Raw genomic sequence first — 275498 nt, 5'->3', positions numbered from 1 at the left:
TATGATACATTAAAAAAGAAAAAGATCATGATTAAAAGTTCATTGATTAAAAGTTCATCCACATTTAAGTAAACAAAGTTCACCAGTAGGTAAAGTAACAATATCCCATAATACTTGAGCCCAGAACCCTGTTTTATCCAAGTTTTACACAGATGCTTTTCAACATCTTTATGCGCCCCCTCGCCCAGCTTGTCCGGAGTTTTGGGCTGGGTTGCCATCAATATGCTGATGACACCCAACTCTATCTGTTGATGGATGGCCATCCTGACTCGGCCCCAGACACACTGACCAGATGTTTGGAAGCTGTGGCTGGATGGTTACATGGGAGCCGGTTGAAGCTAAATCCTTCGAAGACAGAGGTCCTGTGGCTGGGATGGGACGATATGGGATTGGCTGCGACATGCATACAACACTCCACAGGTATCACCTGTACACACTCTTGAATAGCTGCAATAACAAATAGTAATGCAATAAAAAGTACAGTGGTGCTTATTTATTTCATAACATTTATACACTGCTTGCTGGGGGTGGGGAGCCAACCACTCTCAAATCAGTTTACAAAAAGTAAAACGAATATATGCAGTAAAGCATATGCAGTATACCATTTCAGGAACTCTTGAATAGTCCTGCTGATTTCAGTTTAGATAGTTGAATCTGAATGTATAAGGAAGGGATGGCCACAGATATTTTAGTACCTGAGGTGAACCACAAAATGGTGCCTCTCCATCCCCAGAAGAAGGATGTGCGGGCCATTTTTGGACCCAGAAGAGAGTGTAACGGGGCTGGGCTGGGCTTTGCTTCATGATATTACATGTGACAGGGACGCGGGTGGCGCTGTGGGTAAAACCTCAGTGCCTAGGACTTGCTGATCGTAAGGTCGGCGGTTCGAATCCCCGTGGCGGGGTGAGCTCCCATGGTTCGGTCCCAGCTCTTATAATAATAATAATAATAATAATAATAATAATAATAATAAATTTTATTTATATCCCGCCCTCCCCAGCCAAAGCCAGGCTCAGGGCGGCTAACAACAAACAAATAATCAAACAATCAAATAATCCAACATTCTAAAACATTTCATTATAAAAATTAATTAAAATCAAATTAATGGCAACCGTTAAGCAAAGTTCTGTGCAGGTTGCCAGAGGAGGGAGTCAGGCTGGGCCCTGACCAAAGGCCTGGTGGAACAACTCTGTCTTGCAGGCCTTGCGGAAAGATGTCAGGTCCCGCAGGGCCCTAGTCTCTTGTGACAGAGCGTTCCACCAGATTGGAGCCGCAGCCGAGAAAGCCCTGGCTCTAGTTGAGGCCAGCCTAACCTCTCTGAGGCCTGGGACCTTCAGGATGTTTTTATTTGCAGACCGTAGGTTCCTCTGTGGGGCGTACCAGGAGAGGCGGTCCCGTAGGTACGAGGGTCCTAGGCCGTATAGGGCTTTAAAGGTTAAAACCAGCACCTTAAACCTGATCCTGTACTCCACCGGGAGCCAGTGCAGCTGGTATAGTACTGGATGAATGTGATCTCGCAGCGAAGACCCCATAAGGAGTCTCGCCGCGGCATTCTGCACCCGCTGGAGTTTCTGGGTCAGTCTCAAGGGCAGCCCCACGTAGAGCGAGTTACAATAATCCAGTCTGGAGGTGACCGTCGCGTGGATCACAGTGGCTAGGTCAGGGCGAGAGAGATAAGGGGCCAACTGCTTAGCTTGGCGGAGATGAAAAAATGCTGCCTTTGTTATAGCTGTAATCTGCACCTCCATAGAGAGGGAGGTATCGAAGATTACACCCAAACTCTTAACGGACGGTGCTGGCACTAATTGCACCCCCGCAAGAGATGGGAGTTGCCCCCCCAACCTTGCCCACCTAGCAGTTCAAAAGCACCCCTAAGTGCAAGTAGATAAATAGGTACCGCTTTATAGCGGGAAGGTAAACGGCGTTTCCGTGTGCGGCACTGGTGCTGGCTTGCCAGTTGCAGCTTAGTCACGCTGGCCACGTGACCCGGAAGTGTCTGCGGACAGCGCTGGCTCCCGGCCTCTTGAGCGAGATGAGTGCGCAACCCTAGAGTCGGTCACGACTGGCCCGTACGGGCAGGGGTACCTTTACCTTTACTACATGTGACACGGAGCCACAGCCAATCCTTACTCACTTGTGTACACACACACATATACACACACAGAGAGCCAGAAATATACACATTATAGTTTAATGTGAACATTTAAAAAAAAAATTGCATTCATTCACAGAAAATGTAATCAGTCAGAAGAATAAGATACTTAGGATTTTTTTTTAATGGAAATGAGAGCTGGCTGGAATAAAAACAAGTCCATTGCTTGGCTGGCAAACAACCAATTATTTAAAAATGATATATTGCCCACTGGTGCAACTAATAGAACTAAAGGACAACAGTATCAATAGGACACAAGAATCTGCTTCTAAAAAATAAGTGAGAATATATTTTCCCTTAGCGGACCACATTTGAATTTTGTTTTTAAAAAATCACATGGGAAAGATATCAAGGAACCAAACAGAACTACTGTTATCAGGGGTTGTGGCCATTGTCACAAGTTGTACAATAATCTACTGCTGCTCTAACATATAACCTTATTCAAATATAATTATAGCATTCTGGGACTTCCACGTCTCATCAAATGTTTGCATAAGATTTAGAAAGAAATATCTGTTCTGAGTTTGACTGTTGCGAGTCAAAACATTTTCTATTCCTAGAACTGTAGATTGCTGTGAGATCACCTGGATTTCCTCAGCTCACACTTTAAAAAGAAAAGAAAAAGCAAAGCTAGCATTTTTTAAATTATTATTCCTGGTGGGCATAAAAACAAAAAGGGGAGACAGAGTAGTGAGTCACTCATTATGTGCTGCAAGAGCTATGCAACTAACTGCAAGGAAACATTAAACCTCTGAATCATTCTCTGTCTGCCAGACCATGGAAACCTGGCAGTTCTAGCATGGACATAAGAAAACGCTTGTCTCCCAACGTGATTTTTTTAAAAAAATCTGACGAAATTTGACACTACAGTAGCTGATTTTGAGACATCAAAAACGAGCTCGAAATAAGTCATTTATACCTCTGAAATGTATCGCTTTATTTTAAAGCAGTGCATGCAGACAAAATTCCATTTGTGACATTCAAACTGGTTATCAGCTTCTGTTAGTGCATTCTGGTATGCAAAGTAAGTTATAACCTCATCATTTGCCTTCATGATATTATGTGAGACAGAGGGCGAAGGGGAGGCAGGGTGAGTGAATGCAGTGCCCCATTACCACCAAGAGGTGGCCTTAGTTAAATATATATTTCAGCACAGCGTGAGAGGCAGAATGAACATGCATCTGTGTTTTGATACTCCTGGGCAAAAAGTACTCATGAATGTTTGGCCATCCGTGGAAACAGTGTATGGCAGGCATCCCCAAACCTGCGGCTCTCCAGATGTTTTGGCCTACAACTCCCATGATCCCTAGCTAACAGGAGCAGTGGTCAGGGATGATGGGAATTGTAGTCCCAAAACACCTGGAGGGCTGAAGGTTGGGGATGCCTGGTGTACAGCTTTCACCAATAGAGAAAGTAGCTGCATGAGGGGGTTGTGCTTTCCCTGTGTCTGAGAGACACTGCTCCCTGATATTGGGTAAGAGTGTTGGTGGTGCATTACAGTTGAGGCGAAATGCAACTTTTGCATATGGCAAAGGGGAAGGGGGAACATGAGAAGAAAGCATACTTTGCAGCAACCCTCCCCTTCCCTTTCTTACCTGTATACGGTGCTATTGGAGCTTACCTGCAGATGGAAATTAGTGCATCCCCTGTGTTTGGGGCTCCCTATCATTTGAAGGTGAATGTTCACAATAGCTTTGGAATATGATTTTGGTCTCTGGATTGTGTGTCATGCTAATATAAAAAAGCAAATAAATATATAAACAATGATGCCATTGGAATTCTGGAATGATGACTACCCTAGTCGCAGTACTTTTTATAATGGCAGGCTTAAGTCCTTCATATCATCAGCAGTGAAATAAGTAGGAGATAATACCACACTGAAGCAACATCACTGTCATCAATTTTAGAAAATGACTCAGTAGATCAGCCAAAGCTTTACCGATGACAGCAGTGTGTTGTTAACATCTTTCTCCGTAGTGTCATTGGAAGTAGGGATATGCCAGACATCACTCCCTGTCTTAGAGATCAAAAACAGAAAGGGAGAAGAGAGAGAGAGAGAGAGAGATGTTATTAATAGATTATACCACAATCTGGAATGGTTGTCACCATAATGAAGGACAAATAAGGGCAACCCTTGTATTAGCTAAGTGGGACAGTTGCTCTCTGATTGGAAGTTCCATTTTAAGAACTGTCTCTTCCTATAATAATCTGCAGTGCTTTGGTGCATTGCAAAAAGGTTATAGATTTCTTCAAGTGGAGGAACTCGTCTCATCATAGTTGATACTGGTGGTGTCCTAATAGTGCTCTGATAGAACTCCATTTTGCTTGTATGCGTTCAAGTTAAACCACAAATAGCTTTGGGGGAGAGGACAAGAAGATTGTAACATGTCTGTTTATATAATCAGATTTTCCTCTTCGGTGCAGCTCATTCCTCTTTTGGGGGCTGTTTACATTTAGGTGGCCTTCCCCTGGGGAACTAACACTGCAGATGTCTAGTGCTATGCCATCTGCCTTTCATGTTCCTACATCCATTATGCCCATGGCTGCAGCTTAAAGGACAATCTTAGTGGGTCAGGGGAATAACCTTTTTTTAAAATAAATTTTAAAAATCACAGGAGGTACTGCAGAGAATGAGCACAGGGCCTCCATGGAAAGTTTTTAAAAACTAGAAGAAGAATAAAACAGGTTTGGTTGTTTTTATGGGTGCAGAGATAGATTTGTTCAAAATGGCATGAAGGAGAAACCTGCGACATCTTGTATCATGTCACTAATACAGTCTGTGTCTGTGTTATTTCTGACAACAGTTTTGTGAATGGCCCACTTTTAATTATATCACCTGTGTTACTGTATTTCAGTTCCCTCTGGCCTCACTGTTTCTCCTGTAACTATGTGTGTATCTGTAATCCAGGATAGGACTTCATGCATCTGCTAAAGGGGACTCTAGTCCACAAACACTTATGCTGGAATAAATGTATTGGTCTTTAAGATGCTGTAATGTTCTTGGGTTTTTTTGCTGTAACAGACTAACAGAGTTACCCATCTCTGGCTGCTTGTGACCTTCAAGTGACATGCTGCAATTCTCTTTGCTGTGGCTGATAACAGCATTTACCAGCAACTTGGCATCCTGGATTGTAAGTTGGCAAACTGCATTTCTCCCACTAGAGGGGCACTATTTGAGGTGATATCATCTGTCTGTTCCAGTCAGGGTCCACAAGCTCCTGCTATTCCAAGAATCTCATTTGTGTGTTATTTTATTTCTTGCATTTCTATGCCTTCTTTCAGCCAAGGATCATGGGGCAGTTTAGATTATAAGAACACAAAAATACATAACATAGTAACAAACAGAAACAGTAACTCCTCCACCCTGATACATAGGTTGTTTAAGGCCTGGGAGAAGAGGAATGTTTTTTCCCCTAATGCCTAAAGACATGTAGTTCAAAAGAAAGCAGTGTAATGCATTTGGCACCAGCTTGTCTGCAGGAGTTGCTGGAAGGAGTCATACAAGGCACCATGCAACCATTTTAGGAACTCCACTCCAGATTTGTGTAGGGTTTACCCCTTAGCCTTTTGTTGTCCTGAAGATATCCTGCAAGGTAGTGGAGGTATAGGAACAGTTTCCCTAGAGGGGCTACCTTTCCAGTTTGACAAGCCCCACCTGCTCTTCAGCCCAGGAGATTTAATTTTCAACAGCAACAAAATTCAGAGAAAACAAGCCATCCAAGGAGTTAATGACTTCTGTTGAACATCCACCAATATGTTATTGAGCTCATAGCAGTTATTTCTGAAATGCCAACTGAGAACTATTTCTGGCTGGCTAGAATCCATTTGGAGCAGCCCAACAAAAGATATAATGGGACAGGATGAAACAAGGGTGTAAGTGTGCATCTAGTGAAGTTCATGGAGCCAAGTGCTTTGAGCAAGAGCACTTAGCCTAGAACCTAAGGTTGTAGCAGATAATCATTTACTTGGAACAGCTTCCCCATTTGTATTTCTGGGGCATCAGCCCTGAGCCAATATCAGCAGTTCAATAATGGTAGAAATGGAACAGAAGAAGACAAGTACAAAAGGAATAAATAGAAGTCGACCGATCGTCACTGATGCAGCTACAAGCTTGTTTACACTTTAATTCCACTTGCCATCTCCTAGGTTGATAGAATCCAATTTACTAAACCAGATAATGAACAGCCAGTCTGGTAAATTTCACTAGTTAGTGATCCTAAACTTTTTAGTGGGGAAGGAATTGAAGAAAGTTGAAACAATCATTACAATTTATTTATTTTGAAATAAAAATATTTTTAAATAATTATTATTTTAAAAAGTGCTTTGGGAGTCAGTGTGCTCCTGTCCAGAGCATTGTCGAATATCCTGGAAACTAACCAAAACAGAGGTTCTTCTCTTGTCCTAAATGGAATTTGCCTTTATGATTTTAAAGAAAAAGCATTCAGTGTTGAAGTTTAAAAAGGTAAGGTATTTTAAAGGAGTTTTTAAAGTTTGCATCTGATCACATAGGTTACAGTGGCTCCCAAACCTTTTCCCAGACTACTTGAAAATTGCTGAGGGTCCTGACAAACCACTTAAAATGATTTTTTTGCCTGTTGTAGCAATAGTAGCATTCTGTGCCAGATGCTACAATTGTAACATGCTACTCTAGATACCACATAAGAACTTGTCACGATTCTTAAGGTACATCTAGTGAAGAGCAGTTTCACAGTTTTGATTAAAGTTTTTAAAAACCCCACCGCCATTCTATCAATATTCTTTTTGCTGCTTTCCTTCTCTTCCCAATGCCTCAGGTGTCGTTTCCTACCACCACAAATTCTGTGAAAAACATAAAAATTCTGAAGCACCAGAAACTGACAGCAAGAAAAATAGTTCATAAACAATAGGTTGGTTGTGCAAATTAATGTCATTCCGTTAAAAGTTGATTCATCTAACTAAATATGCTTAGCACTGGCACTGCTTCGCCCTTATGATTTTGGGCCAAACTAGCAGTCATGTTAATTCTATGAATGTAATTAATGTGCAACATTATTGTTAAGAAAATAGGAAGCCTGGGAAGCCCTGAGACTATGAGGGAATGGGAACTTTAAACCTTTCTTTGGAATAGGCCTGGCAAAAGTCCCATCTCTGAAGCTGTCCTGAAGCTCTTGATTCCTGAGAAGGGTGTGAACAGAAAACAGAATAGTATGATTGTATCAGAAGGCCCAAGGCAGATTTTTTGAGGGATGCAAGACTTTAGCATGTTGTTGTTGCAGCATTGGTCAAACATATATCCACAGCTACTGGGGGTGGAATACCCATAATTTTCAATTCTTTCACCCTACCACAATTGCTACCACTCGTCTTCTGAAATATGTAGAAACTCTATGGTAACATAAAGATAACTTGCAGAATAAAATTGAAATATGCTGGGCTTTTTTATTTCTTTAAGGAATGCATTATTACTTCAGTGCCATCTGGTGGATTCTGTGTGTAACAGGTTTAAATGTCAACTTTCACAGAGAGGCCCAGGTGACCTCAGTGGGTCAGAGTGTCTTTTACCAGCTTAACATGGTAAAACAGCATAGCCACTTCTAGAAAAAGGATGGGGTGACTATTGTCATCTGTGGGCTGGTAACCTCCAGATTGGATTACTGTAATGTGCTTTATTTGGGACTGCCTTTGAGATTCATCAAGAAGTGTTGCAGTCCAATTGCTCACTGGGGTAGACCATCACCATCGTATTAAACTGCTGCTGAAAGAATTACACTGGCTGCCAATTAAGCTACTGGACTAAGTTCAAGGTGCAAGCACTGGTGTGCAAAACCCTAGACAGCTTGGGACCAAGATACCTAAAAGATAGTCTCACCTCTTACATACCAAACTGATCACTGCACTTTGCAGGAGAGGGACTCCAGCAGATACTATCTGTCCCTTCTTCTTCTTTGGCAATCACTAGTAGCCGAGTAAGACTGTCTTCCATAAACACGCTTTTAACAATGAGTCTGTAAGTGACTGTGGAGGCCAATTCTGGACCAACACATCCTTCCACAGTGGGGACATTGGCTTCTGGGTGGGAGTTGATCACGGTGTGGATTTGCCAAGCGTGCCTTCCTCTTAGCATGTTTCTCCCTTGCGTCCCTTGTGTCCAGAGTTTGAGTGTCTTCAAAACCCATGACACCTTTGGTAAAGGCTGTTCGCCAAATGGAGCGCTCGCAGGCCAGTGTTTCCCAGTTGTCGGTGTTTATACTACATTTTTTTAGATTTGCCTTCAGACAGTCTTTAAACCTCTTTGGTTTACACTGAGGTTTACACTGAGGCATCTGTCCCACACAATACAGGAACCAGGTCTTTAGTGTGGCGACCGCTAGCCTTCTGAATTCTCTCCTGTTACATTTTAGACAGATGCCATCTCTATCATCTTTTCAACACCTACTGAAGACCTTTCTCTTTTAACAAGCTTTCAAAGTGGAGATCTGCATTAGAACCATTTTAAACTGTTTTCATATGTGGAATTGTTTTAAATGTTCCCATTGTTTTCATATGTGGAACTGTTTTTATGAGGGCTTGGTATATTTGGAATATTGGCTGTTTGACAGATAACGAGGTCAAATGGTAAGGTAATTTCCCCCCAGAACTACACATTCACATACATAAACCCCCATATCTTCATTGTATACGTGTGGCTTGTTCAGCATGAAATTAAAGCTACAGATATGTACAATGCTAAGGGACGCAGGTGGCGCTGTGGGTTAAACCACAGAGCCTAGGACTTGCCAATCAGAAGGTCGGCGGTTCGAATCCCCGTGACGGGGTGAGCTCCCATTGCTCGGTCCCTGCTCCTGCCAACCTAGCAGTTCGAAAGCACATCAAAGTGCAAGTAGATAAATAGGTACTGCTCCGGCGGGAAGGTAAACAGCATTTCCGTGCGCTGCTCTCGTTTGCCAAAAGCGGCTTAGTCATGCTGGCCACATGAGCCGGAAGCTGTACGCCGGCTTCCTCGGCCAATAAAGCGAGATGAGCGCTGCAACCCCAGAGTCGGTCACGACTGGACCTAATGGTCAGGGGTCCCTTTATGTACAATGCTATTGGAAAGAAGAGCAATGCTTCAATATCCACATTTTAATATATTTTACTGGATTTCAGAAATCCATAAATAAGTAGCAGATAACCACTTGCACAGAACAATGAGGACTGAGAGAGCAAAACAGTTCCCCTAAAGTGTGTATACATATTTTTAGTTATAGAAATTATATAATGGTAGATCATAAAATATCAGGATGGTGTAAAAGGACAAAACATAAACCCCATTATAAACAGTACAAAATAATCATTAATGTGACTTGCCAAAGCACTGGCCCTTGCAAGTCCATAAGTATGGAAAGAGGTTGCAAACATGTTATTGACGTTGCCATTTATATGTCAGGGTGTACTTGCCAAGTGACTAAAGATAGATGCTGGCAGATACAAAATTTGCATACCACCGCAGCAATAATTGTTATAAGAGGTTTACATTGAAGACGACCCTTGAAAGGCTAGCTCTGGAATTTCAGCCAGACAGATAAGAAGAGGGCGGCCCAGATTGTAGCAATGAAGAGTCGCAGCTGCTTGTTTAGACATGCTTACAAATACCCATTCATGGGAAGGTTAGCAACAGCAACTCTGCTCCAGCTTGCCCATCACATTTTGAACGTTGTTGTGCGGAGTTCGCACAGTTAAATGCTCTGGTGCAGGTTTTCTGGAGAACCGAGAAGAATCATACCAGGTTCCTTGCTCAGCAGTGAATATCCAATATGCTTTGTATGTATCAGCAGCTTTGATTTGACACTAAACAATATACATTTGTATTTTAAAAATATAAGTATGGGCACTTGGCTATGTGATTGTTGTACCAGTGATGTGTCACTGTCTGATAAATGGTCAATATTATATATGCCTCTGCAGTCATTCCCGCCCTGAAGCCTATTGCTGTCTCCTTACCTTGCGAAGTCTTCCTTTGGACATGGAAACGTATTCATGCTTTTAGACCAATCTGCAGTTTTTTTTTATTTAAAAAAATAGCATTTTTAATAACCACTCATTAATGATAAGTTCTTGTGGCAGTTCACATCAATTTTCTCAAAGCCATAAAATGTGCATATTCAATATGAAACTTTTAAACAAGATCGGAATAAAGCCAGAATAGGAGTCAGTTAGAAACTGCATCATTGCTCGGAACCAATTTGAAGTTAAATTTCCCCCAAAGAAAAATGTTTCCTTAAAGTCTAAATAATAATAAAAAATAACCTGCTTTGATAACTGCAGTATCGGAGTTGCTGTGGCTGCAGTGATATGAGGGAGATTTCTTTTTTGAAAACCCACTATGTTAAGCCATTCTGCAATTCCAGTTTATGAATGGTTTCTGATACTGATAAATAAAGGCATCTACAGAGAAATCTGTTCATTTTAATAGCTGGTGTAACAATGTGCATATACTGAAACCCTTACAAAATATATTACATACCAGCAGTTGGGTTGGAATATCTCTTGGAAGTCAGCATTTGCCTTGTCCTAAAACTGGTCTATGGGGTGAAGAAGTGTAATCAATGGTCTGCTGTATTTGACTGAGTGTAAGATGCAAGTGCGAGACAAACTTCCCAGCCAAAGGTTTACTTGTAATGGTTTAGATGTCGTCTTTGGGTTGCTGCTGTGGAATTTTACGTGCAAATTTACTGGGGATAAAAGTGACAGGTTCACATTCAGTAGATAGACAGGTGCTTCACAAGTTTATTCCCTTAGTTCTGCCAAAGCACACACCCCTGATCTGTGGCATCCCTGCTATGCGTCCCCACAGCTATCCTGTGCCAAATGGTGTTTCTTCCAAAGTTCACAAACGCTGCTGTCAGATCAGAAATAACTGTGACTGCCTGTGCTTTGCACATGTTTGCTTGAATAGCACCATCGGCAGCGGCTTGCTGCAAAGCCTACCGATATCTGAAAATTGTGTGTTGATATGCAAGGAAGGGGTTCCATTTATGATGGATGCACATCTTTGGAACTTTTGAATGGAGTTGAAAAGGTTGAGCGATAATAACCGTTCAAGTACACCTAGTGAGTTTAATGGGTGAATGGGGATTTGAACTAGGATCTCCCTACGTAGCAGCCATAAATATATACAAATTGAAAGACTCCCTGTCCCTCTGGACATTTCAGGAAGATCAGTAGGAAGATGACAATCCCATGATAAATGCTTCAAAACATTACAGATGACAGTGTGGCTCATTCACAGTAGATAAGTTGTTTCAGTGGCATCACCATGATAAATATAACCAATGCAGTGAACCTTTGTGACCTTGGAGCAGTTGGTAGAGCATGAGACTCTTGATCTCAAGCTTGTGGGTTTGAGCCCCACATAGGGCAAATGTTTCCTGCATTGTAGGGGGTTGGAATAGCTGAGCCCCATGGTCCCTTCCAACTTGACAACTCTACAATCCTATGATTCCTTCTTTTATTTGCTTTAAAAAATTTTAAATTAATTTCCACAATTAAACATTATCATCACATACTGTATTTTTTTGCACCATAACACTCACTTTTTTCCTCCTAGAAAGTAAGGGGAAATGATGGACTCAAGGGCATCCTGATCAAATTTGCAGATGACACCAAACTGGGAGGGGTGGCTAACACCCCAGAGGACAGGATCACACTTCAAAACGACCTTGACAGATTAGAGAACTGGGCCAAAACAAACAAGATGAATTTTAACAGGGAGAAATGTAAAGTATTGCACTTGGGCAAAAAAAATGAGAGGCACAAATACAAGATGGGTGACACCTGGCTTGAGAGCAGTACATGTGAAAAGGATCTAGGAGTCTTGGTTGACCACAAACTTGACATGAGCCAACAGTGTGACGCGGCAGCTAAAAAAGCCAATGCAATTCTGGGCCTCATCAATAGGAGTATAGCATCTAGATCAAGGGAAGTAATAGTGCCACTGTATTCTGCTCTGGTCAGACCTCACCTGGAGTACTGTGTCCAGTTCTGGGCACCACAGTTCAAGAAGGACACTGACAAACTGGAACGTGTCCAGAGGAGGGCAACCAAAATGGTCAAAGGCCTGGAAACGATGCCTTATGAGGAACGGCTAAGGGAGTTGGGCATGTTTAGCCTGGAGAAGAGGTTAAGGGGTGATATGATAGCCATGTTCAAATATATAAAAGGATGTCACATAGAGGAGGGAGAAAGGTTGTTTTCTGCTGCTCCAGAGAAGCGGACACGGAGCAATGGATCCAAACTACAAGAAAGAAGATTCCACCTAAACATTAGGAAGAACTTCCTGACAGTAAGAGCTGTTTGACAGTGGAATTTGCTGCCAAGGAGTGTGGTGGAGTCTCCTTCTTTGGAGGTCTTTAAGCAGAGGCTTGACAACCATATGTCAGGAGTGCTCTGATGGTGTTTCCTGCTTGGCAGGGGGTTGGACTCCATGGCCCTTGTGGTCTCTTCCAACTCTATGATTCTATGATTCTATGATTCTATGATTCTATGATTCTATGTCTGTGCGTGTTATGGAGCGAATGCCTATGGGTGGCGGGGGGGATCTGCTGCAGTTGTGAGCAGAGGATCCATGGTTCCCCTTCCTTCCCTCCTCCGTGTCTCACTTTGAAACAGCAAAGTGGGAGAAGAGCCGCTGAGTGGGGAGGAGAGAGGGACAGAGTGCCTGCTTGCTTTAAAGGAGCAAAGCGGGAGAGGAGAGGAGCCGCTTACACGAGTGTAAGTGGCTTATGTCCGGTTGGCTCCTTTAAAGCAAGCAGGCTCTCTGTCCCTCTCTCCTCCCCACTCAGCTCGCTAAATAGCATTATTAGCAGCATCCTTCTCCACACACCCCATGCGTGCTCCTTGTCCCTTGAGTGCTTTTTCTTCCCTCCCCACATAAAACGTGGTTACAAAGCACGGATCCACATGGATCCTCAGGATTTTTGCACTGGGTCACCCCAAATTCACCATCAGATCACATAGCATGTCCATGGCTACATCTTGCACCAAAAAAATCACGCACCCACTGTTGCCTGGGGTCGCAGTGGTGCAAAAACGTGGTTACAAAGCATGGATCCACATGGATCCTCAGGATTTTTGCATTGGGCTACTCCAAACTCACTGTCAGATCACATGTCTGTGGCCACAGCATGAACCACAAAAATCATACATCCACTGTTTCGTTTAGAATATTTTTTTTCTTGTTTTCCTCCTCTAAAAACTACATGCGTGTTATGGTCTAGTGCGTGTTATAGAGCGAAAAATACGGTAAGTATAAAAGAATAAACTACAAAAAAGAAAGAAAATAAAACATTTTCACACAACATTAAATCCACATTTTGGGATTACTCAGAGCCCTCAACTTCCCTCCATTCCCTCCCCTGGTTCTTTTATATTATCTTAATTTATACATATCAATAATTTCCTTATCTTTAATTATCTTCAAATTTAAACATTCTCCTTAATGTTACAAGTGTTTTTTAAAAAGCCTGCTACTGTATTAACTTCCCTACAATGCTTTTGTACATATGCAGTAAACATTTTCCATTATTTTTTATATTTGTTACCATCTTGATTTCTAAGTCTTCCAGTTAATTTAGCCATTTCGGCATATTCCATTAATTTGAGTTGCCAGTCTTCTTTAGTGGGGACTTGTTCTTCTTTCCAGTGTTGGGTAACAATATCCGTGCGGCCATTGTTGCATACATAAACTGATTCTTGTATTCTTTCGGTATATCCATTCCTATAACCCCTATTAAAAATGCTTGTGGGGTTTTTGTTTGTTTGTTTTTTACAAAGGTTATTTTAAACTTTTTTTCAATTCATTATAAATCATTTCCCAAATGCACATAAGTTGTGAGCTTAGTGTATAGTAATATTAAAACAAAAATGAGGCAAGGGTACCATCACCCTGCAATCCTAGAGCCCCATGGCCATACGAGTGGGAATGGTGTGTGTGTCTAACGGAGGAGATTGTTTTATGTGGTCAGTGTAAGTGTAGCACCAAAAGAAAGAAATACCCTCTTCCTGAAAAAGTATGCACCAGCAGATGAATATTCTGATCTGCGTACTTCCTCAAAAGCAAAGAAAGCTCTGTAAGCATAAGGATGCAGGACTGAGGTTGGGTGCAGAGGAAAATGACTTGATTACTGCCAGTCTACTGTGAGATATCATTTTGCAATTCCCATCCACTGTCTACATACACATGAGTAACAGGAAGAGGAATAGAGGGATTCTTGTGGTCCAAGAAAGAGCTGTAGGGGACAATGGGCAACAACTCAACTCACTCTGTCCCCATTGCTGTGTTTTAGAATCATCTTCCAGATAGGTGCAGAATCTTCCCTTAGCAGTTCCACAAACACATGCAGGGCTCCAAAGTTATCATCAACACCTCGTGATCAAACTGTATCAAATGCAGCTGATAAGGTGTAATAAGATCAGCGGGTTTCAATTTGTTTCTGCCACTCTCCAAACATCAGTTGTTGTAAATCACAGCCTACTGCCATCTCTGAGCCATAACGCAGTTCAGAGTCAGATCCGCATGAATGTCACATTGTCTAGGTGCATCTGGAATTGCTGCACAACCACATGGAGCTGCTGGTCTACCATTCAGGGTGGAAGCCCTCCAGCTGGCACTCCCACACGGCGCCCTGCCTGCCCCACTGCCTCTGCCAGTGGTAGAGAAGCACCGCCACTATTGGTGCTGATTGTGGGAACTGATCTTGTAAGAAATGGGTGCTGTCTGGCAGGTCACACAGCAATTGGTGGCAGAAGAAGCAGCAAGAGCAGCAGGGCAGGGTGGCAATTTCAATTTTGCATAACTGTTCCTGCCTAGGAGTGACTTTGAGAGGGATGATTGGAGTTGTAGTCAAGGATGATTGCCAACAGATGGAGGGCACAATTTGGGAAAGGCTGGCCCAATGTATACTTACAGACAACTACCCTTGATCAAGAGTTCCACATTTATCAAGGCAGTTTCTGGGTAGGCGTTCTTCCATGTTATAAAGCCGCAGCTTGATACTGTAGTGATTTATAGCTATGGCTCTGGCCACTTCCATGTTATGGAAGGAAGCTAATCTTGCAGATGAAATCCATCCATTTCTGACAAAACTAGCAGCCTGTTAAAAAATAATAATAATGCAGAGACGTTACCACCACCAGTGGTGAAGCCGCCTTAACTTTCAGTGCTTCCTCTTGCTGCCGTTCTTCTACACGTTGGTAGCAACATGAGCAACTTTGGCCATGGAAACCCAATAAACAAGGCCAGCTGCATTCCAATAATACTTTTAGCTACTGAAAAAACATGGAAGCTTAAATTAGTGAATGTCTTTCAGTAGCAGGTGCTTGCTATCAGCAAGCATGCAAGCCAGAAATCAGGCCGCAGAAACAGGAACTGCAAAAACCCCAAGTAATTTATGGAACAAACCCATCACAAAAAACTTAAAGGAAAAGAGGTCAACTGACATAGGCAGTTGAGTTTGTAGCCTCCTGTGACCTGCCAACACCTTCTGCGATGGCATTGACCATGCTCACATTAAGGCCAAGATATAGAGAAAATAATCCTGGTGTCTGTGGATCATAACAGTGAAACCTGAGATCCCACCTGACATGCAGAAGGTGGGAAATGCTCTTAGAGATCTCTTAAGATGTTAATCAACTACAGAATTCAGCATAATGACTGACGTGTGGCCAAGTTAGACAGTGTTCTGTTGGTGTTTACACTTCAGCACTAACATACTGCTCTGTAAAACACATTCTGCTGTCGCATTCCAAGTTTCAAATAGTAAAATTCTAAAAATATTAGTTCTGCAGAGCATCCAGTGGGTGGTGCCAAACAGCAACTGGAAAGCTACATTTTTGTCTCTCTAAAATGTGGTCAAATCTGAACTTTTGCATTCTGTTTTCTAACCATTTCTATACTGTTTATCTCTCCTTCCAAAAGCCACAGTCATTTTGCAATTTTTGTTTGATGGCCTTTTGTGCCTTGTATGGGTTGTTGGTTTTTTTGCCTTTATACTAAGAGCAGCAAAATCCTGGTTGGGTTTTGCACACTGCATACATTATGAAATAACATTATTTATATTCATTTATATATTGATGATATAATATCAGTAAATAGCATATGGCTCTGATCTGCCATACCCTGCTATTCAGTGTTATGTTTAGTATACCTCTTTCCTTGTTCATTTTATATGCAGGTCTGCTGTTTTTTCCCCATTCTGCTTATACAATGTGTGATTAGTTTTATTCACTTTTGTACACAGTCTTGGAACCTTCTCCTCTAGAACAGTGTGTGTGTGTGTGTGTGTGTGTGTGATTAATATTATCTCTATTTTACACATAGACTGACAAAGAGGTCACATTTGGGAGCTTTATAGTTTAGGGGGGGAAACACAACAAAATGGGGGACATATCAAAATTTTAAATATGTGTGAACAGAGAGTTGAGAGTGGTCCCCCTTACCTTTATGAACATTGCAGACATTTAAGGAAGTTGCCAAGCAGTAAATTCAAAGCAGGCAAATAATTCATACCATCCATACCACTGCCATTAAATACGTGGTGACTGCAATGCTTAGACAGCATTTGAAAAAAATACAAATTAATAGGGGGCAAGTCTACCAATAGTTCTTGTTCAGAGAACATAAGAGCAGCCAATGGCCCATCTTGTCCAACCTCCTTTTCTCCTGTTCTCATAGTGGCCAACCAGATGACTGTGAAAAACAGGACCCTCAAACAGGACCTGAGCGCAAGAGCCCCTTCCCTTGCTGTGATTGCCAACAACTGGTATTCAGAAACATTACTGCCTCATATTGTAGATACAGAGCATAGCCGTCATGGCTAGTTGCTATTGATGGCCTCACCCTCCATGCATTTGTCCAAGCAGTATGTCTCTGAATACCAGGTACTGGAGATGAATAACATGGGAAACTGGGCCTTGTTGGCAACTAGTGAGTGCTTAGAAGTGTCTGGCTAGGTGATGTTAGAAACACTACTGTTCATTCCAGTAAGACGGTTACTTACATTCTTAGGTTGTTATTGTTTGTTGGCTATGTTTTTAAGGGATTGTAATAATAATAAAAAGTGCACATACGTACTTTGCATTCTTGGGCATTTCTTTTGCTGTATCAGATGCTCCGTTATCTGATGTTCCGCCTAGGACTTTGACTGTGAGATGAGAAAAGTTAGTCATCTGCATGTTCAGAACATGAGAACGTAAGAATAGCCTGCTGGAACAAGCCAAGGGCCCATTTTTTCCCTGCTAGTTGCAAAAAGACACCTCCGTTTTTCCAGTGTTGAAAAAGAAGGAAAAGGAAGGAGAAATGATGTGTTTTCTGCCATTTGTGTCCCATGTGCCAGTGTTTTTAGCCTGACTGCCTCTGCTTTTAGTTTTTAATTATTTTCCTGGTACTTGCTTATAAAGGTTAAAGCAAGCGAACTAGCCTTTGCTTTCTTTTTCAGGCTTGCTTCCAGCAAAGTTATTTGTGATTTGGAGTGGATGAGCTCCTTGCTAGCGACAAGGACTGTCTGTCTGCATCAGAGATCAACTGTGGCTCCACGAGGGCATTCTGTCTTGCATATGGTGCTGGATCACAGGTGTGATAATTTTTATAAAGGTCATTTCAGCCCCACCTCCCGGTGAGCAGCCTGCCACTGACTTAATGTTTTCCACAGGGTGGTTATATCACATTATATATTGCGCAATCCCTGCCCTTTGCTGTGATAAGCTGCAGGTCAGATGGAACATCTAGATTACCTGCTTTCAGGATAGGCAAAGCAGAAGGCAAACACAAGAAGCCAGGGTGGGATGTCAATGGGCCTGGTGGTTTCTGCTGACTTTGCAACTTGGACCATAGTGATATGCAAGGATTAATGAAATCACACTGGTGCACACTGACTGACACTTTCCTCGGTAGTATCCAAGCACATTATAGGGTATGTCACTGACTGAGCAGGCTAAACAAGCAAATATCAAGTAGAGCCTGAACTGTAAACAGTAGACAGCCACAGGGATTATGCTTCACTGAAATTCATTTGTGCTTGTCAAAAAAGCAGCTTTGATCACAGGTTTGGCAATCATGGAATTTAATAATGGGTGGGTTCCTTTCACAAACCTTACACATTAAGCGTTTCTTCAGAGATGCGTCACTATAGACACCCAGCAAATTTAAAGTAAAAATCCGTGACATATCAAAGGGTGCAAAGAGGATGGGACAACAGGGTAAAGGAGAGGACCCCTCTTTTTGCTTTCTCCTACCTTCCTTCTTTCTCCAGACAGGCACAGCCCCTTTCCATCTAAGCAATCAGCAGAAGAGCTAGCACATGGGTAGGCAAACTAAGGCCCGGGGGCTAGGTCTGGCCCAATCGCCTTCTCAATCCGGCCCGTGGACGGTCTGGGAATCAGCGTGTTTTTACATGAGTAGAATGTGTGCCTTTATTTAAAATGCATCTCTGGGTTATTGTGGGGCATAGGAATTTGTTCATTTCCCCCCAAAAATATAGTCTGGCCCCCCACAAGGTCTGAGGGACAGTGGACCGGTCCCCTGCTGAAAAAGTTTGCTGACCCCTGAGCTAGCATTTGCTGCAAGACTCATCTTGGCTGGCCCTCAATGGTCTGCTTTCATGGAGACAACTTACCAGAGGTGTTCCCACATTACATTCCAATGCATGTACAATCTGTGCACACCTTTGTATGCAAGCAGTTGAGCTGTATGAATCAATATAGATACACTCTTTCACACAAACACTTGTACGCGTGCAGAGACAGCTTGTACCTATGTTCAGTACAGCTGGCAAACAAACCTATGGAACAGGTTGAAGGGTGCCACCGCCACAAGACCACCCAACTCAAGGTGATTTACTTGGGTAGACCTAATATATTATTTCAGTGACCTAAGATGGGCATGTTTCTTTTGCCAACTTCCTATGCCCAGCTAGTGGGGGAGCAGTGGAACATTCACTGGTGGCAGGATGCTTGGTGACTGATGAAGCCTGCTTATTTAGATCACTTGAGAGATGCCAAGTGACTTGCGTTCAGAGTAATTTTTGTCAATAAAAGTGTCACCTGATCAGGTTCCTTCTGAAGCTCTCTTCATGCTGTTTTATCTTTCCAGTTATATATTGCCAGCCTGATTTTTCATTGCAGTGCTGCTGACAGCAATGTGAGTGACAAAAATGCAGAAAATATTAAACAGAAACAAATCTCAGCATCAAATATTATACTTCTCTACACATACTTGCACCAATAAGGTGAATATAAACTTAGCAAGCGGTAACTTGTCATGGTGCTCACACTGCCACTTGGTATATTCACCTGTTTTGTCCTGCCACTTCCTCTTCTCTAGATTTCTGATCAGCTGTAGAAGTGAGATAAAATTGTCATCATCACTTTGCAGAACAAACAGACTACCCATATACCTCCTGGTGGTGCAGCAATAAAACCGTTAGCATATTTGCAAAGCTAAGCAGGGTCTGGTATGGTACCAAACTGAATGGGGAACCAAGTGTTGAGATTCCTGCATTGCAGGGGTTGGGGCTAGATGACTGTTGGGGTCTCTTCCAACTGTATGATTCTATGATTTACCACTATGTGTTTTGTTGTTGTTTAGTCGCTTAGTCCTGTCCGACTCTTTGTGACCCTATGGACCAGAGCACGCCAGGCACTTCTGTCTTCCATTGCCTCCCGCAGTTTAGCCAAACTCATGCTGGTAGCTTCGAGAACACTATGGCTGCCTTCAACTTCTATGGGTGCTCAGGTTCTTCAGAATCCTGCTCACTGCCTCCAGTAGTTATTTTATAGGCATTTCAATGCAATCCAAATATGGCCTGCACATGCAGCTGTCCACCTTGGATAGAATTGGGGCAACTGCACAATCTTTTCCCATTCCTAGTACCCTGTTATGTTGGGAAAGTGTTAATGAACCTCTTCCACTCCAAGATAGGCAGCTCCCAGTTGGCCTTCACAGTTGTGTTTGGTGTGATGCATCAGCAAATGCTTATGGTTAAGACTCAACCATCTAGTGGCTTCACCCTTCTGGGAAACCTATTCTGCAGTCATATGCCCCTGCATGCCCCTGGAGAGGTTGCAGGAAAATCATCCTCACACTTGGAGGATGATGGAAGAGTGCAGAAAGTTTTGTTGAGTGACAGATGCACCACCTGAAGCAGATCAAACTGGGACCCTGGGAGAAAGGACATGACAGTGAGAAGCCCATCCTCCCACCTGGATTCTCGCATGGCTATGCCAGTTCACCCTATGTGAACTGAAGAGTTCTGCAAGCAGGATGAAGCACTGAAGCTACAGCAAAAGGGAATATGCAACCCTGTCCGGGCCTCCGTTTTGCAGCTCCTCAACTAGCCTCTGCCATTCTCCCTTTCCAGCAAAGAACAAGCAGGAAAATGTAGGTTGGTAAAATATCATGTTGGTGACATGTCTACAGTAACCCCCCATAATAATAATAATAATAATAATAATAATATCTTTATTGTCATTGCCCCCTTTGGGGACAACGAAATTACTTGACTGCTCCATAAAAACACTAATTAATTAATTAATTAATTAATTATGGGTTTGAAGTTAGGATTCACTAAACAGAGGGTGTATAAAATAAATGTATAAGGTGCGGGATGACATGGGGATGGTGTTAAATTCAAACTGGGTTATGTGTTTCTCCTTGTGCAGCACTAAGCACCAAGAGTGTTGGATTGGAAGCATATCATTGTGAAGTGCCAGCACTGTACAGTACGTAGAAAAACTTTTGGTCTGGTTTAAATAGGATGGTAGCTGCGTAGAATCTGATATGAGTATGTGGGTTTAAAAAATGAGCCAAAGAAATATTATATTTTGAGCCAGAATGCGGTAGCCAAACATCATAAATGCAGCTTTAATGGAAGATTTCACATCAAAGATGTGCGTAAAATATGGTGAAAAAAGTGTATGCCCCATAACTTATCAAGCAAAATCATACACAGTCACTTTTCTGTCCCTGACACCTGTGGCAAATGGTTTATCATTTCTTATTTTGTCTAAGCAGCTGTTCTTATGTATAAAATAAATGAGTTGTACTACACTTGACTGAATCAGAAATCTGAGATACGTAAACACGCATAATAGTTAAATGATATTCCTGTTACAGTTCTCTACTCTTCTTTCTTTCTTTTTTAAAAAAAAACTTTTCTTTTTTAAATTATAACAGAATACTAATACTTCGCTTGTGTTTGGTTTGGGAAAATGCACAGCATAGCTCAATGCTGGTTTATCATGCTATTCTGTTTCCACAAGAAACAGCATGAAGCCAAGTTCTGCTTAAACCCTTTCACCTACTCTGCAATGAGCAAAAGGGGTTAGCTTGTGAAGCAGCTGTGAAATCAATATATACACATGCAGAAGACATTTTTAGATGTGAATTTGCTGCTGAAGCGACTTTAGGATAGCAGGAACATGTTGCTGTGAAATAGTTTGTGTTTCATAACCTCAGATTTACTAGCCCCATAGCACCGGAACCTATAAAAAGGTTTTAATCTCTTATGCAAAGAGTTTGAGCTATCTTTGCAGTCGATAGAGTTGGTGGTTCTCGGAATAAGATAAGCAAACATGTGTATCTTCGGTGTAACTTTTAAGATTTGTTTGTTTGTTATAATGCTTTGTAGCCCCAAGAAGCGCTCAAAGCAGGTTACAAAAGATTATTAGAATAAAAATCACAAATCTAGACCAGAAAGAGAAAAAACAAGATGCAGTAAAGGGGATTTTGCTTAAATTGTTGGTGCCTTTTAGGTCTGTTCTGTATATTGTAATCATGCATGCAAATTGGCAAGACAGAGAAACAAGATTTTTTCAAACGAACAAACAAGATCTAGTTTTGCATTTTTGCCTTGAATATAATGACATGAATATAATGCTATTCGATTCTATATTACAAAATAATCCATTTGTAGTATCTCCACTACCCTCCAACCTCGCTACTCAAAAGTTTTTAAAGAAATGAATCAAAATCAAAGACTTCAAAATCAAAGGTGCACCTAATCTCAAAATATGGAGTTTATGGTTGATTTAAGACTCCATTCATCAGCAACCCTAGAAAATTGGGGATGACTTGCCAGAATAAAGGTAAAGGGACCCCTGACCGTTAGGTCCAGTCGTGACCAACTCTGGGGTTGCGGCGCTCATCTTGCTTTATTGGCCGAGGAAGCCGGTGTACAGCTTCCGGGTCATGTGGCCAGCATGACTAAGCTGCTTCTGGCGAACCAGAGCAGCGCACGGAACGCCGTTTACCTTCCCACCGGAGCGGTACCTATTTATCTACTTGCACTTTGATGTGCTTTTGAACTGCTAGGTTGGCAGGAGCAGGGACCGAGCAACGCGAGCTCACCCCATCGCGGGGATTCGAACCGCTGACCTTCTGATCAGCAAGCCCTAGGCTCTGTGGTTTAACCCACAGCGCCACCCGTGTCACTTGCCAGAATACAGAACCACTAAGAAGCTGTAGATTGGAGAAGGACCCAGTTCAGCTTTGTATGCTAGAAGTCCCACATTCAATCCCTGGCATCTTGAGGAAGAGCTGGAAAGGCCCCATCTGAAATTCCCTTCCAGCCATTTACCTAGATCCCATCATTCAGTATCCAGAAGACTTGAGCAAGAGGGATTGGTATAAGACAGCTTCCCGTGTCCTTGCATTCTGTGTTAAAAAGTGAAGTCATAGATGCAATCAAAAAACAATGGGAGAATGACATAGGCTATGAGATTAACCCCACTCAATGGACCAGAATGTGGTCTAAACCCCCCTTTAAATCCATATCAACGAAAAGAAAAGAACTCACACTGAAACTCACCTACAGGTGGTACCTAACACCAAGGAAACTAGCGCTAATACACCCAGGAACCTCACCAAAATGCTGGAGAGGGTGCACCTCCACAGGCACATACCTCCACAAGTGGTGGGAGTGTCCCAAAATCCAACTATTCTGTACAACAGCCATACAAGAAATATGTAAAATAACTAAGCAAGTAATAGACATCACCCCAGAATTGGCCCTACTAAACATCTTCCAAGACAACAATGCCCATTTACACCACAAAGAACTCATAACCCACCTACTTTCAGCAGCCAGAAACACCATAACCAGACACTGGAGAGACCTGTCAGGAGTAAGCATGGACCAATGGTACCAAATAGTATGGGAAACAGCCCTACTAGAAAAATTAACTAATAAACTGAAACTGACACGGGGACAAACAGAAGAAGACGCCTTCACCCCGGTATGGCTCCCCTTTATCACATACATAGCCCAACAGGACAATGACAATAATCCACCAACAGCATACAAATCAATATGGCTAACCTGATCCAAAGCACCCACCCACCTCACTCACACACGAAAACAAAGATCACCACAGCCAATCACAAGCAAACAATCACACCCTAGGCCAACCCCAACCCCTCTCACCACCAAAGGAACACAAGTGAACAACACAAGCAACGCTGACACCAAACTCTACATACATTAAACATAATAGAAACACCGCCACCCGACCCCACCCCCATCCATCTTCCCTCTCTCCACTCCCCCTTTCTTTTTTCTTTTTCTTCTTCTCCCCCTAATGCCTCAACAAATGAAACGGATTTGTAAAAATGTTACATGGGGGGGGGGAATACGAGGCATTACACTTACTTCTGTAAAACAAGAAAATCCTTAATAAAATATTTTTTTTTAAAAAAAGTGAAGTCATACCAGAAAGCCTGTCAGGTCAGCAAAAATCCCCATTTTTAACCCCAAACCAAGAGCAGTTGACATGCCATGTTCTACTTTTTTGGAGAGCTTCTAGCTTAGTCCTTCTTTGGTCAGAGAACAATGAACTCAATTGACTTCTACTGACTCATGTTAGACTGCTGATTTGGCATGAGTCAGACTCAGCACATCCTCCACTATAAAACCACAGCTGTGCATTCAAGGTTTGGGATGCAATGTATCAGACAGGCTCTTCTGTGTGCGTGTTAATGCGTACAAGAACACAAGTGTGCAACCTAAGATGTCCATTTCTGAAGCCCAGCTATTTGACCTGCTCCTGATTTGCTCATAAATCTTAGTATTTCTTTATTTATATTTCTTTTATAGTTGCTTAACATTTCATTTCTATTAGTTTTGCCCCCTCTGGTTATTTACACTAATTTACTGCCCAATGCTTCTGACAGCATTATAACATTGAAGGAAATAAAACAGACGTTTCTGAAAAACTGGATTTGAAATCCCCCAACCTTTAAAGAAAACACCTAGTTCCCAGAGATTTCATGTTTAATAACGCCTGTGCCCATGTGTTATGGCACTGACCCCACTAATACCAGTAGAAGCCACAAAAGTTCACCCCTCCATACATTCAGAAAATGTAGGTATGGTAAATATGCTTGATTTGCATTAGCCTACAATCCCAGCATGGTGGGATGACAAAAACAGGGATGGGAATTACTATGTGAATCTATTTCCTCCTGTCTCATCCTGTCCATTTCATGGAAGTGTGTGTGCCATATGTCTCCCCCACCCCATCCTGCTTCCCCACCCTGCCAGCTCCACTTTTGAGCTTCCTGACAGTCTGTTTCCTTTACCTTGAATATCCTTTCCCTCTTTTATTTCCCAAGCCAACTCCACAGTCTCATCCTCTAAAAATCCTTCAACAGCCACCTATTCTGCAAAGCCTTTGCTGGATGACAGGTGTGATCTTTCCTCTGGTTTTGCTACCAGTTCATTTTCCATTAGGTCCACTGTTGCTGCTTTTTTCTCTTTTTTGATCAAAGGAAGCCATTTGCTTTCATCCAGACTTCCTGCCAGGCACAGGATCCTCTTTGCAAGCAAGAACTGGCAGCAACCTTCTCCAGTTTAGGATCCTTGAATCCTGGAAACATCCTATAAACAATACAGCATTCTCTTTTGTACTGCAGAAACATATTTGAGTGAAAGTTGAGAAAATTTTAACCACCTCTGCCTGTCTTTGCATACACAGACTTAAGGAAATATAGGCTGTTGGTCTAGGAAGGGTGATGTTTATGAAATCTGTGCTTACCATTTTGGTAGCTTGACCCCACAAAGCCATTTTATCCTCTATCGTCATGTTGGTGCTTTGTAATACTAAAACAGAATTCTGTTTCACCCAAATTGGGAATCTGTGATCCTTTGCTAATTCCCCCTGCTATTCAGTGCAACATTCCCACAACTGGTGCACCACAACTCTGGGGCCCAAGATCTTGAAATATCACACTTTCATAGTGACATGTGACATGTAAAAAGGTAAAGGGACCCCTGACCATTAGGTCCAATCGTGACCGACTCTGGGGTTGTGCGCTCATCTCGCTCTATAGGCCAAGGGAGCCGGCATTTGTCCGCAGACAGCTTCCGGGTCATGTGGCCAGCATGACTAAGCCGCTTCTGGCGAACCAGAGCAGCACACAGAAACACCGTTTATCTTCCCGCCAGAGTGGTACCTCTTTATCTACTTGCACTTTGACGTGCTTTCGAACTGCTAGGTTGGCAGGAGCAGGGACCGAGCAACGGGAGCTCACCCCACCGCGGGGATTTGAACCGCCGACTTTCTGATCGGCAAGTCCTAGGCTCTGTGGTTTAACCCACAGCGCCACCCACATCCCCATGTGGCATGTAGGCTAACATAAAATGTATGGAGAGGAAGAGGTGTGAGCTTGGAAACATTATGCCACAGTAGCAGTTCTTCCGCAATATACAATTTGCGAATTGTTGGTCTACACTTTGAAAAAGAGATACTGACTTCCTCTTTGATCAAACTGCCAAACACATTTGATGTGTGGACAGAAAAACACAGTTGAATAATGTTAGGGATTAGGAGAGGCAGAGCACGTCACTGCGAGTACAAGCCTCAAGGTTCTATCAAGGCTTGATCTGAAATCTCTTTAAGTCAGATGAATTATTGGGTAAGCCTTTAATAGTAAAGGAAGTTGCTGTTTTATAAGCGACTTAAATAAACTATTTCTTCAAAGCACGCAGTGTTTCTTAAGCAACCGGAGCAAGTGGGGCAGCATGTGTTATTTCTTACCTACTCTTTGCACAAACATCACTCTGGTGCTTTATAATGGCTCCGGTAGCTGCCACTGTGTTTATACTTTAATAATGTACTTGGGGCAGGGAGAGGCACAGTCATTCTGTTTCAGCCATTGCACAATGCTGTGGAGTGTGGGACCCTGTAAAAAATTTTTTTATTAGCTTCTGCTTCAAATGACAATATTGTAAGAAGTGGAGTTATGGGGGATCCACGTCATGATAGAGAGGCATGCACAAATTTAGCCAGATTTTCCCCCCTCACTCCAACGCCCTTGGCAGCACACATACACAGCAACACCCACACAAACAATTCCTGCACACAGTGCTAGTTTATATGCAGAAGAGGCAGACTATCCTGGATTTGGTATTATGGTCCTTATTTTATTGGTCTTCAACTGGTGGATCACACCCAAACTAATAATGGGTTGCCATTCCTTTTCTTCAGTGTTTGCTTTCATTCTTGGCTACCATTACTGCTGAGCTATGGCCAGGGAGGGAGGGAGGTTACTTCATGCACATTCAAGCCACTACTACCTATATGTTAGTGGTGAATGGGTGGGGATGGGTGAGTGGATGGACAGCAGTTTTGATCCATGTGGTGTTCATTGCAAGGGCAAAATAGGTATATGGAAAAGAGACTTCCTGGATGCCAAGATCCAGGTTTGGGGCAAGTACTCTTTGGTGAGAGAACCCCAGACGAGGATTTAATCACACACAAAAAATCACAAAATATGCAGCAAAGTAAAGCATGGAAATATAGACTGCTGGACCTTTAAAATATGCCCTTCTAACTTACTTCTAAAGTTCCCTTCTTCTCCTAGCGTAGAAAGAGACTACAAATTTGGTAAGCTAAAAATTGTTCACTTACAAACTTTCCAAAGATCAGATTCACGTGCTTTTCCATACAGCATTCAGAAAAAGTTGCACAGGCAGCAAAACATCTCTTAGTTACAGAAGTGAAAGTTCTTAACTTATTGATATAGGAATTAAAGAGTGGCTTGTGAGAGGCATGCGGCTAAGCTGTAGCAAGCATCTTAGGTGGAATCTAAACACATATTAAAAGTGTTCTGAAAATGCCCTTTTTAAAAAAAAAGTTTTGAAGAGGATATTGAATTTGCCGTAGCTCACAATCACCATCTAGTGCCACATTTGTATAATGCACTTTACAGCACACTTAAAACATTTTAATTGCAGCTGTATAGCTGAGTCCTTAGCCTCTTCACACACTGAGTTCTTCAGGTAGACAGATGGGGAACAAAGGCTTGATTACCTAATCCCTCCCAAGGTGAGCTAAGCCTGGCAGGACAGCTTACTTTATGGCTTTAACCCCTTCATGCATTAACTAGACTTAACCATGTTGGTTATATGAGGCTGGTTATCCCACACTTGGTACAGATGCTTCTATGTGGCACTTTCTTGAAGTCTCTAGCAAGCCACCATCTAATGACATCAGTTAATGCCTTTACAACTCACTGAGTATGTCTACACTGATTCATTTGGCGCCCAGATACCAGGACTCCCCTCTCCTAAAAAACAGTATAGTTTAGGGTAGGCTGTCAAACAAAGATGTAGAGGAAGACACAATTTGTGGGAATTTTTAAAGCATATATTTGGAAAGACCATTGTTCCTATATCCCCTTTCAAAGATCCAGTGTCTAATCACTTTCTTCTTGCTGCATTGCTATGCAAAGTCCGACTCCAGACCCCAGCTAAAGGAGAAAGGACAGAGCAGTCACTAGCACTTCTCAACTAGCACCAACAATTTCTACAATTAATCTAAGATGGCTCATCGATCCAGATTCTGTTAGATCAGCGAAGTTGCTTGTACATTTCATAAGTCAACTGAGTGGTGCCAACCTACACCAATAATGCTGCAGACTCCTTCCCTTTGTTTTAATTCATTATTTTTACACAGCAAAACCCCAGGCACAGCTGCCAGTAATCCTCACTCCAAAGGCTTAGTGGTTTTCTCCCTTTGACTGACTCACTAACTTTACATACTGTGATTAATCCACCTGCCATGAATGAGACTAGCTGTGAAAATACAGTACCATCAGTGCCTACACATTCCCTGAAGGCCTGGTCCTGTGAAATGTCTGCTGGTATACCTTCTCTTGTTTTATGTAAGTGGTTTTCCTAGTCAGTACACCTAATCCCTCAGTTCAAATAAAGCTACCCAAATAGATTACTTGTAGACGAGGAAACTGAAATTCCTTCTGAGGGTTTTCCCTTCAGCTGTAAATAACAATATTTATTTCATGGATGCTTTAAATATTTTTACCTTGCCAACATGGTCCAGAAGAGCCTTCAAGGCATCTTAGAATATATAAACACATTTTAAAACAGCAGTGTCACTAAAAACAACAGATAAAATGGTATTAGCCCTCAGGTGATAATACAGCATAACAAAAAATAGCTGGAACAGAGAGATCTCACAGTAACATCCATAGCATGATTAAAAACCCACTAACCAAATCCACCTGCTTGCTGAATCAGTACACATCCTGCATACCTGTTTGGAGAGAGAATTCCTTCTTGCGGCGAAGGGCAGGAAAGAAATCTAATTATAGATTTGTTTTATTTATTTAGGAGCATTTATACCCCACCAAGTTCTTGAGGTGGCTTACAGTATATATTCAAACAACCATCAAAACAGATGGCAATACAATAGTCACTACAGCAGACTAACAACGTATGGAAGTCCCCACTCCTTTTCTTTTACAGTTTCCATACAAATTCCTTTCTGCAGCTGAATCTCCTGGCTGTTGAAGGAGCTAAGCATCAGTCCCTCACAGGCCAGGATGTCCTCACTGGGTGGCTGCTGCTGATCATACTAATCACTGTATCAATAATAGTGGTGTCACTGCTAAAGGCCCTGCGCTTTGAACCAACCAACCTAACAGCTGCCCATGGGTGGAAGCCCACACCAGGACTATGAGAGGAAAAGTATTTCAGGGGTTTGTACAAATTTGAACTACAGGAAGCGGTGAACGTTTGGGGGGGAAGGAAGCATCAAAAGTGGAGAACAGTATTGCTAGGAGCTTTCGGAAAGGAGAGCGAGAGTCATGTGTGTTTTTCAAATGTGTTTGTCTTTATTGCCTTCTGCATCGTTAGAATGAATGTGCGCAAATTTCCTGCCAATGTGCATCACTAGGACTCTAGCAGAAGCATTACTGAATGTAGTCCATGTTGTAGTTACAGAGGAACCAATTTCAGTTCCCTGGCTATTCAAATATGTTGGTGAAAATGCCATGTAAACCTTCATAACTGCATATGCCTTTATGGAAAGAGGGCAATTCTGCTTGTGATTGTTTTTTTATTAGCAACCAACGGTCTATTTTGATGCTCTGTGTGTCTCTGGCTAGAAGAGATTTTATTGCTCATTATGGAGGGGCTGAAATATTTACGGCACTCAAGGCTGCTAAATATAATCTTGCTAAATTTAGTGATTTTTATCTTCCTTTATTTGGAATATTTGCCACAGCTACTTATGTCCTGTCTCATTCTGAACATTATTTGAGATCTTTCTAATCTGAGCACCATATTTCAAACATTAGTATTTTTATTTGTTTTGCCATTTGTGGAATAATACTGGAATCTGCCCTTTTCATTTCAGACATATTTTTTTTTGTATAAGGCATGACCATTATTTCCAGGAAGCTGGTTCATTGCAGTTCCTTATTAAATGGTTACCCACACAAAGTTTATTACAGTATTGCCACATCTGTAAATATTAGCACATGACCTTGTGGCTGAGATAAAGATAAATGTGTTGCACAGGCATTCAACTCTATCCTGAAAGGGTTGTCCACACAAAAATAAAATTAAATGATATTGTATGACGGTAAAAAACCCACACCCAGCATTCAGAGATATGCTGGATTGGCATCACATTGAGTTAGAATTCCTTGGCAAACTGTTTGAAATCACCCAGATATCTATCGGCAGCTCTCCAGATCCACCTTCTGCCCACTCCTTCTCCAGTGTGCTGACTGATGGAGCTGGTCCTTAAAGCTGAAGCAATGTACATTAAGCACTCTGAACAGTTTCCTCCTTCTTGCGTTCTCTCTCTCTCTCTCTCTACTCCTCCATGCCTGGCTTTGAGCCTGCACGCTGAACAAAAAGGTGCATTGTTGAATGGTTTAATTACAATGTGATTAGCTCACATACCTACCCAAATCCTTATTTTCTAACACAGTTAAAAAAAGCTAACGTTTGTATAGCTCTTTCAATTATTCCACCTTGTTTATTATTAGGGCTTTTAACAAAGAAGTAAAAGGCGAACCTCCCTCCTTTTGGTTTCCAGAGTGAGGCCCGGGGCACTTACACTTTGGCATTTACCCAAATCCAATAAAAGAGAATATTTAAAGTAAAAAATGTCTTGAGCTACTTGGGTTATGGTCACTGTTTGTCCAATATCCACATGATAATGTTATTGGAGTGTTTGTGATTGCAAAAGATTTATCCTTTCACAGAAGACTCACACGGGGACAGTTATAAGACTTTGTTTTTTGCAAGAGGACTCCAGGGTGGAACAGCACCTGCAATGTACTCTTCTTTCCTTCTTGGAGGAGAGCCTATCCCAATGGCATTTGCTATGCATACACTGATGGCCATGAAGAAATTACTCTTCTCTGCTGTGCTGTTCGCTGCCTCTCAACATCCCCTTGTGTACATGAATAGAATCAGTGGCATGCCGGCAGTATATGAGCCAGATTCCATTGACTATGAGGATGACCCAAATGCAAAAGAGGCGAGAGCTCCTAAGCCTCTGGTGGTGACTGTGTAGGAAGTAGTAGTGCTTGGAAGGTGTGTTTTGTAATGAAGAGATGATGAAATATCCAGACTTGCCGAAATGTTCTCTTCTGTGCAATTATTAAAGACACAGGAACGCAAGACTTCCATTGCATCTAGCCACCCTACTGACTATGTGAATACAAGATCTGCAGTCTGAGGAGGAACGAGAACATGATCACTTCACGTGGTCAATTCACAAATAATGCCAAGCTCCTGTTTGGTGCTATGGGAAGGAATCTTCTGCTCACACCCACCTTCTGATGTAATATCTTTAGCATCAAGCAATCCTTTGTGATTGCATCTGGAATAGCAGACTATGGTTTGCACTTGCCTTGCACACCAGGATCAAACCCTGATTTGCAATTCTGGCTTGCACAATGTATTATTTATGCTATTTATTAAATTTATACATCCCACCCTTACTTACAAGAGAGCTGAGGACACAAACTGTAACTTGTTGGTTCAGATGTAGCAGCAAACCATGGTTTTGTACAACTATGGAAGTAACTAATTAAGTGTGAGCAAGTGCAGATTTACATAGTGGAGCCTTGGTGGTTTAATCTGAAGCTGAGCTAGGTTTGACCTAGCTGATAATATTTATGATTTCTCTTTCTTCATATTATTGTTGGTATTTGTTTTACATTATGGTTTGTAGTCTGACAAATTATAATGAGACTGCCGTGGCCTTTGGATAGTACAATAAACTTACTGATTGATAGTGTCAAATCATGGTTTGCCATTAAATCTGAACAAGTGATCCCACAGTCAAGCCAGTATTGCTCTTTTTATCGAGCCATATAATAAAAGTTGTTATTGTTGCATTTCTGTTTCTTTCATTGCACGCCTATGAGTAGAGTAGGATTCTGAAAAATGTTAGCAAAGCAGAAAGTTGTCATGGGTGGTATGAAGAAAAGGCAATAGAAGAGGTTGTTGCTGCACCAGAGTGGGAGTCATCGCTCCTTAATATTATCTTGCTGCCTTGAAGCTGTTAAAGTAATAAGCGTTGTCTCCTTGAGTCAGGGGCTGGCAAGCTTAGTGATACAGTCATAAGTCGTAGGCAGTGTTTAATTTTAAAAATGACAGGTCCCTGTCTGGGAGTCATTCCTTCCGACCTGGAAATTCTTCCCCTTTGTACTAAATGTGTGTGTGGCAGAGTGGGGGGTGGGGGTGGGAAGCAGCTTGTGGTTACTCAGTGGTCAGAAAAAATGTAGTCGGCTCATGCTTGTTCTACATTTATTACTTCATATTTTCCACAGCCGATACTGGAACTAAGGTTGTGTTCACACTCCCGTTTGCTGTGACCTCACTGTGTTTCCAGTGCTGGGTTCTTAATCCATATTTACAGGGCATTATCCAGGACAAGGAATGGGGAAACAGAGGCAGATGTGAGAAAATCAGTGTGCACTTAAGTACGGCTTACACATACTTAAAACTTGGTTTCAGTGGAGACTGAGGGGATTAAAACAAAGGCTACACGGAAGAAGGTAGGTTCTGAGGAGTGAGTGACTGAGAGCTGCTATTGTGGGTAAAAGGTCAGTCCATTTATGCTCCAGGGTGAACGTTTATCAGTCTGTCGGCATCATCTGGACAATACTGGCTGCAGTTTGGAATCCACTTAGCTGTTGTTGGGTAATAAGTGACTTCAGGAGGCATGTGGTCACTTTGATTTATCAAATAGTTTTTGGCTTAGAGAACAGGATTTTGTAGTCCTCGTGAATTTGTCCCATTCTTCAGCAGCCTGCCTGATCTTCTGCCTCTTGGCCCCCCTTCTCTTCAGCCTCCTGTTCTGCCTCTGATTCTGGCCTGCTCTCTGCCACAGACTCTTCCTGCTCAGTAAACCCTGTTACCAGCTTCTGACACCTCCTCCTCCCCCTCCCCGTCTGGCACCCAGGAAGGCTGCAGAATGCAGATCATCAGAAAGATTATGTGTACAGTGGAAGAAAGGACAGACACAAATGTCTCCTGCCCACTTTGAAAGTAATGTAGGATAAAAAGAAAAACCCCTAAGATCTCACAAAAAAACCCCTCTCTCCTTTCATAACTTTTCAATGCAACCTCTTTTCGGCAATGGGGGCAGAGAGCATATAAACTTAAGGCATTTGCAGATGATGTGATGATATCGGTAGAGGAGCCCATGGTCAGAGTACCAAGGGTTTTAGAACAAATTTCTGAATTTGGAGAGGTAGCAGGTGTTAAACTTTTTTTAAAAGATAAAAATTATGGTGGAAAATATGAATGACCACATAAAAATGATCTACAGTTATCAACAGGGTTAATGATTGAAAATAAAATTAAATATTTGGGAGTATGGTTAACTCCAAGGAATATAAACATTTTAAAAGACAATTATATGAAAGCTTGTAGAGGGGTTAAGAAGAGCCTAGAAATTTGGGGAAGGATGAACTTGTCACTTATGGGGAGGATATATGTGATAAAAATGAATGTGCTACCAAAAATGTTATTTCTGTTTCAAACAATACCAGTGATCAGCAATACAATATACTTTAAAGAATGGCAGAAAGATATCCCTAGAGTTATCTGGCAGGGAAAGAAACTAATAATAAAGTATAAATTATTGAAAGATGCCAAAGAAATATTTTTCTTACCAGATTTGACATTATATTTTGAGGTGTCTGGTCTTTGCTGGTTAAAGGAATGGATATTGTTGGAAAACGGTTCCATATTAGATCTTGAAGGACATGATAACAGATTTGGTCAGCACACCTATTTGTGGTATGGCAAGGTTAACGTTCATAAAGTTTAAATCATGTTATAAGGAAACAGGTGTATGAAGAATGGGGGAAGTTTATAATCTATTTGAAAAACTATTGTAAACAATTACACACATTGCTGGATTGACAGAAAACTTGTAGTAAAAATTTGAACTATGGAATGATAAAGCATTTATGAGTTATGAAAGAGACACAGAGGGAAAAATCATTATATTAAGATCCACAATGGGGTGGGGGAGGAAGTCAAAGGGGATTATATGTTTATGTTTTGATTTTGCTTGTATATATAAAATAGAAAATGCAAAAATATATATTTTTTAAAAAGAAAAAGGACCAAAAAAATTCACAGATTTTTTTTCAGTACAGTACTGCTTTATATCCTGCCTTTCTACCATGTTGTAATTCAAGGCAGTATACTAAGGATTGCTAAGCAGTCTCCCAGGCATTGCTCAAACTCAGACCTGCATGGCTTCAGCAAGTTCACTGTATCATGAGCCTTCAGACCATGCCCTGGGGCTAAACAGATGTAGCCGATTGCTTCCCATCTAGTTTAGCTTTAGGCTTTATAATTCCAGTGCTAAACCCAAGCCTATGCCTCCAGCAACCGTATTCTAGATTACAGCCCCCCCCCCCCATTAATATGGTTACAGGCTTTCTATATGTTGGTTTATTTATACAGTATGTCTACATGTTTGTTCAATCGATTTTTATTTTGAAAAATCTGCTCCCAGACCCTGGAATTGCCTCTGTTGAAAAACTAGACTAGTCCCACTCCTCATTGTCCTTCTGCTGCCAGATGAAAACCTTGCTGCGGGAGGCTTTGGGGAACTGATTGCTTTTAATAAAAGGGCTGGTGTCGTGTTGTTTTATTGTAGTTATTTGTATGTTTTAAATAGATTTTATAAGTGCATAAAGTTCTGATTCTGTTAATGCTTAATTGTTTTTTAATTATAGTTTTTTCTGTGTTTTTAGCTATTTTTGCTTTTATCTGTAAGCAACGCTGAGTCCCATCAGGGAAAAATGCAGGATATTAATATAATGATAATAATAATTTGTGCTTAGAATTTTCTTTAGTAAGCTGTCCAGAGAGACCTTGCCCCAAAAGAGCTAGGGGAGGGAAGGATAAACTTCCTTCATGGTGGACTGACACTGGAGGATCTTGAGGCTAAAATGAAGTGGGGGGTGGGGAGAAGACTTAGCTGTACAGTGGTACCTCAGGTTAAGTACTTAATTCGTTCCGGAGGTCCGTACTTAACCTGAAACTGTTCTTAACCTGAAGCACCACTTTAGCTAATGGGGCCTCCTGCTGCAGCCATGCCACTGGAAGGTGATTTCTGTTCTCATCCTGAAGCAAAGTTCTTAACCTGAAGCACTATTTCTGGGTTAGCGGAGTCTGTAACCTGAAGCGTATGAAACCCGAGATACCACTGTACATTACACATTGAGTGTAATGCCTTATTTGACCCTTAGAGGGCACACCAGTCAGGAGGTGAATTAGGAAAAGACCAGTAACTGGAAATGCCTGACTCCATCCAAATCCATCTAAGTCCAATGTCACCTAGTGACTAAACCCCTTAGTGACAGTACAGAGTGTCTGAGAAGAAGGGTAGAGGTTATGTCCCAAATTGAAACCCAGTTGCTCCATGTTCATTTCTTGTTTATGCTAAAGTGTGATGAAGCATTGAGCCCTGGCTTACTGAACTAAAAAGCTTCAGAATATTCATGCTGAGGAGGCTGTCGTGATGTGTAGGTTGCCTTGGTATGCATGATGCCAAGGTAAGTCTGATCCTGACAGCCTCAAACCAGATTTCACCAAGTTTAACTTGTAGCATGTGAATTGATTTGAAGGTATGGCTCATAGTTTTGAAGTCAGAGTTCAAGTCTTTCCCCCCACTAGCTCAAATGAAAGTCCTCAGTGTAAGGTTGAGTGCAACAATCCTTGTGTGTTCTACGAGGGAAATGTTATATACTGAAGTTCTCACCCTGGGCCAGCAGGGGGATACTGTAGATAGTTTCCACTCAGGTCCACATATGCAAATAAGGAATTGAAAGTGACGTTCAATGATTGGATAGTTACAGAAAGTTGTTACTGTTGCACTGTAGTGGAGCTCTGTATAAGCAGACTGGCTGAACCCTTCAGTTTAGTTCTGTTTTGGCCTGTCAATACTGTCAATAAACAAGAGCTGTTTGAAGAATCGCTGTATCGTCTGATATGTTCACCCGCAACTTAACAGGAAATATATTGGAAACATAAATAGATAGAATCTGATCTAAATGCTGCATCACTAAAATACACTCTGCTGAGCAGGCCCTTAGTCTGCAAACTGCAAATGATTATAGCATTTGTGCCTTGCTCCTTCCTGCTTATGGAGCAAAAATTGCATACCTGCAAAGAAAGCGAAAGAAGATAATATTTCACATAATTCCTTTCACCTCATAATCTGCATCTGATTATGGAGGAAGGTACTTCTGAGGCAAGATGCAGAACTGACAGTCAGAACCTCAGATTAGAACTGGACTTCAGAAGGTTTGAAATATATTCATAGTTAAGCCGGAATGAACACTTTTGTGAACCATCTATTTTCTCCTTACTGATTGGATCTGTTTTTTGTCTAGTTTCTGCACATATTTTGGGACTGAGACAGCTCTGCATGGTGTTGTGGACAGGGGAAGTGCATCTCAGTGGCCTTTAACACAACAGTAATGGCATCCTTCTGAAGTGCCTTTCTGTTACATCCAGTCATGATCTGTGCCTGTGGTGGAATCTTCCCACAATTGTTTGCTATGAGCAAAGTGCAAACTAGGCCAATAAAAACAAGAAGGCCGTCACATGCTCACCTCCTGTGTGAAATTCTACAGTCCATAACCACAATACATGTTGTTTACACAGAGGAATTAGTTCCAAAAGAAAAATTTTATGCTCACAAATTGGACTGTATAGGTTAATCAGAAAAACCTTTTGATGTTACAAAGAGAACCTATGGAAGCATCAGATGCATAGATAGATAGATAGATAGATAGATGATAGATAGATGATTTAGTTTAGATTAGATTATATATAGTAGGGAAAAATTAATGGAAAATGGAGTGGCATCATAGTGGGAGACCCACAGGAGCAGTAAAATGTTGTGGTTTTTGTATTTTTAAAAAGATGGGGTGTGGGGGCCTGGGAGGTTGGATTCAGTTTGCAGGTTAGCCAACCCTGAACTAGAACCATCTATGAGAACTACAACAAACACAAGTAGGAAAATGCTATATATAGCGGTAGCATGGTGAACCTTTTTCAGTCTGAGTTCCATGTTTCCTGTGGGTTGGACTGGAGGCAAACCGATGTGACCCCTCCCTTTGTAAAGTAGGCCACCTTCCAATCATGTAAAAACCAGAGGTTAACACTCTGCATCCTCCATCCAGAAAAGCCAGCAAGAGGTAGGACCAAAGTTGCAGGACACATTCCAGCCAGGCTAAAACACGCAAGAAAGCACTAAGCAGGTGAAAGTGAGGGCTGTAGCCTGGGGATGGGGGCCTTGTTTGAGGAGATCATTGAGGGCAAGATAGAAATTACTTGAATCTCAGTTCCTTGGCCTGAGATTCCCCAGGCCTGCTGTACTGTGTATACTGTTTTAAGCTGGTTTCCAGATCTGTAGAAGGAAGCATGTTTTCCTTGTTCTGCTGCAGCCCCACCCTTTCAGTTTGAAGCTTAACTTCTCTAATTGCCTCCTACCACCATACGCAGAGGCATGTGGGACAAAGCCATTTATGTGGCCAATCATCTGAGTCCAATTAGCTTGGGATCCTTCTTGTCACAGAGATCAGGAAGTGACTAGTTATACTGCTTGAGACGCTTTCTGGTGACTAGTGGTCTGTCTGAACAGGAAACATATTGCAAGAAGCTTAAGGCATGGGGACTATAAATAGTGCATGTTTTGATAATGGTTTTCTTTCGGGACAACACATTTTACAGCCTATTGGCAAGAACTCTTGCAAAAAAATAGGTCATGACTGGGAAAGAGAGACCAGAATTTCTCTGAGAAGAAAATAGAAGGAAGCTTTCCTTTCAGCTCATTAAGATAGCCATATTAACTTCCAGGAACACAGTAATAAATGCTTGATTTTAAGAGCAATTTATTTTGGCAGCTGATCTCTTCCCCTTCACCCTGAGCTTCTGTTAAAGAATTCCAGGAAGATATTTTTGAAGCCCATCCTTTTTTGGGTTACCCAAGATCCTCTTGAAGTAATATGCAATGTATTATAAATTGGCTCACAGATGCTAATTTTTGTTTGCCATGTACATGGGCAGTATCACTCCTACCAGGACCCTTCAGAATTATAATATTATCTGGTGCCACTTAATTCCATTATATAAGCAAGCATTACTTCCTCCTGCTGACCATTGCTAGGGTGAGACAATTGTACAAAGGAAGACATTTGACAGAAAGAGTTTCAGCACATTCAGAGCAATGAGGAAAGCTGCACTTGTGAAAATCCTCTCTTCTAGAAAATGATTTAAGGTCCATGAGTTCTGACCTTCATTGCTAGTGATCACGCAACCAACTGGTCCAGGTAAGGTACTGGCAACAGGTTGACAGGCATGCCTTGATCTTTGTAGCTTATGAATATTTACCAATGTCTTTTGTTCCCTGCAAGTGGCACAATCTTATGGGGCTGTGAGAATATGGAGACAAAGTTAGCCCTCCACTTACCTACTGCTAAAGCAAGAGTCTCAATAGGGTGACTGTCCTGCAAATGTGGAAAGGCTTCCTTTGAGCCAGGGCTCCATCCTTGAATATTTCAGCACAGTTCTGAAATCTCTCTTAGGTGTAAGAGCTGAGCCACAATATATTAAATGTACCGTTTAATAAAAGATGAGTCTGAGGATATGCTGAGTGTTTCTTCTGCCCCCAAATCTTACCTCTATTGTTCACAGGTAATGTTGAACGAGAAACATTTATAGTCTGCCTTTTGAAATATTGTTGAGTTGATTGATGTGTCTGGCCACAACTTAATTTAAAAAACAATCATCATACAATGAACTAAAAACAACAAAATAAACAACACAGCAGGTAACCAGCAGAAAATAAAATTCTATTTATATTTCTTCAAAAATAACAGGGGGGGGGGACTAGCCTGTGGCAAACATTTGACTCATCTTCTGTATATGTGAATCTGTAATAAAATGTAATCAGAAAACTTTGGATGGGACTGGCAATAGTCCTAAATAAATAAATAAGACGGGATGGGGTTTTTTTGGTAACTCAATCTGTAACCTTGTTTAAGTATGCCCTCCCCCCGCAAAAAAAATAACAGTATTGGAGTAGACAGCATACTCCACCCAAAAAGGTATGCCAAAAATAAAAAATAAAAAATCGTATTTTTCTTCCAAAGCACACAAAGACTTGACACATTTCCATGGTGATATAACATCACTTGCTGAGGACAGCTTGGATGGCCAGATATCCCATATTTGGAAATATCTTTTGTCTTGTTTCCTCACACCACCACTGTACAAAATGCAAGTCACAATTGGAAAGGCACCACAGTTCCCCAGCCCATGTTGTCCCTAATTTAATCTGGCAGCCTGAGACATTAATACACATGGATTTAAAAGAGTGCTTCAAATCTAAATGGGTATTTTTGTAACACTTAGAAAAACAATTTTAGCTTTGAAATTGAAATTGCAGTTCTCAAAACTCACGATTGTTTTTATTCATTGGAGCTTGAAAGGATTACTTCCTTTGTTTGAGGATTATTTGTTGAATGTTGGGGAATTTATCTATATAGATCAGGGGTAGGCAACCTAAGGCCCGGGGGCCGGATGTGGCCCAATCGCCTTCTCAATCAGGCCCACGGACGGTCTGGGAATCAGCGTGTTTTTACATGAGTAGAATGTGTCCTTTAATTTAAAATGCATCTCTGGGTTATTTGTGGGGCATAGGAATTCATTCATATATTTTTTTCAAAATATAGTCTGGCCCACCACATGGTCTGAGGGATGGTGGACAGGCCCACGGCTGAAAAAGGTTGCTGACCCCTGATATAGATAAATCCAGTACCATCCCGTTTGCAATTCAAGCACAAGGGTTAGGCGAGGCTGGCCACTCCATGAGGACTCATGCCAAGCCATAGTCTGTCTCGGTGTTACGTGTAAATCAGGCCATTTTTAAAAGATAAATATCGTTGTAAGATGCCAGGGGTTTCAGGCGCTTACCCAGGGTTCAGTTTCCTACAACTTGAGCCTACAATGGAGAGTCTCACAGCATCAACACACCCAACTCTGGCCTTTGTCCTTCTAACGGCTAGTTGAGAGAGCAGGGGCCCACCCATTTGCCGTCTGACATGGAGCCATTTCCTTTGTTACCTTCACTACTCATACTTTAGGGGAGCACTACCTCACCAAGAAGCTGGCCTAGCTATTTCAGCAATTGAATCCTAGCTGGATCCAGCAATTAGAAAAGGATTTAGGCATACAGCCTAATCCCCCTGCCCCCACTGTGCAAAAAAAAACCCCTCACAACATGCTGATTGTTGTGGCTATCGAATAAACAGAAATGTCCTTTCCAAATGGCTGGGTTTATGCATCTACTTAAACATTATCTGTTTAGGTTCACAATGAAACGTACACGTTGGCTCATGTTATTACTATAAACTGGATGAATTCCAACTCTTTTAGCATCTAGTAGCTCTAGAAATCACGAAGCAGAAGCTCACCCTTGTTTAATAATGGATTAAGTAAGGAAGTTGAAATGAAAAAAAAATTGTAAGATGAAACAACCTTGGTTAGAAATACTGCAAGGGGTTGATTAAAAGTTCTCCCTTGTAATCCTATACATGTCACTCACAAGCAAGTCCCACTGAGTTCACTGTGGGGCTTACTTTTTTGCAGAGATCCTGAGTCCTCCTTCACATGCACACCTCACAACATGATCGGTATGCTCTAGGCTTGTGGGGCATCTGTTTGATATAGCCATGACCACATGTAAAACAATTTCTGCCCTAGTTCTCTACCCATAGGGCACTCAGCACAGCTTCACAGTATAAGAAACACAATACAAATAAAAAAAGTAAGAGAACAAATATCAAACTACCAGAAGCAGCAATCTAAAATACAAACACTGGCAGCAGTTACACTTAAAACATTAAAAGAAGGGGTTTTCTCTCTCTTTCAGGTCTATGGTGACACTCCAGAAAAAAAACACCCTGTATATTGAGGTCATTTGCTTAACAGCTCAAGAGCTCACACATCGGCAGAGTTTATCATAAGGAGTTTTTTTCTCAGAGACACTGTATCCCACTGGAAGGAAGGTGTTGGATCTGATTACCTGGGAAAGGACCACCTAACTGTCCCAGGTATCCCGTTTACTGCTGTGACATGGGATTGGGCCATGCTGAAGTGGCCCCCACCTTGATAAGGCATGAGTGTGGATGAATTTTCATCATTTTGTATTCCTGACACCCCCCCCCCCCAAAAAAAAATCTTTCTGTGACTTACAGGCAGTCTCAGTGATTAATCTAAGATTATTCATGCAGCTCAATCTCAATGATTAATCTAATCTTATTCATGTAGCTGCAAGTTGGGGGGACGTGGCACACTTGATGCAGGCAGCATACCTAACTTACAACTCGGCTGCTATTTATTAGCTGAGGAAGAAAGTCCATGGAAGGAATTCAGCATAGTGCTATGGCAATCGTTCCGTCGGCACAAGCATTTTGGCTTGCTAGATGGGACAGTCTCCCCTCTCTCCTCCCCCTGTGGGGCTGTTCTGGAGGTTCTCCTGACTCTCCCCAGAGCCAATTCAGGGAGAGGGGGAGGAGAGGGGTGAAACCCTGTTATGCTAGCAAGGCGGGACTTTCTCTGAGAGGGACTTGTTGGCCGAATCCAGCCTCATCCCTTGATGGAAGGGGCAAGGAGCCTCAGGCCCAGCCTGTCAGGCCTCTGTATCTGACCCTCAGAACTCTCCTCAGGCCACACCCCTCACTGCCTCAGCTTCCTACCCTGAGTGTTTTTGCCTGGCTGGAATGTGTCCTTTATGTTATTTTCACTAATATATGGATAACATGATTGGAGAACAACACTGCAAAATTCAGCAAAGTGTTTCAGTTTGTATAATTTATTTCATTTTAGGGACGTGTGAATTAAATGCAAACTAATTTCAGTTTCTCTCTCATCCTTAGCAGTCAGCAGCTGTAATCACTTTGAGGCATGTACCTTTGAATGATACAGAATTGGAGACTGAGGAGGATGGATCCACCTGCTTTCCACATAGTGCTGTGCCCTTTTCAGCCCCAAAGAAGGCTAACTGCCCAATCCTAATGGTATTTACTTGGATTGATTTCAATAAGACTCACTTCCAAGTTTTCAAGAACTTTCAAGAACGCTTTAAAGAACTTCAGACTGAAAGCATGGTTTGAGCAATGTTCTGTTTGCAACTGTTTCAGCTATAATATTGTCATAATAGACTAAAATATTACCCTAAGTATGGGATAAGCTACACATGAGGTAAGGAGTTAAGTTCAGGTCATTAAGAGTATGAAGTTTAACAGGTCAGGCTTCGAGCTAAGTTTGAAATAACCCTGAAGGGCACTTTTAATAGATTCCAGGAGTGTAAATAATACAGTGATAATTCAGCCAACTAATATACTAAGTTCCTACTCTAGGGTTTCATCTGGGAATGCAGCAGTTGCCTGACAGCTTAATTTTCAGCTGTTGCAAAAACAAACCCAAACCCAAATTCACTTGTTGCACTTTTGGGTTTTCCACATAGCCCACTGTTATGACCATTCTGGCAAGCTCAGAGTATCTTGGGTTCCCCTTTTGCTGGACAAGTCTTATGGAATGGGATCCTAGTTCATTGGTTACTGAAATCTGAGACAGTAAGCACAAGAATTATAGAGAGATGTGAGGCACTTTGTTGACAAATTTTCAGAGTCTTGCAATGTAGCTTGCCTCTGCGGAGACCAATGTTCAGCTATCTTAGCCTATTAACAGCTACATGATATATGTAACATTGTTTCCGCTGTTCTCACAAAACAATCAGATAATCGTAAGCTCAGCTATTACAAACTCTGTGAAAGATCTAAGGCAGAACATAGGGCAGTTTTAAAAATGTTTATTCTTGCAAGCAACAGCCTGTATTTCAAGTTCTTTTATAGCCCTGACAGGTAAGAAAGAGAAGGATTACTTTAGGATGCTAAACTGATGTTACTTATCATTTCCTCTCAGAGAATATGCAGCCAGGGGGCAACCTGGTCACGTGGAAAGTTTTTACCACTCATCAACAAGTGATATCGATATATTGCCCAGGCCTATAAGTCACCTGCTGTTGGCTGATTTTCTGAGCCCATCTACTTTGAAATTTTATGTGAATTGTTATATTCGCCTTACTTTTGCCAGGCGGGTGAGAAATTCCAGGGCTGCTGCAGCCATTACCCAGGTTTTTCTTTTGAAGGGTATTACTGATTGTGTGTAATACTATATTTGCATGAATTTCAAATATACAGATTGAGCATAAGTAGAAGCACAGATTAATTGGGCCAACAGCTTGGCCTGGCCCACCCATGAGGCAGGGTGAAGCAGTCGCCCCGGGCGGCAAAAGCCCCCAAGGCCACCCTGCCCACCCTATCGCCTGTGCTTCTGGCAAAGAAACAGTAATGGCATTGGTGCCAGTTTCTGGTGAGATCAAGATCTCACCAAAATCTCATGCGATGTCACAGAGTGCAGGGTGTCTTGTTGGAAATCAGCTAATGCCAGTGCTTCTTCTTCACCAGAGGTGGTGGGTGATGCTGCAGCAGCAGGGCGAGAAAGCACTTTCCCATTTTGCCTCAAGTGGTGAAAAGGAGCGCGCTGGCCATGTCAAGAGCCAAGTCCACTGCCCCCACACCAGATCTCCTTGGAGATGTTCAGTGCCTTAAGGTACTTACAGAACCCAGTCTTAGTGCTCACTCTCACCTGTCTTTGATGCAAAATGGCAGTTTCCCCCTTTGTTTCTTTCACAGACACCTAGGTAACAGCACCCCTGGTGGTGGGAGGAGGCATACCCTTTAGCCAAAATGGTTCTCACTTTCCAGAGGAATGTCCAGCTATTTCCTGGTTGATGTGGGAAACTATTAGCTATCACTTCTCTAATAGAGGCTTAACCAGGCCATTAAAGAAGTACTTCAGGTTCTGTAAGCTCTTTCTTGTCTTGCCGCTCCCTCCCCTATTTTGCAGTACAATCTTTGTGGGTAGGTGTTGCAGGAGGCCCTCAAGAGTCTCGTTGAAAGTCATTGTTTTTAGACAGGCTACTTATCTAGCTGGGATAGTTTCACAGTCCAGACTCTGAGTTCTTTTGGAGCTGGGACAGAAGTTTATAGGGAAGTCAGCAGAAACTTCCCATGGACCCAAATCCTTATAAATCAGACTTGTTCAGGAAATTTATTATTTTTGGTTTAAATCTTTATTTCCTTTTCCGTATCTCTTGAAGAAATACCCATCATGTTGTCTATCAGGGCTGAGCTCAAGTTAATAATCTGATATGAAACAGGAGCCTACTGTAACATAAGGGGGTCAGAGTTGAAGGACAGAATTGAAGTCAGAACCCAAAAGCAAATCAGGAGGTAGGATAACAGAGCATATCAGAACCAAAAGCTACAGCAGAGGCAACCAGCAGAGGTAATCTGGCCAGTGTGGACAATGGGAGGGATGGTGGGAGTTGCACTCCAACATCTGGAGAGTAGCACATTGGCTATCCCTAGCTATAGGGACACACGCAAACTTGGGAAGACCATGTCCATCAGCCAAAGTGTAACAGCAACTGGAAGGCCTCGATAGCAAGATTGGGTGGGTAGAGGAACAGTACATAGATTCAAATGCTACCAGTAAACTGGGACAACAAGCTTCTGAAATGTGCTGTTTACTTACATTGCCTTGATTTACTCTTTCCTAACTCCTCTGCTGAGTCCTGACTGCCATCAATCTGGTGTTCCACTGAAACTGCCCTTACTAAATTGTTTATTGATCTCACTTCATTCTCATCCACCTTTCTGGTACCTTTCTTACAGTTACCCTCTCCTCCTTGATCCCATCTATCCCTTAGGCTTCTAGGGCTCTTATCTCAACACACTGTCTTGTTATATAGCAGCTTAGTCATTCAAATACAGGAAACCACACATCCCAACCTCCCCAGACTTCTCCCTCCCAGTTGGTTCAGTTCAAAGTTCTTCTCTGGACCCTGTGCAATTCTCACTGTATATACTGTCATGGGTACTGTCATTTCACTTTTCCCTGTATAAGATTTATAAACTGTGCCACCTTCTCTCCAGTTCCTTGGCTAAAGCAACAGTACAGTTCTGGATGCCTTGGTTTCTGCGACATTCTTCTGCCTCCCCTCCCCTCAAGCCTCTCACCTCTGTCTGAAACTCTGCTGTTATAATAATTCATCTATTAATACCACTTCTCAAATGGCCACATCCCTCTTTTCTGTCCAGCTTATTTGCCCTGTCCAGTTTTGAAGGGTTCAGTGGCCTTGCCCCACATTATCTCTCTGCTATTATTTCTCATCATGCTCCTACCTTGGACCTTTGTGCCTCCAGCTCTCCTTCTTGCAACCATACCTAAGTCTCCTGTCCCCTTCACCATTCTTCCTTGCTGCCATACCAAAACCAACTTTCTTCTTTCCACTCCTTCCTCAGAATGCAACATTTAAAATCAACAGCACACTAAGAGTGATACAAACTAATAAAGTTATATTGGTTTGATTTTCTAGTTTGCAGGGAACTTATGTGCCTCTATGGCTGTGACTATCTTGTTTTGGATTCAACTTTGTAATATTTCAGAATAAAATGAATATAAGAGCCAGTGATTTGTTAAATAAAACTTGTCTTGCAAAAGTGACCTTGATTCCTGTGCTCACAATTGGTTATTTCTGTCTGGAAGTGATATTGAATACGAATGCTTCTAATCTATTTCTAGGAAGAGATAATATGAAACATTCCACAAATAACTGGATAATTTTATCACCTGTTTCTCAGCACTGTCCACAATGAAAGCAAGATATGGATGATCACAGTAAACAACTTTGTTTCAGAGACTAGTTAACATTACTAAGCGGAAACAATGTCCTTAAATTTCATGTCACTTGCAAAAGCAAGAACTCCAAATCAAGAACATAGAGATTGGAGATGTCATTGTAACTAGTGCAGGGTACACCTAATAAATACATTTCACTGAAACACGAGAACAGCACTAATTCTGAACAAAGGTTTGTTGTGACCCTTGTTTTCTCAGTATGATTATATAAGTTGGATTGATTTCTGCCACAAAGTTTTTTGGGCCATTCAAGCAATGCTATTTCAAATTTGAATAGATTACCCCCCCCCCCACTTTCATTTCAACTCTACTATCCATGTCCCAGCAAAGCTAATGTTAGTGGAAGTTAGTTATGATGGATTACACTTATGATTATTTGCCATGTGGCAAGCAAGCTAGCTTCACCTTAATGTTTTTCAAGCTGCAATTGTAAATACACATATATTTAAATGAATTTATATATGAGCGATAGACCTTCTACTCCCTAAATACCCCTTTAGACTTTGATGGAACATCTGTGGAATTAGACTTGCACCATAATTGTGTACATGCCTCCTTAGAATTCCCAGAGAGTTCCTGTTTGGGCTTATTTCCTGAGTTACTTCTGGCAAAAGCCTATCTTCCAGAAGGTCTATTTAATAATGGCATACAGTGGGACATGTATATCATCTTTGATCCAAACCTAAAGTGCTAGTGCCCAGATATGGTTACAGATAAATGATTCCCATTTAAGGCTATGGTCTTATGCACACCTCCTTGGGAACAAAGCCATTGCATTCAGTGAGGTTTCCTCCAGAATAAAAATGCATCGAGTTAGGCTGCACAATTGCAGCTCCTAACCACATTTATTAGAGAGCAGGGCTCTATGCACTACTTACATTTAAAGCACACCACTTCCCCACAAGAATCCTGGGCACCGTGGTTTACCCCTCAAAGGGTACACTACAATTCTCAGCATCCTTAACAAAGTCATATGCTTTCAATATGCTCTTAAATGCATGGTGTGGATGCAGCTGAGCCAGTTTATACATTTAGCAGAATCAAGTAACAAAGCTTTTCCAGGACTATACCACTTCAGGCTACAGGTGGGAGATTATGTCTAAAACATAAGAGCAAACTACTAGGGGCCGTGGGGGTTTCGGCCCTCACAATAAAATATTTGAAGGGGCCAGGCCTCCACAAAGTTGATAGGCCTTCCCATTCAGATAGTGTGTGCACACTGTGTCATGTGATCAATTATACAGGGTGGGGCTTACCTGCCCCCCCCCCCCACAATATTTTATTCAAGATGGCATGCCTGGTCTGAACCTTGAGGTGGGCATGTATAGAAAACTAGCTTGTCAGGAGTTCGGCCCAATATGTTGATTTATGGAGAAGCTGAAAAATTAAATCACTGGTTTGTAGTGATTTACAATCCAGTGATTTACAGTCTGAAGTGCTACAATCCATGAAAACATTTTCTGGATGCATAAAGCATAGCTGTCAACTATTCCCTTTTCTTGCGAGGAATCCTATTCGGAATAAGGGAATTTCCCTTAAAAAACGGGAAACGTTGACAGCTATGGTATAAAGAGGCCCCAATACACTCAATGCCTAAGTGAGGGACCACATAGTTCAGTGACACAGCACATACAGTATCTTGCATGCGGAACGACTCAAGTCCAATCCATGGCATCTCCAGGTTCTCCTGGGAAAGATCCCTGCATGAAACCGGGAACACAAGTCAGCTACATCCCTGGTTCCCAAAGTGGGCAGGAGCGCCCCCTGGAGGGCGGTAAGAGGCAAGGAGGCAGCAGGGTGGGTGTAAATGAATACTACCAGACTTTGAAAAGCTGGTATCGCTGGATCAATTTCATCAGTTGGATTTTGACTACGTGCGCAATCAATGAAGACTTAGTGGGTCGTGCAAACCGCTGTTCTAAATAATGCTTTGGATCGAGTGCAGCAGAGTAAGGGGGGCACTGGGGATGAGTTCATGGAACCGAGAGGGCGGCTCTGGCCCGAAAAAGTTACATGGGCCAGATGGACCAGTGGCCGAACTCGGTGTAAGGGAGCCTCTTCTTCTATTTTCTGCCTTTCACAGGCTTAGGGTTGCGCTCTTCCACCAGTCCAAACCCTCCTTCCGGCGAAGCCCTTCTCTCAAGCCCTCCTCGAGAGAGAGAGCAAGCAATAAAAAAGGAAGCCGCCTCAGCTCTCCCTGCTTTGCTCCCACGTGCGAGCTCGCGCTGACAGGACTCCCTCAGGCCGCCTTCGGATTGGCCGAGGGAGAGCTCGCTCGCTCGCCCGGAGCCACGCCCAGCCCCAGCGCTCTGGGCTCTGGCGAGCGAGACAGTCCCGGCAGCCAGTGCCGCGCGTATCGCCTCGCGCAAAGTCGCGCGCGCGCGCAGGGAGCGCAAGGCATGTGCGTGGCTCCCAGAGGAGCCCCCCGGGAAAGAAGCCGGAGCGCCGCCGGCTTCTCCTGCCTCTGAGGGAACATGTTGAGCGGGGGCTCTCGGTAAGTCACCGGAGGGCGCGCGCGTTTGGCGCTTAGGTTCTTGCGTAAGGAGGTCCGGGCAAGCTTCCCGACCGGAGGCGTCCCGGTTCCCGCGGCTGCGCCCTGCCCAGAGCCGCCGGCTCAGCCCTGGCTTCTCTGGGCAATTCTATCTCGCCTGCCCTTGGCCGCGGCGGAGCAGGTGGCGTTTGGTTCAGGACTCAGGCGCCCGGGAGCAGCGCTAAATAATTCACCCGGAGTGCGGATCTGATCTCAACGCCGTTGCCTCGAGGAACCCCGGGAAGCCTCCGGCTGGGGAGAAAGGGATCGGGGCGGTACAGTACTTGTTTCTTTAAAAAGAAAGGGCGGGAGAGGGGGGAGACAGAGAACCGCTCGTCAAACAGATAAAAATGTGGCGCGCTGAAAGAAAGGAAGAAACAGGACGTGGTACAGGCAACCCCAAAGCCACATCCCTGGCAGAGGCGGAAATAAACGAAAATCCTGCTTGTGTGGGTGTTCGTTCTTTCTCGCTGTGTTACTCAGATGTGAACTATTTTGCACTCCGGCACCTTTTAGGGTCTCTTTCAATTCAGCTCTTGGGGCTTAAGAACAGGTGGCTTTCGAGACACACGCTCTGCTATAGCCTGCGTTGCTTGGACTTGCTTTTAAAACTAGGGGGAGATCCCGAGCTTTTTCTATATATATTAAAAAGATAAGTTTTTATAAGTTGATCAGAGCATTTACTTGTAGAGGTTTTTCTTCCTTTCAGTTACTGATGAGGCTGGTTAGAGTATAAAGAGAGCAGGCAGTGTCGCAAAACCGATGGTTCCTCATATTTGTATTAGAGGTTTGGGTGGGTTGGGAGAGCCTGTGTACATTGTTTTCTCAGAAGTAAACCTTAGAGCTCAGTAGTACTTACTTCCAGGTAACTGGGTGTAGCATTGCAACCCACCAGATCTGTTTTGGCATAAGTTTTGGAAGACTGCAGGCCACTGTGTCAGGTGGTGGAAGTGTTTTTGATTGGCAGGGTGTGTGTTTATGTGAATCATATACATGGAGGAAAAAATGCTAAACTTGGGGGTCATGTGGCAATTAAGTTGTGTTATGCAAGTCCCAAATCCTTATGTGACCGAAGACGTCCTGAAGTGTTAGTGGCACATTTCTTAGTGTCCTAAAAGTGACAGGTCATCCGAAGAGAGGTTTTAGAACCTAAAGGGAAAAATGAGGTGCGGTAGATGAGGAATGTAGATAGAAGCCGGCTGGGTGTGGACGGGAAGTTGGAGATTGTTTACAGACAGTTGCAAGCATGCTGTTCCCTGTTATGGGTGAAGAAGGAGAGCTTTAATAGTATACTAAGCCACAGAAGTGGGACATCCCTATAATAAAAATGTAAGCAAAACATGGCAAGGAGAATGGGCAGTGTAACTCTTCTGTTGCTCCAAGGAGAATGGCTTGTGTTAATACATGCTGCAAAGTCCATATAATCACCATCAATTAATAATACATTGAAGATGGAATAGTGGCTTGCAAGCTTCGAGAAACTGAACTTTAAAGGAATGTGATCAGCATTTCTGATGGCACTTGTTGATGCATTTGTGTGCTAGTCTTCCTATCAGCATGCTACTTGACCATGTGTGTGCCCTGCATAGTGTGAAATTGTGTGTCTATTTAAGGAGGTGTGTGCATATGCAGTTGGGGGCGGGGAGCGCGTGTAGATTGATTCTTCAAGTCCATCTGAGTTCCTCTTGGATTTGTCTTCACTGCACTACGAGTGTGGGGATTTGTGGATGGCTTTCTGCCCCTTTAAGAGGTGTACATACTCCAGCCACATATTGTTTTGTTTTTTCACCTGTCTTCTGGTCTGTCGCATTCACATTTTACCCACAATTCGTTTGTTTCTCAATTAATCTGTACTTTAAAAAACCCCTCTTAAAGTAGTATTTTAAAATGTGTATTTAAATTCGCATTTTCCTTATCGTTAAGTTGCCAATAAACCACCACAATGTTCCTGTAAGTACAAAAGTTGGTGGATAGTTAAGTTCTGGTCTGCACCTTCATCTATGCAGTGTGGATCAGGTAATTTCTTACAGGAGCTCATACAGGTTGAGTTGCTTAAGAATTTGCACTTTGGACTCTACTCCTGTTCTCCTGACTTCAGAGTTTGTGTAGATATCTCCATTGCAAATATACCTTTGAATGAGTCTTTTGGTGGATAGTGGAAGGCTGAGCAGAAATCGTGTTAAAAACTACTTTTTACTTTTTGAAATATGGCAACCCTTGATTGTTCTAGTGCTGCATCATTTAAAAAATATTGTTAGTATTTTGTGTCATGTTAATACTATCAGACTATACCTACCAATATTATTCATTCCATATACTGTGAAAAAAGCACAGATTAAGATCCTTAACAAAATCTGCAGCAGGTGGTATTTCCTTTATGCCTGCCAGTTACTTAAATAAGATCTGCTGACAGCCTTTTTTCCCTACTGAATAAGGTTAACAACAGCTGCTTGAGTAGGTGACTTTTTAAATAGGCAAACCCACCTCCTTCCATGGCTCCTTGAAAGATTCATAGTAAAGTGCAGATAATTCTAAAGAGAGGCCGTTTTGTTTTGTTTGTTTGTTTGAATGAATAATGATATTTGATGGTATTTTGTACCAATCTTTCCTCTTGGCACTGATGGCAGGAAGGTTTGCTCAATGATCTGCAGCAGTACTTAATCTGTCACAATGCTTGCTCAACATCAGGCTTGTAAATATTTTGCAAGAATGTGATGCTATCACTGACTTGTGAAATTCAGTGCGAATGGGTCTCTCTGAATTCATTGGCTCTTCAATTCGTTCTCTCATGTTGGGCTTAATTAGATATGCTACCCCATTGCTATCTACCCTGGCTTTGGAGTGCCAGTGTTTGAAGTGTTCTTTATTATGTTGTTATATGTATTGTGTGTATTTAAACAGAGATTGTTTTGAAAAATGCAAAACAAAGGATCCTGGATATCTCTCCTGAGTGACACAGATACGTTGGAATCTTATCTTTAGATTCCAACTTAAATTTACCATTGGTAACTAACAGTCTGATCCACCACCCAGTTAATTTAGGTTACAATTGTACAAGACTACAATTCCCAGGATTCACTGTGTGTGGGGGGGGGGACTGATAAAATGGTTTTAAGTTCTAACTTTCACCCTGTTTAGGTGCTTTGTACCAGCAGAAACACATGGGCCATGGCTGTCGGTGTGCTCAAGAGCCACATACGGAATACTTGCATTGCATGCTAGTGCAGCAAAGTACGTAAACTATCTTTACAATTGGCATCCAGGCCAATAATCGCAGCCAAGAAGCAATTTGAGAGTGGAATTTGAATGACGTTCTCACCATTAGAGATGGCCACTTCAGGTCAGAGTTAAGAGAGAGTCATGGGAGCAGAAAACGTCTTGTTCCAATTATGAGTACTTGTTGGCTATTTATTCCAGGGTTTTATATATTAAGGAATTGGTGTGGTAAGAAATAACACAGTGGAGGGAAAAGGTGTCTTTCTCTTCTCTCTCCTTGTTTTCTACCAGCTCACTAGGGGCAAGCTTCTTAACCTGTTTGATCTGATTCCTGTTTTTTTATATATGAAAATAAGACTTGCAAGGCTTGCTTGCCTGGGATGCTAAACCCTAATTAACGATGCAAAGTATTGTTCTCTCGATGAGAGAGGCTATGTAAGTGTCCTATTGCCCTTACAGGCTGAGTCACTTGGTAATTGCGCTGGAAAAGTGTCTTGTATGAAGAAACAAATTATAAACAATACTTATTCAAATTTATAAAAGCATAGCTATAGGCATTCATTGCAAAGCCCAGACGTACAGGTCTTCTTTCTTGCATTTGTTTTTGAATAGTAACTTTACTGAAGTAATGTTCCAGCCGTGGGAAATGCTGAGTTAGAAATACTAAGAAATCTTTAACTTATGCAATTGCAGGATGCATATCTCTCACCATGAAAGAAGTACATGAGAAGGCATCAATAAATTGGGGCCTATCTTCCTCCTTGCCTGGAGTATGCATGCTGGATGCACTTCCTGGTACACTTCCTGCCTCCCTGTCCAGCACTTCCTTTTCAATCCAGGGCTGCAACTGGGAATGCACTTGAGTTTGAGGAGGAAAAAGAAGGCTCTTTGGGGCTCCACTGCAGTCTCTCTGTGCGCATGTAGCTGGGATCATAACAAGAAACATAGGGTCTACAGTGGATAGCATCCAACTCAATCATACTCTGCGCAGATCCGCTGAAATCAACATATCGAAGTGCACCGATTTCAGTGGGTCGACTCAGATGGGATTAGTGTTGAAATGTCAACATAGTTTCAGTTACTATTTAGAGAACATACCATACTTTTCCGTGTATAACACGCCCCCTTGTATAAGATGCCCCCTATTTTGGGGGACTCCAATTTTAGAAAATGGCCCAAAGTTGTGTTTGAGCTTCTTTTTTTTTGCACCGCTCGCTAACGATCACTCGTGTCTGCTACAAGCGTCTACTCAAGCGCCAACAGTGGAAGTACATAGCAACCACAATTGCCGCTGCCACAGCCAATCCTCAGCAGCCCTTGCCGCAGCCACCAATCACATTACAATCGCCAATGACAATCTGCAGCTCTCAGCTGCAACCAATCACCAGTCACCCCTACCCACAACCCATATATAAGATGCCCCCAGTTTTTAATCCTTTTTTAGTAAAAAACCCCTCTTGTCTTTTACACAGAAAACTATGGTACATTAGCAAAACTTAATTCACTGATAATTGTGGAAATTTTTAGTATCTGGATTCTCACAGAAGCTATGAAACAAATACAAGAAAGCTGTGATGGAGATGGATTGTGCTGTTGCTTGTTTCTGTATGCTGTATGCCTGTCATTGCAAGCCTCATGTTGTTAAAGAGTTATAACAAACAAACTTTTGAGGAAAAATAAAAAAAATCCTTCCAGTAGCACCTTTAAGACCAACTAAGTTAGTTCTTGGTATGAGCTTTCGTGTGCAAGCACACGTCTTCAGATACACTGAAACAGAAGTTGCCAGATCCTTCTATATAGTGAGAAGGTGGGGAGGGGTATTACTCAGAAGGGTGGTGGGAATGGGAGATTGGCAGATCATAAGCTCTCAGGGCAGTTCACAGAATAAAATGCAGGATAAAAACAAGTAAATAATGAAAAACAAAACAAGGCTTGAGGAAATGGTTCGTTCTCAGGTGTGTGCAGAGCTGCCTCTGAACATGGCGAGTCTATAGATCAGGGGTCAGCAAACTTTTTCAGCAGGGGGCCGGTCCACTGTCCCTCAGACCTTGTGGGGGGCCGGACTATATTTTTTTGGGGGAAATGAACAAATTCCTATGCCCCACAAATAACGCAGAGATGCATTTTAAATAAAAGCACACATTCTACTCATGTAAAAACAACAGGCAGGCCCCACAAATAACCCAGAGATGCATTTTAAATAAAAGGACACATTCGACTCATGTCAAAACACGCCGATTCCCAGACCACCCGTGGGCTGGATTTAGAAGGCGATTGGGCCGGATCTGGTCCCTGGGCCTTAGTTTGCCTACCCATGCTATAGATTGTCATGGAATAATAGCCATTGGAATCCCCTTCTCTTCCTTCTCATTGGACTTCTCTAACCTCCTTCAAAACCTTCTAAAACTGTGGCAGTCAGCACGTTACCTCTGCCCCGAATCTCCTCCAGTTTCGTTGGATGCGCCCAAGTATTGATGAGAGATTTTTCTCCATTTCCTTTCTCTACAACGTACGTTATTTTGCTGGTCAATCTCCCATTCCCACCACCCTTCTGAGTAATACCCCTCCCCACCTTCTCACTATATAGAAGGATCTGGCAACTTCTGTTTCAGTGTATCTGAAGAAGTGTGCTTGCACACGAAAGCTCATACCAAGAACTAACTTAGTTGGTCTTAAAGGTGCTACTGGAAGGATTTTTTTTATTTTGACTATGGCAGACCAACACGGCTACCTATCTGTAACTGAAACTTTTGAGGAGACATATTTGATAAACAATGCAGAAATACTGTTTTCTTTAAACAAAGCACATGTTCTTTAAATTATCATTTACAGGTAAAGCACCATCCACGCATGTATCTAAAGTCAGCTTTAACTGATAGCGGTTTTTGAAAATGAATATGCTTTTTTGTGAATAAAATTTATGACAAAGAAAACATGTGCCGTTCTTGCTGCTGGTGGTGCAGAAACCACCTTTAGGCAGCAACCCTATAGAACATGGGGTTTGTGCCAGGGTGGCAGTTTGTGCCAGAGACCAAAGCGGGCAGGGCAGAGCAACAGATATAGCTTCTGCTTTTGTGCAGCAGGTTGCACTTTAGCCATGTAAACACCAGTGGCTTCTACTTATACCTCTGCACACACCCCTCTCCATCTGGAGAAGCACAAGAAGGCATTGTCGGCGTTCAAGGACTCATTCAAGCCTTAAGGCTAAGGCTCTGAAGAGTGGTCTGGAGCAGGTGCTGGTGTGGTCTAGGGAAAGGGGGAGCGATCGGGAAGGCCACATTCTGGCCCCACACCTGAGGTTCCCCGCTTCCTATATATAACCAGTTAAGTTTCATGGAATGCAATGGAAGCAGGTGGGACGTTCTCCTGCAAGTACTGATTCAGGCCACAATCAGATAGTTGTGTGTTCTGGCAAATAGGACTACACCTCTCACCCCTCCCACACCATTTCTAGTGTAATCTTATCAAAGCGAAGTTTCCTGTAAGAAACAAATGAGAGAGCTAAAGCCAGATACATGGGGCATGGCCTTTTCAACTATTGGAGTAAATCTGTTTATAATAAAATTGTTCTCTTAATCTACAACCACTTTATCTAATGGAGTAAAGCTGAAAGCTTCATTTAAGCAGCCTGCTTGCTTGATCTTCTGCCCCCTGGTTCCTTATCTCCCCACTCGACTTCGGTGTTGCCATTCTTAAGCAGAGAGAATGGTGTTGCATTGGAATGGGATCCCTGACTCTGGCTATAGGCATGGGGACATGAATAACATAACAAGTTTTACTGCCATAGTGTCCTTCAGATGCACATTAGGACTTCGGTTTGGTAGTCTTTTTATCCATCCTTTCTATTTGTGAGAACTGAAATTGGCGCATCACCACCCTGAAGAAAGGTGGCAACATTCGGGGCTTTTTAGGGTAAAGTAAGGTGTGTGTGTGTGTGTGTGTGTGTGTGTGTGTGTAGGATTGTTCATGTTTGGAGAAAGTGGATAGGGAGAATAGATTGTTGGATGCTGAATGTTGGAAGATTCAGAACAGGCAAAATAAACCACTACTTCATACAGAAGCAGATAATTTTAGGGGAGGTAGCAGCAGCAGCGCTCACCTGACACCCTGGTTGCCAGGAAGGGGGGGGGGCGGAGTCAGCAGTGAGATAGTGGAGTGCTGGATTTATTCTGCTGGTGCACTTGTGTGCTGTACCAGTCATGCTGCTATCTCACCCTTCTTCCTCTACCACCCAGTAAGTAGCAGCAACATGACCAAGCAGAGCTCAAGTGATAGCCCTCCCTCCCACAACCAGGGCTCCCCCCCACCAGAACCATATGATTCTGAGTACCATCTGCTGGGATTTCAAGTGGTGAGAGCTCTATGGCACTCGGGTTCTGCTTGTGGGCTTTCCATAGGCATTTGATTGACCACTGTAAGAACGAGATTTTGGACTAGGTGGGCCTTTGGGTCTGAACCAGCAGGGCTTGCCTTACCTTATTTTCTGATCATGCTACATTCTTTCAATAATGGTATGTTCACAAAGAGCACTGTTAAAATGTACCGGTTAGGGCTAGACAAAACCTACTTCTGCCGACTGAGGCAGAATGCTGATACAAATATCAATGACAAGACAAGGTCACTTGATGTTGTTCCTTTCCGTTGTGTGCAGGATTAGCAGTAGAATATGCCATATTTATCAGCATGGTTGTTAACAGCAGTTTCTGGTTCATGCTCAAGGGACTGCATTGCACCAATCCAGTCTTGAATAATAAATCTCTGTGTAGGGGGAAATGCAAAAAAAGTCTTTATCATGTCAGTTTTGTCATATTTTTCACAAATAATGGTGAACATGGGTTCACTTAACACTTCTGTGTCGTTGTTGTTTTATCTGTGTAGGAACTGCCTTGAGTGAAGCAGCTCAGGCCAGCCCTGATGCTAGTTTTTGTACATACCTGTGGATATGCTCCTTTCTCTTAAATGAGTTTCTTCACAAATAATGCTAATTTTGTGCAGCTTCAGGAACATATATGACTAAGTTACAGAGTACTAAAGAACATGAAGGAAACTTTATAGTTGGCCTGAGAAATAGCTGAATTATGGGACTGAAGTCAACTTGGAAACGAGAGGTTGAAATAGCCTGATTCTGCAGAGATATAAGTGTGTGTGTGTGTGTGTGTGTGTGTGAAACAAGCAAATTCTTTGGTTTTGTTAATTGAAGATAAACCCTTCTCAGACTTCTTAAACCTGCAGATTATTGCTTGGCTGTGCTGGGATAACACTTAAAGGAGCTTTTCTAGTTGTCTTTCAACATTCATCTAGCACACTTTCAGTATGTTTGTCTATCTGATCATATTGAAACATCATGAACCCATTTTGAAATTTAAAGTTGGTACATAACTGTCAACTGATAATTTAAGTCTTCATTTTCTTAACTGATTAACGCATATAATAAGGCATTTGTGGGTTATTGCATGCATTGTATGCTTTGAAAACTTAACAACTTGTACACATACAGTTTTGTGTCATTCTAAATCCTTTTAGCAAGCAACACAGCCTTTTGAAATAAGACCTTGTAATTGTTAGTTTGGAATAGTATTGTAGGTGTGTAAAGCTTTTCTTTGTGGGGCAAAAGTAACTTGCAGAAAATGTAGCTGGAGGTAAAGGGTTAAACCAGCATCATTCATAGATCCAGTATTCTGCCATCATTGTAGTTTAGTGCTTACTAGCAAAGAAGTGAAAAGCATTCTCTTAAGCCTTTGAAGATGTCCAGGTAGAGTGGTTAAAAATCTTCATTTACATATAACTAGCAGGAAGATCTCGATAATCCTGATTAATGACTGGTTGAGTCCATCTGTTAAAGAGAGTTATACCCTCCCTTCCCAATGCCATGATCTCAGGCTGCACACAAAGAGGATAGGACAACAGATGTGTTAGGAAGAATAGAGATAAAAAGTTGCAGAATGTGCATAAAATATAACAGTGCCTATTGATTAAATAGTTTTGATTGGCTGCTGAAGCTCCCTCATTCAGCTTTACCCTACAATACCCTCCTCACAGTGGTGGGCCATCAGCGACTCTTCCATGGATTTGTTAACCCAACTGCTACTTGCAAGTACTTTCTGCTGAAGTTCATTACAGAGGAATAAAGCTGGGACTCCACAGGTGTGTCTGTGAGAGTCATTTAGGGACAAAGTACAGTGAGGACTGGGACCAGCTTTAAAAAGGGAACATTGCTTTGTTTTCTCTGGCCAATAAGAGCTGTATGCAGGGGAACAAGCACATAAGCCAGTACAGTGGCTGATATCAGGTATGAGTATAATTAGGTCTCTAAGCTAGGTTTGCCGCTGAACTTTTGAAACAACATCCAAGCTGAAATTGGAGGGAGGGAACAAGTCTACCTACAGATTTGCTGGCATCTTGAAGTTGATTTTTTAACATTAAGATACAAAACTCTCTTCAACCCAACCATCAACTATCTGAAGGACTCTCTCTCTCTCTCTCTCTCTCTCTCTCTCTCTCTCTCTCTCTCAAAAATCCTCTTATTCTTCCCAAGAGTAATCTTAATATTTGTTGTTTAGTTGTGTCCGACTCTTTGTGACCCCATGGACCAGAGCACGCCAGGCACTTCTGTCTTCCACTGCCTCCCGCAGTTTGGTCAGGCTCATGTTTGTAGCTTCGAGAACATCTTAATATATACACCCTCATTGTCTGCTTTCTTGAATCTAGAGTTGACAATTCCTGTTGTGACTGAGGGGGGGAAGGGACTCCAAAATATTTGACGGCTCATAAAATACCATTCTTAAACTTATAAAAATCTGTCATAAAGCCAAAGAGTTTATTTTTTTACAAGTCAAGTGGAACGCACTACAGTGGACGCTCGGGTTGTGAACATGATCCATGCGGGAGGCACGTTTGCAACCCACAGCGTTCGCAACCCGCAGTGCCGTGTCTGCGCACGCGTATGTTGTGATTCAGCACTTCTGCGCATGTGCAAAGCGCGAGCGCCAAAACCCAGAGGTAACCTGTTCCGGTATTTATGGGTTCGGCGCTGTGCGCAACCTGAAAACACGCAACCTGAAGCATTTGACTATATTTCCAGTGCAATCCTATGCATGTCCACTCAGGATAAATCCCATTGACCTCAATGGTGCCTGCTACCAAGTAAGTAGGAGCCTGAGCTGAATAAACGCTGCACTTGAGCTGAATAAATGCCAGAAATATACTGTTGCTTGCCACCCCTATCTCTGAGCAGTGCAAGATTCCAGGGGTTCCAGGAGTTTACCCAGGGTTTGTGTTTCCTTTTGGAATGAGGCACAGCAGAAACATTAACACCCCAAAAGTGTCTTGCCTTTCCCATAGCTACAGCCTTGGATTCAGATAGAAATCAACCATTGCTCCGAGGCCTCCTCAGCCTGCAGCTTTTCTCCCAGCTTCTGGCTCACATAACTCAACTCACATAGCTCAGGCTTTCCCCCCTCTATCCTTGAGTTGAAGCTCACCCATTTGTCATCTGACACAAAGCCCCCTTTCCTTTGTTCTCTTAATGGCCCATCACCCCTGGTGATTACCTCAGCAGGAAGCTAACCTGGCTTGTATTTCAACACTTGCTGGACCCAGGAGTTCAGGAAGCTAGCCTGGCTTGATTAGCTTCTTGCACTTGTTAGATCCAGGGATTTGAAAGGTCTGGCACCCACAAAGTCATAACAATGCTAAACATTATTTTTGGAGCGCTTGAGTAAGTGCCTACAGTCTTCCATCCTGTGTAGGATGTTCAGAAACCTGAATGTGCTATTTTCCTGTATCCACCCAGCCTCTGTGTGCTACAGAGGCTTAAGCACCATTCATATTTCATTGGGTGTGCTTTGAAACAGCATTTTAAGTATCTGACTGTCCATCTAAGAGTGTTCTTTATTAATGGGTGGTTCAAAAGGCACTGAAGGTGTGAATCCTCTCTACTGAAAGTGCATACCCAAAGTAAGTGAGGTTCAATTAATGTTAAACTTCTGTAATATTAAGGGTGGGTGCTCTGGAAGAAGGGAGGAGGTTTATTTTGTTATTATCTAGTTTAAAAATTGTATGGGTGGAGCGGCTACACAAGGTCTAGGTTTTAGGATAGATAGAAAGGGGCAGGATAGGAGATGAGTTTGCAGCTCAGCTTTCTTACAGTGGGGCACGTGATGGAGTTGTATGTGTGGAGCGAGAATGAGCTACTTCTTCATACTGTAATTTTGAAATAGAATTGGGCACCTCTTCATCCTATGGACATCGAGTCCAGTGGGACATGGATTTTGTAGCAAGATTTTCCACCCTACTCTTGCCTTTCATGGCTGATTTCTGGAATGCTTAAGACTTCAAGGTATTCATGCTGCAAAATGGATAATGGTTGTAGTAGAAATAAGATGAGAGTGCAAGCGATTTCTATATATGGGGAAAGTGGCTGTTTTCTTAGATCATTGAAGCAGGAAAACCCTTATACAATGTGGGCACAATGTGGGCTTATGTATGTACCATTCCGACCAAGTGAAAGGTACTTGTCAGCATTACTTAAATAATTACCTTAAATAGGTAAACATTCCACACTATGTTTTATTTGTTATGCACAGTTGTTGAGGCCACAAGCATAATTTTAAAAAGATTTCTGTGCCTTGAAGATTTCTTTAACTAGGGTCTATTACATACAGTAATAGGGAAGGGAGTGTATTTGCTTGATTAGTAACTGCAGTAGCCTTAACAGCAAGTTGATGGAGCTGATAAAGTCCCTTCCTAGTGTAAAGGAGAGTGAGCCTGCATAAGAAAGTGTGTTGAGAAATGGTGGTTCCAGGCCTGTGCCAAAACATCTCTGTCTTGTAGAATGAGGCGATCTCTTCGACTCCTAGAATGGGCTTTGAGGATGTTCTGGCAAGGGTAGCCAATAGAAAAACCTGACTGAGCTATTAGAACGTTAGGGTTAGTAGTCTTGGTACGTTCAAAGAACAAAGCAGGTGTCCTTTTTACACCTTAGTGTGTCCGTGTCTAAACACAACATGCTGAAGCAGGAATGGGCAGCTTCTCTGTCCATTCTACTCTCCAAGCAGTGACATGTTCCACAGGCTAGCTCTGTTATAAAGTCTCTAAGCAGCTATCAACTGGGAATTACATGCAGAACTTGGATATAAGGTTAAAGTACCCAAATCTCTCTTTCCACTCTTAAACTGTTTATTTTCCATATTAAAGAAACTGGTGAAATGTATCTGAACCCTACCTGTTAATTCCTGAGACGGGATGCAATTGCTTTGTTGGTCAGATGGGGTCTGCTGGTTCCTGAAACTTGGGTTACGACTGACCACATTAGAGGCCACATGGATATTTCTAGTAAGAGGGAGTGATCCCTAACAGCAAGACCAGTGTATCCTAGTCAGGTTGTGAAAGGACAGCAGAGTTTTGCCTTACACTTAAAGGAGGACAGGGTGTATTCCCCAAAAAGAGATTGGAAAACTTCCAAAAATACAGTAATCTCACCATTCTTCTTCATACTGTAGTTTCTTGACATTTGGAAAAGTATAAATATAAGAACTATGAAATAATGCTACCATGCTGCCTATCCCCCACCCCCAACCTTAATTCTTAAGTGTTGGCATGTGATGTGGTGAAGGCTTAATTCCAGTCCATGTGCTCTTACCATGTTAATAATTTCAGCTTTATCTCCAATGTCTTTGGTGTCTGAATTTGTATTGTTAATGTGAAACCACCTCCTTAACTTGAACAACAGGAATTGCTTAGCTATTTCATCTGTTTACTCAGAGTGCATTATCATTTCAAAGCTAGGATCAAGGTGTCTCTCGATATGAGCCAGCATAACTCACATGGGTCCTGCCCTCAGTTTGACAGCATATTTTTCTAGCACCTTTGTAATAGAGTAATTTATATGCACATTTAAAATAAAACTGAAGATTCTGTAAAGCAGTCAATAGGTTGCTGTCTGCTATTTTGCGTGTTTCATATAGCACTGTATTCAGGTTCCTGCTTAAAAAAAGAAAAATCAATTTATAGGGCCATGATGGGAATCACCAAACAAATGTCTTAATTTTTACTTGGAAAACAACTTTATTCTTGCTTTCCCAAGACAAGCCTGCTATCCAGAGTTGTTCATATACAGTGGTGCCTTGGTTTACAACCATAATCTGTTCTGGCAGTCCATTTGTAAACCAAAACAGGTTGTAACCCGAGGCGTGCTTTCGCCAATGGGGCCTCAAAAAAAAAATAAATTGTTCGTAATCCAAAAAAATTGGGTTGTAATCCAAAAAAAGGTTGCAAACCAGGACACACACTTCCGGGTTTGATGTGTTTGTAATCCAAAACGTATGCAAACCAAGACGTATGCAAACCAAGGTACCACTGTAATCTGTAGAAGACTGACCATAGATAGACTTCAGATTTCTATGCACTGGATAGCATATATGAAATTCAAAAACATTAAATACAACCTATTTCTGGACAGCCAGAAGTAGATAATTAGTTGCTAATGAGTACAGAATGCTAATTCTGGAGCATAATGTTACCTGAAAAAGCATAGATATCACCAGGGAGTGTGTTTCCCTTGCCTCCCTTTTTGTCTGTCCATCAGACAGTAGCAGAGATGGGAAGCATAGGCGTTCCTAAGAGACCAGCTGCCTTGCTCTTCCTCAGCTGTCTCCAGGCAGCAGCTATTCCATCTGGCTGCAGCAGTGGAAAGATGGGAAGCAGGGTCCACGCCATCAGTTCTGCTGAGACGCCATCTCCTTTTGGCACCTTCTCATCCCTGAACTGTATACACCAGGGGTCAGCAACCTTTTTCAGCTGTGGGCTGGTCCACTGTCCCTCAGACCTTGTGGGGGGCCGGACTATATTTTGGAAAAAATTAATGAACAAATTCCTATGCCCCACAAATAACCCAGAGATGCATTTCAAATAAAAGGACACATTCTACTCATGTAAAAACGCACTGATTCCTGGACCGTCCACGGGCCAGATTGAGAAGGTGATTGGGCCGGATCTGGCCCCTGGGCCTTAGTTTGCCTACCCATGGTTTACACCCTTGCAGGTCCTTTTAAGCATGTTGTGTGAGTTTGCTCCCCCTCCACCCCACTTACCTTTTGTGTTCCGAGGGCAGGGAAGATATTTTTTATTCATATGTAAGCCACTTTGTCTGCCTGAAGAGCAGAATAAAAATGTTTTTTAAAACTGGGTTCAGTGTGTGTCTCCAAGCTCATTTTTTGTCAGTGTGGGTAATGGTTTTATTTTTATCATGAGTTAAATCCTGGTGAAGATAGAAGGGGAGCTTATCCAAGTGGATGGGGAGAGCATGCATTCTGGTAGCATTTTCCTTGTGTAAACTCCTGTTAATTGCACTTCCTTATTAGCCCTTGTCTTGAACAGCATTGTTCGTACAGGCCAGATCTAGGTCACTGCTTTCTGAAGTAGAAGAGCTGGATAAAATAATTGAAGTGGGTACTGGTGCAGTCAAGGTCACAGATTTCACGAAGTGACCTCTGTAGTACTTTATCAGCCACCAGTGCTCAGATGACTGACAGTCCGTAAAGTCCCCTCTCCTCCTGTGGCACAATCTGCATTGCCTTATCTGATCACAAACTTTATTATCAAATGCAACGAAGAATAAGGTAAAATCCACAGCTCTGTCCAAGCCACCAAATTTTAACATAGATATTAATTCTGATGTAGTCATGCTATAGATAATAGCCTGGATGTTTAGAGATACCGTTAATTGTTGCGGATATATTTGTACAGTCACATAGTACAAGTTTGACGTTGGGTGTACATGCTAAGAGGTTGGGAGGGTGGAAGGCAAACTAATACTCTTCCTCACCTGTTAAGACTGATAATAAATGCAAGATATATAGTGTGCCATTATTTGAGTAACTGTGCATACTAGTTGATAGCATTGAAATGTCTTTTTCTGTACAAAAGTTATGTATATATATATATATTTCTCTTTTTTAATCAGGGAGATTATTACATTCCTTTGGTGTCTTGATCAAATTTCAGGGAAACCTTACGGAATTATATAGCAATATAACCTTTTAGTCAGAATATTTCAGCATACTTAATGGAGCTGATTTGTTCAAATAACTTCCAGAAGAGGGAGCCTCCTTTTATTTAGGCATATAATTGCAGAAGCTCATAAACCTTGCTCCTACTTTTTTTTTTTAAGACAGCAGTACTTCAGCAACATAATGTCAAACTACAAATACCTGTTATCTCTTCAGCACAAGAAAATATTCATTTACCTTATTTATTTAATAAAATTTATATACAACAAGGTGGTGGAGGCATAACAGGTTGTAGGCTTTTCACCAATTTCTGATTGGCTTAATACTATCTTACTTCACTTTAGTACACTACATCCCCTTTTCAGACTACAGTGGTACCTCGGGTTAAGTACTTAATTCGTTCCGGAGGTCCGTACTTAACCTGAAACAGTTCTTAACCTGAAACACCACTTTAGCTAATGGGGCCTTCTGCTGCTACCGCTGCGCCGCCAGAGCACGATTTCTGTTCTTATCCTGAAGCAAAGTTCTTAACCCGAGGTACTATTCCTGGGTTAGCGGAGTCTGTAACCTGAAGCGTATGTAACCTGAAGCGTATGTAACCCGAGGTACCACTGTATTCAATTCATCTTAAAAGCTTTTCTAACTTCTGGGATGTGTGTGATTTATTTTTTGAGTGATACGAAATACAAGAACATAGAAAGTTGCCTTATACCAACTTGGGTGATTGGTCTATCTAGCTCAGTGTTGTCAACACTGGCTGGCAGCTGCTGTCCAGGGTTTTCAGACAGAGTTCTCTCCTAGCCCTACCTGGAGATGCTGTGGATTGAACCTGGGACCACCTGCAAGTTTGGCAGATGCTTTACTACTGAGCTATGGCCCTTCCCTATGTTGTTAAGATGATGTTGGATTAAATACAAGGAAGTTGGAGAATCAGGAGCCAGGAGCTGCAAGATGGGCTGGTCGTTGGGAACAAATGAGCAAATCAGGACTGAAGGGGGGAAACTAGAGGCAGGTTCAAGGAATGCACAAGTATACAGGAATAGACAAGAGCTCAGGAAGGCTTTATTTTATTTTATGCTTGATACAGTAAAGGCCTTTCTACTCTTCCTGCACAGTAAGATCCGCAGTCAGCCTAAGTGGGTAGTGTCAGTCTAGAAGGTTCTTCACTAAGAAGGCTGCCACCTGCAGTTCAGTGCTTCATCATACAGATTCCTGCAAACTCCTGACAGTTGAGTTTGTTTTATGACTTGGCCTGTGCGCCACATTTTTTACTAAATTGCAGCAGAGGCGTTTTGTAGTGCTTTAGTATACAATCTGCTTGTTTTGTAAATTACCTCCTAATTAGTCTTCCCATGCATAAAAATACGACTTCCCTTCTGGGGTTTTCATATATGCTCTTTCCAGCTGACACAGTCTGTCATGATCCTATTAAGACACTCAAAGCAGTGGATTATCTTCCGAGAGTGAGAATATCAGCCCTGCGTGATGATGAGCAGCAATGCTGATGGGCATAATTCGGAGAATTTGGGGTGAGGAATAACTGGAGTTGGAGAGACTGTCCTGTGAGAGTGAAACTGCTGTCCTATCGCAAGTCAATGAATGATTAACACTAAGAATCCAAGTCTTACATTTGGGAAATGTAAACATGATCTGTCAGTTATGCTTGCTTGGCATTTGTTTGCTCCGTGTGTACAGCAGATCATCAGATTTTGCCCAACAGAACATGTGATCGCACTAATCTGCTCTATTTCCAAGGGCTGAAAATGTTGACACACTGAACTTCTTTGGCTTGTCAAAACAACTCTTGAAAAAAAAGAGAGAGGCTTAACCAAAGTCCTAATTAGATGATGACCTGGTTTGGATACCTGCCTTGCCTTGCAGGCATGCTCAGATCCAACCTTTTAACCTGCAGATGACTAATATCCAGCATGCAACAGTGAGTATACACATGGACAAAGGTGAACAGCATTGGGAATTCCATAGGAATTAGCCAGTGCCTCTCATACTTCTGATAAGATTTATTCATCACATCTACTCAAAAGGATTGTGCTCAGTTACTGTGAAGGCATCTTGCAGTTATCCTCTGTTCTTCTGCAGTAAAACAGAAGTAGATATTCTCTACATGACACACTGAGAATGGGATCTCTACCCCTTCCCACTTTCTTCTGCTTTTGAAACTTTTTGTGGTTTCTAAAGTTCTCTTAAGAGAAAGAAATGCCTTCAGCCATGGTAGCTTCCCTTTCTGCAGATTCACACTGATGCTGTTTTAACTCTGATAGATCATGATGATTCTTTTTTGTGTGTGCATGCAGCTGGTTTGATTAAAAAAATTTTTTTTTGCCTGGCTTCCAAGTTGCCAGAATCGCCTATCAGTGGCTCTGCTGCCTCATTTGGGTGTGTAAATGAACTTGCTGGTGTTACCAGCTTTGACATTTTCTTTAGGTTTTGTTTGTTTGTTTGCTTGCTTTTTACGATTCCACTCAGTGACATGTCTAAGCACGTTAAGGGTTTGATATGATGATTGATGTGAATGTGGTCTGTGACTAACCTCTGAGCGCACACACACACACACACACCCCTCCAAAATATAGGACCAGTTTTGTAAGCTGGAAGTGAGCAGTACTCTTTAGTAAACTGAGTAAATGACTGAACTGGCCCTGTGCTGAGAAAACGTTATTGCCCTATACAACAGCTATGTATAGGGCAATAATGTTTCCCCAGGACCATAGCAACCCATCTAGGGTTATAAAAGTAATCCGAATTGTCCCATGCATTTGAAACTAAATTTTATTTCATCTGTTGCTGACTTGTACCTTTTATATTGTATATGATCAAGGCTTGACATTAATTCTGTACTGGGCAACAAATGAAGCGATTGTAGTAGGGCATCATGTGACTGTGGCTTATGGTCCGATTTCTCTCACCACACTCTTATTCAAAGCTTTATTGCTAATACTTGGCATCTTTTGCTGCAGCAGAAAACAGTGAACTCATTGTAAACTGTGGTTAATTGTAGAAAAGTAGAAACAATTTGTTTTCATGATCTTGGTACTAGTACTTGTAGCAGGTACCTGGCAAATGGAACAGTGCTCTGCAGCATCCTGTTGTGCACTTCTGGGGCATTTGTACTGGCAGCCCCCTTCAAGGCCAGGTGAGGGTACAAGCCAAATAATAGACCAGGAGTTATCCAGCATTAAGGACCCAGCATGGCACAAAACAGTACTTCTAATAGCTTTAGATGGCTACTGACCAGTTGGCTGCTAAGGCCTTCTGGGGTTGCTCGCCCTCCAGGCCCCTTAAGGGGGGCCCCTTTTTACATATACTCTACCCAATGCCGCTTCTGCCCAAATTCTGACAATGAAGACAAGATGCCTAACAAACATGTGCTATTCACTTGGAGAAAGGCAAAATTCTCCCAACCTAGAGCCAGTTGCAGTTGAGAGTAAAATTCCTTTCTGACCTTGTAAACCAGTGACCATTAGAAGTCTTAGAGGGAGCCTTTAAACTGAAGGAGGGAGGACTGGGAAAGTTTGCCCTACTTGTGGTGGGGAGGAAAAAGCCTGGGCAGAATGGCAGCCAGCCCTTTTAGATGAAGGGCCACCAGCCTACCCTTCCCCAAGATCTCACTGGGCTGTGCAGAGGGCCCAAGATCTCGTGGGAGGATTACTCTTTCCCTCTAGCCATAGTAGCTGCTGTGTCACTCCACAAATCAGCTGATGGTTCCAACATTCTTGCCAGGCCACAATATGTAGAGCAAGACATGCAGTTGTTCAGTCTATAACTTAGGCACAGAAAATAGGTATTAACTTTTTCTCTTGAGTAGCCTTCAGAAGCTAAGAGGTGTGCCTTGCCCCAGTACAATATTGTAATATGTTTAAAGAGGAAACTATTTGCATGGTCTGAAGGTGTATGAGCTGAAGCTAAGCAGGTCTGGATCTGACCAGTGTCTGAATGGGTGACTGCCAGGGAGCCACATATACACTGCCTTGGAATGAATTGTGGAATAGAAATGTAAAAATGTAAAATAACTCCCTATTTAAAATTAATCTTTGCAGGGTTTTCTTTTTAGACTCTTCTTTTTTTTCTTTTAGAAATCTGAGATCCAAAATTGGTGCTAGCACATTGAATAATTGTTGCAAAATAACTTGGCTTGTCTGTAGCAAATTTGTCATTTGCTCTTAACTTCTGATCATTATCATCGTATTAAGCAGGAATGTTCACAGTACCTGCAGGTGCAAGAGCCTCACGTGCTTTAAAGGTGGAATATGGAGGTGGATGTTGAAACAGACAACTTGTGATTTGTAGTAGGTGTTTGAATGCTTGCTGAGATGCTTTAGACATTACAAGAAACAGGAAGTGGGAGTGAGTTGTGCTTCCTCCTTCGCCCATAATGTATTAGGAAGGGGAGAAGGATAGTCACTGGCTGTTCTCATATCTAGAAGGTGGGTGCATCCTGGGATGGGGTGGGGAATTCATGACCCTGCCCCAATCTTGCATGCTACAGTGGAAACATATCATGGAGAAGCACATGATTCTTTCAGTACCTCTTGGCATGCATGAAGTGCCCGGACTTTGTTGCCAGTTTTTGCTGTTTTATTTCTTATGTATAAACTCGATCTTACAGGACATATTTGTTGAAACAGCAGAGCAGCATAAGAGTTTGTATGTTTGAAGGAAAAAACCTATACAAATGGAAATGAAGTGGTGTAAAATATTTACAGCAGTAAGAAACAAAGACTAAGTCTGCATAATATATGAGAACAACCTAGAAAAATAGAGCACAGTCAAGAAAATGGGTATCCATGGAGCCTTCCAAAGTCAAAACTGCATGATGCTTAAGGCAGAGTGCCTCCATACACAAGTCTTTGTGAAAGTAATATGCTGTACCGAAATACGTTTTTGTGTATGTGCATGTGGACACATTGGCATGACCGCATCAAGCACTTCATTCAAAAGTAGTATTGCTTTTTAAATGCTCTCCCTGCTCTATCAAAAGGCCTCAAGCTAGGTTATCTATCATATGTGTGGGAAAATATTACTCCCTTTACAAAAACAAAATACAAAATCCACAGTTGTTCCTTCAACAGCAATGTGATAGTAGGCTGGGCTGAGACTTTTCTTAGAGCTATTGATGCTGTGACTTGATGACCATGGTCATTTGAGAGTGGGAGGTCCAAATTAAAATCTCCACTCTGCTCAGCTCATTGGGTGGGCCTTTGATAGGATACTATTGCTTTGGTGGTTTGGATTCCTGCTTGTGTGCGACCCACGCATCAGTGGGATTCAGTATGATAAACGTATGTCCAAGGTTGCCCCCTGATTTTGATACAGCTTTGTTAAATACATGCTTGTACATGTATAGTAAGCTATAACCACAAACGAATTATGCTTTACTGCCGAGGGAGCAGTGTGATAGTGCACACTGCTCAAATCATGCCCAATCCCCACTGCCCTTTGCCAGCAGATTACAGTCCTGGCTTAATGTTACATTACAAACCTTGGCTTTCTTTTGTGAATTGTTTGGAGGGAAACAAACCACAGGTTTGCAGATAATGCTTAGTTAGCACTGTGGTTTGTTTCTTTCCTGGTTGGCAAAGGGGAGAGTGGGGGAATGAGAGATTTCAACAGCATGCATCAGCATGCTCCATGTTCAGTGTAAGCCATAGTTTGCATCTACGACTTACCGTGATGCCCAAACCAGGCCTTAATAGTTCTTGGATACAGAGCCAATAAGCAGAATCTTTTGTACTTTATTCAGTCACTATAAAGCTTTCTTCTAATTGGCTGTCTGAGTACTGCTATTGGCGCTCTTGCATTAAAAACTATCTATTTAAAACTGTTGGCTTTCAACCAAGATATCTTTTCCTTTTAATTTTTGTTAAAAAAATAAGGTTGCATTTGATGGGAGTTGAAATATAGCTGCTTACATGATAGACTCATAGAATTGTAGAGTTGGAACGGACTACAGGGGGCATCTAGTCCAATTCCTTGCAATACAGGTATCATCCATCCCATTTGAAACCAGGTTCCCCATCCCATTTGAAACCATACCAGACCCTGCTTAGCTTTGCAAATGTGCTAGCAGTTTTATTGCAATGAGCCTTTGTTATTCACATTTGGTAAGAGCATAACTAGAGCCAAGCTTGTTACTTTTTAAAAATTAAATATCACTGTGAGGTATTGGTCAAATTAGAAGCTCTCTTGGAAGCTAGTAAGGGTAACAAAACTAGATAGTGCCCCTGCATACTGTTGACACTGACTTGGATTTCTGAGTGTAGTTTGTTGTCTGACCTAGTTTTGCTATCATGCATGCCATGTGCTCATTAAGTGACGGAGAATTCTGGGAAAGTCTGAAGAGGAATTTAAGGTTTGTTGTCACCTGCTTCCTAGATTAATCCAACTTTTAACCACAAATTACACCTCCCTCCACACTCCCATCACAGTGTTTACACCTATGGTCATTGCTTAGCCTTCAGTCATGTGCCTTCATCTGTGTGCAGTGGTGTAGACGGAGTTCGTTCCATTTTTGGCCAAGTGGTAAGCAAATGGGGCTCAATGAGATAAGCAGCTTAGAAGGCCTGCTGATTCGTGGGAAACTAAACAGACCCCCTGCCATAAACTGAAAATCTTTCCTTGGCTTTGTCCTCACCGGTATTTGCAGAAATTTTGGGAAGGGAACTAGATGGGATTCCATGGACAGGGTTTGCTCCTTTCATGTTATTTAGAAGCAACGTGAATGTAATTGGCTTCTGTATGTTGAGGATTTCTCATCCCAGTTGATCTTCTCTGCCTCTGGGTGGATGTTGGGGAACCTAGAGAAACAAGCTTTGCTTGTAGGTGAAACAAATAGCTGGAATGGCTGGCAGGTTTGGGCCTGTCATCCCTGTGCTTATGCCAAACTTGTTTCTGGCAGTTGTTTAGCAATACTACAGCTGATAAGATCTTGATAAGGTTGGCTGGCTAACGTTAATGTTGATATTTTCAGTACACGTTATAGATTGATGCTATATGAGGAGGTTGCTGCTATAAAAGGAGCTGAATTCTTTGTGTCTGTCTACACTGTGAAAGATGCATGGTGGATACCTATGAATGTAGTGATATTTTCAGGAAAGGGAGTCAGGGAAGTTACGACAATAATGGTGACAAGAGGAGAAGTTGTAGATTTATTCAAGGTTCAATTAGTACCCACCCAAGAGTTCAGAAATGTCACATTTTGATTCCATAAAAATTCATAATTTGTCCCTAAGATTGGCCTCTTCGTCTGAGGATTGGAGTGGCCAAATATAACACTATTTTTTTAAAAAAAAAGAATCCAGAAGAAATCTGGGAAATTAAATGTAAAATATAGCCTGAGTTGAAAGATTGTACACTGAATATTGCAGGCTTTTAAAATTAGAGCAGAACTTAAAAAAAAAAAAACCGTTCAAAAGCACTCCAACCATGCCTGATAATAGTAAACAGTATGTAAAGCATATCAGTGAGAAGATTCTAATTTCCACTCCCCCCCCCCTTTTTTTATTTACTGGTAGGTGATCAGAATATGCTGTGTACCTTCTTAGCAGAAATTGTCATTAACAATGCACTGGGAGATAATGAACTTAATCTCGAATATAGTTAATTAAAAATCTGATGAAGTGGAAGGGAGAATAATGCATAACTTGATTAAATTACTCTTGAACCTTCAAGCCATGATATTCCTGACAATGAAGGAAAAGAGTTTTGGGTGTGGACTACTTCTGGATCTTTTCCCTAGTGAACTACCAACTTGTATTTCGGTGCTAAGGCGGGTTGTGTCAAATTCTTAGTTTTAATGCCATTTACTGATTTGTTATAAATACATCATTGTTGATTTAGGCTATCTCTTTGCCTTCAAGATTAGAGAGAAAGAAACTACTCCTTTGTCCTCTTCCTCTTTTTAGCAAGATGATGATGAAAGGGACCCATCCAGATGGACTTAGTTCCTCTTTAAGGGATGCGGTTACTTGTGGCTTTTATCTCAGACTTCAGTCATTGCTACTTAGTGATATGCAAAGCATTCACTTTATTGCTTCAGCTTCAAGTTTTAAAGGGCCAACAAAGGTTTGGTGGTTGATTAAAATTGGCTGGCGGGTGACTAAAAATGATGAGGCTGTTAGTTAATCACATGCATATGGGTTGTGTCTTTTAAAAAAAGTATTGCCGCAATGTGCAACGACAAAATAAAATGAAGATGGCCCTTCTAACAATGAGCGGAATCCGAAATTTAGTAAACAGCTTTCAATATTTCCACTTTCCAGAAGAAAGTGATTATTGCATGGCTCTTCTTTTCCCTGGTCTGTAAAACATACATATTATGAAAGACACGCACACACGCACTAACCCTGTCAATGTATTACTCATGTGTAGGGCATAAGTGTATAAAGTCAGGCCGTGCTTTTAGCCCTGCCTGGGACATTGCTTCCTTCTCATTTTTTAAGAAGAGTGTTCAGCATGTGAACACCTGCCTTTGAGTAGGGGCTTTGGAGGACCAGGGCACCTGACCATGTGGTATCCCAATTGTGTGGAGCCCTTACTTGCAAGCAGGTGCTTGTGTGCTGGGCTTGCTTCTCACACAGCCACACACAGTGAAAGGATGACACAACAGGGGTGGCTCTAAAAGTTCCTTACTCTACACACTTATGGCCACATGTGAGTAACATGTGACTAAGGCTCGAGTGCTTAGGTATTGCGCTTTTCCTTACTGAGCACCAGAGCAAATACTGGCAAACCTTTTTTTCTGAAAAAGAAAATGGTTAAAAAACAACAACGAGCACACACTCTCCTCTTCAATGCTCCAACACTGTTTGACTGCAGCAATTTACAACTATAGCTAGAAGGTTTTCAGAGTGAACTTTGCAATCAATTAACGTGAATTTGCTTCACATCTTGGAAAGCGCTTCCCATGAGGATCATAATATCAGGCTAATTTAGTTCAATATAAAATGGTTGTGGGTAGCTTTTCTATAAAACATGGAGACTATTTTAAAACTTTTCTAAATTAAAGGTTGCCAGATAGCTTTAAAGCTAACTTTAGTTAGCCTTACTGTGTGTCTTGGATGCGATTTAAAGCAAAGGCAGGAAATCAAGGCAGAGTGAATGCTTAGCCTTTGTAATAAAAAGAAATTGGAGCACCACATAGGGACTTGCTTTAGTAGTGCTGACAATATCCCAGGAATATAACATGGAAAAAACATTATGTCCAGGAATTGAGCTAAAAGTTAAGATTACTGTAAATGAAGCAGCACGGTGATAAAAAATATACAGTGACCCATAAATACTGTTTAGGAGAGAATATGTGTTAACCACTGAATTATGGTGTATAAATGCTTTAGGACAGTATTTTCCAGACTTCTAGTCCTGGGATACAGTCCCTCCCCCTCCCCCATTAAAGTTAGGAGGCTCAATCCACTGTACTCTCATAGAAAAATGTGTATCTGCTTTCCTAGATCAATAGACAAGCATCTTCCTTAGAAATACTGTACAGGTTAGCATAATGAAGACTCAGGGTTGAGGCAGGATTGCTGGGCAAGGTGAGGATTCAGCCTGTTCGTTGCAACATGAGCTGTGCTGCTCCCTTAGTCATTGGCCATAGATCATAGGAGCATGCTGGCCTATCTAGTCCAGCATCCTGTTCTCACAGTGGTCAACCAGATATCTGAAGGAAACCTGGGAAGCAGGACCTGAGCTATCCATCAACCCCCATTGTCTCACCTAATATTTAACTGGTTCTTAACTACAGTTTGGGCAATATAGTGGTTTAATTTTCTGAGGTACACATCATCCTCTCTTTCAGTACACAGAGTAGGGCTCAATACTTTAGGGGATACTCAAGGTAAGGTTGGTGGATTCTATCCCAGACAAGAGGACTGTGGTGAATTTACCTCTTTCTGTATGTGGAGAACCATATTTGAGTTACCACTGCTGATTTTCCAGGTGTCTGGCGGGATTCCTGTTTTGCTCCCACTGCCAACCACTCTTGCATTTCAACACCTCCTAACCACTGCCACAAGGCATTGAGACTATGCTGCTTAGCAAACAGCATAACAAATGGTTATTTCTTATTCACTGTAAAGGTAAAATAATGTAAATACTATATTCAGTTGGTAGCTGTTTAAGGTTTATGCAGCTAGGTAACATTTAACTTTCAGCCGCCAGTGGATACTACGAGATCCCAAGCCTGACTTTCAACATTCCATAAATATTTGAAACTTGGGATTGCTGTGATATTTGTAGCCCTTCCTGTATTCTCTGACTTGGCTGAATAGGCAGGGTGCACTAGTAGGGTTTGCCCTTATATATGAAGAGATTAAATTTAATATTTATGTCCTGCTTTTCTGTTAAAATAATACGCAAAGTTGCTTATAATGGAGAACAAAACACAACGTAGCAAAATGAAACATCAAATCACTAAAGTTGCATATATAATATAAAAACAATGTTGGGAATCAGAATTTCTCCTGGTTGCTGTTCCTTTTGCTGTTTCCAGCAGAGCAGAGTCTCTGGGGTTCTGACTTGATTCCACTAAAGGATCACTCCAAAGGGTTGCTTTTCCTTTGGCAGTCACTTTCCAGGCAGCAGTTCCTCCTACTGGTGGTGTCCTTCATGCTATTTTGGATTTCACTTTTTGGCTGTGGGTTAAATCATCCTTTGTGACCTCATAATTTTAAATTATGTTAAAATAAACCATTTTAATATTGCTGAGAATTAAAATCATTAATACATGGTGATTTGTGCTCCAAGACCTGCTGTCACCATCTTCAAAAGTGCATGGTGAGCTTCCCTAAATACACAGAAAATTATGGGAGAGCAACAGCCCATGAGACTTCTGCTTGTTTGGTTCTCTTTCAGTCAGACAGCATTGGTGGTGCAGTGGGGGTGGAACTTTTCATGCTGAGAACTAGTGGTGGAATTTAGGAAGACAAAAACATTTAGAAACTATGGCAAAGGACCTCATGCATCTGGTGGCCACCATTCTGAGGCTTGATAGAATGAGACATTTTTCCTTAGAGGATCTGAAGTGGCGCCAGCTAAACCTGGGAGGTGTCTTTCCTTGAAACAGCTGAACCCATGTGACTTTCTACTTTTAGACATTGGCAGACTGTCTAGCACCAGCCTACAACTCCCAGCATCCCTAACCATTGGCTATGCTGGTTGGGGCTGATGGGAGTTGGAATCCAACAGCATTTGGAGAGTACCAAGTTGGCCACCACTGCTCAAGGTGCTCTGTATGGACTAATGAGTTCCTGCACAACTAGAGCAGTGCAGGGGAAATGGCAAAATGCTTAAGATCCGTTGGGAAACTTCCTTACTATGCCTGCTCAGACCATTGGTCCATCTAGCCCAGTATCTTCTGCTTTCAGGAAGCAACTCTCCAGGGTCTCTCCCCTTCCACTACCTGATCCTGTTAACTGGGAGTGCCATGGATTGCCTACTAGGTTTTGTTCAACCATAACATAGAGAGGTCCCTGCACCCAAAGAATTAGCCTCAAAAATAAAAGGAAATAGATGGCCTAAAACATATGTGCTGTAAGAAATGCAAGGTAAATTACCATAGTATTGCAGAATATAAGCACTAGCTTGCAGCGCACGGCTGTGCAAAGTGCCGAGCAAGAGAAATGATCTTTTCAGAAGGGTTGCTGACTTGCTTGCAAAGCTTTGCTTACTGTATTATAAACACTGTGTTAAGAAGAAGAATAGCAGCTCATCATTTTGAAAGAAAGAGGTGATGGAGAAAGGCCAAAGCAACAGTTTCTACAGAGGTTCTGTCGTTGCTCCTGATAATACTAACTCAAAGCCTTAGGAAAAAAGAAGTTTCAATCCAATCCTTTTGGAAGTACCTATGCACAGAAGGCTCTCCAGCAGGCACAAACAAATCCCTGTTCCTCTTTCCCTCTTTTTCCACAGTGTGTGCATATGAGTGGTCAACGCAGCAGGCTATTGTGAGGATAAACCTGTTTGCACCTTCCATAAGCCTCTCCAGCTTTTCTTCATTTGGGTAGTTAAGGAGTCCTAGGCAAATGGGCTGCGCAGGAGCTCATGAGGAATCGTAACAGTGTGACATGCTGAATGCAGTTGTGTGTACCCCACAGAGCAGAGCAGGGTGGGAAGAGATACTTGTTACGGCCACTCATAATTTGTCCGTGCAGAAGCACTGTTCTGAAATAGGACGAAATTGAGACTTACCGAAACCATGGTTGTTAGATGCACACTGATGTTCTTGTCACACTGAATGGCTTGATGGAGACTGAAAGCTTTCCATCACGTAATACAACATCCAGTTTATGTTTTGGTAGCAAATGTGTCGTGTGTGCGTATCCCCTTCATTTTTGTAAAGTATTGCAATCATATAAGACCATTTGCCTCTCCTTCTCTCAACTTCAAATCCAAGCACAATATCAAGCATTTTTGTGATTTTGAAATTAGAATCCATTATAGTAATGGGGCAGCAATCTTGTGCATTTTCTTTTGCATTGCTGAATAAAGTATAGTTAATATTATGAGCTGGGAGAGTGATGGATTAGAATTCTCTGGTGAGTACAGATAAAATAATAGGGGGCTGCGGAGACTCTAGGAAGAGGGGAGGTTGTTTGGTGGAGCTCATGTTCTGTAATGAATGAAGAACCATCTTGCACAAGTAATCTGCAGGCACCAATTTGATGCCCTCCAGATGTTGCTGGACTTTATCTTCCATCATTCTTGGCCAGTGATCGTGCTTGCTGTTGCTGATGGGAGTTGGGGGAGTCCAACAACATTTGGAAGGCATCACATTGACCGTAGTGAGGTAAGAAATGTCTAGCAATATTACCAGTGTAGGGAGAGAGATTTTATACTTTGACTGCTCTGTTTCAGTGCAATTATTTGGCAATGCCTTTTATCCACTTCTTAATTCTTTTTTTAAAAGTTGATTTTAATTAAAGTTTTATATTTATGAATGTACAACATAAAAAAATCTGACCAAGCAGAATAAAGTACCATTCATGAGAATGTCAAGTATAGAATTACCAAATAGCACCTTATAACCCCCTTCTACTTCATGACTTGACTCACTAGAGGTTGCAACAGGATCCCATCCTTTTTTATATAGGATATGAAAGCCCCCAGATAAGCTGAAATTTATCTCTTCTGAGATAAATTTATCTCTCACAACATGGCTTTGATAAGCAAGTCTCTTCAGTAAGGCCATGCTCTAAAAAATTTCCAAGCCAATCTTTGATAGAAAATCCACATTTTCCAATTACCAGCAACTGCTAAATGAGTTGCAGTGAGGTAATGTGACCAACTCCCAATGAATCAACTTTTGCTTCTAAGAAGATAGGATCTTTAGAAGCACCAAGGATTGATCAGGCAGAATAATTTGCCCTGTGACAGATTAAATACTGCGTTCCAAAATAGAAGTCCTCTTTGTTCCTCCTGGGCAGCATTGCTAAAAAAACATTATGGTACTGTTGGACAATGTTGCTAAAAGATGAGATTATGGGTATAATTGAAGCAGTTGCAATATGTGACATGAGGATTATCTCATTGGGATGCTCAGCCACAAAAAAATATATATTTTCATTAAAAAGTAGTGAATAAATTGAGTAATAAATATTCAGCAGAAATATACATGTCACATCAGACCTTTAAAAAAGTTCTGTTAATCATCTGAGCTTGACAGAAACAATTCCCTAAAAATACTTAAAAATACTGAGGAGCTTCACTTTTGTGATCTTCTGTTCTGGGCAGGAATTTTATTTATGCCTTAGGCTCAGACAGCTTTACAGATGTAGGGTATCAATGCAAAGGAGAATCACGTACTAGAATAAACAGCCTGGTGGAAAGGGAACAGGAATTTATTTTGTCATAGTGCAGAGTGAGCATCCTTCATAAACACTGTTGTCTATCCAAATAAATTGTGCAAAAAAGGATGCCTCAAGAATGCATTGTGCATAATACATCTGGGTGTGGGTGGGTGTTGGACGAATAATCCTATATTAACCCAAATCCTCTAACAGGTTGGATGTTACAAATGGTTAGTGAAACACAAGTTCTTGACCTTTGAAACACTTAACCATGAGTTAATGTCTGATGTGACTAGACTGTACTTTGCCCTATTAAGTTGTAACCTTACATGTACTTCTAAAACAGTACAGCCAATTCAGTACAGAATGAGAAGGTGAGGGAAACCATTGCGATTGCCACCTTCTGAAGAGAGCCTATAAAGATTGTTCCCCGCTTTTAATGTGATGTTTCCCGAGGATGTGTATTTTGGCAACAGCATAGCTTGTTTGGGAACTCAGAAGATTTTGGTTTTGTGTGAAATAACTTTGGGGGTAATTTTGAAGACACAAAGGGTAGGAAGGGGAAAGTCAAGCAGCACCTTCACTTGTTGCTGTTCCTGCTGTCTTGCAAGAAACTATACAACTGATCAGCAAGTGTATCCTGAGCATCAGTTAATTGTTGTTAAATTAAACATATTGCTCAGATACTGCTTGATGAAATCCTGAGAATCTCAATTTTCACAGTTTGAAGGGTCAGTATGCTTACAACCCTTAAAGTAAGAAAAATACTGGGTGAGCTGATAGTAACAAATGCTAAGGACATTTTGAAAACCGCGCTCTAGGAGAGTGGGAAAGAAGCAATAGGTTGTCACTGAAGAAGGTATATCTGCCATCCTTTCTATTGCAGCTTTGCAAAAGTAAATTAAAGGGACACCTGACCATTAGGTCCAGTCGCGGATGACTCTGGGGTTGCGGCACTCATCTTGCTTTACTGGCCGAGGGAGCCAGTGTACATCTTCCAGGTCATGTGGCCAGCATGACTAAGCCGCTTCTGGAGAACCATAGCAGCTCACGGAAACACCGTTTACCTTCCCGCCGGAGCGGTGCCTATTTATCTAGCACTTTGACGTGCTTTCGAACTGCTAGGTTGACAGGAGCAGGGACTGAGCAATGGGAGCTCAACCCGTTTGCAAAAGTAGCTGGTTATAAGTAAAACAGAGCAGAAGCATTTTATTTGGGAATTCCGCTTTACATAGGATACACAATTTGCTGAAAACTACTGTGTTCAGTTATTCAGAAGTGTTTGTCCCCCAAGGTCCGTAGCTTATTCCCACAATGTGCTTTGTATCCCTCAGGCTTCTTAACCTGTAGTTTGTAAGGATTTGAATCTTGTCCTAAGGTGGCACTAACTTGACCTATATCTGTCTCTTCCTAGGTGTTACATGCTTGTGAAAACCTGATAGCATATTTCAGCTGAACCCCAGCCTAAGAGCATGCCATTAGGATATTCTTCTTTTACTACTTGGAACATGGGGGAAAAGGACGATGAGAAATATAGCCAAGCTGGCCAAATATTTGAAAACTTTGTCCAAGCCTCAACATGCAAAGGTACAATCCAGGCCTTTAATATCCTCACTCGTCAACTTGAACTAGATCCTTTGGACAACAGGAACTTTTATACAAAACTTAAATCAAAGGTGACCAGTTGGAAGGCCAAAGCCTTGTGGAACAAGCTAGATAAAAGAGCAAGCCATAAGGAATATAAGCGTGGGAAATCTTGTGTGAACACCAAGGTAAGATCATAGACTTTAATTCTGATGCTATGTTTTGAAAGTTGGATCCTTGCTTTTTCCATGTCAATGCTGTGCTGTTCAAGTTTCAAATTGTGCCTGGTAGCCACAATTTGGAAGTGTGCAACTGTCACTGGATCTGTTGACTGCTTTAATTACTCCCCCCCTGTGATGACCAGCATATAGTTCATGCTTTTTATGGTCTATTTTTGGATCACTTCCCTCATCTTCGTATGTTTTTGGAATGTTCATTGGCTTATCTCCCCTTGCAGGTAGTCATATCAGAAGTCCCCACTGCCAGTTCATATCCATAGTCTGCCATAATCTACAGGTTGTGTGCATTTGTCTTTCATCATCGGATATTTATATTTTTATATGTGTGTTTCTAATTAATCTTTACAGTGGTGAAGCAAAATGCAACCACAAGAATGTGACAATTTAACACTTAAGTTTGTGATGAATTAAAATCGAATGTGCCTGTCTATGGTTGCCTCATCTATTCCTCTTTCGAAGAGGCTTATCTGCATGTGTTACTTCATTCAAATCAAAGCCAGGAGAGGAAGGAGTGTGGGAAACTCATCTGGCTGATAACCCACAGCATCCCTGCAGTTTCTGCTAGTTGGCCTAACAGGAAGTTGTCAGTGGGTTTGTATCACAGCCTAAAGGAAGCATCTTGTCAAAAGGCTGAGCCTCTGGGGGATTGGGTAGGCCTTTCAGTCTATTAAGCTTTATATTTCATTCAGCATCCTTCTGTAATTTGCAGGACTTTGTTTATTATTGTATTTGTATAATATATGTCCTCGAGCTCTGAGCAGTGAATATGGGATTGTCCCATTTCCCCCTGAGGAATGGCTCTTCATGATACTAGGGGGCAGGGGTGGAGAATGAGAGCAGTGGACAGAATATGAATAAATGAAACAAGCACAATGTTGGCTAATATATTAGCTGTATCTGTCACTTAAACTAGCCCATAAATGACCCAGATTTGTTTTTACTGCTTATCGGTGTAAGCAGCCTGAATATATGAAAATGCTTAATCTGGGGAATGCAAATGAAAACACTGGCTATGGACTGCAGGCTTACTGTGGCTATCTAGCAAGCATTCCTTGCTTATGATTCATAGTCTGCTGTGAAAATATATCTATGGCACATGAATGATAGGAAGCGCATCCAGACAAGAGCAACTCCCCAGTGATTACTTTGACGTCATGCTGTTTTTGGGAGGTTAAACGTACCAGCCTGTGAACTAGCACCTTAATAGATCCATCATGGTAAAATGACTTGCCAGTATAGGAGTAATTGCAGGGAAGCTGGTGGGCTTTCAGAAATGGGATGGAATGTATTTGCATATTAACAGGGAATGAGTCTCACTGTGGGTTCAAGAGTCAGTGACTCTGGCCCAGTGTGGAAAAGCCCAGTTCAAATCCTTGCAGTGCCATGAAGATCTGTGTGGTCTTCTGCAAAGTCAAGTCTCAGTCTAACCTACCTTTTGATACTATGATACTATCCAATGTATGTTAAGCATCTTCCAAGTATTAACATTAGGGCAATAAAATTATACTATAAAAATTACGCTTCAGGCTTTGTGCTAGAGAGAAAACATAAAGAGAAGCTCAAAGGTGCATGTTTGTGTCAATACAGAGGAAAAAGTAGAAATGGAAACAGAGCGCTCACTTGTATTAACTACTGAGGCTTTTTTCCTGGCATTGCAAGCCGAAGCAGCAATGATAGCTTTAAGCCTCACATCTGAAAAGTCTCTTGAAAACTGATAACTTGTCAGACAAAATGTAAAGTTTTTAGCTGTCTGTCCAAGCAATGCCAAAACCAGGAGGAGTTCTCAGGAACATAGAAAGCTGCGTTAAACTGAGTCAAACCCCCTTGGTCCTTCTAGCTCATAGAATCATAGAATTGTAGAGTTGGAAGGGACCCCAAGGGTCATCTAGTCCAACCCCCTGCAATGCAGAAATATGCAGACCTGTGACATTGTCATGATCATCACCACACTCTAACCAGCTGAGCTAACTGCTCAGTATTGTCTACCCTGACTTGCAGTGGTTTTCCAGGGTTTCACACTGGGGACATTCTCAGCCCTACGTAGAATTGAAGCTGGGTTTTCTGCATTGAATGTAAATGCTCTTCTCACTTAGCTCACTTAGCCTTACAGTTTGTGGATGGTTTAGTTGATAGCTTCCTGAAGGTTTCATAGTTTACTAACTTGACAATGGGTCATCTACAGGGGTCAGCAACCTTTTTCAGCCGTGGGCCGGTCCACCATCCCTCATACCATGTGGTGGGCCGGACTATATTTTGAAAAATAATAATGAACCAATTCCTATGCCCCACAAATAATCCAGAGATGCATTTTAAATAAAAGGACACATTCTACTCATGTAAAAACACGTTGATTCCCAGACCATTCGCAGACCAGATTGAGAAGGTAATTGGGCTGCATCCGGCCCCCGGGCCTTAGGTTGCCTACCCCTGGGTCATCACATTTGTGCAGTAGACTTCCATTTGCCTAAAGAGACTTGCCCTTCCTTTCCTCTTCATGCAGCCTGCATGAGCCTGCTTAGCTTCAGCAAGTTGATGGCCTCATGTGTCTTCATATCATACTCAGGCCCATTACATTTCTTGATTCAGGAAGACTATGTGTAGGGTACAGGGGAGGTAGGTACTATCTGGATGGTCCCACAGAACACTTCAATTTTATCATGGCTTTTATGAGATGATGCTTCACTGAATTACTCATATCCTGAGTAAGGAAGAGTATGTAGGAAGAGTATGTAGATTACTTTCCAAACCAAACTAGGTGGCAAGCAGAGCTTACTCATGTCTGTCTGCTAGTACAATTAATTCTATGCTGATCTCGTAACATTTCTTCCATCCACCTGATTATTACTCAGGCCTTTTTGTCATGCTGAACAATTAGAACTGCTGTGCCAGGGGAAAAGTAAGCTGTCCTCAGTTATTTCATTGTGGTAATTTTTCTTTAACATTAATTACTTTTCAAGAAGGTTAGCTGAGGTGTGTGTATAAAAGAAGACTTTTTTTGATTATGTGATTCTGGTTGGAGCTGATCTTTCCTGACAAGGTCTAGGCAGGCTGTTGTTGATCCTGCCAGATGAAGAGTGGAAAGAAGTGAGGGGACTTCTTATAAGTGTTGTCCTGATTAGTGCTGGCAATTTCATTCCTTCTCCCTTTCACTAGTGGTGGGGTGAGACAAGTAACAGGCATGCTGTGCTACTGAGGGAATTCCAGATGTCTGGAGTTGGTATGCTAGTTTTAACTTCTGCTGTGCTGTCTCAGGCCATTGTGATCTGTGACTGTATAGAGGTGACCCTTCAGTTCTGTGAAAATGACTAGGGCAAAGCCCTGGCTTAACTTCACAGGAAATGTGAAGGCGGGTGACTTTAAAAATAACAACAACATTGATGAACATGCTTTGCAGTGGAGCGGAAAAAGTCAACTCTGTTTGTCCAGGCCGAACATCATCCAGAATGATAAAGCAAAGTAAGATGTTCTGAGAATAACAGTGGCATTAGCTTGGTGCTTCTATGAAAAACTGGTGCTGTTGAACTAGTCCCAGAACACAGCTGTTAAAGGCAATATATTATTTCTTGTTCCTTTTGGCTTCCTTGCTTTAATTTGCAACTTTTAAGAATCTTTGGTTATCAATGTATAATTGGGATTTCATATAGGCATGCCTTTTTTCTCTCTATCCAGGTAATATAAAAGTGTTGTCACATTTTAAAATACTGGTATGACAGCACATCTGTAGTCTGCCTTTTGAGAGGGAAGAGAGCCAAGGGAACTAGATAAACAAACCATTCCTACTTAGCTTCACTCCTGCCACCAAGTGGATACCTTAATTTTTCGTTTGGCTGCCTCCACTAAATATTCCTTTTATACAGTGGTACCTCGGGTTACAGATGCTTCAGGTTACAGACTTTGCATACCCAGAAATAGTACCTCAGGTTAAGAACTTTGCTTCAGGATGAGAATAGAAATTGCATGGCGGCGGTGGCGTGGCGGCAGCTGGAGGCCCCATTAGCTAAAGTGGTTTCTCAGGTTAAGAACAGTTTCAGGTTAAGAACGGACCCCCGGAACGAATTAAGTTCTTAACCCGAGGTACCACTGTACTTTTGGACTTTAGGTGCCATAACCTACTCCCTATATTGGCTAGAGTAGTATGGTGCTGAAGTGTGGCATGACTAACAAGGCTTCAATCCATGTTTTCTTTATGCTTTTATTAAAGGTTTTAGTAAAGCAACAAACAGTTTTTGATAACATTATTTTAGGAAGAAACCTATTTCACTCAGCAGAAAATAAAAGGGGGTTGGTATCTCAAGAGTGAAGTTGAAACCATCCGCACTATATATTGCTGACAGCAAGCTATGAAGTGCTTAGTAAGGAGTAAAGCAAGATGTTTAGTGAAGGAGCTCAAGCAACAGGAAGCATTGTATAGCATCAAGGGTTAATTTCAGGCAGGAGATGCCATGATGCTCAATAGTGGAGCAGAATGTAATGGCCAATAAGTAGGCTGGAAAACAGCCTATTTTAGAGGGATGTGATGTGGTAGGAAACTCAGAACTTAGAACTCAGAGGTTTTCAACCTGTTTGCGTCCATGGCTCCCTTGACCAACTACATTCTTTCTGCAGTACCCCTGTGGGGCTCGGGAGCCCAGTTATGTCACTCCTTCCCTGCAGAGCTGGCAGCCTCTCACCCTTTTTTGAACACCTTCCCTTGTGGTGTGTTCCCTTAGCATCCTTTCATCTCCCCTCTGCTTGGGAGTCCTCCAGGCAGCTGCTGTTTCTGTCCCTGACCTCTAAGCGCCCCCCCCCCAAGAGAGGTGCCTCACAGAGGCACCATTCACCTGTGGAGATTATAGCCAGGGCTGCTGCAATAAACAGCTTTGCAAGGCATTGGGAGGTAGAGATGTGAGAGGGTATCAGAGGAAGGAGGGAAGGAAAGGGACAGTGGCCAGTATTGCCTATGGCACCCCTGACCATCATTCAAGGCACCCCAGGGTGCCACGACACACTGGTACCATAAACCACTGTCCTAGCCAACTAGAGAATGACCTGTCTCAACAATGATTTGACTCAAGTTTGAGATTCTTTCTCACAACAAAGTGAAAACATAAATTGAAGCATTTCTGGGCTTGGTAGGATAATGTCTTGGTAACTTTTTAGGTCATGATTCAAATCTAGCAGCACACTGTTAAAAAGAGACTTGTTTGAGAGATGTTGGTATGATTGGACCTTACAGTTGGTGTTTTATAACTGAGATGTTGGTATGACTGGCTTTTATAACTGAGATTATCTAAGCACACCTTTTGTTCTGTATCTCTATATATTTTCATTTTTGGCGGTTGGTAGATAGAAAGGCTGTTAAGTCATTTGAACAAAAATGTTTGCAGAAGAACAAAATCACACCACATTTCATTTTTTTGTGTTTAGATTGGCTTGTGGCTTAGTTTTCATGCATTGGGGTGTTTTTTTTAAGGAGCTAGTTCTTGTTTTGACAAGTATCGGTGATGAAAGGATACATAGGAGACTCAATTTTCTGAAAATGGAGTGATGTATTAGACTCTTGGTACATATTGTTTTAAAGCATTAAATTAGGTTAAATAACATCAGTGAGAGCAGTTTTTTCTGGCATTTGATTATTGCGTAACGAGACCACTGTAGATCATGCATAGCACAGATGCTTTGTAAGTATATAATTTATATCCTACCAACTCTGATTCTGTGAGGCAGTTGGCTATGGTTTCAGACAGTTCAGCTAACTTTTTTTCAGGGTTTTTAAAAAATAGAATAAGTGGGGTTGATTTTTGAACATCAAAACACCATCTACCAGGTGTTACATAGAAAACACATTCTTTCTAGAAGGGAGACACAGCAAGGTCAGGTGATGAATGAGAAGTCAGTAGTGGAGATGGGACAGCAATGTATCATGTGGGGTAAAACTCTGAGACTGGGGAGGTGGGATAAATGCAGTTTGTCTTGATTATAATGAGTAAATGATGAGGGAAGTTTCTTGCTGGACCAATAGTTAAAACAAGGTTTAAAAAGTGTGGTTAGAACAAACTATAGTTCCTTGAGTCCACTGAAAATAAGTAACTGTGGTTTGTACCAATGTAAAAGCAGAAACTTTCTCTCCTAGTGCATAGAGTAGAACTCAGGCTCACTCATTATCATATATAAACCATGACTTAGATCTGAGTTGTGTTTCTTACTATGGCAACATGCTGAAACGTCTTGTATGGTAAGTGTTTCCCTTCAAAAGAATGGACCAAATTATATTTATGGCAGAAAGTGATTCTTCAAAAGTAAATGTGCTTGGGAATCAGGTGGAGTTGTTTTGGATAGAAATAGAAAGTTAGAGAAGGGTTTCAATGAAGCAGAGCTGTTACTTCTGTAAAAAGTCTACTTCTTTTTCATGTTCAAAGTATGTTCTCAATCAGTAGCATCCATGTCAAGTATGAGAATTCACTGCACTTGACCTTAGCTCAAAGGCTGAAAAGCGATTCACTAGTGAAGCTATTACTGCTCTGTTCTCCTTAACCCTTTTGACAGGCTTTCCCTCTCTGTGTCCAGTCATTTTCTGGAAGGCAAAGGATGTTGTAATAACTAGGAGTGCCAGTCTTTGATTTAAACCTGTCTGACCTGCCTCAGCATTTCTTATGCCACTTTAAGTAGTCTTGTGACAAAAAAAGGATGTTGCTTCTGCACACCTAGGTGATATAAGAGTTTCAGTGCTACTACATATATTGTGATCCTTGTACAGATCTACTTTTTCTCTTTTTACAGTTGTTTAATTGTAACCTACTGGAACTCTTTGAATAACCACATATCAAAATGCCCTTTGTCTTACAAAAATTCTCCTTTGGGAGGGAAAAGGTATGCTCAGGCCTTACAGCATATGGATAATTAGACCCTACATCCCTGAAGGGTTGCTGCAGAACCTTCCCCTGGAACCCCAATTGAAGGCTAATGCTTCTGGATTATTAATATGGAAAATCAGGCTATCAGTGGCTGGTAGTCATGATGGCAGTATGGCTGCGGAAAGTGCTCCTATCCTAGGTGTGAGATATAGTTGGACACTGTGGAAAACAGGATGCTGGGCTAGATAGGCCTTTGGTCTGATCCGAATGGTTTCTCCGTTGTTCGTATGTTAACACAGTTGGAGGAAACTCTTAAAAGTTGTAAGTTTAAATGTACCTAAAATGCCTGCTTGAATTCATTCTATTTGGAATGCTAGAAAGAGAAGATTACCTTAAGCAAAAAAGTTTCACTCTGGCCAAAGCGTCAGAGAAGGCTGGGATTTTTCCATTACAATGAGTTAAGCTACCTGATGACTCGGAAACAGGAAGTGCAGAGCTTGCACAGAAGGAAGCTGAAAGTTAAGAAGCTGTGTCTGCTTGTTGGAGATGTAGTAGCAGCAGCTGCTGCAGCAGCAGCAATTGCTTAAAGGTTCTGAAGAAGCTTAGGGTCTCTCTCAGGGACCAGAGAGAGGAAAGTTTACTGAACTGCATAGAGGACCAAACCGCATTGCTTGTTTGCAATGTGTTGCTTTGTTATTTTGTAACATTTAACTTATTGTACGGGGTACCTCGGGTTACATACGCTTCAGGTTACATACGCTTCAGGTTACAGACTCCGCTAACCCAGAAATAGTGCTTCAGGTTAAGAACTTTGCTTCAGGATAAGAACAGCAATTGGGCTCCAGTGGTGCAGCAGCAGCAGCAGGAGGCCCCATTAGCTAAAGTGGTGCTTCAGGTTAAGAACAGTTTCAGGTTAAGAACGGACCTCTGGAACGAATTAAGAACTTAACCCGAGGTACCACTGTAACTAGTATTTCGGACAGTCTTGCAGTAGAGCTTTGAAAACTCATTCTTGTGCTGGAGAGAATTCAGACAAGGTCCAGATCACAGATTCTGTTGAACAACTGTAACAGAAACCTATCCGTGCTAGCATTCTTGTCACATAGATGCTGCTACTTGCTCAGCCAAAGCTTTCCCTTCATGTTGCTTTAGTTCTCTGAATGAGCCATGCCACTCTTTTATACTTCCCATTTTGAAATGCATATACAGTAGTTGCAGTACTAATTCTACTGTGTAACTGTGTAACTGTGTTACTGTGTAACTGTGTAACTGTGTTACTGTGTAAACACCTTTATAGCCTGGACATGTTGTTAGAGTAAATTAAAGGTAGTATTGTGGAATTCTGATCCCCCCCCCCCCCCCGTGGCTCGGATTATCACATTTGTTTCATTGTGTGAGAGGATAATGTTTAAAATTCTGTGGGTGGGATTCACCTAATGAACCCTGTCAGCAGAAGCCCTTGTGGGGATTCCCTTCTCTCCTTCTCCCATTCACTTGCACCTCCTGAAATTGGCTGGGAGGGGGTTGTTGTTCAGGAGAACTCCCCCAGAACAGCATGCAAGGGGAATGTTATTGGGCCTGGCAAACTGATACACTTGTGCAGATAGTGTGATGTTGAATTCCACCCAGTGCCCATGATATACCTGTACCTGCAAATGACAGTCATTAAGAGGTATGCCTGCTTGTGATTTTGGCCTGTGTAGTAGTTGCTTGATTTATCTCCAAGAAGCAAGGTGGCAGTCCAGGCAGGAAAGGTTTCATAAAGTATGAAACAAGTTGTAAATGCGTGAAACAGATTCATTTATTTCTTTTCAATAGGATTATGAACGTAAATGATTTGTTGTCTGATACCCTAATTAGAATTCAAACACTGTTATGTGTTGATGAATCTGGTTAGATTTGTTTTTGTTTAATTGTGTTTCAAAGAAAAGTTGATGCGCAGCTGGTATTAGTAATATTTAAAAGTAAAAATAGATTCTTGAATTATCTCTCACATTATATTAAGCAATTATATTGGATTTTAGTTCACTCATAATAATTCAGAGTCTGCCACCGACTGGCTTAGGTTCTAAAATAGAAGCATCAGCTGAAGGAACAGTAAGTCTTATGAATCTTTTGGAAGAGACTTTTGCCAAAAATTCTTTGATTTCTGCATATAGGGTTAAAGTATGAAAAAGCTCTCTTGTAGGGCAGAGGTTAGAGACTTCTCACTGAAGCATTGCTTAACTGCCTCCTTTTTAGTTGCTGTAGCAGCTGCTGTTCATTGGAAACAAACTGGGTTAATTCCATGGAAGTCTCAATTTATCCTGTGAAGTAATTGCCTTTTATCATGATGGTACTGAGTACTTACGCTGGAAGTCTCTCCAGAAAGTGTTTGCCCAAGTTTCTGTAGTCTACCATCGTGCAATAAATGTTGTATCAAATGATGGCAACTTGTGAGAATGCAACGCTTTCCCGTCCATTCTCTGAAAACTCCACTAGAGCTAAAAGCCTTCTGTGGGTGAAGGGACACAATTGTGTGAAAGCTTACAATAGGCTTGATTGTGCATGCATGCTTCATTCTGGGTAGTGGTTTCTAAATTAACAGCAAAATTCAGGATTTTCCCCGAGGGAAATAAAAAGGAGGTTCAGTAATGCAAATGTTGATTAGAAAAATATTAATCAACATAGTTTCAAACTTACCTTTGCAGTCTATGAGGATTAGAAACCTGTATTTCAAAATGAAGTAGGAGATTTTCAGGATGCTTAGCTTTGTACTGAATATCAAATTATGGATTTATGTATATGAAACTGGAATATTCAAATACCTGCAGGGGAGTAGGAAACTATCATGTCTAGACCACTCTGGATGGCAAATGGGGAACAGCTTCCACTCAGACCCAGCTCTTGTTCTCTTGAGGTGCAGCCTCTGATGTGCTTGACATCTGTAGTTCCCTCCTATAAAGAGGGCCAGTGCAGAGAAACAATGCCTGCTCTCCTCTCCTCTCGTCCTCTGCACCCTCTAAATCTCAGCAAGATGGGGACACCTCTTCAGTTCTCTGGCACAGGCAGAGGACTTGAGCGAGGGGGAGCCATGGTGATGACAACTTTTGCAGGCCATCTCATCTCCCAGCGTCCCTTGGGAATCATATAATGGGTTTTGAACATCATATATGCAAAAAAGCCCTATAGGAACTAATTTGTTTGCTTATCTCGGGGGGGGGGGGGAGTCAACAACTTTTCACTTTGGCAACCCAAGTATCATAGGAAATTGACAATTTGGGGGTTTCATATTTTTTTTTTTTTTAAATGATATTTATTAAGATTTTCAAAAATACGGAAAGTAAGGATTAAAGTACATTCAAAGCCTTATTTTCATACATCCACTTTCCGGGACTCCCCCCTTCCCCCACCCCTACCGTATTCCCCTTTCATATTGTTGGCTCCACAAGCTCTCAGTTCTAATTGAAACTTAATTTGTTTAGACCATTATTCGAATTTAAAATTTATACTCTCCTCATCAATACCCTTAATAAAAGACAAAAGTTCTCTCCCCAGGGCCCACCCCATTTTCATTCCACAATTTCCCTTTTTTTTAATGATAAAGACACCCCACACAATAGAAATATAAAAAATAAGAAATAAAAAGTATAATGATAAAAAAAAGCTCATTCAGAAGAAAAAGTTGACAAGCCTTTGGATTTTAGTTCTCCCCCCCCCTGTCCCCGGTCTAATTTCCCCCTGACCACCAAACCATGTTATCTGCCTGGAATTCTTAAAGTCCATAAATCACCTATTTCCCCCAATTCCTTGCTGGCTTTTTCTTTTTATAATTATTTTTTAAAACATTTAACTTCAAATCTTTAATAAAACTCCCCCCATTGTTCTTTCCAAGTTGTAGTCCAGTTTCCTCTTGTTCCGCTGCTGAAACGTTCTAATTCAGAAGCTTAGTAACTCTGCAGGGATTATTATTATTCAGGAACGAAAACTTGCGTTCAGTCCCTTCCTTTCTTCAATAGAAAATTCTATTGTCTCCTTTAGCTAAACACCCTGTAGACAAAATATTATTTCCGTTTTGCAGCTTTCCCAGAAGATAACCAGTCCTGTAAAATTCCAATGGTATTTTTCCACTTGCGACCATCTTTGTAATGTCCCAAAACTCCTCTAGGGGGATTGTTGTAACTTTGTTTTCTCTAGTCCAAAAGTCCGATTGTTATCCATGTTTTCGCCATTTTGTATCCAAGTTTTAACGAGTTATAGCAAATTGTAACAAATTTAACCAGCAAAGTTCTCATGATAAAATCCTCTCTGCTTTCCGACTTTGACAGCTACTTTGACAGCTGTCAAAATCTCCGACTCTTTTCACCAGGCTCTCTCTTCAATCACCCCGGTTCCCGGGGGGGGGGGTTACGTTTCTTCTCCCTCGATTCTTCCTCCAGCACAGTTCTTATAGTTCCCCATCGTGGAATTCTTAGTTTTAATCAGCGATACACATCTTTTTGGACCTTGGTTTCCCCGTCCTTGTTTTGGAAGGTTTACAATAGGGGAGGGGACTGACTTCCTTTTTGGATCCCCCCCCGCTCGTGTCCAATCCGAAAAAAAAAATTCTTTTTTTTTTTTCTCCTTTTAAACCCGGTTTCCAAATTACTCACGGGTTGTTGTTAAAAAGTCCGAATTTTCAATGGAAGAAGTCAGCGCTCTCTGCCGGATGGCATGCGGCTGTGCTCGGCAGGGATAGCAGAGGACTCAAAGCACCACGCTTCTCCCCGGCACCCGATCCGTAGCCTTTAAAAAGGCTCCTTCACGAGTCGGGAGGGCGCTAGCGGTGCCAGCCGAGTCTCCATGTCCACGGCCTCCGTGGCCATGGTTTTTAAGGGTCCCCGCATCGCCGGTGCGGTAGGACCCAGCCCCTGCCGAGCAGGCTCCCTCCGGAGCTCGGAGGGAGTCCGCCATTCGGCGATGGCGCCAACCCGGAAGTCCAATTTGGGGGTTTCATAGAGTAAGTATGGGGGGGATTATCTGAGCGATTATCTAATGAAGATTATAAGTGGGTAGAAATAGGGCTTGTGAGCACTAAGTTCAGCTGAAATCAGGAAGTGAATTCTGTTTCTTTTTGTTTTCCCTGACTTCAAATAAAAAATTAGATCCTCTGTTTTTGCCTTACTTTTACTAACCTGTGTTAAGAAATACATTGAATTGAAATGAATTACTTATTTTATTTTGGATTATTTCTAATCTTACTCAAATAATATCAAAGTGTTGAACAATGTACACAGGAAAAACATCAGAGAAAGAAACTAAATAGCCGAATACATAGTAATCACTACAAATGAGTAACAAATCAGTTTCCATGTTGCCTCTTCAGTATTTGTGTATTACCTTTGTTGTGCTCAGCAAACATGTAGGTGGGGGAAGCAGTGGGGATGAGTATGCTGTCACCTCACGGTCCAACTCATGAAAGGTGACCTTCTGAAGCAGGGAGCCTTCTGTACGTGCGAAATCTAAGCATTTTAGAACCCTGCTTTTCCAGAATCCTGAAATGGGGGTAGAAAGTCTTCTCAAGTCTTGCCATACCACACAGTTGTCCTCAGTGAGTTGAAGGCTGATGGAAACAATGATGAACATAGAATGGAGGAGCTCGGTTGCTCCCACTGCCCCCTTCATGCAGTTGCTGAGCCACACATGGCAACACTTGAGCTGGACTTGTGTCTAGTTGTGTTCAACATGTGGATGGTCTTTGTAGACCAGAGATGGAAACCTAGTGCCCTCCAGCTGGCTTGGGTATGCCAATAGCATAATTATAACCATAATTTAAAAGCCAGCAGGTAGTTTTCAAAGCCGTTCTTAAAATGCCTTTCTCTTCTCCGAATTCCAACCCAGCAAGCAGAAGTGAGCGAACTGGTGGGAGGCAAACTCTTCAGCCAGAAGCGCTGAAGCCAAAATTCATTCCTACCCCAAGCTGTTGGTGGAGGCCACAAGGAACCAGAAGGCTGCATGCACAGAAGGCTGCATGCTGGAGGGGATCCTTTGTCCAGCTGTTCTGCTTTTTGCAGGTTGCTTTAGCATTTTATCCCTACCCTACCGCTACTTGTGAGTGGACTCAGCTGGGATTAAAAGAGGAAGTCTGGCATTTTTAGCCTAGTCCAGAAGTTTCTAAAAAGCACAGCTCAGTGGTTGCATTTATTTCCTTATGTAACCTGAGTTCTAAGTGGCTTGGCTTCTTTCCTCCTTTCACAATTCTTGTTCTGTCCTTTTCATAATTTAATATAGGTAAAAGTCTAAACACTACTGAATTCAGTGTTGTCAAGAGCCCTGCTGCTTTGTCTCCAGAATATTTAAATATCAGCGGTACATTGCTATGTGTAAACTGTGCTTCAATAGGAGATCTTCACAAATAAATCAAAGAGCAAATACATTTGAAGCAAAGATAAATACGTTGCTAGATGGTAACCCCAGATTATGGCTTTAAAAGGTTTGCTGCCTGAAGTGCTTTGGAGCAAATAGGTGGGGCTTTTCCTCTTGTCTGGAGGGATGAAGACATTATTCACTGGAAGGCCTATGTTTGAATGAGTCACTTTTGGTAACTGCCATTGTTTATATACATAGATCTTTGTTTGCTTGGGGACTCAAAGAGGATGAAACCATTTATGGTATGCATTTGTTGAGTACAACGAAATACTGTGTACCACTGTTAAGCTGCAAATGCATTAACTTGGAGTTCTCATGTTAATCAGAAAGAGTTTACTGCAATAAGTTCCTAAACTCCTGCCAACTGTCCTGCTTTTCCCAGTCTTGATAGCATCCTGGACTCAGTCTTGTCCATCCCTATAATTGAGCCGTTTGCTACTTTTTCTTAAGATAGAAGCTGACACCCTTGCTCTGAAAAGAAGAGCCTAGAAAGTTCTCTAGAATTAAGCCAAGCCTGCTTTGCACTTTAATTATTTGTGTTCCTTGCCCTGCCCTTTTCCTTAAGGTCCCAAGGAAGGTTACAGGAAAACAATCATTCTTAAATGGACTAGTTAACCAGTGTAAGAATATTTTAACCCTTTGTCTTGTTTTTATTTGTTTGGGACATATTGACCAATTGATTGACCAATTTCTGATTAAGTTTGTTTTGGACTGAATGTATCAGAAGATTTCTCAAAATCATCTCCTGATTGTGGAGCATCATGAAATAAAATCGTATCAAAACATCTATAAAATATTTTCACATATCTTAATATATTAAGCTTCTCTGTTTCCTCCTGCAGTGTTTGATTGTTGGAGGTGGACCCTGTGGTTTGCGGACTGCCATAGAACTTGCCTTTCTAGGAGCCAAAGTCGTTGTTGTGGAGAAACGAGACACTTTTTCAAGAAACAATGTGCTTCACCTCTGGCCTTTTACTATTCATGATCTTCGAAGCCTAGGAGCAAAGAAATTCTATGGAAAGTTCTGTGGAGGATCCATTGATCACATTAGTAAGTATCATTCACTAAGAGTGGACATTGCATGAAAGTTCTGTGTGAATACATCTCTAGCTACACTGCAGGAATATTGGCTGTAGCTCATTACACAGCTGTGTGCAGAGACCTTCTGTTGAATTCATTTGAGCTTGTACAGGGTTGTAGCTCTTCACCTGATATGGTATACCAGTATATCACAACAGATTTAACCGTTGAAGCCTGTATCCACTGTAGGAAACAGCCCATGCTGGGTATTTTTGGAAGAAGATGAAAGAAATGTTTCAGTATATAGAGAACGGAACATGGCATCCTACTCCTTTTGGCAGGTGTCCCCTACCCATATTTTTAGCAAGTGTTGTATAAATTGAATGCCAACACATTTCTTCACATTTTCAAGAAGGTTAAGTTGACAGCCCTCATTTTTCAAATTTATGTTTTATTATTTATTTATATCCCATCTTTCCTCAAGAACCTCAGTTCAAGGCAGCTCACCAAAAATAAAACAATGGATAAATCAGATAGCTGTGTGTGAGAGAGAGTTGGTGTGGAGCAGTGGCGTAGCGTGGGGGGTGCAGGGGGGGCCGGCCGCACCGGGCGCAACATCTGGGGGGGCGCGCTCGCACTCGCAGCTCTCTGCCCCTACCTGGCTCACTCACTCTCTCTCACTGCAGTGCTGGCTGTGCGAATCCGATCCGAGCCGCTGGGTCGCCGCCCACTGTGGAGGGGGTGGGTGCCAGGCGTGCGGTGCGGAGAGAGAGCGAGGGACTATCTGGGGGAGGGACAGTGCAGCGGCCGCCCAGCGCAGCGCGGGAGAGAACCACACCAGACCAGACCAGGCAGCAGCAAGAAGAAGCTGGCAGCGGCGGCAGGTTAGGGGGCGCAAATTACTTGCCTTGCTCCGGGTTAGGGGGCGCAAATTACTTGCCTTGCCCCGGGTGCTGACAACCCACGCTACGCCGCTGGTGTGGAGTGTTCATGCTCACTTTTGCCATGGCCACTGCTGGTTTGTGGCTGTTGGACTGAAAAAAGTTAGCTACCTTTTTTTCTATTTCTTAAGTGCGCGCGCGCACACACACACACACACAGACACCGAAATAAGCTGAGAGAGCTAGTGAGTTGTGATTAGCATGGATTAAGGTACCACCCAATTAATTTTTTTAAAAAACATATAATTATTCTAGTTAAATCTCTTTCTCTCTGTGTATTGCAGTTGCTTAGATTTGTATATACTGGATTCCTTGTATCCTTTTACACTGCTGGTAATGTTATCCAGGATACCTAAAAAAAGAGAAAGAAAACCATGAATTAGCAAGTCAGTTGGCTAAACTGAAAATAGCAACATTGGAGTGCTTTTCCTTCTGAAGGCTTTCACTGTATTAGGAAAGAAGAAGAAGAAGAAGAGTTTGGATTTGATATCCCGCCTTTCACTCCCTTTAAGGAGTCTCAAAGTGGCTAACATTCTCCTTTCCCTTCCTCCCCCACAACAAACACTCTGTGAGGTGAGTGGGGCTGAGAGACTTCAAAGAAGTGTGACTGGCCCAAGGTCACCCAGCAGCTGCATGTGGAGGAGCAGAGACGCGAACCCAGTTCCCCAGATTACGAGACTACCGCTCTTAACCACTACACCACACTGGCTCTCAACAAGTATATCTACCACTGCAATGAAACATACGTTCAAATGTTGACTAATGCACATCCTAAAATAACCATATTGTTTCTCTTTTGCAGGTATTAGGCAGCTTCAGCTCATCCTCTTCAAGGTTGCACTTATGTTGGGAGTCGAAATCCACGTGAATTTAGAATTTGTGAAAGTTTTGGAACCTCCTGAAGATCAAGAAAATCAAAGTACGGCACGACTTTCGTTAAGAAAAAAGTATTGCACAGAAATAAGGCGATCAGTTTAAACCTTAAGGAATTGGGTATTCTGCTTGGTGTGAGTGAGCGCATTTAATTGAAATCTGTTTGGTCTCTTTCTATTGGCATTTTGGCTATAGCTTATGCCAAATAAACTTCAGTTCAGTTTGTTTGAATGGAGTTTGAATGTTTTCTCCAATAAGTTCAAGGATGCCTGGAGCAAGGCTTTCTGGGCAAGAGGGTGATTGCACTGCCTTGGTTTTGCTTCCACGGCTAGAAATTCTCCTTAAAAATTAGTTGAAAGCTTAATTTTATTTTAGCAACTTTTAACTTAAAAAAAATATTTTTAGCTTCCATGGACCACCTAACCTAGTATGCCTCACTCTGTGGAAGGGCCCCTTTTCTCAGAGCAACAGGCAGTGACAATAGGGATGTGAGCTGGGGTTTAAATATACTGCCCTCTTGCTACCTGAGGTAATTTTCTCAGTTTACCTCATGGTAGGGCTGGCCCTGCTGTGTAGTCTTTACATGGACTTCTCTCATGTTGCTTGGAGCTGATACATGGAGCCCACAGGTGTTGACAATGTAGTTTGAATTACCCACTGTTTGACCACTTGTGTGGCTGACTGACCTACTCCTTTCAGAAATAGGTTGGCGTGCTGAATTTCTCCCAATGGATCATCCTTTGTCAGAATATGAATTTGATGTCGTTATTGGTGCCGATGGCCGCAGAAACAGCTTGGAAGGTATGTTGTAAAAGTTGCAGCAAAATGCCTACTTGTTTTCTTACTATAGGAATGGCAGTAGAGTGGGATAATGACTGGTTTTAAATTACTGCTTTTTTTGTTTTTTACAGAAAAGTTACATTCTTTTAAAAGTCGTTTTATTGTCATATATATTGCTTTTATTCCACTTGCCTTTGAACAGAGCCAGAGCAGCTAACAATGTTTATAAAATGTGGCATTAAAAACCAAGTTAAAACACAATTCATCATAAAATACATTAACAGCAGTGTATCACATTGTGCTTGTGGATTTTTTTTTTATTATTATTTTTTGCATTGTGGAATAATACCTGACAGAAAGGTTTCATGGTTTTATCAGGAACAGCACAAGCAAGTCAACAATTGCCTACATTTTGTGTTGTAGGCCATGTGCATTCAAAATAATCATCACCTACAGTGCCTGCTGGGGATCTGGTGAAGATGTCTGAAGGAATAATTAGGAAGATATGATTTTAAGAACAGTCACTTAGGGCAAGGATTTGAGGAAGAAGAAACAGCTGAAGGAAAGGAATATTCTGTTGCAATAGCTGCAAAATAATAATTAGGGAAAATTCCAACCCTCTGAGTCAGCTTCTCTCAATGAGACATTAGTTGAGCAGTTCTTGCTAGTCATATCACATGAACCAACCTAGTTAAGTATGTACTCCCATTGGACTTAATTAGGTGATTTTTAAAAATTTGGCTTATCAAGTAAATGCCAGTGAAACACCAAAGGCAATGGGAGTAGATGCCATGGGGAATTGTAGGACCCTGGTGCATGCCTGTTTCATTTTTGAGAACATGAGTGTATCTCCTCTCTGCTCTTTATACACTTAGGAAACATTGGTGCACTGAATCTGTTGAATAGTTCTAAGGGGTTCTTAAGCCCAAGTGACTCATGAGGCTCAGTTGTATTCCATGTAACTTCCCTCCCCACTGGTGAGAAACCAGATTGGGGGGGGGCATTTTGTGTGGGCAACCAGTAAGGGAGTCAGGCAACTCTGCTGAGTTGTTATTCTTCATTCCAAAAACAAAAACACTTGGGACAGGGGGAAGAATCATGCAGGTGAACATCATGAGAAGTTTGGGTCCCTGTGTCATGGGAAACATGACTCCCTTTATGGGGGCCGATGCACATTTCATTGCATATCTAGTCCACAGCATCAGTGTTTTTTAAAAATTAATGCTGAATGTGGACTTTAGGACTGCAACATGGAGAAGAGGTTTATTCCCTGTCTTCCCGCATGAAAATCACTCTCCATGTGGCTCTTACTTTTAAGGAAAAAAACCTCCCCTCAGCACCCATGCTGCATGGGGTTATTTGGAAGCAAAGGAAGATAGACAGGGCTGGTTTCAAGGCAGAGGATGGAAGAAAATGGGCAGAAATGGATGCATAAAGTGTTAAGCAAGAAAGGGGAAGTTGCGGACCTGCAGGTGTTGTTGGACTCCAGTTCCCATCACTCCCAGCCACCATGACCAATGACCAATGACCAGGAATGATGGGAATTGTAGTCAAGCAATGTCTCGGGGGCCACAGGATCCCCATCCTGACTGTTAAGTGGGTTGTAAGTACAACGTTCACAAAGGCTTTGAAAGATGAAAATATGCCTGCAGTGGAAAAGGAGAGGAATTGAGGTTTGGCAAGATGACTAACATGAGGAATCTGCCTTGGGTGATAAGGCAACTACTTTGTAGCAGGTGTGGTTTCAACTAATAAACAGGTAATAAGGGAAGCAGAAAGGAGGAACTTGAAATAGTTGAAGCAGGATATTATTATACAATGAATCAGAATTTGGCTGGGATAATTGAATGAGGAAAGTGCGCACAGTAGCAACACCGTAGGAGCTGATGTTAATTTATGATCCTCAAAAACAATATTGGGGGGGGGGGATGAGCTTTCTTCCAGACAGGTACCAGAAAGACATAATCTTGGACTGAGAACCATCAACCAGCTACTGCCAGAAGTTTGTATTTTTACAGTTATTAGCTGACAGTTGAACAAATGGCTAATTTAAAAATTGCACTGTGAGAGAGGACGCTTTTTGCTTTACATCTTAAACTTAGGAAAATACTTTGGTTAGAGCTGAACAGCAGATGAATGATGGTTCGGTTGCTTTTCTGTGCAAGGCTTTAGGAGGAAGGAATTTCGTGGAAAGCTGGCGATTGCAATCACTGCCAACTTTATAAACAGAAATACAACAGCAGAAGCTAAGGTGGAGGAGATCAGTGGTGTTGCTTTCATCTTCAATCAAAAATTCTTCCAAGATCTGAAAGAAGACACAGGTGGGTTATCTGATCTTTTTTTTCCCTCCATGGCAAAGGAAAATAAAGAATAATAAGCGAACCTAACTCACTAGCAGCTCTGTACCAGTTACTAAATTGAGTGATGGCGATTACTTGATTTCAGACTACTGAAAGCAGATACAGTAGTACCTCAGGTTACATACGCTTCAGGTTACATATGCTTCAGGTTACAGACTGCTAACCCAGAAATAGTGCTTCAGGTTAAGAACTTTGCTTCAGGATGAGAACAGAAATTGTGCTTTGGCGGCGCGGCAGCAGCAGGAGGCCCCATTAGCTAAAGTGCTTCAGGTTAAGAACAGTTTCAGGTTAAGTACGGACCTCCGGAACGAATTAAGTAGTTAACCTGAAGTACCACTGTATATTTATCCTTATCCTTCCCCAGTTGCATCTCTTACATGAAGTTTTGTAATTTTTTTTCTTAAAGTGTACAGAAATATTTTCAATAGCACCGATTTTTTCCCCCTGAGTACCTAAGGCCTGTGTGGTGCGCATGGAATTTAGCCAGTGTTTTATGGCTTGTTGTTGTTTTTCTTGCTATATGATTAACTATATGCTGCTTGACTCTGTTAACTCTGCTGTTAACTCTGAGCATTAAAGAAACATGATCCATGACTGACTGGTTTTGAACTGGGTCTGGTCATCTTTCAGCCCAATGTACCTCTGCAGTATCAACTTCCTGTGAAAATGCAGTTTAGGAACCAAGAGGAAGTCTCTTTTTGTTGCTGCGGCTGCTGTTGTAAATATATCTCAGTTACTCATAGTCATTTTTGGCATCACTGTAGACATTTATTAAATGTACAATTAGGAGCCTAGTAGATGTGAGCAAATTCAAACCAGTTAGAGCTAAGTAGAAGTGTAGACCATTGTTTTGATGACCTTTATAAAAACTATTAAAATACACAACTGGAAATGCTGATTAGCTGCACAGGAGCTAATTCACAGTATTCTTTGAAATAAACATGAGATGGATACAATTTGGCTGTGATCCAGCTGTATTGGAGTTTTGAAGTAAACAAATCATTACAACTGTTCTGTGCTCCTAAAATAAGGAACAGGTTTGTGCCAAATGTTGAGTAGATAAAGGAGAAATTTGCACAGCTATAAGCCTGCCTGAAATTCAGAATTGGCACCTGAAAACCTGCTGTTTGGTATGCAGGTAAGATCTGTTGGATCAACAGGTGCCAGGGGCAGAGCCTTTTTCGTGGTGGCCCCACATGTTTAGAACTCCCTTCCTAGGGTATCTATGGCTTTGTAATTACTGTTTTCTAAGAGAATGTATAAGGTGGGAGTCGTATAAGTCGTATAAGGTGGGAGTCACCTAACAAATATTGTGAGCAGAAGCGATGTTCGAGGGCTTGCACAGTGGGGCTTTTCCTCATCTTCTCATTCTGCACTCCTGCAAAATTGGCTCAGGGATCAGGAGAAACCCCCCCCCCCCACACACACACACATGCAGCAGAGCATGAGGAGAGGGAAGAGAATTATTTCCTCTGGCAAGCTGATATGCTTGTGCAGACTGTACATTTGTAATAGCATGACATTTGTTTGCAAGCTCTTAACCACTGCTGATTTTAATTATGGTTTAAATTGCCATTTGTTGAATGTATTGTGTTTCTGGTGCTTTGTGTGTGAAATATCTTTCTTTCTTAGGAATTGACCTGGAGAATATTGTTTACTATAAAGATAGCACCCACTATTTTGTGATGACTGCAAAAAAGCAGAGCCTTCTGGAGAAGGGCGTCATAATCGATGTAGGTATTCAAATGTGGGTTAAGGCCTTTCTATCATATGCTAGTTTGGAGGGAGCCTATAAACCACAGTTTCCTTCTTCAGATGTCACAGAAAGCTGTGGTTTAAGAAAGGTAGTTTCACTTACCCCAGGGGCACAAGAGGAGAGGTGAGGAGGGAGCATGCACTTGGCTAGTATCCAACCCGATAAACCATGTAATAATCCCAATCAAATAAACCTTTAAATATGTAAGTATCACTCACACTTTGTATTACCCCAGGAGTGTTGAACTTACATCCTGCAGACCAAATGTGGTCCACCAGGCCATTTTCAGGAAGCCCCACCCACCTGCCCTATACCAGACACTGTATGTGAGTGTGTAGGGGTAGGACTTCAAAAGAACAAGCTCAAAGCTCCCAGTTGTTCCTTGGATCCAGCAAGGTGAGTTCCCACCAGTCCATCAGCTGATGGGTGGATTGCAGCACACTATTGGGTACCCTGAATTTCCTCCTTCGAATCATTGTGGTTTGAAGGAGGAGCATAGAGGAGAGATCATTCGAAAGCACACTTCCATTCTCTCATCAGCTGATGGGTGAATCTGATCTTACCTTCAATCCCTTCACCTGGATTTAGTGTGAATAAACAAACATGCAGGTGTCCAGGGGGGTGGTTATGACCACAGTACTCCTCCCCCAGTTCTGCTGCTGCTGAGCTCCACAGGGCTAAACCATGGTTTGGCTTAGCATTACATCCAATCCATGCCTTGTATTCTGCTTTCCCCAGACAAATCATGAGTGGTTAGCCGAGATCAAACCTTGGCTCCAGGCTCATGGTTTATTTGGCATGAGACACACAATGGGGTCAGGTTCAGACATAACTAAACCCAACCATGTTTTATCCCTAGGTATCATGACAGCAAAAGGATCCATGGTTTAATCTAGTATTGCGTGAAAGCCAGATCATGGTCTCTAAACTTGACTTAAATATACTGAGTAACATAAGATAAATATATCAATACATTGTTAAAAGAAAGAAGTCAGAATATAACCTGAATCTTATCGAACCTTCAGTTCTTCCCATGTGGAATATCATAATCTTTTTTGTGTAGCAGTCGTGCGAACATCCAAAGGCCTCTGATGATATAGTTTTGTCTTCCAATGTAGGATTATATTGATACTGAAATGCTACTCTGTGGGGAAAACGTAGACCAAGACAATCTGCTGTCCTATGCAAGAGAAGCTGCCGATTTTGCAACTGATTACCAGCTGCCTGCCTTGGATTTTGCAATTAATCACTACGGTCAACCAGATGTAGCCATGTTTGATTTTACTTCCATGTATGCCTCTGAAAATGCTGCATTAATACGAGAGAGACACAGACACCAGCTGTTGGTTGCTCTTGTTGGAGACAGTTTACTAGAGGTAGTGTGTCGTTGTCACCCTTTTTAAAAAAATAATGTTTAGGCAGGTGGCTTTTTTGATACCATGGAATACCTTGGAGATTTTAGCAATTACATATTCAAAGCTGTGCAGCCATGAGAGCTCGAAACTTATTTTTTATTTAAAAGCTGGAGTTCCAGGATCTTATGTAAATACCATGGCTTGCACCACATCATAGTGAGTTTGTTAATTTTAAATAATATGGAACACAAAGATCTTCATTGGGTTGTATCCAGTGCTCCACACACATAGTTCTGCTGACCCAATGGGGCTTCAGTTTCCTCTCCTTATCTCCATGCACCCCCAAATCTGCTCTGGACGTTCCCCCAACTCTCCAGAGCTGATTGATTGGGGGAGTGGGGTGGGGAGCTGTAGGGGAAAAGAGAGGGAAAGGAGGCTCCATCATGCACATGGAAGTTTGTTTCGTCAGCAGAGCTGCAACATTGGAGAGAGTCCATTGTTCCCAAGAGAACAGAAGTAGGATTTGAATTTTGCCTGATCAGGCTACAATGAAAAACAATAGGTTTGATTTAGACATGGTAGCTCACATTGGTGGAATCCCTTACATTCTCCCAGCAAATGGATATAGGCCCTGTGGATCTAGAGCTTTTTACTAACTCTCCTACATTCTGTGGGCATTTGTCTCTTCCATTTGGCAGGATGACATCATATGTGTCTTGTAAGTGGATACTTTAACCAGTCACCACATTAGGGGACATATTGATTAAATGTTTTATGCCAATATGGTGGAGTTGCTGATTTGAAGTATCTAAGAACAGTTTTCTACCATTCTGAAGAGCACAGTTATAGCTGTGCGGTCATTTCAGAATGATCATGATGTTAGATTTCATCTAATATGTTGATGTTATTTCACAGCCGTTCTGGCCCATGGGCACTGGTTGTGCAAGAGGGTTCCTGGCTGCGTTTGACACAGCTTGGATGGTGAAAAGTTGGGCCCAAGGAAAGCATCCACTTGATATCCTTGCAGAAAGGTTGGTATCTCTTGTTTGTTCTTCCCATGTATTACAGTGAAACCAAGCAAACTTTGATTTTCCTGGGGCCTGGGTTGATCCATTTTATTTATTTAAATTTATGTACTGCTTCATTGTAGAACGGCATCAAAGTGGTTTACAAAAAAAAGTGAAACATAAAATCGTTATTAAAAAAAATTACAACCATAATTTAAAACACACAGAAAGTCAAAACCAAAATAGACCAGACTAAGGCAAATAAAAACTCTCACAAACATTATGAACATCTGGGTAGGCATGTCTAAATAAGAATGTCTTCAGCAGGCTTTGTGTTTTTCTGTTGTGAAGAGCCCTGAGGCCTTTGGATGAAGGGCAGAATACGAAATAAGTAAGAATCAAAGAGCCGCTGAGGATTTATTAGAGGATGGCATTTTGTGTGTTGGGTAATGAAGGCAAGAGTCTGGACTTAGAGAAAGGGCATATAAGGGCTGAGAAAGCATGTTTGTGGATGACAAAAAGATAGTACAGTCGTACTTGGAATCCTCACTGACTAATAATGATTGGGTGAATCTATACCCGATGCTGTTTTGTGGTTGAAGGAGCTGCTTCTTTGTGTGAAGGGAAAAAAAATCAAAGCCATATGATCTTGGGTGATGTAATCTTATTTCTTCCTAGCTATTTTCCTGCTTGAGGAAGACATACTTAACATCTGTCTCAGTTGTTCCCACCCCAGTCGTTTATCATGTTTAGACAATGTGTTCAAGTATTGTGTTCGACATTCTAAATATAGGCAGGGAGCACATAAGGTAAAGAAAACACTGTAAGATAGAAAGCGTGCACACACACTTGCAACCTTTTGTTTTTTACCTTCCAGAGAAAGCATTTATAGGCTCTTACCTCAGACAACACCTGAAAATATCACTAAGAACTTTGACCAGTACACCATTGATCCTGCAACACGTTATCCAAACTTGAACTCAAGTTGTGTTCGACCTCATCAGGTAAGCTGGGGTACATGAGAAACGCCTGTCTCCAGCTAAGTTCTACTCAAGAGCAGGCCAATTAAAATTAATGAACCTTAGTTACGTCTGCTAATTTCAGAGGGCTTACTCTGAATATGACTAACATTGAATACAACCCACAAGCTCTAGAAAATAGTATGAATGCTTACCTATGCTCTGTGAATGACTGCCTTTTGTAGAAAGGTCAAGTCACTCAACTTCCAATTCCCTAGATAAAGCAATGTTGATAAAGCGAAACATTTGAGAGATTTGGAGAAACAGACCCAATTAGGATGATCACATCAGGCTTTATAAATCATGGTGCTCCTGGTTTATATTCCAGGCTTGAGTCAGACATTTTGATAACCTTTCATGTTACTTGATGGGGAAACGTTGGTATGACAGGCCTATTTTGAGTCTGAATAATTAGCAGATTGAGAATTCAGGGTTGTTGTAGCAAATATTGTATTTTATGGGGTGTGTCTTTCCTTAGGTGAAGCATCTTTACATTACAAATGAGCTTCAGCCATTCCCTCTAGAAAGAGCAGACTCCATTAGAAGATCAATTGGACTTTCAAGACATGGTATGAAATGCATGTTTTGTTATCATGCTTTTTACATCCTATAAATGGTGAGGGGAGAGGAGATTTTTAGCTTTGGACAAGTGACTATACATTTATTTTTTAAAATCTGCTATTTCAGAATCTGATATAAGGCCAAACAAGCTTTTAACCTGGTGTCAAAAACAAACAGAAGGATACAGGAATGTTAGTGTCATGGATCTCACCACTTCATGGAGGAGTGGCCTTGCCTTATGTGCAATTATGCATCGCTTCAGACCTGACCTCATGTAAGTTCTTATGTCTTTTATATGTGTAATGCTAGCTAATTGCAGGTTCTGCCACCTACAAAAGTATAGACTTGGGTAAAGCCAATCAAAACAGTGAGGAGAGTTTGTTTCCCTTTTTAACATCTTTTTTTTGCAACTAAGCATGTATTTGCTCATTTTTTCCTTCATGAATGTCTTTGGCTCAGTACTAAAAAAAGTAAAAATGCAAGGTATACAGTTTCCAAGAACTACTACTTGAGATTTTAACTGTATCGTTTTTGCTTACTTTTGTCAGAGTCAGAATTGCTTTTTTTTTTAGCAAGAAACTGCTTTAATGCTTTGCAAATATACATGGGAAGATGATATTTGTGGAAAAAAGAATCCATAGCTTAACTAGGTCTGTGCCAAAAGGGCTTACTGCAACACAAAACATTCAGGAAATATACACTACCAATTCTTGAATTGGTGTTGGATGACCAACTTGATATGACTTGTTATGATGTTAAGGATCTGAATCCTGGGGAGACATCTGACAGTTGGTTCTGTGGGTGTTTCCTTGCCAGTTACGCACAGAGTAGTGTGCTACACCTTCACCTTCACCAGGCCCTTCAAGAATGAGTGTTCATTCTTCTACTGATGATTTGGCAAGGTTAATTTGCCAGGGACTTGGAAGCATTGTTACAAATGTAGAACCTTGGATTTTAAACCCTTTCTGGAAGCTGTCTTTGTATTCCTGCCGTGACTGGATCAGCTCCCAAGTTGGGAGTGATGCAGAAACCACGCAGTTAGTGCCATATGGGGATTTTTTTGGATAGCCTGAACAAAGGATGCTTTAGAATGTGTATGTTAAGCCTCAAGCTCTGTTTTGTATTGTTACCCAAGCCAAAGAATGTGATCTGCCTAAGTAACCTTCTGCCCAGATTAGGGGGCAGCGGAAAAGAAGTCAGGGTGGCCCTACACCTTAAAGCCGTTCCTCTCCATGGATTTGTTTTGAGGTGCAGACAGTGTCACAAATATCTGGTCATGCCACTACTAGAGAAATAGTCCTTACTAGCAGATTTAAACACTGTACATCAGGCATGGCCAAACTTGGCCCTTCAGCTGTTTTGGGACTACAACTCCCATCATCCCTAGCTAACAGGACTAGTGGTCAGGGATGATGGGAATTGTAGTCCCAAAAGTTTGGCCATGCCTGCTGTACATGATTGGATGGAGGTGGTTTTGTGTTGTTGTTTTTTTGTCTTACTCATATGAAAGTACACCTTAGAGTTAAAATGGCTGCTTCAGTAAGTAGCCACAAACACCTGAGAACTAACTGGAGGAGGGCTTGTGCTCCACTGTTGTCCCCCTCCCCCTCTTGTCTTTATTGTTGCTGTTGCTTGGGGCAGGAGCAGCCAAGGGCTTTCTAAATTGCTCTGCTCTTGGACTTGATAGGAATACTCCTTAATTCTGAGGGCCTTCTGACAGTTTGTTGAATCTCTTTCTGTTCTTGCTTTCTTATAGTGCTGATAAGGCACTAAAGCCAGAAAGGTCTGGCTTACCATTTCCCATGGCTTTTATCACCAGTGTGAGAGGGAATGGTTGGAACCAGCAAATGGTAAATCCATTTCTTTAGGAGATAAGGTATGGTGCTGCTAGTTGCCTTGAAGGGGGCAGTAACGAAGTGGAAGTGGTGAAGGGGGAAGCCTCCTTTGACACTAATTGATCTGTCTGGCTGCAACCTATTCGGGTTAAGGTGCTCAAGCATGTAATTATTCCTGGATGACAGAGATTACCTAGACCCATTTCAGTCATTATTTGGCATGGCTTGTGAGCTGAAACTGCCTTGGTTGATGACATTTGTTGAGAGAGCGTGCAGTCTAGCTCTTGCTAATTGATCTGGACTTCTCATTGCCTATCTCATGGACCGTGGAATACTTTTTGGGTGGCCTGTCCTGTTGAACATGGGGGATGCTGTGCTCAAGGACTTACATTTCTGTTTGAGGGGTTGAAAGTGGGATGGAGTTTTCTTCTTCATAAATCCATTGCATTTGTTATGGTGCTCTGCAAAGTTCTGTTCTACCCACCATACTATTTAACATCAACATTAAACCACTAGGAGAGGTTTTCTGGAAGTTGGGGTTTAGGTAGCATGAGTATGCTTCTGCAGTCTCACTCTGCCTTTTTCATCTAATGTGGTTAAAGGTTAGATGAGGATGTCTGACTCTAAATTATCCATAGTGAGATGGATGGGGCTTAGTATACTGAAGTTGAATCCAGATAAGAGAGGGGCACTGTTGGTTGGTGGTTTAACCAACCAGGGATGTGGAACTCATCTGCTTTTGGATAGCATTGCATCCTCTCTCAAAGATCAAGTTCACCGCTTAGGGATCTTCTTCAATCTGGCATGGTTTATTGATTTATCAAGTTACATGTTGAATATCACCAGCTGTGTCCCCTTCCTGAAAGGAAATCATAAGTATAATGACTAAATCCTTTGAAAGGTGAGGGGAATTCACCCATGTGTAATAGAGCTCAGCCAATGGCATTCTCTTGTTTTCAGAGCTTAATTCTCTGGCTGTAAAAGTGGAGAAATAATTGCTGCAGTTTTTGGAGGTGAGCTGGAGAAATGGTTAAAAATCTTTAGGGGCGGAAGATTTACACTTTGATTTGACAGTAGTGGATGCTCCAACCCTGGCTGCCTTTTAAAGACTTTGCACCACTGTGGCAAACATGCACTCCTAGTGTGCTTCAGGACCATTTCTGATTCCATACCTGTGTGGAAGGATGCAGCATCACAAGATAGCACCTTTTCAGGGCCTGTGCTGGTGGGAACAGGGATTGGTATTCTTTTGAAAGGAAGAATATAGCCTTTTCCTCCCCCCCCAAAAAAAATGAATGAAAAAGTTTACCAGATGTTTTTTTGGGGGGACAGAGCATTGTGTCCAGACATGCTGTTGCCATGTTGCAAGCATCAACCTTCCCTGCTAGCATTTGCCATGTTTGCACCAGGGACAGAAATACTTGCAGGTATCCCCCCACCTCAATTCCTGTGATAGGAGTTTCAACATATTATAGTTTGACACATGTTGTTTCATATAGGTTTTTTGAATTGTGAATTGGTTGTCGTTGTCAGCAGAGAGGTGACCCCTGTTCCGCTCACAGAGCTACAGTTTCCAGAGTTGGTTTAACAGGCAATCCCTCTTCCCAGGGGACTCTGGAAATTGTAGTGCTGTGAGGATAATCGGTTTCTCCTAGCAACTCTCAGCACCCTTTACAAGCTGTAGTTCCCATGAGTCTTTGGGAGAAGGCATGGTTGTTTAAAGTGGTATGATCCTGATTTGAATGCCTATTGTGGATGGGACTAAGCCACAATTCAAGGTTGTTTCTTTTGCATAAGTGAGGATTGAAGATGAGATGGCAACCTTTCAAGGCCCACCCAGTGAGTTGAAGGCCGAAGTGTGATTTGCACCAAGGGTAGCACTTGGCTGATTCCTAGACCACACATGCTCAGTTTTGCTCAAGGAGGCAACTTTTTCAACCGAATAGAAGTATTTAGATTTAACTAAATCGAAGTGCTTGGTTACTTTCATGTGTTGTTTGGTGGGGGTGCCAATTTTCCTAAACAAAATTCCTCTGTGGAGGATTGCAGAAGACTTCTGAAATGGTTACTTATAAAATGTTTCCGGAATAGAAGATATTATTGAAGGGCAGGGCAGGGGAACTAAAATCTCAACACTTTTGTAGACTGATGTGCCCCTCTTTTTGAATCCCCAAGTGACTTTGACTCCCTGAATGAAGAAGATGCCGTTGGAAACAACCAGCTGGCGTTTGACATTGCTGAGCGAGAGTTTGGAATTCCCCCCGTCACTACGGGGAAAGAGATGGTGGCTTCTGGAGAGCCTGATAAACTCAGTATGGTCATGTACCTCTCAAAATTCTATGAGCTATTTAGGGGAACACCTCTGAGAGCTGTGGGTAAGTCAATCTAGGTTGCTCTTAAGTCTTAAGAGAAGCCAGCCTTTCACTGTTTTATAGCTTGCCTGATTGACCCTGAAGCCGAGCCAAAGTTTGCCTTGCAGCTCCAATATAACTTGCTCTGGAATGTCCAACTGTAATAGCTGTGTTCTGTAGTTATCCCAGGCTTTAAAAGGAAATGGGGGTGTAATGTTTAATATTGTGAATGGCTTATGCTGCCTTAAATATTTTATCTAGAGCTGGATGACATGGTCATTGCCATTCATCTGTACTTAGTGTCGCTGTAATGTTTCACGCAAAGTTGTTGGTTTTGCACTCATTCACTCCATCCTAACAAGTAAACAAATCTGACTTATGTACCAGGCACCAGGAGTGCTGGGACATGAGGTTTCTCAGTACAGTGGTATCTGTCAGTACCATACCAAAAAGAGAGAGACATATTTCAGTCAACCTTCCACATGGTCCACAGCTACCAGGATTAGAAAGATCTTCCTCCATTCCACCAATTAAGGGAGGGGAAGTGGTGATGGGAGTGGCAAGGCTGGAAAACATCTTCCATGTTGATTAAAATCTGAACTAGAGAAGAGCTAGGGCAACAGTATTTGATTAAAATCTGAACTAGAGAAGAGCTAGGGCAACAGTATTAGATTACAAGCTGCTGAAACTTCTATTTACAGGCCAGGTAATACAAATTTCCGTGATGCTTGCTAGTGAAGAAGACACAATGGGGAAATCTTAGATTGGTTTATAGGCCAATCTCAGGCACACTTAGCTTGAATAAGACCCATTGAATATAGTGATATTAAAAATTTGATAAATAGGAACAAGATTGTGCTATTTGGCTCAGACAGTGATGTTATTTTAAAATATAGTTGAGTAAAACAGAGCTTTTTGCATTTCGGGATTAAATTTCAAAACATGCTTTATTAAGAGGAGTATTTCCTTAGCCTAATAAGAATGCTCCAGTTGCTGGACAGCATACTTTATATTTATTTATTTATTTATTTATTTATCCATGTTTGAACAGGTGCTACGGATAAGCGAAATGGAGAAAGAAAGGATCTTTGTTCAGCAAAATCATCCAACTTCAATAACTACATGAATTTAACTTTTCCAAGGAAGAGAATACCTAAAGTAAGCATCCTATAACTTCAGTAGCTCGGTCCTTTTGAAAAAAACAATTATAAACCAAATTAATAGATGCTTGTGTTCATCAAAGAGCTATTAGTTATGATAACCAAAACAGAATTTTGTATTCGGATACATTATGTACAGTACAGTACTCGGCTGGCCTTTGGTTTAATCCAGCAAAGCAGTTCCCAGGCTTGTTTGCAGAATACTTTCCTCTAGAAATTCACTGCAGCATTTGTGGATGGTGAATTGGGGGAGGGATTATGGTCAATTGGCAGGGGAGTTATTTGAAATTTTAGAGATCTTACTTATTAGGGGCCATCGTTACTGGCTGTATCTTTGCTAAAAGCTTCTGTAGCAGCAGAGTTCCTCTCTGGTTTTCTGTTGGTACTTATCCCCCACACATTGCCCCATTGGACTGTGGGGCCACAGAGAGCTTCCTTATATTGAGCCAGATCATTTATCCATCTGGTTAGGTGAGATTATCTTGGCTGTTTACTGGGTCAAGTAAGATAAACTTCATTGTTTATATTCCAAATGTGAAGTTTCTTCAGCATGCAACAAAATGTTCTGATTCAGTAATTTGTTTTCGTCTTTGTGTGAGGGTATTATTTTTTTATTGTATCAAATCAAATGCACACTTTCCTTTGCTTTAATTTCCAATTTTTTCGGTTAGAATTTTATTATTTTCTATTTTCGTGGCAATCTCAGAGTGCAAAACTGAGGCTTAACCTTAATGCTGGAAGAGAAATGGGTAAAATGTCTCTGTTGTTTTAAGAGGGTCATGGATGAAGCAGGAAAAGGTTAGAAAATATTATTTTGCCAACTTATAAAATCCTTGTCTGCATTTAAAATTACCTCAGCTGGGTCTTTTGAAACACACTAAATTGTTCTAGGAAGAATTTACTCAGAACTAAGTATAAGATCATTCTTATGTTGCCCAATCTATAAATAACATCCTCAAATCATATGAACACTTAGCTACCAAGCAGTTACCTCATGCCCTTTTTAGGAAACAGCATTTCTTCGCTCAGCCATGCAAACAGAGCTGGCACATTTACTCAACAGAAGCCTAACTGACAAAAATCAAATTTTCCAGGAGAGAAAGAATACCACACCCTCTTAAAGCAAACTTCCAGCAGATTGTTTTGCTAAAAACTTGATATGGTATTTTTCAAGGTGTCACTTAACAACTTTTTTGTTCATCGACAATTCAGTCGTTACAACTGCACACTTCTGCCCTGTTTATATTAGTGCTGGACATTAATAATAACCTGAATTAAAAATTCATATTGAACCTATATACACCCCCCCCCCAGTTTTCTTGTTCTTAACTGGACAATAAAACTGTAAATAATATTGTATTTATTAATTCAGAGGGCCTAACAGAACTAAGCACATGTAAAAGATTAGAATTAAGCAAAATCCTTCTCAGAGCCTTACAATTTAAATCTAACTTTATCACCTAAGGGTTGTTGGATCCAGAAATCTCTTGGGTAGAATGCTTACTCACGAAACAATCCCACTAATGGAAAGTTTGGAGGTGGGTTTTGTCAGTTTCTTTCCTCCCTACAGCTACTTGCCCCCTCTGAAAAAATTATCTGGTGGGTTGTGTGTTGGAAATGGATGGAGCTTGTAGGGGGAAAGGAGAATTGGTGAAGATCCCCCCTTTCCTTCCAACAACAAGAGCTTTTGCTGGATCAGAGAGCACATTGTGTCCTAATCCATATATCTACCAGTAATCATTTTGATCCCAACAAAATCTAATATGGTTCTAGGAAAACGAGAACTTTCACTTTTGAGGAAGTCTTTTTTTGGACCTCTGCAGATCTTAGGGGCATTACGTAGAAAGAAAAAATAATGGCATGGGGTGGTGTCTAACTATGCCCACCTTTGCACAATGCCTTTAAAGCACTCTGATCCTGCTTTTTAAACAGCCATGATTTTCCCCAAATAATTCTGGTTGCTGTAGTTTAGGGATGCAAAGAGTTGTTAGGAGACCCCCCATAAGCCTCACAGAGCTACAATTCTTATAGTTACCTAGGAAGAGATTTATTGTTAAACCACTCCAGGAATTATAGGCCTGGGCAGGTACTATGGGTCTCCTAACAACTCTCAACAACCTTAACAAACTACAGCTCCTAGAATTCTTTGGGGGGGGGAGCCATGACTGCTAAAAGTGGTATTGTCGTGCTTTGAATGTATGGTGTTAAGGGGGCCTAAGTCGTACTCAGAGTAGCAACTTAAACCCATGGATTTGGTGCTGTGGTCTAAACCACTGAGCATCTGGAGCTTGCCGATCAGAAGGTCGGCCGTTTGAATCCCCACAACGGGATGAGCTCCCACTGTTCTGTCCCAGCTTCTGCCAACCATGCAGTTTGAAAGCATACCAGTGTGAGTAGATAAATTGGGGAGATAAATAGTGTTTCCTTGCGCTCTGGCTTCCGTCACAGTGTTCCATTGTGTTTAGTCATGCTGACCACATGATCCAGAAAGCTGTCTGCAGACAAATGCTGGCTCCCTTTTCCTGAAGCAAGATGAGCGCCGCATCCCATAGTCACCTTTGACTGGACTTAACTGTCCAGGGGTCCTTTACCTTTATCTTATTCTGAGGATGACTTAGTTGAATAGCACCCATTGTCAATAAGTTGATAAAAAGCATGACTGTAGAATAGTTCAAATGAAGCATATGGTCTGGAATACTACCTAGTAGTTGTTTAATTTTGTCAGTATCACGACTTTTAATTAACCATTGTTATTGAAATGGCTATCACAAGCACCACTTGTTAAAAATGTAGACTGGCATCTGTGGGGAGAAGTTATTTAACTAATGGCACAATGTTAACAGCATTTGTTATATGTAGGGGAAAATGTTTCTACATGTTCCACCTGCAGCTTATCTCTTTGTTTTTATTCATTTGTTAGCAGCAAATCTTTTCTGTACTGTATAAAGATCTGAATTTTCTAATTCCTATGTCAGTCATATTCAGCAGTAAGGAGAGACAGAAATCCATTCACCAAAGACTCCTGTTCAAGACTCCAGATAAGAAGTGTTCTATTGTCCCGTGAGAGGGAACGTACGAACTCCAGCAGAACAGATTGTGCCACCGCAGTGTTTAGTCTTGTTAGGCTGACTAATGCTTACACCGAACATGATGCTTTGTTAGTGAGAGCCGGTACTTGGAAGACGTAGTACTTAACATACTGTCATCCGTTTCTCTTTCTTTGGGATCAGCCCAAAAGTTAGGGTTGAGATCATTCTTGATTCTTTACACCATGATTTATTATAAGCAGTGGAAATGTAAAAAGGAAGCCCTTGTTTCTTTGATCTTGCTCTCTCCCTCCGCCCCTGCTCAGTGCCAGCAGTGCAGATTACAAGGCTGCAGCCTGTGGTTGGTCTTGACATTTGCAGGAACACAGACAGGTTACATATTTTCCCCCAGCAAAAATGTTTGGTGTGTTTTAAGAAAAGAAAATTGAAACACAGTACCAGTCAAGCCAGAGCCTACAACATGTTTGTTGGGTGCTGTAACGTTTTGCTCACCAGTTCGTATAGCAGATAATTTCTCATGTCTGCGAATTAAATCTGTAGATCCATGCAGGCCCTGAATCAGGCAGCACTGGAGTTCTAATCCTCTGAGCTCAGTTACCACAACTGAATGATGTGCTTAAAAGCTATGTGTGCTTCACTGCCACAGTACATTTTGCCTCCGAAGTCCTGCCTAAAGCAACACACTCAGATGCTTTGTAGCATTAGAAAGCTGAGGAGTCTAGACTTCTATAAGCGTTGGTTATTATGAAAGCATTTGTTATGTAATTCTGACTCGTTTGAAAGAACTCTTGGCTTTGCTCTGAACTAATGTGTCTGAGGCCTCTGGCGTAGCCTTTAATCCACTGACGAGCCTCGGACAAAGTATTTCTCCCAGCTTTTATTTCCTCCATTTGTAAAATGGGAATTGTTATGGGAGTTATGTGATTTCAGGGCCTTATGGAGCTGATCACATAATGACTGCAAACCACTTTGCACATTTGAGCTGCAACCCTGAATGCAGCACATGCCCCCATTTATTTCAATGGTACAGAAACACTTGCAGGATTGCTGTGGTACCATAAGCTTCTTGAAGGCATATCTAGCCATTGTCAGCAAACTGAATGCCAAGTTCTTAGTTCATCAGTCTGGTATAGTGGCTAGTGCTGGCCTTGGTTTTTGGGAATCCATACTGAAATACTGACTTAGTTAGGCAGTTCAGTTGGTGACCTTGTCTGCCCAACAAAACCATCCTTTCCAGGTGTTTGCAAGGCTAAAATCTACTGAATAGAATGCAAATGGTTTAAAATTAGTTTATGCATAAGAGTTATCTTGACATTAATTCATAATGAGGCACCAAGTATATAGGATCAGCCTATGTTAAAGAAGAAGAGGAGGAGTTTGGATTTGATATCCCGCCTTTCACTCCCTTTAAGGAGTCTCAAAGTGGCTAACATTCTCCTTTCCCTTCCTCCCCCACAACAAACACTCTGTGAGGTGAGTGGGGCTGAGAGACTTCAAAGAAGTGTGACTGGCCCAAGGTCACCCAGCAGCTGCAGGTGGAGGAGCGGAGACGCGAACCCGGTTCCCCAGATTACGAGACTACCGCTCTTAACCGCTACACCACACTGGTTACAAGGAGGAATTGAAGGACCAGTTCAATGAATTTGTTGCACACATGCCTAATGCTACTTGAGAAATCTCAGATTCCAGCTGTCCCCGGTGGAATGTGCTGTTGCTCAAATTTGACTTTCATGATACCAGAAAATGATGGTCTAATTTTTATCGATAATTTTTTTTTTTTAAAGAAATTTATTGGGTTTTACAATAGAAATGAACATAATAAACAATGTAACATATATCTTAACATAATTTCACATTTTCTTTGGACTTCCTCACATCTCCCGCTCCCACTTTCATCGTTATAACATTTTGTCAGCAATTTATTATCTTATTTACATTCTTATATCCCTTCTATGTTTCATAATCTTCTAGTTCTCAAAAAGAGTTATATTTTCACAATCTTACTTATTTTCTTAAAATCATCTAAATTTAGTGGTGCTCAGTTATTTTGATCTAGCATCCTGTTTAGCATTCACTCAAGTTACAATATTTTTGTAAATAATTCTTAAATTTCTTCCAATCCTCCTCAGTCCTCTCTTCTCCCAGGTCACGAATTCTGCCGGTCATCTCAGCCAGTTCCATGTAGTCTATCAGTTGCATCTGCCATTCTTCCAGTGTGGGTAGATCTTGAGTTTTCCAGTGCTTTGCGAGAAGTATCCTTGCTGCTGTTGTTGCATACATAAAAAATGTCTGGTCCTTCTTTACCACCCCTTGGCCGACAATACCCAAAAGGAAGGCCTCTGGTTTCTTAGTGAAGGTATATTTAAATACCTTTTTCAGTTCATTATAAATCATTTCCCAGAACGCCTTCACTTTAGGGCAAGTCCACCAGAGGTGGAAGAACGTTCCCTCACACTCTTTACATTTCCAACACTTATTGTCAGTCAGGTGGTAAATTTTTGCAAGTTTGACTGGGGTCATATACCATCTATAAATCATTTTCATTACATTTTCTTTCAAAGCGTTACATGCAGTAAATTTCAATCCAGTACTCCACAACCTTTCCCAGTCCTCAAACATGATATTATACCCAATGTCCTGTGCCCACCTTATCATAGCCGATTTAACCGTTTCATCTTGTGTATTCCATTTTAACAGCAAGTTATACATCCTTGAAAGTACCTTGGTCTTTGGTTCTAACAATTCTGTTTCTAGTTTCGATTTCTCCACCTGGAACCCTAGTTTCTTGTCATTTTTAAAAACTTCTTTAATCTGAGCGTAATGTAAGCAGTCTCGCACTTTGTCCTTCATTTTCTCCAAACTCTGCAATTTCCAGTTGTCTCCATCTTTTTCTAGTATTTCCCAATATTTTGGCCATTTAGCCTCCATATTGGGTCTTTTTCGGGCCTTATCGATAATTTTTTTTATGGCTGCTGTGCTGGCCCTAGGTAGCTATTCTGGAAGTAGATAGCCTAAAGCTATTAATGAGGCCTGTTTCTCAAGGAGCAAATATGTTTGGACAAAATTAAATGTGACTGGGCATCCATGTTTGTTTTAATGTCCGGCCATTCGTGTATACTAAAAGGGGCACATGGATGAAAGCATTTGCAATATCTGGTCTTCCCATGGCTTCAGGCAACTGTTCTCTGTTCAGTTTACTTTTGGTATTTAAGCCGGCTGGGGGGGAAAGTGCCTGTGCTGACAGAATAGTTAGGCAAGGGACGGGGAGGATTCGGATCTGACCCCATCCACCCCACTTTTTATGTGAATGGAGAGACAGGAATAAGCAACGTATAATAAGCATCGCTGCCTCATCAAGTCTAGCTTGGTTTCTCCTAGATAACATTTTGCTGAGGATAGGGAGATGCTTATGGAAATAGCAGAACAAGCCTCAGCTAATTTTTATGATGACTGAAAGTGGCCTGGAATGAGTTCTGTAGACATATGTCAGTGGAAACATTTACAAGCTTATTTAGTAATTAAATTAAAGCTAGTGCCTAACCTCAATTCCTCAGTCTGATCAACCCATTCATTTTGTCACTGACCAGTGAATTTAGTTTTGTGGGATGTCTTCATTTTAGCTGCCGTTCTCTGTTAAGTTGATAGATTCTGAGTGTGTATGCCATTGTGAATGATATGTTTTGCTTCCTCCAATTGTTTTTAGGCAGAAGAAAATGAAACCAGTAAAAGGCGACGTAAAAGTCTCATTAATTTTGAAGAGGTTAGTACTAATTGTCATGATTAAATTTGCTATTGGTATATGGTTTTAACTGATCAACAGTTTTAGGCAAATCAAGTGTCCTGATCTATTATCCTTAAGTCTTTAATGTATAACAATTGAAGAAAAAAAGAAGGTCTTCCTTTCATATTTCCTTTCATATTTGCAGGCATCCATATTAAATTGACTTCTGTTTGTTTAAATGATTTTGGTATAAGAAGCTGCAACTGGATTCGCTGCCTGGCTTCTGTTGAAGATGTCGACCTACAGACGCAATGTCTGACAGGCATTGCTTTAATTTCTCTCCACTATTCTCTAAAGATAGAATCTACATTATAGATTATATACATGCCAAAAAAGCTCTGAGCCATACACAGACAAGGGTGTGTGGGTGTGTGTGGGTGTGTGTGAAGTTACCTTCTTCATCAAAAGTAAAAACCAACCAACCATGCTAGGCCCCACATTTTAAAGTGGGAGATGGGACCAGATGCCATGCCTAGCACCTTATTATCCCCAGTCTACCTTCTTTTGAAGCCTGACTTATGAACGAATATATATATAGAGAGAGAGAGAGAGAGAGAGAGAGAGAAAGTATGTTTCCACAGGCTGCAGTCTTTATAGGCTGAACATGGGGAAAGTAAAGCAACCTTCCATTTTTCACAGGCTTTCTGCTTTCTTCCATTACTTGCATGTGTGTCTCAATGCATGGCATTGATTGATTGATTGATTGATTGATTGAGTGATTGATTAATGGCATTTCTATCCCACCTTTTTCTCCAAAGAGCTCAAGTTGGCATACATGGTTCTCCCTCTCCTCATTTAATCCCTACAGCAACCCTGTGAGGTAGGTTAGGCTGAGAGGCAGCGACTGGCCCTAGGTCATCCAGTGAGGGTCATGGCTGAGTGAGGATTCGAACACAGTCATAGGCCCACATTCATTTTATCTGAATTTAAAATCTATTGAAGATTCTATTTAAATTTTAAAGTTGGTTTTACTTTTCATGCATTCAGTGACACTTCTGTGGCCTGTGTACTGGTCAAAATGCGATATTAGACTGTCCCTAACATTCTTTCTGAAGTGGAGTATATACATTTTCCTTCAATTGTTCCATTGCAGTCTTCAAGTTCTTTGAATCGAGGTACGAATTCTGGTAACCAGCTGGGGGACTTGAAAGAAGGAATGAATCAAAACAAAGTGAAGTCTATGGCAACTCAGCTCTTAGCCAAATTTGAAGAAAATGCTCCTGGTCCTTCACTACGGAGGCAGGCGAGTAAATAATAATTGTAAAATTCTTCTTTGAAAATAGGGGTGAGTTCTTTCTCATGAGTAATCAGCTGTTATGAGCAACATGCCTAGAGCCCAAAGCCTGAAATACTTAAAATGAAAACTGGTAGTTGGAGCTCTTTGGATACTTCACACATGTCATATCCACATGGTTGTTTGAGTATAAGGAGATAATTCACAGCCATTTCTAGTCAGTAGTTTTGAGGAAGCATTTCCTGGGTTTGCGCAAGAACAGTTCTTCTGGGCAGTGGAGTTCCATTTAAGCTTCAGAGTGTCCACTTGCATAGGAAATGGCTAGAATGATCATAGGCAGCGCAGACAGGGAAGGCTGCCTACAGGTAGTTATGGTAATTGCAAGATGTGGGAGGAAAAGAAACATCCATTTTGCATTTCCTGTACCGTGGTACCTTGGGTTACAGACGCTTCAGGTTACAGACTCTGCTAACCCAGAAATAGTACCTCGGATTAAGGATGAGAACAGAAATCGCACGGCGGTGGCACGGCGACAGCAGGAGGCCCCATTAGCTAAAGTGGTACCTCAGGTTGAGAACAGTTTCAGGTTAAGAACGGGCCCCTAGAACGAATTAAGTTCTTAACCCAAGGTACCACTGTATTTGGGTGGAATGACCAAAGGGCCAAAATGAGTAGCTCTTTTAGGGTGAAATGCACATGGAGTCACTTTAGACACTAGAAAATCTGATATTATTGGTAATGTCCAAGTCACTGTCTCATAACTGGATGTTAGGGTAAAATTATGTAATAATACTGGGATATTGTAACAGATTTTTGTTTTCATGCTGCCTTGAGTAGTTAACAACTTGGGTTCATTATAAGTCAATAAAAGTTCAATTGCAGGTAGTATCCAACTAACATAGAGTAGACCCTCTGAATTACATGTGGAAATGGCTTTTAAAGGTTTTTTATGTATTGCTTTCAAAGGTATGTATACCTCCACAGTGATGTGAAGGCCACAATCTAGATAACTGGGTATTCCACAGACCTAGATGGCTTTGATATATATTTCACTGAACAACCCATGCACTGGTTAGCAAACTGCTTTGGGACTCAAGACTTTCAAAGAGTGCTGGTGGTTAAACAAAATTAGTAGCCCTAGTGAGCACTCTGAAATTTTACACTGCACCAAAATGAGCTAGCTGTATAACACACCCCCTATTTTGGGGGACTCAAAATTAAGAAAATGGGGGTTGATTGCCCCCATGTATAAGATTACCCCCCCTTTTAACATTATTTTTTAGTAAAAAACAACAACCCTAGTCTTATACATGGAAAAGTACGGTAAATAGTTATGCTAACTTAAAAGCTGCCTCCCTTATTCTGAGCTGGAGTTGTTGTCTGTACATAGGACTTGTGGATGTTATGCTTAGGGAAGATGTTATGCTTCTAGCAATGGGAATGGTGCTGGCTATTCCTTCACATAGACTGAGGATGGTGCTTTTGGATAAAGCATTCAGGAGCTGTAACACATTTGTAAGTTGCTTAACACTTAGATCATCTTGATCACATGGTGAGTTATAGTATCACAATTGCACTTCTTGGCCATTGACATGAAAAAAAATGACACAACCAAGTAAATTCACATGGTAGGCAGTTAGCAAACTTTAAAGAACCCTTTTGTATTGGTCTCCCAAGGTTCAGATCTGAGCTTTTGAATTGGCTCCAACTCAAGCTGATCATGCAGCAGACCAGATCCTGAATCTACTTAGACCCTTGCTAGATTTCAGTGTGATAGCTATACAAAATCGATGTGGGCTACATACACAAACCTTGTGGGGTTATTATTTATTTAGTTAGTTATTGTGCAGGTAATGTTTGCACTTCAGATCTGCCTTCCTAGTAAGTCCACAGAGCATACAAGCCAAAGAACATGTTTAGTAACCACCACCCACCACATATAACATAAGTAATTTGTGGCACAAAGATGACTTGAAAATAATGAGATCATCTCCTATTTGCACTCATGTGTGCAACATCTAGTTTGCCTGTAGCTTGCTCTTTAAATAGTTGCATTAAATGGTGCATTTCACATACTGTTACATCTGTGGGTGTCAAAAGTACAAACTGTGGTACGGTAATAAATTCCAAATGTGTCTTGCAGAAACCCTAGCAAAGCACCTTTACTAGCCTTCAAATGTGTTTTCTCATTTCTTCTGCCTCATACTGTCTTTCAATCCTGTTCCCAGTCTTCATTAGATATTCCTTTATCTCCTTGAACTGTTCTGCTTTTTACATTTAAGGATCTAGTAGATAAGCCAGCTTTGCACCTTTCTTCTGACCCTCCTGTAAATCCTCGCTTTGCTAAACCCAAGGAGCCAACCTGTAACCTGCCACCTCCACCTAAAAGTCAGGTAGGAATTCACTAGGGAGTGACTGTCAGTTCTTTCTAACATTAAGGCTGCAAAGCATGGTGGGTAACATCAGTGAGAAACATCAGGAGCATAGAGATGCTTAGCTGCCTTTTAAAGTCTGCTATTTGAAAGGCGAATGTGAAGAATGAAGGGAGGTGAGATCGCATGGGGCTTTGCTGCCATCTTTAGACTTTAATGAAAGGCCTGGTTCACACAACCACTATAGCATGTTGGTGTATGGGTTGATATGGTTTCCACTGTTGCTGTGTTGCACTGCACTTCAAACTGAATCATAGTTTACCTTGCCTTTTTAAAGTAGAAGACGTGTGGCAGTTTTGCCATTGGACAAAGGCAGGAGACGATATGCTCCAGTTGTAGCAATACTATAACAAATAATACAATAGCAAAACCCCATAGCTCCTAACAAGGCAGAGCCCAACACATGGGTAATATTAATTGTAAATGATAGCATGTGTTGGTTTCTAAAGCCTGGGCAAAGCAAAGTTTAGTGTGGCCTATTTCGAAGCATGCTGTCTGTTATAATACTTAGGCAATTAAAGGTTTTGTTCCAAGGGATGTCTTTGGTATGGTTCGTTGACTCAGAAGCCAATAAAAGATCTAGAGCACACCTTTGGGAAATGTTTAGAAATAAACACAGTTAGCCTAGTTTCCCAAATCCCCTGAAAGAGTCTTGCGGTTACAGCTGTCTGAAGAGTTTCCCATGCATTTTGACCGGCCTCTGAGCCTCCTGCTTTTGAATTGCATTCTGGGCTTGGCATATGCCACAAACCAATATGGCTTGCTAGAGAATGTGAGCTTGATTCCCAAATTCTCCACTTCTGAGGAAGAAGGACAAGTTCAGCTAGGCCAACATGGGCATTTTGAGCTGATAATCAGTTGTGAATTTTAGATTCATTCCACTCCCCCACCTATGCATATGTGCACTCTCTAGAGGAAGGCTTATAAACTTAAGCATGGGTAGCTGTGTTGTGAGCTACTGTTGCTGAAAGTTTTATGTTCTTATCTCTTACCTGGCATATTCACTGAACAGAGGAGACTCTATGGCAATACTAGTATAGGAAGACCTGTTAGCAACTATCATTTTATTCTCTGTACTAGAAATTTTTGCAAGTCTTAGAACTGGAAGACAACCCGTAGTCCCCATTCACATTCCCCTCCCCAAATAAAGAATACCCTGTGGCATATAAGAGTACTTTTTCTTGTAACTCTCCAGCTGGAGATGGACTTCTGCATTTAAATAATTGGTAGTTTGTTGCCTGTTAGTTGCAGTATAAATTAGTATAAATTAGTTGATTATACAGTGGTTTGTCTTTTCTGAAATAATATATTGAGATATTGTGCCTTGTTCACCTAGTGAACTCAGTGCAGTTTTCTGACACAGCCTCATAACAAGATAAAAATCAAAATATAATATTCAGATTGTCATGAGATTTCACTGAGGCGTCCAATAATACTTGGTATTTATGGAGTACTGGGGATGCTTAAAGCATTTCCATAAACATTTTTTCAATGATCCTTGCAACAACTCTATGTGAGTGCCAGTATTATTTCCCTGATGTGGCTGAGAGAGGGGGGCCTGCTTAGGGCCACCCATTAAGTTAATGGCTGAAATGAGGTTTTAATCAGGGACTTAGGGACTCCTGGCTTATTATCTGTAATAAAAATAATAATAATGTGTGGAACTCAAAGGGCCACTGAACTTCCAAGCTGTTAAGACTTGAGTCTACTCTGTCCACTTTATAAGCTACAGTCCACTGATAACTGCTTGAGTTTTATGCACCACTGCTTCATAAAAGGAATATTCCTATGCATGAGATGCCTGTTTGTATTGCTGCACTCTGACTTTGGCACATGCATTACTTAGGCAGTTTTAATTGCAGAATGTGCTATGATGGAAGAAAGATCCCTTTTTTCATTTCAAGTATTTCCCAGTTTCAGGCGGTAGCTAGGTCTGAACACACGGCCAGGGAGCCCGCACAGTCTTTGCCTGGTCCTCATCCAATGGCTAGGCATTTGAGACACATAGAACGGGCAGAGCTGGAGTCCAGGCTTTCTGAATCCCTTGCGTCTTCCTGTCCTGCTGCATTTGCCCTGTCTGGTGTGCTTCAACGCCTTCAGCATGTGGAGGAAAAATATAAACAGGTGATGGCACGTTCTTCCTCTCTTTCCCCTTTCCCACCATCTCTCCCTTCCCTATTTCCTTCCTTCTCTTTTAGCAGAACCCCTGATCATCTCCAGGACAATTCTGAGCAGTGAAAATGTGGGCAATATTGTTTTGGTTCCTACCATATAAATCTTTCAAGCATGCCACCTACTTACCACATTTATTTGCCGGGCAATATTTGCCGAGTACTGAGGCCTGATTGAAAGCCTCCTTACAGTGTTCAGTACAAACATGCCCTTCTCATTCTAGAGTTGAGCTCTGGGGTAAGGGGAGTTTTGCAAGTGTCCAGCCAAAACTGTTGATAAGGTCACTGACAATTTTGTAAGTGCTGCAAGTATATTTATTTGCTCATTTTATGTATTGAATTATTTTTATATTCTACATTTTCGTCAGATGGCACTCAAGGCATCTTACAACAAAAAGTGGGAGTAGACACATAATATCACCAAGACAACTCCCTATAATCCCCAGAACAGTTTTGCAACAAAACAAACAAACAAACAAAAAGTTTTCCCGGTCTTAAAATAAAGGGGCTGGGTGGGGAAAATGGGCATATAAATGAATAAGTGTGATTGTGCCACTTTACAGATTACAGACGTGTGGGCAGCCTGCCCAAGCAACTGGGGTGGAGGGGGAGCAAAGCTGGTAGCTGACCTGGTTCTCAACCTGACGGAATGTGCAACATGTCCCCAGCCCAATGCATGTGACAGGCTACACTCTATACCTTGTTTTTTCAACTGAGTAGGAAGAAGGTGATCTGAAAGTGGGGGATATTGACATTAGTCCCTTCTCAAGGTCAGATCACTTCCTGTTGCGATTTAGGCTTTCAGCACCTTTGCCTATAGAGGTGGGGGGACCTATTAGGATGGTCCACCCTGGGAGGCTGATGGATTTTCTGGCTGATATGACTGGCATTCCTCTCAAAGCCCTGGCTGACCTCTGGAACATCTAAATTGCTCGGGCTGTTGACATGATTGCCCCTGAGTGCCCTCTCCGACTTCATGAAACCCGCTTACCTCCCTGGTATATCCCAGAGCTTAGGACAAGGAAATAAGCTGGGAAACACTGCTTTGAAGATGGTTCAGAAACGTCAGCTGGTGCAGAATTCAGCGACCTGGTTGCTCACTGGGGCAAGACGGTTTGAGAATATTCTACCAACCCTGGCCCAACTGCACTGGCTGCCAGTTAGCTTCCAGGCCCAATTCAGGTTTTGACCTAGAAAGCTTTAAATCTCTCAGGACAACAATGCCTTAAGGACCACCTCTTCTCATATGAACTGACTCAGACCTTGCAATCATCAGCTGAGGCCCTTCTTCATCTGCCTTCTCCACAAAAAGTCTGGAGGCTGGCAACATGAGCATCACCTTGCCAACAAAGGTCCGTATAGTAAAAGCTATGGTTTCCCCAGTAGTGATGTAGTGGGCCTTTTCTGAGGTGGCTTCCCGTTTGTGAAATGCTCTCCCCAGGGAGACTCACCTGGCACCCTCATTCCATATCTTTAGTCACCAGGCAAAAATGTTTCTGTATAACCAAGCCATTGGCTGATAAACATTCTATGATATGTTTAATGTGTTTGTGGGAAGTGGGTTATTGGTTTGTTTGTTTTTGTTTTCTTATATATTTTTTGTTTTCATCTTGTATTTTCCCTGTGTTCGTCAGATGAAGGGTGGTATACAAATTTATTAAAATCATGATAATCTTAATAATTATATACACACACATACAATGAAGTCTGTCCCCTTTTTTTCTTCTCACTGCTAGCATTCTGTTTTCTGTCCTGCCTGCCTGTTCACAAATTAGCTACTTCCCCTCCTCACTAACCATTTTTCTGATTAGCGCTATTTCTTCCTTTTCTATGTAACAAAATTCTTTCTTCTGTTTCCTTTCTCTCCCTTATGGCTGCAGAAGAGAGCTCAGTCCATAGCAAATAGAGAATTTCATAAAAAGAGCATTAAAGAAAAAGCCTCTCATCTTGCCTCAATGTTTGGCTATGTCGACATCCCAAAGGTGAATACTTGTGTTTACTGCTGCAGGTGCAGAAAAATAGATCGTGTGTGTGTGAGAAAGAGAGAGTGAGAGAGAGAAAGAGAACGTTGGTTTTTGTCCTATTTAAGGAAAAAAAGGCTTGTTCATGGCCAATAACCCTTTTGTTTTATTTCACCAAACAAAAATAGAAAACTGAGGAGCAAATGAGACATTAGTCCACACTCTAACATTGTTAGTTCTGTTTAAATCTAACTGTAGTGTCAGACTGTAGTTTTTTCTTCAGTAATTTTAGTGCATGGTGGTGGCAGTGCCATAATTTTAGCACTCATTAATATGAAAACCATCTGGGATAACTTTCCTCTTTCTGCTCTGTACAGAATAAACTTCCTCCTACTAAAGGTCTCTCCCATTCTCAACTCCCATCTCCCTCTTGCCTTTCATCTCATGACTCAGCTGCTTCTTCTCCATCATCCACTGACTCCGCTTCCCCTGCTGTTCATTCTAAAAAGGTATTCCTTAACAGGTTTCCATGTCCGATTCATGTTGGCACTAAAAACTACGCAAGGCTGGCTTTGACTCATGAGACCTAGCTTTGCTCAGAGGCTGCGATTCTGTCTCTGTGTGTTCATGCTGCATTTCACTTGAATAAGGTCTGAGCTTGTTAATTTGCATGGTAGCAAAAATAAATAAGTGACAGTAATTCATGGCCCACAGGGAATTACGCCAATTCCAGTTTCACTCTTTCTTTTGAAATATCAGAACTAAGGCTGCTTCTCTTGTTCAGTATGATTTTTAATTTTTAGAAATTTTAAAAAAATTAAAATGGAAACTTTAAAAATGTGGAACTAGGTCCTGAACTATAGGGCTGACAAGTAGTATTTGTTCCCAGCCCCTACATTCAAACAGGATCTGCTATTGGTGGGCTAATGGCATGTCTTCCAAAGGCCTGCCTCCTGAGTTCACATGCTCTGGCTATTACCAAGACTCCCACACAGTTTTATTTTAATTTTCCAAGCCAACCTCCAATACTGCTTCATGAAACAGGCAAGAATGGCTTAAGAACCAAGTAAGAAATTAAAGGAGCTGCTTCGTACTTTGCAGAGTGTGAGGTGCTGTAGCAGTTGGTTTATCAAATGTTTGTGGGAACTAAGCTAGTTTGGAATGCCTGCTCCTTACTCCAAGGTGTTTGAAGGAATTAAACTTTGCGCATGCTCAGAGGTGCTCTCTCCAACATGTTCCAGAGCCTTGCCTTTAAATCCTAGTTTGAATTGTTTATTGTGGCAAAGTACCCAAATCCTTTTGTGTATTTGCTGGTTCCTTTGGAACAGTCCTGTAAAAACTACATATTAATGCTAAACCAAGACTTCTGGCTTATGAGATCTTTCACTTAAACTAGGAATTTTCTGAGGCTTTATCTGAAGCAAAGCTGAAATTTTCTTAGGCTTGTAGACTGAATCATTAGTATAGTCTTGCCACTCTTGAGAAGGGGCCCTATTTTTATTTTTGGTCTGTTGCTTCTGTCAAATGCAGCATTTTCGTTTTGCATTCAGAAGTAGGCAGGCAGAAAGAACCCATGCAGTTTAGGTTTGAAATGCTGTTCATGTTGTCCTAAAACCCAAAGCATCCACAAATGAACAGAAGGCTAAATTGGTCACTTTTAAAGTAATCCATCTGTCACCTTGATTAGCTTTGCACCAAGAGTTGAAAGTAACTCAAATTCTGCTCCAAGATGACTTAGATTTTATTAATCCATTTTTTAAAATGGCTTGTAGTTGCTATTACTGGAAAGATAAGGATCTGGCCTTCCACTGATAATTATAAATCCTGCTCGGTGTCCCAACTTCAATCTCTCAGCAGTGAGAGGTGTCAGTTTTCCCAGCATATTTCTTGGGTTAAGTTTCCTTGGAATGAAGGTGACTGGAGACAGTGTTTCTGTGACATAATGTTTTATTAACATGTTTGTATTGGCTGAGCATAAGATGGAAAGTTGACAAAATTGCCCATCCAACAGAGCCAGCTCCACACAGCTTTGGATTCTTCTAGAGAGCAAGTCAGGTTTCTGTCTCCCTCTGTCTCTTTCAGAAACTGTTCCGTAACATCCAGTCTGTTATCTCTTAAACACAGGCAACCTTGATGGCATCTCCTCCAGACATTCACCCTTCCAGAAGGAGCTCTAGCTATTTTGTGTCTGTGGCAACACATCACCTGTACTTGGCCATCTTTTTTCTTATGCAAAGGCTTATTCTCTCAACAAATAGAATATGCCAGTCAGTGCTTGTCCACCCTGTTTGCCCTCTTTAGCAGAGTCACAGGGATGCCCCGAAACCCCATTTAATCGAACCCTAAACCTTTTACCTTTACACAAGATTAATTCTTAGCAGTTTTATGAGTAAGCAAAGTATTTCCATCCTGTTTTGGCCAGTCAAGTTTCCCTTTGGGTGGTACCTGATGTGAGAATTTTGGAGAGCCGGATGAAAAACCTTACATGATAACCAGTTGCCTTTCCTTTACTCGTGTTTGCTTACTACTTCTATTTTGCTCGTTTCCTGGAAACATAACAACCAGCTTCCTTGGCTTCATTTTTCCCATTGCCTTTCCCCCCCATCTTATCTTGCCCAGTCCAATCTTCACACTTGACATAATCTCACGGGAACTTTGCCTGTTTTAAACAGACCAGAAACACAGTATCTTGTACCTAATTTGTATTGGGTTGAATCCAGAGAAAAGAGAAGCATGAGGAATGAGACTCCTAAAAGTTGGCTTCCCTGCCTCCTCTTCCCTCTGGCAGCTTCTACCACAGGAATCACCATGTTCCTTTTAAAAAATAATAATAATGCATACATACAGAGTATTTGTTAACTAGGAAACTCAGCATATTATTTTTGAGGAAAGCCAGTTTACCAATTTGTTTCTTGCCATTTCTTTCTCTTGGCTTATCCGTTCAGGTTTATCTAGCCTTTGTAAAGACTGCTTCTACACAGACTAAAAACCAAGTTTTAGTTTTCACAGGCAGCAAATGAGGTCATGTTGCTCTACCAGCTGCCATCATGATTGATGACATTTCATGGGTGGGGCAGCTAATTGACATCAAAGGGTAGAAATCGACTTGTGTTGCCCATCCTTGTTTAATCGTGCATGTCTTTTAAATACTTCCTTAAGCATATTCAGAAAGATCTTGCCTTATATGACTTTCCTTGCAGATTTCATTCAAGCTTCTTTTTTAAAGTATGGAAACATCTAGCAAATTTAAAAATCTATAAGGCATTTTTGAGAACACTAACTTCAATCTGAGATGGACATTATGACTACATTATTGTTTTTATGACTTAGTTTAATGTGCAGAAGGTAAAATAAGGCATGCAGAAAATAATTGTGTCAAAACAACAATATCAAGCAAATTGGCTGGTATTTACATGCACCAATGGCAGTACTGGTCTTGCTATCTGCGGCAAGAAATGTGTGTATGCGTGCACACGCATGCATTTGTGTGAAACACATAAGTATGTAATATTACTTCATACACATCTATCCTGGTTTAGTCAGTCCAAATATGGGCTCTTGCAGCAGCTTACACAAAAGTAATAATATCCATTCAAATGTTTTTGCTATGGATCGGATTCATAAGCTGTGGTCTGCAAATCACTGTGAAGGAATTCATCTGTACTTGGCCTTACACCTAAATAAAATTTTATATCTATGGAGTTTGAGTTCAGATTATTGAACAAGCTAACAAGGTCCTGGCCATGATTTTCATATCATGGCCCTGGTTCTGACAAGGATGTCACTGTGAAAGAAAGAAAAGTTTGCTTCATTTTGTTTATAGAAAGAATAAGGCAAGTCTGAGGTAGTCTACAGATACCTCCAGCATAATTACAACATTGGTTTGGTGCTGCCGAAATCTGAGAAAATCCCATTTTGTACATGGGCATGTGGCATTCAGAAGTAAGGTGCAATTAGAAACATTACTTATATCTTATTCACAAGAGAAATTAACAAGAGTGCAGATGATACAATAAAAATCCAAACACAACAGTAATTGGCATACCATTGTCTGTTCTCAAAAAAACCTTCTTTTGTTAGTATTTATTTCTATCAACAACATAGTATGTTTTGCGCCGTAATTATTACAAAGGAAAATGATCATCTGTGGAGGAGAAAGTAATCAAACAAGATTTTGCTGTTCCCTGCTCCATCCCTGCTCATTCATACAAGCCTGGATCTGTTTCTACAAGCTTTGATCGATTTCCATAAGTATTTGTGGAGTACTAATTGAGGACATTATCGTATGCTAACAATTTTAGAACAGAATTTTTGCACTGCTAAATGAAAAGCATAGGCGGTGTGGCAGAAGTGGGGAGAATTGTGCTTCATAGTGCATGAAATTGCTCACAGCTCTTCTAGCTGCCTGTGTACCTTTCAAAACTTCAAGCTCACTTATCACTGCTTTGTTATGTGTCTTGTCTGTCGTCTTGTTTGTTTCTTTTTCTTAAACTGTATTCTCACGTTCTTTCTGTGCCCTCCCATCTTTTCTCTCCCCCTTTTTCCTCCGCTTCTTTGCTGAATGGTAGATGACTGTAGGGAAAGTGTCACGTGGAATAGGGGCCGTGGCGGAAGTTCTTGTCAATCTATACATGAATGATCACAGGCCCAGTCCATTGTCCAACGCTTTGCAACCGGTAAGGTTTAAACCCACAAATACTTGAATTTGTGCCAAGTTTATTTCTTACTTTACCTGCAGTGCATTTTAAGAGCCACATTTCTGGGCATGTCCTTATACCTTTTCACGGGGCGGGGGGGGGATTCGTGTGTACACCCACACTTTGTCACACTGCGGATGTGTTACGTGAAGATGCACCCGTTCATGCATTTATTGCTTGTAGCTTAAGCACAGCATAGGCTTTGGTTAAGTGTAATAATAGCTATGCAGTTTATAAGGGGCCATGATTAATCTGGAGTGGCTTTTCAAGCAAAGTCTGGGACCCGAAGGTGCCTGGGCATGGGTGTGTGTTTAAACATCAGTTTTCCATGTCTGGGGAGGGAGACTGCTGCTCAGAACAAAAAAGAACCAGTCCCACTGGTTGTGTTATAAGTCCATGTGCACACATCCAGGGACTCACTCACTAGATGCTAGCTAGTATTCATAAATGCTGCTGTTGAAGCTTATGCATTTTTTTCCTACTTAAATTGTTGCATCAAACTTATTAGAACATTTTGTTACATTCAGAGCGAATCTTTGGATGGAGGTGCAGCTGCTTCTTTCCCTTCTTCTCCTACCTCTCAAGCTTTGTCTTCTACTGCTCAAACCTGTCAGGTACCACAGAAAAGTACTGGTGCACGTGGTGTGTCCTCAGAATAACAAGAAAAGCTATGGGGGGGGTGAGATCCCATGTTGTATTGCGGTTCCTCCTTCCTCTTCTCCCCACATCGGTTCTGGATGGTTCCCAACCTTCTGTAACAGCTTTAGGAGGCACAGGGGTGCAAGGGTAGGGGAGAAAGGGGAACCCCCCATTTGTACAAACAGAGGTCAACTGCACAAGTAGGATTTCCTGTGTGTGTTGGCCTCGAAATGTGTTCTGTTCATAGTCTTTTTGTTTTTGAAGACTTTTTAAGCTATCAATCAGACGGATTCTGAGTTTATTTATTTTTAAGATTTCTCTTGTATGTTGCTGGTATTTAACTTGCTTCAACATACACATCAAACAAAATTCAGATAGAGATAAACAGTGTCCCAAAACAAGTAATTTCTGCAGTAAACCATAATATTTATAAAAAGGCAATTTTCAACATTATTTTCACTGCTTAATCATAGGACAAAGAGCTACTTGGAAATTCAGTGACTTCCATCTGTCCATATTTTGGTGTGCCTTTTCTTTTCTCCCTTTCCCCCGTCTTTCTGTTTTCTTAAGTGTTCCTGTAATAGATCACAGGTGCTGTTTTATTAGGAGACGGAAGCCATTGAGCATTCTAAAACATGAATGTGTTTATTCACTTAAATATACATGAATGGGTGGAACCAAATGTTATGCATACATTTACAGAGAACCTAAGTGTGTAGTTGGGTGTGGATAACAATATTCACATTTAGCATGGGTTATAATAAAATTGTGAAGACCAGTGTAAGACAGGGATGGAGAACTTGTGACCCTCCCAGTGTTGATGAACTCAGTCCCAGCCAGCAAGGCCAATAGTCAGGGGTGATGGGTGCTGAAGTCCAGCTGTGTCTGGGTACATGTTCCCTATCCCTTCTATAAGATCAGCTCCTCACATTGGCTGCAGTCCAGCCCCGCTAAGATCAATGGAGGTTTTGCTGTTGGATTACACCCATTCTGTGTTGAAGTCATTAGAAAATTCCTGTGAGTCACGCCCATACTTACAAAGAAGTTTCAAAGATTAGGAATGAATACATTAGATTGGCTTTCCCATGCTCTATATAGTGCAGCACCCGAAAAGCATTCCCCATGGATCCTGGAATGTGTCTGCCATGTTAGCACTATTTCCTCTAGGTGTTCCACACGGCGTTTGGAGTTTTCCTTGCATGTTGAGGGAGGCATGCACAACTTGTTGGCAGTTAAGTGAAGCAAAGACCAACCAACCGTGCATTGAGACCTGCTAGGTGCTTTCTACCCCTCTTGTTTTTGCGATAAGGATGTAATAAAAACTAAACTTACCATGCCTTGATGAGCCATATATATCCACAAAAGACCTGTTATCCAACTGACTTTGGGCTGTTGTAGGTGCATCTCCTCTGCTCTCTTTTATAATCTAGTAGGGTATTTAATCAAGCTGTTACATGTATGCTGTACCGTACAAATCCTACAAATGCTTGTTAATATTATTTGCAGGGTTCTTTGAAGAAAGTATTTCCGCAGTCAGTAGGTGGGAGCGACATTTGCTGTTTCTGTCAAAAGAGGGTGTATGTCATGGAGCGCCTGAGTGCAGAAGGCCGCTTTTTCCACCGAGAATGCTTCAGATGTGCCATATGTGCTACAACTCTCCGCCTAGCAACGTATGCCTTTGATGCAGAAGAAGGTAATTAGGAAGTAGAATACGATAGTTAGGATTTCTGCTGTGTAATATGCAACTGGCATATTTCAGCCTCTTCTTGCTCACAAATGCTAGAATCAACCAGATAGTGAAGGCGGTTCTCCCCTGGAATTGAGAGGTGTCAAAAATCCGATGTTTTCCAAATTGTGGTTTTTTTTGCTGCCTTATTCTTACAGATGACGTCTAGTGTAAATGACATCCTTGACCTCTGCCAGTATGACAGAGATCTGGTTCACATGATTTCTGTCCCCACCCCTCACCCTGCCACCCTAGAAATAGGTGGGGAGCGATCACATAAACCACAACACTTCACTATGAAAACTTTGCTGCGGTGCATAAAGAAAGCACTAAGGCTTAAATTTCGATTGAAGCAAAAATTCAGCCAGAATGCCTTATATAGCATGAATGTGCCCTGTTCTACAGATAAACAGGTTAAGTTGCAGAAGATTGCTTGGTCATCCTCTGTTTATTGTGTGAGATAAAACTGACAGGGGAGTTAAAGAAATACCGTATTTTTCGTTCTATAGGACGCACATTTTCCCCTCCAAAAATTAAGGAGAAATGTGTGTGCGTCCTATAGAGCGAATGCAGGCTGTGCCGCTAAGCCCAAAGCCAGAACAGGAAGACGGAGCACTGCAGAGCGCCCCGTCTCGCTGTTCTAGCTTGGGGACGGCTGCGCGCACAGCCTCTCCAGGGCAGCGGGGTGCCTTCACCCTGCTGTCCTGCAGAGGCTAGCAAGGCTGTTCCCAAGCCAGAACAGCGAGACGGAGGGCTCCGTCTTGCTGTTCTAGCTTGGGGATGGCTGCGTGCAAACCTCTGCAGGGCAGCGGGGCGCTGCGCTCCAAAGGCTTCAGGGATCTTTGAGGCTGGCGGTGCGGGAAAGCAGCGCTTCCCCCCACCGCCAGCCCCACAAGCTCTGGTGAATGTACCTTGAACGCACCTTGTTTTAGAGGGGGAGAACAAGAAAAAAAAAATTTTCCCTGTTCTCCCCCTCCTATGGTCCTCCGGTGCGTCCTATGGTCCGATGCGTCCAATGGTGCGAAAAATACGGTAATGTTAATAGAAATTAAGCAGGTACAAGATAGAAAGCACACTTTTCTTCAGAGGATATAAAGACATTCTCCCTGAAGCCTAAATCGAGAAAGATACAGTGTATGCACAGCACCTGTGGCTTCTGTCACTGTTCATTTCCAAATGGAATTAAGTGATTAGTAGAGAGAGAAAGCAAACAATGTCATTCCTCCTGTCCTTGTGTTTTCCAGGTAAATTTTACTGCAAGCTTCATTTTGCACAGTGTAAAACAAATAACAAGCACAGAAAAAGAAGAGTTATGGTAAAGAATCATGAAAAGGTATGTGTGATGGTCCAGAGTTTGTGTAGTTCCACTGATCTGCCAAAGCCTGGCAGTGAGTGGACAAGGCATGCTAAGAATTATAAATTCCATCTCAAAGAAAGTGATAAGCATAAGTCATGCAGTTCAAGTGTCTTGTGGAACCCAAGTGATCTGATACTTTTATGTACCAGACAGTCACTTTGTAGAGGACACTGTCCTGGAGGTGTGGGTTTATGATTTGTGGTAGTCCAATGCTTGTTGCTTCATATTTTAATTTATTTGCTTCTAGATATTCTGGCTACTGCTGGAATTGTTATATAGTTATGGTATATTGAAGCATGCCCAAACTTACAGTTTGGCACACATTTTATGGTTGTAGATGCCATGGTTCATGTGGGTGGTGCTGCAGGAGGATGGCCAGTGGCCATTTTGGAAACTGGCTTCAGCAGACTTGTGTCAACCTGCGCACGATGTCTGCTCAACTTTTTTCCCCATTCCAAACCATGTCTTCCATATAATCCAAGTGGAAATTGCTGTTTCTGACTTCCATTTGAAAGTCATTTCTACTATGGGAACAATGTCCTCCTTAGTTTGCAGCAATGATATAATGTTAGCTACCTGCTAGGTTTCCATTTGTTTTCTAGCTGTTCCTCTAGCTGTTACATTTGGGGAGATGATGATGGCACAATGTTAAGCTGAGTGTCTCTTTAAAGGAGGAAGCAAAACCGTGGCGGCAAGAAGAGCCCATGTCTTCAGAAACCAGCCCAGAAAATGCTTTCTCTGCAGGAGGCAGCTCAGAAGACCGGTCCCCAGGTATCCTGCCTTCATTCTTTAGGAAAACGCTAAGCTGGCCTCTTAAGGTGACAAGGGATCTGCTTGACCTTCCAAGACGCCTCTCTAACTGGATGCATGGTTTCCTGCACGCTGCCAGACTTCATTTCAGGGACAATGCATACAACTATACCTACTTGTATGAACTCCTAAGCTTCAATATGCCATTCTTTTTTGCGCTTCAGGAGTTACTTGGCCATATTTACCGGGAAGCGGAGCTGTCCTATGAGAACATGCTTGAACTGGTGAAAAAATTCTTCAGGGTTTAAAGTTCTTCTGAATCTTTTTTTTTTTTTTTTTTTTTGGGTCGTGCCTTTCAGATTTCCAAAACCAACAGCCTTCTCTGATTACATGTGTACGCACAAGCAAAGATATTTCAATTTAGTATGTGCTTTAAATGAGCCCAAAGCTCTACTCGATAACCATGGTGCAATTCTTTAGATCATTTCAAACTTCTTTTGGATCACGAAGGTCAGTGTCCAGACACATTTCCAAACCATGGAAAATATATGAAGGATGTTTTTATAGGTTAAAAAAAAACTGGTTCTATTTCAAGTTATGACCAGATATTCCTCTGAGTTTACATTTTATTATCCTTATTTTAAAGACTGTGAAAGACGGTCCTTTCAGACATTTCTAGGCCAACAGCAAAAGCTGTTTGTCTTTTTGAAAACTGAATATGGCACATACTTCATTTCCTCCCTTGCCCCTCTTGCTTTAACTCTGCTATGGGGCTGCGAATTTGTTCACATGTGTAGATTTTTTTTTAAGTAAAAAAATATGTATTACTAGCCCATATATTTTCATTGACTTCTCTTTGGTATACTCTGTAAACACTGGGCATTTCCTGTTATTTTTATGAATAAATTCAAAGAGCAAATGTTAGACATTAGTTAATTACAATCAGTTCAGAGAAAAGTATAACACTTGCCTATATTTATTTCTCCAAATTGTGAGATATGTCATAGTATATACCATGAGAGATGACTTATAGCTAATATTGATGAGGCATATCTTTTGTGTTTATAAGCCCCCTTCCTTCCCCCCCCCCCAATGCCCCTGACAATTTTAGATATGTTAGAATTATTAATATGTGAAATTAATACACATTTGAGAGATTCTGGTATCCACTTCATGATACACTTACAAAATGTTTTCAAGTGTTAGCAAGACCCAAAGAACTTAGGATGCAACTCTGGGGGATTTGAATGAGGACTGGGTGCCAACATGCGCTCAGAGTTATCCCCCTCAGTTCAAATAGTCACATACTTTTAAAGCCATACTTGACTAAAACAAGATTTTGAATCTGTTTTGCCATTATGACGGTTTACAGAAGATATATGTGGTATACACTTAAGCACATAACTACTTGGTACTTACGATCCAAGAACAATATCTTTTTGCCAGGGTTTATTACAACTTGCCACTCTGAGGTCATTGTAGCGCAGTCGTAGAATGCATGTTTTGCATACAGAATGTCCTGGTTCAATCCTCTGGCATCTACAGCTGGCTAAGAGAGAATTCTTCCTGAACCACTAGAGAGAGATTATGTAGGCAGTACTGAACCAGATAGGTCAATGATCTAACTTGGCAATAAACCACTTCCTATGGTTGACCTTTCTCTGTGTACCCGCTGTATTGCGATCTTACACTTCTGCTGCTTCAAAGACAAGGTTGTGCTAAGAAATTAATATTATAAACACTTTGCAACATTTATTTCTAAGTAGAGTTTAGCATGGCAAGTGTATACAGTGAGGTTTCTGACACTCTTGCTGACCACTTGACAATATTTTGATGAGCTCATTACTTTCTAAGGCAGTTTGATGCAATGTGGGAAATGGCTGTAAAAAAGAAATAAAGTTCCACTGCATGATTGCAAGGCCTTGTAGGTGCTTGACATCTTGCAGATAACAGCTGCTAGTTTTTTTAAAAAAAGCAACCATTTTGGTTTTCATTGACAGAAAGATAGATTGTCTTTCTGTGGATTATCAATTGCCTGAGTTTTATTCGCATTGGGGAATGACAAAAATGGATGGATACCTACTTGCCATTAAATATATACATTTGCCTTCATGAAAAACCCTGATTTTATACTTGCATAGAACCATGCATCACTTTAAATTTCATGCTTTCTTAAAAGAGCCACTTGGTGAATTGTATTGATGGGTTCCTCCCCCCTTATCTTCCATTCCATTTTACACCTCAATCCTAATCAGACTATGATGGAAGAAGGTCCCATTTGTGGAGTGAAACTTTTAAGGTTTAATACAAAGCACACTTAACTTGAAAGTACGTAAGCTCAGTTTAAAATGAATTGGGAAGTAAAGAGGTTTCGGGCTGCAGTCATTCTTATTTATAGTGCAGTCCTTTAAATGTCTCTTTTGAAGTAAGCCTCGCTGAATTCAATGGGGCTTTTCTCCCAGGTAAGTGGTTATAGGATTGTGCACTTAGCCTTTGATTCTTACTGCACTGCCATTAAGGATTTGTTTACGGGCAAGAATTTGTGTAGGCCTGTTGGGTTTGGAAGGAAATGGTTGTATTTAGTTTTGTCACTTGCTCCTTTTAGTTAAAAAGTGAGCTATTTGGCACACAGAGTAGCCACAGAAAGTCTCTTTAAAACTCATGCACATGCTGTTTTCATGCTTGAGGCCAGCCATTCCAATTCATTCACTGCTGTGTGCAGCACTCGGCATTTTGTGTGTCACCACAAACACTCAGGGAGAGAAAACGTCATGATTTTCAGTTGTTTCCTATGCACCCAAACATTTGTCAATCACCTTTACAGCAACATCAAGATGCAGAAGTAATTGGAAGCCCAAGTACCTAGCACTTCCTGGTTTCATTACATCTCAAGTGTCTGAGCAGTCTCTGAGCTGAAAGAAAATAAGGGGGTGGGATTGCTTCAATCTGCAAATCGTAATACTTTTTGAAAAAGACAACTCTGCCTGTTCAGTTGTGAGGTCACTAATATCCTTAATGTTGATTAAAGTGTAGATCAACCTTTAAGACCCCTTGACAACTGTTCATGTAAGGCAGGATTCTTACTCTTACTCTTAAATTTATTACCCACCCTTCACCTACAGGTCCCAGAGTGGGTTACAAGACTGTTAAAATTCAGACATAAAAACCCCCATTAAAATACTACGTTCATGGTGAGTCCTGAAAACACAGATCTCTGGTGTCAAAGGCCAGTGCAAAGAAGTGTGTCTTCAGTATATGGTGCCCTCCAGATGTTGTGGATTACATTTGCCATATCCAACCATTGGCCATTCTGGCTGGGGGGGGGGAGGTATGGGAGTTGTAGTTCACAACAGGAACAGGGAAGTTACAGGGAACCAGGCAGAGAGCCTTCTCGGTAGTGGCGCTCACCCTGTGGAATGCCCTCCCATGAGATGTCAAGGAGATAAATAGCTATAAGACATCTGAAGTTTTTAATGTTTGATGTTTTATTATGCTTTTATATTTGTTTGAAGCCTCCCAGATTGGCTGGGGCAAGCCAGTCAGGTGCACAGGGTAGAAATAATAAAATTATTATTATTATCTGGAGGGTACCACATAATCTACCCAAATGCAACTCTATGCAGTTAATGAAAATTCATGGTGTTGTGTTTTTTAAAGCATACACCCTGAGAATAGTGTTGTAGTAGGAACTGTAATATATGATTTTCAGCATATATTAATATAATATATGATTTTCATGATTTTCAGCATAATGGGTTGCTGTAAAGAGCAGAAAGGGTTGAGAATTAAACCTAAGATTAGCAACATCTCAAGCAAATCAGATTTTGACAAGAGTGTACCATATAACTGCTTAGTTATACGTACAGTAACTTGCACTAGTATTTTAAAACTATCAATGAACTTGGAAGGGGTCTCACATTGGTGGTAGACAATTCTGCCTCATTATCCATTCACTTTTGGTCATAAAAAACTTGGATAATCAAAATTTCTGCGTCATGCACTTCACCATTTCAGGAGGCCACAGTTTTCTTGGTGCAGTGTTTGGCATCGTGATGATCACATGTCCACCCAAACCCATGTGGTGTTTGATCACTTTGGTGCTTCTGAATCAGCTGCATATTAACCTAGAAGCAATGCAGCTTTGAAGATGTGTTTGGAAAACAAAGGGGGCTCCATATGTGGTCAATGTGTGTCCAAAGTCTTGCTCAGATAAATTGAGTCATGTTTACTTTATGTCAAGGTGATGGTTCAGAGTCACACTCATTTTCAAAAAGAGATTTGAAATAACAGAGGGTCTTCTGTAACTGCTATATATTTGATACTTGAAATGTAGCTGATAATGGTTGTTAAATACTCTTCTTTTTATCAATGAAGGCAGGCAATTTCATTTCAGCATACTTTTCTCTACTTTGCAATGTTTGATTGTGTCTAGCAATCTTTTCTTTCAAAGGCTTTATTGTTAGCTAGTTTTGACTATCTTCTTTCCCAATCTCTTACCTTGTCTTTAGTTAATTTCAACATTCCAGTGCTACATCCTCTCATTGGCTGAACCATTTCTGCTGTAAGATGATTGTACTGTTTTGCTATCATTTTTCGAGTGTTGTGACTAATCCCTAATATTTTCTGCCAATGTTACAAAGGCCATTTGAAGTAGTTTGTGTGCTAACCAAAAGAGAAGTTTCTGCATAATCATTTAACCTGCCTTGTAGTTGACAATTTGGTAAAAAACCATACGGTTTATTTTTATCCCTTTCCCCGTAATTTCTCTCATCTATCTGCATGTATGTTGGGTGGATTTTTTTTTTTAAGTTTCATAAATGGACTCATAAATAGGTTTTATTAAAGCTATTTTCTATTTGCAGTAGAAAAAGATTGTGCAAGGAAGGGTTTGTGTCTGCTTGGATCTCACTAAACTATAGTTCTAACTATAGTAAATACTAGAAGAGAATAGTAAATTATATTCTAGCTGTACAGACTACTTTTAAAGGCTCAGAACCAAAAGTAATTTAGATGTGCGTAGGTATTAAATGTATTCATTTGATAAGCAAGTAAGATATTTCAGAGTCCTAAGTGTTTCGAAACAAAACCTTAAAATGTGAATCCTTAATTGTTTCTAACATCAAACTGCAAATGCAAGGTTACCTGTAATATCTGTAAGCCACCTTGAGTCCCATCATAGAAGAAGGTAGGGTATAAATAAATCTTAAAAGTAAGAAGACTGTTGCTGTATCATCAGGATAATGTTACTATATGTGTTATGCTGGTGCATCTGTTGAAATATACCATTCAAAGCACTTCCATGCTAATACAGGCGGTGACCATTTAGTGTGGGGGGTCCATTCCTGGCCCCCACACGTGTCAGCGGAGCAGATATAAATGCGCCCCGGCCCATTTTGCCATGCCCACCTTCTGCCCCCGTTCTTCCCTTTTCCAGGTCCAAAAGGACTCATGTTTTGGCAATTGGGCATCATTTGGACGTGCCTGAAATGGCCACCACATGTATGTATTTTTCTTTGGGTGCACCCATGCCACTGACTTTGCTGCCTGGTTAAACTTCTATGATTAGCCAAGTGTAGCTTTGCAAATAGCAAGAACCTACAAGCCATGTCTTAGACATGCTAAGAATTTGGCCAAGCAAGATAATGGCTGCTAAAACTCGTGTGTCAAGAAAGGAGATGGAGGAAAACTTTCACTCTTCACTGACCTCACCGACTTGCTTATAGCAAAGGCAGTGCCCAGCCATCAGTGTCTTGAGGTGAGATAGTTCTGTCAGAGAAGCTCCACCCAATTCCAGATCTATACATGATCAACTTGTGTTGTGTTGTCATTAGCACCTATGGGACAATGCCTGTTACATCATTCTCAGAGCCCAAACACCCTGTGAGAAAGGGTGACTATTTAGACACTTGAGCATGTAGCCATTTTTAAAGATTGAAAAAAATGCAGGTTTTGCCATTTCTGACAATAATGTGCTGATACTCCAATATTTTTCTCAAAATACTACGTTCTTCCTCTCTCCTATGCTGGACCATACAATTCTTTTGAGTCGTTCATAGAAAGGGCATTCCCCCCCCCCCATAGGAAAGCTTTCTCTTGCGTAATCATGTTACTATTGCAGTAAAGCAACTAGTTGTACAGTAGGACTAAAGGAGATGCTTCTCCTGTTCAGAAAAAAATGATATATCTAGTACTTAAGTAGTAGATTTTGCTCTTAAACTATCCAAAGCACTGGGGAAAAAAATCACTTAGAGAACTGATGGATCTTGTTTTCTAAATTTCGTTTCTCACCACCACCCAAAAGAAAGGTTGTGAAAGAGTATCTACATTTCTTAACAGCACGATTCTTGTTTGCTGTGACTAACATAAACTCCCTGCATGTTTCATCAATGGGATTTCTGATGGCAAAGTCTCTATCTCTGTTTCTTGCTATACTTTATTCTTTTTTCTGTTGCAGAGCCTTCATTTCTTAAACAATGCCAATGAGGATTCTGTCTCTCTTCTACTCATTTCAGACTTTTGATTTATTTATTTTTTTGCCTCTGAAACTTAACTGAACATTTTTATTAGGGTGTTTTCTTTTCTTTTTTTCTAAAATAAATAAATAAAACTATCACATGGAAATTTGTATTTTGCACACGGTGAATGTTTAACTTTTTAGACTGGCTGTAAACAAATAAATGTAGTTCTCTATAAACATGATTGTTTCATTTCTTCCTTTGAAAACAAACTCTGCTCTGACGAGGCACCGTTTCAAACTCTGCCGCTATTTGGCTTCTCATATGATGGAAATCATGCCCTACTTTGTATTTTCCTACTTTATGGTTCAGGGGTTTGAGGCACCTGGAACCCTATAGATGTTTTTGGACTCAAAACTCCCATCAGCCCCCACCAGCAAGACCAGCAGTTGTGATGGATGGGAGTTGGAGTTCAACATCCATGTTGTATCTCAAAGGCATTTAAAATGTTGCTGAATGGTAACATTTTAGAATGCGGCTCACACACCTAAAAGCTGCAAACCTTCATTAAGCACGAAACATGCTCACTTGCCTTTTGCAGTTCATCCTCTGGGTCTTGAGAACATCTTTATCGCTGCATTTTCATTTTGTTTTGTGGAAGCACATCTTTCTCTCTCTTTAATCGGGGTGAAATAATGTTTCCAATGACACCATTTTAATCTGTTTGGAAACAAGCCTCCAGTGCTCATTGTGAACCCAAGATAGAAATAACTTGATTAGTCTTAGCCGTGGTTACGGTGAGTACTGATGTAATGCAAAACTGTGGTTACAGACAGTGGGAGAAAATATGTGTAGTGGAATAAAATATGGGCTCCAGAAGGGAGCACTTGAAAAGAGTACCCTGTGGACATAGTCCAGTCTCTACCGTTGGTAGATCACTTGAACACCAGGGAGTGTTTGTACTCTGCCAAGAAGAAACAAGGCCCATCTCCCTTTCATCTGACCACAAAACCTTCTCCATCCTAGCAGACCAATGCCTAGCACCTGGACATTGCTCTGTGCTGCTGGGAATATCCCCTGGAGATGTGCCTACCTTTACAGAGCAATGAAGGTGTCAAAATTCCTAAGTTGTGAATTTCCTTGGTGCTACAGAGGGAATATCTTTGGCTGCAGATGGTGGATGCAAAGGAACTATTTATTGGTCTGAATTGTGCTGGAAATCTCGCTCCAAGTTTGCTTCCTCTTGGCCTAACTCGAGTCCCAGTTCAGAGGCTCAGAGAAACCACACCATGCTGGTTTCTGTGGGCCAGTTTCTCCACAACTACACCAGTTACCATTGTGTACCATTGAGGGGGACGGACACAAATGGAACTGAGCAGCCTCAGCTGCCCTTTTGAGATCAGGCAACACCTTAACTTTACTGCTAAAATATTCCTGTTTAGACAAGCCTACCCAGATATTTAGAAAGTTGAGCTTATTCTAAACCGCTTTAGTATTTTAACTTTTGTATGTTTTAGAGTAGGGTTGTAAACTTTTCTTGGTTTTACTGCTTTATCTTTTGTAAAAACTGCTTTTTACAAAGAAGCGGTGTATAAATTTTATGAAATGAATGAATAAATCTCTAAAGCGATGCTTGGGTGGGACAGGAAAATCATGCTGGAAGGAGCTTCACTTTTCTCTGAGGCTGTTCCCCTCTCAAGCAGTTGGTTAATTTCAGCGGGAGGAAGGGGAGCAAATTCCTTTTGGGTTCTCCCTTTTGGATTAGTCTACTCTTTTAAAAGCAGGGTTTTGCCAAGTATTTCTGCTATAAGGCAGTGGCAGACAACCCATGACTCCAGATGCTGCTGGACTCCAGTTCCCATTAAACCCAGGCAACATGGTCAATGGTCAGAAATAAAGGGAGTTTTGTTATTTTGTTTCTTATCTAAGGAAGTTGGATCCTGGTCTTCAGTCAAACAAGCTCCCAGGATGGCTTATGGATCACTTCAAAAAAGAAAAGACAGTTGTACTCTAGCAGCATCTAGATCAGGCATAGGCAAACTCGGCCCTTCAGATGTCTTGGGACTACAACTCCCATCATCCCTAGCTAACAGGACCAGTGGTCAGGGATGATGGGAGTTGTAGTCCCAAAACATCTGAAGGGCCAAGTTTGCCTATGCCTGATCTAGATAACCCAAGGTTCTCCACTGCTGCAAAGGTGTCAGTAATAAATCCCACCCTTTCCTCAGGACTCTCCTTGTCGGTTCCAATCCCTGATATGCAAATGATTCATACCCTATTATCTTTTTGTGTAGTTCCCCAATCAATCCCTACTGACAGTCTACTCACTCCCAAACCACTTATTGAAATCAGCTGTGCTAGAGCAAGAAGCAATTGAACATCTGGATGACTTTATCAAAGTTATAATTCATAAGCCCTGACTAGACCACACTGTAGATAACTTTTGTATACATTGGATTTCTTTCCATAACTATTTTCTCCCCCTTTCCCTTGTCCGTGAAACACTCCACCCTAAACCTTTGCTTACATAAACATAGAAGCTCTTGGACAGTTGGAAGCGAACTTGGAGAATTTGGGAGGTATATGCATTTTGCCTTTATAAATAACCACAAGCACTTTCAGCAGGAACCAACCTTATTACTGTTCCGCCTTCAAATGCCTGAATGTCTTCTTTATTATTACATTCCTTTTCCTGTCTTTTGATCCCAAGGAGCCCCAAGGTGACTTTAAGAGTTCACAAGTAACAATAAAGTTGTACTGAGAATTAATACACCACCACTTCTCGGCACACAATAATAAACTATAGCTATGTGTGCCTTGGTATTGAAGTTAAGTACCGTATCTTATTCTTTCACACAGGCTATCTGCTCAGTATTACTTGAAAAACTTGCCATCTCCCTCTTGTCTCTTAAATTGCTTTCCAAACAGAACTTTGAGTACCCAAGCGTTTTATGCTTGGTTCTCATATTTCATGTGTTTTTAATGCAAGATTTCCCAGAGTTTCTTTTAATTTAATCACAAATCGTATGGAGCAGCTTTTAAGGGCCTTTATTTCAGTTCTCCCTAAATTTCTGGTTCTCTTCCTGTTGATACCTTTGGTGCCCTCTGAGGTCTGGGTGGCCACTTCAGTGCTCTTTTTTCTCTTTTTTTACTGATCCATTTCCTTCCTGTCAAAGAGCCACATGAATTATGTATAAAATTTGCATATGCTGATATAGGTATATGCATGGATTCAAATTTTAAGATAATCACTATAAGTTATTACTATAATTAAGCAGAAATGCAATATACTTCACCATAGATGGGGATCCTGTTGTCATGTCCCACTGCTTTTGAGATTTCTAAGGCATTTGGCTGATCACAACTACACACTGAGTGTACTGGACTAGACAGCTGCTGCCTAAGACCACAAGCAGAGTGCAAGGCAGAAGTTGAATCTGGTGCCCCAATAGTGGACCACCCATTTGGCCCCAGATTTGCTATTGCAACAAAACAGCAATGTCTCAGTTTCTTGGAAGGAAGCTTACTTACACCAGCTTGCCTTCTGAGTATGGCAGAGGCAGAGGATCGGAGCCTCAAAACACTAAAACACTCATTTAATTCCACCTGTTTAACAGAAGGCGAGCCAGTTCGTTTCACATCCAAATTAATCCTCTAATAAATATGCTTTGATTCATCCATGAATGGGTATCAAATTAAATTACATATTAATATCTCGCCCAGATCAGTTAATCTTCAATTAATTCACCCACAACTAATTTTCTGCTCAAGTTCTGCTCCAAATCTATTCCTCTTCACTTAATTTTGCTATTTGTTGTTCATATATTTCCCTAAAGTAAAAGCCTTCCCAGATCACCAAAAAGCAATTTGTTGTTTTTAAAGAAAAATTCTCTGTGTTAGAGAATAAAAAGATCCAAGCTCTTACAGCAGCATTGTACAGAGAACAAGAATAGTGCCTTAAACAAAAGTTTCCTCAATGATGCATTGAGACAGAAGCCATGTTCAGTTAATTCTCTACAAAGTAGTATTGTTACAAGTTCAACACATCTGTTGGTTCTTGCATGTGTGCCTACCATCTATGTGGTCCTCTAAAACTTGCCTTCTATAGAGGTGCTTGCTATACTAAATAATAATAGTAATAGTATTATTTTTATACCCCACCCATCTAGCTTGGTTTCTCCAGCCACTCTGGGCGGCTCCCAACAGAATATTATAAACACGATAAAAGATCAAACATTAAAAACTTCCCTAAACAGGGCTGCCTTCAGATGTCTTCTAAAAGTCAGGGTTAGCGGAGTCTGTAACCTAAAGCGTATGTAACCTGAAGCGTATGTAACCCGAGGTACCACTGTAGTTGTTTATTTCCTTGACATCTGATGGGAGGGCGCTCCACAGGGCGGGCGCCACTACCGAGAAGTCCCTCTGCCACATGAAAAAATCACTTCCACCAGGGGCCCACAAGCCGGAGCAAGACCCTTGGATCGTGCTGCAGAGTCCCAAGTTAGAGACCCCTTGTGTGTTACATTGTCAATGAGTTTTGGTATTCCTATAGTGTTGAGTGACGTGGCTAAACTGACATTTCTCGGTCCAGTATTGATTGATGGCTCTTCATTGGCTTCTTATCATGCACTGGCTGTAACAGCCTTGGACGCTGCAGTTCTGTGCTTGTTAGGCTGTGACAGCAGCTATTAACGTCCCAGACTAGCATAGATTGCTCTGATGATTCTGTGTAATGGTTGTGTCTGAATGAAAGCAGCACATTAAGTGTGTGATTATTTATCCTCCTTCACTCCGGCTTCTAATAACACTTTGATAAATGGCTGCTGTTTAGGAAATGTTTAAATTTTCTGCGGTGAACGCTTCTTCTGTTTTAGGGTAAGTAGAGTGGCTGGTGTCTACTATGTATTCAAGAGGAAAGGACCCTCAGCTAAGGGAATTCCTTATACCATCTTTCCCCACTCCAGTCTCTTGTGCCCCCTAAAGCTTCACATAAGAGTTGGGGGCAGCACCCAAAAAAAAGAGAAAGAAATGGGAGGGGGAGAGTCAATAGTTCGCAGATCAGGCCTGCCAATTTTTATGGGTTAGACTTTGAGTGAACTAATTGCACAGCGGTGAAGCTTTTTAGAGTATCTTTTCGCCCCTGATTCTCTGCATTCTCACCTGCATAAACATATCTAGAGTTACAAACCACAAGTGTTCCTTCAAATTGCAATAAGGTAAGTAGATGCTTCCCTCCCATTGTAAACAAGCTGGGCAAAGTTTTACATCCAAATCGAGGTACCCCTGGGCAGTGGGCCAGCAGGGGCTAGCCAAGGATGGAAGCATTCCTAAAAATGGGGCAAGGGGGAGCTCAGCCAACCCACAGTCATTCTTTCCCAACCATTCTTCTAGCGGAGCTGCTTCAAATATTTGAAGGGAGGAGGGGACATGACTTCAGTGGTGCCCACCTTTGCTAGGCTTGATCGTTCTCCTTGTCCTGTCACTTGATAGGGATCTGGGCAGCTGGCCTGATTCTGCACACAGATCTGCTGCCATCACATGCAGTTTAGCCCTAAAAGAAGGGTGGTTTGGTCCTCCGCCCGACTGTGGGCTTCTCTCAAGGTTGGGTAGTGGCCAACTACTTGATGCTGACTGCTTTGAAAACATCTATGGGAAGCCAGTGCTTTGAAATGGGGAGGATAATGTCAGCCTCGTTAGATGTGTACACTTGGGGCCAGCATAACACTTCTCGACTTTCCAATTCTTTCCCCCCACTCTTCTTTTTTGTAAACAGAATCAGCCAAATAGGAAGTAAAATTCAGCAGGTCTCTGTCTGACATTAAAAATACAGCTAAAAAGCTACTTTTCCCTCATTGTGGCATGCTATGAAATTAACTTTTATGGCAATATGCTGGTTCAGAGACCGCCAAGCTGTTTGGGCCCAGGGGCTCATTTGGAAATTGGATAAAATTACATGAGCAACACACAGAGACACACAGACACAGACACACACACAGCAACAAAGCACATACTACAACTGTGTTGGGTACCAAAAACTGTTGCTTTCAAGCCTCTTTCATCAAGCAGAGGGGGGACATTCCCCAATGGGCGCCAGGGAATGTCTCTGCGGGTGCCTTGGACCTAGTCAAGGGGGAGCAAGGAAGGGCAGCTGCCCCCACTAAATCAATAAAAATACATAGCTAACTGAGGTTTTGCACCCCTAATAAAAGGGCTGCCCCCCCATCCTGGCTACGCCCATGGGGGCACCTGTGTGCCCGCAAGCACATTAACAACCCTTGTACTAGGTATTGCTCGTCGTTGTGTAATGTACTTAGTTCGCTTCTGTTAGAGTCCTAGGCAATGCTGTACAGCTGTTTTTTGAGTTATCACTTAATTACCATTACAAGGTTTCCAGAAAGATCAGAACCTGGGGGGAAGAGAATGTGACAAATGAATTAGGAAGGTAAACACTGGCCATCTGTTGAACAGCTCTTAGAAGAAGAAGAAATTCTACTTCTACAACCAAACCTGTAAATAAGAATCCAGAGATTTTGGTGAGAAATGTGCTGTCGTGGGGATATTTTCCTCCCTCTATCAACAGAAAAATAGGATGCCTTGATTTTATGCCCAGCCTTTCCTGTCTTCAAGTGCTAGTTAAAACATTAGATTACAAGAAAGGAATATTAAAGAGTCATTTAGGGGTGGTTGGTTTTTTCTTGTCAGTGCTAAATTACTGTGGAGTAACACAAGCTAAGGAGGTGGTAAGTGGGCTTGTATGTTTGGCTTTTCTAGTTCCAGTTGGCTGGCACTCTAGGAGCAGATATTCTTGGAATATGCCATCTGGCAAACTGGCAAACACCCTGACCACGATTAAGCGACCGGTTTGGCTTGCAAAGTTCCACTCAAGGATTAACGCCTTCTATCTTCGCAGCATGCCTGCAGCCTCCAGGGCATAGTAAGCAGCATTTCTGGCAAGAGATGAATATGAACCGCTATTCATCCTGCAGCCTATCCTAGAGATCTTTAGCTGAGAGAACTGGAAAATGAAAGGCAATTCCTAATTTTTACTGTGTGTTTGTGTGAACAGGTGTCCCATTGGACACAAAAGTGGCTCGATATTTTGGATACGGTGGAGCAAATGCCTTCTTTTCTTTTGGCCTCTTATTGTCAGTTTATACCGGTAGATAAATCCGCAGTTTTAAGTCCTCTTATCTGTAAGCAGCTGGCAATTTGAATGAAGATTTTATTCCAGCCAAAACAATGATAAAATTTGCTTTCAGCCCCTCTCTCCATTTCCCTGAAAAGTTGCACCAAGTCTTTTCACTGACAGGAAAGGGGGTTTCTCCCCCTAGTGCTAATTTCTGCATGGGTGTGTGTGTGTGTGTGGAATAGACAAATTGCACACACATTGTGACTAGGGAGGGAAGTGTTAAACCTCCCCTCCCCATCTGCTATGATCTTGATAGAAATTGTGCCTGACATTTAATTTACCAATCACAGTGCATGTGATTTAATCACATTGTTAACATGTAGTGTAGTTAGGCCCTTAGGAAGGCTTTCCCCCTTACATTGATCTTAAACAACCATCTGGCCAAGTTTTGTGATTTTAGTGCAAAGCAGAAAATTCCACAAATAGTGGCAAAAGTCTCTCAAGGCAGTCCGGAGCACTGTGGGTAGCGTAATCTGGGCTGGCCTTTTTGTGGGATTTGGTGCACAGCCACATGATAGGAAGGGACTGGCTGTGAGATGTTGTGTTGAAGTCTCCAGTATGGATGGGCAAATGTCAATGTTGGTTTCTCTCAATTTCTATTATTTCTAATCTCAATTTCAATTTGCCACTTTCAACACCAGTTTTGCATTTCTCTTCCCCTCCCCAAGACCCCATGAAAATTGTTCAGTAGTTTAGTGCACTTTTCTCCTACCTATACATATTTTTGCAAGCAAATTCCTCTAAAGCAGTGCATTTTTGTAGATTCAGCTGGGCCAGATTCAACTAAGTTGTGCAAGTGGAAGCCAGCACAATAAGCCGTATTCATGCAATGGGACTCCCTGCTTCTCCTCTCCCCACATACCCCTGTGCCCTCCCCAAATCGGCTTAAAAGGATTAGGACACACACACCACACACACACACACACACACACACACACACACCCACCCTCCAGAACAGCATGAGGAGAGAGGAGAGGAGAAATTGTTTCATGGGGCAAGCAGAAATGATCTCCTTTGTGTGGTGTTGAATTCCACCCTTTAGTTGTTTGGAGAACTCAATCGCAAAATTTAGACAAGTGTGAATTTTGAAGGATATCTGTGTTTTCAGTTGGCATATTAGTTCATGAAGTACCAATTAGCTAGGTTTAGATTAAAATGTGAATAGAACTGAATTGATTCCCCCCACCCCTAGTTTCTAGGAATTGAATTAATATATTTCTGGGACTACTTGTGTAGAAGAGAAGAACATTCCTGAGTTTATTTTGATTTTCTTTTTACCTCAATATATGTATTTTTTATTTTAAATATTCCTTTTCCTTTCAACAGCTGGACCTAAGGGCAAATGGCTGTCATCCAGATTAAAAGCTAATTTGATTTATTGTTGTTGCTGGGTTGCGTGTAGATAAGGATTTCAGATCTTTGCAGGATCCAGCCTTTTGTTTAAGTTGGCTAAGTTGCAATGTTTACAGGAACCCAGCATTTGTTCCATGAGAACTGCAGTTCCCCTTGCTTGGTGTATTCCGCAAGAGTTTAGCTTGAATCTTCTGGCTCTCCCAGAGCAATGCCTTGAGGGTGAAATTCTTAGTGGAATAAGGTTGGACTAAAGATTTGAAAAAGTAGGTTGTTTTCTCAACATGAAAGGGACATAAATCTGGGACCTCTTCAGATGTTCTTGGGATTTAGGTTGCAATCCATACCCAACTGAATTTGAAATGACTCCTCGGGAGACAAAGTTCCATAGTTGTGCTGGTATTTCTATAGGCCTATCTGCCTCCAATGAAACTTATTCATGAAGGAAAACGTGAAAAAGTCAGGTTAATTATTAGTTCACTCCGTTCTTTTTCTGCTTCTGTGTTTCCACTGTCAGCTGTATTGATCGGGTCTGCATAGAATATCGAGGCTCTGTATTTTTCCCAAAAGGAGGAGGTTGTGTTGTGATCTCTTGACACAGCTAACAGAACTTTGCTTTGGTTATAACACCTGGGTAGCAAAACATACCTCCTTCTCTTTGAACAAAAACTTCCTATATTGTGGCCTGATGGTGTGACAGTGGTGCAAAGGAATCACCAAGCAAAACCTCCCGGTTGAGTAAACACTTTCCCCGCCCTCACCCCTGAAGCCCCTTCATAATAATAATGCTCTGTTATGGTGTAGCATCATTCCAGGAGTGTTTTAGATGCAAGAAAGAAAAGGGTACCCAGTCATCCATCACTGAAAAGAGGCAATATGCTTCTGAATACCAGTTGTTGCGAATCGCAGGTGAACAGAGTGCTCTTGTGTTCAGGATATTCTTATGTTCCTTATGAGTTGTGCTGTAACAACAACAGCAACAACTTTTTTCCCAAGAGCAGCAAGGTTGTCAATAACAAGAGGCATCTCCCCCACCCCTGAAATAGTGGTACCTCGGGTTAAGAACTTAATTCGTTCTGGAGGTCTGTTCTTAAGCTGAGGTACCACTTTAGCTAATGGGGCCTCCCGCTGCTGCTGTGCGATTTCTGTTCTCATCCTGAGGTAAAGTTCTTAACCTGAGTTACTACTTCTGGGTTAGCAGAGTCTGTAACCTGAAGCGTCTGTAACCTGAGGTACCACTGTATCCTCCTCCACCCTTGCCTTCATAGTGAGATAGCAAATGACGGGGGCGGGGGGCAATGACAGCATTTTATCCCAGCCCTGTTGCAGCCTCTTCACTCAGTGTTCTGGCGGTTCTGCAAAGCGTGCTCAAAGTGATCTGCTTCCATATTTCATGCTGCCACAGAAGAGTCACAAACTGCATTTTTTCCAGTGCAGTAAAACATTGCTTTGCAATGTTCTCCTTTTGATGGGAACAAAATATGGTGCCTCTTTCAGTCCCTATCCTGCTCCAGCTTGTTCTGTACAAGGGAACATTTTGCGCTGTGATTCGTTGTTGTTGGGTGTGCTTGGCTTCTTTTCAGCCTTTTCAGTGTAAAATAAGCAAAGCTTGTGTGTTAGCAACAGGAAAACAGTGGGGACCTCAACCCAGGGGATGAACAAGTGCATTAGAAACCAGTTGAGTTGATGTTCAAAGCAGACAGAATGTACTTTTCACATGAATGAATCACATATGCAAAGAAGAATAAAAATCCTATGAATACTGCCATTCTTCCACAGCTGGGCACCTTCCAGCTGTTTTGAACTACAACTCCCATCAGCCCCAGCCAGCACACCTGTAACATAGGAATCTATACTGACTATGGTTGAGGGGAGTTGTAGTCTAGAAAAGCTGGAGGGCGCCAGGTTGAGGAAGCCTGCTTATACAGATACATCCTGTCTGACTTATACAAGTCTCTGTTGCAAGTCTCCTGATATTCCATCCAATGGAATGGGGCTCATTCACTTTAGGTTACATGTATGAGGATTCCTTCCTTTCCTGCTCTCCGATGTTAATGGAGAAGTGACATTAGCAGTCAATATAATGCATACAAGGAGCACAAAGGAAACGTTTCTTCTCCACAAACCTAGAAAGAAGAAACCTGGAAGTCTGGCAGGAAAGACAATCCATGTGCAGCACAGATCTCTGTGCATCACTCTTGCACCATATTGCTTCCTTTCCCATCTAGATTTTCCTGCCTTCAGTTGGGCTTCTTCCGTTCAGCTGCTTGATTTATTTCCTCTTCCCTTCCCAACACTCCATTCCCAGCTGCATCCTTACACAGAACTGTTTTCCCCATGAAAGTGTAGAATTGAAGCGTGAACCTGCCTGTGTGAGAGAGAGGGAGAGGGAGAGGGAGAGGGAGAGGGAGAGGGAGAGGGAGAGGGAGAGGGAGAGAGAGAAAGAGAAAGAGAAAGAGAAAGAGAAAGAGAAAGAGAAAGAGAGGGAGCATCTCTCTTGCATGCAAAAGGTCCCAGGTTCAGCCCTTGGCATCTCCAGGTGGAACTGGAAATATCCTCTGTCTGAAGTCCTGGAGCTGCCAGTCGGTGTAGACAATTCGCAGTGCAAACTAGATGGGCTTTGGTCTCCTTTTGAACGAGAATCATTAAAAAATCTTGGGCTGCCCTGAAGACCAACATATTTATTTTGGAATAAACTTTTGAGGACTACAGTTCACTTCATCCATGTTATTTTGAGTTGCAGGTGAGGGGCAGTGTAGACAGCAAGGAAAAGGGTAATAATAATAATAATAATAATATATCCCACCCATCTGGCTGGGTTTTCCCAGCCACTCTAGGTGGCTTACAACAGATATAAAAACACAACAAAACATCAAACATTAAAAAACAAAATATCCTATACAAGCAACAAACAAACCAATAGATCAATAGAAATCAATAGTAACAACAATAATAAACAGTTTACAGTTACCCAAATTTAAATAACCACCAACTCCAACTAAACATTTAACAACACCAACCCGACAAAAATGAAATAGAAGAACTGAAATTAGAACCATTTAAAACATTTTAAAATGTTTTAGTCAGTTGCCACAAACCAAGAGTTGCTCCAGCAATGTCCCAGGAGCCCCTTTTGGCTGTTCAGGGTGAGTCTGCCCTCCCCCAGGCCTGGTGGAAATGGGCCTTGCAGAGAGCACCAAGACAGTGACAATGACAAAATTAACAGTGGGAATTCACAAAACTGTGAGGGGTGACCCAGACACCCTGGCAACACTTCCACTTTTGCCACGCCTAGAAAGCATGGGTCTCAGCGGTTTCCCTCTTAACCAACACTTTCTAGGCATGGTCCGAGTTTTCTGCTTGCCCCAATCCTTTCCAAAAGAAAACCCACTCTTTAGCAATAGTTTGGGACAAATGGCAATCTGGGGAAAACTTGAATTGCCATTTGCTCCAACTGATCACTAGAGACTGCTTTTCTCCAGAGGGAAATGGCAGGATAAGAGGAAGCATGGACAAACTCTTACAAAAACCCATTGCCCCAATTCAACCCACAAATGATTGCACTGAATCTCTTTTGCATTGCAGGTGGATGAAAGTTACTGGAGGCTTATTACCACTTTGTGGTATTTGTATTTTTTTGCCAGTAAAGAAACTGAGCATAAATGTCCACAGCTTTACCATTGAGAATCTCTGGATACCCCCCCAAATCTTCAAGGAATTCAGCTTTGATCTCTGAACTTTGGTGTGCCTCAATTTGAATGCTGGACTCTATACACACATTTACATATGAGGAAAGGAGAGGAGTTGGGAGCAGAAAGACATACCCTCTGGTCACTGTGGAAGCCAACTCATGTTCTTAATAAAAGCAGGGTACTGAGGAATGCTTTGCCAAGACTATTTACAGGTCCCAGGTATGCTTCAGGCAACCTGCCTTGATAGAAAGTGAGAATGAAGAATCATTGCCCAGTGAGTGCATTCAGACCAATTCCATATTTTTGCTGTAACTTGAATGTTAGTTTAAGACACCAAAGGTGTCATGGACTTTGAAGACACTCGAACTCAGAACGCATGGGAGAAACATGCTAAGAGGAAGGCATGCTTGGCAAATCCACACTGTGATCAACTCCCACCCAGGAACCAATGTCCCCACTGTGGAAGGAGGTGTGGATCCAGAATTGGCCTCCACAGTCACTTACAGAATCATTGTTAAAACCGTGTTTATGGAAGACAATCTTACTCGGCTATGAAGTAAGTCAGCGAAGAAGTCATCTATGCCAGCGAAGAAGTCATCTATGCATTTTACCATTGGCCAATCTCTGCATACAATTAATATACTCTGCACTCTTCCATATCTGTTCTGCATATGAGTGTAATGCAAAAATTCACAGCCAGTCTGTGATTTAATGCAACCTTCGCCCAAGGAATGTTATTTGCAATTTGCACAGCTTTCTTGGTAATCACCCTGTCTTTGTAAAGTAATTAACAATATCTCCTTAGCACCCCAGCTTCCGTCTGTCCTGCTGGGACAAATATATTTACAGCTTTGTGGATTCCCTCCCTGCAGAGAGATGTCATCTCTCATTTATTCACCATGTTTACCATGGTCCTGAAAGGCTTTATGGCAGGAGGCAATAAAGATCTCATTTCAAATTTCTAGTGTCACTTTTAGTGGGCAGAAACAGCAATACTGTAGCTAGTAATTTTATGGACAGACAGGCTTCTGATTCTTTGTGTCTTGTGCTCTCAAAAACTACAAAAATTCAGCAAAATCACAGTTTGAAATTCCTACTTCTGAAATACTTGGTTCTCACTCTGACTACTGTTCTCTATTCTCATATAACTTTATTTTCCTTATTTACTAACACAAAATCTCAGAAAGGAACATGGACTTACCTTGTTGGGAATGTGCTCCAGGCCTCTGATTATTTTGGCTGTCTGTATCTTTTGCAGCACCGCAATATTCTTTTCAACCAGACCTGTACAGTGTTCCACTGCAACGCAGATTTATATGAGTGTTATGATATGCCCATAAAATGAATGCATGCAGTCTGAATAACTGAATTTCCTATCCTTGAAGTTCTACTCTATAGAGTTTAATCAATTAAAGAGATACTTGGGTTCTTTAAGGAGTACTTGGCCATGTGTTTCCTAATCTGGATATCTCTATTCCTAATGCTCTGCTAGCAGCAGACTCACTGAATTCAAAGAGGTTTATACTACCAGGACATAGGTAGTGATGTGTCCCATGGTGTGATGTGAGAGCACATGAGGCCTCACCTTGCTGAAGCTAAGCAAGTCTGTGTCTGCTATTTTATGAAATCACTTACACACTCATTCACTCTACCCACAAAACAATACTAGTCGGTTCCTGGATGGCTGACCTCCTGGGATTCACATGCGAGGGGACCACCATGGAAGAAAGGCAGAATATAAATATAGGAATGACTTATCATGGTTCTGTAGAGGTTTAGTGTTCCATCCATGCAATCTAGGCAAAGTGTAGGACACATTGAGCACATTGAACTCAATGGAACTGAAGTGTGCAGGTATATTTAGTTTCTTGGCTATGTTTTTATCCCACCTTCTGACAGTGAATGTCTCTCAAAGACCCACCTAAACTCTTTCCAGCCTGAATCAAGTTCATGCTCAACATTGGTGAGTGAGGCTCCTTAATTGTGTGGAACAGTAGGTTATACTTTTCTTGAAAATCACATCTGCCACTGAGAATTGATTTTTCCCCCTTTTCTTCTTCTTCTTTTTTCACCTGTTTTTATAAACGGAGCCCTTTTATGTCTCTCTTTTGGAGGGAGAGGCCAGCAGGAAGGCATCAAAATAACCAGCGATGGGGAGGGGGTTTGTCTGTGACCTGCTGAGATTTTCTGTACTTGTAACAAGGAGTCTGGCTGCATGAGGTCAGTGAACAGAAGGACCAGAGTAGCCATACCACAGCCTGTTGCAATCATGACCTTTATTTCAATAGAAACTGGTAGCGAGAGGAAGGATGAACGATCTGAAGGGCAAGTCAGTGTCACAGTTGCAGTTCGGTCCCAGATGATGGCTCTGCTTATAGATAGGCAGCTTTGCAATAGGTTTCCATTGTCAGTTGCAGAGCTTTTCAAGAGCTTGCCTTTTGTGTACGGGCCAAAAGATATGTAGGGTGGCAGTTTGAGAATGCAAGGAGAGTGCTGTGATAATTATAGGCATGGAACAGCTGCTCAAAACAGTCCCACAGGCAAACATTTGAGCTTGCGTCATAATCCCTTGTGCACAACCCTCCTCCCTGTCTGTTACGCTTCTGTTTTCTGCTATTTGGCTTTAGCCTGTCTTCCGTGTGCAAATGTGCAATTAGTTCACAGTGCATGTTCTAATATGAACTCACACTGTTTCTGAGAACTTGTTCTCCAAGTCACCTTTTGAGCATCTTGACATTTCCAAAGCGTTCTGACCTCCTCTGTTGGTCTTTGAGAAACCATCAACACGGGGACAGAGGCATCAGCTTCTTCAGACGATGCAACTTCAGGCAATGTCCTCTGAACATCGAGGGGACCTTGCTCCCTCAAAATGAAAATATTGGGGGGGCCAAAACTGCCCCAGCCCCTAGGAGTCAGAGTCTATATATGGGAAGCTTCCAGACAACCTGTTTATTGAGCATTTGTTCTGTGCACAGAGAGGTTATAGGATGTTGTGTCAAGCAACTGTTTCCCCTCATTTTCTAGTTCATTCCCCATCGCTTGCCTTGTCTCCAGAAGTCTGGTGTGGGGGCAGGGATTGGGTTTTGTCACACAAGAGTGCTAGATGAATTGGAGCTGTGAAACCTGAATTTGCCAGTAGGCAATGGCGAACAGAATCCCCACCCCAAAATAGTGACAGTCTGCAGGCCCCCATGTGAGTAAGAGGAGACATGACAGGAGTGTAATAAAATATACATGGCATGGAGAAAGCGGGCATAGAGAAGTTTTTCTCCAGAAGACGAAAGTCATGGACATGCGATGGTGCTGAATGGTGGAGGGTTTGGGCCAAAAATTAGGAAGTACTTCACAAAGGTGCATTGTTGAACTACAGAGTTTGCTCTCACAAAAGGCAATGAGGCCACCAATTGGCTCTAAAAGCAGATTACACAAATTCATGGAGGTGAAGGCTAGCAGTGGCTGCTAACCCTGGTGCATAGGAGCCAACTCCTAGGGGCTGAGGGGGCTTCGTTCCCCCAATAAAATATTAGAAGGGGCTGGGTCCCTCCAAAGTTGATGGGCATTGCCATTCAAATGGTGTGCGTGCACTGTGTCATGTAGCTGATTATGCAGGGTGGGGCTTCCCTGCCCCCCCAATATTTTATTCAAATTCACACCCCTGTCCTGATGGCTATGTTGTACCTCCACTCTCAAAGACAGCATGCTTCTGAATACCCATCTGAACCAAAGTCATTTTGTTGCATGGCTTTGTTGTTGTAAGTCAGTCTGAGCTGCTTCTGCAAGAGAGAGACAGAAGTGATTAAGAGAAAGAAAGAAAGAAAGAAAGAAAGAAAGAAAGAAAGAAAGAAAGAAAGAAAGAGAAAGTTCTAGTGGGGCTAAATTTATCGGATTTAGCAACCTTTGCCTCTCCATTTTTCTGTAAAGAAGCCCAACAAACTACCAGTTATTTCAGGGGATCATATACCAACTTTCTGCACAAGCAACATATTCTAGGCTATTGCAGTCACATAAATAGCACCGTTCATATTTATTGTGGGCCAATTCCATCACTCAATGAGATTTTCCATGCACTGACTGTCCCTAGGACTCTCTTTGAACTAAGAACAGTTGGTATTCTGCAAAACTGCCCGGCTTCCCAGAGTTGATTTCTTCCAAAATGGCAGCATTTGAAACATTGCACAGTCTTTACTGTAGCAATACCATATCTGAAGAAATGACTCAATGTCGCTGAAAATACATTAATACAATGTGGCATATTTTCATTTATTTTATCTTTGCTGTAGATTGCTTTAACTATCCAAAAGACGGACCAGCATCTCCAAAGAAGTTCAAGAACGTCCCTGAGCCTGACTTCAGAGGCAGGTGCTCCTCTGTGTCCTCTGAGTGGGCCTTGGTAAGAGTTATCCCAGAGGAAGAGATGACGGAAAACAACCTTCTGGCTGTCCGGGTTATGGTGACCAGTGATGGAAGCAGGTATTTTGGGAAGCTTGGATTTGGGAACTGAAACCAGCCTATTTCCCAGCAGGAAGGAGAAAACATGGTTTAGGAAAACCCAGGCATTGTAAAGTCTGTTTGTTAAAATAAACACAGGAGGTGGTATGGGGGAAGGAAGGATGATGCACCAGGAACATTATTTTTTACAGCTGCCTTGAACCTCTTGTGGGCATGTGATTAACTTGCAGGAAATATTTACATCCTACACAAAGTTCTGAGTCAGTGCTTTGGGGAGAGGGATTTAATTGAATCAAGACTGGTTCTGCCTCTTATAAAAATTACAGTATTTGAGGACTATTAGAGTTTTCAGGGAAGCAGCATATTCTAGGCCATGATTTTCATCGCCTAAATATGAAGAGGTCCTGCCCTGTTTTGCACTTTAATTACTTTCGCTCAAAGGTAGCCAAAGTGGACTAAAACTCACATCATCCATCGTCATTGGCCTTGCTGGCTGGGACTGATGGGACACAGAGTCCAACAACATCTGGAGGGGAGCACACTAGGTCCATTTATGGCAGCTCTCCTGGTTTGAAGAACCATCCAAAACCCAAAGATAGCAAAGTTTTATGAAAAAAGGAATTGGACGTTGGTTAAAATGCAGAAAATATGACTAGGAGCAAAAAAAATGGGGGAAATAAGATTTTTTTTAGGAGAGGGACACTTAATAAATAGCCCCTGAGAACAAGCAAAACTTGTGTACACAGTTTTCATAAATAATAATAATAATAATAATAATAATACTTTATTTATACCCTGCCCATCTGGCTGGGTTTCTCCAGCCACTCTGGGCGGCTCCCAACAGAATTAAAAGCACAATAAAACGGCAAACATGAAAAAGTTCTATACAAATAGAGAATGCTAGTGGTACAGCGATTAAGAGTATGCCTTTGCTTCTATTCCAAATTCTTGCATTCTGTATTCATTTCTAAAATGAAATAAATGCATGTTTGTTTCTTCATAATTCTTTTCGGGGGGTGACCTCTTTGAGTACCTCTTTGGTGGTACACCCTTTGTAACTCTCTCAGACCTGCGTTTGAGGTTCTGATCCTCTGTGCTCACTGGTTCAACTTCTGGACTCTGTTGAGAACCAGTAGCTATCAGTGGTTCTTCCTTCATCTGTGAAGGTCTATCCATTGTGTGAGCTTTTCTCTCAATGACTGTTACAACTGAACTCTCTGAGCTATCACTGTGATCGTCAGTACCACTGTAATCTGTGACATCAGAAAAATCATCATCATCATCTGAATCGTTTCCTGTGGGAAATGTCTGTACTATCCGCTCTTGCTTTGGAGCACTCTCTAGGAACTTTGTGAGAATCACCTGACCAGACTCAGACAAAATTACTCTGTAGAGACCCTTTTCATAACCCACAAAAATGCCTCTGGCATTCTTTACTCCACCTGGAGCTTCTGTTCTCACATGAGACCCGAAAACCTTAAAGTAGGCAACAGAAGGTTTTCTATTGAACAGCTTCTCAAAAGGAGAACATCCCAACTCTGTTGAGACTTTTCTCAACCACACATGAAGATAGGACGCTAGCGATTCGGCCCAATATTCATGTGGCAAATGTGAACTCAGCAATTGCGCATTCATCCCCTTTTGCAATTCTTTGTTCACTCTCACACAGACCCCCCCTGTTCCACGCTTCTTGCGAAACTGCCACTTTGTGGTCTATCCCTTTTCCATCCAGGAACTTCTGAAACTTCTGTAACAGAAAAACTTGTTTGTCATCTGTGAAAAGACAATCAGTGTTAGCATCATGCATACTTTTAACCTTGTCACAAAACTCCTGAAACTTTTCTAAAGTTTCTTGCGGTTTCTCCATCATATAAACCCAAGAATAATTAGTGAAACAATCCACACACAAAAGGTAATACTTTGCACTGCCTCTAGATGGTTCTAGAGGACCAATCACATCAGCATACACCCGCTGAAATGCTCTGTCGACCTTCTTCGTCACCTTCCTGGTGCTCACACTGGTCACACCTGCAAGAGAGATTTCGTTAGAAACAGAAGAATTACATTTCATGTAATCACTTTGATCAAAAGTCAACAAATACAGTCCATCTTTCTCTTTGGCAGTAAGAAACAGTTCTCCATCTTTGTAGATCTTGCAGCTTTTAGCATCATAGGACAGTTTCCGTCCTTTCTTTGCAATCTGCGACACACTCAGCAGATTAAATCTCAGTCCTGGAACCAGGTAAACATCATTTATAGTCAAGTTCAGACTCTCAAGATACACAGTCCCAATTCCGGTCGCTTCCAACTCCTGACCGTTGGGCTGTTTCACAGTGAAGCTTTGCTTCCTCAACATCGAAAATAGTCCTCTGTGCGGGCTCATATGGACGGTCGTGCCCGTGTCGATTATGAACGAGTTCCCAACATCTGGCGTGGTTCCTTTCGCCATCATAGCCTTTGCAGGTTTCACCTGGCACTTGGTACGGCTTTTGCCTGACGCCTCAGGCTTCGTAGAGCTGCTCTTTGCTCCTCTTGACTGGCGCGGCTTCTTACAGTTTCGCTGTAGATGCCCAGTCTGTCCACAATTGTAGCATCGGACAGCACTCAATGCCACTCCATGCTTCCCAGTAGCATCATCAGTGGGGAGATTTGAACTCTGTTCTTCCCTCCCCCTGTCAGCAACACCCATTGCACCTTGTTCAGGAACACCAACAGTTCCAACAGCCACCGTTCCTGCACTCTCCCCTCTGGGGTCAAAGCTCTCCTCAGCTTTCGTTGAGCTCTTAGGAACTTGGCCAGCATCATCTTGGCTCACCCCTCCTGGGGTAGTTATCCATCCAGACCCTGATGAATAACTGTCTCTGGTCAGGGGAGATGAGTTAGGCAAGTCTCCCCCCTTCTTGGCATCCATTTTGAATCCAAGCCTCTCTCACTTTCAAACAAGCTGTAAAATCCAACAGTTGTTTTTTTCTTTCTCAGGCAGGCAAAACTGCAAGTTGTTTACGCTCTTTGCACCTGGCGGCTAAACTCAGGCTGCTATTGAAAAGTCCCTTCCAAGGGCACGTAAACTTTGTAGCCAAAACATTCTGTGGCTTTGTTTCGCTTTCCCAGGCTCACAGTCCAGCCCCTCTGCCAGTAACTTTCCAACTTTCCGTTACCTAGCAACAATGCATTTCAATAGGACTTCTTATCTAAACCACAAGAATTTGTGGAATGCAGGCCTCTTCTCCCGGAGCTGTATTTTTCCAAAACGCAGCTCTGTGAACCAGTGAATTAATCAGACTGCGTTCACACTTTTAGCCCGAAATGCAGCAGCATACCTTGAGCTCCGTTGCTTGGAAAACACCTCTTCTTTCCACCAGCTGTCTGTGGAGCCTCTGGCATCTTTCAGACGCTTCTCTTCCTCCTTGGAGCAGAGGAGGACAATCCACCAGCCTCTCATGCAGATGTCCGATGAATCGCAACCATCCGAAGGCTGCCATATGTCAGTATCATCAGCCCACAGGCAGAGGTACCTGGCCTCCCCCGAGGCAATTGAGCGAGATACTGTTGTTTACCGTCCGTCTGCGATCCCGGCAGGCTAGGTAAACAAACCCGGCGATCCTCCTCAAACGTGAGCAGGACACACCTTCTGCTTCTCTCTGCTTCTCTCCCTCCCTGCATTCTCCCCAGGGAGGGGAAATGAGACAGACAGGAGTCCTTTCTACATGTTTTATTCCTGTCATTCAACAGTACATAGAAATGTGACTGTTCCCTTCAGACTCCATCAGAAGAGTCTCACACTCCTCCCCTGTACTTCCAGCACAGGTCATATGACACACTGAGCTAACATCCGGTGCTCAGTACAGAGAATAGGCTCCACCTTTTCCCTAACAGCACAACTGCACTGTTTTGCATTCCAGCCATCTGGAGCTCGCTTTTGCCTTGGTGCTTTTTCCTGACAGAAAATATAGAAGCAAATGGGAGGAACAGTTATTGGAACTGGTGAGGCATTGCATTGCTTTGTAAATTGACCATTCTGTAGGCAGGGGGATCTTGGAGTGCTCTGAAAGTGTCAAGACATGAGAACTGTCAAACTTGAAGCATAGAAACATTGACATAAAAACTTTGCAAAAGCTTCCAGAGGCACTGCAAAACAAGGGAACATTTTGTAGGGAGGAGGGGAATCTCAGAGTGCTCTGAAGGTGCCGTGACATGAAAACTGTCCAGCTTGTTGAAGTGGAGAGCAACTGGGAAACTTAGACGATGTAAGGATAGGAGAGAGATTCAATTCAGTTTGCATTTAAAGCTGAACCTACCTGAGGTCAGGGTGGGTGTCGGGAACAGGTAACTCACAAGGTGTCCCTGAAGTTAACACTTTACTCAAAGAAGCAGCTCAGGACTAGTGAGCACAGCAACTCTTCCCAGTAAGTCTTGCCCCATAGAGGCAGTTGGGAGACTGATGGTCCCCACCTTCCCATGACACCAGTTTGGACTTTCTGAAACAACAGTGAATTAAAACACAGACATCCTTCAAAATTCACATTTCTCCAGCCAAGTAATGTGTACAAAAATGCATGTATTTGAGTAAAGGGGAGGGATGCATATACTAATTAAAACAGCATAGAAAATAACGTAGAAAACACATTAAGGGAAAATGACTTGCAAAAATGTGTGTATTAGGCAAAATTGCACACAAAAGCGTGTAAATTAGGAGAAGTTCACACTAAAACACTGATCAATTTTCTTGAGTTCTTTTAACACCCCCCCCCAAAAAAAAATATTGGGGGGAAGAGAAGCTGAGAGAAACTGAGGCTGACAGATCCATGCATCTCTAAGAGAATGTATCCTGTGGCATAAGAAAAGCCCACCAGTTCCGATGAAGAAACTCATGGGTTCCCGTCAAGCTTAGTAAAAATATCTATGGTGTGAAACAGATTTCTGTATTAAATTCAGATTGCCTCAAATTTCTGGAAAGTGCTAAAAGTAATTGAAGAAGCTAGTGCCTTTGCAATCAGTGTTAAGCTACTGTGAATATTTAAGTTGCAACTGTTCAGCACTTTCCAGTGACCCATGCTTAGGGCAGCTGTGAAATATTTGACGGGCAGTTTTATTCCACTTGTTGGCCATATGCTATTATCGTGACAGGTCTTTCTCTTTTTTGCTTCTTAGCTCAGATCTAGAGCCTGATTTTGATGGGGACGCATCTGTCTCTGAAAGTGATGAAGGGCTGTTCCCATTGCCTGAGCCAAGGACCAGTGCTCCATCCCTACGAAAGCCTCTGTTGCGGAACACAAGCTTGGGGAAGAAGGAAGAAGGCCGTGAAAAGTCCAAGGCTGCAAATGGCAAGTTCTGTAACAACTCAATCCATTCACACCATCAAAAACTGTTGTTGTCCAGAGAGTGATTGGATTTAACTGTGCAACTTGTGAATGTTGGGATTCCAAATTTCCCAAAGCTTTTTAGCTTTCAAGAGCTTGGCCTTAGCTTGCCCACACCTATGGTAGCCAGGAGGGGAAGAGGCTGGAGCTCCAGCACCTTTAATAGTTAGATCTGCTGAAGTTAGAGTAAGTTAGATCTTCTGAAATGCCTAGCTCCAGAAGTGTTAACAGTTCATGAGCTCTGTCATCTTTGGTAACTGACCACTCTAACCAGATTCCACTGTGACACAGCCAATGGCGGCCAGAGGGACTGTTACTCTAAAGCACTGCTGGGGAACCCTTGGCCCTCCAGGTACTTCTGAACTACAGCTCCCGCCAGTCCCAGCCAATATGGCCAAAGGTCAAGTATAATGGGAATTGTAGTCCAGTAACATCTTGGTGATCATAGGATGCCCACCAATACTCAAGAGCAGAGGTAGGAAACCTGTGGCCCTTCAAATGTTGATGAACTGCAACTCACATCATCACAGGCCGTTGGCTGTGCTTGCTGGTGCCGATGGGAGGTGTAGTTCAGCAACATCTGGAGGGCAAATGGTTCCCCACACCTGCTCTAGAGAGTGGGGAGGGGATTGTAGAATTAAAAAGAAAAAGATCGCAGAAGACATCCAAACAACTGAACGCAACACCGCAAAAATGCATAGGCCTGAATTTGCATGGTTGCAAGGTAAGTGTCATTAAACACAATAATACTGATAGAATCCTGAATAGGTTTCATTCTTTTATTTTTCCATTCTTTTATTTTTATCCTTGTTTCATTTCAAAAGACCAAGGTTTTTCATCGTGACCTGTAACCGCTCTGCAACCACAGGCTTCTCCAGTTGCCTTTGATGTGAAATTGTTCAGAGAAATATCAAGTGGAGGTTAATTCGGTTTTTTGCTCTGACAGCACATTGCAAACATAAATTTGAAGAACAATAACTTGATAAAAAAGGCAATATTTTAATCCAAGCACCCCAGGCAAAGAGCCTTGTATGAATTAAATTGCTGTTTGAATAACGATTATCTTTGGAAATGCAACAGGGAACTGAAGAGGTGTCCAGCTGAAGAGGACCATGTGTAATAACAGCAAAAGCCTTTCTCTTCCCCTTGCTTTGTTTTGGCCAAATAAAGCTCAACTTTCTTTCTCAAGATCAATCTATGTTACAAATGTTCCCCTTAGCTTGCTGTTATCTTACCTCCAAACTCTTCGTTGTCATTGACAGGGTCACATGGTACATCATGTATTTTCTCCCTTTTTTGCTCCTTAGTTGCCTTTTATATCTCTGTCCCCCCCCCCCCGCGGCTCTGTTGCATATGCTTTCTTACTTGCATTGTTTGCTTGCCTGCGCAGTGCAACTAGCTTTTTCCTGAAGCATATTGGAAGAGTTCTGTTTATTGTGCTCTGCATATTCCCATGGGAATGGTCATGGTGATAAATAACTTCTGCAGAGAAAGACAAATGTTACATTTTCTCCCTCAGTTATATATATATATATATATATATATATATATATATATATATATATTTGTGAAAGCCCACATGAAAGAGAAACAATAAGAGCCATAGAATCTGCAGTGCACAAAACAAGCTCTTGTGACGCAGGATTCTGTGAAAGTTAATCATTTAAAAGTTGAACAGCAATTCCAAGGAGTCGAGAAGTGGCACTTCCTGAGGAAACACTGGTTGGTGAACGTTGCCCTCTAGTGGTTAATAGGCACTTTCATATTGATCTGCATGCCTGTTTGGTCTTTCAAGTTGCTGACTGTAAACCTATGCATGCAAAACAGAAATCTTAACTGTATACTCTGCTGGCAGGGATGAGGAGCAGAAGCTGTGCCTCTCTAGATGGTGCTGGACTCCAGCTTCCATCAGCATCACCCAGCATCACCCAATGGTCAGGGGATGGTGGGAGCTAGTAGTCTAAACAATATCCAGAGGCAAGAAGGTTTCCTGCCTCTGCTCTACTGCTTAAAATGAAGGCCTTTTCAGAGGACACTAAAGATGCAACCAGTGCTGTTTTTCTGGGGAAAGGTGTGCCAGAACTCACTCTTGCTCTCTTAGAATGGGAATGGTGCCCACCTGAGAGGTGCCAGAACTGAGTTCCGGCTGAAAAAAAAACCTCTGGATGCAACCCTATACAGTGGTACCTTTGTTCTCAAACTTAATCTGTTCTGGGAGTCCGTTCGACTCCTGAAACCATTCGAAAACCAAGGCGTGGCTTCCGATTGGCTGCAGGAGCTTCCTGCACCCAAGTGGAAGCTGCGCCGGATGTTCAGCTTCCGAAAAACGTTCGCAAACTGGAACACTTACTTCTGGGTTTGCGGCATTCAGGAGCCGATTTGTTCAGCAACTAAGCCATTCGGGAACCAAGGTTCCACTGTATAAATTTATTCAGAAGTAAATCCTACTACATCCTGGAAGACTTACTCCCAGTGTGTATACAGGATTGCAACTGAAAAGTGCTTTAACCCTGCTGGTTTTTTGCATGTATATAAGTTACTAATGGGAAATGTCTGATCTAGATAGTGCAGATCTAGAGACTGTTTGGTGTTTGATTTGGAATTGCCAATGTGTTACAGTAGCTCAGGGCGGGGGGTGGGGGGGATATACTATTCTTGGAACCATGGAATTTCACTTCCAGGGCAGGGAATGGAAGCACAAAAGGACATACAGTTGCTTGACCCCTTAGTAAAACCACTATTCATTCAATATATTGTTTTAAATCTTTTTCAAATGGACCATTTTAAAGTGTCCTTTTCCATCTCTTTAGCTCTTCAACGAGCCCACAGTCTTCGAGAACCTTCTGCATCGAAAAAGTACCAAAACTGGAAGAAGAAAATTCAGTCAAGTAAGATTTAGAATGGGTGTTAACTGCTTTCCTTTCCACTGGTTCCCTGCTCCAAATCCCTTTCCTCATGAGGTTTTCCCCTGTTGGGGTTTCAAATGAATGATAGTCACATGACTGGTTCTCCCTTCTGGCCCATCCTGCATCTGCAAAACATACATATGTTAGAAGTTGGAGTCCAACAGCATCAGTGGAGGAGCGTCTGCCTTGCTTGCAGAAGGCTATCCATGGCCCCTAATCCTGATGCCTACGTTCTGCTTCCACTAGCTTCTGAATGCCAGGTGCTGGAGGGGAGAGTGTTGCTGCGTTTGGGTCCTGCTTTGGGGCTTCCCGGAGGCATCTGGTTGGTGTCTGTGACAACCGCATCCTGTGCTAGATGGGCCTACCGGCCTGATCCTGCAAGACTCTTCTTATACTCTTACAACAGAAGGTCCCAGATTCAATCCCTGATATCTCCAAGTCAGGTTGGGAAGGTCTCCAGTCTGAAACCCCAGAAAGCTACTGCCCTAGATGAGCCAATGATCTGATTTGGTGTAATACAGATTCCTGTGTTCTTGTGATACTGCTCAGGTATCTCTTGCCTGTGGTCTGTCTTCTACTATGTACATGTGGACCTCTCAGCATCCGGGGACACACTTGCATCTCTGAGCAAGTTGCTGTCACAGTGGCATGCCCAGTTGGTTGGCACAGCTACATACAATCTCTGAAGCTGTTATTCGGCTTCTGCAATGCATTCTGCGTGGGGCTACCTTTGAAGGTGACCCGGAAACTACAACTAATCCAGAATGTGGCAGCTAGACTGGTGACTGGGACTGGCCGCCGGGACCATGTAACACCGGTCCTGAGAGATCTGCTCCCAATACATTTGCGAGCACAATTCAAAGTATTGGTGCTGACCTTTAAAGCCCTAAATGGCCTTGGCCCAGTATACCTGAAGAAGCGTCTCCACCCCCATTGTTCAGCCAGACACTGAGGTCCAGCTCCGAGGGCCTTCTGGCAGTTCCCTCACTGCAAGAAGTGAGGTTACAGGGAACCAGGCAGAGGGCCTTCTCGGTAGGAGTGCCCGCCCTATGGAATGCCCTCCCATCAGATGTCAAGGAAATAAACAACTATCTGACTTTTAAAAGACATCTGAAGGCAGCCCTGTTTAGGGAAGTTTTTAATGTGTGATGTTTTATTGTGTTTTTAATATTCTGTTGGGAGCTGCCCAGAGTGGCTGGGGTATAAATAATTTATTATTATTATTATTATTATTATTAGGCACAGTAATTGTGAAAACTTGCCAGAGCCCACTTCCTATAATAATGCTGTTGTTAATACTACTACTACTACTACTACTAATAATAATAATAATAATAGCAGAATTAAGAGTAATAATCCTGACTGCAGCTTCCACAATTAGTTTCTATTTTCTTCTCTTTTTCTGTAGTTTCTTCCTCTTCTACTGAAGTTTGTAAGACCAGTTTTTGTATAGCTGTGCCTTAGCCTACTGGTTAAAAACCAACAAGAGGCAAAACTTTAACAATCCTTTAAGGGTAGGTGGGGGGCAAGCCTACTGCCAGCTCCTTTTGCAGCTTGCTCATTTACACATTTGTTTAAAGCTTTGCCTATCTATGTGTGTAAACCTCCCATGTGGGTCTGGTGATGAATCTCCAGAGGGAGCTAACAGCCCACCAGAAGGAGATGAGTGAATTTTAAGAAAATAGCAAAACCCATCCACTGACAGAAACCAGCTCCTGCCCCAACCACAGTATTTTGATTCACCACCTCCACCCGCCATTGTCTGAAAAGCTGTGGTTTTAATATCTTTGTTAAATTCAGTGTGTCTAGAAACCAGAATCTTCAACACCGACTTGTCACCCAGGCCAGTGTGTGCGTGCGTAAGTTCAGTTCACTTTTTTTTCCCCCTTAAGTGAGCGCATTTCATGATGTCAATGTAAAAATAAGGGGAGCTGTAATCTCTTCCAGAATCAGGTTGGAAGTGCAGTCACATAATATTCAAATAAGCTTTTAAACTGGATCAGTCAATCAAACAAACGAACAGGAACAGTTTTTCTGTTGGCTTGCGGTGAAGCCGAGTTCCTAAGGTTCAGGTGTGTGTGTCATCTGAATTCATTTGCACCTGTTCATGCAAAATTCATCTTTCTCTGCACTAAACAATTCCGTGGCTTCCCCACCTCCACAAGCAGCCATTTGCAAAGGCTAATCTGATGCAGGTGTGCTTCAGTGCTTTTGTCTGGGTTTCCTGCTTTTGGCACTAATTTGGGTGCCATGATCTAATGAACTAATGAAGGGAGAGGAGGGGTGTAGCTGAAGAAAATCACATGTTGCTGCTAGAATAGCAAGGTGGTGCAAGTGTTGAAGTTTGGCATATCTATTGCAGCAGATTGCAGAAATAGTCTGTTAAGACTGCTGGTTGAAAGAATAAAGAAACTTAAGGTTGGCTACACCTAATAAGCAAATCCATTCAGAGTATATACAAGCTTATACAGGAACAGATGGGGCTCATTAACCTGCAAGGTAGCCCATCTAAGAGAAGGAAACCCCTAATCCAGTGATGGCCAAACTTGGCCCTCCAGACTACAACTCCCATCATCCCTAGCTAACAGGACCAGCGGTCAGGGATGATGGGAATTGTAGTCCTAAAATGGCTGGAGGGCCAAGTTTGGCCATCACTGCCCTAATCCTAAACCTCCACTGCCTTGCAATTATGCTCCTTCATGAGAAAGGCTTCAGGAATAAACCCTGAGGAACAATCTGTATCCATTGCCTTCTCTTTGGGAGAAGCAAAGGCTAAGGAGTAAACTCTACACAAATTGAGAGTGGAGTCCCTAAGACGGTCGGATGGCATCTTGTATGTCTCCTTCCTGCAACTCCTGCAGCCAAGCTGGTGCCAAACATGTTGCTCTGCTTTCCTTTGGACCACATCAGTGAGGCTGATACTGTTGTCTGCCCAAGACCTCCACACACTGCCCAGGCTTGTGCTCAAGGGAGGTCACTTCAGTGCTGCTAACATAGCAAAACAAGCTTATGCATGGCTTTCATGGAGTCATGAAGTTAACAAAAGGAAAGTCTAACACTGAAGAAGAAGCAGCAGGAATGTCAGATACGAGAGAAGAACAATTTGCAGGTAGATACTCAAGAAGGAATCAGTGAGGGAAGAATAGATAGCTTTTTTGTCTACTGCCCCACACTGGTTCAGGTTATGTATTGCAAGCATTGTTGCTTTACTCTCAGTCATGAGCTGATCACCCCATGAAAGAAAGAAAGAAAGAAAGAAAGAAAGAAAGAAAGAAAGAAAGAAAGAAAAGGGTGACAAGTGGTTAAGAAGATGGGGCTTAACATGTTTGGGATGTTTTATGTTTAGAAGAAAGGGTGGTTGGGGAAGGATGATGATGGGATGCAGAGAGCATGGTAGGGAATTCTCCTCCCCCACATTATGCTAGAACCTGTGAAATTGATGGGAGATTCAGGACAAACAAAATCCTGTTTTCACATAGTACATAATAAATGCATGGAAAGAGTTGCCACAAGATGTGCTGGTAGCCACTGACTTTGATCAGATGGGCGGAAGGTAGATCAGGATTTACTGGCAGATTGATAAGACAATGGCCAATAGTTCTCCTAATTGTCGCAGCAACAACAAAAGGCTTTTTCTTTCTAAATACGGCTGCTCTAATGAAGAAAGCATTTGGGGGGGGGGGGGGAAATCCAGGGATGGATTTGAATGACTGCTAACTTCATTCACTAGTAAGAACAAACAATTGGGCTAAGCATGTTCTCAAATACATCCTGTTTCTTAATTCTAAGGTTGTTTCCCAAGCTGCTATTGTGCATCTGGCTCTGACTGGTGGATTTTGGGGTTCTGGAAAACTGAAGCCTGCCCACATCTGGCTTCACAGCTTCAACCTGAGCTTAGACATGGACCACCCTTACTTAGCTAACTAATCCTCAAGGTTCAGAGGTGCTATTCTGAATAGCAGCTGCTATAGAGCAAGCAAAGGGAGAGGATGTTGCCTTCATGCAGCCTTGTAAAACTAAATATAAAGTATGGTGATGCTGGCTAGGGAACCCGTGGCTACAAAGCTCCTTTCAAGCCCAGCCAGTTGGCTTTCCAAGAAGCATCTAGTTGACCACTGTTGGAAGCAGGACATTGGACAATGGTGGCTCTTTGGTCTGAATCAACAGAGCTGCTCTTACCTCCATTCCTTGAATCTTAGGATCTGAAGGTGAAACTAAGAAATGTGGGGAAGAAGCACATTTCAAGGAAACTGCTGGCAATCACTGGGATAGCAAGGCTATCCCAGTCCAGAAATGGCCATAGATGGCAAACTTGCTGGAGCTGGGACAACTTTGCTAGGAACTTTGGGGGCAAAGGTTGCTCATATTTGCTCTGGCGCGGGCGTCACTGGGGTTAGAGTATGTATGAAAGGGTCGAGAGCACTGTCTGTTCCAATGGTATTGGTTTAGTTTCAGTTGCTGAAGCGGAGATGAACGAAACACTAGGAGAGTCCTGCTCTTTGGATATCCTTGCCTATGAAAGTTAGCTGAAGGGAATTGGTCAAGCAGATGGAAGGGGTAGCTAATGCTTCTTTGCAGGAAGGGGGGTGGGGGACAATGACTCTGAAGGAGGTGTTGGTGTGCCTTATCCTCAAGAAGCCCTACCTACCCCTGACCTATTGAACAACTACAGCTCAGTGGAGAAAACTGTCTGCCACCTTGCTCTCCTAAACATTGTTATTTAGACAAGCCTACCCAGATGTTCGAATCCCCGCAACGGGGTGAGCTCCCGTTGATCGGTCCCTGCTCCCGCCAACCTAGCAGTTCGAAAGCACGTCAAAGTACAAGTAGATAAATAGGTACCGCTCCAGCGGGAAGGTAAACAGCGTTTCTGTGTGCTGCTCTGGTTTGCCAGAAGCGGCTTAGTCATGCTGGCCACATGACCCGGAAGCTGTACGCCAGCTCCCTCGGCCAATAAAGCGAGATGAGCGTTGCAACCCCAGAGTCGGCCACGACTGGACCTAATGGTCAGGGGTCCCTTTACCTTTACCTTTTACCCAGATGTTTAGCAAGTTGATGTTGATGTTTAGCAATCTGTTATTAGTCTATTGTTATTTCAACTTTCTGAAATTATCAGATCATTGTTGATCATTTTTCTTATTGATAATTTTATTGTTTTATCTTTTTTGCAAGCTGCTTGGAGGTTTGCTTTTTTAAAAAAATCAAGCGACTTACACATTTTATGAAATAAAATAATAAATAAACTATAGCATATCAGTCAATAAAATCCAGAGATAAAGAATTACACAACTTTTAGAAAACATCTGAAAGCTGTCCTGTATTGGGAAGTTTTAAATGTTTGACATTTTGCTATATTTTTATATGCACTGTAGGCCTCCCAGAGTGGCTGGGGTATAAATAATAAAGTTATTGTTATTATTTATTAGTATCCAGGACATCCCTTGCTTGTTTTAATTTTTCAGGCATCAGCTGGAGTCATTTTACTTGCCTTCCAGGACAATGAACTGTAATAACTTATATTAATAAATGTGTTGATTTATCCAAAGCTGTGCAAATATTTCCTGCATTTACTATTTTGTTGAGAGAGAGAGAGAGAGAGAAATACACATTCAATATTAAGTTATGTGATCCAAGGATCCATATTGGAATAAACATTGTCTCCTACGTTGCAGAGAACAAAAACATTTCCTCCATTGCATCTGAAATAAAAGATCTTTGACAGCTGCTGCTCTTGTCTCCTGCTGTGCTTAATTGGCACCACCAGGAGCAGAGCTCAGCCATTCAGTCAATGAAGGGATGGGGGGGGGCTGAATTCCATTGTGGAAAAGTTGCCATTTGGTGGGGAAATGATGGAACAGCGGAAACTCTGCCACACAATTCTTAAGGTGCGGCTAGGAAATTACTCGATAGCAAGCTGGTGATGGTTTATATGGCAATATTGTTAGCCAGTGAGACTTTCTGTTGCAAGGGGTGAGAGGAGAACCTGACAGGACCAGAAGACTGCAGTCAGGGAATCTGAATGTGGCAGCCAATTTGCAAAGCCATGGTAGAACTCAATAGTATTGAACATCCAATTTGCTGTTGTTGTTTTTTAAAGCTCTAAAGCAGTTACATAGAAACAGCATCCTACAAGCTTCTCTGAGTGTGGGTAGTTTTCTATAATATTAATTGCACCAGAATAATTAAATTTCTTTTTTCACTCAGTGGCACAGGCTGAATTGTTGATTTTAACTATTTCATGTTTAGTTGAATTGTGTATTTTATGGCTCCTTTACACTTTGGGAACTGATGAAAACTGAAAAGGGGATTGATTGCACATCTCTAAATAAAATAGGGATGCCAATATACGACTGGAGCAATGTGTAGCCACCTCCTTCCAAACCCATCAACCTGCATGCATGCTGAGGCCATCAAGCTGATGCCTTTCTCTAGAAACCACCTCCTGCAGACTTGAGGATTGTTGCAACAAGTAGTGGCAATGCAGCTATGGAAAGCCCCTTTCCCTGCAGGTGCAAAACGAGGCCTGGGTCAAAGACTCAGTTTGGCACACACACACCCCATACACATGTCTGGGAGCCTCAATGGTGCCTCTCTGGAGGCTTTCCCGGGGCAAAAAACCCCAGCTAGTCCCCCCCCCCATATCTACGGCACTGTTCACTGGGTCACCTTTCCTATTTTTTAGGGCCAGGGCAATTCCCCCCCCCCCAATTAACTGGGCATTTAAAAACATGTTTACTATTGGGTGTAGCACTCCAAACATAAGAACATAAGAAGAGCCTTCTTGATCAGGCCAATGGCCCATCTAGTCCAGCATCCCCTTCTCACAGTGGCCAACCAGATGCCTGGAGGAAACCAGCAAGCAGAAGATGAGCACAAGAGCCTTCTCCATTCCCCTGGTATTCAGCAGGGTATTCAACAACTGGTATTCAGATGCATTGCTGCCTCTAATTGTGGAGGCAGAGCATAGCCTGTTGGGATTTTTGACTACATGCCATTCTGTGCAGCTTCACACAGACTCAATTAAGCATTGGCCAAAAGCCAAGATGACTGAGCAGAGAAGAGTTATTCTGCCTGGAGATATGAGACCTTGGATACAGCTCTACCATTGGTTGAGGTCTCACGCAGGCATGATGACTTATGGCCTTGCTGACTGGATAGTTTTGTTGGTCAGTGTGGTGTTCTGAGTTCTGAGAGTCGTTTGGAGTTTGTTAAGAGAGAGCTAGTTAAGATCCATATCTGTTCTTGTATATAGTAACTTGTAGAGTCTGCCTAAATAATAAACACCTCTAAGTAACCAAGTTACTGGTAGCAGCGTCTTGTTCCTGCTTCGTCCATCCTGCCTGCAACTGATTGCTTTCTGGAACTCTGCGTTTGCTCTGCTAAGGTCTGGGTAAGGTCCTGCAACAGGTCAAAGTTGCAAAACACCATTATAGCCATCATGGCTTGTAGCCTGGCTGAGGAGCAGAGCGGAATGGTGGATACAGGAGAATATCATCATCATTATCATCATTTTGCTATGTCACTGTTGTTGTTGTTGTTGTTGTTGTTGTTGTTGTTGTTGTTGTTGTTGTTGCTGCTTTTCTGTGCCACCTAATTGATTAAAATGATTTTTAAAAAACAAAACAAAACACAATGCTATTCTGTGGCAGGGAGCTGGACTGCGACCTTCAAGGTTGCACATGGTCTATATGGGTGGCGTTGGTTGCCAGCTGGGTACCTGCAGTGCTTTTTTCGGGGGGGGGATGCAGGGGTACGCATACGCCTGAACATTTTGTGAATCTAGGTTTGGCCTCATTGAGGGGCAGTATTTCAATATGAGTGGGAAAATGAGAGTACTCCTAAACATTTTTTTTAGGGCGGGGGAAGCACTGGGTACCTGTAATGTGGAAGGGTAGTTTCAGTAGCGCGGACTCCATGGATCTATTCCAATGAACTCACTTTTATGGGTCCACTTTTCCCTTTGTAGATTTTCCACTATTGTACAACAAGAAAAACGGGTCGTCTTCAAAGGATACCTCTGCCTGTGTTCAAAGTGACTTTAAGGATGAGGTCTTTCAGACAGAGGTATGAAGCAACACATTTTTAACAGTATGCTTTGTTGAAGAAGTGCAATATAATACTACAGTATAAATACTACAGGGTATTGCTGTAAATATGTATAGTTACATATGTAGAGCGTTTTGTATTTTTTGTTGTATTTTGACAATGAGATCTATGGATGAAGGGTGGTTTGCAAACAAATAAACAAAATGTTTAGATTATAAATTATTTGTAGCTTATGCTTTCTTCAGTGGGTTAATGCAACCATGGATGGGAGGGTCACTGTCCAGATCAGACTGAACTTGCCTCCTAGTGGTGAATAGTAGTTACACAAGCATAATGAAATACAGTCGTTCCTTGATATTCAAACAGCTCAGTTTTTGAACGTTTTGGCTCCCAAACGCTGCAAACCTGGAAGTGAGTGTTCTGGTTTGGAAACTAGTTTTGGAAGCCAAATGTCCAGCGAGGCTTCCATGGCTTCCGATTGGCTGCAGGAGCTTCCTTCAGCCAATCAGAAGCTGTGCTTTGGTTTCCGAATGTTTTGGAAGTCAAACAGATTTCTGGAACGAATTCTGCCAGACTTCCAAGGTATGACTGTACAACATCACCATTTTGTTGTTGTTGTTTTTAAAAAATGGAAAACTTTTTTTAACCTACACTAACTGTTTGTCTGCTGGGTCAATATATATATATATTTTGCAGTGAACTCCTATAGACATCTGAATATCTAAATATCTTGACTGTCTCCCAGGGATATTTGGATAAAAGCAAGACCCTGCAGTTATTGTGTATTCCTTTTCCATTTTATTGGAATGTTTTTGTGAGGCTTTCTGGCATTTTTATGGGGGAGTGTATTTTCTCATGTAATTGTTTGAAAACACTCTCTAAATAGAAGCAAGGGTGACCTGGCTGCATTTTCCTCTAAAAATAATCATTTTATGCATTCCATACAGCTGACATCTCCTGACAAGAGTCCAGAAATTACAAGAGGACATTTCAAGCCAAACAGCCCAGCATTTCAAAGGAAAGGAAAAGCCAGTGAAATTGCATCCTATGTTCCTCACTATTCACTCCACAACTGCACTGATAGCTTTCCATTGGCACATAGCAAATCCACTTGTCACGTTGATCTGACTTCACCTCTCAGTTACCCTCAGCTTGAAGACAAGGATTACAGAACTGAAGATGCACATTTAGGAAACTGGGTGATGAATAGTGAGCCACTGATCTCTCAGTTGTATACAAAGAATTCAAGGTTGTCCTCTGCAGACCCTGATGACGGAGATAAGAATGTCAAAGAACAGCATGACAAACATTTGAACAAAGCTAAAAACAAGATAATGAGGAGGTTGACACTTTCAATGGAACAGAAGCCCAGAAGACCTGCTCTGGATGATGCTGAGCTAGATATTACAAGAACGGAACATGACTGCCAAGGAATTCCAGACCAGAAGAATGCTTATTTTAACAGATATGAGAACATACCGAAACAATCCAGTTGTGGTCAATCTCAGAAGTTCTCAGATAACCATTCTCCAGTTTTGTCTCCTGGGCAGACACTTTCAAAGAATGTTGGTGACTGTCCCAAAGAACACACTGCCACCCAGCCGAAATCGCCACTGAGGCTAATTGCCAAAGCTATAAAGAAATCCATCATAGAACCTCTTACTTCTCCTCCAGGGGGTTTGAAAAAGGCCCAGGACACACATGCCAAATTTCCTTTGGAAAGCACATTTTTCAATTTCCCACAGGCCCTGGTTCGCTCTGCTAGTCTCAGATGCAGCAAGAATCATGGAGACTATAACGTACAAACACAGGAGCTCAGTGTGTTGGATGATGCAGAAAAAAGACTTGGAACGAGGAGTTCAAATGGGTCTCATTTTTCCAGCAGTCCGAGAGAGGAATATTCATGTGTTGACAAAGGCACGTCTTTTCCTGTTTACAGTGCGCATAGCAGCCCTTCCCAGAGTCTTCATAAACCCGAACATTCCTCTTCTACCAATGCTGATGATGTGCCAACACTTCTAGAAAGGTTTACCCTTAAAGAGAACCTCTGGAAGTCTGCCAGGGATGAGTGGTGTGCTCACAATCAAAAGAACACCCGCTTTTCATCTCTAAGGCACAGGAACAAAAACGCTGATGCCGTTTTGGATGGTCCTGAACAGAGGAACAATGTGTGGAACCTATTCAGCAGCTTTAGGAATAAAGCAGATGTCAAAGTTAAAAGCCCTGTGTCACCTTGTACCATCTTTGATGTTGATGAAGTACTAAATAGTTCTTCCAAAGGAGAATACTTGGGTAAGCAAACTCCCTTCTTTAAGATTTTTATTTCCAGTTGTTGTTTTAAACAAAGTATGTATAGTGCTTTAATGCAAGATTAAATCTTTAAACAATTTGCATAAAATAGTGTAAAATCCCATCTTGGGATTTTCTGTGGGTTAATGCCAATAGGTCCCCCTGCTCACCAGGACCTTTGGCAGGTGGAATTTTGTGGCAGAGAAGTGACACCAGCATTGCTCTGTAGGCAGAGCCTGGCTGAGTGGTTTTGGGCATAGGGAAATGAAACCTCTGCCCCCTGCAACCCTCCAAGCATGGCAGATCAAGGCTGCTGGGTTTTAGCCTTCTTATGTTTAGCTTTCCCCTTGCTACCTTGTTGTATACCATCCTGGAAATGTTTCACATTGTAGGATGGGAAGTGTTTCGTTTTTAAAATGTAACCTATAAGAGCAATATGGTCCAGAAGAAAACAAATCCCAGTTGCCATGGCAATGCCTTTGACAATGATTTTCCAGCTGTTTGCGATATATAGAACAAATGCATGCATTTCTGCTATCTCCATGGCCCCGCTCCTTGTTGCTGGTGGAAAGGTGAAGACTCTTGACACATGGCAGGGGCCCATGCAGTTAAGTAGTTCATATATATTACGGCTCAGAGTCAATGACATCCCCATGGCAACTGTAGTGTGATCTGGTCTTCTGCTATAGTATGTGTGCTTCTACCAGATACATTCAATGCCACTTTTTTAAAAGGAGGAGGACGAGGAGGGGAGGGGATGGGAGAGGCAGGGAGCAGGTGGCCTTTTTATATCATAGAGTTTTATTTCAAAATGAAATAAATAAAATAAAATCCCATCAATAAACACACACACTCTTAACAACCTAACAGTACAAAACAATCACTAGATGAACAAATAAAGTTGCTAATTACAGTCCTTCGTGTATCTGTAGTTTGCAGACAACTACAGTAAAACTAGCAGATGATCACTATATATAATATAAATAATAATTGATAGGAATATTAGGATGCTACTCTCTACTGCTTTGTCTCTTCTCTCATGGCAATTGTATAGTCTTTACCAGGGCTTTCCCCCCCAGCCAGAACTTGTCAAAACTAAGTTCCAGCACCTCTCAGGTGGACACCATTGCTATTCTAGGAGAACAAGAGAGGTGTTCATTGTGAGTTCCAGCACCTCTTTTTCTAGAAAAATAGCACTGGTCTTTGCCAATCTGGTGCCCTCCACAAGTCCGATCGGTGCCAACGGTGTATATGTATAATATACACAAGGTATAATGGAATATACTGCTGCAGTTGGCTGTTTTACTCTTCAGGCTTAAGCGTGGTCTCTAGAACATGAATCCTGGTGCATCAGGAGGTGCTATGGTACTACAAAACACTTCCTCTCATGGGTGTAGAAAGGATTTTTGTTAGGGGGGGCAAGTCTTTTGTTGGGGGTGCAGAACCTCAGTTAGCTATGTATTTTTCTTGATTGGGGGGGCAGCTGCCCCTCCCTGCCCCCCCCAGCTATGCCCATGCTTCCTATCCTTGTAAAGCATTTTAATTATTGGATATATGAAAGGGAAGGGAGGGAGGGAGCAGGTTCTGGAGGTCTCCACTTCTAGAGAGGGAAAAGGGGATCTTGGTTCTGTTCCAAAGGCATATCAAGGTATCCTGAGGATTATAGCTTATTTCTTTAAATATGCTTCAGCAGCTTTGAGCACAAGGGTCTTTGGAGAAATGCCCATGTAGGCCCACCAAATTCAGTGCTTTTCAGAGTAAAAGAAGCTGATAATTAAGCAGGGTAATGATACGTGAATGCAACCATTTTTTATATAACACACACTCCATTTGTCAAGCCTATTTTGCTGCAGTTGTTAACAAGGGGATGCTCCCGTTAACAACATGTCTTTGCCCTCATTGTTCACTTGCTCATAATTCCAGTAGTGCAATGCTGGCTTAATAGAGCCAGCTGGCCTCCAAAGCCACCCAATGGGAATTGAGTCACCGCCTTCAGCTGCACACTTGGCGTTCCATCATCTGGTCTAGCTCCACCACCCTGGGGACACGTGGGATTTCTAGCCATCCTGGATCAACAGAGCATCTTCAAGGGGTTGTTTCAGTTCATTGTTTTCCCTTGATTCCAAAGATGGCAAAGGAATGGAATATCCTTGGATATTCAGCCCATAACTCAAATTCACGAGCGCTATGAGTGCGTCTTGGCACACATAACTTCACATGCCTAGCCAATGTAATCTAAGGCTCACTAAGCTGGGAGTGTGCTGGGTTGCTTGCGCCCACATCTGTGAGGGAGGCGGAAAGAGGTTCCTCTGATCCTCAAGGTATAGTTGGAATACTGAAGGGATCCTGCCAATGTTACTTTTAGGATGTGGGTACCACTTCAGCACATAACAGCGCTGTGGCTACATCATGGACCCATGTTATGAAGAGTCCTGCAGGGGCTCCAACACCTTAAAGGTTACATCAGGTTTTATTTAGACACAATAAGACCCTTGGTACCATTCTCCTTTTGCCCAACTGCCCAACATTTGCCTGAGGCTGCTCATGGACAATGATGGGCTTGGGTACGATGCACAAAGGTCAAAATTTCCCCCCCCCCCATGCTGCCTTCCCAAAGGTGGGTAAGGAGGCATCTGGCTTTGGGAAGGAGGCACAAGGTTCTGGCAGGGTCCCAGAGCCCTCACATCTCCTTCCCAAGGCCCAACGCCTTGCTTACTGGGTTTTGAGACAGGGCCCCCTCAGCTCAGTGCCCGGTGTGGGCATACCACTCACACAGCCCTAAATTTGCCCATCATGGACTGGGGGTTGCAGTGTGTCATCCTTCCAAACAGGAGTGTTTCAGGTCCTTTAACAAAAGAGCCTTCCCCCTCTTTACATCTTTTCTGATCCATGAGCAACATGGCTTCTCAGTTAATGTTTTCTTCCTGCAGCTCCTTGCCTACTCCAGCACTTAGTTTTTAAACTCCTTTTGGTGTAAAATGCAGCCAGGAAGGTGAAAAGGCACAGTGAGCCATGGGTGTGTGCCCACTCTTGCAAAACACAAGTAACCTTTCAATAATCATCTAGTAAGTAACCTGTGTGTGTCAAAGGACACTTGAAAAGAAATGTTTCGGCCCTCGGGGCAGCAGGGGATAGACTCTTATTTTAGTTCTAGTTATCCCCAAAATCTATAACCTTCTCTACCCACCACATTGTCCTTCTTAACAAATGTTGCATTCATGCAATGGATTATAGTAAATAGGAACATACATAGCCATATTGGGTCAGATCACTCTCTCTCTCACTATATATATATATATATTATTATTAAAGAGTTAAACGAAACATATCATCCTTAATTTTCCCCCCATTTTCCTCCCTCCCTCCCCCCCTCCCTCCCCCCACACCCCCCCCCCACGACTTCCCTCAGTTCCAGTCTTTGGTTTCTTTGTGAATACTGTTCTCTGCATGTTACAAAAATGTATAAATCCTTAAATTGTTTAACTAATTATTGTCAATAAAAAGTTTGTAAATGTTTATTCAAAATTGGGTCAGATCACTTGTCCATGTAACTCAGTATTCCCTACACTGACTGACAGTGGCTTTCTAGGGTTACAGGCAGGAGTCTCTCCCAGACCTACCTGGAGATGCCAGGAATCGAACCCAAGACCTTCTGCCATGCAATGCAGATGCTCTACCACTAAGCCTCCCACTTCCTTAGTTACATCCTACAGTTATCCTGCCTGTGCCAAGAAGCCTTCAGTCATTTTAGGATGTATATGTTTGCCACTCACTGTCTGACCAGAGTCTAATCCAGGTGTTAATCATTAATCCTGCAGCAAGTTAAGTGTATCACCAGATGTTCCCTGTGCCTTTTCTGTTTTCTTAGAGAGGAGGAAGAAATGAATTAGCCATTTAAAAAAAAAATCATGTGGAAATTTACAGGCCTATTAAAACACTATGCTGATGAAAAGAGAAAAAATATAATTTGGGGGCCCAAAATTGAAAGCAATTTGAATCTCTGAACACAGGTCTCAGCCTGAACTTTCGGTTTGAGTGAAATCTGTGGAAGAATGCATCATTGTGGTGTGTGTGTGTTCATTATGTACAGCATTTACTGTTCCACACACAGTGTGATAATCTTGAGCGAGGGAGAGAAAATATATATGTGACATTTGTTTAGGCCTAATTAATGAAATATTTATGTTGCATGAGGCCGTGTGATAAAACCTCCTCCGTGAAGTCCATTTGCTTCTGATTATATTTGTGACTTTTTTTATATGACCAGACATTCTGACGCCAGCTCTTTTACACTGAGCAGATGTCACAGAGTAAAAATGGGTGCCAGATGCTACAAACCACATAAGGGTAATTTGTTTAAGAGCTGGCTCAGACTTGGTGCATTCAATTAGCCCGCATGGTGAGCCTTAGACAATCAGTTAGATAACACGGCTAGCTTCAGATATGCATTTTAATAACAGATCTGATTTTTTGAATGGAAGCCTGAGCCGTCGTACAATGGAAGTAGGAGTTAACTGATTCGTACATAAAACTTGATATGTTTGCAAGGGTAGCTGTGGCCAAGGACTTGCCAAGCAGTGAAGGCCTTGAACAGTTGCCAAAAGCTTAATTAATGTAATTAGCCAGTGTTCCAAATTGCTGCTAGGTATAGCCTTGCAAAGCTGCAGGCAGGTGCAGTCTCAGAAGCTATGGGGGAAAATCCACTTAAAGCCCAGGTTGCGAATACTGCCTGCACCACTGAGCTTTCTCTTCCTCTTTCAGGTTCTGAACATTTACCTGCCAGAAAACAAGTTGTTGACTATTGCTCTTCATCCTCTGACAGCGAATTAGAAGGCAGGTCTTCATTGCCATGCAAGGTAACGCTTCCCTCCCCGTATTGGAAATAGTAAAGGTTCAGTATAAAATGAACTCTGTGATTTACTACTGAGTGTCAAGAACCAAAGGGCATTACAATAGTTCCTCTCATCCACAGAACTGGCACAAGAGGTCAGGTATTTGCCTGGAGCCCCACATCAGACAATGGGGTCCCCAGGGAATAATCACAGCTAGCCAAAATGACAAATGGAGGGAGGGAGAGTCTGGAAGGACAATGTAATAAATGAACAAGTGCTGGCAGCCACAGTGAAGAAATGGCAGCAACAATTGTTGCTCTTATTATTTATTAATTTACAAACCACTTAACGCCAAAATAAGACTTCCAGCCTCTGCCAACGACACTGCTGGGTTGCCAACATCTTTGTGGTGTTGATTTTTTCAGATGTTTTTAGTGGTTCTTGTTTTTATCGGTAAGCTGCCTCATGTGCTATCAGGGGAAAAGGTGGGGCATAAATAAATATATTATTGCAGCTATTAATACTGCAGAATTTGAAGCGACTGGATGCATAAAAACTGACTCCTTTTGGAATGAAACATTGTCCAGACCCATTAGATATTATTCAAAACTTTACCTGCAGAACGTCTTCCAAAACAGAACAAAAACAGCAAAGATACATCCAAATAATTCTATATAAGATCTTGTGTTGTCCAGCACAGGCTCAGTATCTTAAAAATAACTTTACCCAGGATTCCATTACTGCCTCCATTATAGCCTGAGGCCATGTGCTCCTGGAGAGCTTCATTTACACGCCCCTACTTCCACAGCGGGTGGCGCTGTGGTCTAAACCACTGAGCCTAGGGCTTGCTGATTGGAAGGTTGGCGGTTCGAATCCCCGTGACGGAGTGAGCTCCCGTTGCTTGGTCCCAGCTCCTGCCAACCTAGCAGTTCGAAAGCACGTCAAAGTGCAAGCAGATAAATAGGTACCGCTCCAGTGGGAAGGTAAACGGCGTTTCCGTGCGCTGCTCTGGTTTCGGCAGAAGCTGGCCACATGACCCGGAAAACTGTCTGCGGACAAACGTCGGCTCCCTCGGCCGGTAAAGCGAGATGAGCGCCGCAACCCCAGAGTTAACTGTCAGGGGTCCTTTACCTTTTTTACTTCCACAGAGCCTGGGAACAAAGACTAAAAGCAACTCCCTTTCAAGATGTGATTTGCAATTCAGTACCTTAATCATCTGATCAGAGGTTAAACACTCACATTATCTAGCAGAAGACAACAATAGCTAATTATCAACTCAGCTAAAGCTCAGCATTGCTTAGAATATTGCAGGGGGTTTTCCCCAGAGTTAGCAATACACATTTAGGCATTTTCCATTTCTGTGCCAATTAAGTAATTATACTTAACATATATAACAACAACAAGAACAACACCATCATCAAAAGAACATAATAAAAAGCATTTCTGGATCAGGCCAAAGGCCTATCTAGTCTAGGGATGTGTTTCCCACAACGGCCAGCCTAATGCCTCTGAGCCCACAAGTGGAATATGAGAGCAACAATGCTTTTCCCAATTCTGGTTCCCTGCAAACTGGTACTCAAAGGCATGCTGCCTCAAGTGTGTGTGTGTGTGTGTGTGTGTGTGTGTGTTTTACATAACATAGTGTAAATAAATGTAAAATACTTACTTAAATATACAGATAAAATTAGAAACCAGTGGGTGGATTTCACTGTTCCCCTCTTTCAATGCTTTTGTCTGCGCAAACATTTCAACTTGGCAGATGGAACAATTCCCCCCTCTTCCCTTCTTGTGCTTTTCTGGGGGTTCTCCTGACCCACCCACCCCCACCTGAGCCAATTTTAGGAGTGCACGGGGGAGGAGAGGAGAGAAACCCCCACTGTGCAAGTGGGAAGTCTTTGTGCAAGGCTTCTGCTGAAAGAGCTCTTTAGTTGAATCCCACCAAACCACATTGCTTGTCTGGGTAGGCTTGTCGAAATGAAGTAAGTTTTTAGTGGGCATCTAAAACAGTACAGTGAGGGTGCCTGTCTGGTGTAATATATCCAGGAGTTCAGAGCATGGTTGCTGCCACACTAAAAAACTAGTTTCTTGTAAATGAGAAATGAACATTACGTGGCACTTGCAAACACGAAAATTTTGCAGATTGTTGTGATTGAGGAGGTACGTATGAGGCAAGGCAATCCTTCAAGCAAACTGGTCCCAAGCTGTTACAAACGTAATAAACTAATAGTTTCAGTAATATGGCTTTAACGTGTATATTGGTCCATGTGGCAATGACATGTTTATTGGAGTAACAAGAAGAATAAAATTAACCAAACGTAGATTGGAAGAGTTAAAACCAGTTATCTTCCTTATTGCTGTAGGCTGGAAAATAATTAAGCCAGATAAAAATGTATGGTCCCCCAGCTGGAATTGAGGTTCTAATTAAGTCAAAAAGTAGTATAAATCAAGTGATGTAAAGAGGATTGCTTCTGTGTGATTTCGTAGATACTGTTGTATTTTTCTTTTTTGGATATATTTTACTAGAAAATAAATGAAAATGATGCCAAAGTGATGAGTATGCTGCACGTACTGTAACTGATACTAGTGCAAGAAGTATAAGAGGATGCATTTCCGCCAAGATTCGAGATAGGCTCTGATGGCACAGTGTTACAACTGCCATTGGAGAACAGTGCCTTTGAGAACAAGTTCTTTGCTGGTGATGCTAACTGGGCTGAGTTTGGAGCCAGGCATGCACTTTTTGTTCTTGCTGATATTTGCAGTGGTGTTCTATCTACGGCAATCTTCAACCAGCTGGTTTGTCTCCCACCTTTTCCACTCCATTTCCAAGCATCTCCTACACAAATATGTGTATAACGGCTATGTTCTTCCTCCACTGTCAGTGGCATATGCTGGGATCTGCAGGTGGGCAGTGTGCACGCATGTCCAGCTTGCAGGCTTCCCACAGGCATCTGGTCGGTAACTGTGGGAACAGGATGCTGGACTGGATAGGCCATTGGCCTGATCAAGAAGGCTTGCTTTACGTTTAACAAATGCCAAGAGACAATTTTGGAACCCTGAAGGGGAAAAGCAGCCAGGAGAGAGAACTTTGCTTTATATATTGTTATGGGCTTGTGGGAGGCCAGATTCCCCTAAATTCCTGAGGGCCAGATTCTCCCCATAATTCCTGGATTTAGTAAAAGTTAGAATTAATCAAGTGTTGATTAAACATTGCCAAATTTAGATATGCTAATGAGCCAAGCCAACTCACAGAGCTAGCTGGATAGGCTATTAGCCGGGGACAAAGGCAAGTCATGGACTATCAAGGAAAGCATCAGAGGGCAAGACTTCTTTGCTGGGTGCTAATGGGCAGATAAGGCTAGGTCAGACATAGGCAATCTCGGCCCTTTAGATGTTTTGGGACTACAACTCCCATCATCCCTAGCTAACAGGACCAGTGGACAGGGATGATGGGACTTGTAGTCTCAAAACATCTGGAGGGCCGAGTTTGCCTATGCCTGGGCTAGGTTTATGGTTTCAGCTTTGAATGATGTAGGCTGGGGGGAGGTCCTTGGAGTCAATTAGCAGCAAGAAGGAGAAAGAGAGGCAGAACTCCATACGAGCTGAGGATAATGGGTTAGAACTAAGAGACACAGAAGATGGCTTGTTGCTGTCCTTTAAATCCAATGCTATCCTTAAGGGGGAAGCCAGACGCTCACAGGATGTGAATGTTCTGCAATCCCTCCATCTAGATGCGGGTTGTATATAAAACCATATATCATAAAGACACACAAACCCTGGGTAAGTGCCTGAACCCCTGGAATCTCACAACACTCAGATATAGAGATAGTGTGCAACAATATGTAAAGGGATATATACATGAAAAGAAACATGTTTGGCACAATCATGCCTCTGTGTGTTTTGGAAAACTCTATAAAGTTATAAGCAGTCTGGTTATTAAATTGCAAATAGTCTTTGACCTTCAGTTTGAAAGCTCTTCATGCTCTATCTACTGTTTCAGATGGTTTTTTCCACAATTATCCTACTTTCAAAATAGGTATTGCTCTATCTGCATCTCGTTCTTGGTGAAAGTCTCCATGCATGGCAAACTATCATCTCATAAACGTAGTAGGCCAAACTGTCATCTGAATCCTGACTGCTTTTCTCATCAAAATATATGCTCCTCTTCTCCCGCAATGGACTGAATTATTAGCATTTTGCAGATATAGCAAGTAGGTCAAGATTTGAGTGGCAACTTTGCACTCCCTAGCGTTACTTTTTAGTCACCAAGATAATTTGTCTTGGTCTTACAGATGTGCAGTTTCATCTTCATTGATGGAACATTATTGACAGAAAATGCTAATGCCTAGCTAAGATTGCAGCAAGGTCCCTATTGATGAGGACAAATGGCTCAGAATGTGCCTGGCCAACACAGTCAAAAACTACTTAACATCCACATTAAAAGAAAAGTCTATGAAAAGCTGTGGCTAAGTACAAAGTATTGATTACCTCTCTCTTTTTTGTAGACAAAAAGAACTCTGAGAAGAAACAGAAAGTTGGAAAAGGAAACAAAGCAACTGGTTAAACAAGAGGAACTAAAGAGGCTCCATAAAGCACAGGTCATTAGGCGTTCCTTTCAATAGAACCATTTTTTTGTCATGGTACTCACTGGTATAGTGTATTTACTGCCCATTGCACTCATCTTCTTTTGGCACCTGTGGCATTTTTATCAACATCTGAGTACTGGCACCTCATTTTTATTTTACAAAAAAGAAGCACTGCATAAAACTGGCAGCCATATCAAATGCATTTTGTGGTGGCTGGTTCGTAAATTTAAGACCTTGTGGGAGAAACCAAAATACCATTGCCTGAGGCGGATACACAGCCCACAGTCCTCTCTGACTCCCATTCCCCTTTGTGTGCCTCCATACAATCATCTATGTTCCTTGTTTTCACCCGTATAACTTGTCGTGGTTACAGCCACATATTCTTTTAACTATTGGAAACTGTGATTTTCTAATATGCAGCCCGTCTCTCTTGAGCTGGTGTGGCGGATGAGCATGTTGTATTTCCCAGATTGAGTAGAAGGTTACCAACTGTCATAGCTACATATATAGTGCCCCAAAAACACTTACGCAGGGTGGAATCTGGTAATACTGCCAGTCTGGGACAATGCAGGTATATTTATAAGATCCCAAATCCTTTCCTGCTATTCCTTTTTCTCCCTGGCATCAGATATGCCAGAGCCATTCAGATAAATTCACTTGCCTGTCTTTAAAAGGAATATTTGTTAGGTGATTAAGATGATGTTGGGGAAATGGCAGTGATGCCTAGAGCTCAGTGACCGACATCTGTTGGATACTGTATGTTGTGAACTACCCTGTGATCACCAGATGAAGGGCAGTATACAAATTTAATAAATAGTAGTAGTAGTAGTAGTAATAATAATAATAATAATAATAATGCTGAAGCTCCAAAGCAAAGCCCCCAATATTTCCAGTTTACCATTTATTGTATGGGACAGTCAGTCCCTACCTGTGACTTTCATGTGCCCAATCAGAGTCGAAAACACTGACTCAGACAGACCAATATGGTAGCTTCATATATTCCTAAGTGCTCCTTTGGCAAATTTGTTGCTTGAAACATGTATGAATCTGTCCAGGCTATCCAGCGACTACTGGAAGAAGTGGAGGAGAAGCAGCGAGCTCTGGAGGTGTATGGTGTTCAGCTCGAGAGGGAACTACGAGGAGAATCAGGTAAACAGAGCAGGAAACCTGAGGATAGCTGAAGAATATGCTAGCTTTCCTGGTGATTGTACATCTGGTTTTGAAAATTTCATGGAATTAAGCTTTCTGTTCAGTTTGCAACTTCCAGTATAGATCTGATGGGCAAAGTATGGAGCTGGGGTTGCTAAAACATTTCCATGGAAGCTATAGTCTGATGCATGTGACTGCAAGCTGACCCTGATCACGGAGTTGAATTTTCAGCCTGCAGTGAGGTGAAATGTTTAACATTCAAGAGCAGCCTGGCCACAAGAGGGAGATCCTCAGACAATTTCTTTGATTTCAGTTTGCTCAGCTCAGATTTTCTTTTGTGAGTTAGCCCTTAGTATAAAACTCAAGCATTATCTATGATAACAAATGTATAAGAGCACAGATTTTGGTTACAGTGTTTTATTTAATCCTGGAAACAGAATCTTCATTTTTTTCTTCTTCTTCTACTGCTTCTGCTTGCTTGTTGTCTTGTTATTGTTCAGGCAGACCCTCTTTGTTCCATTGTTAACGTTTATGTTGTGCTGGTGTTCTCTCATTTCAATGCAGTCTTCAAAATAACACTTAAGGGAGCAATTCCGCCCAGCCCCCCACATTCCCTACCGCCCTGATCTCCCCACCTGATTATCTGCATTTGCCTGAGAAGCAATGGCAACAAGTACTCCTTACACACAATGGCAACAGAAAAACAGAGCACTGGTCTATTGGCACCTGACATAGGAGCCAACTCCTAGAGGCTGAGGTCCCTTTGGAAACTCCCCAATAAAATGTCTGACAGGGCATTGCCATTCAAATGCTGTGCGTGCACCACATCATGTGATCGATTATGCACGGTGGGACTTACCTGCCCCCTCCCCAATATTTTATTCAAGATGGCACCCCTGGCACCTGAAGACTCCTGGTCCACCAAATGTCATTGCCATGCATTTTGTGTGCATGTTCACTAGGGCAAATGGGCCACTACCCCACTAACCTCAGCCTGGATCCACTTGCCTGGATTTTACAGCCAGTTGAGTCACACTGGCTGTCATCCTCGTCCTCCTGTATTTCAGTATTGTCCTTGTAGTACTCAGCAGGGAAGAGGATGAACTCTGCCCTTCACTGGAACTTGCTCCCCTACTGCTGAGCTTCCTGCCTTCTGCCCTACCAGCCCCAATGGACACCAGCCATGACCGGTGTGTGTGGACGGGGGGGGGGGATGCTTGCCACACAGAGGGGCCACATGGCAAGGGATGGAGTAACTGCATGCAGATAGCATCACATTCAAATCAGCATTACATATCTCAATGTCCACTGGGGCTCAATAGTAGACAATCAATTACTTTGCTTCAGAAATGTCATGCTCTCACCTACTTGGTGTGTCTGGAGAAACTGAAGCTCCCATTTCCTTTCCCGATCCGTGGTAATTTAATTCCTTTTATTAAGGTTGGGCCCCCTCCTATTTATATTGATTGGTAGACAACTACAGAGGGAGCTGTTTTTGGGCAGAGTTTGTGATTATTCCTCATCTGTAAGTCTCCTGTGCACAATTTTTTCATAGGTTCTGCAAACCACTCAGGAACCCTATTAATTTTGTGGGGTTGCTTATTTATATTTATGTTGTCAAATGGGCAGTTCCAGCTGTTACATTGCCATTCACTCACTCTTTTAAAAATAATGTGCATTATTGCTTAATGAATGACCAGCCCTTATTAGGTTAAGCTGTATTTAAGCAGGGCTGTGCTTATGGAGTTCAGGCGATTTAATAGGCATTATTACGGTAATTAGAAAATCATCACAGTTAAGCAATACTATCGAGCTGCAAAAGGTTCTGAATAACTGAATTTAGAGACAGGCCTGCAAACACTAGTCTTCCATGACATTAATGCATCTCCCCTCTAATAATTGCGAGAGTGTGGAATGAAAGGCTCTTTTGTTGGTGGGAGTTTATTCATTAGCTACTGGACTGAATAAGGAGAGAACATGTGTCGGGGCAAAACAAAGTGCTCCCAAGGCTGATGAGCAAAATGAAGCTTTGAGGATCTCACAATTAGGGCAGCAACAATTCATGCATTAGTAGAATCAGAAATAATCTCAGTCCTATGACTAATGGGGACTCTTACTGGAAAACAGACCAGGTTGAGGGTGATCTGTACGTAAGCTTGTTTCATTTTTATTTTCTTTATCATTATTCTGTTTGCCTTCCAAACATCTGGGCAGTGGTTTAGGGCCATGCCCACTGAGCTTCAGAAGTGCTATCGTATCTACTGCTCCAAGACTGCTGCTGACCCTTTGTGAGATTTCCCAATCTGTGGGTCTACTCCATTAACTGCATTATCCATTTTTTGGTTACATATTTTAGCTGACAGTTTAGCAATTTTTCATTGTAGTGTTTGGTGCTTGTGTAATCCATTTTATTTTTTATTTTTTAATCGGTCTCTGCAGAATGTGATTTTGGGGGGGACATGGCAGTGTTATCACGGGGAGGAAAACCAGATATTGCAAATTTATTTTTTTAATATCTTAAACAGATTCAAGCACACAAGATGAAACTCAGCTGTTACATGAATGGTTTGAGCTGGTATTGGAGAAGAATAAATTAATGCGCTATGAATCTGAACTGCTGATCATGTAAGTAAGAACTCACTGTTTGCCATTAGTGGCGAAAATATCAGAGATGGGGAGAATATTCGCTTGTTCGAGGCAGAGGATTTTCTTCCTGATGCATGCAGATGCCCATTATTGAACTAAATTGCTGCATTACACCTTGCATAGCATATCGCCATTAAAGTACAGAGATAGAGTACTGCTCCTTCTTACATTATTGGCATTTGCAGGTGGAAGTGTTTTACAATAAATGAGCGCAAAAGCTACCATTGGTTTTAAACATATATTTACTGTTGAGCTAAAGTACTGTTAGCAATGGAGCATATGTTTTCCTGTGATGAATCCTTATGGGCCTTTAGGCACTTCATCCTCTGGAAATTGGTAAAAGTGCCAGATTACCACCTTGGAGGAAAAAGACTCCCACCTGCGCACAATTTGTCACAACTTGAGGATGTGCAGATGTATCATTTTGAGCATGGGGGAAACAGTTTCACTGCTCAGTAACCATTTCTTTATATCCCACGCTTCATAGGATACTCAGGGCGGGTAATAACGATATTAAAACAACCCAAAATAAAATATAGTAAATTCAATTATAACCATTAAATATTAACTATATTTAACCTAGCTAGTATTTAAGTTGGGGGGGGGGGCAGGACACTCACCTGTCATTATCCTCTGTCTGGCTCTGTCTAGCAGATTTGGAATCAAATGTTTCAACAACAGTTGTTTTAAATTACCTTCTTTTGACCCCAAGTGCTCAGAAACACGTGTCAAAAATCTTTCTACAATTTCTACTTTTAGTTAAGATTTTTTATTTATTTACTTGAGGTAGGAGGGGGCAGCTGACCCCCTGACTATGGCCATGCATACGCGCCTGAGCAAAATAGGTGGCTCCTATACTGGAGCTGCAATTCTAATAAGTTTTGGTGCCATGCACACCTCTTGGAAAAAGGCATTTGAATTCCAGGTGCCACCACAGAGAAGGCCCTAGCTTGCGTCAGCACCCAACGTGGTGGGACAATGACACAAACCTCTCCCTTGAACAGTGGACAATACATTTGTACATATTTATTTTACATTTTTATCCCACCCTTCTTTCAGGATATATAGGACCATCTCATTTTCTCTTCACAACAATCCCACAATTAGGCTGAGAGGTGGAGACTGGCCCAAAGTTAATCAGTAAGCTTCTGGGCTGATTAACTACTTCAAACGCTGCATTGCACTGACCCTAGGGAAGGGCCTTAGCTCAGCTGCTTTGCATGCAAATGGTCACTGATTCAATCTTTGGCATTTCCAGGTAGGGCTGGGAATGTCTCCTGCCTAAAACCCTGGAAAGCCACTGCTGGTCAGTTCAGAAAATTCTGAGCTGGATAGATCAATTGGCCTGACTCAGAGTAGGGTGATTTCCTGTGCTCCCCTACATAATGCATGGAGCAGCCTTTTACTTTCAGCTGTAGATTGTTACCTTTCCTGCCATTGGTCTGATATTTATATTTCAGTGGTGGTAGTGATTCAGAAGAGAATGGCAGGCACTTGACCACATGGACCTAGTTTGCCCAGCTCTTAATCTTGCTGAAAAGGGCAAATACTTTGGTGCCACCTGTTCAATAATATTAATGTTAAAGACTGATTGGTTGTCATAGCTGAGCCTCTGTTATTCTCGTGCCCAGAGCCAAAGAGCTGGAATTCAAGGATCATCAGAACTAACTGGAGAAGAGAGAGGGAGAAATGACCTTGATGGTAAGCAAAGTACTGAAGCTAACTGCATTGCAAGAGAAAGTTGCAAGATATTTTTGCCTACTGAGTCAATTGAGTTTTAGATGCACATGTCCCTTAAGATTGTTTGGGCATGTTAGAGAGACATGTCATGCACAATCCCTATGATAGCCAGAGTTATTTTATTTATTTCTCACTGTTGAAGCCCAGGAAGGGGATTTCTTTTTCTAAATTCCCCTAAATTTAGAAAGCAGTTTGAAAGTTGTATTCGGGTCCTGCTGAAAAATAAACAGACCACAAGAGTGCAACTACTGAACTATGATTTAAAAAATAAAAAATAAAATAAGTGGATGGATTTAAGAGCAGAGAAGGGCAAGTGACCAGCAGAAAGGAGGGTCTCTTCTGCCACCAAATAATTCCAATAGAGGTTTGGAGGATGCAGTCAGCTCTGGTTTACAGGCACAGTCTTATATGAATGCTGCAGAGTCAAACTCTGTGCACACCCCATACATTTAAAACACATCCACATACACCTAAGAACTCTCACAGAGGAGATGATGATGAATTTTATTACAGTGGTACCTCAGGTTACAAACACCTTGGGTTACAAACACTTCGGGTTACAGACTCTGCTAACCTCAGGTTAAGAGAACTTTACCTCAGGATGAGAACAGAAATTGCGTGGCAGCGGGTGGCCCCATTAGCTAAAGTGGTACCTCAGGTTAAGAACGGTTTCAGGTTAAGAACAGACCTCTGGAACGAATTAAGTTCGTAACCAGAGGTACCACTGTATTTGGATCCTGCCCATCTGACTAGGTTGCCACTGAGCAGTTTCCAGCAGATATGACAACATAAGCAAACATTAAACATTTAAAACTTCCCTATACAGGGCTGCCTTCAAATGTCTTCTAAAAGTTGTACTGTTGTTCATCTCCTTGACAACTGATGGGAGCAGAGGCCTTCTGCCTGGTTCCCTCTAACTCCATTTCTCACAGTGAAGAAACCATCAGCATTCTTAACAAACTATAGCTCCCAAGAATCTGGGAGGGAGGGCTTTAAAATGTACGATGTGTACACAGCCATAATTCAAGGTTTCTGTGTCAATTATGATTTTTTTCTCAAAAACCAAAAGATGAAGCTTTCGATACTTAAGTTGTTTTGTTTACTAAAAAGGGGATGGCTGAATATATCTGAAATTTCTACTTAGGAGAACTGAATTTCAGATACCCAGGGATCTGTGCACTGGAGGAAAGGGAATAATAAAAAGGTTCCATTTGGTCATTCTCACATTACATTATGTGCAAGGTTTGGGGGATTTTAATGCCAATTTGCATATACAATATGAAGCTGGAGTTATAAATGAATATAAGATTCATTCCCTGTAGTTAAAATTTTATTTATTCTTAACAGACTGACATATGTTCTTCCCAGCTTCAAAGAACTGTAAAATTAGCTGAACACATTCCACCACCCCATACAAAGAAAATTTGTTTTGAGTCCAAAGCAACTCCCTAAAGCAGTTTGTGATATATCATTGGAGACTCTGAATAGAAAAGATTAACCTAAAATAAAATAAAAAACACATCTCCTGACCAAGGCCTTGAGTATGTTGAATGCTGCTATTTGAATCCCAGCAGGGCCACCTCTATCCTTTAGCAAAATGAGGCAATTGCCTCAGGTGATTTTTCTTTACCTACTGATTTATTACATATTCTTCACCCTAAGGTTCCAGGACAGAATGCTGGGAGTGGCCACATTCATCGCCCACCTTGCCAGCCCATGCAGGCATCCAGCTGCAGCCACACCCCACCTGACAGAGGTGGATTGAGGAGTTGTGACCAGTGGAAGAAAAAGATGAAAAGCAGCACTTGGGAGTTTTAGAAAGGGAATACAAATTCTGAATGTTGTACACACTGGCGCCAGGCAAATATTTTCCTTTCTAGAATAGTGACCACCAGCACTGCAAGATCATGTTTAAAATGTTGTTGAAGAGGAAAGCCCTGCATGCTATGCCCACCATGAGAAGAATGGTGTTCTCCTTGCAAGTTCTAAAAATAGCTCTTCATTCACATCAACATATGCCAAATGAATAAATGAGTTCTATGCCTGTTTTGTCTGATACGCATTCATTGCAGAAATTGATGCTCAAAGGGTTTGTCTTTCACTTCCTGGAATTTAAATTCTGAGTGTTCTTGAAAGTCACAGAACTATAGTATTGATTTAGTTGAAAGCAAAACCAAGATTGTATCATTTTTCATTCACCTGTCTGTATTTGTGATTGTTCCTTCTGCATGCTTTACTTCATGAATATGTCACAAAGCAAAGTGTTACAATTTTTAAAACAAGCATCACCCGTATAGCAACACATTAACCTTAAGCAGCATTTCTTGTAGTGAAAAAAGATATTCTTTAAATTACAGATTATATGTGTACATTGTAAGCAGCAGAAAAAGTGTTAGTGCATTTTTTAAGCAATACAATTCACAATATGTGTGTACAGAATAGAAGAGCCTGTGTCTACTAAATAAGATTTAATACTCCACAGTGGGAAATATTTGCAGTTTGTGCTGCTGAGTTATCAAAGGGATCATCCCAAACAAAATGCAGAGAGATCAAGTGAAACTTCTACAGCTTCTAACCAAAGATGGCGATGGAATACATTGGCAGAAATATACAGTATTGCAGTGGATTTTCCATGGTGCTTTCACACCATGAATTGTACCACTTTGTGATCTTTAGTTTTGTGTGAAAGTCAAATACGCAGCACACAATCTCAACACAAAGATGGGTCACCTTCTTGTAATGACTGTATTCACTAGAAAATTGGGGGGGGGGGAATGTTTTTGTTGCCGCTCAAGATATATCAAGATGATATATTCCAAATGAATGCTTTGACAAATCACCAGTAAAATCAATGGAAGGTTCTGCACACTGAACTGTTCAGAGGATTGCAGCCCAGCTGGAAAAAATGATGCCTCGCATTACGTTTAATGCTTTATTTGAATACTGTTTGTTATACCTGATTTTTAAAACTTGTAGGAAAATTCAGTATGGGCCTCAACACAAAGATGTGTCCAGAACTCAGGGATTATTTCTGAATTATTTTTTTAATTCTAACTGGAAAGACTAAACTATGACTTAGCTATGTAAGAGGTGCTTAAATGCTACTGCTGCATTTGGCTGGACAATAAATAGTTTATACACAGCATACACATAAAAGTGTGAAGTGAGTGAAACTCCAGAACCTGGTTGAAAGAGTAAAGAATAAAATGGATTCTGTTACAATGCATAACTTAATTTTATAAAATATAGCTTATTTAAGGCCCATGGTGTGAGCCCTGCCATAAGCACTCTCCCTTCAGCGCAAAAGGGCAATAATTAACATTTATTTTACTTTAGAAGAAACACTGGTTTCCCATTACATATGAACTCAGGGAACTGTGATTTGTCATAACCAAATATAGTTAAGAAACCAGAGTATCAAACCGTGGTTTGATCCAGATTTATTTTTCACTAGAACCAAGGAAAAGTCTTCTGAGTTCACATGCAATGTTAGAACTGCCTTTTCTTCTAAAGTGAAAGCTTTTATTCTTCTCACAGCTGCAAGAGGAGATGATAGAAAGAGGAGAACTATTATGAAAAATACAGAATATAGAAATGTCTTGGAAGGTGGTAGGAAAAAAGGATGGGGTCTCTTCAGTATTTATGTATTTATTGCATCGTGTGGTGTTTACATAAAATTGTAACTTGTAAACATATTATCATTTGGGGTTTACTCTTCTGCTTTGGTCAGTAACTGAAATTCAAATCATGAATAATGTTTTGTCAAAGCCGCTTTTACTGTATAAGGCGGAACAATACCAGTTCCTTTTTTAAAAAGAGATGTACAGTATCTGAATTTCTCATTTGCACTTGATAATGTATGTGTACTGTGAGTTGCACATCATCATTGTAATATAAGCTACTCTCTGTTTAGTGTTCAAATGTACTTAAATGTCTTATTTGGATTATTAAAAAACTTACTGGTGACATGGCACAATGCTATAAGTAGAACCCAGATTCATTTTTAACCAAAGCTGCTTAAAGCTTCTGAACCATAAATTTTTCTGTCACAGAATGTTGAATTATTGGAAATATTTAATGGAATTGCAGGTGACTGTTCAGTTGCACAAAGGCCAGGCTCCTAAATTAAAAAACAAAAACAAAACCCTGCACATGAACACCAGAATTACTGAGTTGTTTCACATACCTGGTATTTGCTCAAAACCCTTTTTTACTGGAGGAGGCAAACCTGAAATACCCTAAAAATGGGCCGGGAGAATTGGAGCAGGTTCAATGACACAGTCATCATTTCCCTGCCTACTGCTTCTCAAATTCAATTTCATAATCTCACTCCACTTTTGCCCCTAAAAGAGCAAACATTGGGAACCAACCCTGAGGAAAATTGACCTTAGAAAGTAATTTAGAGAGAAGCAGCGTGAAACTTCTCTACTCCACATTGTTTTCCAACAGTTTTTCTTTTAAATGTCAGGGCCCACAAACATTTCTATAATTTAGTTAGTCCCAGAGTTAACAAATTCAGAATATTCTGTAATGCAGCTCCCAAATGGAAATACTCTCCTCAGCCTGGAATTTGGGTTTATTATACCTGTGCAAAAAGTACAAAGCCATTAGCAAGATTTGTATGCTCAACCTGTGTAGATGCTTTTTGTCTAATAGTGACATCCAGACCAATCACTGTGCTCAAAGTTTTCAGGACTCATCATAGAAAGAAAGCAATTTGAGTAATTATCTGGTGAACATTTTAATGAGAACCATGAGGTTGGAAGTAAAAGGAATTTTGTCTCCCCCAGTGTGCCTATTTAGCCATTCTGATGTTCAGATATGATGAATAATTATGTTTTAAACACACTGTCCATGTCCCAGTCCTTTAAATGGACTTTCTATATCCATCAGGGATCTGTTGTTCTACTTTGTACTATTATTGAAGCATTAAGCACTACAATCTGAAATGTAATTTTTGTTTACTGTAAAACAAAATGTACGAAACTTTTTTTTGAAGAATTACAGCTAATTAGTTCTTCAAGTCCCATTAAAAGTTTTTTATATATGCTCCTGTCAAGAATCACATGTGATAACACTATTCTGACACCATTCTAAACATTACTGGTCTGCATATATATATTCTGGAAACTCCCAGAATACTTATGGGAGGGTAGAGGTGTGGGGGGGGGGGGAGAGTTCTGCTGTGCAAGCAGAAATCCTTGTCCTGATGGAACCAGTTAGTTGGATAGCACCCTATATATTTAAACCGGGTCACTGAGACTTTTTTACAAGGTATCCTGGGAATATGTTTCTACATGGACTACTAATTCAGAACTTTCACCTTCACAAAACCACAGTTTACAGTGTGGCTTAAGGGAAGTTATGGGAAAGTTATTAATTACCAAGCCCAGTGACCAATATCAAAAAGTTACTTTAACTCAACTAAGGCCTACCCATTTTCCCTTTGAACAGTGGATCATACCATACCAAATAACTGTTTTTGAAATTGCCCTCAGATTCAAAAGATGTCTGTCTCAGATTCGAAAGAGAGGGGAGGGGAAAACATGCTAAAATTGCCTCCCATCCTGTTCCACCAATGGAGCTCTTGCCATCAGGCGAGCAACACAATTTATCAGATACAAAGCACTGCAACCAATGGACATTATTTCAAAGGCTCTACTCTGAGCATGACTTAATCAGGAACAACTCAACTTCCTTGAGTAAAGGTTTCAGTAAAACTTTGTAAAAGGTTGTCCTTGTACAAAGTTGAAAACATGGAGGTAAAACAGGAACAAAAAAGAAGATATAAAAGATTTTAGCAGGTACATCTGCTGCGTGTCTAAACTATTTCCTGAGAGGGAGAGGGAAAGGGGAGGGTGAGATGAAATTGCAGAATTGGTGTTGCTCTTGTGCCAAAGTATTTTTTACAACATGACATTATCATCAAAATACCAGCCCATACTTTGTTTGCATTTAATCTGAATTAATCTGCTATACGTCTACAATCACTCCTGGTGAAGTTCATTAGGGCATATTATAATATTTTTACTTTTGGTGGGTGGCCCTTAATGTCCCAAACTTCCACATCTGAGTACATGTTGTTTCTAGTAGAGGAAACCATGTGAACATGCCTATTTCCTTTTTTAAAATAAAATAAAATACAGTTTTATTAATTTTGACATACAAATTATAAAACATACCATACAAATTATTACAAATACAATCTTTTTGGACTTCCCTCAGCACCTCCGATGATCTTCTGTCTTAATCACTTTATATGCATTATATATTTTATATTGTCTTTACCTCTCTTAACATATCATCTCCCCTTCTCCAATTTTACAATATTTCTAACAATACTCCTCACAGAACTTCTTGCAAACCTACAAACGTCGTTTGTTCATCACAAATACTTTTCATATAATTCATAAATTTACTCCATTCTTCAGTGAATTTCTGGTCCCGTCGGTTTCAGATCCTTCCTGTTAATTTATCTAGTTCTTTATAGTCCATCAGCTTCATTCTCCATTCTTCAATCGTTGGCAATTCTTCTTGCTTGCATTTCTGGGCTAGTAATATTCTAGCTGCTGTTACTGCATATAAAAAAAGTTTACATTCTTTTCTGTTTATATCACTTCCCACCAACCCCAGTAGGAATGCTTCTGGTTTCTTTGTAAATGTATATTTCAACATTTTTTTCAATGATATCATCCCCCAGAAACATTTCACCTTTTTGCATTCCCACCACATATGATAGAATGTTCCCTCTTTTTCTTTGCATTTCCAACATTTGCTGCTAGTTTTATACATTTTCGCTAACTTAACTGGAGTGATATGCCATCTATACATCATTTTATTACATTTTCTTTTAATGCATTACATGCAGTAAACTTTAAACCATTTTTCCATAATTTCACCCAATCACTCAGCTGTATATTATATCCAAAATCTTTAGCCCAGTGAATCATAACTGACTGTGAACGTGCCTATTTCCACTAATTGCTGCACATTTGAAATTCAACAACCCTAGAGAAGCTGTTCTTTCACTCTCTCCACACAGTACATGTAGTCCGGGGATTAACTTGGGAGTACATAGATTGAGAGGGTTTTGTAATATAACTTTTTAATGTAGAGGTCTTGTGCAAGAACTTTTTATCACTTGTGAAAGTTTCCCTGTTTAGGGTAGTTTTTAATGTTTGAAGTCTTATTGTATTTTTAGTGTTCTGTTGGGAGCCAGCCAGAGTGGCTGGGGAAACCCAGCCAGATGGGCAAGGTATAAATAATAAAATTATTATTATTATTACTTCAGTCAGGTAAATATTACAACAACAACAACAACAACAACAACAACAACAACAACAATAATAATAATTTTTACTATTTATACCCCCTATTTGGCCCCCCCCAGCCACTCTGGGCGACTCGCAACATAATTAAAAGCACAGTAAAACTTTAAAGATTAAAAACTTCCCTAAACAGGGCTGCCTTCAGATGTCTTCTAAAAGTCAGATACTGTAGTTGTTTATTTCCTTGACATCTGATGGGAGGGTGTTCCACAGGGTGGGTGCCACTTCCAAGAAGGCCCTCCGCCTGGTTCCCTTGCGCAAGATGACATATCAAAAAACAACAACAAACTGAAATGGATTTGCCCTGCACCAGTACATAAGCCTCCATTATGTCCACTGTGAAGCATGAGCACTAAGGCTGGTAACATTTGCTATTGCACACTTTCTGGGATTTTTTAAAGTGAGCACACACAGGTACAGAAATACATGCACCTGTGCCCAAAACATAGACAGTGGAGGACAGGGAATACAATTTACAGATACATTCCATCAACTTCTGCCCATTGGTGTGGACACCAGTGGAATAGCAATGATTAGCCATTGGGGCGGGAGGAATGGGTATGCCAAATGCACACACAGAAAATGTGATCTGTTTGACTTTTAGGTGATATAAGGCCCAGTCTGGAAGCACCCATCTGCAGGGACAACTGCAGAAAAGCAGCTCAAGCAGAGGAAAGGAGAACAAGGATTTTGCTATGCACATTAAAATCACATAAATATCGTGACTGAAAGCTGAGGAAATACTGTAGAAGGGATCCTGGCTCTGATGAGGTTGAAGGACTTTTGCATTAGAATTTCTTTAATTCTATATATTTACACTACAAGCCTCTCTTCCTATGCCTGTTTACTTGAAGGTCCAGGCCAAAACCATCCCTTTTATACCCTCCAACATTTATCCAATGAAAATAGGGACGTCCCATTCCATAATGACAATATTACTATTTAGACCCCACACATCTTATTAGGGCATATAAAAAAAACATAATAAAACATTTCAAAAAACATTCCCTATACAGGATTTCCTTCAGATGTCTCAGGGGTCGGATAACTCCATACCCTCCAACATTTCTCCAATGAAAATATGGACATCCTAAGGAAAAGTGGAACATTTCGGGATCAAATCAGAAACCAAGACGGCGTCTCTAAATCAGGGACGTCCCTGGAATATAGGGACACTTGGAATATAGGGACACTTTCCTACACCCTAGGAAATATTGGGGCTGCAATCCTGGAATGCAAGACCCTTCCATTAATGGAGAAGCCCTATTATAAGAACAAGAGAGGAGGCCGGGGGGGGGGCTGTTTCGCAGTGTAAACCTGCTTAGGATGCCAAAGGCGCACGGCTCCTATTTCCACGTTTTGCGTGCGAGACTAATGGAAGGAGCAACTTGTGTCCCAGAGAGCTTATTATTGTAGGGCCCGAGGTGGGGCGGCGTTGGCCTGGTGAGTTCCAGCTGCCGAGTCGCTGCTCTGAGCCCAAGTGGGTAGGAGCGAGCGAGCGAGCGAGCGAGGCAGAGAAAACCCTTCTCTGGGTGCGCGCGGGAGGGAGAGAGGCAGAGAGGGAGGGAAGAAGGAAGGAAGGAGGGAGGGAGGGAGAAAGAGAGAGCAAGAACAGCCTCAAATGTTTGGAATAATTCCGCTTCCGTTGGGAATAGGGACCAGCCGCTTGTGAGCTACTCCAGCGGGGACTCTCCTCCTCCTCCTCGTCGAGGCTCCGGCGCGCTTTCCCTGGGACCCCCTGCAGCACCTCCGCCATGGCCACCTCCCCTCAGAAGTCGCCCTCGTCCCCCAAGTCGCCCACTCCCAAGTCGCCCCCATCCCGGAAGAAAGACGACTCCTTTTTGGGCAAGCTCGGAGGCACTTTGGCCAGGAGGAAAAAAGCGAAAGAAGGTAAAGGGGGGGGGCGGGGAGGACAGAGAGAGAAGTGTGTGCGCTGGTGTGCCAAAGGTTTCCCACTTTTTCTGCGCGGCGCCTTTAATGAGGCAGAGGGAGGGGCATGGAGGAGAGAGGCAGGCTAGACGGGGGGGGGGGGGGAGAGGAAAAAGTCAAAGGCTCCCCGCGCTTGCCCTCAGCCAGAAGCGCCCGAGCCGGGTTAAGGAGGGACGGGGGTAGCCGGGTTGGGTGTGCCGCCTCGGGGAAAGCGTCATGCTTGAAAAATGTAGCCTGGAGCAGCCGCTGCCGGGTTGGGCTCCTTCAGCTGTTTATCTAGCCTTGTTTCTGTCAGGAAGTTGTCCTCCCACAGTTGAGAAGTCTCCCCCCGCCCTCCCCAGCCAGTTTTCGGCCTCTCCGCCTCCCTCGACGGGCTCCTAGCTGGGGCTTCGCAGACCCCGCAGGGTCAGCAGCGCGGGCTGGCGAGGTTCCCAGTCAGAGCCTTGTTTTCGCACGCCTTGGAGCTCTGAGGCCTTATTGTAAGCGCTCTGTGCGCTGCGCTGCCTGCTGGGAAGGAGTTTCTTCCCAGAGTGGGAATTCGAGGCTCTAAGTGTCTTTACAAGTTGCCTAAAGTGAAGAGGGGAGGGAGGCGCTTCTGGCAACAGCGGGGCACACACCGCTCTCGCTGGGAGCGCAGGGAGGCTGCTAGAGCTGGAGGAAGTGTAGTATGAATTAGGCATACTTTCTGGTACACACATGCAGTGCTTTGTTGTCAAGCTCTGAGATACAAGTAGTTCTCTGGACAGGTGCTCACACCTGAAGGAGGCACATCTTAAGCTCGTTCATTTATTTATAGGCAAGGTTCACCCAAGGGGAGCTGTAAGCCCTCTTAATACCCCCCCCCAAAAAAAAACTACACACAGAGGCTGCACACAACTCCATACAGTATGCAGGGCATGCTTCAATTTCAAGACCCACTGCCTTGGCTTCTACCTTGGGACCGGAGGCACAGTGTCCCTCCTGGTTCAGTTTCTGATCTCCTATGGCTGTGGGATGCTATATTTTTGGTGCCTCCATCTACCCCTGCACCACTTCCTGCTGCACAAGTTCCCTGTGTAAGCTCTGCAGTAGTGTTAATTGAATGCTGTCACATGGAAACCTGACCTGTGCGTAATTAGGCACACCTGAGTCCCTTGAACTCAATGAAATGGGCAGGAGAACATTTCCACCAGGAACACAATTTGTTTTGGGGGGGGGGATCCTTCTTGTTGTTGCTCCTATTATTTATTACATTTGTACACCAGCCTTCACCCATAGATCTCAGGGCACTTCACAGCATAAAAATACAAGATAAAACACAAAATACATAACAAAAACAAGAAAAGAAAGAAAAACCCCCAAACACATTTAAAAGGATATAGGATGTTAGCTAAAACCCAGGTTGAAGAGAAACATTTCTGCCTGGTGCCTAAAGGTGCATAATGAAGAAGCCAGCAGAATCTCGCTGGGGAGAGCATTCCACAAAAGGAGAGCCACCACAGAAAAGACTTGTTCTTGTGTTGCCACCCCTGCCGGAACTCTTGTGGAGGAGGCACACGAAGAAGGGCCTCAGGTGATGAACTCAGCTTCCAGGTAGGTTCATATGGAGAGAGGTGGACCTTAAGGTATTGTGGTCCTGAGCTGCTTAAAGTTTTATAAGTCAAAACCAGCACTTTGAATTTGGCCCAGAAACTAATTGGCAAGCAGTGCAAGTTGGGCCAGGATTGGTGAAATATGCTTAAACCATCTTGCCTCGGTGAGCAACTGCCCACCAAATTCTTTACCATCTGATGTTTCCAAACAGTCTTCAGAGGAAGCCCTACATATAACATGTTGCAGACATCTAACCCAGGAATTACCAGACCATAGAAAACAGTAGTTAGACTATCCCTGTCCAGAGAGGTGTACAGCTGGGCCAGCAGGTGAAGCTGATGGAAGGCACTTTGCACCACTGAGGCCACCTGAGCCTCAAGCGACAGCAAAGGAGTGCCCCCAAGCTACATACCTGCTCCTTCAGAGAGAGTGTAACCCCATCAAAAGCAGGCAACCTCCTATCCACTCAGTTTAGAATTCAGTCATCAAATTCTCTGGTTTGAGAAAAATACAAAACTGGATTGTAACATACTTTGTTTGACTTAAATCAGTTGTGATTTAATTATAGGAGGCATCATCAAGTTTGTACGCCACTTTTTCCAAATTATTGTAAAGACGTCTCAAAAGAATAGTAATCTACCAGCAAATGCACTTCTTAACAGGTTTGATATTTAGATGCTTTTTAGATAGCGTTTATACTTCGTAAATACTTGAATGTGTATAATTGAATTGTGGTTGTTATTTGTTTCTTTTATTTCAAACTGCTTTAAGATAGCTATGGGTGCCTTAGAAACTTTTCAAAAACCCATTAATGGGAAGATTAGTATTAGCACAAGGTTCCCTGAAAAATAGGTTGCTCACTGCAAGCAATCTCCCTCTACAATATGCAGCTGCAGGGGAGTGTTTTGCATGTACTAGGGTTCAGTCTTGGTTCATATGTGGCAAAATGAACTGATTGTATTTTAAACGTGTATTTTGGAGTGAGTATTGTTAAATAGTTGATACAGATGAACTGCGTGGGGTTTTATAATTGTTGCATGATTTATTGTAAACTGTTGTAATGTTGCTAGGGGTAGCTAACTGGGGGTTGGCCCTACCCTAAGCAAGTGAAGTAACCCATTTTGGAATATTTAGGGGAAATGAGGAGTTAAGAGCCGGACTGAACAATTGGAGTTAAACAATTAAAGAGGGTTATGAAGAAAAGCAAGGGACGCGGGTGGCGCTGTGGGTTAAACCACAGAGCCTAGGACTTGCCGATCAGAAGGTCGGCGGTTCGAATCCCCGTGATGGGGTGAGCTCCCGTTGCTCGGTCCCTGCTCCTGCCAACCTAGCAGTTCGAAAGCACGTTAAAGTGCAAGTAGATAAATAGGTATCGCTCCGGTGGGAAGGTAAACGGCGTTTCCATGCGCTGCTCTGGTTCGCCAGAAGCTGCTTAGTCATGCTGGCCACATGACCCGGAAGCTGTACGCTGGCTCCCTCGGCCAATAAAGCGAGATGAGTGCCGCAATCCCAGAGTCGGTCACGACTGGACCAAATGGCCAGGGTCCCTTTACCTTTATGAAGAAAAGCAAGGAGAAGAGATATTGGTGACAAGAGGTTTAGAAGGGAGTATTGAAGTTTTAAGGAAATGTCCTAGCTAAAACAGGTAACTGTGGCTTAACACACCAGGCTAGTGCTCTGAATAAACTTGTGTACACACCCTAGAACATGCCCCAGAACCTGTGCAATTGAATTGAATTACTTAAAAATGGCAGTTAGATCACATGCATCACATCAATCAATACAGATCTTACCTATACGTTTCCGAGCACAATTCAAAGTGTTGGTGCTGACCTTTAAAGCCCTAAACGGCCTCAGTCCTGTATACCTGAAGGAGCGTCTCCACCCCCATCGTTCAGCCCGGACACTGAGATCCAGCGCCGAGGGCCTTCTGGCGGTTCCCTCATTGCGAGAAGTAAGGTTACAGGGAACCAGGCAGAGGGCCTTCTCGGTAGTGGCACCTGCCCTGTGGAACGCCCTCCCAGCAGATGTCAAAGCAATAAACAACTATTTTACTTTTAAAAGACAACTGAAGGCAGCCCTCTTTAGGGAAGTTTTTAATGTCTGATGCTGTACTGTTTTTAATATTCAGTTGGAAGCCGCCCAGAGTGGCTGGGGAAACCCAGCCAGATGGGCGGGGTATAAATAATAAATAATAATTATTATATTATTATTATTATTAGTTTTCATTGTTATTGAATAAGTGTTTTCCTGTTTGTTTTAACATATATATATTGGCCTTCATGCAGAAATATATCCAACACAAATAATACTTTTCAGCTCTTGAAAATGCACTAGCTTTGTCTGCCATGTTGTTTGACACGTTTTCCCTCTTCCCAATCCAACTGCTTCTGGACAGGCCTTGTTTGCACTGTGTGACAATGAGTCACAGTGTACAACGGACAGGGTTTCACATAAAAGGTGGTTTCAGTGGCTGCGAAGACATTCAGGTTCAATATTTAGCACCCAATATTATTTGTCAGCAAAATAAGTTGTTGGCTTTTGTTTTATTTGTTTTTCCAAAAGTGCTGTCTGTATTGTATAGCCTCAAAATTGGCCTGTGCTATCAACCAGTCATCTGTCAAAAAACAATGGCAGCAGACTAAGCACAGTATCAGATCCCCTGAGTATGTATGTGTAATATGCATGTAAATATAGGCCAAACTCCACTGGTCATCTCTGGGTAATTTTGTAATAAAGGTATCAGTGAACTTAGGTAATGGAGTTACTATGTGAGTAGACTAATGCGTATGAAAAGGCATAGTAACTCATTCACGACATTAGATTAACACAGGCTCCATTCATGCAACAAGAGGGCATGAAATTATAAAGCCCATGATATTAGCAGTGATGGTTTCTGGCAGCTAGAAATACAGTAGTCTAAAAACCTCTTTTTGGTGCTAGAACCATTAGCAGAGAAGTCTTTGAGGTAATGGTAAGAGAGAATAAACACCCTCCTTTCCCCTTTTCTTGGCGTATTTCATTATCTTATATTATGGGTTTCCAGGGTGAGTAAAGCTGCATTGATTGTGCTCCTTCAGTTTTCCTGGGCTTGACTGACGGACATCAAAAATCCGCACCTTGTAATAACCTGCCTTAGAGAATCTTAACAATTGGACCCTGACATTCTAATAAATCTGTGATACATTCACCAAGGGAGAGCAAAGTTCAAAATTGCTTAAATTGGTGTAGGAGCAGATGGAAAACAGACAGTTTGGGCCCATGAATTTGATGGAGGGCAATTATGGTACAGTGTATGGTCTGAGTCAGCTTCCCAATTGATATGACTTCAATTGAAGTAATTTGCCCACTCTTCTCTTTGGCTTATTTGGTTTTGATGGTGCAAGAAAAACTAATCTTGCTCCAGCTTTGTAACATTCTTTTTCTCTATCTTTGGCCTTGTTGTTGTCTTGCTGCTGCAGTTGAAAAAGCTTGCATTTTGACCTATCCAAGACGTAAACCTGGGGTTGATTGATAGGATCTGGTCTGTAGGTTATGAAAAATATCGAATATTCAGAAGGCAGAATAACTTGGGTCTCTTATTTTCTTAACATTGCAACAATGGGTGGCACTTTTTTTGAAGGGGGAGGGTGGAATTGTAGCTTATGCTTGTTTACTCTTTGCTCTGGCAACTTATCTAAGAGTAATAGTACTTTAAGCACTTGCAGAAACCAGACCATTTCAGGTAATGGACCCTTGAATTATTTAAACAGTATTCAATATAAATGACAGTAGTAGAATTTGACTTGCATTGTGTATTTGGCAGAAATGAGGCTTACATTTTCACATCTGCTACTTTTTTTGTCATTTGGAGGCAGTCATGAGGAATGTTTTCTTTCCTCCCCTCATATACCTCTCTCTCTCTCTTTAAATGGCCTGATTTTTTTAAAAAATTTTTAATACTGGGTTGTATCCAAGGTAGCACTAAATTAAAGTCACATACTTTAGCAGTATACTTGTTGCACCGGCGCAAGGAAAAACCCAACTACATTAGCAAAGGTTGTTGTACAACAGATTGTGCAACAACAATCAGCTGTTGTGGGAAAATATCCACTAGGGCAACTGTTGCATTGGATTCCTTTCGTTGCGCAACCTTTAGATTCTGGCATCCACTTGCGTGTGGGCTCTTGCCCTAGCAGACAGAGAACATTGGATACAGCCCATAGTATCTGATGATGGGGGAGTGTTGCTGCCTTAGCAACCCTAACTGGCCCTAGTGAGGGAGAGGGTAGTGTTAAATCTGTGTTCCTATCACTAGACTCTAATTTCTAATTTCCCATTCCAAGGAAGTGTCAAACCCTTTTGTTCTGAATGTGATGATGTCTGGAGAGAGTGGACTAAAGGTGGATTCCCACATTCTCCTTTTGGTCTGGTCATTGTAAAATGATATTCTATAAATATCTATACATATGGTGCTTACTGCAATCTGTCAGAAGGTCTGATTCCATATGACTCTCCACTGAATAGGGACACAGGTGGCACTGTGGGTTAAACCACAGAGCCTAGGACTTGCCGATCAGAAGGTCGGCGGTTCGAATCCCCGCCATGGGGTGAGCTCCCGTTGCTCGGTCCCTGCTCCTGCCAACCTAGCAGTTCAAAAGCACGTCAAAGTGCAAGTAGATAAATAGGTACCCCTCCGGCGGGAAGGTAAATGGCATTTCCGTGCGCTGCTCTGGCTTGCCAGAAGCGGCTTAGTTATGCTGGCCACATGACCCGGAAGCTGTACGCCGGCTCCCTCAGCCAATAAAGCAAGATGAGCGCCGCAACCCCAGAGTCGGTCACGACTGGACCTAATGGTCAGGGGACCCTTTACCTTTACCTACCTCCACTGAATATTGTCTAATGGTTGTAGGAAAATGCCCGTGAAATCCCACCTTCCTTCCAAGTGCCCTAAATAGCATCCTAAGAAACTTCTCTCTTTGTCCTTGCCTTTCCTGCCAACACTGGCTATTGAATTATAGTTGCAAGGCACAGGTATAGGTTTCATTTGAAAGGCGGACAAATTGAATTTGACAGATGCAGATAGAGCTGTCTCATGATTAATACGCTGGTGAGATGCATGAGCTGCCTTTTCAGACAGAATGTGATTTTTAAAAATAGCTGTATGTGTAATTCTGCTGGCTTTTGATTTTCATTCTTTGGCATTGGCTGATCCATTTTTGAATGAGGACCTGTTTAATCCCTCTTGAGGTTTCACTAAGACTTATTTGTGGGAGACAGTTGCTTGAGCCATTCTGTTCATATTTTCCATAAATCTGCATAAGAGGCTTTAGGATTAGCGTAAGTAAATTCCTTGGAATGGAGCTTACTAAATTAGTCATGAATTAAATGGGCAAGCTGCCTTGTGTGAAAAAGTATGGGGTTGCTGTTTTTTTGGTAAATGTAGAAATGATTTTGTCTTCTTTCATGGTCATTGATTTAAAACCAGAATATAATGGCACAGAACATACTCAAGAAGTTGGAAATATCTTATGCAGAAAAATTAAGATGCTGAGTACGCAAATGGATAGAAATTGCTTCATTATAAATTAAATCTTTTTAAAATGTCATGCTAAAGCTCATTATAGGAATGGCTGAGGAAATTAGGGTGCAAACTTGTGATCATTGGGAGGGCCATATAATATTGCAGATGTCCCTCTCTGAGGTTTGCTGCTGACTTCCTTGATGATGGTGGAGATTTCTGACACCTCCACATCTCAGTACTGTACCCTGGAGATAAGACAAGGAAAGGGCTCAAGAATAGATCATGCAAGACCTTCGGATAAGCACAACCCAGAGTTCTCCTGTATTCTGCCGATGCAGGGGCCTTTCCTTTTAAAGATCTGACCAAAGATTAACAGGACACGGGGTGAGGGTGGATGAAATCCCTGTCACCCTCCTAGGGGTAAACATAACAGCAAAAAATCTAAGTCTATTTAAGGACAACTATGAAAAGTGCTGGACAGAAATTAAGAGAGACTTAGATAGTTGGTCAAAATTGAAACTTTCTTTGTTAGGCCGAATTGCTGCTATCAAGATGAATGTATTGCCAAGGATGTTGTTTTTATTTCAAACACTTCAGGTTTTGGACAAAACGGAGTGCTTTCAGAAGTGGCAGAGAGATATTTCTAAGTTTGTCTGGCAGGGCAAAAAGCCCAGAATTAAGTTTAAGATATTAACTGATGCAAAACAAAGAGGGGGCTTTGCCCTGCCAGACTTAAAGTTGTATTATGAAGCCGCAGCGTTCTGCTGGCTAAAAGACTGGCTACTTCTTGAAGACACTGATGTGTTAGATTTGGAAGGGTTTAACAATGCTTTTGGATGGCATGCATATTTATGGTATGACAAGGTTAAAGCAAATAAGGCCTTTAAGAACCATATTGTCAGAAAATCACTGTTTAATGTCTGGACAAAATATAAAGACTTGCTGGAAAATAAAACACCAAGGTGGCTTTCACCTTTGGAAGCTAAGGCCCGAAAAAGACCCAATATGGAGGCTAAATGGCCAAAATATTGGGAAATACTAGAAAAGGATGGAGATAACTGGAAATTGCAGAGTTTGGAGAAAATGAAAGACAAAGTGCGAGACTGGTTACATTACGCTCAGATTAAAGAAGTTTTTAAAAATGACAAGAAACTAGGGTTCCAGGTGGAGAAATCGAAACTAGAAACAGAATTGTTAGAACCAAAGACTAAGGTACTTTCAAGGATGTATAACTTGCTGTTAAAATGGAATACACAAGATGAAACGGTTAAATCGGCTATGATAAGGTGGGCACAGGACATTGGGTATAATATCATGTTTGAGGACTGGGAAAGGTTGTGGAGTAATGGATTGAAATTTACTGCATGTAACGCTTTGAAAGAAAATGTAATGAAAATGATTTATAGATGGTATATGACCCCAGTCAAACTTGCAAAAATTTACCACCTGACTGACAATAAGTGTTGGAAATGTAAAGAGTGTGAGGGAACGTTCTTCCACCTCTGGTGGACTTGCCCTAAAGTGAAGGCGTTCTGGGAAATGATTTATAATGAATTGAAAAAGGTATTTAAGTATACCTTCATTAAGAAACCAGAGGCTTTCCTTTTGGGTATTGTCGGCCAAGGGGTGGTAAAGAAGGACCAGACATTTTTTATGTATGCAACAACAGCAGCAAGGATACTTCTCGCAAAACACTGGAAAACCCAAGATCTACCCACACTGGAAGAATGGCAGATGCAACTGATAGACTACATGGAACTGGCTGAGATGACTGGCAGAATTCGTGACCTGGGAGAAGAGAGGATTGAGGAGGACTGGAAGAAATTTAAGAATTATTTACAAAAATATTGTAATTTGAGTGAATGCTAAACAGGATGCTAGATCAAAATAACTGAGCACCACTAAATTTAGAGGATTTTAAGAAAATAAGTAAGATTGTGAAAATTTAACTCCTTTCGAGAACTAGAAGATTATGAAACACAGAAGGGATATAAGAATGTAAATAAGATAATAAATTGCTGATAAAATGTTATAACGATGAAAGTGGGAGCGGGAGATGTGAGGAAGTCCAAAGAAAATGTGAAATTATGTCAAGATAAATGTTATATTGTTTATTATGTTTATTTCTATTGTAAAACCCAATAAATTGTTAAAAAAAAGAAAAAAAAGAAATCCCTGTCACCCTACCTTTCACCCACCCAAGCTGGCATTAAAATAGATGCATCTGATTGGTTGGGGAGGTTCTTCGTGGTCCTGACCTAATGCTGTGGAAGTTGCAAAGCATTTCTGAGGTACTCCTCAGAGTAAGTAGATCAAAATTTGGGTCTTGAGAAGTCCCCTTCCCTTCCTAAGCCTCCCCTACTGGAATTTATTATTTTAGAACTTTTTTTTACCTCTGGAGAAAGGGGTGGGACAATAGGGATGATTGTGATTGGCTGTGCTGTCCAAAGATGCTTGGGCATCACAGGAGATGGACAGAAAAAAGCGCAGAGTGTCTCTACATATGCAATGCTGTATTGAATATGAATGTAAGGAACAGAGAAGGGACTGGGCTCTACTTTTGTGGGGTTCGGACCAGCCTCTACTGCTAAGGGGTTCTTCTGATATCAGTCTCGTTACAGGGAGTAGTGTGTGTGTGTTGCTATATCTATGGTGTGGGTGAGGGGATATGTATAATGATTGCAAGTAGGTCTACTCAGAAGTAATACCCACTTAGTTCAATGGGACTTGTTCCCAGATAAGTGTGCATAGGATTGAAGCCTTAGAGAAGAAGCAAGGGAAAAATAGATGAAGACCAGAATTGTTGCTCGAATAGCGCAGGAAGGCTTTTTGAAGTGTTTGCTATCTGGGCTTTGCATCAGTCAGAAAAATATCTGGAGAAGGCCCTGTCTCCCATTGCCACCTGATTTGCCTTATAAGGTATGGGTAATTTGCACAAAGTAAGGCTATACAATGTTCTTCATGGCAGAACTGGATTTTAAGTCTCCCCTATCTTATTCAGACATTCTCTCCGCTACATTGGGTCTCTGTTGGCAAATGGGATAGAAAGAAAATGTTTGGGGGGCTATTAACTTTTGTGGACTTACTTTTTAAGGTCAAATCAAAGCCTCTTAGCCTATTCAAGAAATAATTACTGTACAGCAGTAGTTAGACTAATTAGCCCCTTTTGTTAATTCATCTCTGTTAGATATATTCAGGTCAACAAATTAAAATAGCATTCTCCTAAGGATTTGTTTTATAGGCTATCTGAAGGTCTGGGAGTAATCTCCCTGATTATGAAAGGGAAATTATATACCTCCTTAAATATGTGAAAATGATATATTTGCTTACAAATACATTCTGCTATGTTGCTAAAGTGCCAGAAAGTAAAAATAATTGGAAGAAGATAATCCACTAAGAGACCAGTCCTTGCATACTGCTGGACCATTTGGAGTGGCTGTGTTGAAGAGTTCTTTGCTATAGCCCTTCAACAGGTGCTCTCTGTTAAGTCTGATTAAATATCTGATTCAATGTCTGAGGATAGTCCATTGTGATGGTCCCTCCATCTTAACTTCCTCCCAACCTGTATTAGAAATTTTCAGAAGAGCTTTTATGTTGTATACTGCCTTGTTGTGTTTTTTATGAAAATGTGGTCCATAAATATTTTAATTAATAAATAAAACAAAACAAATTTACTTTAAAAAATTACACGCAGAAATAATTAAGCTATTGTAAGAATAATATGCACTTTTAGTAAATAATATTATTCTGTTCCTTTTGATGTTTGTTTTGAATTCTTTAATGCATATTTTTTATTGTAAGTTGCTTGGAGAAATTTAATTAGCAAGCAACTAATATGTAATAAATAAAAAGAAAAGAACATGGAAAGCAACAAGATCCTGATGGGTTGTTTTTTAACTATTCATCTATTAAGATTTTGTCAAACGGTATGCTTGTGAATGTTTACTCAGAAGTAGATTCCCATTATGGATTATAGCCATAGATTCTTGTGTATAGATTTAGGTAAAACTCGTCACTTATGAAAAACATTAAAACCTAAAGGCAATGCTGTTTAGGCTAACCCTTAAATTTTACAAATAAATAAAACTGCCAGGCTCCTTGTGTGTTGAAGGAAATGGGAATTTGCTTCAGAGATTGTGGCCAAGACCACCTTAGCACCATAACCAGGCCTGAAGCCAGACTGAATTGGATCCAGATAATAGGTAGCTTCCAGAAATTCCTGAGCTGAGTCACCACCACACACTTGAGCGCCATGTTTAAAGAATGTTGCTGGGACACGTTGCCCATAGGGTGATGACACACTATTCTCTCAGACTGCTGAATCAATGGCTGTGATTGCTACTTGACTGAATGTGAGGAAATTACTAGACAAAGTGAGATTTAATCCAGATAAGACAGGGGTGTTCCTGATAAGTAGAGCTGCCAGTGGATATAATGATTCTGCCCATTTGAATAGCATTGCGCTGCAGTCTGGGCTCTGCTTTGTTGTTGGCTGTTCATATCGCGGCTGTGACAGGAGCCCTTCTGCCCAGGTTAAGTGCATATATCAGCTGTGTTCATTTCTAGAAAGTGTGAATCTGGCTACTAGTGGTACATGCCTTACATACCTTACTTACATCAGGATTGAATTCCTGAATAATGTGGTACCTAGGATTGCTTTCGAAAAATGTTTAGAAACTGCAGTTGGTTTGGAATGCAGCAGCTAACCGTCTGACTGGAGCTGGTTTTCTAGAGCATTTGATTCCTCTTTTTAAAAAGCTTTACTGATTTCTGGTCTATTTTGGGGCATGTTTTAAAGCGCAGTTACTTTTAAAGCTCTAATTTAAAAGAGGACACCTTAAGGCCCATATATTCCACCAAAAGGCTTGGCTGTCTATTAAAATCAATAGGGGAGGCATTCTTGCATGTCCAAATTGCAGTTGGTTGAGACCAATGAGATGACCATTTCTGGGGTTGCCCCATGGCTCCTGAACTGCCTGCTTTAGATGCCTGCTCCATGATGGGTTTTTAAAGACCCTTTGTTTCAACTTGGCACGTCAAAGTGGTTGTTTGCCACTGACTCCCTGAATACCACCTTTTTTGGATTGAAGTTTGATCTGCTTTTTAATGATAATAGTTGTTTTAAATTTTGTTCTAAATCACCTTGCAGTTCATTAGACAGAAAGGTGAGATGATGTCTTTTCATAAATAAATAAGAAAGAAAGAGAAAGAAAGAAAGAAACATGACTGTGGCCTCTTGCTAGTAGATAGAAAACTAACTTAGTTTGATCTAGGTCAGCTGAATTGCTTTGCAGATGTGACATGCATTCCCCAACATGCATCTAGCTCACTTGAAATTCACAAGCTTTACAAGCACCCACACCAGGTCTAATTTATAGCACCCAAGCAGGCTTCGGAAAGACTCGTGTCTGAAACGCTAAAGAGTCATTGCCAGTTGGAGCAGGCAGTACTGTGATGGATGGACTAATGCAGCGGTTCTCAACCTGTGGGTCCCCCGATGTTGTTGGACTACAACTCCCATCATCCCTGAGCTCTTGCCTTGCTAGCTAGGGATGGTGGGAGTTGTAGTCCAACAACATCTGGGGACTCACAGATTGAGAACTGCTGCACTAATGGGTCTGACCTGGTATGAGGCAGGTTTCTGTGTTCCTTTGTAACAGAGGTAGCAACAGTGTTTTGGAACTCCAGCTCCCCTTATTATCCCTGTACATTAGCCATGGTAGCTGGTGCTGATGAGAGTTGTAGTCCACGGTTCAACTGAAGAGCACCACTTTGGCTACTCATCTCCTGTATGCAGGTTCCTCCCCGCCCTGCCCCGCCCCCCATTTACAGATTTTTATAATTTATTTCAACACATTTACATTATCTTAGAGTTTTCACTGAGATCTTGGTTTGTTATTTCAGTGATTATCAGTACTAAAAATAAAAATATGATTGTGCTAATACAGATAAGCAAAATATAGACTGCTCACTGCATTTCCTGGGGACAGAGGGAAGTGGGCACTTGTTGTTTTCCATGTCATGGTCCATGCAGTTCCTTAAGTTGTCCCAAACAGTCTTTCATCATGTTCCAAACTGGCAGGAGAACCACACTTTGGATATACATGGTATATATAATAATGTGGATTCTATTTTGTCTGAATGAACTCCCTTTAGACATTTGAATTCCTAAAAACTTTAAACAGTTTCTTGTGCCATTAGGCTACTATTCTGTATCCAGTTCAGTTGAAATCAGTGGGGCTCATAAATGTGCTCAGGTTTCATTATTACTGTGCATTTGAAAATGTCAAATATGTCTAATTATGTCCAGTAATTTTTAAAAAAACCAGAGACTTAGTGGATACTTGACATTAAAAAACACAAAGTGCTTTTCTGTAGTTTGTTTAGAATATATGCCCTTAGGAAGTACTGCTATTGCCAGAAAGATAAACAAGCCTAACACTAGGAAAACGAATGAGCACCTTAAAAGACGATTCAAGTTTGTCAAGTGTTAAAAGAGTTAATGTCAAGCTATCTTGGATATTAATGTATATATATCTGCGTTGTGGCTAATTCGGCTGTAGGCTTGGTTAGTAGTAGATGAAATTAATGCAATATTGAGAATGGATTGCTTCAGCTGGGCAGAAAACTGATGAGTGTTGAAAAGGTACAATGAGATTTCAAAGGTAGATTTCAAACTGTTTTAATTCTCTCGTTTGTATTGGGTGCCCAAAAGCTGAGGAAATTTTTTATTGAGGTTAATATAGTAAATTATATAGATTTAATTGGTGATTAAATTAAAAAATATATTTGGATGCTTTTAAATTATTAGTTATCTCAACAATTTGTATTTTAATAAATATTTTGTTTTATTCTTTTTTAACCTTTTGTATATTAGTAGTAGTAATTTGGTATATTTTAATGCAAATACATATTTTGGTTGACACAATACACAACATTGTATTAGTGTATATATTACTATTATTTCTGTGGTTGTTATGACTAGGATGGTCAATACAACAACTATAAATAAACATTTAATTCCACCCCCACCCCCGCCATCCCCTCTTGTTAGCTACTTTGGAAGAAACTAAACCAAGCATCTGAGCAAAGGATTAAAAAGCCTGTTGTGGACATAAATCATTCATTGATATCTAGGAAGTATTAAAATACTGAGAGTATCTTTGATTTTAATATTTTTCTCTAATCAGTTCAAGATTTTCATAAAGCATAATGGTTTATCTAAACCCAAGATGGTTCTGAAGCAGCCAGTAGGATTAGTGAAATATTGGCATAAAAAGCTCTAATGCTGGAAATGTATAAATGCTAAATAATTCAGATTATTCATAATGAGAATAATATTACAAGAATTGTAATAGCTGCTAGGCAAAAGTACAATTTGAGCTGCAGTATAATTGGAAATATTTTTTTAAATCGTCAAATTCAAACGGTAAATATCTTTTTTATGCAAATACATGGGCATGAAGGCTAGGAAGAGATCAGAGGACTGCCTTGCATCCTATTCTACAGGGTATATTGCCCAGCAGCCTTTGAGGCCTTAGCAATGACAGCCAATAATAGAGAGCATTTGTTTTTATAGCTCTTGGGCCAAACTGGAGACCAAGGGCTACAGCCCATAAGAAACTGGTCAAATCTCTCCTGGCAGCTGGATTGTAACATGAAAAGTAACGAGTAACAGTAACTAGTCTCCAATGAGTCCTTTCCTGAGCATTCTTCTCCTTGCATGTCTGCAGTCTTTACTGAAGTTTTACCTGAACCCTACTTCTGTTGTGTGCCTATGTTCAGCTGCCTTCCATCTTATCACTCCATGACCAGAAAATAAATAAGCATTAAAGCTGCAGCACATTCTGTTGGCCAAAAAAAGGAGAAAGAGGATTTGTCCTGAATTTCTACACTATCTCCCCCAGTCATCTTGTACACTGGGCAGGAATCAAAATAGGAACTAGAGAAATCCCACAGGGAGCTACGAGAGAGAATGTAGGACTGTCACTGTATTTTTTAAAATTTTCTTCTAGGAATGAGTGGACCCCAATTTCAAGAAGGTTCTTCTAGTAAAATCTAGTGCACTTAGAAGGGTTGCCAGACTCACTTTCTCTTCTGGGTCATCAACCTTAGAGTGTGATTGGAATATATTGAACGAGTTAGGCATTGATAGATCTTAATGCCTATTCCCCATTTCTATATGGATGCTCTACCAATTACCTGGCCGAAGGCATTAAAATAGTCACGGGCCAAAATACTCAACCAGTTAAGGTTCAGTAACAGTAACATATAAGCAACGTTAGAGACCATATCCAGAATTATTATGATTTAAAAAACAACAACAACAATTAACTTCAGCATAAGATTAGGAGCCTGGTGGTATGGCAGACAATAAAAAGTCCATGACAAAGGGGAGCAGTGCAGTTGGGCAAGCACTACTTGCACTTATAGTTCTTATTCTAAAAACCTTACGATAATTTTCACAATAATTCACTTCTAGGGAGCAGTGTTGCCATAAAGGGGTTTGGTTTTTGTTTAAAAATGAAGGTTGCTTCCCAGCCACAGTTAGACAATGTTCTTGACTGGCATGCTACCAGATTTCAGTTCTTATAGATCAGGCATAGACAAACTCGGCCCTCCAGATGTTTTGGGACTACAACTCCCATCATCCCTAGCTAACAGGACCAGTGGTCAGGGATGATGGGAGTTGTAGTCTCAAAACATCTGGAGGGCTGAGCTTGCCTGTGCCTGTTATAGATCTATTCTGATGCTGCAAGGTCATATTTTATTTTAATCTACCTCCAAGAGTGTTCACAATTTTTGAAAAGTTTTTATTGCACGGAGCGTTTCATGCCATTGGTGCAATCTTATGGATGTTTACTCAGAAGTGAGCCCCACTGAGTTCATACAGATGGGTGCACTGTGTGTCTTCATTTTCAAAAATGTTAATTTTCTTTATTACCACTGGTGTTTAATAGGGGATTGCATTTTAGTGTTCTGTTGGAAGCCACCCAGAGTGGCTGGGGAAACCAAGCCAGATGGGCTGGGTCTAAATAATAAATTTTATTATTATTATTATTATTAATAACTTTGATATGGTTGTAAATCAAATGTGTTATTGAATGGAAACAGTTTTCACATAATCATTTCCCACCTTTAACAATTTTTCTAAGTCTTTGTAAATACATAAATTACCTTTTAAAACTCCAGTCTTGAAACTACTGTTCGGTTTGCTAAGTGCCAGTAACAATTTGTTTAACCTTGTTTGCTGACGTATCCTGTTCTGAGATGGATTTTCTAGTTGAAGATTTATAAGCCGCAGGTGCTCTGCAGAGCACAAGGTGGCTCCAGTAAGCAGAGCACAAGGAGCGTCTTGGTGGATTGGAGTAGTAGGGGGAACAGATTGCATAGGAAATGATTAGATACGTGTGTCGTCATGGAAAGGGTAGGGTTGTTGTTGTTGTTGTTTTTACAATGTTCATTTGGTTTCTTTGGAAATGTAATACATATGATGACTTAAATGGGAACAAGAATTTTTTTCCTTTCAGTTTTACATATTTCTGTAGTTTGCTATATAATTGCTTATCTGCACTTTGCGCTTGAGTTTTTAGGCTGCATTGCTTTTAGCTGGTTGGTATTTTAAATTTAATTGTTAGCATCTTTGACAATCCAGTGTGTTTTGGGGAAGGTAGGTTCCTTGCCTCCATTATTTGTTATATTAGCCTGAACAGATTTCCAGAATATTTCAATGACTTCATTTGAGGCTTCTAAGTGTCTTACCACCTCCATTCTTACTCATATGTAGCCCATGCAACTCCACATGAGTTAAAGGTTCTTACAAGTAACTTGGTAGGGAGACTTAAGTTAATAAGGATGCAAAGGCCTATGGATGCTTAGTAAGATTCCCCACTATGTTTACTAGAACTTTTCTCAGATAAGTGTTTATATTCTAAGGCTCAGTACTAAGTCAAGCGTTCCTGAGAGTAAATCCCACAGAATTCAGTGGGGCTTATAGTGAATATACATTGATATAGTTACGCTGTCAATATGAATTTACAATAAGCATCTGTTTTACAATTGAGGCATATTCAAGAATTAGTTCAAGGGAAGAGTTGGGGCTGTTACCAATCCAACTCATGCTCTAAAAAGAACAGATGTTGTAAACTAAGACTGCTGTTACATGACAGGCAAATGAAGGCGGGAAAGATTCTTCCGTCTAACTTACTGTGTGCCTTTCGATTCTCAAGGTGTAACCTTGAGCAAAGTATGCACCAAAAAGCAAAGAATGGGCATATGGAGCCTAAGACCATATAACTGGTCCTGAAAGACCTACATTGGCTCCCAGTACATTTCCGAGCATAATTCAAAGTGTTGGTGCTGACCTTTAAAGCCCTAAACGGCCTCGGCCCAGTATACCTGAAGGAGCGTCTCCACCCCCATTGTTCTGCTCAGGCACTGAGGTCCAGCGCTGAGGGCCTTCTGGCAGTTCCCTTGCTGCAAGAAGCAAAGTTACAGGAAACCAGGCAGAGGGACTTCTCGGTAATGGCGCCCGCTCTGTGGAACGCCCTCCCATCAGATGTCAAGGAAATAAATAACTATCTGACTTTTGGAAGACATCTGAAGGCAGCCTTGTATCGGGAAATTTTTAATGTTTGATGTTTTATTGTGTTTTTAATATTCTGTTGGGAGTGGCTGGGGAAACCCAGCCAGATGGGCAGGGTATAAGTAATAAATTATTATTATTATTATTGTTATTGTTATGTACTGAAGTTCTCACCCTGGGCCAGCAGGGGGATACTGTAGATAGTTCAGGTCCACATATGCAAATCAAAAGTGAGGTTCAGTGATTGGATAGTTACAGAGAATGGTTACTGTTGCATTCTAGTGGAGCTCTGTATAAGCAGGCTGGCTGAACCCTTCAGTTCAGTTCTGTTGTGGCCTGTGAATAAACAAGAGCTGTTTGAAGAATCGCTGTGTCGTCTGATATGTTCACCCACAACTTAACAATTATTGTTATTGTTATTATTATTATTACTAAGTTGTAAGTATGACCAGAAAGCAGTCAGTAGAACCTCTGCTTATATGGTACATAGGTGAAGGCAGGAGTCTTAATTGACAGTGTCATGCTGGAAAGGGCCTTAAATCTTTTATTTAATCAGGTGGCTAATTCACGGTGGCACTCTAGCTATAGAATATCCTCCCCAGAATCACTCCACGCACCTTATTTATAGGCTTCATGTGCCACATGAAGACGTTTTTATTTTCCCAGGTTTTAAAAATCTGTGTTAATATAAAAACTGAATGTCATCCCACCGATAATATACTGCACGTTTTTGTTATGTGTGAATTTGTTTTTAAGTCTCCACTTGTAACGTTTATACTGCAATTGTTTTTAATGACCTTTTCAGTATTTTACTATTTTATCTTTATCAGCTGCCCAGAAAACTGGGCAGCCACCATAAATCCTGTAAATAAATAAGTAAAGCTAAAGGTAATTTGATCCTAGAAAAGGAAATGTAAGTCAAATCATTGTATTAGCTTAATTAAGCATGTGCTTGCTTGAACTTGAACAGTACCAGACTCTTCTCTGCTTTGGCTTTTTTTTTTTTTTAAATGATATTTATTGAAATTTGAAAAATACAAAACTTACACAGAAACAAAACAGAAACAAAAGGTAAAAAATAAAAATACAAAAAATAAAGGTACAAATATGAGAAAATAGAGAATATAGAAAAAAAAATAGAGAAAAAAAAAACAAAACAAGTTCATTATTTTCGAATCCTTAACTGTCATTACCTTCTTTCTTAGACCTCCTCCTCCTCCCTTCCTTTGTATTCTAGTTATTAATTATCCCAGCAAATCCTTTCCTTTCCATATTTCAAAAAAATAAGACATAAAAAGAATTCTAAACTAATTTAATCCTATCTTTCTATATTAAAATAAACCTTAAAGTTTAAAATTTAAGTCTTAACTTTACCAACTTCTTGTGTTCATAATGTTCTTTCATAATTCTTTATACATCTTTACTAAAGCCAGGTAATTTCTTCCAACATTTTTCTATCATTCATCAACTTTATAAAACATTCTATTAGTTAAAAAAGAGAAAAAGAAGTACATAAACAAGTCCAATCTTTATCCAACGTCCCTTCCTCCTGGTTCTGGGATTTGTCAGTCCTTATTCCCCAATCTAACCCGGTGACCTTACGTCCGAGGCCCTCAGGTCACTTCCATGGCCCTTCCGCTGCTCTTCTTCATATTTGTGGCTGTAGTCTCTTGCTCGTGGTAACTCCAACTTAATAGTGTTTTTAGCCCTTCTCATCAGATCAAACCCTTTTCTGTATTCATCACTGCATTCCATGTAGTGTTTAGAAGCATACTTCATGGGCCCTCCATAATTGTGGGCCCCCACAATCCCAAACATATCGCAGCCTGTTACCGTATTTAAAAAGTCCAGATATCCCGACATAGGGGGGTCAATCCAGCCCCCCATTTCCAGACCACACCGAACTTTCCCTTCCCATATCTGGTTTTTTCCAAGTTCCTTTTTCCAATCCGAAGGATCAAACTCCTGTTGGGTCTGTTCTGTCAAAACATTCTCCTGATTTGATGCCACAAACCCCTGTTCTGTCATCTGCTTTGGCTTTTGGGATGCTAAAAAACTCTTGCCTCAGGAGGAAGGTGTTGAGAACACACAATTCTGACAACCGCTGTTCTAGACATAGCAATTGCATCACATCTCATGGCTGGCAATATCACCCACACCAGATGTTTTGGATTACAACTCCCTTTGGACCAAAATACTGTATATTAATGGATATCAATGTGATTTTAAAAATTGTATTTCTGTTTTAATTAAATAACAAGTTTAACCATTTCTCCCTTTACTAACAGCTAATACACCTGCGTTAATCAATATATTTTCAAAAGTTCACATTAATACAACTAAAGCACAACCAAAATTGAATTAAAAATAAGAGAATATATCTTTTCCTTTATATAATAGGTATTTATTTTCTCAAAAATCAGTCAATGAGGAGATACAACAAATATGAAGGAAACTTGCTTTCAGCATCTTCCCTCAAGTATGACCTGACTTATTATCTATTTGAAAATCAGGGATGCACCACTTCGTTCTTGCAGTTTTAAACATTTGCTTGACCAAATGGAAAAACAAATGGCAGTTTCCTAACAACTGTTCTATCTAACAACTGTCCTAACCCTGAGGAGAACCTCAGCAAATCTGCTTTCTGTCTTTCAATTGTTCAGTATTGAACACAGAATGCTGCATTGATCTGGATTGACATGCTACACAAATGGGAAGATGATCTTTAAAAAAAGAAAAGAAAAAGAACAGTGGAAAGTCTTCTAAAGGGTTTATAGATTTTGTTAACTCAATTAGTTTTAAGTTTGTAAAAATGAAAACAAACATAACAAGCTGCTTAACTCAGTTCTTCGAACTGTCTTTTAGAGGAAATTTCCTTCCAAAATTGTTTAAAAGGAAATTTACTGTTTTTTTTCATACTTTTCCCTGTAGACTTTCGACAGTAATTCTTATGGGCCTTTATTCATCAGAATCTCAAACCACTCAAGAACGCCATCTTAGTACAGTTGTTTCCGTTTTAAAATGGAAGAATATGTGGAAGCTTCCTGCAGCCAATCAGGAGCTGTGTTTTGGTTTTCGAACATTTTGGAAGTCGAATGGACTTCCGGGACGGATTCCGTTCGACTTCCAAGGTATGACTGTACTTTCAAGTAACTTGTGTCTAATGGCCCATTGCACCAGTGCATAGCTGATGCAGAATGCAGTTTCCCCAGCTCTTTTGAACACAAGGGAAACCTGATCCCACAGAAGCCAACCAGATGCCTGTGGGAAGCACGCAAGCAAGACCTCTTGCAGTTTCCAGCAACTGGTATTCAGAAGCATGCTGCCTCTGACAGTGTATGTAGTACCCATTGACAGCCTATCCTCTGTGAATTTGTCATGTCTCTTAAGCAGAGCAGCTAGAAGGGATCATATAACTCCAGGCCTTAAAGCACTGGCTGCCTGTGAGCTACTGGGCCCAGTTCAAGGTACTAGTGGCACATGGTGTACAAAGTCCTAAACGTTTCAAGACCCAAGTACTTAAAAGAGCAGCATTCCCACAAACCTGAGCTTTGAGAACAGGGATGTTCTGTGCATGATTCTACCAGTGGGCGTGTGCAGTGACTTGAGACAGGGCCTCCCTGGTAGTAGCACCAGGTCCGTGGTATTTCTTCTCTGGGGAGATGTGATTGTCACCTCTGCTATTTAGTTTCATATATCAATTAGTGGATATCTGTGTTGTTTCTCAGGGGTTTTGTGTCATGATTTTTGTCCTGGGTCGTGTTACTGTTGGATACCATTATTATGTTGCTGCTTTTATAAAAGGCTTTAATTATTGTGTACATTTGCTGTATTTGTTCTCATGTTCATCATCCTGAGTTCTGTCACGAGGAAGGGTGGTAAATAAAAAAACCTGTTAAGTGATTTGGATTACCATAGAGCAAAATTGCATTGCCACGTTTATAACTTAGTATTCCTTTGTAAGATTCTTGCATTTCATTATAAATATAAAAGCCTAGTAATGTCTACTGTATGGTATTAAATGTTTAATAATGGGACTATATTGGGTAGTTATTATAGTAAGAGAGAGAGAGAGAGAGAGAGAGAGAGGCAGAGAGGCAGAGAGAAAGAGAGAGAGAACTTTACATGATATGTAATTTTGTGAGATTTGAAAAGATTCTGGCAAGTTCTTACATCTGTCTTCTCAGTATTTATTAGCATTTGTGGTTGAGAAATGAAAAAATGAAAATATGTCTTCAAAAACATTTTTATGTTTTCATGAATAATGAAGAAAATACAATTAATCAAATATGGGCTGGTATTTTTCTAAATCTGGAAGTACAGCACGAAAAATCTGGGTTGAAAAGGGCTCTTAATATTAATTTTATTTTAATTAGCTGGCTTCCATCTGGACTGTCTAAGCTTTGAATGAAGCCTTATGGAGGATAATACATAATCTGCCATTTTGTCAAAGGAATTAATACTGCAGATTAAAGATCAATGTTCTTTTCAGAATTTAGGTGCATAACATCTCACAGCAAGGGCACTGGCAAATTGACTAACCCCTAGATGACTGGAATGCAGGCTAAACTTCAGCTTTCCTCTCAGTCTTTTGCTTAAAAAATAAATCCAAAGCATTTAAATTAATCTGATAGTGTAGATGAATGTTGTGTTACTGAGACTGGGAAAAACATGAGCAAGTGTCCTCCCTTCACAGTTCATTTTTAAGGTTCCAGGCTTAGACAGGCATACAAGTAAGCGTCATTGAACACAGTAGATCTTACTTTTGAACAAACATGCATAGGATTGCAATGTTAGTGTGACAAATTCTGATTTTTACTGGTCACATTAGGCAGAATAATTACTTAATTTAGGAAAGGCCAGCGAGGAGCAGTAGCATTGTGGTCACATCCTCCTGGCTGTTATGAAACTATTGTAGTAGTAGTAGTAGTAGTACTTTTTTGTGAACCAGGATGGTATGAGATTGGGGCAATAAGGTAAAAAGGTAAAGGACCCCTGGATGGTTAAGTCCAGTCAAAGGGGACTGTGGAGTTGCGGCGCTCATCTCGCTTTCAGACCGAGGGAGCCAGCGTTTGTCCACAGACATCTTTCTGGGTCATGTGGCCAGCACGAGTGAACTGTTTTTGGTGCAGTGGAACACTGTGACGGAAACCAGAGCACACGGAAGCGCTGTTTACCTTACCACTGCAGCGGTATCTATTTATCTACTTGCACTGGCATGCTTTTAACTGCTAGGTTGGCAGGAGCTGGGACAGAGCAACAGGAGCTCACCCCATCACAGGGATTCAGACCGCCAACCTTGCAATTGGCAAGCCCAAAAGGCTCAGTGGTTTTGACCACAGCGCCACCCGCACCAGTTGGGGCAATGCAGGTATACTGGCAGGTACACTCTCTTTAGTGTGTCCACATCACCTTAAACTTGCTGCTTCCCCACCCCATTTCCCCCCACCCCATGAGCTCATTCTCAGTGAAGATGAGAAGAATCCTGTTGCATCAGACCAAAGGCCCACCTATTCCAGTATCTTTGGTGACCAATATATGTCTGGAAATCCCACAAGTAGGAAATGAATGCAGTAGCCCTGTCCCACTATTGCACTCCAGCAACCGATATTAAGTGGCATATCACCAATGAATCTTGACATTCCAAATAGCCACAAGTTCTAGTAGCCAATAATAAATAGGTCCAGTTCATTAATACAAATCTTGGCTTACCAAGAAATGAGCAAAATGTGCAGGTTCTTGGATCTAGGCTTGTGGCTGCAGCACCCCTGTTCTGGTCCTGCTGCCACTGCTGCGCTACCTGAAGATGCTTTGGCTTAGCATCTCCTTAAACCTGGGATTGTAGTTTGTCTCAGTCCAGACACTATGACCCTATAACCAAAGATGAAGGCAAACGGGGCTATCGACTAATTCTCCATGAATTTGGCTAATGGAATTGAACACATCTTCTGGGCAGGCGGCCCTATAAATTAATTATGAATTGCCTGATGAAATGTTTCCTTTCATCTTACTTGAGTTTCCTTTCGGTTGTGTATTGGATGATCTTAAGTTCTAGTATTCTCAGAGAAGGAGGAAAAAAACGTGTCTGTATCCGTGTCCCACACAGCACATACAATTTTATAAATCTAACATATCACCCATTAGCTGCCCTTTTTCCCAGTCTGAAAAGCCCAATATATACTTCCTTTTACAACAAAAAAACCTGGTTATATTTGCTGACCTTCTCTGTACATTTTTTAGCATTTGAGAAGGGTGACCTGAACTTTGCTCACTGTAAAAGTGGGGTTTGTATGTTATAGCCCTAGCAGTTTTGTTTTTGACATTTTCCCTATATATTTGAAAATGTGCTTCCATGAATAATATTGTGAGAGAACTGAAAACTGTAGCCCTACTGGGTGATTTCTATATACAGTGGTACTTCGCAAGACGAATGCCTCGCAAGACGAAAAACTCGCAAGACGAAAGAGTTTTTGGTTTTTTGAGTTGCTTCGCAAGACGAATTTCCCAATGGGCTTACTTCGCAAGACGAAAACGTCTTGCAAGTTTGTTCCTTTTTCTTAAAACCGTTAATACCCAGGGTGCATTGCTTCGCAAGACGAAAAAACTCGCAGAACGAATTAATTTCATCTTGCGAGGCACCACTGTAATATGTGATGACCCTGTACTTTTGTAATGGGATTCTAGGTACATTTGTTCAGATATTGACCTGGTTATTATAATAATAATAATAATTTATTATTTATACCCCGCCCATCTGGCTGGGTTTCCCCAGCCACTCTGGGCGGCTTCCAACTGAATATTAAAAACAGTACAGCATCAGACATTAAAAACTTCCCTAAAGAGGGCTGCCTTCAGTTGTCTTTTAAAAGTAAAATAGTTGTTTATTGCTTTGACATCTGCTGGGAGGGCGTTCCACAGGGCAGGTGCCACTACCGAGAAGGCCCTCTGCCTGGTTCCCTGTAACCTTACTTCTCGCAATGAGGGAACCGCCAGAAGGCCCTCGGCGCTGGATCTCAGTGTCCGGGCTGAACGATGGGGATGGAGACGCTCCTTCAGGTATACAGGACCGAGGCCGTTTAGGGCTTTAAAGGTCAGCACCAACACTTTGAATTGTGCTCGGAAACGTACTGGGAGCCAATGCAGATCTCTCAGAACCGGTGTTATGTGGTCCCGGCGGCCACTCCCAGTCACCAGTCTAGCTGCCGCATTCTGGATTAATTGCAGTTTCCGGGTCACCTTCAAAGGTAGCCCCACGTAGAGCGCGTTGCAGTAGTCCAAGCGGGAGATAACTAGAGCATGCACCACTCTGGCAAGACAGTCCGTGGGCAGGTAGGGTCTTAGCCTGCGTACCAGGTGGAGCTGGTAGACAGCTGCCCTGGACACAGAATTAACCTGTGCCTCCATGGACAGCTGTGAGTCCAAAATGACTCCCAGGCTGTGCACCTGGTCCTTCAGGGGCACAGTTACCCCATTCAGGACCAGGGAATCCCCCACACCCGCCCGCCCCCTGTCCCCCAAAAACAGTACTTCTGTCTTGTCAGGATTCAACCTCAATCTGTTAGCCGCCATCCATCCTCCAACAGCCTCCAGGCACTCACACAGAACCTTCACCGCCTTCACTGGTTCTGATTTAAAGGAGAGGTAGAGCTGGGTGTCATCTGCATACTGATGAACACCCAGCCCAAACCCCCTGATGATCTCTCCCAGCGGCTTCATATAGATATTAAAAAGCATGGGGGAGAGGACAGAACCCTGAGGCACCCCACAAGTGAGAGCCCAGGGGTCTGAACACTCATCCCCCCCACCACCTTCTGGACACGGCCCAGGAGAAAGGAGCGGAACCACCGTATAACAGTGCCCCCAGCTCCCAGCCCCTCTAGACGGTCCAGAAGGATGTTATGGTCGATGGTGTCAAAGGCCGCTGAGAGATCCAGCAGAACTAGGAAACAGCTCTCACCTTTGTCCCTAGCCCGCTGGAGATCATCAACCAGTGTGACCAAGGCAGTTTCAGTCCCATGGTGAGGCCTGAATCCTGACTGGAAGGGATCCAAATGGTCCGCATCCTCCAGGCGTGCTTGGAGTTGTTTGGAAACCACCCGCTCAATCACCTTGCCCAAGAATGGTAAATTTGAGACTGGGCGATAGTTGGCCAAATTGGCTGGGTCTAAAGATGTTTTTTTAAGAAGCGGTTTAATGACCGCCTCTTTCAGCAGGTCTGGGAAGGCTCCCTCACAGAGGGAAGCATTCACCACCCCGCAGAGCCCATCGCCCAGCCCTTCCCGGCTCGCTTTTATCAGCCAGGATGGGCAAGGATCAAGGAGACAGGTGGTCAGTTTCACTTGTCCAAGCAGCCTGTCCACATCCTCGGAGGTAACAGATTGGAATTGATCCCATGTAACAGGACTAGACAGAACTCTAGCACTCTCCCACCCTGGCCCTGCTCCCACGGTGGAGTCTACCTCCTTCTGAATCTGAGCGACTTTATCTGCAAAAAACTTTGCAAAAGCATTGCAGGAGATCTTGGGGTCCCTACCAGGCCCCGGTGGTGCAGGTGGTTCCGATAGATTGCGAACCACCTGAAAAAGTCTCCTGCTGCTGTTTTCTGCAGATGCAATGGAGGCGGTGAAGAAGGCCCTCTTCGCCGTCGCCATTGCCACTTGGTAGGCTCGACGTTGAGCTCTAGCCCGTGTCCGGTCTGATTCAGAATGAGTTTTCCGCCACCGGCGCTCTAGCCGTCTCAACGATTGTTTCATCACCCTCAGTTCCGGGGAAAACCATGGGGCTGTCCGGGCTCCATGCAATCAGAGAGGGCGCTTCGGAGCCAGACAGTCAGTAGCCCTGGTTAACTCCGCATTCTAGCGGGCCACCAGGGAATCAGCTGAAAGGCCATCAACTTGGGATAAAACATCCCCTACCACTCTCTGGAAACCATTTGGATCCATTAAGTGGTGGGGGCGGACCATCCGAATTGGTCCCACCTCCCTGCAGAAGGGAAGGGTCGCAGAGAAGTCCAGTTGCACCAGGAAGTGATCTGACCATGGCACTTCTTTTGTTTCGCTTTTAGTTAATGTCAGATCACCAACATCTGTAGAGGTAAACACCAAGTCTAAGGCATGTCCGCAGCTATGAGTTGGGCCAAAATTATTCAGGGACAGCCCCATGGAGGCCATGCTTTCCACGAAGTCCCGAGCGGCCCCTTGTAAGGTCGTGTCGGCATGGATGTTAAAATCCCCCAGGACAACCAAGCTAGGTGTCTCCAGGAGCATATCCGCCATGACCTGAAGCAGCTCGGGCAGGGAATCCTTGGTGCAGCGGGGAGGTCGGTACACCAATAGGAATCCTGTACTGCCCCTATTGCCCAACTTCCAGAACATGCACTCAGAGAACTGGGTCTTCCCAATAGGACGCCTGGTGCAGACTAATGACTTCCTAAAAATCACTGCAACCCCCCCTCCCCGCCCACATGACCTGGGTTGCTGTGCATAAGAGAAACCTGGTGGGCAAGCAGCGGCAAGGACAGGCCCATCTGCTTCCTCCAACCAGGTCTCTGTCACACATGCCAGGTCAAATCCTCCATCCACAATCAGGTCGTGGATGGCAGTGGTTTTATTCATCATTGACCTGGCATTGCACAGCAACACTTTCAGGTCTTGTGGGTTTCCCTTGCTGATTCCAGTATCCTTCCGGTCAGGACCAGACCTGGAGGCAGGGATAGTCCTCAAACAACGACTAAACCTGCCTCCTCGGTAATGACATGGTCTGGTCTTAGCGTAACTCCTCCTCCTGCCCGTGATCACTGAGATCGGGTGTCCCACTACATTCCCTCCTGTGGAACCTGCCCCAGCCATTCTATTGGCTGAGGCCCACTCCCAGGCAGCCCTGACCCTTCCCCTTAAAAGGCAAAATACAAACTGTATAATAACTTAACAGAATAATAAAAATAGAAGCACAGCAAAAAACAATAGTGCTAAAATTAAACTACTCCCCACCCTAACTAAATACTTAACCAACCGCAAGCAGAAATAAAATTATAAAATTATAAAACATTATAAAAAACAACAACCACCATTTAAGGTGCAGCAAATTAAAGCAGTTAAAACATTTAAAACCATTTTGTCACTTGCTGCAGGTAGCTGCTCAGGCCTCTAAACTGTAGTGGTGAGTGCAGGCCCTGCCCCCTAGGCCAGATGGCAGGAGAGGGAGCGGTCCTCCCAACACTCACGCAGGCAGCAACAGCAGCAGTGTCCCGGAGGCCTTGATGGAGGCCCTCAAGCTGTGGCGATGAGTGCAGGCTCCGCCCCCTAGGCCAGATGGAGTTGGCAGGAAAGGGAGTGGCCCACCCAGCGCTCACCAGAGCAGCAGCAGCAGCAGTAGTGTCCCGGAGGCCTCTCTCAGGCCTCTTAAGCTGTGGCGATGAGTGCAGGCTCCGCCCCCTAGGCCAGATGGAGTTGGCAGGAAAGGGAGCGGCCCACCCAGTCCAGAACTAGTTCTAGTCCTGCTTGTCTATAATCCAAGATCCTCAAAACTGCCACATGCAAATTGGTTATCTTGGTATGAGAGGCTACAGAACTGTAGAGCAGTTACAGTAGCTTGATGCTGTAAAAAAGAAAAAGAAAGAATGGGGGCACAATCTGGCAGCTAGTTCTGGCAGAACAGTTTACACTTCAAAACAGATTTGCAAGAGGGATATGGTTACGCACAACAATATATTTGAAACTTGGCTTCTGTTCTTCACTTGTATCAGTAAGGGAACTTTGCAAACTGCACCTTCAGCAGCATGTGCCTCTTTCTGAAGTGGCATCCTTCAGACGTATCGCTTATAACATAACCATGGCTAATTCTAATTTACAAATCCAAGAAACTGCAGACCACTAGCCAGTGCTGTAGTGCAGTGGTAGAACATCTGCCTTGGTCCCAAATTCAATTCGTTGCATCGCGGATGGACCCAGTTTGAAACCCTGGAAACTGGCAGTCAGTTTTAATAGTATTGAACTAGATGAAGTGGCTTACTCAGTATAAGGTAGTTTCTTATGTTCCTATTGTTTGTGTTTTTATTGCTTGTCTTTGTAGCCTAAAATTTACATACACACACACAGTGTAGCCTTGTTCTGAGCTGCCTTTGCAACTGCTGCTGAATGGTTAAGCTATTTTTAAGGCTTCATCTTTCTTGACATATTGTGAAGGGCAAAACATTCACTAGAAAGAGGATATTGTTTTTTGAGTGGTACAGCTGATATTAAAAAAGAGATGCATCTGCTGTTGAGGTCTCAACAGCACTTTGGAAAACTTATATAAGACATACTTGAACGTGCACATGTAAAAACCTGTCATGCTTATGAGTGCTGAGTTGAATGCAACTTTTTTATTTTTTGTATGTATGTTCTGTGGAAGAATATCCGTCAAAAACCTTTGGTTTGGTATGAAACATGGACTGGGGTTTAGATTCCTGTTAACTTTATCTATGTTGCAAAATTCATGTGGCTTTTGTGTTTCGATACAACATTTTTACAGACATTCTTGTCAAAACATTGCAGTGAAACTTGTCCTGGGCTGCATTTTATAACTTGATCTTTCAGATAAGGGGAATTACTGCAGTCATCCTCACAAAGCCAATACTTTCCCATATATGGCTCAGAGTTCCCTTTGACACATTGAAGCCAATCTTGACTGGCTAATAGGTGATAGTTCCAAAAATAAAGTAAAACTGTGGAGAAAGTTAATAGTTCTACTTTAAGAAACACCCGGTATTCCCTGTTATACTCATGCAGTTTTAGTGGATTTGCATATATTGCCCCCCCCCTTTAAACTGTACAGTGAAAGTAACATTCCAAGAACCCAGAGACAGGAGTGTCCTTCAAGCATTATTCTCCATGCAACCATAACGGGGCAGCACACCTCCCCCTTGCCATCCATGTGTTGGGCCTGAATTCTGAAGAGGGAAACCTGCTCTGCATTTGCACCCACCTTGGAAATCAGAAACATGCAGGATCAGGGTTCTAAATCACCAAGGGAGTATATGCAGTAGAGCAGGTTTTCCTCTTCAGACATTTCCTGCATGGATGTTGGCAGTGGTATAAAGGCAGAGCCTGGGGATGGGGTCCTGTTCTCCCTCTACATGTGATTATGATCCTGCAAAGGATAATGCCGGAAAGAGGCTAATTTCTGTGCCTATGGGGCATTAGACAGTTTGTGTACAAGTAGCTAAGAGAACAAACTTGGTGTGCAGTCCTGTACTCAGTTAGCAGTTGGCACTGTTACTTACAGGGAGCATGCATAGCATTGTAATGTAAATGCCTGTATCTACAAATACAGCTCTGATTAAAGTTGTAGCACAGACGAAATTACAAAAATCACGTTTAAGTATTGCCCTTTTGATGCAGTACTGTGTAGCTTGAGTCGTGCCAAAAACTAATGGATCCTTTTACCGGAAACTGAAAATTAAAGAGGATGAGTAAGTAGTGCACTTCAAGGTTTCATAATATGCATTTAACTTAAATAATGAATGCCAAAATCTAGAGTCAGCCAGTAAGTTGCAACGTTTTCTTTGCAATATGTTTTTTCCACTCACCCTCTAATTAGGGGTCTCTTTTTTCCTCTTTACTACACTGGATAATAGCGTATTTCAACACAGATTAGTGTGTGCTTTCAAAAGTAGGATGGAATAATCCAGTGTATTATTTCAGTACGTTATCACGAAGAGCATGCTAAAATTTATAACTTCCACTTTTGGGAATTTAATCCCCCCACCTTTTAAAGACATGTCTCCACAAAAGAACAGGATTAATTAAGTAATCTGACAACTATTAATAAAAGAGACACATTTTATTCTTCACCAGTTATTTATTTAATAGGTGCATTCAGACACAAACCTTTTTGTTCAAGGTTTCTAGCTTTGCTTCTTAGCATGTTTTGACAACGTATTCCACCGCCAGGATTTTCTACTCCAATGTCCTGCAAAAATAATGTTTCAAGGCAATCATACCATTGGGCGTGGCTTGACAATTACGTATCTGAGTACATTGGATCCCGAACGCCTTGTGAGTCGAACGTTTTGGCTCCCAAACTGCAAAGTGAGTGTTCCGGTTTGCAATCGTTCTTTGGAACCCAAACGTCTGGTGCAACTTCCACAGCTTCCAATTGCAGGAGCTTTCTGCAGCCAGTCGGAAGCCGCGCCTTGGTTTCCGAACATTTTGGAAGTCAAGCGGACTTCCAGCATGGATTCCGTTCAACCTCCAATGTACCACTGTACTGTTTTCTCCTCCACCTTGGTCACACTACAAGCACATGCTTATAGATTTCCACAGATGAGTAAAGGGTACTTGTAGTCCTAATTATGTCTACTCTGAAGTGAGTCTTTCAGAATTCAGTGGAACATACTCATAGGCATGTGAAGTTAGGATTGTAGCCTTCAGCTGTGGCCTTTCCCATCCCCTCTTCGCAACCCCCCCCCCAAAAAATACATTTTTATAAACTGGATGGTGGTGAAATCTTCCTTTTACCTTACTGCAAAAGTGGAGAAGATCCGTCAGGAGGTGGAAAAGCCACTTACATGTCCTGTGTCCTACCAGTCCTGGAATAATAACCTAAGAGTTTCTTTTCAGCCATGAAATAAAAACTTGAAAGACAGGGGTACTGCCTGGCACTCGGATCTCGCCCACTTTTGTCTTTCCCACTTTTGAATAACTTTCCATCCACCTCTCCCTTCTCTTCTTGCAATGACAGCTCCACAATCTCCCCAATAATAACATGAGTTTTTATGAAGCCAGGGGGACAATCTTAGAATAGAGACTGAGGAAGAATCTGGGTAGTCTGGAACTCCTGAATGCTGGCTGACCACACCCACCGCATATGTCACAGAGGTAGTAAGCGGAGGGCGGAACTGCAAGAAATTTCATTTAGATAATACGTGCTGAATTAGTGATGCGAAAAATCAAAACAGATTTTACCCTTGAGATACAAAACTGGAAAAAAGAATTCCAGAAAGCGCTACAGTGTCATCTGAAAGCACCTGGAGAACAAGAAGGAAAGAGCTCATTTCACTTAGTCAAGTGTAAATAAAATCCATGTTTAATAACCTTTTTTAAAGTAGAGGGGAGGGAAAGATGTTAGCTCTGCAGATATCAGGAAGTAGATGTAAAAAAACCCATGGTGGAGTGAACGAGGGCTTAGCAATGTGTGCATTCTACCTAGAAATCAGATATGGCAATGTTTCTGTTTAATGTGGCAACAGGGAACTAGGGCCAGAAGCCCCATGAATATGAAAATCCTTCTTCTTTTGTTCTTGTTTACATGCAGGGAAAAAGTGCAAGCTCTTAGTTTAACCCTTTTTGTTTCCACCAAAATGAAAGTCACTTTTTGATCGATAATGGAAAAGCTATAGAAGTGTTAAAGTATGCTTTGTAATTTTATTTAACGAAGTAATTCAAAATGGGGAGGAGACTCTTTGAAGCCAAGTTCTGCTGTTTTGTTAACCTAGGCAGCCAAAGTTTGCACAGCTGCAAAGGGGAAGATAACTTTAACCCTTTACTTGCAATATTAGCCTTAAGTATATTGCTTAAATATAGTTTGTCTGTTTTCAGAAGCAACCTGTGTCCTACTCAAAGGCCAGCAGCTGCTGTATAAAATAGTTCCATCTCCAGGACAATTCTCTCCTTCCTTTTTCTATCTGGGTGGCCACTTACATCTCATCAAAAAAGAGGAAATGAATCACCAAAAAAAGGACACACTTTTACATAAAGTATTTTATAACCTATGTACACAGATAAGACATTAGAAACGATTTAAAAACAAATGCTATGTGCTATATCTAATGCTGCGGTTCTGCTGGCGCAAGGATCTTTGTGTGTGCAACTGAAATTTCTCTTCTACCCCCTCCAGCCACATGTATCTCCCTCTCCAAGAAAATTAGCTCCAGGGAGGTTGAGGTTGGGAGATTCCATTCCACCTTTTGTTGCAGATATGTGGGATTGTTACATGTCACATGTCTGTTTACAGTCCAGCACAGATTGCTGGGTACCGTGAGCGGAACTTCTGCTCAGTGTATTACTTTTTGTTTTGAGAAGATGGCAAGGAAAGATGACATGTTTCTTTGTCCTGGTTTATGTATAATAAATCTGTAGTTTTAGTATGTATCCACAGCCTCAAGCCTCTTCTGTTGTGCAGTTTGCTCTGCTAAATAAAGTGTGCTCAAGTCAGCAAGCTTGAGTTGCTGATTTACGTCGGAGCCAATGGTTGATGAATCTCCGCAGCGCGAAGGCTGAGAGGGAGATGATCCACCTGGGGCCGAGCCAGCTGGCCTATCGATACCGACAGTTGGGTCACCACCTGAATCAGATTTTGAGGTGCATGTGGTAGGGGGAGAGGAAGTCCCATTTCACCAGTGAAACCTTGCTGGTTCAGCATTGGATGCAACTCATCATAGTAGGAAAGACTGTGGCTGAGGTCTAGGGACATCACTGGATACAACTCAGAATTTCTTTTCTTTGCTCCTCATTTTGTATATAGCTGTTAAATCTTACAACTCTACAATTAACAATTTAAAATGATAAACCATAAATAACAAAACGACCCAAAGTGTCTAAAGGGTTTTTGTTTGATTGGCAGCTCATTGTTTGGATGGAAGAGAGATGTATTCCCTCCCTTAACTTTAGCTGGATTGTGTTTGTTATAAGAACAAAACTGCTCCTTTTCCCTTACAGGGTATCCAAGAGCCCGTATAGAGTCCTTAAGTAGGTCCCCTATCGGAAGGAGAAAATAACAGAGGCCAACCAGAGAATATTGAGAAGCAAGGCAGCTAGTAAGCCTGATCTTTTTTAACTGTGGCAACAGGGTGCTCACTACCACATGCAGGAGGCAGGAGCGACCCAGAACAAGGGTGTGCGAGCCCTTATATAGACTTTTGAAATTGTCCACCCTGTAGCCAGAGACGCCCCCCCCCAAACCCAACAACCATCATACATACATCACAGAAGGAGGCGGTCTCCAACAAAGATCCTCTTTGTCAGGATACCTGGTAATGGCCAGTGATTGCTCTGCCTGGGCAGCCTGGGCATTCTTTTGTGATGGTAAATGCTTTAATTCCTGACTCCAGGTCACAGGCTCACCCTATTCATACACACATGCCATTAAGATAGGTAAGCAAAAGACAACGGAGAGGCTTTCCCATTTCCTTCCTCCTTGCAGAGAAGTATTTGAGGTCACTGGGAGAGTCAAAATGGTTTCAGGATTGTTCTCCTGTACTATTTCAGATGTGTGGTTTATATACTTATGTATGTGTTTGTCTTGTACATTTATGAACATTTATTTTACATTTGGGACTTTAGAATTCTTATAACAAGCTTATCAAGATAGAGTCAGGAACATAAGACAGTTCTCCTAAGGCAGGGGTGTCCAAATTTTTTTCAAAGAGGGCCAGATTTGATGAAGTGATTAGGACTGAGCTTTGAAGTTGTTGAGCTTTTTTAAAGATTGAGTTGCTGAGCTTTTTTTAGGATTTTACCCGGGGGAATTAATTGCCACAGGGGCCAGATTCAACCGACCAACAGGCCGGATTAGGCCCCCAAAACGGACTTTGGACATGCCTGTCCTAAGGACATTTACAAGGAAGGAAGAATCATTTGAATTCAGCTGGACTTGCTTCTGAGTAAATGTTAAGGCTCGTAAATACTCCCATAATGATCTAATTGTAGGAAACCACAATGGTAGAGGCTTCTTATAAAAGACCCTAGAGACCATTTACAGAAAATTCTATGTGACAATTTCCACCAGCCCTGGTTTGCAGAAAGCTCAGGATGCAAGCTGTCTCAAAATGGGAGAAGAATTCTAAAAGTCCCTGATGTCCTGCGAACTCTTTAAAGTAGATTTCAGGTAGCTAAAAGCCAACTGCCTGATTTTCATGATTTACTTCAAGGAGTTAAAAATCCAGAGCTGTGCTGGATGAGCCAGATGGTCTTTAACAGTAACATTGTTCATATTGTTTAGATTATCCTGTTGCAAGTACAGTGCTTCGTTTACCTTTTATGGAAGAAAGTGTGGAAAATTGACCACAGATGTACGCAGCATGGAATGATGGCTGAGGCAAGGCTTTCCAGGCCTCCCTCTCTAATGCGCTTGATCCCACAGATAAAAAATAAATACAGAAATGTGAGGAGGCAGCATGAGAATTCTCTAGCATTACCTATTTAAGTGTTTACTTTAGATCTCTGAGCTGCTAAAGCTCTCATTTCCTTAAAAACCAAATGTCATTTGTTTCCCTTGTATACTATTACATTTAAGCAGCTTTGGCACAGATATTTAACCAAGTACTAAGCAGCACAAGATTTATACACATCTTCTATAAATTACCACCTCCCCCCGCAACACACACACAAACATTTATAAGCAGGTAGAGGAGATGATGGTTGTTTTTGTCCTGTATAACAGAGAGCATACATGCACTATTAATATAGCTTTGATTACTATCGGAAGCCAAGCTTGTGCCAAATTAATTAGCTAAACCTTCGCTTGCTTTCAGCCATGTGTTGAATTTGCACTGTAACTTCAAAGGCATATCTGAATAGAAATGCACTTCTTCTCGGGTTGAGTCAGATCTTGATTTTGAATATAAAATGGCGTAAATGAGAATTGCAAATGAAAAGCTACGTACTCTGTTCTGTAAAGTCCTTTTGTTTCTTATCACTTTCTTTTCTGCCCCTCATTTCCTTCCTCTTACTGATGGCTGATGTCAAACTGCATTTACTTCTGGCAAGTGGGTTCCTAATTGGAGTTTCAGTGCTGACATGACAGCATTTGCATGCAGGTGCTCCTGCCACAGACCCCAGCTGCTCCAGCTTTCATAACCCCTGGGAGAAGGGCGAGCCAAATTCATAAACCCGCTCGGTGTCTGAAGCTACCAAAGACGAAAATCCCAAGTTAGTTTTGATAAATGGAATGCCTTGGCTCATGTGCCTTTTGGCTAATAAGGAGACAGCCTGATGGACTGTCTGCACACCTGGAACATACTTGTTTACATGATAGATAAGTTGGTAATACATTAAACCACGGGCTGCAAGCCCAGATTCAGACTGTCTATTATGGATGTAGAGCTTTAAAAGAAACATAGGAAGCTGCCTTATACTGAGTCAGACCATTGGTGTGTCTACTCTGCACAGTTTATTTTCTATACTGTACTGACTGGCAGTAACTCTCTGTGATTTCAGACAGTCTTTCCCAACCCTACCAGCAGATGCCTGGGACCTTTTATACACAAAGCATGTCTCCTCCTAATCCCTGCCTGCTTTGCCAGATTTCTGATAAAGTATAGAAGTTGGTCTTTTCTGCCACATCCAGCCTGGCATTCTGTTACGAGACCCTGGATGGCTACTTGAAGCATGGATGGTGGCCTGCATCTAGTCTGCTTACTCTGACATTTGTAGATAAACTAATGTTTTGCTTTTGCCATGGGGGGGGGGGGACTAGATAGAATGTGTTATGAGTCCAACTGGGAAAAGATGCTTAAAAAAAGAGTATATATTTTTCCCCATTAGTAGTTTTGGTAAAATATGCCACCTTTATATTTGAAAAGTATGTGATAAAAGTTTGTATTGTGTTGATGTCACCCTTGGGCAGCTGCTGTGGTCCCAGCACTCTGCCAGGACGCTGCTTCTATCCCTCCCCTCGACAGCAGCCAGCAATCAATGCCAGGCACCAGGTGTCACAGTTTAATTTCCCACAATGCTCTGTGGATCTACAGTGTTTAAGACACTATTGGAGGTGTAAATGGCATCACTTGGCACTGCTTCGGCTTGTTGCTACTGACCACTTCTGCCGCTACCAAGGCCTACTACCAGACACCAATTTGCCAAGCGGTCCCCGAGGTTTCAGTGGACTGGATGAGAACCAGTCCATTACCGAGGCAAGACAATGGTCCAGCACATCCATTGCCCCACCTGCAAAGGTAAAGTAGAGCTGTGTGTCACCAGCATATTGCTGACAATGTATTCCAAAACTCTGGACGATCATGTAGACGTTAAACAGCATGGGGGTATGAGCATGTAATGTCGATCCTGTCCCAACTGCACTGACTGCCAGTTAGTTTCAGGGCCCAATTCAGAGTGCTGGTTTTGACATATAAAGCCTTAAGTGCCTCAGGACTGCAGTACCTCAAGGACTGCCTTTCCCCATATGAACAGACCTGGACCCTGCAGTCATCATCTGAGGCAAGTGGTCTGGAGGGCGGCAACACAGCAGAGGTCCTTTTCTGTGGTGGCTTCTCATTTGTGGAATGCTCTCTCCAGGGAGGCTTGCCTGGTGCTTTTGTTACATATTTTTAGGCGCTAGGCAAAAACATTCCTCTTCCCCCAGGCCTTTGGCTAATTAAATCTATGGCCTTTTAAATTGTTGGGGGGCTATTGTTTTGGTTTGTTACTATGTTGTGCCTTATTATGTTCTTATATTGTAAACTGCCCTGTGCTCCTTGGATGAAGGGTGGTACAGAATTTTTTTAAAAAATAAATAAAGTTTATAATATTTTCATTCTTTTAAAAATTTAGCTAATGGTTTATCTCTTATTTTGCAAAACACAACAGCACTTTTAGTAGAAAAGTGGCCAACAAGAGCAGTAAATGACAACGATTTAGCAACCATATATATATATATATATATATATATATATATATCTCATTTGGAACTGCCAGCTACACGTTACAGTGGAAAGGGTGCGCTAAAACAAGGCGGTTATAGCCCCCGCACGTAACAACAGCAGTAATAATCACTGTAGCCAAATAACCATGGACAGATAGTTTTACCAACTTCCATTTTTTTCTCTCTCTCCATGAAAGTGCCAGAGACTCAGCATATGTAGTATTTGTAGTGAGAATTCTCATGAAGGAGCAAATGGTTTCATTATTGGATTTTGTATCTCTATACAGTATTTATTTTCTTAAAAATAAATATGCCCCACCTTTCTTTATGACATAAATTCAAAGTAACTTTAAGAAGTCACAAGATACATAAGACACAATAAAACCAGTTCAGATCACTAAAATCAGTGCTTTTTTTCTGGGGGTACGCAGGGTTACACATACCCCTAAACATTATGTGAATCTTTGTACTTTGGTCCATTTACTGTATTTATTTTTCCTGATTTAACTATAAAATGGTGATTTTCTTGAGTCAAAATGAGAGTACCCCTAAACATATTTTTTTTTAGGGGGGAAAAAAAGCACTGACTAAAATCGATTTCGTATATTGAAAACTAAGAGAAGGGTAAAACAATTCAGCTTGAAAACAGGGAAACCTAACTCTTCCCCACACTAAAAGCATGGAGAATGGCTTAGAGCTGCTCCATACAGTCATTACTTGAAATTGGAAAGTTGCATGTTTTATATAAATTCCGCTCTGGCTCTCCACAAACCCCCCAACCAAGAAAATCCCCACACACTATGGAATTTTCAAACCACACACTTGGTGATAGTCTGCTTATATAGCAGGAACTATGATGACAACATCTCCCAGCTAGTATTTCAGGAATAACCCACACGTCGGCTGTAATCAGCCCAAGATTGTTACAAAGATGAAAGGTTTGGGCTAATGTACAGAGCAGAAAGAAAGAAAAAACAAAAAATATATATTTTCATTATTGAGATAATGACCATATAATGTATGTGTGTGGAGGGGGTGGGTGAAGTATTTGATTATAGATTATATATAAAAAAGGCTCTGAAAGATAATTATTAATATAACTCACATAAAGGAGTCTATTCTATTTACTTATAGGTATAGAAAACAAAAAACAAAATTCACTGTGCAGTTACAATTTTTATTTCCTCCACGGCTGCTGTAACATGCAAATTGTCCAATTCACAAAACTGCATCAAAACAGAAGCATGCCCATAAATAACTGACTGTGCATCAGGGGTTGACTCTCAAGGAAACCACTGAGGTAAATAATCTTGATTAATATGAGAGGAGGATCAGTTGGGAGGCAGTCTAGGTAAGTGGGAGGTATCTGCTGGTCTCTCTTCTCCCCCTCCCCCTCCCTCTTCTCCCTGCCCCTGTTCCATGCATTCATGAAATCTGCAGGGATCTTCAGCAGGGGTGCTGGCCAGAATGTCAGATGGAGATGTTTTTAAAATTTGTATTTTTACACTGTTGACATTTTCTTAGAACTATCCCCTGAATTTAGGGTTCAGATGATGTGGGTGCATAATTGTAGACATGCTGACAATAAAAAAGTGTGTCTTGGTATATATGCACACCCAAATCCCCTGTGTTAGTTAAGCCACCAGCTGCAAAAAGAGTGGCAGCAAAACTAATAATAATAATAATAATAATAATTTATTTGTACCCCACCCATCTTAATGTGGAATCATATGGGGGGAAAAATGTGCTGAGGAGTTGGTGTCTAAGATGGATATATCAAAGGTGAATAAATTGGAGAAACACTACCAGATAATAGAGTGGCTTAACTGATAAGTGGAGAAAGCTTAGGATGTCCATAAAGCCAGTGCTGTTCCAAGAAAGGTTTTGTGGAAGAACTGAAGCAAAGCAGGAAAGATGGTCTGATGAATCAAAAGTTGCTGTTGTAAGCCCAGGGAACAGCCTATCAGTCATGAGATCTATAAATAAAATTGATTTATTTGTTAAATTTGTTTTCCACTCTTCCTTCCACTGTGTACACACACACACACACACACACACACACACATTGGAGGCATGCTACTTTTGAAGTAATCAGCACTTTGAAGACCTATTAGTAATTAAATTGGACAACATATAACGTTAGTTAAAAATGCATTTTCTTCCCATTGCTATCTGGATTTTCTCATGGCCTAGATAATTTTATCCTATTAACATCAAACATACAGGTAACTTTAGAATCCTGCATCTGCATTATTTCTAGGAAAGCATAATATAATTAGAAATGACAGTAATTGGCATTACATGGTTTAATAAAATTTCCTCCTCTGTGCACAAAACCTTTTAACCAGCCATTCCAGTGCTATTTCTGTATTTATTTGTTATGTGGCTAAATGTGTTATGTGGCAGATATGGTATTTATCCATTTTCACAAATTAAGCTATTAGTATTATGTTGCCTCTGAATTGTTTCTTGAACTGATGGGCAAAACCACCTGAGAGAGAGTTCCCACCTCTCTTCAATAAACTTCCTATCTTCACTAAGCTGAAAATTGTGGGGTTGAGAAAGCACTGTTTTGTGAAAGACAGAAAGATCAGACTTCCAGTAATGTTGTGGAAATTTTAAGCTTGGGAGAAAAGAAGCACAGGAGCTTATTATCCTAAATGAGGGCAACACCGGACAGTAAAAATTCCTTCTAAATATCAGGAAGCAATGTTACTTCTGAAGCGGCCAGATTCAAAAGTATTCACATAATTTCCCTGCCATCCTATACAGGTTAGGATTGTGGATTCTGAATATCCCAATGAAATGGTTCTCCTTGAAGAGCTCTGAAATGCTTAGCAGTATTTCAGTACTATCCCAACACTTATATGCTGGATTTAGTGTGTTTGCTAAACAGCCCCTCAAAAATGACCTGGGAGATAATATACCTGGAAAAGGTAGGTGTCCCCTACAAAAAGAGATTGGTTGTGCTGTTGGGGTGGTATTCCTTTTACTGACCTTGAGACGCCAACAGTGGAGCTGATCTATGGGAGGCGAAAGCAACAGGAGGACCACTGAGTGATCGGAGGCTAACAACAGCCCCCCTTTTTAAGGCTTTGAATGAAGGAGAGGCTGGTTACCCCTGTTGATATTATTGGCAAGCTCAGAGAGTCTCTACTAGGGGTGGAAGGATCTGTCAGTGTGGATTCTCAGAATTGCTCATTTTTCCCCCAATCTTAATTCAGTCCTCCAGATTTCATTTTTTAAAAAAATCCTCATTAAAATTCCCCAGCATTTTTGTACAAATTTCTTTGTACTAAACACATTTTTGTATGCAATTTTTATAGCTGCCATCCTTGATGTAATGTAGTCTTGTGTGTTATTTTCACTAACGTATTAATCTTATGCACACATTTTTGTAAACATTGGTGGGAGAACTTCACCGCAAAATTCAGACAACATTGCAAATGTTGAAAGAGGGCCATCGTTCTGTTCTCATGTTGTTTTGGAAAGAGCAAATTTGATAGATTCGCCTTTAAATGCAAACTGAATTGAATTTCTGCCCCGTCGCTAATCTCTGCTCCTTTACAAATGAATAGTGACTGGCCTGGTTCCAGATTGAGAGAAATGAATAAGGGAAATAAATCCCTTGGGTTAGAGACCAGTAGAGGGGAGTGAACAGACCACCATGTCACCTGAGTGAGGGCCAGGTGATTCAGATAGTCCTGGAGTGGGGGTTTTGAGTATAAGCTGGCCATTTGAAGGAATCCAGTGGTTTAGAGAGAATGTCTGGCGATCGGTTTAACTGCACTTGAACACTTTAATAATTAATGGGTGTTCTGGAGAGATGCTGAATCTGACCATTTCAATGCATACTGGTTTCCCTTCCTTAAATATATTAACCAGTGAGATTCATGCATTGGTAGCCTCACAATTAGACGACTGTAATGAACTTTGTACGAGACCTCCCTTGGGATTGGCCTGGAATCTCCAGCTGGTGTGGAATGCTGCACTGGATTGCTGAGTGGAGCACCTCGGTGCATACAGATTTCATCTGTGTTGAGGCAACTTGCACGGGCCGCCAACCAGCTACTTGGCCATGACCTATTCTGAACTACTTAACTCACCCATCCTTCATGATCGCCCCTTTTGAAATGAGGAGAGAGTACCATGCCAAAGCAGTATGCACAACAGGACTTCAGGTAGCTCCTGGGTTCCTCTGAGCTGTGCAAGTACTCCATGACTTCACTTACACGGAAGACCTGAGAACTGTTGCCTGGCCCAAAGGCCAACAGAGCAACAAGGAACATAAACCAGGGATGTGAATTCCCAGTTCACAATTCCATTTCTTTTCTTTGGCTCTTGAATCAGGAAGGCTCTTTTGAGGACCACCAGGAGATTCGGGTAGGATCTGTTGTTGTGGTCTCTTCCCCATTTTTGGGCAGCTGAGTCTCTTCACTGCCATCCAGAGTTCATCAGAAAGAGGGGAAGGGGGATAAAAACATGATAAAACATCTCGGGTGTGGTGGATGTTATTTCAACACGCACCTGCTGCTTTTCAAGGCATCTTGGAGCACAGCAAATATATGTTCAAATGTATGTTTGCATTGGCAGAGTAAAGAAGTGCAAGGGTGAATGAAGAGGTGAGGAGCAAGGGTGAGGGGAGAACAGGAGAGGAGGCGATGAAGAAATGGATAACTCTTGACAGCTATAGTGTGGGGTTCAGAGCTGTTGCAGAGTAGATGTTGATGAGGCAGTGAAGAGAGGGAGGGGAGTGAAGGAAATGTTTTGCCACTGCCCACCACGGCCTTCTTAATATCTGCCTTACACCGATTCCCTGCTGCTGTAATTACGATGGGCTTTGTAAAATGTAATAGCCCAAGAATTCTGTAAGTCATTTGGATAAATGAGGTTGCCTGTTTGTCAAAACATTTAGCTTTCTAGATGAAATTTGCCGAGATGGGAATGGCAAATGTAGTTTGTTTTGCAGATGGTCTATGAGTCTCCTGTGGCATCATATTAAATTATATAGGCAGTCAGTCAGTTGTTCTACGATGCATTGAGCTTCGAGTTGCAATGTGCATTGAGTATTCTGTAGAGATACAGACTCAAAAGCATAATACAGCTACACAGGGCAGCAGCAGAAGGGAGTGCTTTAAAAGTAGGGGACTTTTTAGTTGTCCTCGTGTTTGAGAAAATGAGGGCTTGGATAGTGTACAATGGGATGTGGAGCTTTTTGCCCCAAAGGTAAGGGATGCTACAGCCCTTGCTATTTTCTTTTTCATGTTGATTGCTGTGGCTCTGAATGATTATCTGTGCTAAGCATTAGGGTGTTTTCAGAATTGATGTTTGTGGTGTTAGCTTTGCTTTGCTATATTTTAATTTTTTTGGCAGGGTAATGTTTTTATGTTGCATTAGCTAGGCATCACATTGTGCTTTAGCACAGAGGTCAGTAGTTTTCTAAATATATAATCTTCTAATAGATGTTGTGCTAAAAAACTGGTTCTTTTGCACTGAAGTGTGTGTTGTTAATTTTAGTAAATGCAGATTAGCAATATCTGAACTGCATAATAATACAAAACAAAAAATTAAAATCTGTATATTCAAAACCTACTTGGACATGCTTAGCCAAAATTGTTTTGTGTTTTATTGTAACAAAACTTTTTGGGAACCAAGTATCTTTTAATTTCAGGTCCCCTTAATTCTGCTGGTTGCTAATAACCTCTCACAGTTGTATTGCTATGTGCTTTATATTTGACTGTGTTCTGAACAAGTTTGATCAGATTTCCCAACATGAGTATCAGAGAGACTACTTGATTGTATTCAAAAGCGTTTATTGTGAACAGCTGCATGAGTTATTCACACTTTAACACCAGAAACATGGGGGAATTATATTGGATAAGCTGGCATTTGTAAATTCATATTTATGGCATTCAGAACTGATTATCTTAACACTCAGCTGCCTGGTTAGAAAGGGTTTATTTGAAGTTTTCTGCAATCATGCTACTGTGGTACAAAGATATGGGTAGAAATAGAATCAGAATTATTTATTCATCACATTACTGAAAAGTAATGTGCATGTGGATGAAGCACTTTTAAAGAATTACGGCTTTAATTTGGCATCCAATTATATGGGTTTAAAACTCATTGAAACTAGTTGGACTGTACATATGTGTACAGGATTGCAATCTAGTTTATGTTCTATGTAGCTGAAAGCAATCCAGTGTCTCCTACTCTCTTTCACTAGCTGGTGGCAAGACACTAATTCTTTTGTGTGTGTGTGTGTGTGTGTTTGCTCTTTTGAAACAAATAGAATTTTGAATCTTTTTTTATCCAACACTCCAGGTTGCCTTGACATGCCTTGACAGTCTTGAGCTACACCAATGTTGTGGACACTGTTGTCAAACTAATACCCAAGAATACCAGTACTGCAAAAGGGTAGCTAGGGCTTTAAAATAAATTTATTGTTGATGGGAAAGGGAATATGTGAATGCATGCCGTATATAGCATGGAGAGCTCTTCCTGTTTGGTTGAGTTGCTCAAATCATGAATGTTCTGAGAACATTTTGACATACCCCAAACCCAGGCAGCCTCATTTACAGCCTCGTGTTTGCTAATGAGACAGACCATGCACATTCATTGTTGTGTTAGCTACCAGTTGCTTTGCGTCTGCTCCTGGCAACTACCTCAGGAAGTTAGGGACCAATCAAATGCAGCATCTTTTTACATGACTATTTGTTTGCTCATACCTGCTTATCTGAAACCAGTGAAGCTGGTATGGCAGAAGTGTAGTCAGCTGCTGTGTTGTGTTGTCTCTGATTCTCTTGCTCCAGCAGTATATGGCCCTGGATCAGCAACCAGAAGTGTGGGTGTGTGGAAGGAGGGGCCGTTGCTTTTCTGCCAAGTCTCAAACCCAGAATATTTCAATACCAAAACCAACAACTCATTTTTTTCCTTAATGTATAGAGTGAACTCTGGGTTAAAGAAAGAGGAAAGTCCACATAGTTAGGTTTGCAAAGGGCAGCAGGTGAAATCATACTTCAGCTATCTAGAAGAGCATCCAATTCATTTCACCAAGCTTTTGTTTGGTATCTGTGAGATGTGTTCTAAATGAAGTGTGGGTAGGACTGCGGTTTTACAGCCCAATACAACTTTTTAAAGAAATAAGCTGTAGACTTCAATGGATTAGTCCATAAGATTTCACAGAACCTAGTCAGCAGAAGACTTATGTTGCTACCTCTTCCCCTTCTAGTTTGCACTGCGTACACTAGGTGGCCTCAGACAACCTACTAGCCTCAGCTTCAATATGTGGATAGTAATACTGACCTACTTTGTAGGTCATTGGGATAATGCATCATCCCCTTCCAACTCTGCTTTAAATCAGTACAGTATAGAAGTGCTAAGTGGTGTTATCTGAAATGTCAATACCGGTAGAATGGTAATTCAAGTTGCATTCATTGCTCAACTTCAAATTACAAGCAAAAGTTATGTAGAAAATAGGTTGCAATAACCTAATTGTGGGTGCTTTGGCATTAGGAACAAAGTTATCTGAAGCAAAGGAGCATCAGTGGTGGCAGAATTAAAACAATATACTTTTATAGTGCTAACAGTGTAGATCTGACAGGATTCCTTCAGGAATCACTGCCAAGAAGGCATTGCTCCTAGTGGATACTGATCTATTCTCCCTGACTTGTAGCACCTGTTAGACAGGAGTAGCCAATGTGGTACCCTTCGTATGTTTGTGGGCTATAGTTCCCTTGCCCTTTGGCCCCACATTGACTGGGGTTGATGGGGATTGTACTCCAGCATCTGGATTACAGGTTGACTAAGGTAAAGGTAAAGGTACCCCTGCCCGTATGGGCCAGTCTTGCCAGACTCTAGGGTTGTGCGCTCATCTCATTCTAAAGGCCGGGAGCCAGCGCTGTCCGCAGACACTTCCGGGTCACGTGGCCAGCGTGACAAGCTGCATCTGGCGAGCCAGCGCAGCACATGGAACGCCGTTTACCTTCCCGCTGGTAAGCGGTCCCTATTTATCTACTTGCACCCGAGGGTGCTTTCGAACTGCTAGGTTGGCAGGCGTTGGGACCGAACGACGGGAGCGCACCCCGCCACGGGGATTCGAACCGCCGACCTTTCGATCGGCAAGTCCTAGGCGCTGAGGCTTTAACCCACAGTGCCACCCGCGTCCACAGGTTGACTACCACTGCTTTAATAGGCCCTCATGGAACATAATTCTTTGGAATAATGGAATCATAAGGTTAAATGTGTTCCCTCAAACTGATGGGTCTTGTTATTTCTTCAATGCGGTTATTGAAGAAAGCCGAAGGAATCTATGGAATCCCTAGGATCCTTTTAAAAATAGATTCTCTTTTACTTTCTTCTTTTTTTTTTGCCAATCACAACCGTGGGCTAGGATGATCTTCTCCTAAAAGCTTAAACTGAAAGAATGCAGTTTAAGAAGCGAAACCGCACTGCTCTGCTTGTGAAGAAAGTGTGTTAGAAGTAGGTATGGCTAAATATAGAGCAGAAACTGTTAGTTTTGAAAGCTCTTGGCATCACAAATCCTTTTCTCACATTTGGCATGCCCCTTGTAGTTCCCCACATTATCTGCAGGCGCTGAGTACCCTGCTGACTGAAGCTACCTCCTTATAGGTTCTCTCTCTCATTGAAGGTTTGATTTGGTGGGAACAGCAGCACATTGGCATAGGTCATCACCACAGTGGGGTGTGTGTGTTGTAGGTTGGTGATGTTTCAGAGGCGCCCTGGTTCTCTCTTCCAGTCTCTCAGATCAGCACACCTTGTTGTGACCCCTTGTAAGATTCTCCTCTACCATCACTAAGTTTGAAAGGATATAGTGTTTATCCAGCTGGAAGAGGCGTTGATGCAAGGTTGCTGTTGCATCAGTGCTGCGTAAAGACAAGAATATGCTTTTTTAAAAAATAAAATAAAAATAAATCCATCCTTCCTGCTGAATGGGAATTGGAATAGATGGTAGACACTGTGTCGTCAAAATGGTTCTGAAAAATACAATGAAGGCTGAAAAGCTCAGTTACTGTGTGTTGAGTAAGTATCATTTGTTTTGGGTGTTCTTTTCCTCTTTGATCAACAGCTTTGTAATATTTGCTGGTTCCATTTAACGGAAAGCTGGAAAAAGATAATGGATTAGACAAAAAAATACTGCTGCACTGCACAACATTGGGCAGATGAGAAAAGTCCAAGGCACTAGGCCTTTAATTTCTATTATACACAAGCCAATTAGACTGTGTTGTTTGACTTCCTTCCATTTTTGTTATGTTTTATTTAAAAGAGAAGTGAAACAGCCACAGAAAATAGGCCCTTTCTGGAAAATGTGTACTAATGCATCACCATCAGATTGATGTATGTTGCTTGCACAGTCACCTTTACAAGTGATTGGCTGGGAGTCAGCAGTTAATGGATTAGGGACAGTGTTGTACTACAGATGGTTTCCTGAAAATGATTTTCGATTGTAAACATGCATGTGTCTATTTTGGGGGGCTTCCCTCATTAATTATGTCTTTTGGGAACGAATTGCTTAAGAATGTGCAGTTTATGTTCTGGAAACACTTTTCAAACTCATCACCTCATAAAAAGCCATCTGCATAGTTGCAAATTTATGTTTATGTGTTTTGTGATAATTAAATTTCAATCACACATTTAACTGTTCTATCATTTCATCGCTGCCCTCAAAACAGTGGGTTGAATCCAGACCTGCCCTCCTTCTATGCATGCAAAGGGCTTTGGAGAGGCTTTCACTGGAGGCAGGGATGCTGGTTTGCCTTCTGCTTGCTTTCCCCACCCCCCCACCCCACCCCGTGTGTCTTTTCACAGGAGACTGCAGAGGTATGGGGAAATTGGCAAAAATCACCACCGTGGTTTCCTCCAGTGGGAATGTCCTATGAGTGAAATCTTGCTCACAGGAAGCTGGATCCAACCCAGAGGCTTTTACCTCATTTGCATGCAACGCTGTGTACAAAATGTACAAAACTGTGCATCTAGCTGAAGTAATTCATCTGTAGTAAATTAAATGAAACTCAGTATGCACATATGTGGATTTACACTACAGCTAAAGGTGCAAAATCTCCTTTTTCTTGCTGACTTTGATCTACCTTTCATTTTTTTTACATTTCTCAAACTTTAGCACAAAGGTTCATTACAGAGTTTTTATTTGATCCTCCTGAAAAGAAACAGAATATATTTTGCTTGCATTTTGTTCCCGAACGTGTCTCTGCTGCGTTAAATCTATGCTAGGGCTTGGTGTATGCGTTTTTCTTTTCGTGTTTTTATATATTTAAGGAACTGGATTTGGCAAGCGGACTGGATCCTTCCTTTCCTCACTCCAACTATGATGGGTGGGTGGGGCCTCCCACCTGTCAAATTTTAAAGGGACCAGCTGTCTGCTGATTGGTGCTGAGCGTTTGCTTTCTAAGGGGGTGGCTCTTAGAGCCAATTGCTTTCAAATGAACTTCAAAGTGGTGGCTGTCAGTACTCATCAGCTTATTGATGCCTAGGCATTTTTTTTAAAGCTAACTCACTGCTGGGGAGTCCCTGATGGGGAGCATCTTAGTGCACCCAGTGTCATTGGTCTCCCTCTGTGTCCTAATCAACTGATGGGCTCTGAGAGGGAGCCCCATTTACCACACAATAATGGAGAGCACACTAAAGTGGGAATTTTGTGGGCATTATACAGTACCAGGTTTTCTGTCAATGTCAAATTCTGGGTTTTCTCACTTTGTTTAACATAAATGATTATATGGGTAAAATTCAAGTAAATGCTCACCTTGTAACTAGAGTGTCTTGTGGCTTTGATAACAATAAATAGCATTAGTATTATTATTATTTTAAATGATAATATGATACAATAGCCTCATGTACAGCATTTCTAATGACTCGCATGAGAATGTTGGCATCTCTAGCACTACAGCAGTGCATTGGTTTGGGCAGCGTAAATACTCAATGATACAATCTTAAAATCTTACCTTAACTTTTTCATTTATTTAAATGATTACAGTTTCAATCAGTTCAATTCAGCAGCCCAATAAAACCTGTATAATACATTTAAGCAGATGGAATTAATAAATCTTTTAGAGCTCTTCTAAAGGCCTGCAGCAATGGACTCTGACTTACCTCAAGCAGCCACATGTTCCACAAACGTGGGCAATGTTATCTTTCCCAGTTAATTCTTCTCCTAGCACCTGTCCTCGCTAAGGCAGCGTACTGTATACTAGTGACCACAGAAGAAGCTGAAATCCACAGAACTGCATTGATACGGAACTGTCATAAGGAGATAGCAAGTACATTGCAGCCAATGCATCAACAATACAAACCATGTTTACGCAATTAAGGGAAGATATCTGGCGTCTTCCCACAGCAGGGAAGATTAGTTACTGCCAGAGGGACATTGGTGTGAAACTTTCACAGCTGCTCCCCTCCTTTCTCTTCTGTGATGATGGGAAATGAAGTAAGAGAAGCTCTTTACAAGTACAAAGTTGGAAAATCACTGAGCTAAGGAAATAGAAATAGTTATCAAAGTACATGAGGAAGTCTTAATACAATGAAGCGTGGAGCACTAGTCTGCATATGCTAAGGGAATAACGCTAATTTAAACCTTGTGGGCAGCAGTATTTGTGCTCATCAGCTTCTACTAACTTCGAGGGGCTCTTACATATGCATTATTAAAGGACAGAATGTGGCTCATTTGGTCAAATTTCATAGTTTAGATTTATGCACTTGTATTCCTGGATCTTCTGATTAAGATGTCTGTTCGGCTAAAAATAGATGCTTTAGGGTGTGGGTGTGTGAGTGTGAGCACGCATGCCCACACACACACAAATATTTCCATTCTTTGGATTAGCTTCATCAAATATAACATATTAGAGACTTTTTTGTGTGATTCTGGTATTTTTATTGCCAAATGCATTGGTATTTTATGCTACCCATTTTGAATTAACTTTTTTTTTTTTTTTTGTACATTGCTGAGACAACCCAGTTGTGGGGCAATTAACAAACGTTAATTAAAAAATAAATGTGAAAAGTTCCAGTGAGCTAGCTGAGCTGAAATTTTAGATGCCAGCATGACGCAAAACAAAAGAATTTCCACAATGTAACTTTTTGTTTTTAATAGGACCGGTGTCTGACATCAGTGTAACAAAATGCTTCATGGTTTTGCAACTTGGCAATGTGACCAGAGTGCCTTTGTGATAAATTACGCAGTTAGATTTGTGGTAGACGGAAAGGATGTGTAATATTTTTTTGCACGTTGGACTACAGTCTTGTTTGAATTTGTAGAATTTAGGATGAAAAAATAAGAGCCAAACCAGAACCTCTTCGTTTTAGCAGGCTTGAACAAATCATGAAACTGAGAAGGAACGGGGAAGATCTGGGTTTATGTGTACCCCTGCATGTGCATGCCAGTTTTCTCAAAATCTTTGAAAGCATACAGGTCCAAGTGCTTGGCTCCCCACAAAGTTGCTTATTGTCAGTTACACATGAGAGCTGCAATTTGGATTGGCTAAATATTTTTCACTGTTGGATCCATTACTTTTCTGCTAAATACATGTGGAGATTAGGCTTTGAGTTCACATTCTTACTGCTGCTGGAAAGCTTTAAGATGTAAATGCTAAGAAAAAAGCAAGACAAGTTTCGCTGAACTGTTTTATTTCTTCTCCTCCTCAGTGTCTGAACTACAAGAAGAAGGAATAAATGCCATTAACCTACCACTCAGCCCAATCCCTTTTGAACTAGATCCTGAAGATACTATGCTAGGTAAGTTAAAATACATTTTTGCTTAGCCTAGCTAATGGATGAAAACAAAATGTCACAAGCCTACCTTCTTTGTAATGGATATCTCCTATTTTCCCATTTCCACCCCCCTAAAGAGGAAAATGAAGTCCGAACCATGATTGATCCAAATTCAAGAAGTGACCCAAAACTACAGGAGCTAATGAAGGTAAATATGTAAGCACTTTCAAACTCTTCTAAAAATACAAAGCAAAGAAAATATATGTATTTATTTGTTGCATTTATATTCCACCCTTTTCTCCAAGGAGCTCAAGGTGTTGTACATGGTTTTCCCCCTCCTTGTTTAATCCACAAAACATCCCTGTGAGGTAGGTTAAGTTGAGAAGCGATGGCTGGCCCTAGGTCCCCCATAAAGCTTTATGGCCAAGTGGGCATTTGAACTCTGGTATCCCAGCTCCTAGTCTCACACTCAAACCACTACACCATGTTGGCCAACCACTGTGAGAGCAAGGAAAACCACATAAGGATATAGAATTGCACTTTTAAGTTGCGGTTCATGCTACTCCATCAGTTTTCCTCTTTACTGGCTGTGTAAGGACCAGAACATCAACCTTGAAAAGCTTGTTCCCTGTTTCCTGGAGCGATCAGCCTGAGGATCCTTGGCTTCTTTAAGAGAAAATGGTTTGAGATCACATCTTCAGTGTTGAACAATCCCTACTCTCCCTTTCACCTGCCTTTGTTCCCAATTGGCCTGGGTAATTATCTCAAATATTGCCAATTTGACTCTTATCAGGATCTCCAATGCACAATAAAAAAATAAACATTGTCTAACATGAAAAAAACGCAAATAATAATCTTAACAACAATGGTACATCTCAAATTTACAGTAGAAGCCAAAAGCCCTGCCAATGACAAAAAGGGCAAGCAAATTTGCATTTTTCAGAGTTTAATGTTGTTCCAAAAGCTTGGAAGATTAAGTTTCCACAGATACTAGAGACTGAGGGGTGTGTGTGTGTGTGTGTAGGTGTATTTCAGTCCCACTGCCTCTTCCGTGTTTGCATTCCAACATTATTATTATTATTTTGCTATAACTCTGCCTGCTTATGCATTAACACCTGCCGTATTCCAAGGCCTCAGGGTAGCCGGTGGTTATTTAATGTGAAATTAAAAGATTCCTGCCCATGAAGATAAAATCCCAGCACAGTTGAAATCAGAAGGAATTGTTCTGTCTAATTTTGTACAATTAACATTTAATCAGACCTACTATTCGGAAGCACCCTCTGTCATTTCTGAGACCACGTTGCACAAAGTAGAAAGTTGGTTTGTGATGTACACACATATGAACTATTTCTGAATCTTTGTCTCTTGCGCAGGTGCTAATTGACTGGATTAACGATGTTTTGGTAGGAGAACGAATTATTGTAAAAGACCTGGCTGAAGACCTGTACGATGGACAAGTACTGCAGAAACTCTTCGGTGAGAAATAATTTTATGCATATCACTGGAGACATTTTTCATGTGCTTGTTTGTAGTTAGGAGTAACATAGGCACTGGTTTCCATTCCTTTACACATCATATTGCTTCAGGCATCAGTAACTTATGTAGTCATTAAGATGGAATGGGACAAAGTTGGGTGAGCTCTGGAGCAGTGGTGGCCCCGCGCAGCATGCACACCTCCCAGTACGTTTCCAAGCACAGTTCAAAGTGTTGGTGCTGACCTTTAAAGCCCTAAATGGACTCGGTCCAGTATACCTGAAGGAGCATCTCCACCCCCATCGTTCTGCCCAGACACTGAGGTCCAGCACTGAGTGCCTTCTGGCGGTTCCCTCACTGCGAGAAGCCAAGTTACAGGGAACCTGGCAGAGGGCCTTCTTGGTAGTGGCACCCGCCCTGTGGAACGCCCTCCCACCAGATGTCAGAGAGAACAACAACTACCAGACTTTGAGAAGACATCTGAAGGCAGCCCTGTATCAGGAAGTTTTTAATGTTTAATGTTTTAGTATATTCTGATATATGCTGTGAGCTACCCAGAGTGGCTGGGGAAACCCAGCCAGATGGGCAGGGTATTAATAAATGGAAATAAATGGAAAATCGGTTGGAATTCTTAGGAGAACAGAGGTGCAACAGAAGACAAAGTGTGATAGGCTTGAGAAGTTGCCAAATTTTGAGACTTCAAACCAGTCATCTACAGAAAATCCTTTGTTATATGTGGGACGGAATGTCTTTGCGTTTCACTTGGTACATGGAGTTGAGGTGTAGACTTACAGCTTTTTCTTCCATTATCACTTCAGAGAAGCTAGAGAGTGAGAAACTCAATGTTGCTGAAGTCACACAGTCTGAAATAGCTCAGAAACAAAAGCTGCAGACAGTCCTTGAAAAGATCAATGAAACCCTTAAACTTCCTCCAAGGAGCATCAAGTGGAACGTTGACTGTGAGTTACACATTTTACAGTGGAATTCTTGGTTACTGGTGGTATTAAAAGTTATGTTTTTCTACTGCGTTTTGTAAAATGTATTGAATTAGACAGAAGCTGGAAGGCAGATTCAGCAGTGTGCAAGTTTATATCTAGAATTTTGGTGTAAGGTGTGCAGAAGTATAGATAAATATATATATAGTATATTAGTAATGTACTTACCTCTGTTGACAGTTGTACACAAGACATTATGCTTGATTCCACACATACCCCAGAGTTCCTATTGCGTGCACAGTATGGGCCCTGTACATACATGGCAGGGAATGAGTTCTTTTTTTTATTCTTGTTACCAGCTCCTTATGGAACTTGCATTTTTTTTATTCATTTTTTTATTTCCAAGGGTTTATAACCCGCTTTTCCATATAAGGAGACTCAAAGCAGTTGGCAGCATAGTTTCTAGAGTTATTTAATATTCAGGCATTGTACAATTTAATCATGTTATTTATTATTTTGGCATTGTGATATATCCAAGACTGACACCTGCTCTCCTTCTCAGTGAGAATTGACCTGCCTATTATTATTATTATTATTATTATTAAAGTTTGTATACTGCCTTGTACCTGTTATAGTCAAAACATACAATTACAATGTAAAAAACACAAAGTACATAATAAGAATGAAAACAAAGACAACCCAATAATCTGCCCTTCCACAACACATTTAATAAAAGGGCATTAGATGTCAGTCAGCCAAAGGCCTGGCTAAAGAGGAACCAGTAGCTCCCATAGCCTCAGCACTCCCCTGTTCCATGTGCCACCTCCTCCTCCTCTCTGTACAGCACAGGAGGAGAGGGCTAGGACATGGCTCTTCCTTCTCCTAGCCTGTCTGCACTGGTGGCAGCAGAGAGCAGCAGTTGCTTGCCCTCTGTCCCCTCCAGGCAGCAGCTGCTGCTCTCTGCTACTTCTTTATGACTCCTGCCCCGCAGGATGGCAAGTGAATGAGTGATGCCACTTGCCAGGAGCAACTGTTTCTCCTGTTTCCTGGCAAGTGATTAGCAACAAGGAAGTGCAGCATCAGTTGCCTCTGGGCAGTGGAGCAGAAATAGGAACAGCTCTGCATATGGCAGCATCTGGGGGCAAGGGAAGCACTGTGACTGGAGCAAATCTTGCCAGCAGCCTCCTAAATCCTGAGCTGGCCCTGCATTTATTCCTTTGGATTTAGAGAGAGTTTAGAGTTTGGATTTGATATTCCGCTTTATCACTACCCTAAGGAGTCTCAAAGCGGCTAAAATCTCCTTTCCCTTCCTCCCCCACAACAAACACTCTGTGAGGTGAGTGAGGCTGAGAGACTTCAGAGAAGTGTGACTAGCCCAAGGTCACCCAGCAGCTGCATGTGGAAGAATGGGGAATCGAACCCAGTTCACCAGATCACAAATCCACTGCTCTTAACCACTACACCACACTGGCTCACTTGGTTTCCCAGAGTTGGTCCAAAGAACTTTGAACTGTGTACATTGGGACATCCCTTATCTTGCCTTTCAGCAGCCCATGGAGCTACGTAAGGTGGAAATACCACATTCCCATAAAGCTTCTTAGCTGGGAATGGACCCTCATTTCCCCGGTTCAAGCTCAATACTTAAGGCAATACACCACACTTGATCTTAAGGAACATTGAGGTGGTATTCAGCTAAAATATATTTGAAGGGAATGTGATGGATTACAGCCTGTGTATGCAGACTTTTTTCTGGCTAGAACCAATATATATATACAAATAATTATTTTGACATTGGGTGAGTTGTTTGTTTTAAACTTGTATCCTTTTTATCTTTGCCCTGCTCCTTGCCTGCAAAGTTTGTCACTTGGAATACACTGAGTGGTAGTTCTGCAGAGAAACCGCTGCACAAAAACTGATAAATCCAGGAGAAGATCTCACTGGTTATTTTTCTGCTTTATTTAGAAACCTGTGGCCAACCTAAAAGTGTGTGGTTAATAAGATACCTAGAATATTATGTTTATAGGACATTGCCTGAGAATTTGGTGATAATGCAAACCCAGGAAAACAATAATATAATACAGTTGTATATCATTACCTTTGAAGCTTGGGGTTTGTTCACAGATTAAAAGTTTCCTGCAGTAAGCCTTTTGATACCTTTCCGTCTTGTTAGTGCTAACTGTGCATACAAATCCTGCTGTGAATAAACTATAATAACAAGAACACTTAACAAGTTCATGAAGAATGTTTGAGTCATCCAGTTTAGTAAGTTATTGCTCAAGGGTACAAGCTAAATGGGCTCATTCATCTTCCTGCAGACATTGTGACACTTAAAAATGAATTAAGTGCATGTTATGAATACAAAAATATTCTTCTGATAGTTCATAAATCGACACAGGAATAGGGAAGATAAAGGCACGGCGCTGGGAGTGCATAGATAGCACTTAATATAGCGGCATAATAAAATCTGTGTTTTGAATCAAGCTTAGATTTCCATCTTCAAGCCAGTGGGATCCAGGCACGCAACAAAATCTTACCTGAGGAGTATTTTTGATTTAGTTGTTTTCATAGAACCAGTTGATTTATGGCAGGAAAGAGAAGGAGTTAGAAGAAAATACTCTTTCAGCAATCTCTGGCGGGCAGCAACACCAAAGGATAAAATATCCCACATAGTTAAGGAAGGGAGCACTGCATGTTAAAATAAATATTTGTTTTAGTTTGCCTTACAGAATTTGACTTCTTAATCTATTTCAGCTGTCCATGCTAAAAGTCTTGTTGCAATACTGCACCTTTTGGTTGCGTTATCACAGTACTTTCGAGCCCCAATCAGACTGCCAGATCATGTGTCTATTCAAGTTGTTGTTGTCCAGGTAGGGATGATTGTATTTTTAAAAGATATTTGTTTTTACACAGTTTTTTCAAGAAATGCAGTAACTTTTAACATGTATGTGTTGGTATGTATCAGTTCTGGCCAACACAAATAGTCAGAAGGACAAGCATTTCCTTAGGCACAGCTAAGCATTGCATTGTCCTTCTTTGAAGGCACAACAGACCACTTGTAACATCAATATGTGAAGCATGTCAAATATGATTTTAGCTCAGAATGTAAGTGTACAGGTATCATACAGTGATCTCTGAAGTGAACAGCTGAGATACAGCATAAGATGAGTGGGCTTCTCCTTCTTCTGCCCTTCCAGCCCACTGTGTGCTCCACAAATCTGCTCAAGATATTCCAATCTAATCTAATTTAATCACTTTCCCAATAAGGTTGGTAAATGGCTGTCAGTAATCTTACCTGCGATTTCCAGATAATTTTTCTGTCACAGGAGGCATTCCTTCCTGTTTGTTTGCACACAGGACAGGTGCCTTTTAGGCAACATACAAAGTCTCTTAGATTGTACACAAATAGAAATGATGTAATTTTGGAGGGGAGTTATTTTATATTTATGTTGTCTATTTAATGGCATTCATATTTTGTAGTTATTTTACACAGAGTATGTTCATGTGTGTATGTGTGCATATATGTAAGTGTGTATGAATATATATATATATCTGTGTGTACACACACACACACAAATCAATAAATATTGGTGTTGAAAATATTAAATGATCAATCATTTCCCCTCACCCCCCAGAAACGAGAAGGAATCCTCCAGTCCCGTCAGATCCAAGAGGAAATAACTGGTAACACTGAGTAAGTCAGCATTCCTGTTGTTTGATCTGCTTTGGAAATTCAATAATTTGCTAACATTTAACCTTCATTCCTGGGGATTCTAAGAGAGGACTGCTTCGGACATGGCTTATAACTTAACTGTTAAGAAAGGTTCCACAACAGATAATGTAAACAATGTGGAAAAGGTGGCAACTGAAAATGTAAAAATGCTGTCGATATAGCAGTTTGCATACCCAAGTAGTTATTTCTTAACAGAAATGTTCCTGTTTATATGTATTTTAGGGTTGTTGTTTTTCCACATCCCAGGTTTTATTATTTCCACTTCAGAAAAGAAGCATACAAATAGATTGCTTTCCTCCCAAGCATTTCAATGGTAGAGAGAAAAAAGTTTGAATCATCAGTTTTCCTTCCTTAAATGGCCTTCACCCAAGGAAGTTTGTGATATTGCTGAAATGCTCGGTTTAATTCGAGTCGGTGGACATAATACAGTGTTATTGAAAAGCCTGTGGGGCTATTCCTCAGTTGCTATGAATACAAAGTCATACATATGACCAGATGCATATTTACTCCATATATACAGTTTTCTCTCTGCACTGAAAGAAATATATTAAATTACTGTAAGTGTGTGTACACATATAATTGCATTATTTCGCTTTCTACAGGGCATTGTCAGGACGGCATGGTAAGTCTCATTTGATTCCTAGCATTTTCAAAAGGTTTCTAAAGTGTACTTCACTTAATTCTGCTGCAGCTGCTTGTTTTGTTCAAAGCCAGCTGTACATAGTTCATAGTTGTCATTGTTCATAGTTGTCTTGGTTGGTGTGTAAATCTTAGTGCTGTAAACCAAGAAGTCTGTATTCCAAAGTGGGGCAGGAGGGGGTGGGTTGGAGATTGAGAATAGTATATATTTCCTAAATCAACACTAGTTTGTGCTCCCCCCCCCAACACATGCTCCACTATCCCAAACACAGGTGGTCTACGTTGCCTTCTGAATGCCAATTTCCTTCTCATGTTGGAAAAAGCTCTGGAGAATTATTTCCTCAATATTGACAATAATCAGGCACCGGACACACGTATGGATCTCCTGGGTGTGATCCGCAGTATCTTCCTCACGATCCAGAACAAGCCCCATAATTTTGGGAGATCTACTCTTAGTATATGCATAGGCAGTTTTAATTGCCAAAGGACACCAAACTGATGAAATTGGGAATCCTATTTTTTTGTGACGTGTCGATGTTTGCCTTGAAAGCAGATAATTTTACCTAGTAGTGTAGTTTCTTTGAGTACACTAACACGACACATTCTTGCATGTCATTATTTTTATAGCACATTATTTGAGTGTCTGAAATACTTTTCTTAAAGGGTTGTTTAAGATTCTGCTAATGGTGTTGTGATCTTCCAGTACAGACTTTCCTTCCTGATAATCTGCTCCATGTGTACTATACTTAGAAATAAACCCATGTTACAATAGGTTAGCTTGGATGTGAATTTGGTAAACCAAGGTAAAGGATGATTTTAGTATAGCTATCTCAGACACAGTAAGTCTCAATAGCACTTGAGGCCTTCCAGCCCTGGAATTATCATCCTACAATGCTGCATTATCTAATAGCTTGTTATTATGTGTGTTTCAGAAAGGGATGCATTTGACACACTGTTTGACCACGCTCCAGACAAACTCAATGTTGTGAAAAAGGTTGGAAATTTTCTTTCCTACTTAGATACTGAGCAAGCTAGCTTAATCTGAATAGTTTTCATCTCATATCTCTGTCTTGATGCATAAGAGGAACTCCCCAGTTGTTCACCGTAAGACCCAAGGAAGCATTCTTGCCATTTTGGAGGGTTTGGAGCAGTCTCAGATGTGTTTTCCTCTGTAGTTCATGCGCTGCCCACGTACAGAACCTTCCTCAGGAAGTACCATTAAGAACACGTTCAGAGAGGAGGGGTTCAGAAGTTCAGATATACAAGCTCCTTGGGTCATAAGCCTGCTTGTCTATTTTAGTATGCGATACAGCCCAAGTACATCTGATAGAGCTCTACGAATATTAGCAATTGCAAAATGGCACAAATATAAAACCTTTATTAAGTCCTGGAATGGTGTACCCATTTTCCTGCTTTAATGAAAATCTTTGTCCTTGGCAGTGTGAATATCTGGAAGTTTTTCTCAACATTATATATACTTTCTCAACATTTTATAGACTTGGCGCTATAAAAGTCAGATAGAGGAATTTCTATTTTATAGAATTTTGCAATATGATCTCCAGCTGATATAGATCAGCAGGGCTTCCTTGAAAAGAACAGTGGCATGCCATTTTATATCAACTTACCTCTTGGCTCCAGTGCTATTTTCTCTACTCTTCCATCATACCGCTGCAGCAATAACTCATATAGCTTTTAAAGTGATGAACAGTATGTATTTATTATTTGTTCAGTGTTTGTGATGAGGCTTGACAAAGTTGGATTTTTGACCAATGGATAAAACCATAAAATATTTAAAACTTAAAGCCTGTCTCTTATAAACTGACAAGTTAAGGAATTAAATAAACCTTTTATAAAATTATGAACTTTGGGTTAGCATTTCTACATGTTAAGTTAAGCATACTTTTAAACAACTAAATTTTGCTGATCTAAAAGCAGCTACGTATACTCTTAATTTTCAGACTCTCATAACATTTGTGAATAAACACCTGAATAAGCTGAATTTGGAAGTTACAGAACTGGAAACCCAGGTAGGATTATATAGTTGTGTTAGAAGCAAGAAGTCGTTTTCTGTGTTGTTCGTATATCCCCAGTTTATTTTGTTTAGGCTGTGTCAAGCTATTGCCAAGCTGTTTTGAGTTTTAGTTAGTTTTTTAAAAAACAGACTAACATATGCTTGGCTAACATATGCAAGTTAACACAGAGAAATGTATTTGCCAGTTGTAACTATGGGTGCTGATAGGCACAAGCTGGGTAGCCCGGAATGCAAGTTAATATGCTTGCTGTGAGAAAACAAGAATCCAACTAACTAGGCTGAGTGGGTCAGCTGGAACCATTTCTGTGTATAGGTCCAGTACGCTAGAAAGGAGAAAATACATTGTTTTATCTTGCCCCTCCCCCTTGTTCCATTTGTGTGCAAGTTCACACACTGAGTACATTCACACATAATGCTAAACCTAGGTTTAGTTGAACTGGGAAACAAACCACAAAGTGGCTGGCTTAGTGTTATATCCAAACCAACACTCACAATTCATTACTCCAAACCCTGTACATGCCACAGAAGATTACACTTTGTGCATCTGATGAAGTGGGGTCCGGTCCATGGAAGCTTGTGCTAGCATTCACCAGTGAGGAATGCTAAATGTTTTGGACTGCAAGTTGCATCATCACTAGCTAGCGTGGCCAACAACAGAAGGGCACCAGGTTGGGGAATGACATTTGTCATTCTTCACAGTTCCACAATATTATTTGTGGGAGTTTCCCCCCACCACAACAGATAAGTATAGCTACCCCTCTGAAAAATATGTACATTGTGTTACACTCCCTGCTTCCCTGAATAGTTCTGGGGCAACACAACTTTGGTTTCAGTTTCCTTCAGAGGAAGGGTCACTGGAAGCATGTGGCATTTTGTAATATTTTGTTTATTTACAAATATTGGAGTAGAGTGGGGACACAGAGAGCCCCTGATACTGAACCAGACCAGTGTCCCATCTAGCTCAGTAATAGCAAAACTGACAGGCAGTGGCTTTCAGAGTTTGAGACAAGGAACATTCCTAGCCCTACCTGGAGCTGCTGGGGATTGCATACAGAGCATGAGCTCCACCACTAAGCTGTGCTCCTTCCCCATGTACAGGTGGAAGCCAGCAGCATACACTCCTACAAAGCAGCAGATCTGCTCCCTCACATCAGCCCCCATAGAGGAGCACCCCTTACCTGAATATGCTTCCTCCCCCAAGGCTTACTCTCTGCTCTGTCCTTGCTCCTTTGTCGGTGTGTCTAAAAAATGCTGCTTCTTCATATACAGATATTTCATGTGCCTTTGGAGTGGGGGGTGGGGAGTTGCGTTGCCTCTCCCAAGCACTCATAGTTTTCACATTCCAGACATTCCAAAGTAATCTCTCCCATTCAAGGCACTTAAGAAAGTTCTCCAGCTGTTTCCTAATCATTAGCTCCCATTGAGAAAACATCTACGAGTCGCTGGGCATCGAGGAGCAATCTGCCTTTTATTTTCTTTTTGCAAGTTCTAAAATTAGATGTTTCACACGGGAATGTAGCTTGCAAAAGAGCATGGTTTTTCATGGGAGTGGAGGGTGTTGGAGGTGGAGAGCAGCTTGTTTGTACACCTTCTTCCATTTTCCACAGCAGCTGTGAAACTACTTATTTTTGCACAAAAGGTACTTACTAGGCAGTTGGTCTGTAAGCCTCCCAATTTTACAGACTGCCATGGATGGGGCCACATCAGAGAGCTAATTGCCATAGGTAGCTGGTTCCTCCAAGGTCAGAAAGAGCTGGAATAATAGAATTGTAGAGTTGGAAGGGACTTTGAGCTTTACCTGCTTCACCCTTCAATGAAGGAACCACAGCTAAAGAATCCGTGACAGATGGCCATCCAGCCATTGTTTGAAAACCTCAAATGAAGGCATTCATGAATACACACCGAAAGAGAAGGTAGAACTGCTCTTTCTCCTGAATATAACTGGGGAAGTCAGTGGAAAGCCCACAGGTTGAATGCCATCACAAAATAATCTGCAGGAGAGCCGGTTGTTGCTGGAGTAGAAGGAAAGCATTGGCAGGAATTGAGTTGCCTTTTCCTTGAGTATGAAGTCATTTGTATGAATTTGGAAGAAGTGAATAGTAAGATATTGAGAAGGATTATGTCACTGGGGCATTAAAGGGTAGTCTTTGTTTTGGTGGTTTATATATCTCATTGTTTTCTTGACAGAAGAACTCTGGCTCTGAATATGTTGGAAATCCCCCAAAATATGCCGTTGAAACTGGCATTCACCATATTGAGAGGTTGATTGCACTGCCAGAGGCTAAGAGAAGGGTCAGTAGCATATGAAAGGCAGTGATTCAAATAACTGGGGTTTAAAATGAAATACTATCTGCTGCAGAGGAAAGAAATAATCAGGATTTGAGAGAAGGAAAATCTACTGTTGACAGTAGGCATTAGCAACAGTTATGTGATGCTAATATTAACATTGCCATTCACACGTTGCCAGGTCAAATCGTAGTTAAAATCAACAGCAGTTTAAGATTCAAACCTAACACTAAACTGTGGTCATTTGCAAAACAGAACTCAGGATGAGCCTGAGGTTTGCTGTGGCTTGCTTCTTTCACAATAAATTATGATTTGTCCCGATGTCCAAACCAGCTCATTCTAAGCAGACACATTTTTTTCTACAGCTATTTCCTTTTAAATCATAGGGAAGACTCTCATGTCTACTCTTAGATCAGGTTCAGGAACAATATCTATTCATCTGTTTATTTAGGATGAAAAAATGAAGGGAATAATGCTGAGCTTTCAAAAAAGAAAACAAAAGCCCCTCAGGATTTGCACAGTATGGGATCTCATTTTTAAAGCAAGTGGAAGAAAGAACTTCCTAAGAAAGTTATCCTTGACATTTTTCTAGTCCTTTTAAACATCATACCTGCTTTGTGGGGAGGAGTTCTTAACTAACTAAATATGTATTGTTTAAAAATCTGTGTGCTAAACCACATGAGTTGCTTCTCACCTTCAGAGAAAATACTTCTTTTGAACATATCCATTGTTTAATACATAATACATTGTAGAATATATAGCTATGGGTTGAGCCTGACACACAGACACATACACAAAACTCTGAGGGGAGATTGTTTCCCCCAACAATACTGACAGGGCTAACAGTAGCTGCATTCATGTTCCATGGTAAGTCAAGGCTGCTGCTTTTTCATCAATGAATAACATGCTGGTGCCCGCTTCCTGGTCCTCCCTTCTTCAGTTTTACCTTGATGCAAGCAGGAAGCCACAATTAAGCTTGGGCTCCCACAACATCCAAATCTGGGATCCTGCTTTGTTTCTCATTAACAATACAACAGTTGCGAGTCAACAATAAGTTATGGTTTAAGGCTGGCTAGTGATCCTGGCTTGTTAAGGAGGCCCAAACTAGGTTCCTAGCTTCAGACATTACAGGATACAGGCTTAATTATAGCTCCATGGAAGGAGCAAAGGAGGGATAATGGGGTGGTGTAATCCAGTTTCTTTATGTTAAACCACAATAAGCCAGCAACTCCTGACTTCATCAGGGTGCAGAGATGGCAAGTATATTCTCCTTAGAGAAAGGGCAGGATAAAAATGTAATAAATTCATCTTGCACTTTGCCCAAGGTGCTAAATTTGTCTCCAGGTATTTGATGGTTTACGTCTTTCTCTAGGACTTTTCTATACAGGCTAGTAAATTATATGTAAGATGTGCAGATGAAACAGCCTCCTCTTGCTAAAAATGCAAAGCAGTCATGTAGATCAGATCTTTATCATGCCACTAGGTGTCTTTGTTCTGGCACCTTAATTCTTCTAAACACTTGCTCTATGCTCAACTTCTGCCATTATTAATAGGGGTTCCTTCTGTGCAACTTCTGGTTGTTTGTTCAAAATTGGACAGTTTCTATCTTGATTACAACTGAGATTGCTGTTTGAGAAATGTTGCTGAAAAGAATATGCCGTCTTAAAGTTTGCAGATGGAGTGTACCTGGTGCTCCTGATGGGTCTTCTTGAAGGTTACTTTGTGCCTCTTCACAGCTTTTTTTTGACTCCGGATAGTTTTGAACAAAAGGTAATTCTGTTGAAATTTGTATTTACATTTAAAGAAGAACTGATGTTTCCAATGTTATGTTTTTCCAGAAAGGATATTGCAGAAGATTTTTTGAACATTAATCCTGGAAGTTCTTTCAGTAATTATTTTTATATGCAGTTTTTTTTATAAATTTCTAACTTTTAAAATTATTTATACGTATAAATTACTCCCTTCAAACCATATTCTTAAGTATTATACTGAACCTTGCTATGTGCTGTGCACAGAAACCTAGAATTATGAATGATTGCTGTCTCTTAATTAAATCACCAGGTACTCAATGTGTCCTTTGCGTTTGAGCTGATGCAAGATGGAGGGCTTGAAAAACCAAAACCAAGGCCAGAAGGTATATTTCTGAATAGTGAGAACAGACTATAAACTTACAGCTTTAAATAAGGATGAATGGCTGAGTACTAAAAGCAAGAGAGACCATGGGAAAGGAATTCCACCTTTTATTTGATGATTAAATTGATTGACTGTTTCTTCCTATTTCCCTGTGCTAAAAGAAACTGATGGGAGTTGGAGCTGAACAACATGAGGAGCTCACCACATTTATTACTTCTGCCTTAGATCTTGAGGAGACTTGTGCCTACCCTTCTAGAGTCCCTTTACCCACTGTATTCCATAGGCCAGTGGTTCCCAGTTGGTGGTTCATGGACCCCAGGGGCCTGCAGCACCATTCACTTAAAAACTACCATAAAAATATAAAAAATTTCAAAAAAAGAGGTTCCATGGCTTGGTTTTTGAAAAACTGGGGGGGGGGGGTGTCTTCAGTACTTTGCTAATGGGGTGTTGGGTGTTCAGGGCATATTACAATTTTTGCATTGAACATTTGAGGCATTTGGAATAATATCTGGGGATAATTTGGGGATGAAATGACTTCTCATAGGCTTCAGGTGTTCAGTGCAAGCTGCAGGGCAAGATTCAGGTAAGTTCTACTTTGAGGAGACCACTGAAAGTAACAGAAATGACTAATTTGGTTCTATAACCCTCAGGCTAAAAATAGGTGAGGCTTCAAATAACACTTCAGCTGTGTCTCTGTGTACCTCTTTGCTTAGGCTATGGGGACCATATTACCTAGCAGTCTGATGTTTAGTGTGTCTGTTCTCTTGAAGAAGTATTAGCAGGCCTGAAAATCTCATGTTGACTGGAATGAAGGTACCAATATGAGTGGCAACAGAAAATCTGTCTATCGTTAGACAGATGCATAACCAATTTTTCCCCGTTTCCCTGTCCCTTCTCTCAGCCAAACAACTGTATTGGCTGCTGCTAGGGTAAATGAAATCAAATGAAACAAATTCATAATGCCTGTGAAACTCATTCAATTTGATTCATTTTTCTTTTTTAAGTTGTAGGAAACGAATGCACACCTCTAATGCATAGTCTCCAAGTCATTTTTATTTTGGTACATTTCCACCTTATTCTTTCACTTCAGTAGCTTAGGATATTGTTGTTTAGACGCATAAATTGAAAACGTTGTGGGTGTAATGATGCAATGTTAGAAACACCGATCATTAACTTTAGAGGCAATTGTTCTAGGCTGTATTGCTTAAGTAGATTAATGGTGACTTTTAACACATGGCCTCAGTCAAAGTAAGGGGAGATAGCATGGGAAATCTAGAGCCAGAATGAAAATGGAGAATTGCTATGATCCCACATCCCTTGTGGACATTTAATGTCATTATAGCACTTCAGTTTCCCAGGTATTTATTGCTCAAAGAGATGGCTGATTCCACCCCTTGGTGTAAATCAAACCACACAAACGTTTCAGCATTCATTTACATGCTTATGTGTGTGTATATATATAGGACATTGCATGTGCAATTATTGAAAAGCTTAATATGAAACTTCCTGCTCAATGTGGATGGAAAAACACATCTGTTTTATATGTTGCTGCATTGGGCAGAATGCCCATGTTTAAAAATTGCAGTGAGCATAAGAAGACTGAAAAGAATCTTAATCTAACTGTGAATAGAAAATAGCTTTTTAATTTAATTCTTGCTTTGATAAATGGGTTTTAAAAATAATGGCATGATGTTATAAAAGTATTTAAGGATGAAAAATAACTGAAATGAGGCAACAGGTTCCCCCCCCCCCCGAAGCAACAACTGGGTTTCACTGAACAGTGAAGTGCTTTTCTTTTTCATACTCGCAAGCCTGAAATGCTCAGAGCAGGGAATTTTCCAGTATCTGTTTGGGGCTCTTGGAACAGAGGCTTTAGACTGGCTGCCCCTGCTCTGTGGAGAAGCATTCTTGCTAAGATATAAAAAAGGCACCCATTTCCCAAAAACAATGAAGACATGTTCCCCCCCCCCCCCCAACAAGACTTAGGTTTTAAAACAATACAAAATGAATATCTATTTTCACTTATATCTTGTAATAATTTTAAAATTATTTTAGCTGGCTTTCTTGTATATGTTTGCAAAGCACCTTGACACATACCTAAATAGTGAATCATAAATAAACAAATAAAAATATGCCCAAGATGATCCTGCTATGGAATTTTAATATTAAAACCACCAAGGTATTTGTGGGGCTTTATTGCTCCATGATAGCCCCTAAACCAACTGAATTGAGTAATAAAAATGTTATCGTATAATTAGACTTGCCAGCTTACCAAATGGTCCCCCAGTCTGGATCCTATAAAGACCTATGTAGCATAATGGGTTTCAGATGCCAGTAATTTCATTTATTTGTCATTTAGCTATCTCCATCACTCTGATTGTGCAAATGATTTGCAAAAGGCCAGCAGTTTTCGTAAATATGCAAACGTATAACCAAAAACTACACTGTGGACATTTACAGTTTGTACAACTAAAGAGCAATGCGAAAATTTTACTTTGCTGTTCGGAATACATAAATCATGTATATTTTAGAGCCTTAGAAAATTCCAAGAAAAAATTAGGATGTTATTTTATGTTCTGCTGAAACTTATTAAAATGAATGGTATGTTCAATCTGGAGGAGTACTTAACAAAAGTAGGCTTTGCGTATTTCCCTTGAGATAAAATTACCATTCTCAAGAATCAGATGGATATTACTAAGGACAAAGACCTGAACAGTGTTTCTCAATCACAATACTGAAAAAGAGCCCATAATGTTCAGTTACAACTGAAGGTCTGACTCAGGCCTGCACTGCACAACTTGGGACCCACCAAGCCAAGGACAGTTCACCAACCCTTTCTTGTTACCTGCCAGGTGCTTGACAAGCCCATCTTTTTGGAGGCCCAGGTAGGCTCTAAAAACAACATTCTGTCAGCTGCTGGTGAGCTATAACTAGATAGTGGGTTGGCTACATTCAGCTTGGCTGGTCAAAAGATTGGTACAGGCCTGTTCTTAAATGAATGCACTTGTGGCTGGTTTTGAGCATACTGTTGCTAAAATCCTATTAAAGTTGACCAAAGCAGCCCAGCTCATATATGACTGCAGTATTTGCCTATAGAGGCAGATGCATGATGATTCGTCTTCCAAATATGGGCTGTTTTATTTGTTCGCCGAGGTCATTAAAAGCTCAGCATTTCTTCCCTCTTTTTTTCTAGACATCGTAAACTGCGACTTAAAGTCAACTCTGAGGGTGCTGTACAATCTGTTCACCAAATACAGAAACTTGGAATGAAGAAGTCCCTTGGGATCCCACAGGTGGCTAAGTAAGGAACCAACCAACCCAACAGCCACTCCTGTTTTGCAATCGTTCTTTTACTTTTGTACTACACTTCCTCCACATATTCCATATTCTTGCTATGTTTGTTTTGCACACAAAAAAATGTTTTAAATTAGGTCTTGTCTGCAATCCATAATATTATGAAGTGAACCTCTGCGGGAAGATGCATATTCCTTTGTTTTAACTAGCTCTTGATTTCTTGGAGAGCAAGCAAGAAAGCCTGATCCCACATCCAGGTTAAGAGAAACAAACTGATTTTGATAGAAATGCCAGCCTCTTCCTATGAGCTATGCTGCCGCCATAACCAGGAAGATCACATGACACAGGTCTGTGCACTACTACATGGTGAATGTGCTATCTTCTTCTGCGGGATCCTCTCTAAGCCAAAGAATAGGTATGCCTGCTGTCTCTGGTGCTTTGGCAGCTGCTGCTTTCTATACATTACTCAGCTATGCTACACAAAGGACATAATCAGCCCAGAAAGAGGATAGTCCTTCTCAATGTTCTTAGCTCTTCATCAAGACAAGCTGGACTGGCAGCAGAACTGTGTTGCTCCCATATATCAAGGTAGCCAGGGACTCTCCCCTGACCTACCACACACCCCCGGGAGTCATTTTAGATTGTGGTGCAAACTGCTGCTTTTAAGAAGTAGATGCTCAGTGGTTCCATAGAATCAATCAGATCGAAATGCTTCAGTTTAATTAAGTTGTGGATTGAGCTGCAGGACATTTTCTCTGTGTTTATTGAATATTTATTTCAAAGAAAGGATCCATTGTATTCCTAATGAGCCGTATGAGCACTATTACAAAGATCATGGAGAATGTAAGAGAGAGAGAGAGACCATAGGTGGCGTGATGCAAACTAAGCTATGAAACTTCATAATTTGACTGATGGGGCTTATAATATTATAAGGGTCCAGGTATGTGTTCCCTGTGCATACATTCCTCATCATTTTTCATTCCTTACAAGCTCGCAGATCATGCAGCTTTCCTTTAACTACAGTGCATTTAAAATAACCTGCAACATGTAGTATTTTTTACAATAGGATACTCTTGCCTAGTTGCAAACGCTGTGGTACGAAGTATGTAGATAGTTTCAGTATGGAAACTCTTTTGCAACAAAGCACATAGAAAGTCAATGCAGTGGGCTTCTGGGCTAGAATCCAGGTGGGATCAGCCCTGCCAGGATATTGACATAAGCTTTGTTTACATAATTGAAACGAAACATAAAGTGATGTAATTGGTACAAGTAAGAAGCAGCTTTGGTGACAGAAGCAAAGGTAAAGGTTGTTCAAAGAAAGAATTATTTTTGCATACCTTGGCCTTTGGAGATCTAAAATGAATGAGAAATGTTGAACATTTTATGAAAATCAGGTTCACTTGCATTATGATTATTACTAAGCCTAAAATTAATTTTTTGGGATTTTTGAATTTTAACAGGATAAGACAACTATATACAGAAGAAGTTGTGATTTTTTGGGGTATGTATTCTTTGCCAAATCCTGTTAAAATACAAACATTTTAATTTTAGGATCAGCACCAATAATTTGTGCTGCAATTTGTCCCATGCTTACTTTGTACTGAACATTGAGGGGAAAGTAGCTTACTTTTATTTATTTTTTTATTCGTCTCTACCAAAATGATAAAAACTAAACGTAAAATAACATCCCGTACCTATCTTATACCGTGTGGTTCTGATTTTAAATATTTCTTATGCTTAGTGAAGAGGTGGTGTGACTCCTTTAGTTAGTTCACATTTGATTTGTTTTTTTGTAATGCAAGTAAAGGGGTTAATATTGTATAAGGACATGGCTGTTGCCTTCCTGATGCTGATCAGGTGCCCCTAGATATTCAGTAGCCCAGGGGCCAGTCATCATCTTCATGTTAGTAAAGGTGCCAAGAGGTGACTATCCCAATCAGTTTTGTTGGTTGACCATCACTTCTGCCTTGTGTGGTGAGAATGGGGGGTGGGGAGGGGCATAATGTATCCAGGTAAAACTCATTTGCGATATGCATATGTATATGATACGTTACATACCATTTTTCACCACATGAGGGTGCATACAAACAGCGTAATCACTGCACAAAAAATAGACACGTCTGAATTATCTGATAGTGGCTTTTAGGGTAACCAGATACAAAGGCTCCTATGAGTTCTTTAAAAGAGGGTCAGCAGGTGCAACTTATATCCCTTCTGGTTGAGATGCTTCACCTCTTGAAGTTCAGTTCACATATAGAATCTTATCTAGGAACCCTGCCTTCCTTTTCATCTTAATTATTTTTACATTTTTAAAAAAAAAAACCATCATGAATATTAATCCTCTAATTATACTGGCAGACATTATACACTGGATCAGGATTTAATGTACAAAAGGAGGTGAGATCTAGCTGAAGCTGCTACCAGAGAAAGGCAAGGCAGCTATTCTTGCTGTAGCCTCCCATGCCACCTGCCATTCTGTTTCTGGGGGTCCTCCAACTCTCCAGAACGGGGGGGGGGGGGGGATTGACCAAAATAGCCTTTGCTGCCTGCTTCTTTCAGCAAGAGCATCCTGTAAGCAGTGTTCTGTTCATGGGAAATCTTGATCCATCCCACAGGCATTAGATGATGCACCTCACATGGTTGATAATAGTGTCTTTTCCTACTGCAACATTAATCTGCTGGCTGCAACTCTAAAGGTAGCTACGTGAAAATAAATTTCATTAAAATCAAGGGGAGGGACCTGCTCCTTTGTGAACAGCACAGTGTTTTCAGGATATGGTGCTTTCTGCAATCACATAATTGCCCTTTCTTTGTCGCTTTTTACTCGAAATAGTAGCTTTTTACTCAAAATAGTAGCTTTTTACTCAAAATAGAGTTGATCTGGGCTAATTTGGTAATATTGGAAAGCACTTGACTCTAGATAAACACGAAGCAACTCCTCCATTGCGTCGCTGGATTAAATATGGGGCAGGGCTGTATTTTCATAGAAGGGATAATTTTAGCAGATTAACCTCCCAGCATAGGGCTGCAGCAGCAAGAGAGAATGAGTATCTGCCAAAATTCTACTCTTTATCTGCAGAATTAATTTTTAAAAGGAACAGAACCCCTTCCCCCCTATTTAATGACAACACAATTCTGTAGTTTCATGTTTATCTAGCTAGCCTGAGACTGTCACTTCACATTGTGACAGGCTAAATGCCCGAGACTAAAGTTACCAACTGTTATTAACCTGTTTCTTTGCCTTTAACAGCACAGTAATTGAAAAAAAGGAATTGATTCATAGGAAATATGGCTGCTGACGCTCAAGGGAGCCATATATTTTTAAATGAAAGTTCTGTTTAGCAGTATTAGCTTTTTATATGTCCTTGTTTGGGGGGGGGCAGTTGCTATTAGGGGATCAAAGTGAATTTGGGAGACAGGAGAATGGATGGACTAGAAAGTTATAAAATTTACCCAGAACCCGCTTCTTCAGTGCCTTCCTAGGAAATGCCTCTCCATGGTTAGTGTCCTCCAGCTTTTGGTTAACCAACTACCAGTTACCAGCTTCATTGCCCTTTGAACCAGTTATTAGTTTTCATTTTAAAAGTTCAGGACAACAAAGAGATTGTAGGTATTGTTCCAGCTTACTGAAATATATTTTTCTAAATGGGTATTTGGCTATAGATTCTGGTTCAGTTTGGTTTGGTCCCCTTGAACTGCAGCATGTTTCATCTTGAGCACAGGTTCCAGGCAAAATGCCATGTGCCTAGTGGCTTCTGTTAGATAATCAAAGTTAAAATCAAAAGCAAAGGACTATTGAAGTCAGTGGCTGCCAAGGAAAACAGAACATTCCCCATCCCTTGAAGTCATTAAGTGGGCATTGGATATCTACCTTATAGTTATGCTGAGCAAAAGGAAAAAATTACATCACAGCAAAAATATCTAGATTACCCCTTTTCAAAGACACAAAATGCAAAAAAGTCCTAGACTTCTGATATTAATTTTGCTTTGTTGAATTTCTAGATAGTTATTAGCTGCTACATCATTATATTATCATTTCACATCAGTTAGATTTGTATAAATAGAAACAATGGGTTTCACTCAGTTGTGTGTTAAAAAATAAATGGAATTCCATAGATAGGGGGTGTAACCAGGGCTTTTTTCATCCGTAACTTGCAGGAACTCAGTTCCGCCACCTCTCAGGTGGGCACCATTGCCATTCTAAGAGAAGGAAGGAGGTGCTCGTGGTGAGCACCTCTTTTTCTAGAAAAATAGGACTGGGAGTAACTGATGAGTTTAAGCAATGTGAAACATTAGGCATGTCTTGTCATTTTTAGAGGAAGCTTAATAGTTACTTATGCTAAGAAGAAAATGCTGGACTCTGTATAATATAAACATTTCCATTGAATGAATGAACAAAATGTTGAGTATTTAACCAAGAAGACAACCCCTTGCCTAAATAAAGACTAAATATTTTGGCAAAAAAGCTACCTAGTCCTTTGTACAGTGATGTAGGGTGATAATGGGTGGATGTTACATGTTAGAACCATTAATTAATTGGAAAGCAGCTTTCTGACAAGGACTGAAACATCCCCTGTAATTTGTGGAATGCTAGATTATTTATTGTTAATCATGCAGGTACTAATAGTGGTTATATTTACGTATCTTATTAATGTTTTGCAAGCTTTCTTCTTGAAGGTGTAGAAGCTTATGTCATACTGAGAAATGGGAAGGTAGTTGTATTTCTGATCCAGCTACGCATGTGTAGCAGCAACCAGAGCTATACACATGGAGCCCAGTCAGAAAAACAGCAGTCACACCAAACGTTGGTGAAATGTAGCCCTCTCAACTCCCCCTTCTAAACATGGTTGCCTCTTTCCAAAAAGTTCTGGCAGATAGATTGGTGAAGAAACCATATATGCAGCACCCATAGGCATGTGAGGTTCCTTTTCAACCTCCTAATTGGATATGGTCCCTAGTTAGATCAGGTTGTCAGGCTGTGGATGTATAGCTCTACGCACATGGGGCAAATTGACCTTTATGGTGCACAGGGCTTCCCCTTTTCATAACTTGGAACAGGAGAATCTGCTTGAACACCTAGGGTTCCATTGCCTACTTTTTAAGTAATATCCACCAATAATAAAGTTGCTGGTAGCACTTTCTTTGTAGAATAAATTAAACCTTTCAGGAAGTAAGATTAATTATTCCTTAGATGTGTCTTTTGTTGAAATTCCAAGGTGCTTATTTGAGAATGGAACCAGCAAAGTATCTTGTGGGTAAATGACAACTGATTCCATCTTCAAAAACACAAGTGATTGACACCTGGGGTCATGAAGGCCATTGCTTTGATTTTGCAAAAGTAACTAAATTGGTGAGCGCGTGTATGTTTCGTAGCAAGTATTTGTTTCAACTGAAGAGCAGTTTCTACAATTATACAGGGACACCTATAAACATGAAATAGTTTAATTATTTCCATACCCAAGCACTACTTGTCCTATAAAAATGGATTCTGTCTTATATTTCTAATAGAGAATTATCACCTATAGATTCTACAGATTATATCTAGTATTTATTGCATCTGAAAAATATAGAGAAATATATAAAAACAGGTTTATTTCTGTATAAAATATAGACTTTTTAAAAAAATTGGGCAAACTAGAGATATTAGTTATTATAAATTCCTAGTCTACATAGGATTTGTTCCCTAGATTATTGTTAAAATAAGGAGAGTTTTAGGGTAAACGGGGCTATATTTTTAATACTAGGGTCAGAATGCATTTTATAGAGCATGATAAAAATGTAAGGGCAGCATTGAAATTACCTCATTCCTCTATTGGACCAGTATTCTTAAAAGCATGTAGTGTGATGGGCCAGATAAGCAAGACCAAAGCAAAAACTACTGCCTTGGGAGTGCTATAAAACTGCCATGGGGAACAGAATTTTATCTGTTTCCAACTCCGCTTCCCCCTCCTCCATTCTGGTCTCATTGAACACTAGCAAACCTGCAGGCAAGTTAGCTTGGGAGGTGCCAAGCATCTGGACTGGACCATTCTCTCCTCCATTAATTCTAGGAGGGTCCCTCTTTTCTATGTTCTTTGACCCTTGTGCTGTTCTTTTTTGCTGACTGCCTTTTAGAGGAAAGCCTATACCTAAGTGAGCAGTTTGCCACCAGTATAAAATGTGTTGTGGTCTTGCCTCTTTTGTCAGATCCTGCAGTCAGTTCATCTAAGAAGTAACATACGTGAAACGTATTGGGGTGAATCCAATTCTGTCTAGTGTGGTGTTAATTCCATGCACCAAGGTACAGCTAGCTATTAAGACTGGCTAAAGGGACAATCCAGAGAATCTATCTTTTTCAAAGATAGAACAAAAGTTTTTAACTTCTGTGGTTTTGGAGGAAAATATCCAATTTTGTTAGAAGGCTCTCAAAAAGGCACAAAACTGGCCAGGCTACGTAGTCAGGAACGAGAGCTCATATGTTCTACCTTCCACCACATTAATCTCCCAGTCCCCTCCTTATCTTATATGTGTGTAATCTATTTCTTATGAGAAATCTAGGCCTCGAAAGTGCTTCTATTGATTCTACGGGTGGAGGTGCAAGAGATTCTAGGATGTCTTTGATTATGTATGATGATTGCATTTAGAAGAGATTTTTATAGAAGGCTCACAGCAGGAGAAATTTGTTAATCAATACAGCTTGCATGGATATTAAGATAAATGGCACTTGATCAGTGTAATTCACCTACTTTTAATATTGTAGCTTTCCAAATGAATCTTCCTTGTATTCTTTTCATGAATGTTTTGTTCCATGCCAACACTAGCACAGCTAACTAAATAGTTTATTTTAAAAGTGATGCTTTTATTTCAGTAGTCAGAAATCTATATTGGTTTTGAATTCTCTTTTAAAAAAAAAAGAAAGTTGAGTTTTCTGTCTGAAAATGTCCTTTAAATATACACTACAGAATATAAAACCTCAACATCCTTTATATATATAAAAAAATGGAATTTCCTTACCAGTTAAGTGGCAACATGTTGCCAAAACGGACACTCAATAAACTCAACCTCCATAATTTTGCAAGCCATTTTATAAAATCAAAAGTTTGGGGTCTAAGTCTTTGAACTTGAATTCCTTCCTGTGCACTGGGTGGGGTATAATCAATGAGCATTAGCCCACTGCACTGAACAGGCAAACACCATGCGGTAACTGCTGTTCTGTGTTCTTAATTCAATACACATATAAAATCAATTGTAAATCAGCAAAATTCTTCAGATTAGAAAATTGTATTGAAATGCATATTTCAATCTAATGTTATGTCGGAAGATAAGCTGTTCTGTTTTCATCTGGTATTGGAAATACTGTGAGTTAATAACTTCAGAACTGCAGGTATTCCATCATCCAAAGAATGCTGATTATCGTTTAACATTAATTGGTGTTCAGTCCTGTGCATACGTTATTGTCTGTAATCAAGTGTATCAACTGTTACACATTTAAAAGGTTGCTTTTAATTGTATTTTGTCTAATAGATTGCAGATTCAATAGCATTTATGAAATTAAATGTTATGTATGCTGTGAAATTGTACATGGTATCTTGTTTTTCTTCTGGGATTTATTTATTTTTCTTGGCACTTAAAGCATATGCCTTCCCTGTCTAATCTTTGAGAAAGTTGCTAACGTTTGCAAAGATCCAAAGAACCACACAACTAAAGAACTTTAGATCCTCTCCTTCAAAAAGCTGCCACGTAGAATTCAAATTGTGACACAATAAAATACAATATAAGAAATAAAAGAAGCAATAAAGACATAGAAATCCTATGTATGGATGTGTCATCTCCAACATCAAATCCCCAGACACATAATGGACCACGTGAATGAAGCTCATGGGCCACTGGTGGTCCATGGGCCACAGTTTAGGAACCTCCGCTCTAGAGGGGTGGGGGAGCCCAAGCACAAATATAGTAGTCATTTATTTGCTTAATTTAAAATATTTTTATACCACCTGTCATGAAAAAACTCACAATAAAATGCACTAAAAATGCACTCAAGAAATTCAACAGCATTTTTAAAGTCAGGACAAGAGTTGTTTCAAAACATACATCACAACAGACATACTTTAATGAGCTGGGAAGGCTTCACTGTTGGTGCCTTCCTTGTTTCAGAGGGGAATTGCACAAGAGGGTGTGCCACAAGTGACAAAAAACCTTCCAGTAACTGAGATGAACCTCCACAGGCTGTAGTACCAGCTGGAAAGTCTCAGCAAAAGATCTGGATGACCAGGTGAATAAGGTATATGGGAGGAGGCATTCCCTCAGAAAACCTGGTCCCTTATAGGTCAATACCTTAAGTTTGCCTTGTAGCAAATAGGCAGCTGGGCCAGTTCTCTTGTAAAAGGTATTAAATGCTCATGATGGGACACTTCATTCAGCCATCTAGCTGCCACATTCTGCATTGGCCGAGGCTTCCAGACCAACGTTAAAGGCAGCCCTGCATACAAAACATTCCTGTAATCCAGTCATGAGGTTATCATTGCATATGTCACTGTAGCAAGGCTATCCCTATCCAGGCAACACCCATCATTGGTGCACCAGCCAAAGCTGCTAAAAGGTGCTCCAAACCACTGTGGCTACTAGGATGCCAAGGATAACAGTTCAAAGCAAGGAGCATCCTCCACATTACATAGCTGCAATTTGAAACGGAGTGCAACCCTGTCTAGGACAAGTAATCTGCCCAATTCCTGGGTGCAGGGACCACCACTGTGTCCAAGCCTCAATCCAGAACTTGTATGCCCACACCTGACTTTGTTCCCCAAAGCACATGATTGTGCAGCCATTAACCACACAACCCGAATAACCTTTCCTCCTTTACACAGCCACATAAGTAACACCACACCTCATATGTTTTCATCTTCCATACAACACCTGTCAGAAGCCAAAGTCAGGAGCAGGTCAGCAATAAACACCGGATGTCAGTGAAGTTAACTCTTTAGTCAAGGAAACCCAAACAGCACAGGCCTAGTGATCACAGCAACTCTTCCCAGTAGATCAGACAAAAGCAAACTCAGCCCTCCAGATGTTTTGGGACTACAACTCCCATCATCCCTGACCACTGGTCCTGTTAGCTAGGGATGGTGGGAGTTGAAATCCCAAAACATCTGGAGGGCCAAGTTTGCCTATGCCTGCAGTAGATCTTGCCCCAATAAGACAATTATAAGTAATGAAGGTCCCTGCCTTCCTACCACTCTCTAAGGGTCTTTCCCAAGCAACCTGAGTCTCCTTCATATTGCCTCTCTTTGCTCCACCCTCTTTATTCATCCTCTGGGAGACCCCGGGAGGGGAACTAGTCACAGCAAGAGGGGGAGACACCCTGGCTTCTTCAGCAGCCTGCCCTGACTCTTCTCCAGCCTCCGCTTCTGGACTGCCCTCTGCCACAGTCTCTTCCTGCTCACTAAACCCTGTTCCCCCTCTTCCACTTCCAACACCACCTCCTCCCAGCAGTGGTGGAGGAACCCTTTCCGGCACCCAAGTACCTGGTGGCAAGTCCTGCTGGACTGCATGATCCCACAGCAGATGCTAGCGTTCAGGCCACAAGTTCAAACTCCAAAGTCAGACCAGGTTCCTGCCTCTGCAGCCAACCCAGATTTCAAGGCACCTGGAGGTTAGTCCCGCATGAGCACAGTCGGGAAGAGCTCCCTGGAACAACCAAGCTGTGGTCCAACCAACCTGACACAGCACCTCAGCTCTGCTTTCTTTTTATACCTTGCATTCTGATTGTAGCATCTGTGCTTGATGAGGCATGTGACCCTCACCTGCTCCCAGGCTACTCTAGCTGAGGAATCAC

At 41.5% G+C, this 275498-nt stretch overlaps 2 protein-coding genes and 3 long non-coding RNA genes across 19 annotated transcripts; 4 read left to right on the top strand and 1 right to left on the bottom strand.

Moving 5' to 3' along the window:
• The first annotated feature begins 38028 nt into the window (after positions 1-38028).
• Positions 38029-45282, top strand: LOC308481456. Its single transcript, XR_013988680.1, has 3 exons — positions 38029-38291; positions 40895-41075; positions 41901-45282. It is a non-coding gene; the product is annotated as an uncharacterized lncRNA (long non-coding RNA).
• A 2816-nt stretch (positions 45283-48098) lies between these two features.
• Positions 48099-193865, top strand: MICAL2 (microtubule associated monooxygenase, calponin and LIM domain containing 2). Of its 14 annotated transcripts, none has more exons than XM_081011798.1 (36): positions 48101-48286; positions 78760-79117; positions 93231-93438; positions 95152-95268; positions 95922-96023; positions 98168-98323; positions 99995-100095; positions 101237-101494; positions 102389-102504; positions 103358-103484; positions 103978-104068; positions 104187-104334; positions 108071-108270; positions 109298-109404; positions 116157-116213; positions 117328-117477; positions 119751-119861; positions 121821-122024; positions 123952-124053; positions 124410-124541; positions 128601-128708; positions 129257-129343; positions 130875-131061; positions 132339-132427; positions 133123-133222; positions 156168-156357; positions 161488-161660; positions 164507-164584; positions 172569-172666; positions 173596-174940; positions 179699-179793; positions 184272-184364; positions 185408-185501; positions 188027-188126; positions 189779-189848; positions 191550-193865. In XM_081011798.1, the coding sequence occupies exons 2-35, from the start codon at positions 78818-78820 to the stop codon at positions 189813-189815; spliced, it is 5661 nt and encodes a 1886-aa protein (XP_080867924.1). In that variant the 5' UTR covers positions 48101-48286; positions 78760-78817; the 3' UTR covers positions 189816-189848; positions 191550-193865. The 14 variants fall into 14 exon arrangements, 11 of the variants coding, with proteins under 11 accessions (XP_080867927.1, XP_080867925.1, XP_080867926.1 ...); XM_081011795.1 differs by having other exon boundaries at positions 121815-122024; XM_081011799.1 differs by lacking the exon at positions 124410-124541 and having other exon boundaries at positions 48100-48286; positions 121815-122024.
• Positions 48459-52707, top strand: LOC308459471. The gene is made up of 3 exons (XR_013978041.1): positions 48459-48597; positions 51461-51553; positions 52232-52707. It is a non-coding gene; the product is annotated as an uncharacterized lncRNA (long non-coding RNA).
• LOC308480742 lies at positions 151836-160789 on the bottom strand. Its single transcript, XR_013988265.1, has 3 exons — positions 160635-160789; positions 153089-155660; positions 151836-152126 (listed from the first exon to the last, which is right to left on the bottom strand). It is a non-coding gene; the product is annotated as an uncharacterized lncRNA (long non-coding RNA).
• Positions 193866-198770: 4905 nt separating the features above from the next.
• Positions 198771-273238, top strand: PARVA (parvin alpha). Of its 2 annotated transcripts, none has more exons than XM_081022558.1 (13): positions 198771-199105; positions 249097-249186; positions 249300-249370; positions 250536-250638; positions 251454-251594; positions 254322-254437; positions 255203-255261; positions 255903-255922; positions 256872-256933; positions 257898-257966; positions 261926-262027; positions 262319-262391; positions 265584-273238. In XM_081022558.1, the coding sequence occupies exons 1-13, from the start codon at positions 198970-198972 to the stop codon at positions 265658-265660; spliced, it is 1119 nt and encodes a 372-aa protein (XP_080878684.1). In that variant the 5' UTR covers positions 198771-198969; the 3' UTR covers positions 265661-273238. The 2 variants fall into 2 exon arrangements, with proteins under 2 accessions (XP_080878684.1, XP_080878685.1); XM_081022559.1 differs by lacking the exon at positions 198771-199105 and adding an exon at positions 230710-230854.
• Positions 273239-275498: the final 2260 nt, after the last annotated feature.

The sequence above is a fragment of the Podarcis pityusensis genome (genome assembly GCF_964106645.2).
Source record: "Podarcis pityusensis genome assembly, chromosome: 1".
Lineage (NCBI taxonomy): Eukaryota > Metazoa > Chordata > Lepidosauria > Squamata > Lacertidae > Podarcis > Podarcis pityusensis.
This window is presented reverse-complemented; position numbering and strand designations above follow the sequence as displayed.

Bases quoted from the DNA above. Each gene is read 5' to 3' on its own strand.
- MICAL2 (XM_081011795.1), top strand. From the start codon at position 78,818: ATGCCATTAGGATATTCTTCTTTTACTACTTGGAACATGGGGGAAAAG. The intron at 131,062-132,338 runs GTAATTAGGAAG...TGTGTTTTCCAG, and splicing joins TGCCTTTGATGCAGAAGAAG to GTAAATTTTACTGCAAGCTT. The intron at 164,585-172,568 runs GTAAGATTTAGA...TTCCCTTTGTAG, and splicing joins GAAGAAGAAAATTCAGTCAA to ATTTTCCACTATTGTACAAC.
- PARVA (XM_081022558.1), top strand. From the start codon at position 198,970: ATGGCCACCTCCCCTCAGAAGTCGCCCTCGTCCCCCAAGTCGCCCACT. The intron at 249,371-250,535 runs GTAAATATGTAA...TCTCTTGCGCAG, and splicing joins AACTACAGGAGCTAATGAAG to GTGCTAATTGACTGGATTAA. The intron at 262,028-262,318 runs GTAATTCTGTTG...TTAAATCACCAG, and splicing joins CGGATAGTTTTGAACAAAAG to GTACTCAATGTGTCCTTTGC.